Source organism: Triturus cristatus, chromosome 2_2 (assembly GCF_964204655.1).
Source record: "Triturus cristatus chromosome 2_2, aTriCri1.1, whole genome shotgun sequence".
Taxonomy (NCBI): domain Eukaryota; kingdom Metazoa; phylum Chordata; class Amphibia; order Caudata; family Salamandridae; genus Triturus; species Triturus cristatus.
Genome location: NC_140582.1, coordinates 274,724,555 through 275,012,912, shown reverse-complemented (window position 1 = coordinate 275,012,912; position 288,358 = coordinate 274,724,555).

Below are 288,358 nucleotides of genomic sequence, written 5' to 3'. Positions count from 1 at the left end.
AAGTCTGGCTCTAGTTAATGCCGCTCTTACTTTTGAAAATTATTAAATTCAATGTTATCTAAACAATAGCTGGTTTGAAGGTCTGCAAAAGTCAATGGATATTGAGAGCGTTCCAACTGATATGGGAAAATGATACCCTTTTTAATCTAATCAGCAAGCTCTAATGATTTTCCTTTATAGAGTTTTTTACGATTGAGCCATGAAGATTCCATCTTGGAACTTCTAATGCTTACGTTTAACTTTTTATCTAACAACAGAAGTGCCAGTTTTGTGTGTTTGAAAATAGATGTAGACCTGTTTGGGTAAAGCTGATTGGAAGTAAGTAATACCAGAGGATTTAAATTGTCCAGAATTGATTTTTCTACATCTAACCACACCGGGTTATAATGAACTGGAGGCGAAATCCAATAAGAACTCTGTTTTGCAGGTAAAGCAGATTGATACAATTTAAAATCCGCTAGACTGACTCCCCCTAAAGATTTATCAATTCTCCATTTTTTAATGCTAATCCTGGCTTTTTTACCACGCCATAAAAACTTTGCAAGAAGGATGTATAATTTATGATGAAAGTTTTCTGTCAGGAGATGAGGAAGCATGTTTATAAGGTAGTTAACCAGATGTGTGATCATAATTTTTATGGTTTCTATTCTTCTCCACCATGTTATGAATTTTGGTGACCAAGACTCCAAATGTTTTGTGATTTTTTCCAGAGTTACTTTCTCATTGTGATGCAGGGTGTCTATACTATTGGAGCCAAATTTGATCCCTAAGTACTTTATGTACCCCGGTAGCCAAGCCAATCCTGAGTTACCTAAAACGTCTTTTGTACAATGCACATTGAAGAGTTTAACTTCCGATTTGTCCCTATTAAGTTTGTAACCAGAGTGTACAGAATATTCTGCAATAGTAGCCATCAAAGCCGTAATTGAAGGACCCGGACTTTCAGTCACAATTAGTATGTCATCCACATAAGAAGCTAATTTAACTTGCAGGTCTTTAAATCCTACCCCTTTTATATCTGAATTTAATGTAATGTCTTGAATTAATGGTTCCAATGCTGGAAAAAAAAGATGGAGACAAGGGACAACCTTGTCTAGTTCCTTGATGAAGTGTAAAAGATTCAGAGAGAGATCCATTAATTGCTATACAAGCCGTTGGTGTTAGATGGGACATTACCATTTTTATAAATGAGTCTTCCAAATTAAATGAGTGCTTACGATGCTTTAAAAAGGCCCAAAAGACTCTATTGAATGCCTTTTCTGCATTCAATGTGATAGCAATAGCTGGATCTGGTTTGTATGCAGTGTTTTCTAAAACATGACACAACAAACGTGTATCGTCATTAGACATGCGATTTTTAAGAAAACCTACTTGTGAATTGCTTATTAAATGTGGAAAACAGTATTGAGTCTTGTAGCTAAAATCTTTGAATACATTTTACAACCTACATTGATGAGGGATATAGGTCTATAAGTCTTTGTAAGAAGTGGGTCCTTCCCCTCTTTAGGAATGACAACTATATTGGCTTCTGTCATGGAATCTGTAGTATGTCCCTCACTAGCTATATTATTAAAAACCAGCAACATAGTTGGTTGTAAATGCTCTAAAAAGGACTTATACAATTTGGATGTAAAACCATCTGGACCAGGGTCTTTATTATCCTTCAAGGTTGTAATTGACCTCGTAATCTCCTCTGCTTTGATCGGAGTCCCTAGCGATAGTTTGTCATGTTCTGATAATTGAGCTAAATTAAGTCAGTTCAAGTATTGGATGCAATTCTCCGAGTTAAAGTCTTGATCCTTTTTGTATAGATCTTCATAAAAGGATTTAAACGTGTTCAATATTTCCTTCCGCTTTGTATGTACCTGATCTTGAACGTCCTTGATAGATGAAACAACATTCTGGTTCTAGTTATGTTTGCGATATGAAGCTAATAATTTACCTGCCTTATTGGCTTTGCAAAGATTAAGGGCTTTGAATTTATTTACCCATACACCTGGTCGTTCACTCAGAATCTTATTATATTCATATTTCTTTTGTGTAAGTGTTGAGAGAATAGAGTTATCATTCAAAGCACTGGCGTGAGAAGACTCTAGGGTTTGAATTTCAAGCTCTAAATTAACTAGCTCAGCATTAAAGCGTTTGTTTATTTTTGATTTTATTTCAATGATTATACCCCTAACAGTGGCTTTCAAAGCATCCCATAGAGTATTGACATTAGTCTCCACAGTGTCATTATGATTAAGATAATCAATTATAGCCTCTTCAATTTTCTTTTTATCCTCAGGGTCTGATAAAACATCATTGTTAAAGCGCCATCTTTTTGGAGAAGGTTCATTATGACTACCCACCAACTTAAGGCTGATAAACGAATGATCCGATACCAGTTTAGGGGATGTATCTGAATGTTCAATTAAATCTGTGAATGAGCCTGAAATGAGAATGTAATCAATTCTAGTTTACGAGTAATGAGGAGTGGAGTACAAAATATAGTCTCTGGAATCTGGGTGTTGAAGGCACCATGCATCTTTAAGATTAAATTTAGAACATATGGTATGAAGTATGGCATGTGATCTGGTGGGATGGTATTTGCAATTGGATTGTCTGTTAATTATTGGGTCGAGTGGAATATTAAAGTCTCCACCCACAATTATAAGATCCTCCTGGGGAAGGACCTCTAAAGTCTTAGAAATACCCTTCCAAAATACTGGGTCATCTGTGTTAGGGCCATATATATATTCACTACATGTATAAGACCTTCACCCTTCCTTAAGTGAGTAACTAGTAATCTGCCGTCACTGTCATGAGAGTGTGACTCTAAGACAATATTCGCTTTTTTGGCTATCAATGTGATCACCCCCTTCCTTTTAGGATCTGCCAGTGAGCAAGCAATTTGTGAAATCCAATTATTCTTGATGAAAGAAACATCTTCTTTAGATAATTTTGTTTCTTGTAATAAGATAATGTCCCCTTTGGTTTTAGCTAGATAATCAAATATTTTCCTGCGCTTAACTCGATGATTGAGCTCTTTAACATTTAATGATACAACATTGAGATCATCTGCAATCTTACGTAATCTAGGTTGTACCGTCATAAGTGTGATTGTAAACAGGTTGGTCTACATTCATACCTTAAAAAATATTAACTGACTTGCACACGGCATACTAAGACTTTATCCTAAAATATCTAGACCCTATAGGTATCATGTTTTGTGACAAAAAACATACAGTAAAAACCAACCATGATTATATATGAAATAATCCATAGGTACTCTTGTCTAGTAGGGTCAAGACATAACCCAACGGATAACAGAGAGAAAGCAATGGGAAGAGAAGGAAGAAGAAGACAGAAAATAATAATCAGAAACAATGGGGAACACCCCCATAATTAAAACCTCGCACAACTAGAAATACACTTCACATTCTGGGAATTCCCCAACCCCAAACCCAAAAACTCCCCATCCCCCTCTCTACCCACCCAACCCTGCAAACCTTGAATGTGGGAGGTGCGATGACCGTAGCGTCAATCTGTTGAGCAGATATTGAATAAGATCGACATTATTAGGATTTCCCAAAGCTTACAAACGATATGAATCAAAATAAGTAATATAGCAGACATTACTTAAGATCCAACCAGCTAAATGTACGGCTATTAAATAATTAGCCAACCTAGAGACCTAGAGAACCCTCTATGTGAACATATTGTAGTGCAATAACTGCAATAGTCATAGTCAAACCTGTATCTTGAACAACAGAAGAAGAACACATCGATGAGTTAAGGTCTAACCACAATACTTTAAATATTGTAATATCTAAGCTGTTACCCGTCCCTCTTCTTGTCTCCTGACTTTCTACCCGTTCAACACACTACATGTCCCATAAAGCCCTTAGTCTGGGGGAGGGGTTGTGTGCCTTCCCATGCTGCTTAGCGAGCAGAGTTTAAACGGAGCATTGTCCTATGATCAGTGCTTGGCTTACACAGCTCCAGCGAACCACGCCGTGTACCCGATCCCCGGAAGCACCCAAGAGTGTTCCAGACCTGACAGCGCTTAATACTTTGTGGTACACTCCTGCTGCGCCACTCCTGTGAAGAACGCCTTCAGCAGCTTGGCGTTATTTTCCTTTGCACCCTGGATTCTCCGCAGCTCGTCGTTAGCCAGCCGTGCGGAGCAGAACGTCCTCCCTCCCTTTTTCCCAGTCGTCACGGAACTTGCCGCCTTGGAGGATTTACGACTCGCATTCTGTGAAAAGGATTTTCCCGCTTCCTGGTATTTTCCAACCCTCTCCACTTCAGAGTCACGCCAGCTCTGAGAAACATTGCTACCCTGAGTCATGGCGAAGGACCCGCCACAACGAAAACTGTAAGAGAGACACTTTTCATTTATTGTTCATTTGTTTAGCTCACAAGCTTACGAAAAGAAGCTTGGGCGTATATGACCAGCACCTGTATGCAACGGACCCATTATTAATGTGAAGGGATTGTGTTCCTTGAGTGACAGTTTAACTCAGGGTCAGAGAACTAACCCGTTTTTGTTCAGCACCGATTGCTTTGAGTTCCATTTGCACACCTAACGTTTTCAGAGAGACGCACAACGAACAGTGTTCATTGATTTACTGTGTAGTCCGTGATTACTTCAGTTACTCTTCCTCACCTGAGTCAAGGTTCCTCCCCCTATCTTTTCACAATGGACCTTTCAGGAACATTGTACTCCTTGCTGATATGTGCCTAATCTAGAAGATATTATTACATGCTTGGCGAATCAGCACGCTCTGTAAGTTTGAGAGAGCACACAACCAGCATTGTTAATATAGGGCAGTGCTATTACACATATTTTCCCCCTCCTATATTTAACCTTGTCATTCTCTCTTTCTCTCCTGTTTATTATTTTGTTTGCTACAGTCCTGCTTTCTTCTGACACCTCAACCTCCTGCTGATGTCATAAATAGCGTGGTCCTGGGGGCGTCTCCTCTCTTCTTATGGGTATTCCTCTTTGGTCTATAACTCCTATGGTACAGATATGAGGACATACCTTGTGGGAGATTTGAGACACTATCCTCGCTCCTGTGGACACTGGTTATTCTGCGGCTCTGAGTTCCAGCCCCGACATAAGCATTTAAAGAAAACAAAAACCTACTTAAACAATATTACACTTACTAACTAAAAAGAGCGAGCGATATCTGTTATCCAGGTTATAAGAATGTGTGAGTGTTATGACTTTCTTTTATTAGAAGCAGATTGAGCATAATCCATGTCCTGAGATGGAGGCCCCTCCAAAAAGTTCCACAACAATTTAGGATCCGGGAAGTAGTGATGACGATCGTTAACTATGATTCTAAATTTACGTGGGCCAACAAAGGAGAATTGAATACTATTGGCTTTGAGTTTGTCTCTCAAACTAAGAAATCCCTTCCTGGCAACCACTGTCTGTTTGGAAAAGTCTTGCGTAAAAATGATTTTATTGCCATTCCAAATTAGCTGACGACATTTAGGCGCAAAGCTGAGAATATCTTCAGTATGCTGGAATCTCAATGGCTTACAAATAATAGGACGGGTTGTTTGACGTGAAGCAGAATTGAAAGTAGGAACCCTATGTGCCCGGTCTAGTTCAAAAGGACTTGCAAATTTTATACTGGTAAATTGAGTTATCCAGTCTTCCAAAAAGGCGATGAAGGAATCCTCTGAATCTTCTGATCATTCCGGAGCACCTAAAATCCTTTTGTTACCTCTTCTATTTCTATCTTCCAATTCAGCTGTTTGTTTCCTAAGATTGGCTGTAACATCACAAAGGTATTTCAGTTCTTTATTGTTTTTAAGAGAAACATCTTCCACATCACTGATTCTTTGTTCCACTGCTGCCACTTTGGTGTTAGTTGCACTCATGTCTGCTCTAATTGCTGTGAGTTCTAACTGCATAGAATCCGTATTTTGTTTTGTGGACTCAGCGAGATCATGTACGTCTGCAAGTTTTTTAAGGATCATATCCATTGTACTGCTTACGTCTGCTTTTGCTTTAATAGGCAAATCAGATGGTGAAGGGTCCGCTTTGTTTTTTTAACTGCATCCTGGATTCTTTTTCAGCCATGATGATACAATTAAGTTAAAGGATAGGTTCCTACTCAAGTTGTGTATACTCTTAGTAGGTCACTAGAAATATAGCACTGCTTAACCAGACAATATTCGCCTTCTTAGCTCACCACCACTCTCAGTTAAGCCCCTCTTCAAAAGACTTGCACCACTGAGATGCGCAATACGCAAAAGAGAAAGTCCAGCTTACTTTAGTAACTAATTCAGGGGCATATTTACAAGCTGGCGAAAAGCGACGATAATTGTATCGCCTAATTGGCAAGGCCACGCTAACGCGTGAAACCTTGCTTTAGCGTGGGGATTCCTAACGCCCAGCTTTGCATCTCTAATGAGATGCAAAGTGGGCGTTCCTGACCTAACATGACAGGAGAAATGTCGCTAAGCGACATTTCTCCTATCATCAAGCCCCACGCTATGAAGCATAGCGGCAGGAAAAGTAGCGATAACCCCTGTTATCGCTACTTTCCTTACATCTGCTTCAGGACTGACTTAGCCATGATATCCTATGGAAGGTGGATATCATGGCTAAGTTTGTGAGGTCCTATCAACAAGCTAATGCCAAATTTCACATTAGGCAGTTAGCGGGAGGATTTTTATCGCTGAGGAGATAAGCGCTTCTAATAGCACGCTATCTCAGCGATAAAAATCCACGTTACCCGGCGATAATTATCCTCATGCTAAGAGCGCTGAGCGATAATTATCGCCGGGTGTTGCTGATATGCCCCTCAATGTTATTCTCTAGGTATGGTTAAAGGTATCACACACTTGTAAAACATACTCATGTGACATATTTGAAATAGGGCCCCTCCAACTGAAACAGGATTGTGAGCCTGCAGCAGCTCCGACTGAACTGGCCCAACGATCTTTTAGTAGGACCCATATAGCCCCTCACTTATCGAGTTAGCCGGCCAAGGAAGTAGTCAAGCATTAACCAGTTCACCATTCGCCATTGAAGAACTTCAAGTAACAAGCCCTCCAACTGTTGGGTCAAATCTAAATATAACTACACAATGGTCTTTTCTTTCGTGCATGTACAATGACCAGATCAGGTAGCAAGCAACAGTGCGGCAGTGAATATTGCAAAGCAGAGACTCCTGGAACCAATCCAAATGTAAGAGAACAGTGCTCTCCCAAATCAGCTCATCATGGTTAACTCCATTACTTGCAGCATGTTTGGGCTCTTCATTCAGCAGTCATGTACACGTGCGTCTCTCACTCCCCTATCTTCCCTCCGACTCCACTCAGCCCCACTCAGTGTGACTTAGATCCAACACTTGTCCACTCTTCATTGATGACTCCTCGCTGATAGTGGGGGACTCAATTCACCTTTTCATCAAAGGACCCCCAATACACTGACACCACTGAGGATAATCACCAAGACTAAGACTGGGGCCAGGCCAAAAGCGTTTGCAGTGTGGCATCCGATATAGCATCCTCCCGCTCCTGACTGCACTGGTATTGCATGGTACTGGTATTTCACCGGGTGCGTCATTCCGCCATTTTGGTGTCAGGCTGGAGATCGCGTAGCTCCACAAATTTACTCTTCGGCATCAAAATGATTAATAAAAGTCTCTCTGGACCACAAGCGGAGTTGTAACCCTGAGAAGCTGATCCCCAATAGGGCTCAGAGTGACCTAGTTCGTCCATAGTGACTTCCATCCGTCAAGCCGCTCCATCCGCCATTTTGAGTCACCGCATCTAGAAATTCAAACGCGGTCGGATGTCGTGAAACTGCTTGTGTCGGGATCAAACAAAGGCAGTATTAGGTGCCAGGAGTATTCCGCTATCAATTTCTGTTACCCCCAGGCCTGGATAGCATCATCATCGTGTGAAATCCGGCACTGAAGCTCCGCACTCGACAGAGAGACGGGATCAGGCAGCCGTTTGCTCTGCCGTCCAATCCACGCCCCTGACAATTTTAATAGTAAGTTTACGAATGTGTAAACCTTGCAGTCTGGGCAGAGGACGCTGCACATAAAAAGATAAAACATGCCCTTCTTTTTATATGCGGAGTTTTCCGCCCCAACGGCGGAGTCTCCGCACTCGTAAACTTACTATTATAATGCATTCGCGTAAATTCCAAGAAAACTTAAGCTTGCACGAAAGTGTAAGTTTACCTTTGTGAATCTGGCCTCGTGTCTGGGGATTTACTATTGTTAAGTGATGTTTGACACTTTCAATCTGCATTTGAAGCCCTAAGGCTGTACTTAAGTAATTGATGCTGTTGTTGAGGAACCTTTGAGTATTAATGGGTAATTGTGGGAATAGAGGGATTCCTTGTATTAATTGTAATTGTTATGATATGCTAGACTTTAGGTTTGTGAACAATTAAAATGTAACAAAACACAGCGAAACAAAACTGCAGTGTTGAGAGTACATGTAAGGAATTGGGATAGTGTACACTGACCTTGGAGTGTGAGACAGACAATGATTGCAGCATGTGAGCACATAGGCTCAGAACTGACCATAGCGGTCAGTGGGTCCTTGTAGCTAGCTGCCCAACTGGGAGCTGGAACACTGCGCTTGACAGGATCATGGGACCAACAAGGAAACTGATACAAGTGTGTGCTCGTCAATTCCAGAAAGAAACAAAATAAATTCGGGAATCATAAAGATTCACCAGCAGGGCTAGCAGTAAAATGTACCTAAAGGTATTTAGGGTCAAAAAATTACAATGGCATGAAAATATGGGGATTGGAAGGCAACACGAATATCTCGACCAAATAAATAGTCAGAACTGTAAGAACAATCTTAAAAATCTCCACTGCAATCCCATACTTTGTAGTGTAAAAAGGAAGAGGGCATGCCCCAAAGCGTGATGACATCTGAGGCCCTCCACTTGGCACTACATCCATACGAAAATAAAATCCTGCATGGACGCGTCAAGACAGACTGGCAGAGATCCTGCCTTCTGTAAAATGGGGCATCTATCTGCCTGTCCTTAAAAAAGGTTGATATTATATATCTGATGTCACATGGTTTTCGTGAGATGACTCCTTAGGAATTTCAGCGATAGTGGAAACAAATTCGTAGCTCGAGGCTACCCAAATGATTTCAGTCTGTACTGCATTGACCTTTCACCACCATTAAAAAAGTATATAGAGAATGCGTAAAATCCACGGTATGTGCTCATCCATCACGCGCTTTACTTCCAATATCTATTTTTATTTCACCTAAAAATATTAGCAGAGAATGTAGCGCTTCACTTAAAGGTGTTACCTTAACTAAGCCATTCATGGAAGTCATCCAATGTGTTTATATTCAGAGGCAGGGCTATGTTAGTATTCTGCGGAAGATTATTCCGCCATTTACATTCCATGTCTGAATGTATTAAATCTCTTCATGTTGAAAGGTTCATTAATTCATATCAGTGGGAAATACTCCAGCAGGTTATATATCAGGACACTATTTAATTCCATCTCTAAAAATAACCTTGAATGGTTGTCAAAGAGTGAGAAAAATGACATTTTTGACTAAACAAGTGAATAGGTAATTATCAGACTTTTCAAAAAGGTTACCGTGACCACTATTCTGAAAAATGGCATGTTATTTATCAAACAGTGTGAACAACATATAATTTGTGCCATGTGAACACTGCTGCGCTTCCTTTTTGTGTGTTTGTTATTCTTTGAGTATATAATTATTTAAAGATATTCGTTGATGCCATTATTTAAGAGATATTAGTGTCTCTGAACGATTTGATATAACTGTTTTCAGTATTTACATATAAATTGAAATCCTTGGACAAATTGAAAAATGAAATGGCATATGCGCATTGCTGAAACTGATGGAATGGCAGGATACCTTTAAAAATGTGCATCTATTTCGTAATATCAGTATTACTTTGATTATGTTGGCAAAATACCAGATGTTTATTAGAAGAACGCATTAAGCACACATTCGAATAGTGATCCAGAACTCCTTATTGGAATTAATCTTCAAGCTTCAACAGCCCCAATAATACCAACTCAACACCCTGGGGTTGGAATAGGTTGATCCGTGTGAAGTGGCACACACATTTAATGAAAAACACCAATAAGGAAGATGAAATGTGTCGAAAGTGCAGTAGGTAATGTGAGACAGTTTTGGTAGAAATTTGTTATATAGACTTAAAACAGCATGCACTTACCTTTAAAATGTACAGATGGGGCCTTGGAAGATGGGAATCCAAAACACAAATGAATGAATGAATGAATGAATGAATTACTGAATGGATAGTAGAGAATCTGAGACAGTTTTGGGACAATTATGGTACTAAGATTAAAAACAGCATACACATCCCTTTAAGATTTTCAGAGATGCCCTTGGAACCTGGAAACCTGAGACACAAATTAGTGAATGAGTGAATTAATGATGCAATAGAATGGATGAATGAATGCCAGTTTTATAGAGTGAAAACGGTCGGTCAGACAGGGTATTCTGTCACATATGAATTAGCAGTAGTGCCAGCAATGTTGAAACCAGGAAGTGAATGATATAACGGGACATACAGCGGAGGGCTAAAAGATTGAGGTCTCACCAAGACTGTTAAAACAAAAAGGTTTTAAGGAATTTCTGAACGAGGATGACTGCCAATCATGTAGAGCATTCTAAATGTTTGCTGCTAAGAATGAGAAGACTCGATCTCTTAAAAAATGGCAGACTGAGAAAGGTTTTTCCACATGCTCAAAGCTGTCATTGGGGTTGTAGCGATTGAGTTTTTCTTGCAGAAAGAAAAGGGCTTACTTGAAGTAAGAACAGTGAACTTGGCACATTGATTTTCAAATTATGTAAACTGAAATAGGTCGCCAATGTAATAGATTCATATTTGGTGAAATATGTATTTTGGAAGCTAAAAAAGTAAACAAAAAGTTGATTGAATGCATGCCAGATGAATACAAATATTTTTGGCAAGACCTAAGTAAGGTGAGTTGTAGTTATCTAACCACAATGGACTTATTACTTGGGCTATGAGAGTAGGTGAGCAGTTTGATACAAAAGAAGATTTTTTTTTCAGCACAGTAAGGTAGAAGAAGCAAGAAGAGGATATTTTGTTTATTTGTGGTACCACTGTAAGAGAGTCATCAAAGCTGAGATAACGAATATCCTTGACTGGCTCGGAGGCGGGCCCAGTTCATGAGGCTACCAGTTGAACAGATTGGACATAGCTGATTTACCCACCAGAAGGATCTCCGTTTTATATGTGTTTACTTATAGGGAATTTCCAGTCATTCAGAAAAGGACAGCAATAAGGAAAAATGAGGAAAATCTCGAGAGTTGATCGATGGTTTCTATCCAGAGGTACCAGAATCTGCGTGCTGTCGGTGTACATTTTTAATTTGAATACTAAGGATCGGATCAGTCTCACCACGGGGGCCATATAAATATATAAATACTGAATATTGTCAGACTAACTGATGACCAAATCGCAAAAAGGAGCTGAAGGGGCAGAGAACAGGTCATCCCCCACTCAGAAGTCTGTATACAATAAAGGACCTGTTCCCATAGTGAGCATTCGATTCATGTAGCCATTGTGGTTGTCATATAATTTTAGACAAACTATAGAGCAAGTGTTTCAATATCATCAATGCTGCTTCAAGGTATGACTCACTAATTCAAAGAAAAGAAGGAGTATTCAAACGAGATAGGAAAAAGCTGTCTTTTTATCCAACAATAGTAATGTCTAAAACCACCCTCGTGTGGAAAAAGTGTAGGAAAGGAGTGATGGCGCCTCACGGTAGCAACACCATAGAGGATAAAGCAGGAAGGTACTCGCCTGCTACCTCAAGATCTCATCATCAGCTGCCACCACTCCGTAGAAAGGAAATGTGTGTGGGAAGGTGTAGACAAGAGAATGGGTAGTGACCCAACACGTAAAGGTTGCTAGGGTGTATATAACAAAAGAAAGAAAAGTAGTGCAGAGAACCGTGCACCGTAATAAACCCCACAGTGTATGTACACAGATTTGAGTTGGTTCACACTAGCTTTCTACTTTTTATTCTGTGCTGTGTGACCACTCATGTATAAAAATGCCGACATGTTTCATTGCCAATTGGAAAAACTCACGCCAACTTCTTCAGGGCGTGGGGTATTGTCATTTCACCCTTTAGCCTTGCTTGATCAGTTAAAAACAGTTCTGTTGGTAAAGAGACAGACAAACAACACATATCCAAAATATTTGGCTTCTGGTTCAAAGGCACCCATTACTGTATATACCTTTCCCAACCGAATATCCCCCAAAATGTTTACCGGGATGTCGCCCATCGTGGGCATACCTTTACCCTCGGGCTTGTGTGTGTATAACAGCGGTCGCTTGTTCAGGGCTCATCCCCTCGACTCCTGTCATGAGTCTGTAAACACACAGTGAAAGACACGGAGAAAGACATGAATCGAACAAGTAAAGTTAATAGTTTTCTAGAGGAAACAGTTATAGATTTCCCTCCATTCCCTGTGTGATGAATAGCTATTTCTCTTTGTCTGGATCCATCCCTGTATTGCTGTGTTGTAACTCTTCAGGTATAACTCCTGCTTAGCCGGGCTTAGCGGGGGTTCATCTTGTGTTAAAAGAGGTACTCCTTTTAAGGTTCTGCCCGCTATGTGGGGTATTGTCCCTCCCATGTTTCGCTCATGGTGCGTCTTTTAGTACCTGCTGCGTGGCTCATACTTAATGTGTCTACTTGTATTTTGATGATACCAAGCTCTTAGTTAAGATTTCTAGGCAATTGGTTTCCGTGACAGGTCTGTGCGTACCCCTTTGAAAAGAGGAATTCCCCCGACCGGGTCACGTTTACTGTTGCAGGTGTCCCTTCGCCTATGGTCTAAACCGCTTTTTACGCAGCCCCCTCAATTTTGGAAGAAAAAGAAAATAATCAGACTCACCGATATTCTGTCCGTGTCTGGCGTTCACTCAGCACTGCAACAACGCAGCCGTTGTCAGCCGTGATTAAAAAACGTAACCTTCCGGGTCACGTGGCGCCGCTGTGTCGGTCCCGCCCATTTCAGGGCCGACAGAACGCGCCATCTTAGAATGGTAATGTGTGCCTCTACAGGCAATCAACTCCTCAGTGTACGAGCGTCCGAGCACCCGTTTTTAATGTTAATGTAACTCGTAGATGAATAATTCAGGCATATCTTCACCCCAGAGTTCTGTTTATACCTATTGCCTTGTTTCATAGTTACAGTATTGCATCAAGTGTAATCTAGATCATAACTGTATTTTGCAATGCTGCAGTGAACGGTGTCAGTGATGCCGGGTGCCCCTAGGTTTCTCATTATGTGGTCCTGGTTTCTCATACAGTATAGCGCCCCCATATCGCGCCCTCCTATTCCAATCTTCATACACCAACCATAATGGCTGGACTTATGCTAACCATCAGGGGAAAGAAAGGGAGGAAGAGCAATGAATGAATGATACATGGATTATGTGTAAACCTTATTCCACTCGATGGAGTCATTCAATCCAGTCTGGTCCACACCCTCCTGATAAATCCAACGAGCTTCCTTGCTGCTCAGTCTGGATTCCATATTAAACTGGTCCCCCATCACTCTTTCTAGTACTACCCAGCGTACATCTTTGGGATCATGTTTGTGATGCTGAAAGTGTTGGACTAGTTTTGTACTCAGTTTGCCTGCACGCAACGTGCTCAGATGTTCTTGAATCCTAACTTTGACCTTCCTGGTGGTAAGGCCAATGTAGTGTAGCTCGCAAGGGCAGGTCAATCTGTAAATAACGTTGGATGTATTACAATTGCTGAATTTGTTCAGATGCCATATACGATTATTTGCAAGAGTGACACTTTTGGTGGTTGTTGTAAGCTTACATACAGAACAGCCACCACATGGATAATGTCCTTGCGGAATGTTATTTTCCCGTGGGTCAGATTTGGGTCTGGTGTGTACCAGCTGATCGCGTAGATTTGCAGATCGTTTAAATGCAAAGCGAGGTGGAGGCATTTGCATACTCGTAGTGCTTAACAGGTGCCAGTGTCTACGGATGATCTGCCTGATTTTGGTGGATAAAGGGCCGAAAGTGGTCACCACAGGTATGCATTCGCCCTTTTGTTTAGAAGTCCTTTCCAGGAGAGCCGCACGTGGCGTGTTGTATGCTCGTTTTTTCGCCTGCCTGATTACTTTCTTAGGATAGGCTCGGTTCTCCAGTTTGGTAGCCAATACGTTGGACTGTTCAGTGTATTGGCGAAGGTTGGAGCAATTCCGGCGATATCTTAAAAACTGGCCCACAGGTAAGTTATCTCGAAGTGCTCTTGGATGATATGACCTGTAGTGCAGCAGGGAATTTTTATCGGTTATTTTGTGATGCACTTTGGTAACGAGCTTGTCATGCTCGGCCTGTATATCCAGGTCAAGGTACACTGCTGATGTTCTATTCACCGCCCAAGTGAATTTTAAGCAGACATCAAGACCATTCAACCAGTTAAGAAATTCAGTGAGTCTCTCCTCCGAGCCCTCCCATATACACAGGACATCATCTATATATCTCTTCCAGAGAACGATGTTCTTCTGGAAGAGATTTGTGTCGGAATGAATGTGGTACGCCTCGAACTGGCCTACATAGATGCAGGCCAGACTGGGAGCAAAGGTAGCCCCCATCGAAGTGCCCGACACCTGGAGGTACACCTGTTCTTTGCACAAAAAGAAGTTTTTAGTCAATGCGATCTCAATGCACTGGAGTACAAAGGTTTGAGGAGTGTCATAGAACCATTCAGAGTCCCTCAGGGCGCGAGCTGCTGCCACCAGCCTGGCTTCCTGAGGAATACTCGTATATAATGATTCTATGTCTATGGTGACAAGGAATTGATTCACAGGGTCGTATGTTATATCCTCCAGGATTCTCAGGACATCGGTGGTATCTTGGACGTACGAGGGTTGGGTGATGACACACTCCCTCAGAAAAAAGTCCGCAAATTGTGACAATGGTTCTAAAAGGGATTGGATGCCCGATACTATTGGACGTCCAGGTGGGGGTCGTTGTGGCTTGTGAATTTTGGGTACAATATAAAAAGCCGGCATCCTAGGTTTTAAATTGATCAGAAATTCTGCTTCTTTATATGTCACCCATTTCTTTTCTTTGGCCTCTGTCACTAATTTGATGATAGTGGCCACTATGTCTGCTTAAAATTCACTTGGGCGGTGAATAGAACATCAGCAGTGTACCTTGACCTGGATATACAGGCCGAGCATGACAAGCTCGTTACCAAAGTGCATCACAAAATAACCGATAAAAATTCCCTGCTGCACTACAGGTCATATCATCCAAGAGCACTTCGAGATAACTTACCTGTGGGCCAGTTTTTAAGATATCGCCGGAATTGCTCCAACCTTCGCCAATACACTGAACAGTCCAACGTATTGGCTACCAAACTGGAGAACCGAGCCTATCCTAAGAAAGTAATCAGGCAGGCGAAAAAACGAGCATACAACACGCCACGTGCGGCTCTCCTGGAAAGGACTTCTAAACAAAAGGGCGAATGCATACCTGTGGTGACCACTTTCGGCCCTTTATCCACCAAAATCAGGCAGATCATCCGTAGACACTGGCACCTGTTAAGCACTACGAGTATGCAAATGCCTCCACCTCGCTTTGCATTTAAACGATCTGCAAATCTACGCGATCAGCTGGTACACACCAGACCCAAATCTGACCCACGGGAAAAAACCATTCCGCAAGGACATTATCCATGTGGTGGCTGTTCTGTATGTAAGCTTACAACAACCACCAAAAGTGTCACTCTTGCAAATAATCGTATATGGCATCTGAACAAATTCAGCAATTGTAATACATCCAACGTTATTTACAGATTGACCTGCCCTTGCGAGCTACACTACATTGGCCTTACCACCAGGAAGGTCAAAGTTAGGATTCAAGAACATCTGAGCACGTTGCGTGCAGGCAAACTGAGTACAAAACTAGTCCAACACTTTCAGCATCACAAACATGATCCCAAAGATGTACGCTGGGTAGTACTAGAAAGAGTGATGGGGGACCAGTTTAATATGGAATCCAGACTGAGCAGCAAGGAAGCTCGTTGGATTTATCAGGAGGGTGTGGACCAGACTGGATTGAATGACTCCATCGAGTGGAATAAGGTTTACACATAATCCATGTATCATTCATTCATTGCTCTTCCTCCCTTTCTTTCCCCTGATGGTTAGCATAAGTCCAGCCATTATGGTTGGTGTATGAAGATTGGAATAGGAGGGCGCGATATGGGGGCGCTATACTGTATGAGAAACCAGGACCACATAATGAGAAACCTAGGGGCACCCGGCATCACTGACACCGTTCACTGCAGCATTGCAAAATACAGTTATGATCTAGATTACACTTGATGCAATACTGTAACTATGAAACAAGGCAATAGGTATAAACAGAACTCTGGGGTGAAGATATGCCTGAATTATTCATCTACGAGTTACATTAACATTAAAAACGGGTGCTCGGACGCTCGTACACTGAGGAGTTGATTGCCTGTAGAGGCACACATTACCATTCTAAGATGGCGCGTTCTGTCGGCCCTGAAATGGGCGGGACCGACACAGCGGCGCCACGTGACCCGGAAGGTTACGTTTTTTAATCACGGCTGACAACGGATGCGTTGTTGCAGTGCTGAGTGAACGCCAGACACGGACAGAATATCGGTGAGTCCGATTATTTTCTTTTTCTTCCAAAATTGAGGGGGCTGCGTAAAAAGCGGTTTAGACCATAGGCGAAGGGACACCTGCAACAGTAAACGTGACCCGGTCGGGGAAATTCCTCTTTTCAAAGGGGTACGCACAGACCTGTCACAGAAACCAATTGCCTAGAAATCTTAACTAAGAGCTTGGTATCATCAAAATACAAGTAGACACATTAAGTATGAGCCACGCAGCAGGTACTAAAAGACGCACCATGAGCGAAACATGGGAGGGACAATACCCCACATAGCGGGCAGAACCTTAAAAGGAGTACCTCTTTTAACACAAGATGAACCCCCGCTAAGCCCGGCTAAGCAGGAGTTATACCTGAAGAGTTACAACACAGCATTACAGGGATGGATCCAGACAAAGAGAAATAGCTATTCATCACACAGGGAATGGAGGGAAATCTATAACTGTTTCCTCTAGAAAACTATTAACTTTACTTGTTCGATTCATGTCTTTCTCCGTGTCTTTCACTGTGTGTTTACAGACTCATGACAGGAGTCGAGGGGATGAGCCCTGAACAAGCGACCGCTGTTATACACACACAAGCCCGAGGGTAAAGGTATGCCCACGATGGGCGACATCCCGGTAAACATTTTGGGGGATATTCGGTTGGGAAAGGTATATACAGTAATGGGTGCCTTTGAACCAGAAGCCAAATATTTTGGATATGTGTTGTTTGTCTGTCTCTTTTCCAACAGAACTGTTTTTAACTGATCAAGCAAGGCTAAAGGGTGAAATGACAATACCCCACGCCCTGAAGAAGTTGCCGTGAGTTTTTCCAATTGGCAATGAAACATGTCGGCATTTTTATACATGAGTGGTCACACAGCACAGAATAAAAAGTAGAAAGCTAGTGTGAACCAACTCAAATCTGTGTACATACACTGTGGGGTTTATTACGGTGCACGGTTCTCTGCACTACTTTTCTTTCTTTTGTTATATACACCCTAGCAACCTTTACGTGTTGGGTCACTACCCATTCTCTTGTCTACACCTTCCCACACACATTTCCTTTCTACGGAGTGGTGACAGCTGATGATGAGATCTTGAGGTAGCAGGCGAGTACCTTCCTGCTTTATCCTCTATGGTGTTGCTACCGTGAGGCGCCATCACTCCTTTCCTACACTTTTTCCACACGAGGGTGGTTTTAGACATTACTATTGTTGGATAAAAAGACAGCTTTTTCCTATCTCGTTTGAATACTCCTTCTTTTCTTTGAATTAGTGAGTCATACCTTGAAGCAGCATTGATGATATTGAAACACTTGCTCTATAGTTTGTCTAAAATTATATGACAACCACAATGGCTACATGAATCGAATGCTCACTATGGGAACAGGTCCTTTATTGTATACAGACTAACTGATGAGCCTTGTGGTACTCCTGATAAAATTTCCTGTTAGTACGATTTGAAAGGGAGCAGAGCTGATTGTGTTTGTTGTAGTTCTTAATCCTCTCAAGGCACGACATCCCTGATGATGTGTGTAGTCATGAGTTGGTAGAAGATGGAATCTAACACTCCTGATAACAAGTAGAAGGGCTATCTTAAAGCGTCCTCTGCATGACAGAATACGCAGGCCATCAAGAATAGCCAGGAATACTGATTGTATGCTGGGCAGAGGTCTGAATCCAGACTGACAAGAATCTCACAGGTTCTACTTTTCTAAATACTGAGTGAGTTCACATATTTTTCATGATTTTGTTTGATAAAAGGTAACTATGAGATAGATCTCTAGTTGATGGGTGATGAGCTGCCTGTAGTGGCTTTTTTTAAGCAAAGGTTTTATCATTTCTTTCTGTATTTGGGGACTGAACCTAATGACAGTCCGCATTTAAAAAATGTGATTTATTTTGGGTGAAGTGCCCACAGAAAACTAAACATAATGTGAGAAATTAAGGTGTCTAGCTGAGATCCCGATGTAATTGATTACATCAGTTGCCGTTGTGAGAAGGTCACCCTTTTTGCCCTGATCACCTCCATTGTTTGACCGATATTGGTGGTAACTGACCCTAATTGTGTGCCAGGCTCCACTAAAAAGACCCAGGGCCAGTGCTCTGTGTAAAAGGTATATGGTAATTAGGTGCAAATAAAATTGGCATGACAGCCTTTGGAATTAAAGGTATTTCCAAAGTCTTAAACTTCCTTAGTTGTACATATAAGTCACCCCTAAAGTCTCCTCTAAGTGCCCCCGGGTAGAGTGCCTTTAAACTATAAGCAGGGACATTATACCATATGTTTTATATGCCCTGGTGAGGCAAACGTTGGCAATTTAGTTTTTTCCCATTGTAGCAAGTTGGTTCCATAGACTCTACAGGCTCACATGGGAATATTATAATAAAGTATAACTTTTGACAGGAGTGAGCTGAAAACCTACTTTGAAGAACTAAAATGATAGAAGAAATCAAACAACTTGCCAAGGTTAGATTTATTATACCTATCGCAGAAAATAAGTTATCGAACTTGCTTTTCTGAATAACCAAAATCCAGCCTTCCAGCAGCCTCTCCTGATTGGCCAGCCTTTGACAGGCTGAGCCAATCTACTCTGATAAGTTGTGAAGTGGCCTGCATAGATACAGAGAACATCTGATCTGAGGAGATCTGCAGCTGCAGAGCAAAAGGCAGCATGGGGGTGGAGTAGCCAAACTGGTCTTCAAAGAGGGAATGATAGTTAGGACAGGAAGCAGGCTCACCCCCATATCCTACTCCCCTAGCCAGAGAACACACCCAGTAATTGAATTAGCCGAGGGGCTGGAAGGGGAGTGTAAGAAAACCTAGCCACGTCAGTGAGTTGGCTTAGCCAGATTTTGACCTACAGGAGAGAGTTTCTCCATTTTGGATGTTAAAGAAATAGTGCTCTCTGAGACAAGACTATGTCACACTTTGGAGGAAGTTGCCATACCTGAGGGTATCACCCTGCACCCTATTAGTCAGGAGTGCCCCCTGCTTGTCACCTAAGAACACTGGATACATATGGGAGAGCTGCCTGCAGATCAGATCCCTGCCTGAATCGACAAGAAGAAGGATTGCCCTGCTGGAAACCTGGCCTGCACCAAGAGGATTGCACTCTGAATGAATGCACCTGCTGCACACTTTGGGGGTCTACAGTCATAAACATTACATTAAGATGTGTCTATCATTGTTTAGGTTGTCATATATTATTATGTGTCAATTTTGAATATTCTAGTATTTCTATATTTGGGAATCTTTTATAGGCAGGAGGAGTATCGCTGGTGACTTTTTTAGTTTGTGCAATTAAACGTTTTAAAGTGTGTATAGGAGGAAATTGGCCCATGATGTGTTCAGGGACTCTAAAGAGTATACAATTTAGGATTTTGGTTGTTCTCCTGGTAGCTACTGCTTGCCTCTCTTATATCCTGTAATACCTCCGTAACTTCTACTTCAGTAAAATCTGGAGGGTTGTATTCCCTTACATTAACTACAACAACATCTTTTATAGTGGCTCTCCCAATATTTGGTACATTTCCAATACACATTTTCCATTAAAGTACTTTCTTGGGTGTAGATGTATTCCACTTGACCTAGTAGTTGCTTTTCTTTCTGAAATGGTATGTATCTTGCTCTTTCTGTTATACAATTGTCAAATGTTTATGGTTTTTTTACATATAAACTTATGCAACTACTTTTATAATGTATACTTACTGACATGTGGGTTCTACTTACATGTTTCACATTGTTTTGCAGCTTTTCCACTGGGGTGTTTTTTTGTTGTAGTGGTTGATGTCATTTTCTGTTTCAAAATTGATTTTGGGATGCATTTTTCCTTTATAAGTATTTATATATACTTACTTTTTTATGTCAGTTTTGCGGATTTGGGATGGTGTTTTTTGGCAGGTTGACGTTTTCGATGTACTATTTTCATTTAGTCAGTAACATATTACATCACTAATGACATGGTCAGTGACATCACTGATGACATCACTGATGGCATCTCAAATGATATCACTGATAACATCATCCACTTAATATCTGATGCACCTTTTCACACCCTAATATAACCTTTCATACACCACTCTAAAATACAGACTACACTTCTCATTCCCATAGACACACCAATACCAGTTAGTACATACCCACTCACTGATTCATAGGTCTACACACACATCCACTCACTCAACCATACAGTCAGGTATACATGCAGTCACTCATCAATACAGCCACTGATATATACACTCATACACCCATACAGACACTCACACAACCCCACTCACCCATAGAGTTACTCACACACCTAGTCAGTCACCTAAAGAATCAATCAGACGGCCATTTACTCACCTATACAGTTATACACACACCACCTCACTTATTCATACAGACACTAGCACACACTTACTCTCTTCTACAATCACTGACACAAGCACACACTCATACAGCCACTTTCACAATCACTCACACATATACCACTGAGACATCTATTCACTCACCAACACAGCCATACGCACACTTGCTCACCCATACAGCCCCTTGCAGATGCACTCATGAACCCATACACTCAGTGAATTACCCACTCACACATCCATGCAGGGAGTCAAAAACACCCCCACCTACCCACGCAGAAACTCAGGCACCCATACAGATACTCAGACAACCAATCATTAACCCATATAGACACTCATGTAGCTACTCAAAACCCATGCAGCCACTTACACACAAACTGACAGACTTATACAGACATTCACATAGATCTGGCATTCACCCATGCAATCACTAAGACACATTTAATCACTTGCCTATACAGTAAGTCATGGACCCACTAAATCATCTATTCAGACACTCATACACCCATTCATTCTTCAATACACCTTAGTGTGTGTGTGTAAAGTAAGTGAACCATTAAGCATAGACATAGTTAAGGATATACTGTATAGTCATTGGATCAATAGTGGGCCATGGTGTACTAAAAATGGGATCCACCACGACTCAAACAAAGAGAGAAGAGAAGAAGGGGGATGAGGGAAAGAACAATTTTTATTTGGTGAAAAAAGATAGAGTACGGTGACTACCAATCTGTGCATATCCGTGGGTAGAGAAGGTAAATTACACACAACTCTACTATAAACAGTATATGAGAGCACACAAAAATCTAAATTATTTTAAATATTTATATATTTCTAACTGTAATAAACTTATATTATGATAAATATATTTTGTCAAAATCGCATCGGGTGTGGCCTCCTTCCTCGCTCAGTGCGCGATTGCCATGTGACCTTAAAAAAAGCATTTGATTGGTTCATAACATTTCCCATTTTAACAGTTGTACGACCCCACCCATTTTACTCATTCTCTCTACAGCATTTGATGAGAGACACCTCTTATGCTTAGAAAGCTTTTTTGAAAAGTGTTTTCCTGTATACACATATCTTATACTACACACAACATGCAACGATCGTCTTGATCAATATTCATTCTCTGTACATTAGCCTTCCACGTGTGATTGCCATGCATCTCAAATGTTCCATCAAAAAACAAATGTGTTACACGATGCCCCTGGTGTGTGTGTCTGCACATTATTGTGCTGCCTTTCGACCTAGGTATTGCTGGCTCTAAGGAGCATCATCAGCCACGGGCAGGCTGCACATCTGAGATCACATGCCATCTCATTACCGATATTTCCCGCCCTCCCGACACATGCTACACTAATCTAAATTGCACACTCTGCGAGGTCAAAATTACAAAAGAATCACACATAAGAACACTTCCTGGCCAGGCAGGAACTGAACAACTCCCAAGTCCCCGGAATAATTATTCACACCCCTACGCTGGCCTGGCGTATGCAACGCCCAGCCCACTTTGCGTATGTATAAATAGGATAACCACGATGCCACATGTCCCTCTTCTTCCACACTACCTCAAATGATTTGCCGCATCCACCTCGCATATCACAATGTGTAATAAAAAAAAGAAAAGGATCAATGAGGTGTACTCCATCCTGGCAATCAACACGGGCTCTAAATTGTGAACCCTACTGCCCGTAGTCAACTAACGGGATCCAAGAGGTGTACACTCTCATGCAATCAACACTCCATATGAATTGTTTGCATTGCTGCCCATAGTGTTCGCTCACACAACAATGATAGCAGGTAAGCAGAGCGGCCTGGGTGCACAGGGCCTCCAATTGAGCGCGCTGCGGCGAGAGGGGTGGGGTGCTTCAGCCTAGCTGCGCAGGTCTGAACAAACGATATTGCCATGTGTTATGATGTGATCTCTGACCTCATTCAGTCACATCGGTCTAATTTTAGGGACCTGCTGGACGGTACTGTAGGCCTGAGCCAGCAGGCAGTGCTGCCCTACAGACACGTGGCGTTGGCTTTTAGGACACTGTAGTGAGCTCCTTACTAAGTGTACATGCACACAAGCTCCCGCCACTGCATTACACGCGCACATTATGCTTCTAGCATGTGCTCTGTTCCTTTGTATGTGAACATTGGCATAACATATTATTATTTAACCTTGTGTATTCTCATGCACTCCAACTCCTCGTTGAACCACGATTACCACTAACAGTTGGTAGATCGTACTTCAAAAACGAAGGATGCACTCAACTCCTATTTTCTGTCAAGATTGAAATAAACCTTCATTTACCTCCAGACTTTTCCACCATTAAATTATTTCTCCCTTTTCAGACATTCCATTGATTGTCACAAGAAGGGCGGAGCGGGAGCTGACCCCGCAATGATGCCCTGGCATTCTGACACCTTCCATCGTGGTATCAAGTCACCGTCGCTGACCGGTGACCTGGTCTATCGTACAAACATACCCCAGACTAGGAGCTTGCATCAACATGTCGTGGGACACAACAGTGGTGGCAGGTGAGTAGTGAAGCCTCGATGTGCACGACCTACAATTGAGCACAGTGCGGGGGAAGGGGTTGGGGTGCAGCACCCTGGGTGTACAGGTGCTTGCAAGAGATTTTTCCGTAGCTAATAATGTAGGACTGTATTATCAAACAACGGCGATAACATTATCACCACTTTAGCGACAGGAAACTGCGACGATAAGGGGTTGATAAAATTCACAAGGGCATATTATCAACCCTTTATCGCCGCTTTAGCGGCAGTTTCCTGCCGCTAAAGCGGCAATAATGTTATCGCCCTTCCTTCATAATATGGCCCATAATCTCTGGCCTCATATATTTAATTTTAAGGACTTGCTGTACCACACTCTTTCTCGCAGACCCCAGCGTCCTAGGCAAATGGGTGACGGAGGGTAAACACTAAGGGCTGGGTGCAATAGGCCGACACTCTGTCTCCTCCTCCCTCTCCTCTTTTGACTCTCCCTCCCCTTCTCCCCTCCACCCACTCCCCCTCCCTTCCATTCTCACTATGGTCCTTTCATTCAGACTACCTTTCTTTACCTCTTCCACATAGCACACATACTTATGTTTCATTTTTGGCTTGCAGGTTTCCTACGCTGATTCCACTGGAGTCCAACCCATGTTTTTTTTATTACACTGTTCTGTTAAAGTTACATTAATATGTATTTCTGTTTTAATAAAGGTTATAGGTCTTCTTTTTCTGACGACACTTGTCTATTGTTTATTGTGAAAATCATCCGCTTATAGGAGATTTTAAGGACAACATCATTTAATATTAGAGCGCACCTACCAAACATAATCTATCTGACTATTAGACAAATGAAGCCTGGGTAATTGTACAACAGCAAAAGTTCTATGAGTGTATCAATTTATAACACCATAAGTACTGCCTGTGTGATTACAGAACAAATAAGGCACTGCCTAGGACCACCGAGGCTTCAGGGACTGGCGAGGCCCACCGTGCATATTTAAATAAAGACCCGGAGTGTGGCAATCCCAGAACTTCAGTTGGCCTCGAACTCCTCGAACAATTAGTAAATAATACCCGGGAAGGTGGCGCTCCCCTAGGCTGCAAAACATCTCTATGCCCTTCCACGCTTAATTTACATGTGACATTAAGTTCCCCAGTCCTACAGAGACCCCGCAATATAATAATTGGATTGGCCACGGAACAGTACCCACCCACCAGGGGCCTCGTTTAAAAGAACAGGTGCGACCCCGCTTTTTCTTGTTTTGTTCTTTTCTCTCCATTTTTGCCATCCGCATCCCCTCTATTACAGTGATACGAGGTTTTCCTCCCCTCGCTTCAAGCAGTCGAACAAGTGTTTGCTATCACTGGGTGGAAGCCATGCAAAACCCTCTAATAGCAAACTCAAATGTCCAGCGAATGCACACCCCGGGACATTGTATTAGCTGTGCCTGAGAGGTCGCTCTCCCTACTACCATGATGCATTTGTTAGTATAAACGCATACTAACACTACACGTGTAGTACATTGACCAGAATGTAGTGAAGAAGCAGAGGAAGCGCAAATTCTATAAATATAAATCCTACCTGAAGTCGGATGACAGTTCAATGAGCCGACGACCCTGGCATGAGTAGAAACAGCTACACAAACAAAACGGGTCTTCAGCACAAGGCAAGCAATTCTGAAATATTGCTGAGTGATGCCTTCTTTTTGCCTTCTCCCACTCCTCCCCAAATTTATGTAGTGAAGAGGCAGACATCAGTGAATCCAATAAGTAGATTTATTACAAGAAAACAACACACCTGAAACAACCACCAACAGGAGCAGACAGCAAAGCAACCGTCTAATCCAGCACCATGTACAAACTCCGCAAGGTTCCCATCATGACAGCCCTACATTCTAACATTACATACTAAAGGCCATATTATTAAGGAACGGCGCTAAAATTATCACCGCTTTAGCGGCAGGAAACTGCCGCTAAAACGGCGATAATGGGCTTGATAATATGCCAAAGAGAATTCCAATAGAAACCCATGTTCTCGTGTTAACATGGGCTTCTGTTGGAATTTTCTACGGCATATTATTAAGCCCATTATCACTGTTTTAGCTGCAGTTTCCTGCCGCTAAAGTGCCGATAATTTTAAAGCCGTTCCTTGATAATATGCCCCTTAGATTCTAGTAGAATTACTAACATTCTACTATGACTTACAATGGAATACTACACAGACCACATGACTTTACAGCAATGAGCTCATAGTTTCATCCACGAGTCTTGACACTGGTAGGGGTAAGACTTTTGCTTCCCACTCCCTATATTGTATAAACATAAACTAACACTTCTTCCACAAGTATGCTACAGCGCCCAGAGCACATCACTTTACAGCAATGAGCTCACAATTTAGGCTCACGGTTTAATCCCTGAGTCTTCACACCAGTAGGGATGAGTAGTTTGCTTCCCACTCCCTATATACTATAAACGCATACTAACACTACTTACACACTTATACTACAGCGGCTAGTATCCTACACAGCACAGAGCCCATCACTTTACAGCAATCAGCTCGGTTTCATCCCCAAGTCTTCACACCGGTAGGCGTACTACTTTGCTTCCTGCTTCCAGTATACTATCAACACACAGTAGCGGTCAGTAGTTCGCTTCCCACTCCCTGTATGCTATAAACGCCTACTAACCCTACTTGCACATGTATGCTACAAACACCAGACCACATCACTTTACAGCAAGGACCTCACGGTTTAGACTCTCAGTTTCATACCCGAGTGTAGCACCATATCATATCACCACCATGCCACTCTGAGCAACACCGCACTTTCAGACCGTTAACAGTGAAAACTACCTACTGGCGACCGCCAGAAGGTAATCAAGAACAAATTATAATAGTTCCTTGATTCTTTTAGCTTTCAAAAATTCTCTCTATGACTGTCTTTCTACTTTTCCATATAAATAGTTTTTTTAATATTCAAGTACACAGCGAAGTCAGAAATGCAACGTATTCCATCAACACACTTTCTAGTAGGCCTGGGCGGTAAACTCCGTTCCGTTCGCGGAATTTGCCGAATTTCGGTATTTTTGCGTTCCGCGGAGAACGCAAAATTGTTCAAAATTCTGCTTTCCGCGACTTCGCGTAATTTTTTCTTGTTCGCGTTGTCAAAATGCGTGTTCGCAAGATATTTCTCCCCGAGCACGCAAACAGCAACTGTGAACAGGAAGAAAGCATCGCGAACAAGCATTTCCGCGGAATTTCTGCATGTTCGCGGAGATTTTTTACCGTTTCGTGGAGATTTGCGTAACGCGATTACGCAAATTCCGCCCACCCCTACTTTCTAGAACATTCTACAGCACGTGGAGGTTAAAAGTTCATAAATTTTTTCAAACCTAACGATATTTTTTTGCAACATTTTCTCGAACATTTAACAGCACATGCAGCTTAAAAGTTCACAATTGTTTTAAGTTCGGACAGTGCCTTCCACATGCAAGTAGCAGGTATGGTTAAGTTGAGCAAATTTTATCCTATAATATGTACTATAATATGTACGTGCAGACTGCTTTTTGTTAACCAATCACATACATACTTTTCCACAAAACAATGTGCACCCTACTTTTAAAAAACAATGCTTTTCATCTCCCAATCAGGTACCGTTTTGTATGCAAAAAGAAACTAGCTCCCCATCTTAAACATATCTCTTATTCTACGAAGGAACTGCATGAGCTACAGACATCTTTCCATACCTTCCAGCCATACCTTCAAAATGCTATAGTGGATTGTAGGCCATAGCTATGTTTTCTGGTACAAGAGGTATGCAGAACAGAGAAGTATTGACTAGGCCTGGGCTAAAAATCTGTTCCGCTCGCGGAAATTGCGATAATTTAACATTTTTGCGTTCCGCGGAGAGTGCGAAAAGGTCAAAATTTCCGCTATCCGCATTTTACCGGAATTTTTTGCTTGCTCACGCTGTAAAATAATACATTCTCGCATGCGCGCGATCGCCTTACCTGAATCCCCGCGTTCGCCGACAAGTTTTCCCGATCCGGTCGCGTTCTCCACGAGATGTTGGATTGTTGGTAGCCATTTGCGCTGTCTCGCGACAGTTCGCGCCCGCAGTAACGTCATTCATCACGCGATCACGTCTTTCTTCTCGCAATCATGCACCGCGAGACAAGTGAAAGCAAGATGGCCGCGCCCGCAAGCAACCGCATGGGTAAGTTGTCGAGACGCGACCACGCAGAAAATACCGCGAACGGGCGGGAAAAAAACGGCCGCATCTTCGCGATATTTCTGCATGTTTGCGGAGATTTTTTACATTTTCGCGATAATTTGCGAAAGTGAATTTCGCAAATTCCGCCCACCCCTAGTATTGACTTAGACCTAGGTTTACAAAATGTGGACCTTAAATGGTTTGGACAGAGAGGATTGAAGTGGCACCAATTGTTGACTGTTTGCATCTCCAACACCCTGACCTCATGATTGTGCACTGTGGTGGAAACGACCTAGGAACATTGACTTGGGTAGATTTGGAAATGCTTATGAAGGATACCTTTGGACAATTGATGTTACTTTTGCCTCAAACTATTCCAATATATGCCAAAGACAGAAGTGGAAATGGTCCAAACAATTTTGTCCTCAGATTCAAAAATCTCAGAAAAAAGTCAACAAAGCTGTCTCTGCATACCTCAGAGACCACAAAATGGGGTCCAGATACAACAATAACATACATTTTGACATTGCGGATATAAACAGAAGTAATGGAGTACACTTCACAGATCAGGGAAACCGAGTTCTCCTGAATAACTGGAAGCTGTGCAGCCGCACTTATATGTAGCTCCACCTAATGAACACAAGGGCTCTTTTTAGAGCCTCCCTATAACTTACAACTTAGGCCCCCTATTTTAGGGCCCTATAACGCCAACTCCCGCACCCTTGCCAAAATGTATTCTCCACACAGCTGTGGCGTAGTGGCCAGACCACCTCACTTTGCAGCACAGACCTCTTGCTTTGATCCCCAGCTCTACTCACCCATAGGGGTGAGTAGTTTGCACTCTACAAATACCATATGGATTTACATTCACACTCCCTATACAACACCACCTAAGCACCATAAACAAGCTACAATGTTCTAAACAAAAGTTCATCTAAGTCCCTATAATTACATGCTGACACTACTTGCACAGATGTGGCACAGCGGCCAGAGCACATGACTTCACAGCATATGACACACAGTTTAGGCTCACGCTTTAATCCCCGACTCCGGCAGCAGCTCAGCTTAGCAACATGAGACTCTAAACAATACCTCACATATATTCCGTACCCCAGGACTTTCATACCAGCACGGGTCAGTAGTTCATCCTAGTAGTTATAAACACATTCGGACACTACTTCCACAACTGTAGTGCAGCGGCCAAGGCACATGATTTCACAGCATAAAACAGACAATTTAGGCTCATGCTTTAATCCCAGAGTCCCGCACCTGCTCACCTTACCCGCATCAGACTCTACCCAATACCTCACTTAATTTCTGTGGCCAACCACTTACACACCAGTAGGGGTAAATACTTTGCTTTGTACCCCCTCTATAGCACACCCTAAACACCCCACAGAGGTTACAGTGCTCCTACCCTCCTATTTCCCCCTTTCCCGCCTTTTTTTACCTTACTCGCTTCAACGGAATCACAAAATGGCAGCCGGCACTTCCTAGTTGCAACCGCTTGCACCGCTCGCAGCAAATCAGCAACAAGCTCGTGCTCGTAACGCCTCAGCCAATCAGATGGCAGAAATCCCATATATCGATATCTGTAAATTTCAATATTTCTCAGAAACTACTGAAAGGATTTACACCAAATAAACAATAGCGTGCTTTCTAGACCAAGACCCTTCTCCCTGCCAAATTTGGGGTAATTCTGTTCACCCATTCGACCTGTAGCCTTGTCTAAGGTTTCCTATGGAAATTAATAGTGAAAAAACGCATTTTGGGACCCCCCTTTTTTCTCGTCCCCCCTTCACGAATCACCATCAACATAGAAGCTGATCTCAACAAAGAATTAGTTTTGAAAATTTCGCGAAGATTCATCAATCGGCGCCAAAGTTATTCGGAATAAAATGTTGCCATTTTCCTATGGTAACTAGGTCCTAACTATAACTACTTACTGGCGACCGCCAGTAGGTAATATATATATATATATATGATGGTGGGTATAAAGACTAATTAGTTCGCACTTGTGGTGGCCTGCATGTATTGCCAGTGAACAAGGGCAGTCTGCCCGAAACACGTATGATGCTATGGACATGGAGAAATAATGCGCTGCTTTGCTACCCACAATAAAGAAAGAATTTACCCTAGGCCTGAGCGAAAATTTCATTCCGTTCACGGAAATTGCGATAATTTGACATTTTCGCGTTCCGCGGAGAGCGCGAAAATGTCAAAATTTCCGGTTTCGGCAGCTTGGCGATAATTTGTTTCTTGCTCGCACTGTAAAATAATACATTCTCGCGCGCGATCGCCTTACCTGAATCCCTGCGTTCGCCGACAAGTTTTCTTGATCCGGTCGCGTTCTCCATGAGATGTTGTATTGTTTTTAGCCATATGCGCTGTGTCGTCTTTCTTCTTGCGATCATGCACCACGAGACAACTCAAAACAAGATGGCCGCGCCCGCGAGCAACCACATGGGTAAGTTGGCGACCCGCAACCATGCAGAAAATCTCGCGAACATGCGGGAAAAAAACTTCCGCATCTTCGCGATATTTCCGCTTGTTTGTGATAATTTTAAACATTTTTGCGATAATTTGCGAAAGTGGATTTCGCAAATTCCGCCCACCCCTAATTTACCCTCACCTGAGTTGGCATTTCCAAGCATAGTAACTTTGTTTTTGTGAATTTAAAATGTGGCGTGCCTCATCGCGGAAATGGCCTGCCGCAGAACCAGCAGACCACGGCACCGAAACCGGGGGGCCATGTGGAGGTGACGGTCCATTATTGTGGTATGAATATTTGCTGGACAGTGCTGTTTTACTCCATCCAAACCAACTTGGGAATTATATTTAATGCATACAGTGCCGACTGCTACCATTAGGGAGATGCAGGAACTACTTTAGTGCTTGATTGGAATGATGGGTGCAAGGGTAATGCCTGGGTCATTGGATGAGTGCATAGGTAGTGCCTGAGTGAATGGATGAGTGCATGGGTAGTGCCTGCGTGAATGGTTGAGGGCAAATGTATTGTCTGAGTGACTGCATTATTGCATGAGCAGTGCCTGGATGATTGCATAAGTGCAGTGTTAATGCTTGAGTGTTTGGATGAGTGCATAGATAGTGCCTGCATTACTTCATGGGTGCAAGAGTAATGTCTAGATGCTTAGAACAGTGCATGGGTAGTGCCTGAGTAAAAGGATGACTGCAAAGGTAATGCTTGGGTCATTGGATGAGTGCATGGGTACTGCCTGAGAGAATGCATGAGTGCATGTGTAGTGCCTAAGCGATTGCATGAGTGTAAGAGAAGTACCTGAGTGATTGTATGAGTGCATGGGTACTACCTGGGTCATTGCATGAGTGAAGGAGTAGTAAATGGGTGATTGGATGAGTGCATGGGTAGTGCCTGTGTCAAAGAAAGAATACAAGGGTAATGCCTGGGTCATCCTATTAGTGCAAGACGTGTGCTTCAGAGAATGGGTGAGTGAATGGGTAGTGTCTACATGAAAGCATGCTTGCATGCCTGATTCCATTAGCAACATAATGATAGTTTTCAAATAGGGTAAAGGATCAACATTATTTATATTAAAAATAAATAACATATAATGAAACTTTAAACATTTGTTCTCGTTATCATGCATATTAATTTATGTATTCCTCCCTTTCAAGTAATTTAGATACATTACTCAGTAAAAGTATTGTAGAGTAGTATTGTCCTAAACAACATTAAAAGTCTTTCCAAACTTTTCCACAGAAGAAAAACTGTTATTTAATGATAATATATTACAAAAATTATAATATTATATTTTTAAGAACACATCAGAAATTCAGAATTAAATAACATTTTCAGTTTCCCTTTTTTGCTGTTCTCAGATTCCACTTAAGTTCACCATATACAGTGATTTCAATGTAGTATCATCATTGAACAGCAGGGAAAAAAACAATCAAATTGATTGTAGAAAAAAAACAAAAATCAGCCTAGAGCATCATTTTCAATATGTGTAGCTATGTGTTTTTATATCTACACTTTGTTAATTACTTCCTTCATCTACATTAACTCTACTATGTATCTGAAATACATTTGCCAAAATGCAGACTCTCATTTACATCTGGTACAATATAAAGAACAAATATATAAAATATGTGCTTTTAAGCACACTTTTCCAAATGCACTATCAATTTGCGGAAATATTATTCCAAACACACATTATAAATACTAATAGTTTGCACTCCTCTCTACTTTCTTTTCACATCTTCTTAATAGGCCCAATGATGTACTCAAAACTTTGGCTTCACAAATAGCAATTAAGAATTTCATATTTCACAAGGCAATCTAGGTTTGAATTTCAAGTGAGCATCAATTAAATGTGTCCATCCTTTATTACACTTTAAATACACAGTATAGTGTCACGACGTTGTGGTATGTCCATCATGGAAAATAATAGCCACTGCTGTAAATGTTCTTCCTGAAATAGATATTTGACTTCCTTTAAAATTTGTAATTTTCATTTGCAATTTTCTTCCATTTCCTCCACAACGTTGTAGCATTAAAATGAGATATTTTCTAAATCCTTCTATTTGTAATGTAGACAACATCTATGATCTACAATACGAACATCTCATGGCTTGTTTGGCTGTTTTTATCAATTTGTTCAAAGGTACTGATTTGTAGTCTGGTATTGTCAAGTATATGAATCGTTCTGTTAGTATTTCAGTGGTAGAAGTAAATGAACACTCTTCATATTTATGATCACATACGTAACTTAGTCCCAACATTTTTTTAATCTGTATTCCTTCCTGTTACAATACTCTAAGCAAAAGTATTAGAAATTCTTGTGCATCATGTTGTATATTGAGAGTATATGTCAAAGAACCAGTATATATATCCAAAAGATTCCGGATGCCAGAAGCAGTATCGATTTTAGTTCTGTCAGTTACCAACTGTTGAAACCCATGATGCAGAGCAGAACTGAATATTTTTTCAAGATTTCCCATGATTTCATGATGAAGATCTTGTAGATAAAACACAACATTCAGTATCAAATTATAATAACAGTTGATACCTGAACTATTTACCAACTGGAATCCTTCAATGTCATCAACAGTTTCCATTTTCTTTTTCTTTACGCCTTCAAATTTCTCTTCATTCGTTTTCTTTTTTTGAACCTCAATTCCATTTTTGACATATTTCCATTTTGGACACACTACACGTTTCTCATGGGATATTCACCTAAATCAGAGCATACAGTCTCCTTAAGGCATTGTACTCTCTTACACAATTTGCATCAGCACTAACCTTTTTCTCATCAAAATCTATCAAATACAAACCAGAAAATGTTCTTACTCGAGACAATGCAACTTATACCATTCCATTTTTAAACACCGTACTTCCAATATTTACAAAAGCAGTGTCTATACCTAAATCTTGTAGTTTATGAATAGTTACTGTATATGTTAAAAACAAAGAAAACTGTTGTCTGCTAACACACAAATCTTTTACAAGCAAGAAACATACAACACAACGCCCAATCTGTCTTACCTCTTTAATTTGGTCAAATTTTATAATGAAAAATTCTATTCCATCTCTATTCTGAAATATTACAAAATCAAGAACTTTTCCCATTGCTCCATTTACTAAACCGTTTTCTACATTCAAATGACACCATAAAATTACCTGACAGTTTATACATACATGTAAAGTCTTTTCGAAGCTTGCAGTTTTAGATATAGACTTTTCCAAAGAAAACAATTTAGCGTGTACTTTCGCTGTAAGAACAATACTCACTCCCTGGTGTTCAATTTTATCAATAGCATCAATTTCCACTGTTTGTTGTTTTTCCAGTTTGAGAAGTTGTTGATTAAATATAGAAAACTCTTGCCGTGTATGCATTAGGCAAATTATTGACTGCTTTTTTCCAAGCATGTTGAATATTACTTCAGCTGCTGTGTTTGTAGTGGTAAACATGTTCCTTAGTAGCCGACTTTCTAAAGCTTATTTACCATGTTTCGTCAAAACACCAAATCTTATGTCTTGAAGAACATTTCCGTAATCTCCATCACTTGCTTCTCGCATATTCTTAACAAGTTCTTTATATTCAAAATGTAACCAAATGTTCACATTTACAATACAGGAGTAAGTTGTAGTAAATCTCTGAACACAATTAAAGGTTGTTCTCCAAACAGAACATTGCAATCTGTTTTTTAAATCTGTTGACTTCTTAAATGTACAAAGGCAAGCATTATGTTTGAGACCATGCTCACCTCATCAATGATTAAAGGTTTCAGTTTCTTCAGTACACTTGAGACTTCATAACAAGCTTCTCCAGATAGCTACTGATATTTCAATTTATTATCATGTGCTACTGGTAGCATAAGTAATCGATGTAAAGTTATCCCTTTATTGTTGTGTGATGCTAATCCAGTTGGATGTGTTACAACACAAGATAAATGTGATTTACACCCCTGGGACCCTTTAAAATGTGCCACAGGGCAAGTTGCAAGTTGGGGATTTAATTCCCCTTCAATACCGAGGGTCCCAGAGGGTCAACTAGCCCACCAGGTACTTCCAGTATGCGCCAGGGAGCTGCGTTGCAGAGAGGTGTTATGAGGCCACGCCCCTTTTTACACCTCTCTGCAACGCAGCTCTGTGGCGCTTACTGGAGGCACCTGGTTGGCTAGTTGGACCCAAGGGACCCTCAGGATTCAAGGGGACTTAATCTCCCAACTTAAAACGGCCACAGGGTGCGTTTACACAGTGGTGAAGGGAGGGGACGGGGCCTGAGGTGATGTGTGCAAACACGCCCTGTGGCGCAATTTTAAATTGGGAAAATAATTCGCCTTCAATCCTGAGGGCCACCGAGGGCTAACAAGCCCACCAGGTGCTTCCAGTAAGCACCACTGTGCTGCGTTGCAGAGAGGTGGTCCAGGCCGTGCCCTTTTTTACACCTCTCTGCAATGCAGCTCTGTGGCACTTACTGGAGGTACCTAGTGGGCTAGTTGGACCCTAGGGACCCTCAGGATTCAAGGGGACTTAATCTCCCAATTTAAAACTGCCACAGGGCACGTTTACACAGTGGGGAAGGGAGCGGACGGGGCCTGAGGTGACGTGTGCAAACACGCCCTGTGGCGCGTTTTAAGTTGGGGAAATAATTCCCCTTCAATCCTGAGGGGCCCTGCTGGCCCCATAGCCCGCCAGGTCCTTCTAGTAAGTGCCTCTGCGTGCGTTGCAGAGAGGTGGTCCAGGCCACGCCTTTTTGGACACCTCTCTGCAACAGCGCTTACTGGAGGTACCTAGTGGGCTAGTTTGCCCCTAGGGACTCTCAGGATTCAAGGGGACTTTATCCCCCAATTTAAAATGCACACATGTCACCTAAGGCACCCCTTCTCTTCACCAGTGTGCAAACGCGCCATGTGGTGTGTTTTAAGAGGTAGTTTTAATCCCCCTGCCCTATTATGTACTAGGGTCTTACAGAGGAGGACATGGTAATCACAGGGGTACCGCAACGCATAGTGTTCCCTAGTCTATGTAGGTGTTTTCACTGTATTCTAATTGTATTTTAACATAGCACTGGCTCCAGGATTGGTTAGTCAGACTCAGTTACCACCAGTACCCAATTGAAAATTTGAGGGTACAGGATGATTTTGCAACAAGGCTTCTTTCTGCTCTTCTGTTTGTTCTTTCTGCATGTGATCCTTCTTCCTGCACTTTTCTTCGTCTTTGAGGACTTCTGTTGCTTCGTTCTGCATTTTTTTTTCTTTCTGTGTGTTTTTTCTTCTTTCTTCACATGTCCTACCTCGGTAGGCATAGTTAGAACTAGCATTTAAAAAACCTTTGAAATTGACTTAAAAAAACATAGGTTTCAGTCATGTTAAAGTTAGAAATTAGCATTTAAAAAACCTTTGAAATTCACTGAAAAAACCAAAAGTTTCAGGCACGTTATAGTTAGGAATTAGCATGTAAAAAAATGTAGAAATTCACTGAAAAAACCATAGGTTTCAGGGGCGTTATAGTTAGCTGGACATTTCACTCGTACAAAACCATTGAAATTCCTCTGTTATAGTTAGTTCAGCTAATTATAACTCGTGCGCCCACAATGCACTGCTGATGACGTCACATATTACATCACTCATTACATGATCAGTGACATCACTCATGACATCACTGATGACATCTCAAATGACATTAGGTTATTAGTTGTTTTTTTGAGTATCAGTATGAGTGTCTGAGTGTCTGTATGGTTCGGTGGAGGGTATTACGTAGTGCATAGGTGCATGAATGAGCGACTCACTGTTTGTATGTGTTGAAGACAGCATGTGTGCAGGTCTGTATGGGTGGATGAGTGTGTGTATGGGTGTGTTAGTGAGTGAATGACTGTCTCAATAGTGTCTTTATGAGTAACTACATATGTTTTAAACTAGTATATGTGACTATTGGTGTATATACGTGAGTATATGTGAGAGTGAGAGATTGGAAGAGTTCCTGTATCAATAAGTATGTGTTTCTATAAGTGATTGTTTAAAAGACTAAGTAGGTGTAAGTTTCTGTAGAAATAAGTGTGGTGGTGTGTGTATAACTGTGTATGCAAGTAAATGGATGTTTGATTCTTTATTAGCATGAGTGACTGTGTGTGAGTAACTCTATGGATGAGTGGCGTTGTGTAACAGGATGTATAGGTGTATGAGTACATATGATGAGTGAGTACATGTATGAGTGACTGTATAGGACTGTTGGTGAATGAGTGGATGTGTATGTGGATCTTAGAATTACTGAATAGGTTGTAGTAACTGGTATTGGTATGTCCATTGTTTTAACATTTTTAGTTTCTATTTTTGAATGTGTGTATCAAAGGTTATATTAGGGTGAGAGGAGGTCTGCAACTCTATCACAAGGAAGATGTCATCAGTGATATCATTTGATATGTCATGAGTGATGTCATGAGTGATGTCACTGACCATGTCATGAGTGATGTAATATGTGACGTCATCAGCAGTGCATTGCGGGCGCGCGATTTATAGTTAGCTGAACTAACTATAACGGGGGAATTTCAATGGTTTTGTACGAGTGAAAAGTCCAGCTAACTATAACGCCCGTGAAACATATGGTATTTTCAGTGAATTTCTGAGGTTTTTTTAAATGCTAATTTCTAACTATGCCTACAGAGATAGGACTTGTGAAGAAAGAAGAGAAAACTCACAAAAAGAAAAAAAAGAAATACAGAAAAAAGCAACAGAAGTCCTCAAAGACAAAGAAAAGTGCAGGAAGAAGGATAACATGCAGAAAGAACAAACAGAAGAGCAGAAAGAAACCTTGTTGCAAAATCATCCTGTACCCTCAACTATTTTCAGACGGATACTGGTGGTAACTGCGTCTGACTAACCAGTCCTAGAGCCAGTGTTATGTTAAAAGACACTTAGAATACAGTGAAAACACCTACATACACTAGGGAACACTATGCTTTTGGGTCCCCCTGTGATTAGCATGACCTCCTCTGTAAGCCCCTAGTATATAAGTTGGGAGATTAAGGGGCATATGTATCAACATCTCCATTTGCGATTCTCAAATAGCGATTTTTAAAGAATCGCTATTTGAGAATTGCAAAACGGGATGTATTTAAAAAATCTCAAAACTTTTGCGATTTCTTAAAATTCCTTAATTGCGATTAGCAAATTGCGAAATCGCAAATAAGGAATAACTTCCCATTCATTTCTATGGGCCAGGAAACCCATAGGAATGAATGGGAAGTAATTCTCAAATTGCGATTCGCAATTTGCGAATCGCAATTTGAGAATAATTTCAAAGGTGCAAGTGTGTCAAGATGACACCCTGATGCACCCCTGAAATTAGCATGTGTGTTCATATGGCGCGCATACATGCCCTACGGGCATGTATGTGCACCACATGGCACTTTGTAAAATTTCTAATAGTGCATTTTTAAAAGAAATCGCAAATTAACACCAACTAGTAGTTGGTGGTAATTTGCGATTTCTTAAGGATTAATCGCAATCCTTTGGTGAGTGTTACATTTCATTTAAGAAATCGCAATTTGCGATTTCTTAAATGCTTACGCAAACTTAAGAAATCGCTAAATTCGCGATTCCTTAAATTTGCGTTGGGAATTTTCCTAATACATCCCGTTTTGCGAATTTTTAATCGCAAACGCTGTATTTTGCGAATCGCAGCGTTTGCGACTAAATATTTGCTTGATACATATGCCCCTAAGTCCCCTTGAATCCTAAGGGTCCCTAGGGTCCAACTAGCCCACTAGGTACCTCCAGTAAGCGCCACAGAGCTGTGTTGGCACTGGATTCAAGCAAGCCTGGCTGAAGATGGCTGAAATGCCAGAAACCGGTCCTAGGAAGCTTGTTTCCGGTCCAGGGAAGGCATGGCTTGGCAGTTCGGGCTGGACTGTTCCCATGAGGCACAGGGTGAGACTGATTTGCATATGGCCATGTCCGAACTGGGGTGGCAGAGTGGGCTAAAGAACAGTGATGGATTAAACCCAGATCAGTTGACTGGGGATGAGTGCTTGCAATGTTCAACACTCCGTCCATCATTTCCTTTGGTTTTTGCTTTGTTCGCCATAAGTTGGCAGGGTATGCTCAGACGTGAGTCCCTTGCTCACTTTGCCACTGGATTCAAGCAAGCCTGGCTGAAGACGGCTGAAATGCCAGAAACCGGTCCTAGGAAGCTTGTTTCCGGTCCAGGGAAGACATGGCTTAGCAGTTCGGGCTGGACTGTTCCCATGAGGCACAGGGTCAGACTGATTTGCATATGGCCATGTCTGAACTGGAGTGGCAGTGTGGTCTATAGAACGGTGATTTATTAAACCCAGATCAGTTGACTGGGGGTGAGTGCTTGCAATGTTCAACACTCCGTCCATCATTTCCTTTGGTTTTTGCTTTGTTCGCCATAAGTTGGCAGGGTATGCTCAGACGTGAGTCCCTTGCTCTCTTTGCCACTGGATTCAAGCAAGCCTGGCTGAAGACGGCTGAAATGGCAGAAACCGGTCCTAGGAAGCTTGTTTCCGGTCCAGGGAAGACATGGCTTGGCAGTTCGGGCTGGACTGTTCCCATGAGGCACAGGGTCAGACTGATTTGCATATGGCCATGTCTGAACTGGGGTGGCAGAGTGGGCTAAAGAACCGTGATGGATTAAACCAAGATCAGTTGACTGGGGGTGAGTGCTTGCAATGTTCAACACTCTGTCCATCATTTCCTTTGGTTTTTGCTTTGTTCGCCATAAGTTGGCAGGGTATGCTCAGACGTGAGTCCCTTGCTCACTTTGCCACTGGATTCAAGCAAGCCTGGCTGAAGACGGCTGAAATGCCAGAAACCGGTCCTAGGAAGCTTGTTTCCGGTCCAGGGAAGACATGGCTTGGCAGTTCGCGCTGGACTGTTCCCATGAGGCACAGGGTCAGACTGATTTGCATATGGCCATGTCTGAACTGGGGTGGCAGAGTGGGCTAAAGAACGGTGATGGATTAAACCCAGATCAGTTGACTGGGGGTGAGTGCTTGCAATGTTCAACACTCTGTCCATCATTTCCTTTGGTTTTTGCTTTGTTCGCCATAAGTTGGCAGGGTATGCTCAGACGTGAGTCCCTTGCTCACTTTGCCACTGGATTCAAGCAAGCCTGGCTGAAGACGGCTGAAATGCCAGAAACTGGTCCTAGGAAGCTTGTTTCCGGTCCAGGGAAGACATGGCTTGGCAGTTCGGGCTGGACTGTTCCCATGAGTCACAGGGTCAGACTGATTTGCATATGGCCATGTCTGAATTGGGGTGGCAGTGTGGGCTAAAGAACGTTGATGGATTAAACCCAGATCAGTTGACTGGAGGTGAGTGCTTGCAATGTTCAACACTCCGTCCATCATTTCCTTTGGTTTTTGCTTTGTTCGCCATAAGTTGGCAGGGTATGCTCAGACGTGAGTCCCTTGCTCACTTTGCCACTGGATTCAAGCAAGCCTGGCTGAAGACGGCTGAAATGCCAGAAACCGGTCCTAGGAAGCTTGTTTCCGGTCCAGGAAAGACATGGCTTGGCAGTTCGGGCTGGACTGTTCCCATGAGGCACAGGGTCAGACTGATTTGCATATGGCCATGTCTGAACTGGGGTGGCAGGGTGGTCTATAGAACGGTGATTTATTAAACCCTGATCAGTTGACTGGGGGTGAGTGCTTGCAAGGTTCAACACTCCGTCCATCATTTCCTTTGGTTTTTGCTTTGTTCGCCATAAGTTGGCAGGGTATGCTCAGACGTGAGTCCCTTGCTCTCTTTGCCACTGGATTCAAGCAAGCCTGGCTGAAGACGGCTGAAATGCCAGAAATCGGTCCTAGGAAGCTTGTTTCCGGTCCAGGGAAGACATGGCTTGGCAGTTCGGGCTGGACTGTTCCCATGAGGCACAGGGTCAGACTGATTTGCATATGGCCATGTCTGAACTGGGGTGGCAGAGTGGGCTAAAGAACGGTGATGGATTAAACCCAGATCAGTTGACTGGGGGTGAGGGCTTGCAATGTTCAACACTCCGTCCATCATTTCCTTTGGTTTTTGCTTTGTTCGCCATAAGTTGGCAGGGTATGCTCAGATGTGAGTCCCTTGCTCTCTTTGCCACTGGATTCAAGCAAGCCTGGCTGAAGACGGCTGAAATGCCAGAAACCGGTCCTAGGAAGCTTGTTTCCGGTCCAGGGAAGACATGGCTTGGCAGTTCGGGCTGGACTGTTCCTATGAGGCACAGGGTCAGACTGATTTGCATATGGCCATGTCTGAACTGGGGTGGCAGAGTGGGCTAAAGAACCTTGATGGATTAAACCAAGATCAGTTGACTGGGGGTGAGTGCTTGCAATGTTCAACACTCTGTCCATCATTTCCTTTGGTTTTTGCTTTGTTCGCCATAAGTTGGCAGGGTATGCTCAGACGTGAGTCCCTTGCTCACTTTGCCACTGAATTCAAGCAAGCCTGGCTGAAGACGGCTGAAATGCCAGAAACTGGTCCTAGGAAGCCTGTTTCCGGTCCAGGGAAGACATGGCTTGGCAGTTCGGGCTGGACTGTTCCCATGAGGCACAGGGTCAGACTGATTTGCATATGGCCATGTCTGAACTGGGGTGGCAGAGTGGGCTAAAGAACGGTGATGGATTAAACCCAGATCAGTTGACTGGGGGTGAGTGCTTGCAATGTTCAACACTCCGTCCATCATTTCCTTTGGTTTTTGCTTTGTTCGCCATAAGTTGGCAGGGTATGCTCAGACGTGAGTCCCTTGCTCACTTTGCCACTGGATTCAAGCAAGCCTGGCTGAAGACGGCTGAAATGCCAGAAACCGGTCCTAGGAAGCTTGTTTCCGGTCCAGGGAAGACATGGCTTGGCAGTTTGGGTTGGACTGTTCCCATGAGGCACATGGTCAGACTGATTTGCATATGGCCATGTCTGAACTGGGGTGGCAGAGTGGGCTAAAGAACGGTGATGGATTAAACCCAGATCAGTTGACTGGAGGTGAGTGCTTGCAATGTTCAACACTCCGTCCATCATTTCCTTTGGTTTTTGCTTTGTTCACCATAAGTTGGCAGGGTATGCTCAGACGTGAGTCTCTTGCTCACTTTGCCACTGGATTCAAGCAAGCCTGGCTGAAGACGGCTGAAATGCCACAAACCGGTCCTAGGAAGCTTCTTTCCGGTCCAGGGAAGACATGGCTTGGCAGTTCGGGCTGGACTGTTCCCATGAGGCACAGGGTCAGACTGATTTGCATGTGGCCATGTCTGAACTGAGGTGGCAGAGTGGGCTAAAGAACAGTGATGGATTAAACCCAGATCAGTTGACTGGGGGTGAGTGCTTGCAATGTTCAACACTCCGTCCATCACTTCCTTTGGTTTTTGCTTTGTTTGCCATAAGTTGGCAGGGTATGCTCAGACGTGAGTCCCTTGCTCACTTTGCCACTGGATTCAAGCAAGCCTGGCTGAAGACGGCTGAAATGCCAGAAACCGGTCCTAGGAAGCTTGTTTCCGGTCCAGGGAAGACATGGCTTGGCAGTTCGGGCTGGACTGTTCCCATGAGGCACAGGGTCAGACTGATTTGCATATGGCGATGTGTGAACTAGGGTGGCAGAGTGGGCTAAAGAACGGTGATGGATTAAACCCAGATCAGTTGACTGGGGGTGAGTGCTTGCAATGTTCAACACTCCGTCCATCATTTCCTTTGGTTTTTGCTTTGTTCGCCATAAGTTGGCAGGGTATACTCAGACGTGAGTCCCTTGCTCACTTTGCCACTGGATTCAAGCAAGCCTGGCTGAAGACGGCTGAAATGCCAGAAACCGGTCCTAGGAAGCTTGTTTCCGGTCCAGGGAAGACATGGCTTGGCAGTTCGGGCTGGACTGTTCCCATGAGGCACAGGGTCAGACTGATTTGCATATGGCGATGTGTGAACTAGGGTGGCAGAGTGGGCTAAAGAACGGTGATGGATTAAACCCAGATCAGTTGACTGGGGGTGAGTGCTTGCAATGTTCAACACTCCGTCCATCATTTCCTTTGGTTTTTGCTTTGTTCGCCATAAGTTGGCAGGGTATGCTCAGACGTGAGTCCCTTGCTCACTTTGCCACTGGATTCAAGCAAGCTTGGCTGAAGACGGCTGAAATGCCAGAAACCGGTCCTAGGAAGCTTGTTTCCTGTCCAGGGAAGACATGGCTTGGCAGTTCGGGCTGGACTGTTCCCATGAGGCACAGGGTAAGACTGATTTGCATATGGCCATGTCTGAACTGGGGTGGCAGACTGGGCTAAAGAACGGTGATGGATTAAACCCAGATCAGTTGACTGGGGGTGAGTGCTTGCAATGTTCAACACTCCGTCCATCATTTCCTTTGGTTTTTGCTTTGTTCGCCATAAGTTGGCAGGGTATGCTCAGACGTGAGTCCCTTGCTCACTTTGCCACTGGATTCAAGCAAGCCTTGCTGAAGACGGCTGAAATGCCAGAAACCGGTCCTAGGAAGCTTGTTTTCGGTCCAGGGAAGACATGGCTTGGCAGTTCGGGCTGGACTGTTCCCATGAGGCACAGTGTCAGACTGATTTGCATATGGCCATGTCTGAACTGGGGTGGCAGAGTGGGCTAAAGAACGGTGATGGATTAAACCCAGATCAGTTGACTGGGGGTGAGTGCTTGCAATGTTTAACACTCCGTCCATCATTTCCTTTGGTTTTTGCCCTAATTTTTCTTTCTTCAGCACTAATCATAATTTCCATAGCAAAATGAACCTCTCATTGTGTTCCTTTTTAAATTAAATGTTTTAAGTGTTACCAGTTTATTCCAATCAAGATGGCTTCAGGTGTGCCATACGTTTGTCATAAGTAAGACAGTATGCGCTCTAGTTGTTCTTAACAACACTCTGGGACATTCTGTCATTGGGCTATACTTGGTCTGAATCTGGGTGATATTTGTGCTAAATTTGGGATCTTTTGTCTCTGGTGGCCATCTTGGGAGACTTATTTGTTATGAAGTTTCCTAATTTCCTCATTTACTGCAGTCTCCTCAGTAGGAAATACTTTCAGTTTTTTACTTTGGTTCAATCAAGAAGACATTCAGATGTGTCACACATTTGCCATAAATTCTGAATGTTAGCACTCTAGTTGCTCATTAGATCACTGTAGTAAAGCTACTGCTCACCAGGGAAGTCTGCTGCTGGTATTCAAAGTGCATGTTTCAGTCTGCATGTCAGAATTGTTTAATGAAATAGAAGAGGATTTGAGAAGTCAAAATGTTCCCTAATTGTTCTTTCTGCTGCACTAATCATAATGTATATGGCAAAATGAACCCCCTCATTTTGTTCCTTTGCAAATTAAATGTTTTAAGTGTTACCACTTTATTCCAATCAAGATGGCTTCAGGTGTGCCATACTTTTGTCATAAGTAAGACTGTTAGTGCTCTAGTTGTTCGTTAGAACACTCTGGGACATTCTGTCATTGGGCTATACTTGGGCTACATCTGGGTGATATTTGTGCTACATTTGGGCTCTTTTGTCTCTGGTGGCCATCTTGGGAGACTTATTTCTTATGAAGTTTCCTAATTTCCTCATTTACTACAGTCTCCTCAGTAGGAAATACTTTCTGTTTTTTACTTTGATTCGATCAAGAAGGCATTCAGATGTGTCACACATTTGCCATAAATTCAGAATGTTAGCACTCTAGTTGCTCATTCGATCACATTAGTAAAGCTGCTGCCCACCAGGAAAGTCTGCTGCTGGTATTGAAAGTGCATGTTTCAGTCTGCATGTCAGAATTTTTTAATGAAATAGAAGAACATTTGGGAAGTCACTCAAAATGGGCCCTAATTTTTCTTTCTGCAGCACTAATCATACTTTCCATGGCAAAATGAACCCCCTCATTTTGCTCCTTTTTAAATTAAATGTTTTAAGAGGTACCACTTTATTCCAATCAAGATGACTTCAGGTGTGCAATACGTTTGTCATAAGTAGGACTGTTAGCGCTCTAGTTGTTCTTTAGAACACTCTGGGAAGCTGCAGTAGAACACAAAGGAATCAACTGACAGTCTCTGCCCTTGTTGGATGTACATGTTTTACTGAGAATGTCAGACTTCATTCTCACATGACTGAGAAAGATAATGTAAATTTACAGAAAATATGCTCTCAGTTTAGCTTATAGATCACCTTCCAAACCTCTGTGGTAAAAGCATGAGAAAATAGTTTTCTCTCAAACATACTTCATGATATCACAGCAGAAGGCTTTTTCACATGGTAAAATCACCGTAGAACACACCACAATTCCCAAAATGAGTATGGTACCATCAACAGATGATTTATAATGTAACTAAAGTCTTAAAACCTTCTATTAACTGCAATGCTTTTTAATGAGGTGCTATCATGTATATTGGTCCCAATATGGCTGCCAACACTTCTTGGGAGAAGTGCTGACAGCCAATCAGATCTCACAATGAGATGTGTGGTTAGGCTCCACCCAGATATATATGTGATTTTGATTTTGATTTTCTCAGGAACTACTGAACGGATTTACACCATTTAAGACTCTGAACCAAGGTCTAACTTTCAGCCAAATTTGGTGTAATTCCGTTCAGCAGTTCGGGCTGTAGCTGCGACTAACGGTCCTTACGGAAAATTGCATGGGGAAAACACGTTTTAGGACCCCCCTTTTTTCTCGGCCCCCGCTTGACAAATCAGTCCGAGACTTTCAGGATAGGAGCGGACCGGAGTGGGCCACGAGTTTTGAAAATTTCCCGAAGATTCGTCAACCGGCGCCAAAGTTATTCCAAATAGAATGTTGCAGATTTCCTATGGATAATAGGTCCTAACTATAACTACCTACTGGCGACCTACTGGTGACCGCCAGTAGGTAATATAGATAGATAGATTTATGCAAACTAAAACCAAAACAAACCAATAAAATCAGAAAATCAGAGTATAAACAGTTGTGACCAATAAAATTGGACTAACAAATCAACAATATATAAGGCACAGTAATTTAAACAACCAAATACTTCAAAAATCTGCAAAAGGAGGGAACTTCTGGATTCTGTGACCAGACTATTAAAGAAGAAATATATACATCTCACTCAACAACTACTTAACCAAAAAGGAAAACTTATATTTATCTAAAATGTACTTGTTAATAAATTTAAAAATGTAAAATAGCAAATAATTTATAAAACACTCTCCACCTTCTATCTCTTTACATAGACTTCCTGAAAGAAAACACTACAACTTGAAAAAGTGATAAACTACAAGAAACAATAAAACTATCACAAATTAGCAAAAAGATGTAACATGGTAAGTATAAATAAATGAATACAAAACTATAATCTCAAAGAAATAGCTAGTGAAAATAAACCTAACAACCTCAACCTCTACTAACTACCAATAATTGAACATTTAAAATTAAATTGATGTTTTTTTCGATAATCCAATTGAAAAGAAAGAACCTGCTCCACATTAGAAAGCCCCGCAACAGAAATGTTGCAAAACAGTGTGTAACATATAAACAGAACATACATGTAAGTATACAAACTAGAAGTAGTTGCATAATTTTACATGTAAATAACAAACGTACAAACGTTTAAATAATATATATATTATACTATTGCACTACTTTCCGATACAATGACAGAGCAGCAAAATGCATACCATCACAGAAAGGAAAGCAGTTACTAAATGACATGGACTACACCTACAGCCAAGAAAGTGCATCAATAATAAATATACATTTGAAATGTACCAAATATTATTCTAATGCGTGCTATAGGAGGGCAACTATATAAGATGATGGTGCAGTTCATGTAAGAGAGCACAACCACCCAGCAAATGGGACCAAAATAAAAGTGAGGTATTGCTTGATACAAAGAGGCAAACTCTAACTTCCAGGAACCCACAAACATAATCTGTAAAGATATTCTATCTAAAGTCCCCTAACACATCACTGGCCAGCTACCACATACCCACTTTAAAACATTTAACTGCATAAACTAAAAAAAGCCACCAGTGATACCACTCATGTGCTGAGGAGGTCAAAGACATAGAAATACCTGAACACTTAACAATGACAGTTAATAAGAAAACATTCCTTTTACATGATAGCCTAAACAACGAGAAATGAATCATAATATGCTCTTCAGCAAATAACTTACTAAAATCAAGACATTGTCAAAGCTGGATGGAACCTCCAAATGTGACCCAAACAATCTCTCAAATATACACCACATGCGCCGAATAAAAAAACATTTATTATTTTATATATACCCGACTACCATATAAACATAGCAGCAAGTATTGCAAACTTTTAAATCGCACTAAACATAAAACAAAAAATAATCATAGACATTGACCAAGCCATGCTTCAAACCATTTGAAAAATGTAGCCCCAGATTCCCATCCAAAGGCAGTTATTATCATTTCAATCAATGCATACTGAGACACCTCCAACAATCTGCACTTAGGGCCCTATTACGAGCTTGGCGGTCCGCGGATTATCCAACTCATGGTAGCGTGGCAATGCTCGATCCAGGCATTGCCGCAGCAGCGATCCCACTGCCCGATCACCACTCGGAAAGTCAGGCTGCCCTGGGACCACCTGTTTTGTCAGGGAACCACTGATCCCTGGCAAAGTAGCAGCAGTCAGAAGCTGTAATATACTTGGTGGGCCCACCACGGTCCCGCCAAGCATATTACGAGTTTCCTCTCTGCCAGGGCTTTCCTTGCGGTTCCACTGCAGGGCCCCCCTGTGCCTCAACCCCATGTGCATGCATACAGGGGGGCATAACACGTGCCCACCCCGAGTGCATTAACATAGGCTTCTGCATGGCATGGGCTTTTGAGTCCATGCCATGCAGGAACCATGTAGTGGGGTCACATTGCCGTGCCTTTACAGGATGCAAAAACAACAGTAGATGGACAGAATGCAGAACAATGTCATACATTCACCCCAGAACAGAGATCTGGGTCTAAATCCATAGTTTTTTTGCTCAAAAAGGCACAGGGTCAAGACTGATTTGCATCTGGCCAGGTCTAAACTGGGGTGGCATGGTGAGTCAAAACTGGCAAACCTTCAGCAGCAAGCCCCATGTGATGCCATCACATGCTCAACGCTACAAAATCTACAGTGCCTTCAGTGATACAACTTCTCTGCCTACATGGCCCGAGTACACTCTACTGGAGACAAGCCTGACCACTTCCTGGTGTGACTAGAGTGCCAGGAGTCCACCGCACTCCGATTATTGAAATAGCATTGCCCTGCGCCCCTGTAGATTTGCAGCTCACCATACTACAAACATTCTACGATTACTACTCCCACCTCTACAAGGCTCCCCCAGTCACACCTCCAAGAAGGTTGAGGCATTTGCAATGCTGTACCGTAGCCACCTAACTCCTAATCAGGCCTTTGCTCTAGCAGCGATCTTCAAAGACTCCGGCAGCTAAGGCGAAGTGTGGGTTGGTTCCAACTTGTGTCAGCGCTGGCTCACACAAACTGATTCAAGATGAACCATCAAGGGAGCCGGACAGAGCTCCACCCTCAATATCAACTACTACCATAAATGGTTACAAAGCTGCTGATTACCTGAAACTACCAACACTATTCGATATAACCAAAAAGCAAAATATTGGCGATAGATGGACTATTTGGGTAAAGAAATTTGAAGATTTCATTCATGCACTTGAAGAGACAAATAGAACAAAGATGATCAAATTCCTCCAAAGTTTTGCTGGTGATGGCGTAAAGGAAGTCATTAAGAAAATTCCTCAAAGTGACAAAGAAATTACCTTCTGTCAGATTAAAGAAATCTTGTTTCTCAAGTTCAATTTAATGCCAGATGTTGACTATGAGAGATGTATTTTCAGTCAAGAATGACAAAAGGTTGGCAAAACCACTGATGAAGTTTTAGAGAGAAATGACACATTAATCAAACACTGTAAGTTCAAATAATTTAATGATAAAGAGGTCATACATCTCAGGGTCATTGTGGATGCTTGTCCGATTCATTCAGACAGTGAATACTGAGAGAAGCTTTGAGTCTGGAATGAGTGTTAATGGCTGCTAGAGCTTAAAAGCTTGCTGATTGACAAGCTGCTGACACGGAGGCTTGAGGTCCCCAGAATGAATCAGTAATAAGATTGAAAAGTACATCAAAGCAAAAGAATGAAAGACACAACTTGATGTCTACATGTAAAAAGAAGTTGGGCCCGATTCACAAAACTAATCTGAGACAAAAGTCTAAATTTACAACTTTTGGTATTCACAGAAATCACTTACGACTCCTATTTTTACGTCCGCACTCGGGCCAGAATTTCCGGACTTACAGAGGGTTAATTTGTAAGTACCTTGGTTTATTCTTTCATTCTTTCACCACCTTGGACATGGTTCTCTTTTGTTGAAAAATGTCTTTCAGTCTGGCCTTTTTTTGGCAGGGCCTGGTGGCGATTCAGAGAGCATTTGCAAGGCTGAGGATCATTTCAAAACTGTCAAAGTTACTGTGGAATCTGTCTACATGGAAGGTATTCCGACCACTCAAGAGTTGCCACCTTCTTCACCACTCATTCACAAGGGATTTGAGGTTGCTTTGGTTGAGGGGGCTATAGATGCAGATCTGGAGGAGCAACACAGACCTATGCAGGTGAGCATTATTTCTGTATCCAGAGTGGTGGGGTACAGACAATTGGCACATGATTACTGATAATGAGCGGGCGTTGCAGACCGTCCAGCTACAGACTAGAGTTTTTTGGTACCCCCATCAACACTTGCCTCCCAGGAAGCTGTGCTTTTCCCAACAGCAACAGGCTTTTATAAACTCTGAGATCCAACAACTTCTGCACAAAGATGCAATATATCCTATGCAACCCCATTCCAGAGGTTTTTGCAGTGCAGTCATTTTGGTGCAAAAGACCGGTGGGGGGGTCATTGACTGGTTTTGAGCCCATGTGAATTCAACACCTGGATTTTGGACCATTACTTCAAATAGAGAAAATCCATCTTTTACAGGATCTATTGCAGAAGGACTAGTTAGTCCACCTCGATCTGAAAAACGCAAATCGCTGTGTTCCGGTATTCCCAATGCACAGGCATTTTCTGCAGTTTATGTGGCAAGACAAATGGTATACATCCCTTGTCCTTTTTCGCTGTCTTTTCTCATCTCCATGGTGTTTAATCAAGCTGATTAGACCAGTGGTGGAAAACCTATGAGCCAGGGGTTTACGAATGATTGTATATCTAGACGACCTTCTGATAATAGCCCAAGAGCAGGCCATGCTGATGCATCTGTTCTGGACAGTTCAGCTGCTGCAGGATCTGGGATGCCATATCGATAGTATGAAGTTGGATTTAACACCGATGCTATGAATAGATTTAATAGGGTTCCAACTCAATGCAAGGCTTCTTTTGTCCATGCAGAAAGTGAAGTCCATCAAGAATGAATTGAAGTTCACATTGCCCAGTCAGACTGTGCCCTTGAGGTCCCTTATCGGGATTGTGAAGCTGCTGGCCTCCTCCATTCAGGTAACTTGTCCAGGCCTATTACTTTAGAGGGCTCTTCAGGGGTTGAGAATTCATTACCTGAAGAAAGGCATCTCCTATGCAGCAGCAGGCTTTTAGTAGCAGAAACCCAGAACGAGCGGTCCTGATGTATGGATAACTACCTGAGATAGTGATAAAGTTGAATGCCAGCAAGTGCGGCTGGGGAGTGACTCAGTTTCCACCGGTAGCCATTGATCCAAATCAGAATTACGTCCACCTATCAATTGTCTGAAGCTTTTGACAGGCTCCTCTGCAATCGGAGCACTTTCTCCCTAGAAGGCAAACTTTTGTTTAATCTTGCGGATAGACAATGTCTCTGTTTTTCAAAGTATAAACAGGCCTGCTGGAATGAGATTCTGGATGTTGGAAGAGATAGCTAAAGATTTCACTCTGCGATACTGGATATTGGTCGTGGCGGAGTACATTCCCAGCCTGAGGAATGTGGTCACAGATTGGAACTCAAGGTTTCTGAAAGACAATAGGGACTGGGGATTAGCTGGCTGATGGGTCTCATTGCATCTCGACTGAAAGCTAAGCAGAGTATGTTCTTCAGTTGGAGACCAGATACAATAGCCCATGAAACTGATGCCTTTCTCCAAGACTGGGAGTAGAGTTTGCCTTATGCATTTCCCCCATTTGTGATGATCCCAAATGTTTTGTCTCAGGTACGTCACCAGAGGGTGGGATTGATTCGAATGACTCCCATTTAGAGAGCACTACCTTAGTTCCCAGTCCTCTTGGACCTCTATTGATTTTACCCGATGAAGCTCCCACCTTTCCAGGTCCTTCTGATTGATTGGGTCTTTCTCATCCCTTGGTCCTGTCAGGACAAATCTCCATTATGGACTGGAGGGTTACAGGAGATTCTGGAATGTGCTGGGTAGAATGCAGCGGTTAAATTCCACATCCAGCAGTGTTGGTCAGCTGACACACATACAAGGTATTCTTCGACCTGGAGGACATGGATTGGTTGATGCAATGAGAGATTTTGGATTCACAGAAGACTACCTTGTTAATGGTGGTGAATTGTTTTTTCATAATTGTCAGAGAGTGGGCTGGCTTATAGGTCGGTAAACAATTTTCATTTTGGGATAGAGGGTAGAGCAGTAGAGAGTAGAGCAGTGGTCGAACACCCTCGGGTGTGCAAATTTTTTTTATTTATTTTTTTATAATTTTTTTTTGCCAGTACAGTAAAAAGAAGAAAAAATTACATAAGCGTTTACCAGATGGCACCCCTCCTCCACCCCGCAAAAAAAGCAGAATACTTGCGTATGATTGCGAGAAAAGAAAAACACAGAAAACAGTAGACGAGGAAAGAAAAAAGAAAAAAAACACAGACATTATCATGACTGTACAAGCCAAAGACTCATTTTTTCCCAAAGCTCTATTCCCTTCTTACGTCCCCTTCTTCCTTTCTTTGCATATATGGCGATTTCTAAGTACTATATGGCAATGAAGCGGGCTAACCATTGTGAGAACGATGGGGGCTCCAGGTCTAGCCAGTAGGAAGCCACACAGAGCCTCCAAACAGCCATGGCAATAAAGATTAAGCCATCCCTTTTCAGCAGGGAGGACTCGGTCTGTGTTCCTAGCAAGATAATAGTAGGATTCAGAGTTATGGGCTGAGCAGTAACTTCCCTTAAGAATTCCTGTATTCTGTTTAAGGTAATGTGAAGTTTTAAACATGTGGCGCAGATATGAATAGAATTGGCCCCATATTCCGCACATCTTGGACAAAGGGTACCTTGACCGGAGCCCCACTTAGCAATCTTGCTAGGGGTGAGATATAGAAAAAAAATAGTTTTAAAATGTTGCGACTGCAATTTAGCTGATATTAGAATATTCTGTGAGAGAGATAGTGAGTTAAAAAAGTAGTGTTAGGAGTGTCAATTTTGCTGGACCATTTATCGGCTATATTCTGTAGGTCGTCTGGGGACTGTTTATTTATTGTGTTATATAATAGGCCAATTCGTGGCGGGACTGGCTTGCGTATGATGTTCAGAATGTCAATTTCCCTGAAGCCAGAAGACCCGCCTGCCTTCCTAGACAGAAAATCAGATACACAGTAGTATTTAAAAGCATCTTCATCTTTAAGTTTGAACCTGATCAATAGCTCCGAAAAAGGGACCATCCCTTCATGGGTAACAAGGTCTCCTAATTTCAGTATACCCGCCTTATGCCACTCTGAGAAGTAATCCCTGCCGAATATGGCAGGTAGGTTAGGGTTGTTTAATGTAGGAGTGTAAAAGTTAAATCTACCGAGCCCAAACATTTTACGGATACTACGAAAGGTTTTAAAAGAATTTAGTAGTGTCTTAAACCTCACCCTTTTGTAGTATCCGTAAGTGGTTTCCCGAAGTAGGCAACCCCAGGTCTGTTCTCCCAACAATAGCTGAAAGGGCGTGGGGAGGCCCGTAGTCTGAAGAGATGGAGTCTCTTTTAGCAGTTATGTGCTGTATTGTAGAACCGAGGCCCAATAATAGAGTGTGATATTAGGAAAGGACCAACCCCCACGCTCCTTTGGTAGACAGAGTTGCCTTAGTGCCCTCCTGGGTTGGGAGTAGGCCCAGATAAACTGTGTGAAAATTTGTTGGAATTTTAACAAGTTAGATTTGCTAAACTCCAGAGGTATTGTACGGAAGAAATATAAGAGTTTGGGAAAGTATGTCATTTTTATGACATTGCATCTGCCTACAAGGGTTAAATGCAAATTATTAATTTGTTTCAGGGCCTTTTTTGTATGTAGTGCCAAAGGGGCTAAGTTGTCAGAGACAATTTCGTCTAAGTTTGATGAAGTAGAGACTCCCAGGTATTTGGCCTTAGAGACAACTCGAAAGTCTGTCCATCTGGAAACTGATGTGGTAATCACCAAAGAACAGGGAGCGTCTAATACCGCCTGCTTGATAGACTTGATGACAAAGGTGGAGGACCAGGAAAATCGTCAGCGTCGGAACAATCTCCACCTTCTTGGAATTCCGGAGGAGAAGTAGGGTGATGACCCCCGGCGCTTTATAGTTTAACTATTAAAAGACTCCTTTCCAGATCATACAGGCTGGGATTGGGACTACGAAGTACAAAGGGCACACCGATTCCCCTTCTATCAAAAGCGACAACATAGCGGTGCCAACACGCCAGGGGGACAGCCCAGAGTGTTCATCGTTTACTTTGGGAACTTTCGTCTTAGGCAGATGATTTATGACCAGGCCCGCTTTAATTCCAAGAAGGGAGCAAATGGTGTAACATTTTTTGCCAAACGAGACTTTTGCCACCAGACTGTTGAACGAAGATGGCGTATGAGGCAATTAATCCCCCCTTTTCAACAGCTGGGGGCAGAAGTGTTTCTTATGGTCCCCTCGAGGCTCAAAGTAACATCAAATGGATACACTAAGGTTTTTTTCTCGGAGATCAAGGCAGGGGAGTATCTGGAGGAACTGAAAGGCAAAAACAAATGACACTTGCTCAATAGGGGTCAAGAACGAAGTTAGATTTAAAAAATAACTTCTTTATCTTTATCCTCTGTTCTTTCTTTTTTCGTTTCTGGCATTATTCTTTTTCTTTTTCCCTTTTTCTTTCCACTACCCTAATCTGCTATTTCACCATATTCTTCACTATATGGGATCTTTTTTCTTTCTTTTATCACTTCACTTCATTATGTCACTATTGAAGATAGCTAAGATAACAGGGCTTGTGGCTGATCTTATTAGACTAGAGTCATAGATCATATCAGTCCGCGTGACCAGCAGCCAGAGCTTAAGCGGACTTCCATCATTCAGGCACTGCCTGATCGCTCAAAGAAGGGGGGGGGGTGGGATGGGAAAGGCACAGCAAGGGAGAAGTTTCACACAGATAAATTCATCATGGGTTTTTGTAATCTCTTTTGTATTTATATACGCACACCTAAGATGTACTTGCCATGGCATAAGTTAGGACATCAGGAACATCAGGAAACTAAAGGGTCATTATGACTTGCTGGCATTTTTTTCTCTGTTTTTTCCTTGTTTTTCTTCTTGAAAAAATGGACATGCTAAATCCTCTGAGAATTGTCTCGGTTAATATTTGTGGGTTAAACGATCGATCTAAAAGACAGAACGTTGTGTTGGGACTTCGCTCTCTGGGGGGGGACATTAACTGCATCCAGGAAACCCACATCGAGGGCTCCCAGAGACACTTACTAGACTCAATGGGCTTTCAAGTTCTAGGGGCCACTACGCAGGGTTCAAAAAATAAGGGAGTGGGTATCTTGGCTGAAAAAAAACTCTCTATGCTCTCACCTAGGGCCAAGGCTGACCCCTTAGGCAGATGGGTGATTACTGAGTGCCATGTCGCAAATAACCCACCCTTTACCCTGTGCTCAATTTACATGAGCAACTTAGATGACCCAGGAGTTATAAATTCGGTCTCCGGGGAGCTGGCACACTGGCCCACCCCTATTGTTCTTTGTGGCGACCTGAACCTACATCTACCCTCCAACTGGGACAGTGTTAGCCACTGGAAATACAAGGGCAGGAAACCTCAGGTATATCAAGCACTGATCGACCTAGCCCAGGTACATGGTCTTAGATATTGCCGGGCAAGCTTAAACCCCTCCTTGCCAGGATACACCTATTATTCCGCCCCGCACCACACTCTTGTTAGACTAGATTATTTTTTTCTCTCATCCTCGATCATTAATAACTGCACCATTGAATTGGCCCCACGCTTTATGTCCGATCATAATCCCCTTATCATTAATATCACAGGTCTAGGGAAAGCCAAAGTGGTTTCTACTTGGACCTTTGAAAAAGCTCTACTTCAGGATCGGCTGTACAAAACACATATGCAAAGGTGGATAGAGGGATTCCTAGAATTTAATGTTGGCTCAGCCCCTCTTATGATAGTTTGGGAAGCACTAAAAGCTGGGGTCAGGGGGGAAACCCTGGGCTTCTCAATACGCAAAAACAAAAAAGAGAAAGCGGTGCTAAACAATCTACAAGGAAAGCTTAGTGTGGCTGAAACTCAGCTGACCAACCACATTCAGACCGGACAAAACATCGAACTAGCTCAGAAGGAGGTAGTGCTGGCCAGAGCCGAAATTGGGGCAATTTTTGCAGAAAAGGTTGCCGCAAAATGGGCAAGCACTCGGGAGAGAAACTATGAGTGTAGTGACAACATTGGGCACTATTTGGCTGTCAGGACTAGGCAACAGGTCTCCTATAACGAGATTCGCACAATCAAACTAACATCAGGGGTTGAGACTAACAACTCAGACCATATTCAAAATGGCTTTCAGGATTTCTACTCCAAGCTTTATACTGAAGAGATCCGTGGCCCTAGGGACTTAATCGCCCTTGAGACCACCAATTATCTTAGTGAGGTTAACCTCAAATCTCTTCCTTTAGAAGACATGAATACATTAGATACAACTCCCACATGGGATGAGATTTTGGAGGCCCTTAACAGCTTGCCCGAAGGGAAAGCTACTGGGCCAGATGGCATCCCAGTCGAATTTTACAAGTCCTTTGCTCCTCAGATCAAGTCTATCTTCACAGAAGTAATAATCTCTACATTTAATGGAACCTCAACACCTGCATCCTGGTCCATGGCCAGAATAGCCATCTTCCAAAGAAGGACAAACCTCCCATAGAAATGAGCTCAAATCGACCAATAACACTCATTAACTGTGACTCAAAAATCTTCTCCAAAATAATAGCTATTAGAATCTCCTCTGTGGTTGAATCGCTGGTTTCAGAGTGGAAGCACGGGTTTATCCCGACAAAAGGGACAACAGAACACGTCAGAAGGGCTATTACCATATTCGACGCCGCACAGGCCTCCGGAGACCCGATGTCCCTCACACTTTTGGATGCTGAGAAGGCCTTTGACCGGGTCTCCTGGCAATATCTGTGGGCAGTAATAAAGAGAATGGGATTTGGACCTAGGCTCACGCAGGCAGTACAAGCTCTCTATGTTAATCCAACAGCCTGTGTCTCGGTCAACGGACAATTAACCGGACAATTTAAGATCTCCCGAGGCACCAGGCAAGGCTGCCCATGCTCCCCATTGCTGTTTGCCCTCTACCTTGACCCCTTTATCAAACAAATAGAGAGGAACAGCGAGATCCTTCCAGCCAACCTCCAAGGAAGCCGCAACAAGATCATGGCTTATGCCGATGACCTGGCCATCATTTCACCTGACCCTTCTAATTCCATAGCAGCTCTTGAAAGTGAGGCGACAAAATTTGTGAGGCTTTCTGGCTATGCTCTGAATCAAAACAAAACCCAAATAATAATAAACAGCCAAGTTCTATGGACAGACTTTCGAGTTGTCTCTAAGGCCAAATACCTGGGAGTCTCTATTTCATCAAACTTAGACGAAATTGTCTCTCGGGTGTGCAAATTGATGAGGAGTATTTGATTTTTTAAGCCCTCAATATCTTGGTATACTGTTGTATAGGATGTCAGTGTAGTCCTGCGATGTTTTAGGAACTGGCCAGATAATGAGGATTTCTCCAGGAAGCAGTTGTTGGCCAAACAGATATAGTATCTGAGTGCTAGACTTAATAGGTAGGGTATTTTCTCCTACTGGAGTTTCTTTTACATTTTCAATGTGTAATAAAACAGATTCTCACTGCATGTCTTACCCTGCTTTTCCTGAAAATCATAAGTTGTGAGTTGTAGCTGTTGAAAGGTTTATAAGGCATGTACCAGAGATATGTGATAGGATGGCACTTGTTAAGTGCTTACTGCCTTGCAAAAACCTTATACTCATGTCTCGTCAGCCACACAACCCTGGTAGGCTTGCTGCCTATTATCAGAAACAGCTATTGATGTGCCACATTTTAGAGCTCGTGCAACAAGAGGGGTCATGGCCTTTAAATCCTATTCTCTGGGCTCTAAGTTGGAGGATATCATGAAAGTAGCTATTTGGTCTGCAGAATCTACTTTTAGAAAATGTTATCATAAACCAACTGCAGACATTGCTTCTGTTGTTATGGGAGAGGTTTAAACAATCATAATCAGACCCTCCGGCCCTGATATAGAATAAAATATTGTTTCTAGCTGCCACATCAGGAATTTTTAATTCTATTAATACATTGGATGTGAGAATTATCTCTTTGTGATTTTTGCTTTAATACTATATACTATTTGATGTTTTGTATACTGGACCCATCTCATGTTGTGGTTTATAACATGGGTCATGCCTGCAGTTAATTCTGGGTTTCCTTTTTTAATTCTGTTGATGAATACAAGCAAGACTGAATGATGTTTTGATTATGGACACTAATTAGTTGTAGTGATGTTCATTATGTTTGATGTATGTCGATAGATGCCGACTGAACCTTTGGTCAAAAGAATGCTGCTGCGGTTTGGATTTCCGGTTGGAAATTGTTCACAGTGAGACTTTTGACTATTCTTTAGGGGTTATGTTTGCAAAGAAAGAGACAGTACTTGGTTACTCTCAGACTTACGGGGCCCTGATTGGTTAATGTACCCATGACAACGTGGATGAAGATATTAATGGGAAATGTAGTTTTGATGTGTGTAAAGTTGTCATTGGCTGCTGTATTTTCAATCAATCAAATGATCTTTATTCGGATATATTTAAAACATCCATAAAAGTACATACAAGTTGTTTCATACATTCTTATACAAAAGTGCAAAGTCAATGTGCAAATATGCAAAAGATACTTCTAAAAACTAACAGGCCATATCCATTTTGTTCACATCAAAAGCTCAATAAAATACATCAATAAAATATATAAAAAATCATCGCAATGAACAATAAAAAGTAGGTATTATTTTCAACACATATTGTCGTACACCTAATGAACAAAAATGCAACATGCAGGTGATAAACAGACTATCAAGCCAAATTCATTATAATATGTAAACAACCGTTGTGCAAGGATACAGTGTGTAAACTATGTAAGATAATAGACATACTTCAAGTCGTATTCATTGAGGCGCGGGAGCGGACAGCGGTTTGGAGAAAGTGATTAACTCTATAAATTACATCTTCATTGCTTAGTGTCCGCAAAATTCTAAAGGCCTCATTGAAATCTGTCAGGGCATTGGCTTTAAAATAGGGAATGAGAAAGTGTTTGGTATATTTTTTATAAAAGCCGCAAAACAATGTAAAATGCAGCAAACTTTGCTTTCCACCCTGGTTACATGGACAGGGTAAGTTTCTTAAATTATGGGAGTAACCTAAGGGGAAACAGAGTAAGTTTACCACACTCCCATCCCTAAATCTAAACAGCAAGCTCCTGTTCCATCTGCCCAGTTTCTTGCACAAATAGCCTTGGGGCATGTTAGGTGGCCTAGTACAGAGTTCTTGTATATGTATGTACCCAAGGATTGCTGGCTTTCTAAATTCGATATTTTCTCTATTCGTTCGATACAGATCAAATAAGGCCCTTTTCACTATGAGCTTATGCAATGAATTTATTGTTTCAGGGGCTGAAAAAAGATGCCCCATTTCTACACTTACTAAGCTCGTCTGTACCGCTTTAAGCCAAGGAATATAGTTTGCCCGCTCACATTTTAAGCAATCTGAGATTATGTCGCGGGTCAATGAAGCAGCTTGGTTACGCCAGATTTTTAACCAAAACAAAGCGGGTCTTGATTTTATAAAATCCTCTATGTAGGGGAGGTTCAGTTCTCTGTGGCACACGTATGACGGAGCCGAAATGACCCCCCCCAGTACCTTCCTACAGAATTTATTTTCTTCTATCTGAATATTGGTGCAACTCGAGTATCCCCACACCTCGGCACCGTAAGTTCCTGTAGGGACGCACTGGGTTTTATAAATTTGTAGAAGTGATGAAGTGACCTCGGCGTGCCTTGGTTGGCGTAAGGTAATTAAGGAGTTAATGGCTTTACCCAATTTATTCCTCCCTCTGGCAACATGTGGTTGCCAGGATCCAAAATCGGAGAACAGCAAGCCCAAATAAGGGAAAGTGCAAGTGCTGTCTAGAATATTATTCCCTGACATTATATGGCGAATTTTATGTTTCCTTGGCCCACAAGACATTATATAAGATTTTTTAAAATTTGTACATAAGTCGAGGTCAGCCATAAAGGAAACAAAGCCTGAGATTAAAGTGTGGAGTGCATTAGGTGTACGGCCTATGAGTACCGCATCGTCGGCATAAAGAAGTACGGGTAGAGAATTGCCATTGACGAGCGGGACATCAGTAGTTAATTTGTCCAGTGATGGGCTTAATTCATTTATATATAAAATAAAAAGTAGGGGAGCCAGGACGCAGCCCTGTCTTACACCCCTGCCAATTAAAATCTCGTCCGAAACCTCACCATCGTTGTTAATGCGAACACGGGCTTTTAGATCTCTGTGTAGATGAGCCAGGAATTGGACCAAAGGTTCATCTAAACCATAGCTCAGCAAAGCTGTCCATAGACGAGATCGGTTGACAAAATCAAAAGCAGAGCTTAGATCCATAAAACCTAGGTAAAGTGGGGATTTTTTTGCTATAATATATTTATCTAAAACTAGGTTTAGGTTCAAGCACTGCTCAACCGTCCCTACGTTATTTCTAAAGCCTAACTGGCAAGGGTGTAAGATTTTGTTTTCCTCGGCCCAAATACTGATCTTATTAAAAATGACCCTGCCCAAAATCTTCAGTGTATTATCAATTAATGATATTGGGCGATAGCAGCCAGGGTCGAGTCTATCGCCTTTTTTAAAAATAGGGACGATGGTGCTATTTGACCAGGTATCGGGCAATGAGGTAATGGACAAATTGTTAAAAACATTACACAGTAATGGGGACCATAGGTCGGGCTCTGATTTTATTAAGTCAATGGATACTCCATCAGGCCCTGGCGCCTTATTTCCTGCGCTTTGAAAAATTGCATCCTCCACTTCTGTTATTAAAATATTCGGAAACTTAAAAGGTTGGCGGTTTTCAGTGGGAGGAGTCGATGCCATATAAATATTTGTGAAGTGCTTCACCCATACATCCCCTGATATACTGCAATTTATGGGAGTGATATTGGAGCCAAATGATTTCAGGTTTTTGACCTCGCTCCAAAACCCAGCAACATCCTTTGTTGCTGCAGTACGTACAAGTGATTCCCAATGAGTTTTTAGAAGCTCTTCAGATCGTCTTCTTAAGGTGCGTTTATAACTAATCCTCAGGGACCTCACCAGTGCTTGATTGGGTGGATCAGCTTTTAGAGCAGCTCTCAAATCTCTATTGGCTCTAGAGCAGGAGTTATCAAACCATCTAGGGTTAGTATCAGAATTAATTAGAACTGGCTTAGATATCTCCTTTTTTATGGTCTTACACAGCTCAGTGAATGCTTCAATAATCGCATGATCAGGACACTCGGAAGATAGACAGGTGAGTACTAATCTGGAATCGGATTTGATGACTCGAGCTAACACCCCCTTGTTGTCAATCCCCTTCCAGACCACCCTGAGTTTGTCCGTTGATGCGACTAGGTTTTTTGCCCCTATTTCTATCCGATTCACCCTCTTGTGAGGAAGTTTCAAAGTGGATAGAATCGGGTAATGGTCACTGTGTACAGACCTAGCTACTTTAGCCTCTAATAAAAGATCCACAAGTGCGGAGGTCATGAATACATAGTCAATTGTAGATGCACTCCCATGCCCGACATAAGTGGCCACGGGACAGTTACTTTCCATAATGTTTACCTTTTCCATAACATTAATTAAGCCCCTTGTGGCCAGATGATTGGATAATTATTTGCCTCTTTTACAGGGAGGGGTTTGACGGTGAATATGTGCATTGAAATCTCCTCCTACACATATCCCATCAAGTTTACCGCACTTTTGTCCTTCTAAAATATCATCAATAAAATTAAACAACCTTATAAAATTCATATTGGGATGTGTTTTAAAATCATTATTATAAAAGTTTATTAAACATATTCTAACACTACTAATGTGAAGCAATGCCTGGAAGTTCCTGTCATGTGTTTCCAATGGTTCAATTTTAATATCTGCACCTATTTTAACCCATATGGATAGTCCCCCACTAGGTCTACCCAAAGCAGGAATTGGTGCGGTTTGGTTAAAACAACTGTATCCGTCAAAAAATAAAGGAGTAGTGCACCAAGTTTCTTGAAACATCAAGATGTCAATTTTGGAGACCCGGTCCACCCAATCCCCGTTTGTTACTTTAGCATTTAAACCTGCTATATTCCAGCTCAGGATTGTCAAATTGCTAATAGGTGTTACCAAGGGGGAAACATAGCTCTTACCCTTGACCACCTTGGCAACATTAGCAGTCACTATAGTTGGATCCAAAGATAGGTCCCCTGCTAGGTCAGGTGTATTAGATTGATTTCTACTCAATGGGTCTGGGAAGATCGTTGATGGTCAGTCCAGAGTACCCAGGTCAGACAATGCACTGTACCTATTATGTAAGGGAAGAGGTGATAAAGTAAGGCTGGGTAATCTATGATGCGGTCTATAGAAATAGCCCAATGGCAGAGAAGTTATGTCACTAGGAAGGGGGAAACGCATGTTAATACTACCAAGGATAAATTTGACTGTAGAGGGATTTCTAAAATTGATGACAATGCAATCTCCTTCTATATTCTTAGGTGATGGCCCAACCCAACTCACCCGTCGAGTGGTCAAAATTTCTCTCATGATATTAGGGCCTACCCCTTTGTGTTTGGATAGCCAGTCTGTGCACTTGTTGTTTAATTCCTTTTTACATCTTCATTTTTTATCATAGTTTCAATGTGATCTAATCTTTTAAAAATATTATTAAACTGTTTGATCATTTGAGATTCTAACTGTTTAAAAATGGTGTCCACAATAGTTTCCATAAAATTAGCATTTGACTTATTGAGTGTGGAACTTTCACTAACGGGATCAGTCTGTGTACATGTGCAGTTTATACCATTTCTGAGGGGGGTAGTGTTCATGGGTCCTTCAGCCAAGTGCACTTGTTCAGTCATGGCATTACTACCCTCTATTGTTTTTTGTTTCCCTCTGGTCCACATACTCTGTGGTGTGGGTTGATCCTTATTGCATGTGGCTGGTTTCCTTTTGTTAGTTGACTGTTTTGGGGGGCCTTTTTTCCTTGTCCCTCCAGTGGATTTAGTTTTCGAGGGTGCCTGGGGGATAGGGACGTACTCAGTGACATCAAGCTGAGAATCAAGGATAATGGTGTCACCTTCCTCCTCAGGAGTAATAGATGGTGGATGAAACGTATTGGGCTTAGTAACTATAACAGTTGGGGATAGGGGTGAAGTGTATTCTGTACTAGAGTCCCCGGGCTCGGAGTGTGTACGTAGGAGCTCCAATGACATCCGTCTCTCTGTGCTCGCGATTTCATTGGCAACCATATTAAAAGCATTGTCCAGCATGCTTTCTAATGATAAAGGTATGATGGGATGTATCACAGCCGATTTGCCAGTTTGATTTGCAGAGCACTTCCTCCTGACAGACATTTCCGTTTCTCTCACCTGATGATCCCTGATAGTTCAGCTTAGGTGGGTGGCCCGCCCGACCACTGGTGACCTCTGAGGGCCTCAGAGGGCCCGCCCTTTGCCCGGGCTTAGCCCGGCGTCGCCCACGCGCGTCCCGCGACGCGGAGGAAGTGCCTGATTTTTAAGCGCCTCCTGGCGCGGGAAACGCTGTTGGCGGGTTTCCGGCCGCACAGGCTGCAGGGAATTGTAGTTGGTCCCCACTCTGCGGCCGGCAGATCGAGGCACACAGGACACAGGACACACCAAGTAGGGCACACAGCAGGAGTCAGCAGCGCGCCCCCACACCACCAGACAAGCAACCCTGCTGTATTTTATTTCAGTAGAGACAAAGAAAGCATAATCCTCACCTCTGTGTTCTTCATAGAATTGAAAAATTCTTGACCCAACAGCTAGAAATTATTTTATTCATTATCAGGTTGGGACATTTTTTAATACACGGTTATGAGGTTTGACTATTAGAACACATCATTTAAACAGTGTATTCCCTACATTTCGGGAAGCTTTTGGATGAATGAATGTATTTACCTTTTCTGTTTTATCTAATACAAACTAGGCCCCAGAGTGTGTAAAAGTTCTGTACATGATGTTCAGCTGGATGACCAAATCTAAGCTTGTGTCTAATATTGCTTGATCATGATAGCTAGATCCTCTTATTATACTCCTAGAGTCTGATTAGTGTAGGCTCAAAGGCAGATTGGTCAAACAAAGGTAGAAAGGCACATCTAAAGTGCAATATTAACAGCGTGTTTAATTTCAAATTCAATGTGTTTTCACTACTTAACTATGAATGTGTTTTGGTGATTTTGACAAATCAACAAGGGTTTGTACTAATATACCAGATCAATTATGTGGTCAAATTTGAACATTATCATGTTTTTCTTCTTAAGACCTTATGGAGAGCATGGGTTCTTGCCTTTCATACGCCAACAAGGTAAATTTCAAATTTAAAAATCCCATATATGAGAGCAGTGTTTAACTGCGGATGGGCAGTAGAACAGCCTTTTCCATTGATGTGCGTGAATGAACTTTGGGCATCTGTTATTGAAAGGGAAGGTGTTTCTCGGGCATGATAAATCTGGCATGTAGGCAGATATTGGAAGGCAGGGGTGTTTTACAGACATGTTACATCTCGCATGTAGGCAGAGAATGAGCTAATGTTCTCGCTCTTTGACTAGTCTGAAGGGACAGAGGTGTAAGTGAAATCTAGATGTAATGATTCGACGTAAAGTTCTTGTAACATCCAAGTGGGTGGGAATTTAGATATTTGTATAATGCCCTTCACGCTATTGCTCCTACTTATGGTATCTACCCTGTTTTATCTACATTCTCTTTGTTTGTGGAAGCTGGGTCATACTTCAAAACTTGCGGATTAATTATTTAACTTTTTTTTCACGAAAAGGTTCTCTGGTAAGATTTGTATATGTTCCATTTGTTTTCCGATACCTCTTCAGCGTGGTTAACCCATCTTTATGGTCCTTTCTTTGTGTTGGCATTAATGCTTATGTCTGTGTTATCAACTGATATGGACATATTTTTCTATTTTTCTAAGTTCAATTTTATGGTAGTGTAATTTGCACTGTGCCATTGCTTCTGCTTGACTTCACGTGCAATTTATTTTTTATGTAAAGGGATAATTTATTCCCAATCTGCACAGGATGAACTGACTAATTCTTACTACTAAACTACATTTTATGGCATTTTACCGGATTTTATACAACTTCACAATAAAGAAACAATATATCTGCTGTACCATTGCTTGAAATGCTTCCGGTCATGAACATAAAATACATAATAAGCATGTGACACTGGTAAATCAGAAACATCTGGATTCAAAGTTTGAAAATGTATGAACTGAGGTAAAAATAGAAATAGGATTAGTTTGCCAGGAAAGAACGAAAAAACCTAAAGCCCCTCTCTCGTTTTGCTTCAATAAAAATCGACAGAATGTGCAAGAAATCACATCTCCCATCACCCTTATTCCATTACGGACAAATCTTGTTCCTAGCTATTAAAATCTTCTCATGGTGCTGCTTCCTCGTACTTCATAAAAGGGTTTTCTGAATTATAATGTACAGATGTTCTCAATAGCCCCATCAGCATACCATTCATCCTGCCTTGTAGGTAATTGTTTCAAATGACAGCTGAAAGCAGCAGTAAGATACACACATATTTTCTCCTTTCATGTTTTTAAAGCATATGCATTTTACTTCACACAATTGCAAAGTGATTTAGGCTACTTTTCCCTAAGAAAACAGAAGGACTCCGAGGGAGTAAACCAAAATATTGTATTCAGAACCACCCGGTAGTCTCTTAGATGAACACACGAATGATCATAGAGACAAATGCAGCACTACGGGCCTCATGATGCTCAGGAAAGAGCGGTATTTCCGTGGAAGACACCGACCACCCACATATGAGCTGCCCGTGTGTGAACCCACATCTGGTGTCGCCCACAGTCTTTCCGCCTGACATTTCTCCTGAGGAATCAGCGCGAGAATAGGAACAATTGGAAAAAATGGGCTAGGTAAATCCCTCATGTTACTTATATTTTCGGCTGGAAAACTCGGCATAGTGTGGCGTTGGGGAGGAATCACTGGACGAAGGCAGGGGCATATTAACAAGGGCATTATCTAAGCTTTTTTGGCTTTAAAAGCCAAAAAAGTGGAGATAATCTTTTTGCCCTATTTATAAGTGGGTGCTAACATGCATTAGTGCATTTTAGCACCCTTTTACCCGACGCCTCCCATTGCATCTCATCAGGGCTGGGCGTAACTGGGCAGTACAACCTTGCAAATATCGCTGATGTGCACATTGCGATATTTACAAGGCTGCCCCAGCATTTAAGCAGACGTTAGTTTTTGGAGAAAACCGCTGTTTTCACCAAAAACTAACGTCTGCTAAAATGCAGACTTATCTATCCCTAACATTGGGGGGTGGATTATGCTGATACGACCACAGGGTCGTATCAGCATGGTTACGCCGTTTAGCAGGGAACATCGCTGGAAAACCAGCGATGCTCCCAGCAAAACGGCGATTTCCCCGCTATCGCTGGAATTTTTATCACCCTGGAGAAACGCGTTGTTAATAACGCGCTACCAGGGCGATAAATTCCAGAGATAGATGGCGATAAATAAAGAAGCGCTAAGTGCACTTTGCGTTATTTATCGCCGTCCCTTCATGATATGCCCGGACGTAATTCAGACTCTGTTAATTTCAGACCGCCAATACTGTATTACTCGCAACCGGGTCTCATTCATCAACATCGCCATACAAACATTATCACATCCAGTCAGAGACGTACTGTGAAAAAAAAAAACTAAGAAGAATGAAGTGCAATACTCTTAGAATACGCGAAAACACGTGCCACCCAACCAGCCAACAGCAAAAATGCCCATCAGGCACAATCATTCAACATGAACCCTCCATCTGGCGCGAACCAAAGCCGAGGATAACAGCTGCATGACATATCCTACACATGGGAAAGTTATTGCCAAGATATAATTCATCTAAAGCAATAAAAACCATAATCAACATGTTTCCACAATAGCAACGCAAGGTACATTAGAAATAAGATTGCAAAAGTTCATTGCTGGAAATGGCTGAATCAATCTGGTCCGCTGATAATTGCTCTGGCCATTATACATAGCATTATTGAGTGATCGACAGTAACAATGCAGACAGGTACCAGATAAAGTCAATTGTATTTCAAACTTCCTCAAATACCAAAATACAAGGACATTTCCCCTTATAGGACTGCAGGGTACGACATAGGAAACACGCCCAGGCAGCGTGAAGGTAAAATGGAAAACAATGGACATATCCATTAGCACCATTAGCTCACAACGTTGTGCATGTCCCTCATATCCAAACATCCTTCCAATCCATTGAATGTGTTGTACGTCAAAACATGCAAAAACAAGCACTGACTATGACGGGCCATTTTGGATTTTGTACTTTAAAACAATGGGCCTGAGTCACAAAAGTAAACTTAGACTAAAAGTCTAAGTTTAGACCAAAAGTCTAACTTTACTACTACTAAAGTTAGACTTTTTGTCTAAGTTAGACTTTTGGTCCAAACTTAGACCAATAGTCTAACTTTACTAGTAGTAAAGTTAGACTTTATGGCTAAACTTATACTTCAGGTCTAAACTTAGACTTTTGATCTAAGTTTACCTTTGTGAATCAGGCCCATTGTTCATAAGCATGAATTCTAGATAGCACTGGCGACGAGAAAAATGGGTACCAGAAGTAAGGATTACTTCCGCCACTGGCAAACTTGTACGGTGGCGCCTCATGTTTTACCTGTACTTTATGTGTCACGAAAACATACACTGCTGTTACCTTTTCTGAACTTGTTAATATTCCAGAACCTGTGGTTTATGTTAATAATGCCTAAGGGACTATTTCTTACTAAACAAAAGCCCAAATAATAGCTATCATATCTTTAAAGGTGAAGTGGAGCCTGGAGCAATCCGATGAGTAGTGCAGGGCACATGGCGACATAGTCTAAGTTGCAAGGGATGTGAATGTGTCGGCCCGTAGCATCGTTTGCGTAGACCACAAATGTTTCTGCAATTCTTTGCAATTCTCTTGGCAAGGATGATCCACAGATTAGTTGGTTCAATTCAAGTGGGCTTTATCCCTAGTAAATTATTAGCATTGAATATTCATTGACTGTGGAAGTCAGTAGACTACACTGAAATCTCTAAAGAACCGCTTGCTGTTTGGTTTTTAGATCCTGGGAAGACTTATGACCACCCAAACCGATTTACCTGTTAAAGGTTCTAAATGTTATGAACTTCCTCTCCTGTTCATCTGAGTTCTATGTTATTTATACCATGGCTCCACTGCAGATAAAGGCCAAGATTTATGAAGCCTATGCATTGCCATTGCGTCACATAAGGTGGAGCCAGGGAATGCAAGAGCTTCAGTGAGATTTACTAAGCCACGCAAAGCCACCTTATTTGGTTATGCATGGCTTAGAAAGTCCAGAGTAATGCAATGCAACACAAGTCATTGCCTTGTGTTACTCTACCCTGGGAAGGTATTTTATGGGTGGAGTGTAGGGGTTCTCACACACCCACCTATGGAATTTGACACATACCCAGATTTACTAAGACTAATTAACCTGGGAATGTGTCAGAATGCTACACCCTTCCAAGAGAGGCTGGATGAGGGGAAATGTGTTTATTTCTCCGTGATATTTCCTCTTTCTACGTTTGCTTTATTCCGATGCAAAGGATTGTTTTTGTGCAGGAATGGTGTCACCTCCTGCAAATAAACAATCCTGCCTGTAACTCAGGAACCCTTGCACCATGGTGCCAAAGTGCCTCCACTGGTGAGAAGTTGCATTGTGTGCGCCAGCACAGAGAGAGAGTAGGAATGCACCATATATTAGTACATATGGCAGATTCGTGCTCTCTCCATTCGATGCAGCACAGCGCATAACATGTTCTTGCAGTGTTATGTTGCGTTTTGCCGAATATTAGTAAATCTGGTTCTTAGGGTGGGGTTCAAGGGGAAAAGGTAGATAATGAAAGAGAGAGAAAGTGAGAAAAAGAGAGAGAAAGATATAAATATATATATATAGCCACAATAAAGCTGCATAAATGTAAACCCGAGTGTGCTGGAGCTTGTTTGGATTTGGAAGCAGGCATCTTGAGGACATATATATATAATTTATAGATATATCGATCATTTATAGATATATATTTAGAGAGAGAGAGAGACTCATCCCCATCTCTATTATTGTTGATTTTTATTGAACCTGTGTAAAAATGTATAACAAACATGTAAGTTAAAAATAACCATAACATTCAAAAACTATACATTTTTTATTGCATGAAATGATGTGACCATTCTGTTAGCCTACATTCCATTTTTAGATTAATTGTGAAATTTATAAATCAGGATTTCGAATTCCTAAAGAAAAAACAGAAAGTATTCTAAAAACAACGACAAAACGTTTTTAGACTGTAAAATAGGGAAAATCCTATCTTTCAGCCTGGTCAGGTACTTAAGCAACTAGGTAAATGGCCAAGCTTCAGGCATATTTGGGCTTAATAACACTAGACTAATTGCGAAAATAGAGGTTTTTTTATTGTTGATTAGCTTACGAAGAAAGGTCATTTTACACAAATGGATGTTTTTGTTTAATGTATTATACTGTAAAAAAGATATGAAAACGTTTGCAGGGCTGAATGGTTGGTTATCACCCTTGTCTGAGCAGGAAAAGCCTCCAGATTGTCAATGAGGAAATTATGGCACTCGTGCAAAGATTCCATTTCAGCAATTACACATTGCAGCAAATAACTATTCACAGTTTGCGATTCCTTAAATAAAATGTGCAAAATGAATTTGTTAGAAGTGGTTTCAATTTGTGCACCAACTTCTAATTAATCCAATGGTATTTGGATCACCAACCTATGTATTGATAGATTGGTACTCTGGTGTCCGATTTGTAGGGCGTCGCAATTTGACCTACATCATTAATATGCATGAGGTAGGTCGTATATTGTGACCCACTATGATTGGCTACATTCAAAGGCATGGTGGCCTGCTGGGGTCAGGAGACCACCATATCTGTGATTGCTTTTATAAATAGCAATTATTTGTTTAATGCAGCCCATTTTCCTTGGAGGAAAACTGGATGTGTTTAAGAAAGAAAATGATAAACGACACAAACCTTTTTTATGAGCAGGCGGTGGTCTCATGGACCACTGCATGGGAGCATTTACAAACGAGAAGGGGTCCCCATCCCATTTGTGAGTGGCTTACCACCTCCTTTGAGGCGCTCATCAAATAATAATATTTTACAACCAGATTTTGATTGCCAAACTTTAATACATAGTTTTAAGATTTCCTATCTGTAAAGGACACCATCAACATGCCCCTTTCAAATACCACAACTGTATTTATCCCCAAACTTATCATGTTACAGAATCACTTTTTGGGTTTGGTGAATTAAAATATGCCATTTTGTGGTTGCAAAGTCTCTGATTTTTCAATTCAGAGCCTCACTGACCTTAAAAGGAATTTGTAGATGAGGCCTATGTGCTTGCTTAACTATTAAGTGATGGATGGGCATTGCCAGCATGTGAAGTTTACTTTTGGTAGCTTCGACTCTCTCTTCAAAGGATGGTTATTTCTCACTCTAGAAATCTGTTTTTCCATTATACTGGATCAGATACTGTCTGAGCATAGTTCCCCATGTAAATGTATCTTTTCAAAATAGAAATGTATCATCCTAAGGTCCTATTATGGATCACACATCTGATGGTTAAACCAATTGGATGTTTGCCACTTTGGGATAAGGCTTCACTTCCATCGGGATATACCAAAGGAGTTAAAGATTGGAGCGATTTGAGAGCTGAATAAGTTATTCGATTTCGAGGGTCTTATTCCCTTTATGAAATTACAGGTCAAATTTGAAATCGGGCTTTAAGCTATTTTCAAACACCCCCTGTTGAGAAGCTATTTTTCTGGTTTAGGAATTAGGAAATGGATTGCTTAATGTGGTGTTTCGCCTGTCTCCCCATTGAGGTGCTATAGTTTGTGTGTAAAAACTAAAGTTCAATCTCCAGATGGCAAAGAAATAGAATAACCTGTCAGTGAATAAAGGTCTCTGAAGTTGTGTGCAGCAAATTAAGTATGAATATGCACGATCTTCCCATTAGTTCAGAAATGTCAGCACTTTAGTTTATAGAGATTGTACTACACACAAGAAGATTTTAATGGCATTTTTGTCAATTACAGTGATTATTGTATGAGGCGCCAAGGGGCAGTGTACACAAGGGCTCAGATTTACAAACATTTTGGGCTGGGTGTGAGCACAGAATGTTTTTTTTTTCAATTTACTTGTTTTGCACTGAAACCCAAAGCAGCGCAAAGCACTGCTTTGCATTACTAGGTGTCGAGAAGGAATTCCATGGGTGAAACATGCACATTCCCATGCAACCACCCATGGTTTTAGATGCAAACCCCTATTTACTGACAACAGTAGATGGTTTTGTGCCAAGAAATAACTCTACTTTGAAGCAGGCGTTAAAAGGAGAAATGCTTTTCCTCTAAATATACCCACTTTGCATGTGTGCTGCACTACACATCAACCATCTGAAGTTGCAAAAGTTTATGTAGATATAGTATTTTGTACTGGAAGGCTAAACTTCCAGTAAAAATCTAATGGTAGACATGATGTCTGCACCCTTGCAATATGGTGCAAAGGTTAGTGCGTAGCGATAGGCAGCATGAGTCTGTCCTAGCACCCGGGAGAGAGCAGGATGATGCAGTTTCTCTGTAGATATGGCTTTTTCTTGCTCTCTCACTGTGCGCAATGCAGCACAGCAACTTTGGGTGCTGCCCTAAACCCGTGACATCTTTCTACATCTGGGCCTTGGTGTCACATTTACTTCCCAAGAATCAGAATCTTTTGTGATCAGGTGTACCATATCTTGATTCGAGCTTCAGTATATCTTTGACAGGATACTCATAAGTGGTCCTTATTGGGTGGTCTTTCCACCATCACATAGTGATTTACCCACCGCCAAATTAGGATTGCGGTGGGTACCGTGGTGTATGCAAAGTCCATCTGCCGCTTCACCGCCAAAGGCAAAAGCACCGATTGCCTGGCGGACGGTGCAGGGCCACTAAAATGGTGTCGGTGCGTAGCAGGCATCATCTGCCAAATTAGGATGTGGCTATGGAAAGGTTGGTGGAGACTGGGTTTGGGGGCCTGTTGTGGGTCCACCTTTTTTGGGGGGGTGTCACTGCACTGGGGGGTACCCATGGTACCCCCCTGCATTTCCATGCACCAAGTGGTGCCTGCCATGTAATGCAGGGAAGTACAAGCACGTTTAACATTGCGGACGGTGCTGCACCCAGCGGCACCGCCCGCACCGTTAAAAGCCCAGGAAGCGCCCGCCAGTATGGCAGGCGCATCCTAATCGCAGTGGTGGGAAAGCCGCACGTCTGGCGGACGGTCCGAAACACCGCATCGTAATCACCACCATGTTGTTAATATTGCTTACAAAAATATCTGTGTTGGTAATATTGATGTTAAAAATATCTATGTTGTTAATACCTTTGCCAAAATATTGTTGTTAATAATATAGGGCCTCATTATGATGGCGGTTAGACTTATGTCCAATGGGCCATCATATCGGAGACGGAAACGCCCCCCTATCTTTTGCCAGTCGCGCCAATGATCTTACAATGTGGCTGCCTTCAAGGTGGTCACAATGTGTATCTTTTGTATTGCGGTGTGTGGTGCAGGTTGCAGCACATGCTGCACTACAAAAAATAGACTTTCAGCATATCCCTGCAGTGCTTGCCACATGGTGCAGGGATATGTAGGGGGCACCATAGGTGCCCCCAAAACCCATAACTGCGGGTCAGGGGATAAGGGGGTTCTGCTATGGGCCCCCAATGTCCCGTTCTGCCAGCCTTTTCATGGCAGTTAAACCGCCATGAAACACCCGGCGGGGAGGGATATCATAATCTCTACGGCAGTGCCTGGCAAGCACTGCCACCATTGTAGAGACTGGATTTCCCTCCGACGGTCTGACGGGCTCATTGAGCCATCCTAATGTGGCGGGCGGAAAACATTATTACATTGGTGGTGGCGGTCCCACTGTCATCGTAATCAAGCCCATAGTTGTTTAAAATAATTTTTATGTATTTTAGTATATGTTTTAATTGTATATGTTATAAATTGTTTGAATGATTATTGTTAATAATTTTTAATATAGTCCATACAGTTTTAGTTGTTTTCAAATTTAATTCAATTGTTTATTTTTAAATTTTAGTGCTGTAGCGGATTGTGGGGTTTGTAGGGGTATGGGGTGGAAGTATATTTATTATAATTAATTAAACATTATTTTTAATTATTATTCATTATTTAATTGATAATTATTTATGGAAATTGTGTAATGAATTTGTTTTTTAAGTTAAGCTTAACTGCCTTATTACGATGACGATGGGAATGCCACAGACAGGACGTTGGTGGAGGGCCCACTGACGACATTCCTTAGGTCCGGCCACTGCATTACAATGATGGCGATCGGACCCTACGCTGTCGGCGGACAGATGGCTACCTCCAACAGGATCATCTGATCCTGATGGGGCAGTGATCGGGGGCACAATCCCGAATGGAGGAGATGCCAAGGCAAGTACCGCCATCACGATTATGATGTCCCCTTCCAATAGCCTTTTCATGGCAGAAAGATTGCCATGAAAAGGCGGTCAGAAACTCAATTCGGGGGCCCCAAACTGGAACTCTGTCCATTGTGAGCTACTGTCAAGTGGCCTTGAGGGCACACGTAGTGCCCTATGCACGTCCATGCACTGTATACCATGCACCACAGGGTGCATGCCACACAGTGCAGGAATGTGCACAAAGTACTCCTATACACTGCAGCTTGTGCTGCAGCCCTTTTACTGGGCTGCATACAAAGTTGCAGTGTAAATGAGCACTTTCTGAGAGCCAGCTCTGCGGTTACATCAAAATGTGGTGGTCAGACCACTGACTATACATCAGGTGCAGGTTGTTAGGTTTGTAGAGGTAAAGGGTGGGAAGTTAATTAGGTATGATTAATGAATTAATTATTAGTTAATTATTAATAATAGTTGAATTGATAATTAACTATGCAAATTGTGTAATTTAGATATATTTTAAGTTCTACATCAGGTGTGGGTTGTTGGATTTGTGGGGGTAGAGGATGGGAAGTTAATTACGAAATAGTCTATTGATAATTAATTATTAATTTGTTATTAAGTGTTTAATTTATAATTATGTAAATTGTGGAGTAATCATATTTGTTAAGTCATATTTGAAGCAACCCTGGGCGTAGTTCGCGAAATAGCACTACGCGAAGCTAAGCAAAGTGCACTTCGCACTACGCAAGCTACGCGTAGCACTTCGCGAACTGCGTAGTACCCTGTTCACACTGTGCAAGATGCTGTTTTCAATGATTGCACAGTGCGGACAAGCATCCGGCACTGTGCAATCATTGAAAACGGCATCTTGCGAGCTGTCGGTTTCTGCCGGTGAAGTAGATTTTTACTCTAGCGGCAGCTTTCTTAACGCGGATTGGTAGTTTCTCATCGCGAGCGGTCGCGAGCATACGCGACCACTCGCAATGAGAAACCTGACCTCCCCACGTTGAGAATCTCGCCGGGATGTTTATTTTCCACGCTCGCGATCGGCAACTTGATGTTGCTGATCGCGAACAAGGAAAAAGTCTCGCCGGGATGTCATTTTGCTTGCTCGCGGTCGCCAACTTGATGTTGAGGACCGCGAGCAAGCAAAAAATGACCGCTGCACTACGCAACGCTATGCATGTTTGCACTGTGCTACGTGCAATTTGTGTAGTGCGAAGTAGCGCAAAATTCGCAAACTACGCGAGCGTAGTGTAGTGCTTTGCCCAGGCTTAATTTTAAGTGTGTGTGTGTGGTTTAGTTTGTAGAGGTTTAGAGTGGGAAGTACTTAATTAATAAAAAATGTAAAATTATTCATTTATTAAATTGTGTTATTTATTATATTATATGTTAATTGTGGTATGTTTTTTAATATTTCAATTACATTTTATTTGTGCAATAATAATGATCTTTGTTTCTCTGCAAGAATAGTTTTGAATATTTGAATAATGATTCATTATTGCCTAATGAAATGTCACTTATTCTTTCAGTAAATAATGATGTGTTAGTTGCGAAATGAATGTTATTTTTTAATATCTACAATTTTAATGTCTTAGTGCTTGTGTAGCAAAAATACTAATTTATTTTGTTTTACAGTCTGTGGCAAAGCTAAATGTTGTGTACTGTGTATTTATCTACTTGTCTTTTATGGTGAAATGCTGAGAGTATTTGATTGTGATTATATAGACATGTGCAGTGCAGCACCCTCTATGGGCTGTTTCTTTGGTTACATTTTAAGTTGCTGGAAAAAAATAAAAAATAGACACATACACGTCATGTTTGTTTTAAAATATAGTATTGATTTAATACTGCTTAGTATGATTTTTCATAATGTTGAAATGCTTTATTGATGGTAATGATTGCATTTATACCTATTTTTTAATAACAACTGATTGATGGTAGTTTTACCATGTGGATTATTTCTCATTTAATGTGATGACCCTTGACAAAGCCAATAGGCTTGTTTTATTTACAGTAATGGGCTTTACACCAGATGTGCTATCTGGTATAGGTCAGGGCGTACTGTGGTTTTGGGGTTCATGACCCTTAGGGGGTCAAATGTGATTTCAGAATATCATCTAAAGTATTTTAAATCTGCCTTATGTATATATTTGTAAATTAATGCATAGTATTTAGAAGTGTGTGTGTAACAATTTAATTTTCCTTGTTCTAAAGAAAATGCACTGAAGGTACAATCATTTATTGAGTGTTAATAATGTGTGCCAGTGATCGCTGATTACTAGCCTACTCCACCTCCCCTGAATAGGACTTGGACTGTTCTGCTTTGCTATCCTGAGAGAGTCAAGTGCTACAATGGTGTTCTAGGTTCCCAGAAGGGGAAAATGTTGACCTATTACTTGGGCAGTCCTCAAATCCTGCACAACTACTAACCCTATTTCCTACACTTTTAACCGGATTACGATGTCGGTCGAGGTTGCCTCCAATCGACACAGTTTTGGTGGAGGAACCACCCGACCATAGAGGGCCCCCAATGTCATTTTCCATCAGCCTTTCCATGTCGGAAAGGCTGACATGGAAAGGCTGTCAGACACCATAATCCTGACGACGGAAAAGCTATCCTTAAAGGATTATGAGGAGTTTCCGACCAGCAATCGGGCTCCATTAGCCCGTCTGGAGGCATCGGTCAGGCCCTCCAACTGCTGCCTCCGACCGCATGCATCCTAATGTGTCAGTTGGACGGCACAGTAGATGCAGTTCGGACCGCACCTGACAAGCCGTTGGTTGCGATCCGAACCACATCGTAAGGAGGGCCTATGTCTTTTTAGGCGGACTAGCTTAAAAAATACTGCAAAGATGATGTGGCTGATGATTATGATTATGATGTTGATGGTGAATATAATAATTATTTTCATAATAATAATAATTATGATAATAATACTTATAATAATGATAATTATTATTATTATTATTAGTAGTAGTAGTAGTATGGTTATTATTATTATCATTGCTGCTGTTGGTATGATTAATATTATTATTTTATTTCTACAGCAAGCAAAGAGTGGTTTTAAGAAGAAAGACTAAATTAAACTATCGAGTATAAGATAAGACAAGAGTAACAAAATTAAAACAAAAATCAAACCATGTCTCAAAATGTAACAACTTATTTTTGCACCATATGGAACAAGATGGATTGCAGGCTGTAGTACCTATGAAAGCTCATTGAGCAACCTGTGATATTTAAAGTCCACATTCTGCTTTGCTGTGAGCAAACACAATTCTTTCTGTGTCATCAATGAATGATCAAACTTCGGGGGTTCCTTACTGTCCTAACCACAAAACTTTTGGACACACTGAAAATAGTGAAGATCATAGCCTTTTGCAAACAGTGAGTTTTAGGCAAAAAAAGTAAGCTTACACTAGTTAAGCATACATATGTTTTCGAAGAAAAGGGAGAATCTTTCTCAAGATGTGCAACCGGTGAAAGCATTAGCCAAACACAGCACTCGCCTACATCATACAAGTCAGAAGCTTTTTGGGTCCAATGTCATAAAGTTCTTACAAGCCCCGCTCTAGCTTCCATTTTTTAAATCAAAAAATAAAACACAGAATTTGGCACTAGGTGGTTGTGATGCATAATTACCATCCTCATCTGAATGGCAAGGCCTCCTTTTTTATTGTTTGCTATGGACAAAATTTGTTGCAGGCGTGTTGGGCCATTAAAAGCATAAGGATAGGTCAAAGATCACTACCTGCCTTTCAGACTCAGAGTTCTACTGCAGGGATGTCTTGACTTTCTCACTGCTACGTCTCACCCACTATGTATCCTGCGGACGCTAAGAAGCCAGTCCCAAGAAAGCAAGGGAAGGGCAATTAGATAAGACACGTCGCTGCTTTTACTATATAGACTTTGAATGGGACGATTTCACACTATCTAAAGTACTTTGCATGATATATCGTTGAGAGTTGGGTAACACTCTGCAGTTATATGTGCTTGTGAATATAAACTGTATTGTCATATTCCTGAGTTAGGCCCATGTAGCAAAGCAGCTTTATTTCTGATATTGTCCTCACAAGTAACATTTCTAGCTGTGAACTTTTGCACATATTTTGCAAACACAACAATGTTGGATTAGTTTCTCTGAAACTAAACTTGTTTTCACATTTAGATTTGCAAAACAATATCACAACGCCCTGAGCATCATGTACAAGGACTCGGTTTGCGTTACGTACAAATGTCATCACTATCTTCATCCATGGGGCGACAGTGCTGTCTACATATCAATAACATCTCTAATTTATCCGCCCATCGCAAGGCTGTTTATATTAAAAAAGATGACCATCCCAATAGATTAGCAGGTGGGGAGCTTCCTCTGACACCGAGGGTCCTTGCATGCTAAGAAATCACCACGCAGAGGTCTGACATCTTGTGAGGGGTGTCCAGTTCATGACCCCGACGGGGTCCTTCACTCTATCCCATCAGGTAATGGATTTGGAGCATCCCTTGGGGGGATTCTTGGCTCCACACCTACACACACTCAAAGGGCCCGATTCACAGAACTAACTTAAGACAAAATCCTAAACTTACTACCATTTTGGTACTCACAGAAGGCACTTACTCATTTTGTTATTCACAGAAGGCACTTACTCATTTCGGTATTCACAGAAGTTCGGAGTCCTAACTTTAGGACTCCTAAATGCCTTCTGTGAATACCGAAAGTCTTAAAATTAGGACTAGGTACACTTAGAGTAGGGTTTGCATAGTAGGAGTACGCTAGATTATTGCCTTGTTTATATGCCTCCATATATACATTGTTTAGCACCATGGCATACTATTTACTCTTTTGGTGCTTGAAATCATGTATATCTGCTTCTGTCTACTAAGCATTGCAGCACACGTATATTATGTCAGAATGACTTTGGTTCGATAAATATTATTGAAAACCTCCCACTGAATATTCTCTGTATTTTTCTCTGAGAATAAGTGAGCACGAGTGACTGAACGAAAGGTTACGTACTGTTTCCACGATCCCTGCGGGGTCAGGGTTGTCATGTTCAGTGATTGCCAGAAAACCATTCACTCCCTGGTAGGTTAGGGGGGCTTCCACTGACACTGTGAGCTAGCTGGTATATAGGCCAACATATCCTGTGGGGGTGTCCAGAATCAGTCTTGACACCAGGCCAAGTTTATGTTGTCTGAACAAAGCGCAGGTCCTTCGGATTGGTAGGAACTACACATCAGTACACATCTAACATATATTATGAAATGTTAGTCTAAAGTCTAATTCTTCTATGATGTGATGATAAATGCATACAGAACATCATCCTTCAACTACATTAAATATTATTGAATGCAGTTTACAATATTTTCAGGAAACCAAATCAATGATGTGCTTCAATGTCTTCAGAAGGCATTGGAAATTGTACTCAGCATATGAAAATCGATCTTAGTTCCAAGTCCACACAGATAGAGATAGCAGCACTCCAACATCAACTGGTTCTACTGATGAATTTCAGCATATTTCATGGAAAGTCTTTTCCAGCACTGATTGCAGCTAGGGGTGGGTGGAACTCATGGAACTTGGCGCCACAGACGTCTACATAAAAACTCAGTGGGATTCCATCGACTTTCATTAACAGGCGGAAAATATGCAGCTCATGCTGCAATTTAGCACCAGTAGTGCAAGCAGCGGTGAAAATCAGCTCAAACAAGGCCATGCATCGCACAAGATGACGTGGCCATTCAAGCTACAAAATCTACTCGAGCTGCAATCCTCTGACCACGACTGCTCACTTCTGCCTGCGAACTCCCACATTAGAAAAACACACTAGAGGACAGCAAATCTCGCTCACCAGCTAACATTTTCTGGAGCCTCGCATGGGAAAGCTATTGGCGTAATTCTGCCAGAACTCCATGGTAAAGAGTAATATGGAGTGACCAAAATTCCAACAGTACAGCCAGTGAAACAAAACATTCTGCCCTCCTCTAATTTGTAGCACAATTCAGTCTTCAAACTGAGGGAGATGCAAGCAGACAAAAAACAGCATTCGGAAAGAAAAGTTCTCCAGATTGAATGCCGTGAAATACTCGAGTTCTAAAAATGGCTGCCACATTCTAGTTCACATCTGTTGCTTTTGGAATTTGACTTTCAGTATTTGGATTCCATTGGTTTGGGAAAGATACATCAAACAATCACCATTTCAGCTTCCATTTTGAAAGTATAGATCATTACTTGAGTCTGAAATTAATATTAAATATGGGAAATCAATATTAAAGATATGTATGTTCTGAATGTAAGGAACCATAAATGTACTACATGCCTATGTCCATCTACCTTGATCCTCTCCTCTTCTGACCACAAGTAATGCCTATTGTGTTGATGTTCCTGACACTGTCCTCTTCTTGTGATGACACTGATGTGCATCCTCAGAGAGGATCCTCAGTCAATAACCACCCCCAAAATGTTAATGTTTGAAACTGATTTAGGAGGAGCGCTAATACGAAAGGGGACAAAAGGTGCTGTCTCAATTATCAAGGCTGTATCTCAGGATAGCCAGTGCAGTTTTTCCAATGTTAGGAAATTGTTGCTAATCCACAACTGAATTGCTACCTGATAATCTGTCATCTATAGCACAGATCTGACAGACTACTAATCCAACCTAATAAAAAACTGAGTATCATCATCATAGGACAAGGCCCTGTATCCAATCAAAGGTAAACAAAGATGTTGGTGATAATGAGTAAGCCTGTGGGTCCCCACACCAAATAGCTTTCATATTGTATTTGAAGGAAGGTATTCAGAATCTTGAATCACCCAGACTATGATTGAATATTTAGAGAATTGTCTGTAAGCAAGACATAGTTGGCTTTAAGTAAGGAGGAGAGCATGCAGTCAATTGGAGGAAGTCAGGGGTCGCAGCTGTGACCTCTAGCTTGCTCCCTGCTACTCCTGGCACTCACTTTGTGACCTCTGGCCTCAAATGAAGCAGACGTTTTGCCCCCATTGATGCCAGGGGTTGCAAAGGAAGTGCCAGGAGTAGGAGGAAGCAAGCCAGAACTCACAGCTGCAACCCCTTATTACCTTCAAATGACGCCCATGGAATAGAGGTAGCACCGTCCAAGGGGCATATTATCAAGAAACGGTGTTAAAAGTATTGCCACTTTAGCGGCAGATAATGGGCGATAATGGGCTTGATAATATGCCGCAGAGAATTCCCATAGAAGCCCATGTTCTGGTGTCAATATACATACATCAAGAACTCATCTGATTTCCCTACATGTGACAGAAAGAATCCTTCAGGTAATTGTGTGCTATATAAATGAAAAAATGCCCTGTACATCTCTTGTTCTAAAGGGATCCTTCCTATAACATTTTCCGCAACTGCTGTTTCTGGTCACCCTACTCTTTAGGAATGGGGCCTCTCTTTACATGCTGTGTCCCACGATTGTGATGGTCCCACCTTGAAATATGCTTCACATTTAGTAACACAATGGTACGCATTACAATTGGCCTTTCTTCTATGGTAGTACTACATGTGATAATACTGCACCATGAATTTTTTGAGGCATCAGTAATAATGGGCTGTAGACCTGCCAGGCGATCGCAAGTCGATCTCGTACATTACCATAAGGCAAGAGGTTTAGATGCAGAACTTAAAGCTTTATTCTGATGTTGGTGGGCTCACCACCGACAGGCCATTGGTGGCAGGCCCACTGACATCTACAGAAGCGGTCCGACTGCTGTATTCTGATCCAGCAGTCAGAGGCATTGAGGGAGGGACCAACAGCTGCTTTTCCAGTATGTTTCTTGAGCCTGTCAGGGGAGAAGTGTGACCATAAACTCTATGATAAGGGCGGTGCCTGATCAGGCACCGGAGTAGGGATAACAATGCCTGTGTCCCTTTGCCTTTTCATGGCGGTCCAAAGTCCAAGAAATGGCAGACAGAAAGGTCCCTAATCCCTCCTGTGCCTTCGCTTTGGGGCCTGAGGGGCACATGGGGTGCCCCCCAAACATCCATGCACAGTGTGCCAGGCACCACGTGGTGGTTGGCACATGGATGTTTAAAAATATGCATTTTTCAATTGCAGGTTGCGCTGTGCCACTGTCCAGGCCACAGCACAAGCTGAAATAGAAAAAGGCATATTTCCAACCGCCGTGCTGGTTGTCGCATTGTAATACAGTTGATGAAAACATCGACTACTAGTCGGGCAGTTTCACTCCCACTTTGATGACTGTCGGACATTCGTCCGTTGTAATGAGCCCCTCAGTGTTATCACACCAACTTTCAATCTTAGCCTTTTTCTTGGGGCAATGCACTTCAGGGATCTGATAATTTGACCCTGTAAAATGATGCAGTGCTACTGTATGTCATAATACAAGAAGTAATGTTACTTCAGAATTTCTAACACTGTTTTTGGTGGAAATCCATAAATCTGCCCAAAAACAGTGTAAAATGGCCACTTGGAACGAGGGCATTTGCAGGTTATTCTCTACCATCAATGCATGTAAGTTTCAAGTTTAATCACAAATCACTGAGATTAATGTACCTGCTTTTTAGCTTTCCTGTATCTGAAGTCTGAATTGAATTAAAGCCCAGAATTATCATACTTTGAAGAAGTGCAAAGTAGCAAGACAACTTGCTGCACTGTGTGTGTGGAGAGGACAGGAATGTGTCATATATATTATATTATGGTGCAATCTTGCTCTCTCCTTGTGCTGGCACACAATGTGCAACCTAGCGCCAATGGTGGCACCTTTGCACCATGGTGCAAGGGTGGCTGCGTTGCAGGCAGGTTTGTTTTTGTGCAGGATTGGACACTTTCATGCACAAAAACAACCCTTAGATACTTTTTGCTTTTCCTAATTGTGCTGCAAAATGCAGTACACTTAGAAAGAGGAAACATCAAGGAGAAATAAAGATATTTCTCCTCATTGTACCTCCCCTAGAGAGGAATAGTATTTTGACGCATTCCCAGGTTTACCTGTCTTGGTAAATCTGGAAATGTGCCACAATCCATGTGTGGATGCAGGGAAACACCCAATCTCCACCCGTGGCATGCCTTCACAGGACACAGTAACAAAAGCCAGCAACTTGCGTAGCCTTGCGTTAGTGCAGATTTACCAAGCAATACAGGGCCACGTAATGAGGCCTTCCATTGCTTGGTAAATCTGACTTAAGGATTGCGTTAGCCTTTGTGACACTGTGTGTGACACAAGGGCAACACAATCAAATGATAAATCTGGATCTAAGTCTCACTAATTAGCTTTTCACCATTTCTGCTTTAAATGTCCTCATAACTTGGTTTTCTGCATACTGATTGCAAGTCTCCATGGGTAGTCTGAATTTCCCACCATGGCAAATATTTTCATAATGAAAAGAGAATTCCAATAGAAGTCCATGTTCTGGTGTGAACATGGGCTTCTATTGGAATTCTCCAGGGGATATTATCAAGCCCGTTATCGCCGCTTTAACTGCAGTTTTCTGCCGCTAAACCGGCGATAATTTTAACGCCGTCCTTTATAATATGCCCCTAATTTAGGTAATGACATTGAGAAAGACAAAGTTAAACTTCTGGTGCATTCAGAGCTAAATTAAATAATACACTTTATAGACTTTTCAGGAAAAAAATGAAATTTTGTAAACCTTTTCACGCTTACCATTTAGTAGTTTGCAATGAACAATTTTAGGTTCCTGGTGTTCATAGAAAGCTGCTGAACTGCCAGTCGGCAAGATCTAGAAACCCACATTTTGTTGTCAAAGTATAAAATGTGTATTATTGAACTTATCTCTGAAACTTCAGACCTTAAACATGCATTCTGGTCTTGAAAAAATGCAATTAATCTGCAGTTCAAGGAAAACTTAACAAGTGTTAAATGCTTCTGTATATTTTGAAAAGAAGCATTACCTATTCTATTTATTACATTTATACAGAACAAATCTAAAGCATTTTCTTTCATGCAATATTATATCATATTAACGTGGTGTGCATTGTTTAGAAAATCTAATACACACAGTGAATTATAACAATTTCTAATAGAAAATATATGACATGAATATCATGTCAAAAATATTGTCACTTCAAACATATTAAGGAAGGTAAAAATACAATTTATGTATATAATATTGTGTATAAAAATATCATTGTGTATCGTTTACATTAACATAGTTGTATTAAATATTGTTTTGTATTTAATTTATTATATATTCATTATTATAATAGTTTAGGTGTTAGTAGTAATAGTATGATTGTTTAATGGTATCAGTATATTTTTTAATTGTAATGTACTGTTACTTTTTTACATTTAATTAATAATTCATAATTTAGTAGTGGGTTGTCTTTGTAGTGGAATAGGGTGAGAAGGTATTAAATCATACTATCTATTTGTAATAATTTTTTATGAATGTTAATGTTAACATAACATATTTTTATGTTCATTAAATATTTATTTGGTAATTGAATTGATTGTTATGTGTAATTGAATTTTTAAAATGTTATTGTTTATTTTATTTTCATATAGCTTAATTACGAAATTAAAATTTAGTAACAGTTTTTGGGGTTTTGTAGGGTAATAGGTTGCAAAGTTATTTCATTTTCCATTTGACAAATTAATTTTTAGCCCCCTTAAATATTCAATTGGTGATTAATCATGGCAATTATATAGGATAATGATTGTTACAGAGATCATTGTTGTGTTTAAATTAATTGATAATTCATTTATTAAGTTTACCTAATATTAAACTTCATAAAATGTAATTGTATGTATTATTTTTATTTTTTTATTTTTTATTTAATTAGTATTTTATTAATATTATAGTTGTATTTTTAATGTATTTTAATTTGTTTTTGAGGGTTGTTGGGAAGTAGGAAGTGAAGTGTATAACTCACCACTCTATACACCATGTAGTGTGTTCTGTCATAAGCGTTGTTATAAATGATATGGTTCCAGATGGTATTAGTGATGTAATATGAATTGATGGTACCTGTGCACAGAGAAAGCACAAGTTATAGTTAATGTTATGTGGCTACCGAGTACAATACACTGTTTATGGAGGTGTGCGAGTTCGAATAATTTTAAGACGTAAATCATTAATTTAAGGTATAAGTATAATTTTAGAATTTCTAATGCTTGTCTAGTTTACGTTTGGTTTGTATAGAAAACATGAGTAAAGCTTTCCAAACTATAACTAAGGTTTAACCCTTATTTTTTTCACTGAATTTTAATGGTTCTGTTTTTTTTATAAAAATAGAATGCAGTGTCATCGAGCGGACTGTTAAGTATCGTACAGTAGTGTGGAGGAGATTATTGTACAGTGTAGTGGAGAAGAGCGGAGTGCTGTAGAGTGTAGTGTTGTAGAGTTGAGTGGCTTTGACTCACATTGAGTGTAGTAAATTGTTGTACAGTGGAGTGCTATAAAGTGGAGTAGAGTGTGGTAGAGTGGAGGAGGCTAGACTGTCAATGTGTGGAGCACAGTGTTGTTGAGCCAGGTACAGTGGAGTGGTGTAGACTGGAGTGGCGTAGACTGGAGTGGTTAACACTGGTGCGGCAAAGACTGGAATAGCATACAGTGGAGTGCTGCAGAGTGAAGTGGCGTCCAGTGTAATGACGTATAGTGTTCTATCATATAGTGGAGTGGCGTAGAAAATAATTGCGTACAGTGGAGTGGCATAGAGGGGATTGCCATGGAGTGGAATAGCATAGGGTGGCAATAGCAAGGAGTAGAGTGGCATACAATGTAGTGGGGTACAGTGGAGTGGCACAGACTAGTGTGGCATAGCATGGAGTGGCATAGAGTTGAATAGCATACAGTGGAGTGGTGTAGGGTAGAGTGGCGTAGAGGAGAGTATGATACAATGAGTGGCATACAATGGAATACCATAGAGTGGAGTGACGTAGAGTGGAGTGGTATAGAGATAGGTGGTGTAGAGTGTGTAGTGTCTTGCAAATTAGAAATGATGGAACCCTTTTGGCTCCAGATGAACTCCGTGGAACTGGCACGTAAGGGTTAGGGCAGAATGGACTGAAGGCTGGTTTAGAATGTTGAGTTCGCAGTTATATGCAGAAGAAAAGATGTGTATTACTAAGCTCCGTGTGTGGCGTAGGTCTTTGTGGGTAGCCAAGCTGGGGTGGGCGCTACAACTGGAGAAAGGTTAGAGGATAAGTTACTGGAAGATGGACAGTGCTCTGCCATAGAATTTGCAATGGTCCAAGAAAACTGCTCCTGTATGCCACATGTGTTGCAGTTGAAGTAAGGAATCAACACTTAAAGCATGTGGAGTCAAAGCGCAATTCTAGCCACCATAATTAAATTAACAATTACCGAAGCATTGCAAAGAAATCTTCATATATGACCGAGAACCTGCTGGTCACATCATATGTAAAGGCACCATGCTGCTACGTAATATACAGTAACATGTAATCCGGAGTGTGACCCCTAAAGGCATATACAATCGAGTTTTTAAAGAGCAGCAATTGTTAATCACAAAGTGCAAGATATGGTTACAATTAGAAAGTAATGAAGACAAAGAGCGAGCAAAGAGACGCCTAAGAATAAAACTGTTATTTAGTCATCAGAACCTGAGTAAAGTGAGCTGGTATGACCTCAGCGCCAGGGGCTGGAACCAAGATAAAGCACAGGTGTTGTGTTTGACAGGTGCAAGACTATCACCAGAGTCTCTGAATAGCTTTGCATAGTGAAATATTTCATCCGGACAGGAAGAAAGTCACATTTCCATCCATCATTAGGCATGACCCTGAGGCCAGCATGTCTCACTACTTAGTCACATATTCCAAGCCACAGTGATTTACATGCAGTGTCATTAAGTTCCACACTGGTCTAAAATGCTCCATTTTTTCTGAAACCACCACTACCAAAGAAAACCGCAAAAAAGCAAAATATCGATGGACTTCTTCGATGGAGACATTTGATGAATGCATTGATGCACTTGAAGAGACTGATAACAAAAAGATGATCAAGGATCTTAAAAATCTTGCTAGTGATGGTGTAAAAAAGTCATAAAGAGAATGTCATGACCAAAGAAGTCACATATCAAAAGATTAAAAAAGTGTTGAATCTCAAGTTTACAATACCTAATGTTGATTACAAAAGATGCATCTTCAACCAGTAACAACAGAAATCTGGTAAAACCATTAATGGAACTGGGAGGAGACTTGACACACTCATCAGACATTGTAAGTTCAATTATTTTAATCATAACAAAGCTATGTATCTGAAAGTTATTGATGGGTGAATGGCTGCAAGAGCACAATAGACATGCTGCTGACAAGTAGGCCGGAGGTGCCCAGAATTAATTAGTCTTGAGTGTAAAAAGTAAGCCAAAGTCAAAGACTGAAGGACACAAGGTGATGTCAGCCTGTAAAAAGAAGTTGTGTTTTAGATGTGGATTTTCATTTCCACACAAAGGTAAATGTCACGCTCTGGGACAAAATTGTAAAGGTTGTGCGAAGGAGAACCATTTTGTGACAGTTTGGAAAGAGAAGGGAAAAGTAATTACATCACGGCTCAAAGACAAAATGGCCCCAGAACATTTCAGAAGCAAAGTTCGATGCGCACCTTAGGGCCAAACAGTGACATCAGTTCAGACAAATCGACATTGAACGGAGCCGATTGTCATCTAAATCATCGTCAAACAGTTCTTCTTTATCAGAATCAAGTGAAAGTGCACAAAATGATTGCCCCATGACGATTTTTGCCTCAGAAAAGCATGTGCATGTTGGTTTGGCTGTTTGTGGAGAAAAATACCAGTCAAAGAAAGATCGACATGCAAACGCACCAAAGTCATTCACACATTGTACTAAAATTACAGTGAAAGTAAATGGTTGTTCGATACCTTGCATTATTGACAGTGGTGCATTGATAAACATTATGCTTGATGAGAAATACAATTAATTATGTCCATTACTGCAACTTATGCCATTAAAAACCAAAGGGTATACGAGGGCTGCATTGACTCCCTTAACCCTTTGGGTGCTCATGAAGAGCTGGACTCGTCATGGGACACAGTGGGCGTGTGCTTATGACGAGTCCAGCTCGTCATGACACCCACCCACGGGGAAGCGCGACGCTCACCCCGTGGGACTTCGATTCTGGTATTTTTACCGAGGAAGGCAGGGAAAGCCCTTCCCCTGTCTCCCCCCGCCCCCGTAAACGTCATCAATGACGTCAGCGCGCGAGGCGCGCTGACGTCATTGGAGGTTCCTCTTTGTTCTCCGACACGCAAGAAGCCATTTGCTTCCTGCGCGTCGGAGAAGAAACAGGTACATTTTGGGGCTGGGGAGGGGGGGATTTAACTAAAAGAGGCATGGGGGAAAGGAAAGGGTTTTCCTTTCCCCCGATGCCTCTTTTTTGCATTTCTGCTGCACGATCGTATGATCGTGCAGCAGGAATGACCACTAGCGCCAGGGATTTTTTAATTTTTTATTTGTGTTGTGTTTTTGTTGTTTGGGGGAGCGGCCCCTTAGGCAAGGGTCGCTCCCCTTATGGGCACAATATTTTTGGATGTGTCTGCCCCCCTGGGGGGGCATATTTTTAATTTATGAGTGTTTTTGTTGTTTGGGGGAGCGGCCCCTTAGGCAAGGGTCGCTTCCCTTATGGGGGTAAATATTTTGGCTTTGTCTGCCCCCCTGGGGGTGCATCTTTTTAATTTACGAGTGCTTTTGTTGTTTGGGGGAGCGGCCCCTTAGGCAAGGGTTGCTTCCCTTATGGGGTAAATATTTTGGCTTTGTCTGCCCCCCTGGGGGGCAGATTTTGCACATATTTGGAATCCCAGGGAGTATTTAGTGGGGAGTGGCCCCTTGGGCAAGGCTCACTGCCCTTTGGGGGCTATGTTTTTGTCTGTCTGCCCCCATGGGGGGACATATTTCGCTATTTTTTAATTTAGGGCCCACTAGGCCACCAGGGAGTTATTTGTAGGGGTGGGCGGAATTTGCGAAATTCACTTTCGCAAATTATCGCGAAACCGTACAAAATCTCCGCAAACACGCTAAAATATCGCGAAGATGCGGAAGTTTTTTTCCCGCCCATTTGCGGTATTTTCTGCGTGGTCGCGGCTCGCCAACTTACCCATGCGGTTGCTCGCGGGTGCGGCCATCTTGTTTTCACTTGTCTCACGGTGCATGATCGCGAGAAGAAAGACGTGATCGCGCGACGAATGACGTTACTGCGGGCGCGAACTGTCGCGAGACAGCGCAAATGGCTACCAACAATCCAACATCTCGTGGAGAACCCGACCGGATCGGGAAAACTTGTCGGCGAATGCGGGAATTCAGGTAAGGCGAGCAAGCAAAAAATTTCTAGTAAAATGCGTATTGCGGAAATTTTGACATTTTCGCGCTCTCCGCGGAACGCGAAAATGTCAAATTATCGCAATTTCCGCGAGCGGAACGGAATTTTAGCCCAGGCCTAGTTATTTGTGGAGAGTGACCCCTTGGGCAAGGGTCGCTCTCCTTTGGGGTCAATATTTGTGGCTGTCTCTGGCCCCCAGGGGGCCAGATCGCCATGTTTTTTTTAAAATTAGGCCCACTAGACCACTAGGGATTTGTTTGTGGGGAGTGGCCCCTTGGGCAAGGGTTGCTCCCCTTTGGGGAGCATTCATTTGCCCGTTTCTGCACCCTGAGGGGTAGATCGGCTGATTTGGTTTTTTTGTAGGCCCTCTAGACCACCAGGGTTTTTTTTTTATGTTGGGGACATGGGTCACTACCCTTTATGGGAGGATGATTGTGGCCATTTCTGCCCCCTTTGTTTTTAAAATGTTTGTGTTGGGGAGTGGCCGCAAGGGTTGCTCCTCTTTTATGGGGGTGAATGTTTAATTTATACTCTTAGGTTCACCTACCCCTTATCTTGGCTGGTGGATTGTGTGTAGACTGGTGCATTATTTGCATATGTGATTGTAATGTTTTTTTCTCCTTTTTTTTCTAGTGTAAAGCTTTTGATTTCTGTTTGCGGTTTCGACATTGGCTGTTCTGCGGTTTTGTGTAGTTGCATTTTTTTGGTAAGAAAATGTTTTTGTTGTATTTACTCCAAATGAGTAATATTGTAATGTATGAATGAATTTTTGTGTAAGTGGTGTCATAATGGCAGCATATTTAGTTAGTGTTTTGAGCATGAAATTCTGTGTTATGTGTTTTGCATGGTCTTATGTGCAATTTCTTTTCTCTTTCTGTTTTAGTGGGATATTGTTGATCCATACTGTGTCTGTGCAGAGTAGGTGGTGGTGAGTTTAGCTGCCTCTGGCAAGTGAGTGGTATCGTTTTGGAGTATATATGTGTTTTTGATAAAGGTGCTTTTTGTTTATTACTTATTTTACAAAGTGTTTGTTGTTGTTGACTTGTTTGACAAGTTACCTTTATTAGTAAGCATTATGGCTAGCCGTAGAATGACTGCTCAACAGGTGGTTGGTATGCTTCTAGAATCTTCCTCTGAGCAAGATTATGAGACTGACAGTGCGTCTGAGGGAGAGGAGGGAGGGGAAGATTCTGGCAGTGAGTTTTCTCTCCAAATGGAATCAACGGATGATGAAGGTTCTCTCAGTGCAGATGAAGGTACTCTTGGTGTGGATGAAGTGCCTGTTTTAGAGGAGGATACTGCTGTGCTGATGGTGCAAAAGGCATCTGGATTGCAACCTGAGGCTGCTAGGCTTCCTACTGGAAGTGCTGGACTCTGGGTTAATCCAAACATGGTGCAGCCGGTATTGCCTGCCTTTAGCAGTGATGCAGGGTGTAGAGTGGATTGTGAAAATGTTTTGCCTATACAGCATTTTCAGTTGTTTATGAATGATGTATTTTTGGGTGAGATTGTTGAGCAGACTAATTTGTATGCTGAACAGTTTTTGAGGGACAACAGTGACAAACTTAGGCCCCACTCTAGAGCTACCCGGTGGACTCCCACAAATCTGGAAGAGATTAAGAAGTTTTTGGGTTTGACTTTATTGATGGGTTTGATAAGGAAGCCGTCCCTGGCTTCATATTGGTCTACCAGTCCCTTGGTGGCAACAGCCATATTTCCTGCAGTTATGACTCGTGATCGGTATCTACTTTTGCTACATATGCTGCATTTTGTCGATAATTCTTTGGCATTGCTGCGTATTCACCCTGACTGTGACCGTCTTTTTAAGATTCGGCCTGTTCTTGATCACTTTGTAGATCGATTTTCAGAGATCTATACTCCAGGGAAAGAAATATATTGATGAGTCGTTGGTCTTGTTCAAGGGCCGTTTGGTTTTTAGGCAGTACATCCCCAGCAAGAGGGCACGCTATGGAATTAAGCTGTATATGTTGTCTGAGAGTAGGACAGGATATGTTTTTAATTTCCATGTGTACACTGGTAGAGATTCCACTATTGACACCCCTGGTTGTCCGTCCACTTTTGAAGTTTCAGAGAAAATTGCAGGGGATCTTGCCAGAAGACTGTTTAACAGAGGCCACCATTTGTACCTTGATAACTTCTACACTGCTGTGCAATTGTTTAAGGAATTGTTTAAAGCGGACACATTTGCATGTGGCACAATCCGCTCTAACCGTAAAGTTTATCCAAATGAGCTTGTTTGCAAAAATCTTCAGAGGGGACAGTGCAGTTCCTTGCATAGTGATGAACTACTAGCTGTGAAATTTGTGGACAGGAGGGATGTGTACATGATGACTACCATCCATGATGAGAGTACTTCACCTGTCTGTTTGGGGTCAGGTTGCTGAAGTACACAAACCTGTGTGCATTCTAGACTACAATAAGCACATGGGTGGTGTTGACAGAGTAAATCAGAGGTTGGAACCTTACACTGCTATTCGTAAGGCTTATGTTTGGTATAAGAAGTTGGCCATTCATCTCTTCAACTTAGCAACTTTCAATGCTTTTGTTGTGTTCAAGGAGAGTTCTTCTGGGTCAAAGTTGACATTTGTTCAGTTTCAGCACTCTGTGATAGGCAGCCTTGTTGTTGTGGAACAGGCAAGTGTTCCTAGAGTTGGAGTGGTGGAGGATGTGACTCGATTGAAAGATCGCCACTTCCTGATTACATTCCTCCCACATCCTCAAAAGACTTTCCCACTAGGAGATGTAGAGTCTGTTGTGCGGAAGGAGACTCGTCTTTTCTGCCCCCAAGTGTCCTTCTAACCCTGGGCTGTGTTTGCCTGCTTGTTTTAGAGCGTACCACACGCAAAAGAATTTTTGGGAGCATCTATGAGTGGCAAAGTGAACTGCCTGGTCTGTATTGTCTGTATTGTTTAAAAAAAAATATTCTGTTTCAAGGTTGGCATTAGTGTAATGTATTTAGTTTCAGATTTTGTGTTAGTAGATTTCTATCTATTTGCTATTTGTTTGTGTTTTATTTTTGTTTAAAAAAAATCCTAAATGTGATGGTGGTATGTGTAGGCTGGTGTTTAGCTGGCGTTGTGCGTGGACTGGCGCTTGGCTGGCGGTGTGCGTGGACTGGCGCTTGGCTGGCGGTGTTTGTTGACTGGTGCTTGGCTGGCGGTGTGCGTGGATTGGTGCTTGGCTGGCGGTGTGCGTGGATTGGTGCTTGCTGGCATTGTGCGTGGACTGGCACTTGGCTGGCGGTGTGCGTGGACTGGTGCTTGGCTGGCAGTGTGCATGGACTGGCACTTGGCTGGCGGTGTGTGTTGACTGGCGCTTGGCTGGCGGTGTGTGTTGACTGGTGCTTGGCTGGCGGTGTGCTTGGATTGGTGCTTGGCTGGCGGTGTGCGTGGACTGGCACTTGGCTGGTGGTGTATGCTGACTGTCGCTTGGCTGGCGGTGTGTGTTGACTGGTTCTTGGCTTGCGGTGTGCGTGGAATGGTGCTTGGCTGGCGGTGTGCGTGGATTTGCACTTGGCTGGCGTTGTGCATGGACTTGTGCTTGGTTTGCAATGTGCGTGGACTGATGCTTGGCTGGCGGTGTGGTTGGATTGGCGCTTGGCTGGCGTTGTGCATGGACTGGCGCTTGGCTGGCGGTGTGCGTGGACTGGCACTTGGCTGGCGGTGTTTGTTGACTGGTGCTTGGCTGGCGGTGTGCGTGGATTTGTGCTTGGCTGGCGGTGTGCGTGGATTGGTGCTTGCTGGCATTGTGCGTGGACTGGCGCTTGGCTTGCGATGTGCGTGGACTGATACTTGACTGGCAGTGTGCGTGGACTGGTGCTTGGGTGGAAGTGTGCATGGACTGGCACTTGGCTGGCGGTGTGTGATGACTGGCGCTTGGCTGGCAGTGTGTGTTGACTGGTGCTTGGCTGACGGTGTGCGTGGACTGGCGCTTGGCTGGTGGTGTGTGTTGACTGTCGCTTGGCTGGCGGTGTGTGTTGACTGGTGCTTGGCACGCGGTGTGTGTGGATTGGTGCTTGGCTGGCGGTGTGCGTAGATTGGCACTTGGCTGGCGTTGTGCGCGGACTTGTGCTTGGTTTGCGATGTGCGTGGACTGATGCTTGGCTGGCGGTGTGTGTGGATTGGCGCTTGGCTGGCATTGTGCGTGGACTGGCGCTTGGCTGGTGGTGTGCGTGGACTGGCTCTTGGCTGGTGGTGTGCATAGACTGGCGCTTGGCTGGCAGTGTGCGTGGACTGGTGCTTGGCTGGCGGTGTGCGTGGACTGGTGCTTGGCTGGCGGTGTGTGAGTAGTGACTTGCTGCAGGTCACTACACACACTGCTAGCTGAGCGCCACTCCATGCAATCCATTAGCTTGTGTGGTTGCTGTGTCAGGAATGTGGGCGTGTGAAAGTGATGGGCCCTTGAATGGCACTGTCTGCTGGTGTGAGTGTTGTAATGTGATGGGCCCGCGGCTGGCAGTGTGAATGGTTTTGTATGTGTCACACGTATGAAAGGTATATGAATGGCCTGTAAAGAGGTTGGTGCCTTGTCATGGCTTTACAGCTCACAAGCTGTGAGTCAATGGCTCAGTTTCTCGTCCTTTCAATTATTAACAGTGCATTTAATTTTTGTGAAATCACTTGCTAATACCATTGTACATACTGAACCATCACTCACTCTCGTGCCAAATCCAACCAGTATGTGTGTGTGCTTGAGGATTAGATGGCTGTGCAGTAATGTTTGTCTGTTTTGTCTTTCTGAAGCAGGGTGTACCTTGTCCCTTTTTGTGAATGTTGTAATGTGCTGGTTTCGTGCCTGGTGGTGTGAATGGTCTTGTGTGTATCACGTATAAAAGGTTGGTGCCTTGCCGTGGCTTTACAGCTCACGAGCTGCGAGTCACTGGTTCATTTTTTTGTCCATTTAATTATTGACAGTGCATTTAATTTTTGTGAATTCTCTTGTTAATAAAATTTTATATACTGAACCATCACTCGCCCTCGTGCCAAATCCAACCAGTATGTGTGTGTGTGTGTTTGAGGAGTAGATGGCTGTGCAGGAATCCTTCTCTTTTTAGTCTCTCTGCCAAAGTGCACATTTCATCTAAGTTAACCTACCAACTGTAGATATTGTCGTAAACCCATGGGAGTACATGGTGATGTCTCTCTTGTGAATTCCCAAAAGTTATTTTACCCACAATGTCCTGCAAACCTCAAAATGTCTGTCACATTTGCCGTGCAATATTGTGCCAAAATTCTCGCGCTGCCGAAATAAATAACTAATTATGTCAAAACGATTTGGTTTTGCAACGGGGGTCACCTGGGTTTTTGGCCCCGTGCTCGGCGGCCATCTAGGGAAACCTACCAAACCCACACATTTCTAAAAACTAGACACCAGGGGGCTTCCAGGGAGGTATGGCTTGCATGGATCCCCCAACGATTCCTTACCCAGAATCCCTTGCAAACCTCAATTTTAGCTGAAAAAATCACTTTTTCACACATTTTTGTGTGGGAAAGTGTGGCATCACTGGGCTCACACAAATTTCATACCACCCAGCATTCCCCCAGGTCTCCCGATAAAAATGGCGCCTCACTTGTGTGGAAGGCCCAAGTACTCACGACAGGCAAGGGCCCAAAACGTAGTGAGGTGACATCAAAATTGCCTATCTCAAAACCACCTGGTTTTCCAAGGGGGGTTACCTGGGATTTTGGCCCCGTGCTCGGCGCGCATCTAGGGAAACCTACCAAACCCACACATTTCTCAAACCTAGATACCCGGGGGCTTCCAGGGAGGTATGGCTTGCATGGATCCCCCAACGTTTCCTTACCCAGAATCCCTTGCAAACCTTAATTTTAGCTGATAAAAACACTTTTTCACACATTTTTGTGTGGGAAAGTGTGGCATCACTGGGCTCACACAAATTTCCTACCACCCAGCATTCCCCCAGGTCTCCCAATAAAAATGGTGCCTCACTTGTGTGAGAGGCCCAAGTACCCGCGACAGGGAAGGGCCCAAAACATTTTTTGATAGGCAATGTTGATGTTGCCTCAAAACTTTCGCGGGTACTTGGGCCTCCCATACAAGTGAGGCACCATTTTTATTGTGAGACCAGAGGGAATGCTGGGTAGGACATTTGTGTGAGCCTGGTGATGCCACACTTTCCCACACAAAAATGTGTGAAAAAACTGATTTTTTTCAATTAAAATTGGAGGTTTGCAAGGGATTCTGGGTAAGGAACCTTTGGGGGATCCACGCAAGCCATACCTCCCTGGAAACCCCCTGGTGTCTCGTTTTCAGAAATGTGTGGGTTTGGTAGGTTTCCCTAGATGGCCGCTGAGCACGGGCCAAAAACCCAGGTGACCCCCTTGAAGAACCAGGTGGTTTTCAGGCCCAAGTACCCGCGACAGGGAATATTTCAATCCTAAATCGTTTATCCTTGAGGATGGCCACCCCCCTGATGGAGTACCCGAGGGTAGAGCATACCACAATATCATATCCCAGTTGATTAAGTAGTTTCTTATCTTTCCCAGCGATATGTGTCTCAGAGAGAAGAGCAATATGAGGGTTGTGTAGTTTTAGTTCTTCTGTAATTAGAAATCTCTTGTTTTTGCTATTTAGCCCCGCTACGTTCCAAGCTAGGCACTTTATTTCATACATTTGTAAGTGATAAAAACCTTAAACCCATCTCCAGATGTCCTGATATGTTACCTGTTACTTTACATATAAACCAAACAAATAAAACTAATATGTTCTCACCACAGTCTTTCCCATCAGCCTGAAAACAATTTTTACAGGATTTCCCCCCCCCCGCCCTCCCTCCCTTCACCCCCCTGGCTCTCACCCCAGAGCCACCCTTCATTAACGGCTGCCGCTGGAAAGGCAGCGCACGTAGCAAGTCACCTAAGAGGCATCATTCCTCCCTCCTCTTTAAGAAAACATTAAGACAAAAAAACTTAATAGACGCTTTTCGTAACCATAATAAACGAGAAGACCCCCATAATCAACCAATGTTTCTAAGTGGAAGGCCCGTCAAACACATGCCATTTATGAATTATATTTACACATTTTAATTAGAACTAAATCTTCAGGTTAATTTTGAGCCTAGCTCTTGCCCGCATTAATACTACAGATATACGCTGCAGCTTCTTTTGCGTCATTAAAGAAATGGGTACGTCCGTTTTTGATGACCTTGAGACGGGCGGGTTCCTGAAAAAACGCCTGTCCTCCACTGGATTTAATAGGATCAATCAATTTACGGAGCATCCAGCGTCTATCCATTGTTTCCTTACTTAGAGATCAGAGCGAGCAAAAGTTGAAAACTCGCCTATAACTATAGGGGCATTAGAACGTGCTCTCTGCCAAACTTCTTGGCGCAGTAAAAAGTTACCAAAAAAAATTAGGAAGGGGCGTGGAAACTGATTTTCCCTATTTTCAGAACCAAGGGTAGGCGATGAGCACGCTGAATTTGTGAGTCCCAATCTGCAAGGTCTGGGAAAGCTTTCTGAAGCAACCCCACTAAGTAAGCCCTCGGATCAGAGCCCTCAGACCCTTCTGGTATCCCAAAGAGTCTCAAATTGGATCGTCTCTGTCGGTTTTCCAGATCTTCGACCTTTAGTTGGAGCACTGACAGCTGGGTATCATGTTTGTCAACTGCAGCCATCGTTTTTGTGCTTGTTTCCTCGATCTCGACCACCCGTTGTTGAAGTCCGACAATATCCTGCGAGATCCCCCCCAGTTTAGTAGTAAGCTCTTGCAGAGAAAATTCTACTTTGCTATTGTCCTCCCTCAGTTGAAGATAACGCTCCTGAGCTTCAACCCATTGGTCACTCAGAATCTGGAGTATGGTATCTAATGAAGAGAGGTCAGTCGCTTCTTGCCCTGGTCCATTTTTAACAGTACGTTGATGTTTACCCATAGCTGGATTAGCCGGAGGAAATATCGTTGCAAAAGAAGGGCTCCCAGTAGAGGGGAGGAAGGCATTGCTCGTCGATGAAAAAGTTGCGATTACATTAGATTGTAAATTTTCACCTACCCGTACTAGGGGATCGCCCACATATTCTTGAGTCAGGAGCTGTTCTTGATCATTTGGCCCGTCCGGTGACAGGTTAAGTGGGGCAGTTAGGGCATTATTTTCCAATATATCGTGGGACTGCCGGCAGGATGAAGCGTTTCTATAGTAGGCAGAAACTCTGTAGGTTCTGTAGATTCTATAGGGCTTGCCCCTGACAATCTCAGCGTCATGTTTTTAACCAAGCCTTTTGCTTCAATCCATTTTCTTAAAGGACTTTTGTCCAGATAAATCTTCTTTGAATTTTGATTGTTGTTTATGATAGGCCGATTTAATAAAGCAACAGCCTTGCCTCCTCTTTTAGCCCTGGACCTGCTTTTGAGTTTGCGTCCTCTTCCTGCACGAGATTTTGCCTTGCTATCTGTATGATAGTACTTCTCTCCCCTCTCCCCCACCTCATCCTCTGTCCCCGTCTCTACATCATAATCCTCAAAGGAATCTTGCTCAATAGGTTCAGAAAGCTCAGTATGCTCCGTATGTTCGGTATGTTCGGTGGACTCAGTGAGCGCCACGGACCCCCCTGCTATCTCTCCTTTCCCAGAGATATGAGCCACTACTTCAAGTGTCCCAGTATCTTGCAACATATATTGAGAGCCTCTAATAGGTTTGGCGACAGATATTGAATCCAAAGTGGCGGTGCTCACCCCTCCAGCCGAAATCTGTACAACCGTGTTTAAGCCGAAACACGGAGTTTCAGCAGCTTCAGCCGTTGTAGTGATAATTGGCTCTTCGACCTGTGTCTGTTCCGTTGAGGGGCCAGTAAGTATCCCTTCAGGCTCCACGAGAGGAGTGTTACAGGTAGATGAATTTGATTGTTTAAGCCCCTGTACATCGCATGTTTTTGTATTACCCAAGAGTACCTCCTTAGAAGCGGGAGTAGTTTTTAGGGGGATAGCTTCTAAGGCATAAGAAACACAGTCTGCTTCACCCCCGGCTGCCCCCCCCCTTCTTGCCGAAGGTTTAACCGCCGTCTTGGCTACATTTCTACCAGAGTTCTTTATATGCGAGCCCGCTAATAAAATAGGTGGTCTCAGTACCTGTTTGCTGGTATTTCCTCTTTCCTGCTGCAATGGCCCGGCTGACGGTAATGGGACTGACAGTATTTCGGAACCCGTCTGCTCCCCTTCCATAGCAAGACGTCCGTCATTCATTAGCGCGGGAGTTCCAGCAGCTCCGGTGACCAGAACAATTGGGGGAAGCACAGCCGCCACTGCTGCTCGGACAGTTACAGCCGGAGGGGCCGCTGCTCCTGTTGTTTGCTTGCTATTCCGCGTTGTTCGTGGCGGATTTTTTGGAGACATTCTCCTTAGCCACCAAGTATGAGAAACAGCACGGAGATTAAGGCTAAGCCAGCCGAGCCCCGAGCTCCCAAGCAGACCTCGAATCGTCCGCCGAAAAAGCCAAACAGTGTCCGAGAGCCTTAGCATCAGTGAGAGCTACCACCGCCGCTGCCACTCCCAGGTTCAAAAGAGCTCCAAAACCGGTTCGATTTCTTTTTGCTCCTCAGAAAAGCCCCGCTGTCTTCCTGAGTATGAGCGTTACATCCGATTACAGCCTCTCAAATCGCAGACATTTTGCCAGAGGAGGGAGAGAGAGGAGCCTCCAGGTGAGCTACTCGGCACAGATCCTCACTCCGCCATCTTCGTTGTTCTGAATTGTCATGACATCAATGGTAGCAGCTCCACCAGGAGTAGCCTGCCTGCTGCATGGCCCATCTTCAAACTGTCAACGCTCACACAAGGCTCCCAAGCATTCCACTCATGTCCATCACACCAACATTTCAATACAGAACACTCACACTGGCTGAGCAGCTAGGAACTAGGTAAAAGAGAACCTTATAAACATAACAAGAAGATACTACATTATCTTCTCTCCTTAAAATTGAAAAATAATAAAAACCATACTGAAAATGAAACATGGGAGTGAAGCACCCCACAGAACTCAAACACTATGGGTGGACCACACCCATGTATGGACTCTATAAAATTTACTCAAACACTATGGGTGGACCACACCCATGTACGTACTCTATAAAATTTACTCAAACACTGTGGGTGGACCGCACCCGTGTACGCACTCTTTATGGAAGAAACAAAACCAAGTAAAATGTAAATGAGACTCAACCCATTACAAACTATGTAGATGGGTCTAACAGCCACTACAAACTGTGTAGATGGGGCTAACGCCCACTACAACAAACAAAGTGTGAAGCACAAGGTGACTTACACACACTACATGACCAAAGTGCGGCACAAGCTGACCTACACACATAAGGAACATAACAAAAAAGCGTTTGATGGGACTGCCGCCCAAAAACTGAGAAAAAGAGAGAGACACCCCTAAAACCACCCCTCATGTAAGGGAAATGTGGCTTGAGCGTGGAAGTGGGACAAAGACCCCTTTCCATCCCTTAAGAAAGGGATCTATGGTTTGCAACAAACAAGCCAAAAACACACAAAAATCAATATAACACCCTTTTGTAAGGGTCGATACACCCACTGAACATAGGGAGCGTGAGCTCTGGCATGACCAACAGGTATCGAACTGCATGCCCATGTGAGTGAGCAACAACAACCATTAACAACAATGAGCCTGCATGACGAGGTGTGAGGACTCCACAGGAATTACAGGCAGCATACATGTCTAGCCTCACATGCGTGTAACTGCATTGTTTGATAGAGATAGCAAAAGCAAAATCAAATTTTTAAATAGTGGCCCCCAGAAACCGGTTCATTACTAAATCCTTCCTTTACACATGAAAGAAGTAGAGAACAGCAGTACACTTGGATCCAGCGACATCCACGGTCTCCTTCAATTGTCCGTGGAACTCTATTTATTTTATTTATTTATAAAGTTTTATATAGCGCGAACATGACCCATAAGGGCATCAAGCACATTACAATACACAGTTATTAAACATTAGATGGTTGAGGTAGTATACATACATTCGGTATTCGCCATTCAATACAAAAGAGGTAGACAGCAGCATATGGATGGCATATGTGACTAGAAGTCATCAAAGAATGATCCACGAGGGAATCAGAGCACTTTACAATACACAGCTGTTAAACATTAGTTGGTTGAGGTAGTATACATACATTTGGTATTCGCCATTCAATAAAAAAGAGGTAGACAGTAGAATATGGATAGCATAGGTAACTAGTAGTCATCATAGAATTAAAGTCATAGGATGTGAATTCGTTAATTAGAAGCATTTTTACTTGTTTTTAGAAGGAGGTAAAGGAAGAGATTCCGGGTACCACTGGAGGCAGGGAGTACCAAATCTTCGGCGCAATCCCTGACGATGCTCTGCAACCAGTTTTTTTTCTATGGAAGGATTGTGGTTTCAGTAGTAGTGAACTCGCACTTCGCAATTGTCTGCATCCTCCCGATCGCTCTAGCTTTAGTGCTAAGTAACTGGGGGTATTGTTATGCAGGGCTTTATGAGTCATGCAGGCGATCTTTAGGTGTATTCTTGCCTCGTAGGGTAGCCAGTTCAGAACTTTCAATGTCGGAGAAATGTGGTTATTTCTTTATGTTCCTGAGACCAGTCTGGCCGCAGCATTAAGCAATGCCCTCAGCGGGGCCAGCTTGTATTTGGGGAGACCGCATAGAGTGGTGCTTCCATAGTCCAATCTTGGTACCACTAATGCTTGTACTGCCATTCTTAAGTCGGACTGTGGGAGAAAGGGTTTAAGTTTCCTTAGGATACTCATCTGATGATTAGCTCCCTTGGTGGCATTATTGATTTGCGCCCGCATGTTCAAGTGTTTGTCTATGGTGATTCCCAAGGATTTCACAGAGTCAATGATGTGGGGAGCACAGTCAAAGGAAGTTAGATGCTTCAACCATAAGTCTATCTTGGGTGTGTGGTTGGGTGGGGAGATGAGAATGAATTCCCTTTTTTTGGTGTTAAGCATGAGGTGGTTGCCAGTGAGCCAACTTTGGGTATTATGTAGAATAGCGTTGAGGGAGATGAAGCCTTTTTGTGAGGAGATTTTCATATACAGTTGAGTGTCGTCCGCATACAGGTGATACAGAATGTTCGTAGAGTTCAATGCGTTTGCCAGGGGTTCCATGAGTAGATTAAAAAGAATGGGTGAGAGTGATGAACCCTGTGGAACCCCTATGGTGACCACAGAGGGTTGAGAGAGTGATAGCTTCATCTTGATTCTTGTGTTCTGTTATTTAGGAAGGAAGTGAACCATTGTAACACTGGGCAATTTAGGGCCCATCCTTCGTTCCAGTAGTGACTATAAGTTGTCATGCTTAACCGTATCGAAAGCAGAGGATAAGTCAAGAAGTATCAATAGGCGTGATTCGTGTGGTCTATTATATTTAGTATGTCATCCATTATGTGGGTGGGTGCAGATTCAGTGCTGTGACCTTGACGGAAGCTGGATTGGTGTTTGTCTAGGAGGTTGTAATTCTCGATGTGGTTGCATAATTGTATTTGTACACATTTTTCCAGCAATTTCGCCAAAGTGGGGATGTTGGATATAGGGCTTTAGTTGATGAGATCTGAGGAGAGGGAGTCGGATTTCTTTAGTATAGGTGTGACCTGCCCTACTTTAAGAAAGTCCAATATGGAGCCTTGTCTCAGAGAGGCATTTACAATCTCTGACCATAGGGGTAGAATAGAGGTTTTTTGTCATTTTGAATAAGGAAGGAGGTAAGGGGTCAGAGAAGTGATTGGAGGGGTTAATCGCTAGAAGAGTGTTATAGATTTCTTGTTCAGGGATGGGCGAGAAGGTGTGCCAAGAGGCATTGTTTTTGGGATTTCCCTCAGAGTACTAAAATGGACCTCGGTCTGAAAGTAAAATTTTGTTTCATGAGCAATAGTTTGTGGAAGGGCCTTCTTAGATTGGATGTCGAATTCAATGGATTTTGTCTTCTCTAGGAAGAAATTGGCAAGCTTATCGCAGTTAGGTGTAGCCAAATTGCTTAGTTCCATAGAGTTAGGCGTGTTGTGCACTTGCTGTTTGACGATTTTGAATAGTTTCTTGGGGCGGTTAATGGCTTGGTTCAGCTGGGTTTTGATAAAGTCTGCCTTAGCCTTTAGGATCGTCCTGTTGTATGAATTCCTCAGCACCCTAAGGTGATATAGGTGATCAATGGAGGGTGTTGATTTCCATAGTCGATCTGCTGATCTTAGCTTGCGCCAATCAGAGTTCAGGTTCTCATTGAACCATGGTTTGGAGATTTTGGAGGAAATGTTTTTTTCTTGGAGGGGTGCTGTAGAGGCAAGAATTTCAAGCATAGTGGAATTGTAAAAGACTGTGAGGCCATGGACGTCAACCATGTCTGTCGTGGGGATCAGGGCGGAGTTGCATCGGTTTACCTGGGCGATGGGGTTTGAAAATTTGTATATTCCTTTTCCATTGCTTTGTTTTTGTGGGTTGGCCCCATTTTGGGATTACCTCAATTTTTATGGAGAAGAAAATGCTGTAATGGTCCGTCCAGTCACATGGGGTGACGGATTCTAATGATACAGTTTTTGTTTTCCCTATGATTAGGTCGAATGTCTCTCCCTTGTTGTGGGTTGGACTGTCACAGAATTGGGACAGATCCTGATCTGAAAGAAAAGATTTAAAATAGCTTACACCATGATCGCTTGTTCCAATGAAGATTGAAGTCGTCCAGGAAAATCTGTGGCACTTGTGAGTTGTTGTTGGATGTAATGACTTCCATTAACTCATCGATGAACGTCAAATTATCACCCGGGGCGGTAACTTATGTGAAGTTTGCTGGTGAGGCACTTGTCATTGGAGATGTTGATACAGAGATATTCGCAGGAGGATAAAGAGATGGAGTCTGCTCGATTGACTGAGACTGTGTTTCGATAGATGCAGGCTAGCCCGCCACCGGGTTTCACGTTTCTGTCTAGGCAGATTAAGTCATGACTAGGAGGTACCAGTAGGTCTAGGATGGGAGAGGAGGAACTATTTAGCCATGTTTCGGTAAGGACGATAATGTCTAGATCATTCGAGTGGATGAGGTCATAAATGTCAGGAGCATGCTTGCTAGCAGATCTGCAATTGATGAGTGCACATTTCATCTCACTAGTCGAATGGGAGAGAGTAGTCTGCACTATGTTGATATTTGTGAGGTTTTCTCTATTAATGGATCTGTAGTTGTGAGTGGGTTCTCTGAAGGGTTGGTTTGAATGCATTGGATAGTGCCACATTGAGACTTACTGTTGTCTGACAGACTGGCATAGGATATGAGGAGGTCATCTATGTCATTGTCATATAGTTCAGCAGTTGCCCTCCGAGGACAAGATGGGTCGTTGGGGGAAGGTATCTTACTTTGTCTAGTGTCCTCAGGGTGTGAATTCTTGGCAATGTATCTGCTAGTTTGGTGACTGATTTGGTTCACACTGGCATTAGTGGTTCTGTGTGTGTTTAGGAGTTCTTTGGTGATGGTTGAGAGATTTTGCATCTCTATCTTGAGATGGGATAGGCCAATGGCTAACTCACTGAATCGTGCGAGCCAATCAGAATTGGGATAATTAGTTGTGTGTGTAGGGGTGTGTTCTATTATAGGGAGAGGTCCGCAAGTAAGGTCTGGTTGATGGGGTTAGTTGATCATGGAGGTTTGTTGGAAGGCCCGAATCAGTGTGGGGATCCGAATCATTATTAGGGATCGATGGGGTTAGTTGATCATGGAGGTTTGTTGGAAGGTCCGAATCAGTGTGGGGGATGGCCTTGAGATGTGATATCATGATACGGGCTGATGCATGTGATCGGGTTGAGGCCGTTGAGTGGTGAGTTTGGGTGAGTGGAGTGAGTATCAAGGTTGTTAGGGGCCGATTAGATATCGGGGTAGACAGTAGGTCATGGGGAGCTTTGCATGCCAACTCAGTTGTAGGTGGGGCAAGAGGGATGTTGTGGGTGGAGTCCGAGTTGTTAGATTCTCCCTTGAACATCAAGGATATCAGTGGTGTGTCTGCAATGGGGTGGCCGGTAGCTAAGAGTATCCCTGTCCCTCCTGGGCCAGGGGACCCAGGTGTGGTTGAGACCGATGTGACGTAGGGGTGGGGTTCATTGGGGGTGTGGAGAGATTTCGCTTCAATTGAATTCGTTATGGGATTTTGTGGCAGAGTTGAGGTGTCATCCGGATAATCAGGATGAGTAGTGGCAGGGAGTGTGATTTTCTTGCTGTTCAATGCTTTCTTGAGAGTATGGAAGATCTTGTCTATGGTAGCGATATTGGATTTAGAGACTTGTATAAGGATATTACCATTGTTGTATATGGATATGATAGCATTCGCAGAGCAGAAGTCCGAGGCCGTTGCCGACAATTTGAGGGCATGTGGTATTTTTTTTATATTGGAGATTCAGAGCATGGAATAGAAGATATTTCTCCACTTAGCACGTTTTTTGTGTTGAAGATTAGGTCATTCAATAGTATGCCTTTACTGATGCAAAAGTAGGAATCTGAAATAAGAGTTGCTCGGTGAGTTTTCATTAGCCTTTGCTTGAACTTCTTTGCTGCATTTTTGGAGAGTTTGGGAGGATAGGTAATGGTGAAGGCATGTAGGCCTGAGGGTTCTAGGTTTTTATCCATTATTTTTTTTTACTTCCTCTCTCCTTCTTCACTTATTTATTTACTTATTTCTTAGGGGTTTCCTTTCTGGTTCCTTCCTTCATCAATTCGCTGGTAGCATTATTTACTTTCTGCTATGTTTAGAATTGTCCTACACTGTTTCTTTGATATCCTCTCTTGTCTGGAGAGGGCATTGTTGAGGGTTGGAGCCTTTCCAAGATGAACGCAACTTTTTAGCTTGCCTAGTAGGTCCTATTTTGCTGGCCATAAGTGTGGGAGGTGGGCGTCATCTTCCGATGGAGAGCTGATGGAGTTCGAGGGGACTATCTCTTCAAAATGGAGGCTAGGAGGCTATGGACACTGGGGGACCTTAACTGAAAGTTAGGGTCACTTCTGCGAGGCTCTGGTCTCAAAGGAACAATAAATTGCAAGATAGGGTCACTGTTGGGGGGGTTCAAAATCAGCCACCATTCTAGGTCCAGACAACTTTCCAATGCGATCAAAAAAAAAATGTAAAACATTTACCGAAGTAATAAGAGAGGTGAAGCGTCAATATCCAAAAATAAAAACAGCCGTGGCACCAAGAGGGGTGAGGTGGCTCTCTGTGTACCAATCTTAAATCTGTGGCACTGACTGAGTATCTGCCCCCAGTAACTTAGGGTCAAGTTAGTTGATGGGGATGAATGCCGGCTGCCTGTCAATTTTTTGGTGTGCGAGTAGTTTTGTTTATTGGTATTAAACGTGGTTGGCACGTTGGACACAAAAGAACACTCCGTAGCTCCTGTGCTTGCGTGCTGCCTCCAATCTCAAAATGGCTGCACGCATGAGACGCAGTGCCGGAATCCCACAGCAGCCAGAAACTGAGTAGAAGCAACAATGTCCTAAAATATTTTTCAGCTGCTACACGTGACACCATCAAAACGGTAAGATGTGCGTGCTCAATTTGAAAATTTAAATGCATTGTAACAGTTTTACCAGCCTCACTGTAAGAAAGTCCCCTCTTGCAGCAGGCAGGGAGACCAAGCCATAGAAAGTACCATACAACTGTCTGAAGATCAAAAACTACAGAACCATGGAATTTCACAGTATGCCTCAAATAGGTCTGAAAAAATAAGACATAAATAATCTCACCAAATGTCCCGCTACTGTCGCCGTCTATGAGACAATGTCTTAAACTTGAGTGAATCCATTTGAGAAAAACACAAATATCAACCAGCAATGCGAAGCTGGCAAAAGAAAACCTTTCTCAAATCCAATGCTGACAAGAACCATAGAGATGAACACGTAGGCACAGTGAGCTTCAAACACCTTTCCGTAGCCACGCATAATTGACTGTGTAGCTTGTACAATGTCAAAAACTAGATGCTTGTGCAGAAACAGCACTTCACTAAAGTTAATAATTTAACTCCACACCAAAGACACATACCTTGCTAGCCACTGATTTAAGATTCCAAGCTGTATTTTATGAAGCTTAAGTGGCTGTAAAACCAATTGCAGTAGGAGTTCATCAAGAAGGTGTAGCTTGCCTTGAAAGCACATTTCCAGAAGATGTAAGTACGTGCATCAGTTCACAGCAAGCCTGGGCTGGGGCTGTCCAGTGTAATGGACACTGGTGGGGCTGCAAGGCATGCTGCTCTAGTTTCTTTTGTTTATTATGTATATTCTTGAATTTCAACATTTCTTCTTGGGAGTTTACTGTGACAGTCTGTGTGGTCTTTTGTGAGTCAGTCCTTCTGCAAATTTGTTTGTGTGCAGTCTGCGCTTGTAATTCCTGTAGCTCCTTTCCAACTTGAAGACTTCTTGTAAACATCATGTTTAGCTTGCCTAAGACCACTTGTAGAGATACTGTTTGCGTCAGACGTGTCCGTAGGTTCCTTCCTACATGAAGACTTTTTTGGCCTTTCATCTTTAACTTCCTCGAGAAGACATGTGGGGCATGAGTTTGTCTCCAGATTGTCGCCAAAATGTAGTGGTGAAGTTCCACGTGCCGAGGTGATTAAGTAGCTGTAGCCGAGTAGTGTCTTTTAAGTTATTTATTAAGTCCATGACATCAATGGTAGCAGCCTCACCAGGAGCAGACTGCCTGCTGCTCAGCCCATCTTCTAACTCTCAACACTCACTCAAGGCTCCCAAGCATTCCACTCATGTCCATCACACCAACATTCCATACAGAACACTCACACTGGCTGAGCAGCTAGTAACTAGGAAAAGGGAACATTATAAACATAACAAGAAGATACTACAGTTTCCTGTATTCCTGCACGAAAATCCCTTTACAATGGTATCTGATCATCAAGCTTTATTGACTACATTTGGAAATCCGAAGGCCAAAATGATTCTTCAAATTGACGATGGGGACTAAGGTTACAAGGGTATGATTATACCATTGTGCATCATCCAGGGAAAGATCAGAGCCCTGCTGACTACTTTTCCAGAGTGCTGATGCAAGGTCATGGTATTCTATTCAAGACAATTGAGGCCTATATCAACTTCATTGTAAAATCCAACACACCTGCTGCCATTTTGTTAGCCCAGATTATCACTGCCATGAGACTGACATGTTAAAGATGAAAGATATAATTACACATCAGTCATGGAACCAACACACTTGACCACTCACCAGTAATCGTGAATATGAAAAGACAAACATGTCAAGGACGAACTGTCCATAACTCAGGAGGGAGTTATATTACAAGGGTCGAGAATCCTGATTCTGGAAACTCTGAGATAGAAATTAATTGAGGTAGCCCATGAAGCACATTGTGGAATTGCTGCCACAAAACGAGCTATCCCAAATCGAGTTTGGTTTCCTTACCATGATGACAGGGTTGAAAAGGAATTAAAAGGCCAGTCATTTATGCAACGGCCTTTTTACAAAAACTACTCACCACACCTTGAGCATGTCAGAACTGACAAGCTCCGTCCTCTTTTGATGCTTATGGATGAAAACTCACGATTTCCACTAATTAAAGATCTTTCATCTACAACTCAAGAATGCATCATGAAAAAACTAGATGGCATCATTGCGTCATGGGATGTTCCAGCCATAGTGAAGTCTGACAATGGCTTGTCTTTCAGTATTCGAGAGTTCAGAGATTTACTGGAGCATTTGAAAATAAAGCATGAAAAGAGCACATCTCTGTGGACACAAAGCAAATGGACTTGTTGAGCATTTTATGAGTACACTAAAGATAGCAGTGCAGCTTACCACTCTTGAGAAGCTCAAGTTGAAAACTGTATTGAATCCTCCCTTGAGAGCTTATAATTCAAAACCCCACTCGACCATAGGTGAAAGGCCCAGGATTTTGAAGTTCTGGAGAGCAATGAATACCAAGTTACCTCAGTGGAACAATTAGGAAAAGAAAGATGAGATCACAACTCATGAGAAGGACTTGGTTAACAAACAAAATATGGAAATGTATGCTGACAAAAGACTATATGCAAAGGAGAGGAGATCTAGTGCTTGTCAAAGGCATAAAAGAAAATATGATACTCGTTTTGATGCAGAACCTTTCCAAGTGGTATCTACTAAGGACACATGGGGACTGCCCAGCGCCGTGGAAGTCTATTACCTAAGGATCTTCTCATCTCAGGCACTTGACCAGTCACTCTTCAGATCTATCTATTTGTTGACAAATTGAAAAAGAGACTGGGTCTGAAACATCAGCAACTGCTGTTGCTTCTACACCGATGACACAGACCCTGGACATTAGTGATGATACCTCCCAGTTTCCCAGAACAATAGCAGGTCAAGCAATTAAAGCACCAAAAGCACCATGAAAAGTGATTGAAGAACTTAGAATGTATATGTTTATCTAAATAAATAGTTTTCAACTTAAATTCCTCTTGGTTTTTTCAGTGAATATATATGTATATATATTCACTGAAAACAACAAAGGTAACAAGCACATTATAGTTAGCAAATATATTTACAAAAATCCTAAGAAATTCACTAAAAAACACAAAGGTTACAAGGACATTATAGTTAGGGTCAGATTTCGGTCATACAAAACCAGAGAAATTCAGTCATTATAGTTACCTGAGTTAATTATAACTCACGCCCCTGCAATGCACTGCTTATGGCCTCACATATTACCTCACACATGACATGGTCAGTGACATCACTGATGACATCACTGAGCCTTTGGGCAGAGGGAGCTGCTAACATGTAAGTCCCTCTGCCCAAAAGCAATTCTGCTCTACTTCATGGAAGCGACAGCATTTTTTCTGCTCTAGCTTCCATGATCCGGATCAGCCATAGCAAACTGCAATGTCCCATTGGTGGGTACCCCGGGACATTTCTGCAGGCAGCCCTGGGGGGTGGTAGTCCCCAGGGCATGGAGGGCTCTTGGAGGGGAGCCCCCCTTCCATCTACTCCATTGCCCTGGGAGGGGGTGGTCCCTGGGGATACGCAACTGACCCCCTTCTTTACTTAATTTGTGACCCAGGGAAGTAGTGGTTCCCGGGGCTGTAGGGGTTGTGTGTGCCCCCTGCATTTCAGTGCATTAGCCTCAGGTAGGTGGCCATGCCACAGGATGTGTGGGTGGGACTTGAGACAATCCAAAGCCATCATGCCCTGAGACAAAACTGGAGACCAGCAAACTCCAAGTCCATCATCCACTAGGCCTATGCAAGGTACACCATCAGAAGATGATGACATCATTGAGCTCCAATGCACCTCAAAGTGGTGTGGAAGATTTTCGATTTTCGACTTTCTAGCTGGCAAGTGTGCAAAAGGCAATGTGTGCTTTGTGTCAGGAGATGCTTCACAGAGGGAAGGCTTGCCAGTGTTTTAAGGAACCACTGGAATGTGGAAGTACCTGAGGGCTATGCACCAAAACACCATAGCTCATGCAGAGGTACAAAAGAAATGAGTGGTAGAAAGACAATGAACTGCTCCAGGGAAAGTACTTCAACAAGAAGAGGAAGAAAGGTATCACAACATGCAGTATTTCAGGATGTTCTGCAGACACTGCCATAAAGGTTTTGTCTGGGGTGAAGTGAAGAATAAATACAAGGACAATCAACAGCACCTGCAAACAGAACACAAAGACTTGTGTAAAAAATGAAGGAAGTAATTTAAAAAAAGTCGAAATAAAGTTTAAAATAGGAAAAAAAGGACAAAATGTACTGGGGTCAATCCCCCAGTGTGCATTGCTGAAGGCTGTGCGCGGCAAAGGTTTATTCATTTATTATCTTTTCTGTAGCACAAACATGACCCGTGAGTGTATCAGGGCGCTTTGCATTTGAGGACTATGAGATAAATAAGAGACAAGAGAAACAGTCACAAATATGAGATAGGTGCAAGCAAAGAAGATTAATAGGTTGATAAGTTTGATCTCCATAGGATGTCAGCAATACAGTGGTCGTGGTCAGCAAATGAGTTATAGCCGCCAAGATAGATCATGAAACAACAGGAGTGCTCTTAGAGTAAAAATGTGTTCATCAATAGTGTTTTCACTTCTTTTTTTAAACAGGCAATAGACAGATTCACACAGATTTCCTGCGGAAAAGAGTTCCAGATTTTTAGGGCAATATCCGAGAAGACTCTGTTTCAAGTTTTCGTTTTATGGAAAATCTGTGGTTTCAGCAGCAGGGAGCTTGAACTTCCCGATGCTCTGCAGCCGACCAATTGCTCTAGCTTTTGTGCCAGATACCTAGGGGTGTTGAAATGTAAGGCTTGAGTCATGCACACAATTTTTTGTTGTGTTCTTGCCTCATAAGGGAGCTTAATCAGGGATTTTAGATCCAAGGAGATGTGCTTATTTCTTTTTGTTCCAGTGACAAGTCTGGCAGCGGAGTTAAGGGAGGCCCTTAGAGGGGCCAGCTTGTATCTAGGCAAGCCCACGAGTTTAGCACTTTCATAGTCCAAGATGAGAGCTTGGACCACAGATTTAAAGTTGTCCTGGGGGATGAGGGGTTTTAGTTTCCTTAAAATGCTCATCTGATAATTCGCTCCTTTGGTGGCAGAACTGATGTGATTCTGCATGTTCAGGTGTTTATCTAAGGTAATTTCCAAGGATCTTGCAGAGGCTATGATATGAGGAGAGCAGTTGATGGGCCATTAGCTGCTTCATCCATTGATTGATCTTGATATTGGGGTTGGGTGGGGTAATGAGGAGGAATACAATTTTGGCAGCGTTGAGTTTGAGATGGTTGCCAGTCGGCCAATTATGAGTATATTTTAGAACAGTGTTAAGGGACATGATGTTGTCATAGGAGTAGATTTTCAAATAAAATTGGGTGTCATCTGATTACAAGTGATAATTAATTTTAGAAGATGTCAAGGCATCTACTAGAGGTTCAAAGTGTACGTTAGACAGAATGGCTATGAGAGTGGTTCCTTGTGGGACCCCATTGATGACCGCAATGGTCTTGGACAGGGATTGGTTGGACTTGACTCATTAGGTTCTGTTATGGAGGAGTGAGATAAATTGGATGGCATAGTTGGATCCTCTTACCTTTGCAGGGTGAGTTTGGAATTAGTGCAGAACAGAGTTTTTAAATGATTGGAATGGGGTAGGAGATTCCTTGTATCTTTTAGGATATCAGGGAGAGCCAAATTTGCTCTGCCATCTTGCAGTTCAGTTCAAAACTGTTTATTTCAGTAAAATACCATAAAAGAGACAAACAAATACTTTAAAATGTAAGGCATTAAGCACTACAGAAAACTATTTTTTGAAACAGAAAATATAATCCTTATTTAAATACCGAAAATAAGTAATTAAAAACAGAATGCTCAGTTACGTAATATAAATAAAATGAGCTTTAAAATAAATCATTTTCCAAAGATAAAAATCAGGGCATTGATTTACATGATCTTGGGAGCTACTTCATGTTTCTTCCTAGCATACCGTATACTCAATACAAATCTGGAAACAGCAAATACCATAGGGGGCGTCAAATCAGTCTGCAGAATTCTCTATGCCTCCAGATGTCTAGTAACTCTTAAAACGTCTGCATACTGAAATTATCCACATAGCCTTACTATGGGTTGGGCAGAATAGCATCATATGGGTTAGGGTTTCCTTTTCATGTCCACAAGTTGGGCATCCCATTGCAGTTAAATCTATTGTCTTTGCCCATCTTGAGGTGACTGCGGAAAATGGCGAGGTACCATATCAGAATTTTCCTGGCCAGGATTGGGTAAATATCTTCTAAAAAAGGTTCTATGCTATAAGTATACTTTATCATTAGAAAAGCACCTATTAAATTGCCCAATGTTGATGAAGATAAGAGCTTATTCTACTTGTGTGATCTAAACTGTGTTTTTAGTTCCTTAGCTGAGAAAGTACAACTGCTGATCCCCGTATATATTTTATCCATGGAAGATCAACAGCAGCAGGATATCTTCCTCAAAACCAATACGACAGAATATCAATTCAGTGGTAGCACATAATCTTCTCCAAAATGTTAAAGCTTTAACTGCTGCTTTTTCCGTGATTGGTCTAAGGCCGGCATCCATTCTTAGAGGGATCAAAGGGTTACCAACCAGAATATTTAGCACCTGCCTCAAAAATATATTTTACACCAGTTCTAGGGTTTTAGGATTTTCAAGTTCCTATAGATCTGCTCCATATAAGGCCACCCCCAATGCCCGACAAGAATAAAGCTGAGCAACCAGAGAATATTGTTTTAAATGAAGCCTACAGATATACCTTTATCAATGCTCCTATCTGTTGCTCAAGTATAATCCTTTGTATTTGGTCGTAGACACGTTAATTGCCAACCCCATATCTAAGCAAAACCTGCTAAACTGTTCCAAAAGTTTCTGGTTCCCCATTAGTGACTTAGCCAAAAGAAGAGTGACATCTGCAAACATAGGAACCCTCAAGTTTGCTAATTTGGGCTCATCATTATCACATTTATTTAGGTAACTAACCAGACCATTAATGTATAATGTAAAGAGGGTCGGGCCAACATACAACCCTGCTGTACACACTTGTTTACAGGGAAAGGTTCAGTCACTTCACCTAGTTTGCCACATCCGACCAGGGCACAGTTAGACTCAAGCAGTCTCTATCTTTCAACATAAATAATCAGGAAAGCCCATCTCAGCTAGCACCTTCCAGAGAGGAGCCCTCAGCACCAAATCAAAGGCCGCTCTGAGATCCAAAAATAGGGCGCAGAGTCTGCCCTCACCAATTGTAACAGTCTTTCAATATATTAACTGGGGCTTTGGTCTATAGTCGAGGTACTGGTGTGAAAGCCCACCTGAAAAGGACAAAGAGCTTCATGCTCATCTAGCTATTGTTGGAGCCGGAAAATAATTACCCTACTAAAACTTTTCTGGGGAGTCTCTATTAGGCTAATTGGTCTAAAATTCGCAGTGTCTTAATGAGAACCCTTTTGATACACTGGAAAAATTTCTGCTCCTGTCCAATAGTGTGGAACATGTAGACCCTCAAGTATAGCATTAACTATAAAGATAAGATAAGGGCTCCATATTTCTTTTTCTGACATAAATAAATCTGCAGGGATTTTGTCTATACCTGGGGCTTTGTGGGGAACTACCTTCCTGAAGGCATGTTCAACTTCTTCATGTTATGGAAGGAAAGACATCAGAACTATTCAAATTAGTTATATTAATAACTGTAGGATCCCATGGGCTCCCATAAAGGGGTCCAGTTCCTTGCGGGGATCAGTATAAACTTGAAAAATGAGAAATCCATACCTCCGTTGGTATATTGTCATCTCTTTTGGCAGTTCCTTCTACATTACCCTTGTCAACCAAGTTCCAAATGCTTTGTGATTTTTTTGTCTTGTTGCTGTCAAGAGCTACTCCCATTTACCATGATCCCATTCTTTTTCGGCGATCTTTAATATTTTATTATAACCAGCTCTACTTAGTTGGATCTCTCCTCTATCCTTAGTTTTTAAGGCAATTATCAAGGCTTTTCTGGCCAATCTGCATTGCTATTTATACCAAGTGGGTGCCTCCATTGTTTTACCCTGATTCCCCACTTCTGTATAAAAAAGAGGTTAAGATTAATCTCCCATATTGCAGTTAAAGAAATGGAGTAGTTTCAATCAAGGTTGAAGTTGAAATAGGCTCCCAGGCACCTTTCAACTAAGCTGTATATGTACTTCATAGTTTTCTCTGAGAGTCTTGCAGACTGACACTGAATTATTTGCTTGATATTTGATAACTGGCCTCTATTATCTAGGGGGTTAGAAATTGTAACTTCGACTTCACTCGTTGTTAAGCCCAGTGAAAGATCTAATGCTTTGAGGTCACTGTCTATTCTTCTAGTAACAATCATATACAAAACAGAGGGCAATAATCTAAGCATCTACCAAGGTGTAATCTATGAATCTTGGACTGGATGCTTGATTAAATGGGGGATTCCCGTGCTTGTCTGAGTTTGCTTGAATGCCCTGATTCAGAGTTAACACATTGATTTGGATTGCTAGAGAAGACCGTTTTTTATTAGTATGGATATTAAGATTGGGGATAGCCCAAAGTCTGTCTTTTCTGAGAGGTAAGCACAGCACAAATTAACTAGTTGCTCATGCTGGCAATTAAAATCACCAGCTACAAATTTAACAACTGCTGGGAATACTTTTGCCATGTGGGATGCAAGAAGACTCATTAGGGAGGTTTCCTGTTTACTTGCTGAGGGTCTCAGATATGGATAATATATGCTAAAGGTAAAGCCTGTAGGGAATTTAATAATAACACACAAGATGTCTTTGGATAACTCAGCTGCACTCAGCGCCGTGCAGGCAAGATATGTTGGCACTCTAATCATCAAGCCCCCTGAAGGTCTGCCCCGAGCCCCTGTAATGGCTGATATACCATTAGAGACATACCCCGGCCAGTCTATGGGAGAACAGTGCCAGGTTTCTTCAGAAAGACATATGTCATACTGATCAATGAATGATTCCCAATCTGGGTTAACAAGTTTGGATCCAATTCCCAAGATTTTCCATGAAACTACCCTCAGGGCCTGTTTTCTCACATTAATCTCACTAACAATTGACTCACCCGTAGTATCTACTAAAGCATCCCTTTTTGTGTTCAATCTTCTTTGACCTAGGGCAGTTAGAATAAGATGATGATATAGAACGAGAAAAAGCATGACTTCCCAGATCTCTGTCACTTCCTAAGTCATCAGACAGTTGATTTCCACTGGCACAGTACAGCATTTTTTCCTTGTGATTCAGCTTGCCCCCCCGATAGAATGGCCCTCCCGAGCTAAATGGAGTTTAAATTGGGGCTCTCCCTTCCCCACTGGTCAATTAACTTGGTCAAGGGGCCCAAACCTGTTATGAACAGGAACATTGAATATATCATAAGTTTGGTGCTGCCCAAAATCTTGCGACAGATTACTAAAGATATTGGTCTTGGTGGCTCCATCAGTGAATTTATAAAAGTACCCCAAAGGGAGGAGAGTTATTCTAAAAGACTCCGGACCCCCTGTGCATCTGTAAATCTTGTTTTTTAACAGATTCCTAACCAGCCCAGGCTCTCTAATGTTTATGATGAATCAGTCTTCCTCTTTATCTTTCATCCCCTTCCCTATCCAATTCACTTTTCAGCCAATGACGGGGAAAACTCCTATGCAATCGCAAACAGTTAATACACTTATTTTTAGGTTCAGGGAATGTTTCCATTTGATACAAAACAAACATGGTGAGAAAGGGATTTTTACAATGGTAGACCATTGAAGGGGGGCACTCCCAGTCCCCTAGTTACATAATATCAAACAGAATGAGGGAGTACTCACATAAGACAGAGAACTGTCTATAGAGTATAGGCACGTGGAGCAGATGAAGAAAAATTCTTTCTTAAGAAGACCTCTCACTCACCAACCTAGTTGGTGACATGCTTCATCATTGAGGTCCCTCCCAGATAGCCGAGTGCCATCCGGGTGTGCTGCGACACCTGACTACAGTGGAGCTGGTTTTTTTAAGGTGAATAGTGAATTTAGATAATAATTGGCCGAATTTAACCCAATTGGAAATACTTTATTCTGGGGTAATTAGGACAATGATTAAAAATAGTGAAGACACCAAGGAAGGTTAGATTGACCTCTGGTATCTAATAATAAAAATAGGTGAAAAAGAAAAATTAAGGTCTACATGTTTCAATCATAATGATGCGATTGCTAAGGTTTTCGTCAGGACCAAAAACATGACCCGGGAGGTGCACACTCGCTAAGGTGTGCCCTGTCCACGGTCAGTAGTAGAAACCTAACCCGTTACTCATGGTTAGGGAACCTTTCTCCAAGTCGTTGAAAGGAAAAATCTGTAAAGAAACACAAACAAACACAGGACAAACATATAGTACATAAACAGCCTCATGCATCAACCCAAAATCCAGTCGGTAAAATACCGATTCGCTAATAGCTCCCGGTATTAAGTTAAAAATACCCAATCCCAATGCATCAACCCAAAAGCAGAAATCGCTATTTAAGGAATCCTTAAATAGCGATTCTTTAAATAGGGATTCCTTAAATACCGATTCCTTAAATAGGGATTCCTTAAATACCGATTCCTTAAATAGCGATTGCATTTAAGGAATCCCAAAGTGAGATTCCTTAAATGCAATGCATCAAAGTTAAAAAATTAGCGATTTCGCTAATAGGGGGAGCAAATTACCATGAAGATGAACTGCATGGTAATTTGCAAAAACTTTGAAAAATGCACTTTTGTGCATTTTTCAAAGTTTCATGTTGCGCACACATATGCCCTTAGAGCATGTGTGTGTGCAACATATGTGCACATGTCAATTTCAGGGGTGCAATAGGGTGTCATTTTGACACCCTTGCACCCTTGAAATTGCATGAGCAATTAGCGAGAACCTACTGGTACTCGCTATTTGCTCATGCAATCTCCGATTCATTCCTATGGGCCTGGAGGCCCATAGGAATGATTGGGACGGCATTCCTTAATTGCTACTCGCTATTTGCTAGTAGCAATTAAGGAAAGTTAAGGAATCGCTATTTGAATAGCGATTCCTACATGCATAGCCTTTTGCTATTCCTTATTAGCGAATCCTTATTTTTCGCTAATAAGGAATCGCAAATGCTAATGTTGATGCATATGCCCCATAATCGTCACTCTATTCGTAAAGTCAGTGCTCCTACTATTTGCCAATAAGAGTAGTGTGCGTGACACGGTCGAAAAGCACTTAAGTGAACCTCACCGGTGGTGAGGGTGTGTGCTCACACAATCACAAACATATTCAATACAGGCGATCTATAGTCATACATCTTAATCTGTAGTGAACATGGACCATACACATCTAATCTATACCCACTCATACGAGTCTCAAAAGAGTGGGCGTCTATGTACTCTAATAAGAGTACAACCATACTAGTGCACCAGTGTAACCAAGGGGTAAAACGGGAGATATCCCGATAGCCCTGGTTAAAGTGAACCCACGTGTGACTAAAATATAGTGGTGGGTAAAAAACATACAGCCTCACTCGATGTGGTGGGCATGCCGCTAAAACGAAGTGAAATATCAAAATCGCTTAGCCTAGTGAGAAAATTAAAAGTGTAGTGAACCAAACGTCGAACTTGAGGGGAAGGAAGTACGCTTACTTAGAGAGCAATATTAGCGCATCTCATGGGAGACGGGATCAAGCGATTTGTAACTTCAAAATCTAGATAAAGACAAAGTTACATTAATCACGTACATACTCTCAGCGATGTTAAGCGGGTTAAAGAAATCCCCACGTTACCATAGTACTCGCTCAGAACCACAAATCGGTCCGCTTTTACGCCTAGTAGTGATCTGCCCAATCTCCCGGTGGAATACTAGAGACCCCGGTCGGAGCCTCTCTAATGAGAAGGAAGTTCCGGGTCACGTGGGGAGACGCTGGCGTGCGTGTCACGTGGGCAATGTGGATACATAATAAAATGGATGTTCGGGTCAGAATTCAAATGGAACAATAAAGTTACAATGGTTTTTTTGTAAGAAACAGCGAGCTATACATTTCAGCAAAAGATCACCCTAAAACAGGGGGGCGGTAGGTGAAATAAGATCACAGCTTGAGCTAAAATATGTTATAAAGGTACACTAACATCTTGGCAAAATAAAGAGGTTAGCTTCAAATTAGAAGAACAACCCCTACAAGAGACGACAGGAGAAACAAAAGATCACAGCCCGATCATACAAACGTCAATACCTGTACAATGGGATAGTAAGGGTTACAATGACATGAAAGAGGGATTCGTTTCAACAATTGAAAAAACAACCCTAGAAAAAGTGTGACGGGCGAAAAAAAGGGGAGTTCACTGTTCGTTCTCGACCATATCTTTACCTGGCACGCTCAAGAAACCTATGTTAAATGGCTCATTAATTGTGGTGTGTACAAATGCTGGCCAATAATGGGTGTCTTATATTCTGAAAAAAATCAGGCTGCAATGACATACAGTATAAGATAACAATATGTGATAAAATACTGTACTCCAAATAACAATTAGAAGGTAAATACGATAGGTCATTGTAATAGAGTAGTAAGCAAATACTTATCTTAGCAACACAGTATTCCAGGGAATGTTCTCATTAAGGCCAATGGTATGGGTAGATAGCCTATAAACCCACCTTTGTTCTTTTTCGAACAGCCTCTGTTGTATCTTGCCACCAGATTTTATTTGTTCAATGATTGTCCACCGCATATCGTTTGTGGTGTGGTTATTTTCAAGGAATTGTTCTGTTAACTTAGTCGTGACCCTTTTGCATCTGATGTTACTACGATGCTCGCATATTCTCTGCTTTATCTTCCTTGTTGTCATGCCAACAGATCTTAGATTGCACGGGCACCTAATCAGGTAGACCACGTTAGTACTGTTGTAATTCGTGTGTGTCCTTTGGGTCCAAGTCTTACCTGGTTCAAGATCAAGAGTTTTAGTGTTACTGGTCAAATGACAGACACTGCAGTTACCACACGGGTAGTGGCCTACAATGTCTGGTAGTCCCCAGGCATTCAATACAGTTGATGGATTAGCCTTTTCAGTGGTTATTGGGCGGGTGTTCACCAAAGTACCTTTTAAGCTCCTTGCTTTCTTAAAAGAGAAAAGGGGCTTCTCCCAGTGTAGGTTGCCAGTATTAACGATTGACCAATGCTTGTTAATAGATTTAGTCATCAAGTTAGATGCTGAATTGTAGGTCGTAACACAAGTTAAGGGTAGTTCACTTTCTGGGTGATTCTTTTGTTCCAAGAGAATTTCTCTCGGTTGGTTCCTTGCTCGTTTTTGAGAATTTTGGATGATTCTTTTAGGATAACCTCTTTCAGTAAGTTTTAGGGTCAGATCTCTGGCCTGACTTCGATAATCCATGATCTTACTGCAGTTCCTGCGTAGTCTTAAAAACTGACCATAAGGTAAATTTTCCCTCAGAGCTCTGGGGTGAAAACTCTCAAATCTTAACAGATTGTTCTTCGCACTTGGTTTGTGGTGAGTTTTCGTTTCCAGAAGGCCATTCTCTTTCATAATGACCACATCAAGGAAGATCATCGTCTTGGGGTCCACATTGTGTGTGAACCTGAGGTTGTTATCACAGGTGTTAATCCAACATAGGAAGTCATTCAAGGTTTCAATAGGTCCTTGCCAAATGGCAAGGACATCGTCTATATATCTCTTCCAAAAAATGATATGTGACCGAAAAGGGTTTTGATTGGTCAATATGAATTTGGTTTCAAAATCGAACACATAGAGCCCCGCTACAATAGGAGCAAAAGTGCTCCCCATCGAAGTGCCCCCTATCTGTAAGAACAGATTCCCCTCAAATTCAAAAAAGTTCTTCTTTAGGGCTAGTTTGGCACATTCCAGTATGAAACTTTTGGGGGTTCTATATGTCCATGTTGACATGTCAAGGGATTTTTTCAGAACTTCCAAGGTGTCATCTTGTGGGATGCTCGTATAAAGACTCTCTATGTCTAGGCTAACCAGAATCGTGTCTTCATCCACTGTTAGACCCTCGAGCAATCTCAATAGGCTCTTAGTATCCTGGAGATAAGTGGAAGTCTCCTGTACCAATTCTTTAAAGAAGAAATCACAGAAACGTGAAAGAGGTTCCAAAAGGGATCCGATCCCTGAGACGATCGGTCTCCCAGGTGGTGGAATCTTGTCTTTATGCATCTTAGGGAGGGTATAGAAAGATGGGATCCTACCTTCACTATTGGTCAGAAAGGTGGCTTCTTTTCTGCATGTTCTACCAAAAGAGTGATTTCTTGTCTCAGATCATTAGTGGGGTCTAATCGAATAGGCAGGTAGTTCCTGTTATCAGATAATAATCTTAAGCATTCAGCTTGGTAGGCCTCTTTGTCTTGAACAACAACTCCACCTCCCCTATCTGCCTGCTTAATCACTATGGTGTCACAGGATTTTAAATTTTTCAATGCTTGATCTTCTTCTTTACTCATATTGGAAAAAGGTCGCTTCACAGTGAGTTGTTCAATATCTTTGTAAACAGCTTGTTCAAAAGCTGCCAACTCAACAGGAGTGGAATGTGGAGGAGGAATGAAAGTGGACTTCGTCCGTAGTTCTGTTTCATTAAACTCCTCTGTACTGGTTGACCTGTCGTTTTTTTTGAAGAAAGCCTTCAATCTCAACTTCCTGAAAAAGGCGGCTAGTTCACAGTGAAGATGGAATTTGTCAAAACGTGGAGTTGGAACAAAACCGAGTCCCTTACTCAGGATCCTTTCTTCCACTGAGGTGAGAGGTCTAGTTGATAGATTCGTCACTAGACTCTGCTGGTGCTCGGTCCTGGCTGTGGTGCTTGTGTCTTGCTCCTGGTGTTGTTCCCCACCGGGTCGTCTTCCTCCCAATGCACTTGATTCGTGCCTCTTCTCTGACCATTTGGTCAGTTCTAAGGCATGGGACACCGGCCATCACGACTACATAGGGAGTGTCTTCAGAGGGCAGAACAATCACTGGTGGATTCCTCACTTCGTTGAGTGCTAAGTTCTTCTTCTTCTTGTCCTGGCAGTTCTGTTTCACTGTGCTTGGGCAACGCTCCTGGGCGTGGTCAGGAAATTTCATAGTAGGGCTGACTGAGACATTACTGTCTGCTGGTATGACTGGGGGACCACTCCTTGCACTATCATGTTGTTGTGCTGATATTGGATTTTAGTTTGTTGTCCGCTCTGTGCCTGCACCTATTTTGTCCAGCTGTTCCACTGAAGGAAGCCGTTTGATATGGGATTTTATTAACAGCTCAACCTCGCTTAGTGTGGCCAATATTAGGGAAAATTCCTCCTTTATCAATATTTTAGTTTTCCCAAGCAGATCACACACAAGTTCATCCACCCAGCAGGGTTTGGCAGATTTTACATTTCCATCCTGATCCCCACTGCCAATGAACTGGTTGGCACGCTCTGTGGACTGAGCAGAGCACACTAGTGGGGTGCCCAGAGCGTTTGTTTTGCTTTTAGCTACACATTTTGTGTGGCTATCTCCTTAAGATTGACTCGCACTTTGTACTGCTTAGATCTCCTACTGTAATCCCTCTGTGGCAAAGTCTGCACAGTTGTCTCAGCAGCAGTTTGAATTAATGGCGTTTGACACAGGGCAGCTTCGGAATCAAAGGGCATAAGGCTATGTGGAACATCTAAATCTTTGGGGGGCCCCCTAGCCCCAGGGATAGTCTTCTTGATGTAAATTCAATCTCTGTGGCTACTAATCCAATTGCTCTCTGGAGGATTCGATCATTCAAAGTTGGCTGTGCCAGTAGACTTGTTTGCGAAACTTGAGCCCTCCAAAGCACTTTCATTTTCCCATGATCCGTGGTTGAAGTGCAGGCCAGAATCTGCCCAAGATAAATTCCTACGTCAGGTTGCACAGGTTTAATATAGAGAAACAAGGAATGCTCGAAGTAAAAATTTAACCCACTCACCCTGACAGACCAGGCGATGACCTCTGATGCCTCTGAGGCCCAACAAAAGAGGGGGGACCAGCCCAGCCTCAGTCAGGCGTGGATGGGTGCAGATGGACACGCTCTTGACCTGGTCTCTGAATGAATGAATGAATTTGGGATTTGTATAGCGCATGGCTGCCCGGAAGCGTCCCAGCGCTGTGATTGTAGACCAACAACTGAGGGTAGAGGCTGAGGGGGAAGAGAAAAGGTTATTGTGGGAAAAGGTGAGTTTTGAGAAGCTTTCGGAATTTCATATGATTAGGTTCAGACCGGAGTTGGATTGGGAGAGAGTTCCAGAGGGTTGCGGCGACCACCGAGAAACGGCGTCCACCAGTACGAGCTCTTTTAGTTCAGTGGACCTTGGCCAGGTTGCCTTGCGCTGACCGTAAGGGTCTGTTCGGGGTGTATGGGTAGAGCATAGATTTCAGCATTGGGGGTCCTTGGTTTTGCATAGCTCTATGGGTGGTACAAAGGGACTTGAATTTGACCCTTTCGCGTATCGGCAACCAGTGCAGTGTCTTAAGGGCAGGTTTGGCTGAAACTCTACGGGGGGGTGCCAGTGAGTATCCTTGCAGCGGCATTTTGTGTTCGCTGCAGGACATTGAGCGTGGCTTCAGGGGCACCCAAAAAAAGGGCATTGCAATAGTCCAATCTTGATAATATTAGACCTTGCATAAGCATTTTCTGGGAGGTTGCGGGAAGTAGTGGAAGAATCTTCCTGGTAGATCGAAGTAGACCAACACAGGTGCCGGCTGTTTTTTTGGCTTGTGTTGTCATGGAAAGATTCTGTTCCAGCCAGAAGCCTAGACTTTTGATTTCAGTTTTAGGCTGGGGGATGGGTCCTAGGCATGAAGGCCACATAATAGTGGGGAGGGATGGTGGTTGGTGTCCCAAGAGCATAAGCTCGGTTTTCGACCCATTGAGCTTGAGCCTTGAGTTAGACATCCAGGCATGTATACCTTCTAGGCAGTCATGAAGGTTTTTGATTTTTTCTTCCTCGAGTGAAAATGATACGATCATTTGGGTGTCATCAGCGTAGGTGACGGCTTTTATCCCAAATGGGGAGACCACATCCTCCAGGGGGGCCATATATGTATTAAACAGTGTAGGGCTCAGTGAAGAGCCCTGGGGGACCCCACACTGGAGGGAAAGGATATCTGATCGGACGTTCCCTTCACAAACCTGGAAGGTACGGTTTTCTAAGAAGGAGGAGAGCCAACATAGTGCCGTGCTTCTCACTCCTAGTTCAGATAGTCGCTGTATTAGGATCTTGTGGTCCACCGTATCAAATGCAGCGCTTAGATCCAGGAGGATCAGTAAGACCGATCCCCCTGAATCCAAGATGCATCTAGCCTCCTCTACCACTTTCAGGAGGGCTGTTTCGGTCCCCTGGCCTGGTCGGAAGCCTGTTTGTGAGGGTCGAAGAAGATTATTGGATTCGAGGAAGGCTGACAATTGCTGGTTAACTGCCTTCTCTGCGATTTTGCTCAGGCCAGGCAGGAGAGAGATCGGTCGAAGGTTGGATAGGTCTGATGGGTCATGTCCTGGTTTTTTCTGTAATGCCTTGACCATGGCATGCTTCCAGCTGGGGGGAACCACTCCTTGGCCCAGCGAGGTATTAATAAGGTTAGTGGCCAGGTGGGATATGGTAGGTCCGACTTGTTTTAAGATTCGAATAGGAGCAGGGTCGTTGGGGGAGCCGCTTTTCAGGTCTGATAGGGCTTTCAGAAAGTCATTGTTAGACAGTTGGTTAAAGCTGTCGAGGGTGGGTCTTGGGGTGGGGGGGGGGGCAGCAGGGGGATTGCTGTCTGATTTGGGCGGGAGTGACTGCAGAATGTTGGTAATCTTGGAAGAAGCCCGCTATTTGGTTGCATCTGGCAACTGAAGGTTGTTGAAAGGAGGGGGGGGTGGGTATTTTGCGCAGTTCTTTGACTATTTTGTAAGTCTCTCGGGATGAGCTAGATGCAGCTTTGATTTTTTTGTCAAAGAATGAGGCTTGGGTTGCTTTCCGTGCTGCTTTATAGATCCTCATTGCAGTTCTGTACTCTTCCTTGATAAGGGGGTCCCAGTTTTTTCTCCACTTTCTCTCCTGGATTTTACAAATTTTTCGTAGGTTCCTGAGTTCTTGTGAGAACCAAGGCGACTTAAAGGAGTTATTTTTCTTTTCTAGATCTTGTTTCGGGGCGATAATGTCCAGAGTGGACGTGAGCCAGCTAGTAAGGTTTTTATCTGCATTAACCGTGTCAGGAAGTGGCAGGGGAGCGGAGCGAATTAGCTCCTGAGTCCAATGCTCAAATGATATTTTAGACCATATTCTATCGTATTCTCTGGGAATTGGTGTGTGGGCCTTTTTTACTTGGATTTGCCAGATAAATGGGAGGAGAAAATGGTCAGTCCAGGGGAGAGGGATCGCAGGTCGAACCTCAGTTTTGGGGAGATTGGTGAAGAGAGGGTCCAAAAGATGACCTTTGATGTGCGTAGCCTCTGAGTTGATTAAATGAATATCGAGTGCTTTTAATTGTGAGGTGAGGTCCACAGCCGTTTTGTCTGTGTTGTCCTCGAAATGTAAATTTAAATCACCTAGCACGATGAAGTTTGGGAACAAGATGCAGGAGGAAGTAGTGGACTCAAGCAATGAGTTAACAAAATTTCCTGGGCTGCCGGGTGGGCGATATATCAGAGTGCCCGTAAGTGATTTGTTAGGGGTTATCTGAAGAGAGAAATGGGTGCTTTCGCAATCCTCTATTTCTCCTTCTTGTAACCTACATACAAATGAGTTTTTGTGGACAATTGCTAGTCCTCCTCCTATTCCCTTCTTTCTGTTTTGATATTGTATAAGGTAGTCCTGGGGGAGCATGTTAACAATGTCCGCTTCGGAGTGAGATGTTAACCAGGTTTCCGTGAGGAATAGAATATCTAGTTTTGAGTCTTCGATCAGCATTTTGATCTCTATGGCGTGTTTAGGGGCTGATCTGCAATTCAGCAGAGCTAGGCTGATACCATTGGAGGACTGGTGGGTGGGTATCTCTGCAGACTCCTCATGGGGCTTAGGAGAAGGTAAGGCTCCAGGGGAGGGAGTTGCCGTGCTGAATTGAAGGAGGTAGTCACGTGAGTGTCTGATCCGGGGGCTGTGAAAAACGGGCATAGTGGATGGCCCTGTGCCCGGCCTGGCCTGGACGGGCCCAGACGGGCTTGCCTTAGGCGCGCCTGTGCGCATCCTGTGATGCAGGAGCCTCTCTCCCCTCATGAGCACCTTCAGGTACAGAAACTACGATGTGATGTGTGTGCAGATCAGCCTAGAGTTTGTGGTTCTGTCCTGTCCTCTCTCAGCGCGTCCAGAGCTGCGGGAGCCTGTCTTCCCTTAGGAGCACCTCCGGGCACAGAAACGATGATGCAGCGTGTGTGCAGTGCAGTCTCTGTCCTGTAGTCCTGCCCCATCCTCTCTCAGCGTGTCCCCATCTTGTAGGTGATGGTGGAACGAATGAGTCAGAAATATGGTGCATGGAACACTAACTGTGTTCACCATGTTAGTAGAAGTAAGTGACTACTGGTAGATGAATGACTAGAACCTAGTTTTCCATATTGTGAAAACATATGAAGCTCCCATGCTCTGAGAATGCTATAGGTGAGGTTGAAGAAATGTATGATTAGGTATATCACATAAACAATGTCCAGGTTAATCACACAGTATAGGTATATCTTAAAAAGCCCTAAAAACGTAACTTCAATGCAATCATTCAGCCCCTGGAGCGAGTTTGATTGTTGTCCCTTGATCATTTCTTGGTGACTTGCTCAATCACCTTATATCACAATTGGTTTTATTGTGACCAGCTTCCTAGGAATATTTAGTTGTTCGTAACTTTTCGTGGTTGTTCCTAATATGCCCTTGTGCTCCTAGAGCTTCGATTTTTTTGTTTGTTTAATTTTCCAACATTATAGTAGTGCAGTTGTATACAGTTGGTAATTTCACACAACAAAGTACTTTTGAATATGCCCATTGTGGGGCTGTAAAAAGGGGAGCTGAAATACATTTGTACACTTGAAGAAGCACCCTGTCAAAGGTACATTTATCAAAGTTGTGGGGTCATAGACAACAACATGGTTTGACAGAACCAATCTCAGACCAGACGTACGTACGTGCCTTGGATGCTCACAATATGCTAGCAATGCTCACAATTATAGCATGGACAGCATTTAATGGGGGTAGGAAACATCCAATGGGCGCCCAGAATTCCATCCTGTGTGGCAGGGAGACTATTTTACCAGAGCTGAGGATCATGCCATGGATGCCCACAAATTGCCAAGAAATATCACGATTATGTGAGGGCTATCATTTTACCTGATGGGCAAAGGTGATGCCCAAACTTTGCAAGCATTGACATCATTGTGCCAGTGCTAGTATTTTACCTTACCTTAATAGAAATGAGTAGCTTACCATGAAAGTCCACAAGCAGATGTGAATTACAACCATTGTGCGATTGTGACAGAGCAAGTATTTCGCTAGGATGGCAGACACCGTCATCCTATTGATTGGGTAGGGGACACAGCCCTCGCACACTACTCACAAGCACACACACTCTGTTGTGAAGTCCCACACATAAACACACAAATACATAGAGACACATACTAACACACATGTACACATACCTTCTATTGCACTCAGATCCAAAATACACAGTAGTAATATTTCAAAAGATCCAGGTTGCCTGTTCTTTCCTCACTCTGGACCACGTGAGGCTCCTGATCTGCGGTCCTTGGAGTGGAGAATGGTGGATGGAATTCACTCAGGTGGCTGAGGTGATAAAAGCGGAAGTACTCAGGAATGGAGTACGCAGGCGTGCCTGGGAGCGCAGAATGGACCAAGTTGGAGTGCCTGGAAGGAGAGCAGAACATGACTATGAAAACTTCTGCGGTTGAACGCAGTACCGGTGCACTTCGCATCACTGGCAAGGATGGAACCTAAGTAGAGGGCCGCCTGCCCGTGTCTAGGGGGTAAACATAAACTGTAGCGCCCTCAAACCTGCCGTTTTTTTGGTAACATTTTGGGCTAAAATTTTTCACCCTCACTTGAGTGCACCTTACTAATATGTTTCCTTGAAAATTACTGCATTATTATAGTCAAAGTATGTTCATTTTTTTTATTCTATACCGAAGGAACAAATTGGATAAATCTCATTGCCTCTGTCAGTAAGAAAGTGGTCTGGAGGTAAATATCTCAATAATTTACACAATAAGTAAAGAAGGTAATAACTAACTCGTCATGGTTTATATTAGGACACAAAACTATCACATGTCTCTCTGACACACCCACACTCATATATATTGGGCATAGTCTGGACCGAGATTCTGATGAAAAATTAATTGATAATACTATATTTACCCGGTGAAAGTGACATGCTGTCCAAAACGTCTAATAGAATCAAAGGGGCATATCAGCAACACCCGGCAATAATTATCGCTCAGCGCTCCTAGCGTGAGGATAATTATCGCCGGGTAACATGGATTTTTTATCGCTGAGATAGCGTGCTATTAGCAACGCTTATCTCCTCAGCGATAAAAATCCTCAAGCTAACTGCCTAACGTGAGATTATCGCTGGTAACCCAGCGATAATCTCACGTAGTGTGGCGTAAGCTTGTTGATAGGGCCCCACAAACTTAGCCATGATATCCACCTTCCATAGGATATCATGGCTAAGTCAGTCCTGAAGCAGGCGTAAGGAAAGTAGCGATACCAGGGGTTATCGCTACTTTTCCTGCCGCTATGCTTCACAGCGTGGGGCTTGATGATAGGAGAAATGAGAATTTCTCCTGTCATATCAGGTCAGGAACGCCCACTTTGCATCTCATTAGAGATGCAAAGCTGGACGTTAGGAATCCCAACGCTAAAGCAACGTTTCACGCGTTAGCCTGGCCTTGCTAATTAGGCGATATAATTATCGCCGCTTTTCGGCCGAAAACAGCCGCAAAAGCGGGGATAATTTTTTAGCGCCAGCTTGTAAATGTGCCCCAAAAAGTTCGACAAAATCAAAACGTTTCGATTAATATGTATTTGACAGTAAGATATGACCCAACTATTTACGCGTCACTGCAGCAAAGAGTTTAACGGACGTACTGAGGACGTGGACATATAAATGTACTTATATAATCAATAAGCAGTTCTATTTAACTTTAAAAGTGAAGCGCATTGACTGCTATGTCACCCATATCTGACTAAGTTTTCATGTTATTAAGTACATGCAAATGAACTATAGCAAAGTAGTTGTTGAATTATTTAGGGCTGGTGAGATCATAGCGGGATGGCCATTATGTGGCACAGTTGTGACCACCTTGGTTTACCAATATTAGTGGTTAATTTACCCTATCTGCTTCATACTATATTTGCTTTATAACCATTTTGAGATTGCTTAACATTAATATTCTAAATTTTTCATACCAAAATACACGATTTTAGCTAATAATTCTCCTTTGTAAAACCATTTTATGACGTCTTACCACGGTTTTAATATAGGTGATGCGTTGATATTGCAGTACGTAGTGTTCATTTCCCTTGATTTTTCTATCACCTTTTATTCGATTTCTTCGGTTTAACTTTTTTCTCTGTTTCTTCAAATACACAAGCAAAAGTTTAGAAATACATTTAAAAGAAATTAGCATTATGTCTAAACTGCCAATGTGCTTTTCAGCGTGTGGGCAGAGATTCAGGGTCGAGCACAAAGGAATTTCTGAGAAGCACCTTGCGCGGTTCCTCGCAATCACGCTGAGCAGACAGTTTGTTAAATGTTTTAAAAATCATCATTTCGTGTCTTTCCTCAAGGTCGTTTTAGATCTCCTTGAGCACACAAAGGTACCCAAGTTTTGCACTTAGCATCACTTCCCTAAGTGGAGTCATTTGTCATGTCCTTGTGGCAGTTGAAATGCAGTTTGTGTTTCAGCAAACATACATCAAGTGCATTATACAGGACACTGTAGGAGAGCACTTCCCTGCTTGCTTGTGGTCATCCTTGACCGAAATTAGATTAGGTATGCTAGCCAAATAGCTCGAAAAATCAGTCACCTGTACAGAAGAGTAAAGAACATTACATTTTCATGAAAAATTACACCTCAGGGAAAGATGAATGTGTAGTCTTGGATTGCCAACTTCAGTGCCTCCCAACGCTGACCTCGCCCTCGTCCAAATCCTTCGCATCCAGAGCCAGAACAGGTGAAAGAGCCTTCTCCTACATCGCGGCCAAGACCTGGAACGAGCTCCCGATCAATGTGAGACATGCACCCTCCCTGAACATCTTCAGGAAGCCACTCAAGACCAGGCTTTTTGACTGAACGGAGCTGCTTACCACCCTCCCCCTCTAGCGCCTTGAGACCCTCACGGGTGAGTAGTGTGCTTACAATTCCCCTGATTGATTGATTGATTGATTGATTGAAGAGTGAGGGATCGCTGTGATCCACTGGAATAGCTGGGGAGCTTCAAAATTGAGGCCAAGGAAAGGTATTCCTAGCCAATGAGCACACGATCTTAGGAAAATTAGTCATGAGGAACAACATGTCTATCTTCCTCCAGACCAGATCACATCAAGACACCATTAACTCGGGAATGGATGCAGTCCACCTCCTTAACAATTAATCATGTCCCTCAGCAGTATTTTTGTGTATGAGAATATTCTCCTCTCTTTATTGGCCACAGTGTTGAGATACACGCTGCATCTGAAGGCCAATATTCTTCAACTTGATGCCTTAAAAAAATCCCCAAGCTTACTAGCTAAAAAGTAGAAAATCGTGTTGGCTGAGTAAAGAAACCTTCTTCAATATCTCATAAAAATCCTCTGCAAAAGTGAGTGAAGAAAAAACACCCTCTCCAACAGTAAATGGCAGGGTTGACTCAGGCACAGGCACTCAGGCAATGGTGGAGGGGCCGGTATCCGAGCTCCAGCTGTGGGCCACCTATTTGGGCAGCCTGGGGGCTGATTTGGGCAGTGTCTGTGCTGTTCGGATGACACCAGCGGCCCAGTGGGTGCCTGAGTGGCCTTTCTGGAGGCAGATTGGTGTCTATTACCTCCCTTTTATCAACAGGCAGAGGTGTCACTCCCTGTCTCTCTCTGGGCCCTTCCATTAATGTATATGTATACATCTTGTGCGGAGACCTGAGCATAAGTGGCCTCACTTGTTTTTCAGGTGTGTTTCACCAGTGTGAACTAATCCATGCATCTGTAAAAAAAACTAAATAAAGTTAATAAAACATGCCTGTCTGTCAGAGACCCTCACCCCATTCTCTTTAAAAAACTTTGCCGAAGCAGTGCTGTGTGGAAAGGCAATATGCAAATGTGGGCCACTTTTGTGTAGTGTGCTCGGGCCGATTTTCAATCCCAATCCAACCCTGGTGAATGGACATTATTAAATAAATTATATTAATGAAATCAAGAGATGAAATTCATGAGCCAATAAATGGTATGCATGCTACCTAATAAACCACAACTCCTTTCCAAATATGAAAGACACGGCACTCTGGGATGCAAGAAATTCCATTTAATTCGATCAGGTGCAACAGACAGGACGCGTTTTGGCTGTGTTCTACAGCCTTTGCCACCTAATGAGCGCCATTTTTAAAACCATTTATATACACATTCAAAGCATGAACATAAACAAAATACTCAAAAGTAGCTTGCCATTGTTTCACTTTACAATGCTCGAAGATGTTGCATTTAAAAAAAAAAAACATATTGTGATCATTGCAGGTTTGAGCATAAGCGAAAATACACTCATAGAAAGTTAATAAATTAACTCAATAAGTCGTCAAGCTAAAATAGCAAGCTTATTTCCTGCACGTTGTTCCCACTAGTAAAAGTGCACCGATTGGTAAACTTTAAACTTGATTTCTTTTCTAATTTGCCGGAATTATATATTTATTTTTAAATAAACGCAGAATCTCTGACACATTCAATAAATCATGCTTCGACATCCTTTAAGTGCTTTTCTAGGCTTATCGATTTCAAGGGTTAGCATGCAACTTCAAAAGCGCGCAATGCACTTTTTAAATAAAGCAACCTGTGCCTCAAGAGTTACCAGTGAATTTGTCCATTCTAGTTCGAGCAACACAGTCTAAGCAGCCTTTCCAATTAGTTCATTAATGTTAATAGCTTCTTACTGTCTCATCTGCAGTCCTCCTTGTGTTTCCCGGTCGGGCTTGCGAGGCAGCCTATACTCTTGTGCCTGCACATATCGAGGAGACCTGGTAGGATGGGTTTGTAGCCAGTCTTTTATTTCTTCTTGGATTTAGGTGTTTTTTTTCCCCCAGTTTGGTGGTGTTTTCAGGGCAGTCTTTTTTTTGGTTGTCGTCTGGGTTGGTTTTCCTCCTTATAGGTGGGTGCTGGAGGGTTGCTTCTTCATTCTTCTGCGAACATGCGTCGCAAGAGGTTGTTTAAGAGGCACAACCTGGTGTCTTCTTCCGCCTCTTCCTCTCCTGACAGTTCTCCAGTTCCCCCTAAGCGCCCTAGGATCCAGGGCCTTTCCAGGGGTGACGTGCCTCTCATGTCCAAGGAGGAGGTGCACGGCATGATTGAAGCTGCTGTGACTAGAGCTCTGCAGGCTCGTTCAGTGCCTTCTGGTCCTTCTAGTCCTTGTGCTTTGGATCCTGTCAGTGATTTATCTCCGTCGAATGGTGAGGGTCCTTCTTTCTCCTCTGGTGGCAAGTATGTCTCCAGGGAGGAAATGTGGGATGTTCTGGCTCATGCGCGGGACAATTTGGGATTCCCTCCGTACCAGCTAGGGGAGGCCGGTGGGACTCTTTTTACTCAGAATACTACACCTTCCCGGTTGGGCATGCTCTTTCAGGGCCCAGTGAAAGAGATGGTGCTAAGGGAATGGCGTGAGGTGGACAAGTACCAGGCTGAAACTTAACCTATTGGAAGGGGAAGATCCCTTGCCTCACAATGTGAAGTTGGACTCTATCCTGGCCACGCTGATTGGCAAAATGGCTATTCAGCCTGAGGAATGTACCCTGGCTAATGCTACTGACTAAAAGGTGGACTCTGGCCTTAACAGGTCTTTTGCTGCCGGGAACTTGGCGCTGAGGGCTAGCCTTTTCTCGGCTTATTTTGCGCAGTCTTTGGTGTAGGATTTCGATAAGTTGGCAGCGGCTGTTCAGGAGGACTCTGAGTGCTCTGACCTTCTGGCTGCAATGGAAAAGCAGGCTAAGCTGTTGGCTGACATCACATCTGATGTTATTAAATCGTCAGCTATGTACATTGGGGCCTTGGTGGTGGCGCATGATTCCCTTTGGCTCCGGAACTGGAAGGCTGATCGAGAGGAGAAGGCATCTTGGATGAAGTTGTCTTTTGAGGGCCAGGCTCTGTTTGGGGACCAGTTGCCGGCCATGATCTCTAAGGCTTCCAAAGAGCGGTAGCATGATTTGCCCTATAAAGGGAGTTCAGCTCAATCTAGTAAGCCTTGAAATAGGGCCCCTGGGTCATCCCTGAAGCATGAGTCTCGTCAGTCTTCCCGGAAGAGGTGTTTTAAGCCCCGTTGCCTCCACGCCTAAGGGCTCTGCCAAGAAGGGTCCCTGACAACTACTGTCTAGACGATTCACTGCCGGTTAGAAGTCGGCTTCAGCATTTTCTTCCTCAGAGGCAGCAGGACCTTTCAGATGACTGGGTCCTGAGCACTGAGGCTCATGGTTATGTGATCGACTTTTGGCAGGTTCCGCCGGGTACTGGGGTTCGGCTGACTCCAGTGCCTGTTTACGGTCCACGCAGAGTGGCTCTGCTGGACAGGGTATCCAGTTTGCTTGCCAAGAAGTCCATATGCTGGGTTCCTGTCACAGACATCGGTACCGGAGCCTGCTTCATTCTGTTCCTGGTGCAGAAGGTGTCCAGTGGTTTTCGGCCCATTCTGAATCTCAAGTGGGTCAACTCCTGGGTTTGGACAGTTCACTTTCGTATGTTGACCCTTCAGGCGATCATTCCGCTGGTTCGGCCAGGCAAGCTTTTTTGCCTCTGTGGATCTCGAGTATGACTATCTCTATGTCCCTGTCGCAACCTCTTCTCAGCGTTTCCTGAGGTTCACTGTGGGAGACGCCCTTTTTCAGTTTTGCACTCTTCCCTTTGGCCTCAGGTCCTCACCCAGGGTCCTCACAAAGGTCCTGGCACCCCTCATGGCTCTCCTTCATGCAGATGGGGTTTTCATTCATCCTTATGTGGATGACCTCTTACTGCATGCTGCCGGGGAGTCTCTTTTGCTTGCTCAGGTCAGGAGGGCCTTGGTGGTTCTTCAGGGAGACGTTTTTTTTGTGACCTGGGGAAAATCTTCTTTGGCCCCCTCTTGGGACATGGTGTTCATTGGGGCTCGTTTTCAGACTTTCCTTGGCTGACAGGCGCCTGGTCTCTCTTCAGTCACAGGTTTGAGCCTTGATGTCCTGGGAGGCTCCTCCAGTGGTGCAGTGGCTGAGGGTGCAGGGGCATTTGGCTTTTGTGGTGTTTCTGGTTCCCTGGGTTAGTTTTCCGCTTCTTCACCTGGCCAACTGGATCTTGTTGAGTTGGTCTCCGGGGTCTCAGAGTCTGTTGTCTCATCAAGGGATTTCTCCCTCCTTCCCAGTTTGTTTGACCAGTTGGTGGGCCGGTGGAGCCTCCCTGTTGTGGACCTGTTTGCGGACTTGGCCATTGATTGATTCCTTATTTTTCCTTGATTTATTTACACAACAAAGTAATTGTTTTGTTCATACCCGACAGAACCATTGTTACTTGTAACAATGCCAAGGTGGGCCTGTTTTGTTCTGTGGGCCATTGTCCCAGGGCTAGATGGCTTGACCTCTCCTTGTCCTCTGGGTTTTCTGTATGCTTTTCCACCCTTTCTGCTGCTCCGGGCCTTTCTGGTTAGGATTCGGAGGGACCGTGCTGAGGTGGTGTTGGTTGCGTCCCGTTGGCTTCGGGCGAATTGGTTTCCCCTCCTGACCAGGTTGTGTTGCGACTGGGAGTGGGTCCTTCCCGTGGTTCTGTAGCCTTTGGTGTTTCCAGCCCTTCCCCTGAGCTCCTTGCAGAGGTTAGACCTGACAGCCTGGCAGTTGAGCAGCAGGGCTTAGCTGTTTTAGGGGTCTCTGACCATCTGGCTGTTTCTTTGCAGGCTTCTTGGAGGTCCTCCACCCTCATATCCTATGCTAGGCATTGGAGGGCCTTTTCAGCCTGGTGTGCTGTTAAGGAGGTTGATCCCACGGTTGCTGACCTCTTTTTCGTGATGCAGTTCCTTCAGGATGGGGCTCATCTGGGGTTGTCGGTGGCTTCTCTGCGAGTGCAGTGGGCGGCCATTCATGCTTTTCAGGGCTCCTGGCGTATTTTGAGGTAGGACGGGGGCCTGATGCCTCGTTTTATTTAGGGTCTGTTGAATTTTTTTCCTCACCCTGTACATTCCTTTCCTTCTTGGAATTTGCAGCTGGTGTTGGATGTCCTGTCCGGTCTTCCCTTTGAGCCTCTTGAGAGTCTTGAGTTAAAACTCTTGACTTTTAAGACTTGTTTTTGGTGGCCATCACCTCGGCCCGACGCATGGGTGAGTTGGGGGATTTGTCTTGTATGTAACCCTTCTGCAAGATCTTTTTGGATCGTGTGGTTTTGGTGCCGATATTGTCCTTTGTCCCTAAGGTCAATTTAGTGTTTCATCTCAGTCAGGAGGCGATTTTGCCTGAATTGTGTCCTGCTCCTTCCACGGCTGAGGAAGCTTGTTGCACTGTCTGGAAGTGCGACATGCTTTGCTGTGGTACCTGCAGGCTGTGAAGTCCTTACGGAAGGGGGACCCTTTGTTTGTTCATTTTGGTCCTGCTAAGAAAGGTGTGAAGCCTTCCAGAGCTATGTTGAGTTGTTGGATTCGGTCCACGGTTTTGCTGGCTTACAAGCTGCGTTGGGTAGATCTCCCGGTTGGGATTCAGGGCCGTTCTACTCACAGTATGACTGCTATGGTTGCTGAGTTGCAGGGTACCTCTGTGGTGGAGATCTATAGGGCTGCGACCTGGTCTTCCCCTTCTACCTTTGTCCGTCACTTTCGGATTGCTGGAACGTTTGGATAATGTCCTAGGCCACAGGGTCTTGTCCTCTGTGAGGGACTAAAGATGTTGATCTGCTGCGTTTGGGGCATGTTATTAAAGTTTGGTGTTCTTTATCACTCAGTTGTCCGCCTCTGTTTTCTTTTGCCTGCTATGTCCTCACTTGTGCTAAAAGAAGGCGAGGGAGGGACGGAAGGTAATGTGTCCATTACTATTGATAATGTTGTTACTCCCAGTCCTACTCCCTCGCCTTCCTTCTAGGACCCTCGCTTCCAGTGCGGTACATCTGAGTGCTAGCTCGGCTTGTTTATGTACAGGTGGAGGGGGGCGGGCAGAGGTTTTATGGGTGGTGTTAAGAGTGGGGGGAGGCAGGCCTCACTTGTGCTGAAGGAAGACGAGGGAGTAGGACTAGGAGTAATGACTTTATCAGTAGTAATGGACGCATACTCTCTTAATCAATACACCTTATAATTGGGAGCTCCTGCATCTAAGCTGGAGTTCCCTACCACCTCTTCATTCATGTTTATTCAACTGTAGGACATGGATTCTGCTCACTTAACCCCTGAATCTTTTGCCTCCTAGACTACTATTATTATTCGACTCTTATTGTGAGCGAGTTTTACTAAGAGAGTCTCACTCAGTGTAAACTGTTAAAAAAGATTGAGGGGACTAGCCGCCAGTGTCTGCCTTTTAAAACAGGCAATTAACATATCTTATTGATACTATTGAACACTGTGGAATTCTTCTGTGATGTAATAGTCGACATTAAAAATATCTTACTGCAATATCGCACTGAGAAGTTCTATATAACAGCCAAGGATATCCCAACATGACCACCCTGGAAGCAAGTTGGCAAAAACACTAAACTGAAATCTCTAACCTCTATAAAAGTTTCTTAATTCATTGGAAACACGTTCCAGATAACCCAGTCAAGTAATCCTCCACACATGCAAGCTATTTTTCAGAAATATTTTAATTAGAGTGTTTGGCATGAAAAGAGAAAAACCTCCTGCTAGTATTGACAAAAACACATGAGGAGGTTCCAACAAAGCTTTAAAAGTACTTAACTTTGAATCTTCAGACTCACTCATGAAATGCAAGAAGCATTGTACTAATGCTGCAGGAAATTGTATATGATGATGAATATTTTGCTCATACAGAAGAAAGACTTCAAACTTATGGCCTTTTTGTAAAACGTATTGCTACATGCCCTTTATGTAGTAACTAATAATTACTTCATCCATTCAATAAGCACCTAATATCGCAGTGCTACTGGGAAATTATACATCACCTCTATTAAGTCAACACCTTTGAGCATTATGTTTAGTGCCGTTTTATGAATAGTTTGAACCTTTATTGCCTCAAACTGCGCGCTCTTACCATTTCACTAATACAGAGAAGACTTGGATGTCAAGGTGCCTTACAAATCATGCCTTCTTTACATTTAACACATCTGTCCTACTCAATAGCCCTTAATATTTCAATGTGGAATGTAAAGAAAAATAGAAATCGTATCCTTAAACTAGCTGTTCACAATAGCCAACTCGTACAAATACTAGGCATCCAAATATTCACTAGGCCTGGGCAAATTCTTTTTTTCCGAAAAAGATGGAAAGTATGACTATTACTCACATTTCAAAGGTGTAAGATTTTGCATAACATTTTCAAATGGGTGATTGGTTTGAGTAGAAATTATTGTAATAGAGGCATTGCCTTTACAAACCAGTATTCTTCTGTTATCTAACGTTAATACTGAAAACAAGGTTAGACCGTGCATTCGATTTGCATGTGATACTTGCAAGTGAATTTAGTCAAATGTTGTGCAATTTTGCATAGTTTTCATAAAACCCTGTGAAATCACACATTCATAACTAAGCTTAATCTTCAAAGTAGCCACTGTACTGCTCCAGAGTGAGGATAGGGGCACATTGGGTGGTGGGGGAGGTTTGATACTAGAGGAAGTAAAGAGGGTCCTTAACCCCTTCTGTGCCTATGACGAGCTGGACTCGTCATGGAGCACAGTCGCGCTGTGCCCATGACGAGTCCAGCTTGTCATGAGGCATTCCCTAGGGAATCCCTCTGGTGCGGGCACCAGAGGGATTCCCTTACAACCAAAATAGCCTCGGGAGCTGGGGAAGAGCTTCCCCAGCTCCCCCCCCCCCCTTTCACTGTAATGACGATCGGCGCGCACGTCACGCCGACGTCATTACAGTGAAAGTGAAACTGAAATGAGCCAAGAGGCTCATTTCAGGTTTCACTCTCTACGTGCTCAGGGGGCTATCTCAGCCCCCTGAGCACGTACAAAGACGGGAGAGGTATCGTTGGAAAGAGGAGAATCTCCCCTTTCCAATGGTTCCCCTCCCCAGTGGATCCCTGCTTGGGGATCACCACAGGAGGGTGATCCCCAAGCAGGGATCCACCCACTAGACACCAGGGAGGGGGGAGCGGCCCCTTGGGCAAGGGCCTTTGCTCCCCCCATGTAAGTTTGGAAAAATGTAGTCTTTTTGCCCCCCCTGGGGAGCAGATGGGGGCATTAGCCCCCAATCTGCCCCCCGGGGGGGCAAAAAGCCCACTAGACCCCAGGGAAGGTTTTTAGCAATGAAAATAGGGGTGGGGGCTGCCCAAAACGGGCAGGCCCATGCCCCCACCCCACCCCCCCAATTACTACAGTCTTTCTGCCCCCCCGGGGGGCAGGTGGGGCATTGGCCCCTAATCTGCCCATTCGGGGGGGCAGAAAGCCCACTAACAACCAGGGATTCATTTCTACTTTTTTTTTAGGGTGGGGGCTGCCCGCAAGGGGCACGCCAATGCCCCCACCCACCCGCCACCATTACAGCCTTTCTGCCCCCCCTGGGGGGCAGATGGGGCATCGGCCCCCAATCTGCCCCCCCGGGGGGGGCAGAAAGCCCACTAGACCCCAGGGAAGTTTTTTAGCAATAAAAATAGGGGTGGGGGCTGGCCAAAACGGGCAGGCCCATGCCCCCACCACACCCCCCCAATTACTACAGTCTTTTTGCCCCCCCGGGGGGCAGATGGGGCATTGGCCCCTAATCTGCCCCTTCGGGGGGCAGAAAGCCCACTAACAACCAGGGATTCGTTTCTACTTTTTTTTTAGGGTGGGGGCTGCCCGCAAGGGGCACGCCAATGCCCCCACCCACCCGCCACCATTACAGCCTTTCTGCCCCCCCTGGGGGGCAGATGGGGCATCGGCCCCCAATCTGCCCCCCCAGGGGGGCAGAAAGCCCACTAGACAACAGGGAATAAAAAAAAATTGAGGTGGGGGCTGCCCAAAATGGGCAGGCCCATGCCCCCACTCCACCCTCCAATTACTACAGTCTTTCTGCCCCCCGGGGGGCAGATGGGGCATTGGCCCCTAATCTGCCCCTTCGGGAGGGCAGAAAGCCCACTAAATACCAGGGATTACTTTCTAGGTTTTTTTTTTAGGGTGGGGGCTGCCCGAAACGGGCACGCCAATGCCCCCAACCTCCCTCCCCACAAAAATGACAGTCTTTCTGCCCCCCAGGAGGCAGATGGGAGCTGTAGCCCCCAATCTGGCCCCCCCTGGGGGGGGCGCAGAAAGGCCACTAGAAACCATGGATTTTTTTGTTTTATTAGTGTTGGTGGTAGGGCTCCCCAAAATGGGCATGACAATCCCCCCACCCCAACCCCAGAGAAACTCCAGTCTTTCCGCCCCCCTGGGAGGGTAGTTGGCGGCAGCGGCCCCTGATCTGCACCCTGGGGGGGCAGAAAGCCCACTAGGCTCCAGCGAGTACGCAGGCTTTTTTTATGCGTGGTGGTGGGGGCTGCCCAAAATGGTCATACCAATGCCCCCACCCCCACAAAAAATAGCCACAGTCTTTCTGCCCCTATAGGGGCATATCAGGATGAAACCCCCTTCCCCGATTCCCCCCCAGGGCGGCAGAAAGCCGACTGGGCGCCGCCTTTTTTTTAGCAATGTGCATACCTATGGATTTTGGGCCCTAGCGCAGTTGGCACGTAGGCAAACCTGTAAATTTTTTAAAACTAGACACCGAGGGGAATCCAGGATGGGGTGACTTGACTGGCTCTCACCAGGTTCTGTTACCCAGAATCCATTGCAAACCTAAAAATGTGTCCAAAATAACAAATTTTCCTCACATTTCTGTGGTGGAAAGTTCTGGAATCTGCGTGGGTCCACAAAATTTCACCCACCCCGCGTTCCCCAAATTCTTCCGAGAAAAATGGTACCTCACTTGCGTGGGTAGGCCTAGTGTCCGCGTCAGGCAAGGGCCCAAAACCAATTGAGGAGACATCAAAATTACCTATCACAAAACAACCTGGTTTTGCAAAGGGGGTCCCATAAGTTTTTGGCCCCGAACTTGGTGGCTATCTAGGGAAACCTACCAAACCCACACATTTCTGAAAACTAGACACCCGGGGGATTCCAGGGAGGTATGGCTTGCGTGGATCCCCCAACGTTTCCTTACCCAGAATTCCCTGCAAACCTCAAATTTAGCTGAAAAAATCACCTTTTTCACACATTTTTGTGTGGAAAAGTTGTGGCATCACCGGGCTGACACAATTTTCCTACCACCCAGCATTCCCCCGCGTCTCCCGATAAAAACGGTGCCTCACTCGTGTGGGAGGCCCAAGTACCCGCGACAGGCAAGGGCCCACAACGAAGTGAGGCGACATGAAAATTGCCTATCTCAAAACGACCTGGTTTTGCAAGGGGGGTCACTAGGGTTTTTGGCCGGGTGCTCGGCGGCCACCTAGGGAAACCTATCGAACCCACACATTTCTGAAAACTAGACACCCGGGGGATTCCAGGGAGGTATGGCTTGCATGGATCCCCCAACGTTTCCTTACCCAGAATGCCCTGCAAACCTCAAATTTAGCTGAAAAAATCACCTTTTTCACACATTTTTGTGTGGGAAAGTTGTGGCATCACCGGGCTGACACAAATTTCCTACCACCCAGCGTTCCCCCGGGTCTCCCGATAAAAATGGTGCCTCACTCGTGTGGGAGGTCCAAGTACCCGCGACAGGCAAGGGCCCACAACGAAGTGAGGCAACATGAAAATTGCCTATCTCCAAACGACCTGGTTTTGCAAGGGGGATCACTTGGGTTATTGGCCCGGTGCTCGGCGGCCACCTAGGGAAACCTACCAAACCCACACATTTCTGAAAACTAAACACCCGGGGGATTCCAGGTATGTATGGCTTGCATGGATCCCCCAACGTTTCCTTACCCAGAATGCCCTGCAAACCTCAAATTTAGCTGAAAAAATCACCTTTTTCACACATTTTTGTGTGGGAAAGTTGTAGCATCACCGGGCTGACACAAATTTCCTACCACCCAGCGTTCCCCCGGGTCTCCCGATAAAAACGGTGCCTCACTCGTGTGGGAGGCCCAAGTACCCGCGACAGGCAAGAACCCAAAACGTAGTGAGGCGCACTACGTTTAGGACCATTGCCTGTTGAGGCGCACTACGTTTTGGACGCTTGCCTGTCGCGGGTACTTGGGCCTCCCACACAAGTGAGGCACCGTTTTTATCGGGAGACCCGGGGGAACGCTGGGTGGTAGGAAATTTGTGTCAGCCCGGTGATGCCACAACTTTCCCACACAAAAATGTGTGAAAAAGGAGATTTTTCAGCTAAATTTGAGGTTTGCAGGGCATTCTGGGTAAGGAAACGTTGGGGGATCCACGCAAGCCATACCTCCCTGGAATCCCCCGGGTGTCTAGTTTTCAGAAATGTGTGGGTGTGGTAGGATTCCCTAGGTGGCCGCCGAGCACCGGGCCAAAAACCCAAGTGACCCCCCTTGCAAAACCAGGTCGTTTGGAGATAGGCAATTTTCATGTCGCCTCATTATGTTTTGGGCCCTTGCCTGTCGCGGGTACTTGGGCCTCCCACACGAGTGAGGCACCGTTTTTATCGGGAGACCTGGGGGAACGCTGGGTGGTAGGAAATTTTTGTCAGCCTGGTGATGCCACAACTTTCCCACACAAAAATGTGTGAAAAATGTGATATTTTTCAGCTAAATTTGAGGTTTGCAGGGCATTCTGGGTAAGGAAACGTTGGGGGATCCACGCAAGCCATACCTCCCTGGAATCCCCCGGGTGTCTAGTTTTCAGAAATGTGTGGGTTTGGCAGGTTTCCCTAGGTGGCCGCTGAGCACCGGGCCAAAAACCCAAGTGACCCCCCTTGCAAAACCAAGTCGTTTGGAGAAAGGCAATTTTCATGTCGCCTTACTACGTTTTGGGCCCTTGCATGTCGCGGGTACTTGGGCCTCCCACACGAGTGAGGCACCATTTTTATCGGGAGACCCGGGGGAACGCTGGGTGGTAGGAAATTTGTGTCAGCCCAGTGATGCCACAACTTTCCCACACAAAAATTTGTGAAAAATATGATTTTTTCAGCTAAATCTGAGGTTTGCAGGGCATTCTGGGTAAGGAAACGTTGGGGGATCCACGCAAGCCATACCTCCCTGGAATCCCCCGGGTGTCTAGTTTTCAGAAATGTGTGGGTTTGGTAGGTTTCCCTAGGTGGCCGCTGAGCACCGGGCCAAAAACCCAAGTGACCCCCCTTGCAAAACCAGGTCATTTGGAGATAGGCAATTTTCATGTCACCTCACTACGTTTTGGGACCTTGTCTGTCGCGGGTACTTGGGCCTCCCACACGAGTGAGGCACCGTTTTTATTGGAAGACCCGGGGAATGCTGGGTGGTAGGAAATTTGTGTCAGCCCGGTGATGCCACAACTTTCCCACACAAAAATTTGTGAAAAAGGTGATTTTTTCAGCTAAATTTGAGGTTTGCAGGGCATTCTGGGTAAGGAAACGTTGGGGGATCCACTCAAGCCACACCTCCCTGGAATCCCCCGGGTGTCTAGTTTTCAGAAATGTGTGGGTTTGGTAGGGTTCCCTAGATAGCCGCCAAGCCCGGGGCCAAAAACTCATGGGACCCCCTTTGCAAAACCAGGTTGTTTTGTGATAGGTAATTTTGATGTCTTCTCAATTGGTTTTGGGCCCTTGCCTGATGCGGACACTAGGCCTACCCACGCAAGTGAGCTACCATATTTCTCGTAAGACTTTGGGGAACGCGGGGTGGGTGGAAATTTGTGGATCCACGCAGATTCCGGAACTTTCCACCACAGAAATGTATGGAAAATGTGTTTTTTTTGACAATTTTTTAAGTTTGCAAGGGATTCTGGGTAACAGACCCTGGTGGGAGGCAGTCAAGTCACCCATCCTGGATTCCCCTGGGTGTCTAGTTTTCAAAAATGTATAGGTTTGCTAGGTTTCCCAAGCTGCCCGCAGAGGTAGGGTTCAAAAACTACAGCTAGACATTTTGCCAAAAAAGGGTCATTTTTCACTGCGAAATTGAGGTGTGACCACGTTGCGTTTTGCGCCGTTTCCTGTCGCGGGCACTAGGCCGACCCACACAAGTGAGTTACCGTTTTTCTCGTAAGACTTTGGGGAACGCCGGGTGGGTGGAAATGTGTGGATCCACACAGATTCCGGAACTTTCCACCACAGAAATGTGGGGAAAATGTGTTTTTTTGGCAATTGTTTAGGTTTGCAAGGGATTCTGGGTAACAGACCCTGGTGGGAGGCAGTCAAGTCACCCCATCCTGGATTCCCCTGGGTGTCTAGTTTTCAAAAATGTATAGGTTTGCTAGGTTTCCCAAGGTGCCCGCAGAGCTAGGGTTCAAAAACTACAGCTAGACATTTTGCCAAAAAAGGGTAATTTTCACTGCGAAATTGAGGTGTGACCATGTTGCGTTTTGCGCCGTTTCCTGTCGCGGGCACTAGGCCGACCCACACAAGTGAAGTACCGTTTTTCTCGTAAGACTTTGGGGAACGCGGGGTGGGTGGAAATTTGTGGATCCATGCAGATTCCGGAACTTTCCACCACAGAAATGTGGGGAAAATTTGTTTTTTTTGACAATTATTTAGGTTTGCAAGGGATTCTGGGTAACAGACCCTGGTGGGAGGTAGTCAAGTCACCCCATCCTGGATTCCCCTGGGTGTCTAGTTTTCAAAAATGTATAGATTTGCTAGGTTTCCCAAGGTGCCCGCAGAGCTAGGGTTCAAAAACTAGAGCTAGGCACTTTGCCAAAAAAGGGTACATTTTCACTGCGATATTGAGTTGTGACCACGTTGCGTTTTGCGCCGTTTCCTGTCGCGGGCACTATGCCTACCCACACAAGTGAGGTACCATTTTTATCGGGAGACTTAGGGTAATTCAGATTTGTAAAGGAACTGTTATTATCTATTGACTTTCGATGCATTTCTGCCTTCCAAATGAAAGATATTGTGTAAAAAATAAGTCATTCTAAAAAATGACTGATAATTCTCATGCTAGTATGAGTATTCCCAAATTCAGAAATGTGCAAATATCTATTGTTTCTAAACTCTATATTTTGTTCCCATTTCAGAAATACATAGGTGTCTTTCATACCGATTTTTCCATGTACACATTTTTACAGAATAATTACTATATACCCGGTACATAATAAAAAACAATTGCAAGTTGCTGCTCAGTTTTTGGCTCTGGGTTCGTCGGGTTCTTGGTGAACCTACAAGTCCTATATATCCCCACAACCAGTAATGTCCAGCGGATGTAATGGTATATTGCTTTCAAAGAGCTGTCATAATTAGACGAAGTTACAGGTGAAAACGTTGACACAAAATGCTGTTTTTTTCAACTAATTTTTAATTTATCCTATATTTAACTGTTAGTTTCTATAAGAAAACCTTGATGGATCTACACAAATGACCGCTTGATGAATTCAAAATGTAGTCTTCTTTTTGAAAATGTATAGCTTTCCAGGAACCATTATTGCTTTTGTACCCATTTCTGCCATTAACTGGAAGGAGGTCAAAACCACAAAAAATTAGCAAAAATAGGCTATGTCCCAGAAAAATGCCAAAACTGCGTAAAAAATGTTGGGTTTCTGACAAAAGTCTGGTATCCCCGAAAAGCTGGGAAAATGGTGATTTCAACCCCACAAACCCTTTTTTGATAACATTTGCAGGGAAAAACCCAGATGCTTTCATTTGCAGCCCGTTTTTCCCATTTTTCCGAAAAAACCAAAATTTTGCTGTATTTTGGCTCATTTCTGTAACCCCTCTAGCAAAATCCACAAACCCTGAGTACGTTTAGAATCCCCATGATGTTGGAAGAAAAGGACGCAAATTTGGCGTGGATACCTTATGTGGTCAAAAAGTTACAGGGGCCTCAGCGCGCACTACCCCAAATAGCCAAAAAAGGGCGTGGCACAGGAGGGGAAAAGGCCTGGCAGCGAAAGGGTTAAAGAACAGGTTACAGCTAAAACACTGGGGCCATATTTACCAGGCTGGACTAGCAGTAGCGGGCACCGGGCGTTTCCCCAGTGCCTCGGAAGGGTGGGGGCTGGATTTTGGCCTGTGGGGGCCGTCTTTGTTACTGAGGGCCGGTTTTGCAGCATTGATGCAATATCGGCTCCCTGTAGCAAAAGTGGCAGTGGTGTAAAGGAGGGCCAGAGGTTCTCCTTAGCCCATAGGGGCTGGACGAGCAAAGGTGCTGCCAGGGCTGGCTTTCGTTTCCAGTCCGGCTGTGCATATTTATCATTATTTCACACAACACAAAACAGCAAGATGCCTTTCTACGGTGCTCTATGTGAAAGGGAGAGTTCAGGAATGTGGCATATCTATCAATATATGATGCATCCCTGATTTCTGCCTGTGCTGGTGCACAAAGTGCTCACTTGTGTCTACCCGGGCACACTAGCATTAAAACACTTTGTACATGAGACCCCAGATTTCGTCCACGCGGTTGGGCAGCCCAGGCTTTTCAGATGAGAGTAGTGCCCATACTAAGCAGCGCATGCCAGGCTATTGCAACACAGTGCGGTGCATCACACGGTGCAGCCCAGTCAGATGCTCTTATTAGGAGGGCAACAGGAGAGGATGTGCAGGTCGAAGGAAGCTGCTGGGAGTTCAGAGTGCATCAATCAGCACAAGTTGCACAAGTGGGGGAGGAGCTCTAGACACCATTGCAGAGGCGGGGAAGAGGGGAAATCTGAAGCTCCTTGTACCCACAGCACAAGACAGCCTGGCTCGGGGTGAAAGCTGTGCACTTACATGCTCCTCAGCTGGGTGTATCACTGGGACCTGTGTGGGTATGCATGGGACCTGCAGTTCTGGAAGGCCACGCTGAATACAGCATGTGGCCTGCTCATATTATGGCCATCCCCACACTAGCAGAGACATTCTAGGCAGCTGCATCCATTGGGAGACAACTGAGGTGATTGACGAGTGATTCCTGCAGCCTGACCCACATAATATGATAATATGATGTCACCACTCTCACCCATGGTATAAAGAACATAACATGAATGTTGGATTGTTGACGGCCTGGAAAGACAGGCAGCTGGAGAAGGCCCATAGTTTTTTCAATCGGCCTGCAGGTACCTGCCTACAGCAGTCACTGTTAAGAATCTCAGTCCCCATAAATAACTGTTGTTGGGGCCCACCACTGGCCCCCCATCACTTTAGTACTGGCAAAATACCCAACGGTAAAAAACATGTTTTTTAATATGTTGCTTAACAAATAAAGGGCCACATCTAAAATCACAAATTGCCAGGTAGAAATAGAGAATTAACTCACACCCGCATTTGGTCAAGAATGAAACTAGTAACACTGAACATAAGTGGCTGTACTTTGCATATTTTTTACGACAATATATATGAAGGTATCAGATAGTTTAGACACAACATTTGAGGCTTATGGGCTGATACCATTTCTGAGGTTCTATCTGGAATTAGTGAATGCTTTACCTGCAGAACCATCTGCAAGGAAATTAAGGAAAGAAGAGAACCACAGCAAAAACAGGTGGACAGAATCCCATCAAAAAGGTAAAGACCTAAGGAAAATGTGAGAAAGACCAGAAGAACAATTACTAAAATGGTTAAGGTAAAAGCTGGTGTGTCCCTGTATGAAAGCAAGAGCCTTACCAAGATTATGTTGTCGGGCACTGATATGAAGGCTTTTGTTGACTTTATGTAGATCCAGTCACTTCTGAGCCAGAAGAGGAAAAGTGGCTGCCTTCTTGAGCATGGCACAAAGCTGTGGGATTTGCTTGTTCATCTGCCATCTTGGTTGGGAATGGGGTCACACATTTGCTGGAAACCAAATGCTATAAAGCCCTTGCCCCCCCCAGCCACCAAAAGCATGGACAGAGCCTAAACCTGTGCCCTCAGATACTTCATTGAACACAGAAGATACAATGTGCCCTATGTACCTTGTCTTCCACAGTCCAGTGCACCTGACACCAACACCCATTGTAAGTTTGTAGTGAATTCTGCAGAGTGTATATGCCAACAACAGTATACACATATTCTCACAGAAATACTCAAAACCATAGTGGGAATCAATTGAATTAGTTCAAATGAATCAACTCCTTTCTGTAGGATTGAACTCAACATTTAAAAACTGAAACATTTTGGGGCATATTCTCAAGGACGATAGATTTATCACCCTATTCACATGCCTGTGTTAACAGCTGACATCGCCACCTGCGATAGCTGCTGCCAAAAACATCGCCAAGGCTGACAATGACAACTAACACTAATCATATGCAAAGAAGCTGGTTCCGTCCAAAAACTCACAATAACACTACTTCACGATATTCTCAACAACCAGGCAGATCGGCGATGCGGGCCAAAAACAGGCGATAAACCACGTTAGCAGCAGTGAATTAACACCTGCTTTTTTCTGGTCTTAAGTAGGATGAAAACCTGCAGAATAAAGGGAGCCCAGCCCAGAGCCACATCTGAAGACCAACAGATGCCATGGAGCTACTAATCATGCAGCTTGGAGACCCAAGAGGGCCGCAACACCCACTGCCACCACCCCCAGGACCACCCCGCCCGGACTCCCACCGAGGCATGATCTTGTCTTCCTACGGACTGAATCGCAAGTTCCTCTTCTTCTTCTCCTTGCCCGTCTCCTTCCCCGAGGTCTCTGGCTGGTCCTCTGGGGGTTTTGTGGGGTTCTGGTTGGCCTCTCTAGTTGCTCCAGCTTCCTCCTTGGTGCTTCTCAGTTGTTTGGGATTTTTTCTTTTATTCTTTTTTGCAGCTTTTATGGTGATTTTTCCCACCTGACGTGGGAATAGCAAGCCTGGCGCTGCTTATCGCTGAGTTTTTCATCGCTGTTGGGACCATCGCCACTTTTTTCACGTTCAGATTTCCTTTTTTATCGGCGTCCCGGTAATTTTAACGTGGACATTTGACACATTATCGGGATACTATCGCCTGTTGCCGGCGTGTTGAGAATACGCCGTTAACACGGCGTCAGTTTACCGCGATAGACGGCGTTATGTGAAAGTGCATTAACCTAGGTTGGTGATGATTATCGCCCGTTTTTGAGAATATCACCCTTTGTCTGACACTATTCACATGCCTAGTATCTTTCCGCAAGAAACCATTTTATAGCCCACAGTCTTTAATATGTAAATTGAACCCATTGTCGAGCAAATGTCTTATCTGAAACTCCATAATCTTCAACTTATATGTAGAACCTCTATGGAGCTAATGGCGGAACTCAAAATCCCTTGTCAAAAAATAACAGCCTTGTTCAATTCCTTCACAGGGCATGTCCCAAAACTCTGGGATGAACTCCCATTTCACATCAGAAATGCACACTGACCTGAGTTGAGGTTAAGTTCTACGGATCAGATACAATCAACATTGCTGAGGTGTGAAGAAAATTTCCAAATCTGTAACTTCATAAATAATATTCCCTATGTTTCGCCAGTACACCTGTATGTGACAGCATTCCCAGACCATATGATACAATCTAGTGGCCGCCTGCCAAAAGCATGGACAGGAGTCATTCACCCCCCTGATACATCTGTGAAATTCTATAAGGAGACAAATGCGCCTGATGGCTATAGTTGATCTGGGTAAATTTAAACCTGCCACTTCAATTAACAGATATGGCATACTCCAAGGCCTTTATCCAGTCTGTCTTGGACATCTCCACTCCCATGGACTCCTCCCAAATCCATCTGGTCTAAATGGTGCTACACTGGAAAGTTATAGATAGTGATGCACATATAATGGACTCTGCATGTGAACTAGACCCCAGTGTGAATAACTTGAATAACACAACGAACCGGATCTATCGTTACACAGGTCCAGGTCAATTTAACAGTCCTAAACAATGCACAATGCACCCACATGCCAAGAAAGCCAGCTGGTTCTCCACCGAAGTCGCCCAACCCAACAGCAAGGCTACTCACATCCCACCCTCCCAGGACCTCTGCGACAGACTCAGCGCCTTCTTCAATCACAAAATCAAGACCATCTGACCACTTCGACAACAACAACCTTCACGTGGAACCCACACCTGCCGTTCTCTACACCATGCAGATGACACTTGACAGCTGGACTGCCCTCACCATTGATGACAACTTGAAGACCATTATATCAAACCCACTCCGCGGACCCCTGCCTTCACCACATCTACCACAGAGCTGCAGACATCATCGCCCGAGCTTCGACAAATCATTAACCGCTCCTTTGAGACCGCCTCCTTGCCCAGCAACTGGAAACATGCTGAGATCAACCCTCTCCTGAAAAAAATGTCGGTAGACCCCACCCCGGTTCCTGGCGGTTTGGGTAGGTCTCCCGACATAGCGTGAATTCACGCTGGACCCAATCGGTGTCCTTTTAATAGCCGCCAGCACCGTTGCTAGCAATTCTAGTAACCTTACTAGGTCACAGACCTAAGGACGTGGTATGTAGATTTCACCTCACCACGTAATGTAGACAGTGCTTTTTGATCCTGATGAATTGCCCAGATCCTCCAGACATACACGGCATGAAACATGTTGATCTCTTAGAGTAGAGCTACATGTCTAGACACTTTACTTCTAGTACCTAGCCACTCTACACCATTTTAATAGGGTAGTTTACCTTCTGAATAAAGCATTAATTAGGACTAACTGACCCTTTTTACTTCACTCCCTGCTACTTCTACTTACACTAGGCCCCTCACCCCCATACACCTATCGGCAGGAACAAAAGATCCCCGATAAAGAGCCCCGGTTTCGGGAGCCCGCCAAGGATTGCAGCGCCGACTTGACGAGGGGCATTGCTCATATGATGAAGCATGACACCTAGCTTGCTGGGTGTGTGAGAGCTCTAGTTCCACCAAGGGAATTTCCCTGATCTTCCCTTGGTCACCTCTTGGTAACCAGCGGTTGGTTGAGTCCCAACTTCCACCGCCTTCCTTATCTCTTCCCTCCTGTACACGAGGAACTTTGTACCCTTTTCGGTGGTAGACCCCACCGACCTCAAGAACTTCAGACCGATCTCCTTACTCCTGTGTCAGGTGAAAGTCATGGAAAAAGCAGTCAACAGTTAACTCACCTCATTCATAGAAGAAAACAACATCCTCAACCCCTTCTAATCAGGCTTCAGGAAGAATCACAGCACTGAAACCGCCCTTCTTGCTGCAACAGATGACATGCGCTTCCTCCTCGACAGAGGAGAGACTGTGACCCTCATCCTGCTGGACCTCTCCTCAGCCTCCGACACAGTCTCATACCACACCTCGACTTGATCCACTCATTCCTCTCCGGCAGAATGCAGAGGGTCAGACTCCCTCCTTTCCTCTCAAAAGCCACACCGACCACCTGCGGAGTCCCCCAAGGATCCTCCATCAGCCCCACCCTATTCAATGTCCACATGGCCCTGCTCGCTTCCATCATCAGGTCACATGGACTTAACATTGTATCATACGCTGACGACACCCAACTCACTCTCTCTCTATCCAACGAACCCAACACCTCCAAACACAACTTTCAAGAAGGAATGGATGCAGTCGCCAGGTGGATGAAGTACACCTGCCTGCAACTCAACACAGACAAAACTGAAGTACTCATCATGGGTCGACACCCTGGCGCCTAGAACGACACCTGGAGGCCCCCCGCCCTCAGGAATCCATCCTCCCCCATGGACCATGTACGAAACCTCGGAACCATCCTGGACTCAAAATGGACCGCCAGATCAACGCTGTCACCTCATCCTGCTACCATTCCCTGCACCTTCTCTGAAAGACCTTCAACTGGACTCCCCTCGAACACAGGAAATCTGTTACACATGCCCTCATCAGCAGCAGACTGGACTATGGCAAAGCGCTCAATGCCAGGATCAACAAGAACCTCACCCACAAACTCCAGAATATCCAGAACGCAGATGTCAGACTAGTCCTTAACCTACCGCACCACTGCCACATCAGCCAACACTTACAGACACTTCACTGGCTCCCCGTCGAGAAGAGAATCACCTTCAAGCTTCTCACCCACACCCACAAAGCTCTCCACAGCACAGGACCCGCTACATGAACCACCGCCTCTTGTTCCACGCACCCCAAATATTCCTCCACTCATCCCAGCTCTCTCTTGCAGTGGTATCGCACATCAAGAAGACCAGAACAGGAGTGCGCTCCTTCTCCTTCCTCACAGCCAAGGCATTGAACACGCTCCCTCTCCACCTACCACAGACACCAACACTCCCCAAGCTCCTGAAGGAACTGAAGACCTGGCTCTTTGACGAAACACCATAATATCCTAGAAGCTGCACGCCTCCCCCTCAGCGACTTGAGACCCTTTCGGGTGAGTAGATGCGCTCTACCCCTGATTGATTGATTGATTGAATGAGCAACAATGACCTTGTGCCAATATTAAATTAATCTCTAAGAACATCAAACAGTATGTACATATCATTCGAAAACATGAATAATCCAAACTTTGGGAAACTCCAAAGGGGTGCCTCCGGGGTGTAGGATTAGTTCCACCTATGTGATGTGTGCATCGAAGTAAGCAATGTTTAACCACTCGGATCACCCTTGTTTTTCTCTCACAGGTGGTGCAGTATCTAACACCACTTGAAACAAAGAGGAACCACCGAGAAATCCTGTGATCACAAGTGTATTCCGCTTGTTTGGTGCCCTAATCCATTCAGCCAACCAAACCAAATGCACCGCCAGATAATTCATTTCCCAAAAAGTGCAAACCCATGCCTCAAAAAGTAATTGGCAACATGATGTTCCCCACCACCAATCTCTTCTGTATGTTAGCCCAGATTAAATCTGAAAAATAGCCATTCAGCATCTTGAAAAAAGCCTCCAGAAATTCAGCGAAGAGCGTATTGAAGCGGCCACTCTGTCTAAATTGCCTTATATGTTATGTTATGTTATATGTTATGTTATGCAGATTAGTTGAGTGCACTATCACCCTAGAGGGTATCCTGGCACTGATCAGGTGTGGGTCTAACCACACCTAGGGCTTAATGTGACTGCTCAAAAAGCCAGGGATTCATGTTCTAGCAGAATTCAAAACGTGAGGAGGAGGCTCTTATGGATAGCAGCTTTAAGAGTAATGTAGGAAAAGGCATGACCACTGGAGCTGTGTGTTGTATGTGTGGGATGTGTACAAGTAGGAGTCCGGATGAGCCGATTTGTCTGGAAGGTTTGTGAAGCTAGATGTGATTGCTGAGGTATGCTGGGTTGGTGAATTCAACCGAAAAACCACTCATGATAAGTTTCCCACCCAGTCGTTTTACCAGCCTCAAGCAAAGTACTGTGGAAATTCTGTAGATAGCAGCACAGTAAACCAAATATGCACGATGTCCCCCCAAACTCATAATCCTGTTATTTTCACACATGCTCCCCAAAATAACCTAGAACCCGAGCAAAGGAAAATCATGGGGGTGCAGGAATAACAGAGATTTTTATGAGCCACACATATCACGGGCCTAAGCCAGTTAATGCTTTGTCTTAAACTAAAACAAGCAAAAACATGTCATTCATATGCAAACTTCTATTCACGTTTTGACTGTACTCTGACTTTACATATCTGATTTGTATTCATATATCTTCATAACACTAATATACTTTGATATCAGGCCCCCAGACAGTGTCTCATTTTGCCACAGGTAAAACATTTGCTTTGATGAAATGATGAAATTGTATGTCTATTTACACCACTATAGCTGTACTTGTAGTCAAGTATGCTTCAATCCTCATATGTCATAATTTCTTTCATTCATAATGAAGATAGATGCTTTGCTTAGTTGGTATTCACTGCTTATCACTGTGTTGTTAAATGTTAAGGTGAGTACAACACAAGTAATGTTGTTATTGCTTACACTAATTCTTCAATTTAATGTCAACTTTGGTAAATAAAAAGTACTATTTTCGCCACATGTCTGTTTTTTAACTGTCTGTGTATACTGTTTCTTGCATCCAACCACTGTTTAAAATCAGTGTTTACAATCAAGATCTGATTGGATTTAATATGCAGATACGCAGTCAGTACCACAGATAACAGCAAAATAAAAGGATGTAGGTAAATATTCAAGACTTAGGGGCTTCATTATGATTTCAGTCGAAGTTGCCTCTGACCGACATCTCTGCGGTTGCAGAACCAACCGACCTTCGGTTGCCGGTCCCGAAACTGCAATTACGATGCAACCGTACATGGTGCAGTTGCAAACTCCCATTTCTCTATGGGAGCATGTCCGGCAGTCGGAAACTGGCCGCAGCATAAACGCCAATAGAGAAATGGAAGTTTCTGTAAATCCCCAGATCGTGTGGCAGGCACTTCACAGTGCCTGCCACACGTTGCAGGGATTTTCAGGGGGGCACCAGACTCTCAACCGGAGGCCGCAGAGCGACAGGGCCATGCTAGGGGCACCCAAAGTCACTTTTCAACAGCCTTTCCACCTCGGAAAGGCTGGCATAGAAAGGATGTTGCAAACCGACATCACAATCCTGACGACAGAAGCGCCATCATAAAGGCATTACAACACCCACCACACCCAGGACCACAACCCTCCCCCCCGAAACCCTCCCAGACCACCACCGAGGCAGCACGGACAAAGACAGCGGACCCACTGGAAACGCACCAGCCTCACAGGCTTACCACCGGAGGATGTCATTGCCCTTTACAGGCTCAAAAGGACAACCATCCTACGCATCTGACCATCATCGCCCAACAGGCCGACGGCACCAACACAGCGGACAACCAACATCCCACCCCACACAAAGCTGCTGGCTGTGCTGCACCTGTTGGCCTCTGGTACCCCCCCACCAACACCTGCCAGAGTCGGAGAAGTCTCACAGCCAGCCGCATCCAAGTCCCTTACACCTGCCCTGGATGCCATCATCAGCCTGGTACCCCAGTATCTATATGTCCACCACAATGCGCGGGTTCCGCTGGACACCAAGCAAGGACCATACGCCATAGCTGGATGCACGCACATGTTGGGGGCAATCCACAAAAAAAAAGGTAGAGGAGGCACTCCTTAGTATTTTCTTTTGGTAAACTTCTATTCGATTTTAAAAAAAGCGTGCTGCTGAGAAGGCAAGTAACAGTCAATGCTTGCTAATCTATGCACAACAAATCAAGGGTCATTGGGACCCAATCTCAGCGCACTGTTGCTGCTGGACGCTCCAGGATTTCTTTCACATCTATAAGCTTTTTAGGAGATTATACTTCAATGTTCCAATCTCAATGAAGAATACATGAACAATCTTCTGAATTCAGCACATCACAATTTTATTCATTGGATATAATATAAATCTTTCTTTGTTGTTCAAACTAGATTTCTTGCTTGATCAAAAAACTCTCTTGTAGTTGCCCTATGCATTTCGAGCCGGCTTGGCTCTTCCTCAGGGGCTTAGAAATTCTAGAACAAAAATGGTTACATATAACGTTTGTCTTGTAATAATAAAGATGTCAAAAGCGCGTCATTTCAAACATGGCAAAGTTTCACTCTAACAATATTCAATCTGTGTGTCACTCTAATGGGAATGTGTGTTGTTATTTAAACCTCCACCAGGAGTCGTGCTCGGGACAAAAAGGGGCTAATAGTGTCACACAAAGAAAATGGTAACAGCATACCTGATTTGTAACATGAGGTGAAAACTAACCGATCTGGTGAGGTCAATCTGCGAAAAATAATGAAAGAGCTAAAATAAAGATGAGAAAAAAACTCGAGTGACATTGCGGAAAGAACGAAGAGTACGTCGTTACAAACTTACTCTGATCGTAATCAAATGGGATCTCTGAATCTCGGATCTGGATAGACGGGTGGATGAAGATTCTGTGGCTACGATCAACTCAGGGCAGTGAATGCCGATCGACGATTAGAAATGTTTCCGGGTGTGCACGCGAGTTCAGACTCTCGCGATATTGAAACAATGGACTTACTCGGCGGCCATGTATAAAGAGTAAACTATTCGGTGGAAAGAACGTGTTTACTGGAAAGTGTCGGGAAAAAATGACGATTCTCTAGGGCGGAATAAATGAACGGAAGCTGAAGGGAAACCTCGGAAAATGAAAAATATCTACATTGAGAGGGAGGGGGGGAAAAAAGGCGGCCATCTTGGATAGGTGTGAACCTGGTGGAGGAGTTGTCATCATGTGTGTTTTTTAGAGTGAGACTAATGTAGTGTGCTTAAAATCACAAAGAATATCACAGTTGTCTTGAAACAAACCAAAGAGCCGTTTTCATGCGGCATAGCTGGACAATTACTGATCTGTTATAGATAACATACATAATCTATTTTTTCGTTCATTCCCTTATTTAATAAAGTGTCCAGACGTTTGATCCAGTATGTCTCTCGTTGAAGAAGGCTCCTGGTTAAATCTGCATCTATGTGTTGGTCCACTAGTTCTAGCACGGAGAACTGTAGTTGGGCTATGTTGTGTTTCTCCTCATTCCAGTGAGTAGCTAGGCTACTGTGTTTATTCTGTGTCCTTATTGTGCTTTTGTGCTCAGATATTCGAACTTTGATCTTTCTTTCGGTCTTACCGACGTACAATTTTCCACATGGACATTTGATGTAGTAGATTAATTTCGATGATTTTTGAGCGTTGATACGCAAACATTGGTGGATCTTTAAAGATAGCATTAAAGTCTGGTTCATTTTGAAGCATTTCCCAACGTTTTTTTATTATGTTCTTTATTGTCCTGGATGCAGTGGAAAATTTGGACACAAAAACTTTTTTGGTGTCCAGTCCTACAGTCACTAGACGAGAGCACCCAAACAATGTCATTCGACACAATTTCAAGTATAACAGAAAACAGAGCTAGTACTCTAGCTTACACCTCAGAACAAGCATCAGAAATATATGCGCTCATCCAAGATGTCAAAGCGTCAGATCTACAAGGAAGCTCTATAATTCAACAACTCAAACAACTAGAATACACAGTGAAACGAGAAATGAACCAACGTCTTCATGCGTCTACATTGATACAATATCACCGAGCCAAAAGGATACCACGAGGTTTAAGAATGACCATAAAACCGATGTTGTTCAGGTTTCATATGAATAAAGATTTCATGGAACGGTGGTATTCGATTCTGAACAAATGTTCACTAGATTTAATCCTACTCCTAGTAGAAGAGTTATCCAAAGTCATCAATGAGTTATCACACGAGATAGAGGAGATCAAACACAACTTGTCTTTACGCATGGGAGAAGAAGATCTTAAGAAAGCCCTGGAAGACATCAACAACAGACTTGATAATTATACAAAAGAAATTCAAGAAGGGAAGTTGCGTAAATTTAAGCGAGATACACTGGATTACAAGCTAAATGAGGTCTACACCTGGGCAGATGTCTATGCACAACGTAGAGCATATCAAAAGAAATTTACAACTACCACCTCATCGGAAGAAAGCTTAGCCACGGATACAGATACCGCAACAACTAGACCATCAGCAAAAAGTCAACTTACAGTTCAGGACACCTCTAAAGATACAACTGAACTATCAGCTACATCAAGTTCAACGCATTTTTTATCAAAGGACCAAGACTCCAATCAACCACCAGGGCCGTCAAAACACGTAAAACAAGGAGAAGTCATGGCAAAAACAACACGAACACGGAGCCAGAAACAAACCTAGTTGTAAACATTTCTAAAAAAGAGCTAACTTCTGTTCAAATACAAACACTGAACAACAGGACTAGGATTTGTCCCTACTTATGATACAAACTCACTAGAGTGCGAATTAGCCCTCTTCAAATTTGTACGAGTACTACGTTTACGCCATTTTTTCACAAACATTCTTCCTCCTAAACCAGAAGGTGAAATCACAGAATTTTTGGAATTTCGTCCAAAATCTAAATACCAAGCGCCTGTTTCTCACAAGATACTGGATTCATTCGACAATCTAGTCAGGAAAGACTTTCAACAAATCAACTTTAAAAGATCAAAAAGAACAAATTTAACCAAACACGAGAGACACACTTTAAAGTCACTACAAAGAGACACTGAAATTCAGATTCAAAGAGCTGACAAAGGAGGAGCTATAGTGATAATGGACAATTCCTTCTATTCCAAAGCAATTCAAGAACATGTGGCTGATACTCAGACATATTTGCAATTGGATAAAGATCCCATAACAGATTTAAAGACTACTCTAGGAAACATTTTAGAATATGCTCTAGAGATGGGATGGATCAGTACAGCCACAAGACAATTTCTCACAGTGGAGTATCCTCGGAAACCTATTTTATATATGCTCCCGAAGATCCACAAGAATCTAATGAATCCTCCAATGCGACCAATCGTGACAGGTTGTGGCACCATTTTTGAACCTCTTGGTCACTATATAGATCATTTCCTGCAACCTTTCGTACAAGACTGGCACTCTTACATCAAAGACACTAAAGATTTTCTTCAGAAACTAGAGAAAGTCACTCCGTCAGAAGAAATGATATTCTGCACAATAGATGTAAAATCGTTGTACACTTCTATACCACATATAGCAGGCATGGAATCAGTAGAATGGGCACTGTTGAGCCAATCCTCATTAAGAGCAGATAAGGTTTTCATCCTTGAACTTTTACACTTCTGCTTATACCATAGTTATTTCTTTTGGAACGACTTATTTTTCCTGCAACAACAAGGAACATCAATGGGCTTTGCCGGGGCTCCGGCGTATGCCAATACGTACATGGCCAAATTTGAATCAGATCATATCTACAATGACATCGAATGGACTCACAACTCATTACTATATTGTAGATTCATAGACGATATATTTATCCTATGGACCAATACTCAGGAACTGCTCGAGAATAAAATACGAGATCTGAATCTAAAAGATGAACATATCCAATTCACTCATTCTATAAACCATTCCAAGATATCATACCTTGACGTGACACTCAGCAAAGAAGGCAACAAATTCAAAACGGAACTTCACAAAAAAGCTACAGATGTCAACAGTACACTACATTTTCGAAGTTTTCATCCCAACAGCCTAAAACAAAATTTACCACTTTCCCAGTTCTTAAGGATAAAAAGGATCTGTTCAAAAACGGAAGATATGGAGAGCTATTCCCTCCAACAGCAAGAAATGTTTCGGAAAAGGGGATATCCCGAGGAAGTGGTGGCACTCGCCAAACAACGCACGACTAAATACACCAGAGAAAGCCTATTACAAGTACAATCACGTAAACAAACTACCAGACAAGTTTTTGTGTCCAAATTTTCCACTGCATCCAGGACAATAAAGAACATAATAAAAAAACGTTGGGAAATGCTTCAAAATGAACCAGACTTTAATGCTATCTTTAAAGATCCACCAATGTTTGCGTATCAACGCTCAAAAAACATCAAAGAAATAATTAACGCACCCATTAAACATCATCACAACAACTACAAAGGTATGACTAAATGTCGCAATTGTTTTCACTGCAACAATGTGATTACAGGGAACATCCTACATCACCCTCTCACAGGAGAAAAAATCAACCTTTATCACAACAGTGACTGCAATTCATCGAAATTAATCTACTACATCAAATGTCCATGTGGAAAATTGTACGTCGGTAAGACCGAAAGAAAGATCAAAGTTCGAATATCTGAGCACAAAAGCACAATAAGGACACAGAATAAACACAGTAGCCTAGCTACTCACTGGAATGAGGAGAAACACAACATAGCCCAACTACAGTTCTCCGTGCTAGAACTAGTGGACCAACACATAGATGCAGATTTAACCAGGAGCCTTCTTCAACGAGAGACATACTGGATCAAACGTCTGGACACTTTATTAAATAAGGGAATGAACGACAAAATAGATTATGTATGTTATCTATAACAGATCAGTAATTGTCCAGCTATGCCGCATGAAAACGGCTCTTTGGTTTGTTTCAAGACAACTGTGATATTCTTTGTGATTTTAAGCACACTACATTAGTCTCACTCTAAAAAACACACATGATGACAACTCCTCCACCAGGTTCACACCTATCCAAGATGGCCGCCTTTTTCCCCCCCTCCCTCTCAATGTAGATATTTTTCATTTTCCGAGGTTTCCCTTCAGCTTCCGTTCATTTATTCCGCCCTAGAGAATCGTCATTTTTTCCCGACACTTTCCAGTAAACACGTTCTTTCCACCGAATAGTTTACTCTTTATACATGGCCGCCGAGTAAGTCCATTGTTTCAATATCGCGAGAGTCTGAACTCGCGTGCACACCCGGAAACATTTCTAATCGTCGATCGGCATTCACTGCCCTGAGTTGATCGTAGCCACAGAATCTTCGTCCACCCGTCTATCCAGATCCGAGATTCAGAGATCCCATTTGATTACGATCAGAGTAAGTTTGTAACGACGTACTCTTCGTTCTTTCCGCAATGTCACTCGAGTTTTTTTCTCATCTTTATTTTAGCTCTTTCATTATTTTTCGCAGATTGACCTCACCAGATCGGTTAGTTTTCACCTCATGTTACAAATCAGGTATGCTGTTACCATTTTCTTTGTGTGACACTATTAGCCCCTTTTTGTCCCGAGCACGACTCCTGGTGGAGGTTTAAATAACAACACACATTCCCATTAGAGTGACACACAGATTGAATATTGTTAGAGTGAAACTTTGCCATGTTTGAAATGACGCGCTTTTGACATCTTTATTATTACAAGACAAACGTTATATGTAACCATTTTTGTTCTAGAATTTCTAAGCCCCTGAGGAAGAGCCAAGCCGGCTCGAAATGCATAGGGCAACTACAAGAGAGTTTTTTGATCAAGCAAGAAATCTAGTTTGAACAACAAAGAAAGATTTATATTATATCCAATGAATAAAATTGTGATGTGCTGAATTCAGAAGATTGTTCATGTATTCTTCATTGAGATTGGAACATTGAAGTATAATCTCCTAAAAAGCTTATAGATGTGAAAGAAATCCTGGAGCGTCCAGCAGCAACAGTGCGCTGAGATTGGGTCCCAATGACCCTTGATTTGGGGGGCAATCCACAACACACATGTCGTACTTGTGCCCCCTGGTGACACAGCACACAATCATCACAACAGAAAGCACACATCCCACATCAATGTGCAGGCAACATCCGAACACCGTGGAATCTCCACCAACGTCATTGCCAAATACTTAGCCGGTGTGCATGATTCCTTCATCCTTCGACAGTCCATCATCAACCAGCGCTTCCAGGATGGCACCAATGGGAATGCATTGCCCGTTGTCAAGTACCAAATGAACACCCCAACTCCACAACCATGCAATTCACAACTTTGGCAATGCACACGTCACAAAATCACATACAACATGCAAAAGAACATGCCCACCCACCGGACAAGACAGAACAACTTACAATGGTAACCTGTGCAAGCCGTAAAAATGAGCCATGGCACCTCAGACACACAATAGAGGAATGTGGGGAGAGGTGGGAGCCAGGCATGTGTGAAGGAGGCAAGAGAACCATGATTGGGAAAGTACACAATGCCAAGAGTGGCAGCGATGTGCTGGACAGACCGCAGTATGCATAACACACCCATATCCATGGCGAAATACACCACTGGTGTATGGAGTGTAGTGGACAGTGGACGCAACCTTGTCACCTCGGCCAGTGGGGGAGTTCACGGAAATGTTGCCTGGTAGGTCCCCCCATATGCGTGAGCGGAGTGGGATGCCCCGGTGTACTCCAGGCCAGCGTAGGGGTGTGAATAAAAAGCACATAGCCCTGGGCGTGGTCCTCTTCCGGAATGTCCAACACCTCTGCCAGGGCGGTGCCTCTCACCCCGCCATGAGGTCGACGCCATCCTTGTGAGCGGAGTTGCCTGTGATCCTGCGCGCCTGCCGTACCCCGGCCCAATGGACCCCGAACCCGTCAGGCCCGTCCCTGCGCGTACTCTACTGCTGCATCCGGCCTACACTACAGTCACATAGGTCACACATTTGGAACTGAGTCTTGATTACACCATGGCAGTGAACATTATTTAAGGCAGAGTTTATGTCACTATACTCCCTTCAATGTGGTGCCACCAAGTCTGTGCATAGCATTACAACCATATGTGTCTGTGGGCCTACACGGACTACTGCTCTCGGCCTACGCTGCGCACAAGTAGGTCACAGAATTGGAACTGAACATCAATTATTTAAAGTCAGAATACATATCATTGCACGCAAGGGGAGGCATAAGAGGAGGACGCGTGGAGGTCCAGAGGGAATAGGATCATCATTACGGCGGTGATCAAACACTACCGACAACTGCCCTGGTGTCACTAACTCTGTGCATCGCGAGCCAACGACACATGGCTGTGGGCCACTGCTGACCGCTGCCTCCGGCCTACACTGCGGTCCAGTAGGTCACAGAGTCTTGATTTAGTGGTGGCGGAGTTCATATCAGTGTACCGGCATCATCGCAGACCACACCCTCTCCCAGCCCCGGTGCCGCTAAGTCTGTTCCCCGACATTCATGGACAATCTCTAGTCGTACATTGGTGCAGTCTGAGTCTATGGACTAGGGGGTAGGTTTCATCCTCATGTGGCTGTCACCGAATTGATGGTGGCAATGAGACTGTCGCTTTCCACTATTCCATTTGCAGCTTCCGGATAACATCAGACCTCTGCATCATGCCCTGGAGGACACCTTCCACTGTCCCCCGCAACTCTCTGCCACATTCAACTCAGACATCGATGAGGACCCACCCAGTCTGCGTGGCCCTACTTCAATGCACCGCAAGTCCCCATCCTGTGGCAGTGTGCCTGTGCCGACCGTTGCGCATCCGGGGCCACTAACTCTGTGCAGCTCACGTCAGGGACCCTGTCTGAATGAATATTGGATGACCTCTGTGACGGTGGTCCTGGGGTCATCAATGCCATGTGCATGTGGCGCAGGGCTGTCCACTGCCTCCGGCCTCAACTGCGGACCACCAGGGCTCACACATCAAATCGAGTCCTGATCGGGCCGGACGTTCGATCACTGCAGGAGGCACACGCCACCATCGCAAGGGCCAAGTTCATCCACCATCTGCCAGAGTCGAAACAGTGGTACTGGCAGACTAACGGAGTTGCTCAGACCTGTTGTGGATGCCATCATCTGCCTGATCCCCTGCTCAGCACTCCAGGTGCCACTGCCTCAGTGCACCGCAACCCATGGACCGTTATAGATTGAGCTTTGTGCTGTGGAGAGGTTGCACAGCAATGTCACCTCAGGCAGAGTGGGAGACCTGGGACGTTACTGAGGAAGTTGATGCAGTTGTAACACACCCCACTGCTTCTGCATCAGGACTAACCCGAAGGGACACAATCCTCGCAATTTCTTCACATGATCGTGCTCATCTCTAGTGCCCCAACCTCTGTGCACTGCAACTCACGGACACTTCTGTTTGAATGTTGGGTGACCGCTGTCCTTGCTCTGGCTTTCTCCATGTTGCTCAGCAGTGGACTCTGTTATGCAGGTGTTTTCTGTTTCCATTGCACTGGTCCACTGTTCAAGTTGTTGCCAGCACCAAGCACTCCGTGCGGGCTGGCTTATACTCACCCCCCAGATATCCAGCACAGGCGTCACTGTACATGTGGCCCTGCCAATAGAGGGGCCGGGTGCAAGTGCCCGTAGCCAGTTACACATGATATATGCTTGTGTCCCTGTGGTCTTGTTGTATGCAAGAGGGCCCTGGGCCCTATGACATTACATTGTGCTGTGTACAGCAGAAGCAGACATTCACCGCAGGCAGCGGGTAAGACCTTGGACATGTAGCTTTGTCGTCAGCCACTCAATATGTAAGAGGAGTGGACTGGGCAGTCGTACAGAGTATCAGCGTTGGGGTGTGAATGATGATTCCATGGCTCTGGGTGTGGTTAATTGCAGAACATGTGCACATGCATGTGTATCTGTTGAGGTATGGGTCTCCTTTTTGGGGTGTAGGTGGTCACTGATGGGAATTGAACACCCACATATGTGATCTACTTCAGCTTCCATGAGCTCTGAGCCCACCTGCTCCTGTTTGGCCACCTCCTTTTGGCATTCTGACACCTGGCATTGTAATGCAATGTGTGCCTCGGTGAAGTGTTTGGAGCCAGTTGTGGTGGCGGGTGCTTCCTGCTGCGTAGTCTGTGCAGGGGCTGCGGTCTTCTCTATGTAGCTTGGCTGCCCTGCTCCTCGGGGTGGGTTGCCTGAGAAGTCCATGAGCTGTTGTAGGGCTTTGGTGTCGGAGGTGTGGTGGTCATCTCCGGCAACACTGATGGGTTGTCTGGTCTGACGTGCTGGAGGTGTTTTTTGTCCCTCTACAATGTTAAGGGGAGATGCATGTTGACATTGTGTTGACATTTATGTTTGCACATTGTTCTTGTTTACATGCAGACTGTGTGACAATGTACATTGTGACTGTTTGGGCGGTGCTGGTAATTTGGGGGAGAGAGTGGACATTGGTACTGCATGACGGATGTGAGGTTGTACCCGTGCATATGCATCTCACAGTTCCCTTCTCTGTCCAATGTGATTGGCCTGTTTCTGCCCATGAGCGGACCCAGTTGTGTCCCCTGTTCTGCAGTGTCGGTGTTGCACTTTGTGCCACATTGTCATGGGATGTGCTGTGATTGCTTTGTGTGTATGCTGCAGTGTGCCACGGGGTTGTGCAGTGTGTTATACTTGATTGTGCATGTGTGCCATTGTGCCCATCTCCCCCATCCCCCCAGTCCCTGTTCGTTACTCACCCTGTTGTTGTTGTGTCAGGTCCTCTCGAGCTGCGTCCATACTCCCACCTCCTTGCACCATCTCCACACTGATGACTGGCCACCATTTTCTCCTGCTCCTCCTGTGTCGCAGGACTCCCACCTCCTGTCACCGTTGCTGCCTTCCTGTTGGTAGCGGCTTTGTGCCTGGTTTAGGTTTTCAGGTCATGCCAGCACCTCTTGGCCTCATCCATTGTCCTCCTTGACACTCCGGCTGCATTCCAGGTAGTCTGATTGTGAGACAGTTGCTGGTAGTGTTCTGTCACCTCCGTGACGCTGGTCTTGTGTTGCTGCGGACTGCACCCCGTCTTCCTCTCCCTCTTCTCCCTGGCCTTCCCCGACCCATTGTACCTTGCTGGTGGTCTGTGGGGATTGTGGGGTTCACGTTGGCCTCTGCGCTCGGTCAGGGCGCATCCATGGTGCTGCGCACTTTGGGTTGTTTCTGGTGTGTTTTTCTTGCTCTGCTTTTATAGTGCATTTTCCCGCCAGACGTGTGGGATTTGCAGGTCTGTGGCTCGTTTTCTCAGCTGTTTGTATTGCGCTTGGCTTCATTGCAGCTCTTTTGCGTTTGTGTTTCGCATTTTTGCGAATACTTGGTTGACATGGCGTAAATTTCCCGTGATAGATTGCGATGTTGTAGGTTGCATTAAGATACTTTTGCGATGATTATCACACGTTCTTCAGAATATGCCCCAAAGTGTCTCATTTCATTGGAAACAAGTTCCAGATAACCCAGTCAAGTAATACTCCACACATGCAAGCTATTTTTCACAAATATTTTAATTAGAGTGTTTGGCATAAGAAGAGAATAACCTCCTGCTACTATAGGCAAAAACACTTAAGGAGGTTCCAACAGAGCTTTGAAAGTACTTAACTCTGAATCTACAGGCTCATTCATAAAATGCAAAAAGCATTGTACTAATACAGCAGGCAATTGTGTAAGATGATTAATATTTTGTTCATACAGAAAAAAGACTTCAAACTTGCAGCTTTTTTTGTTAAAAGCATTGGAACATGCCCTTTATGTAGTAACTAATAATTACTTTATCCATTCAAGAAGCACTTAATATCACAGTGCTACTCGGAAATTATACATCACCTCTATTAAGTCAACACCTCTGTGCATTATGCGTAGTGCCACTTTATGAATATTTTTAACCTTTATTGCATCAAAGTGCGCACTCTTAACATTTCACTAATACAGAGAAGACTTGGGTATCAAGGTGCCCTACAAAACATGCCTTCTTTACATTTAACAAATCTGTATCCACTCAATAGCTCTTTAAAAAAATATTTTTATTGTAACAATTTGCCACTTACATTGGAAAAACTTATACACAATAGCTCGATAAGACATTAGTATACCGCTGAATAATGTTCTTATTACATGCTATAGCTGATTTCTCTCAAGTCGACCCCTCCTATCCCCTCCCCGCAATCATCCGATTCTATTGCTTCTCGGTTGTGTCTAATTTTATCAACCGGCCTTCACAACATTCCTCGATATTAATTCCAGGTCTCCCAAATCTTAGTCCATTTTTGCGGGCAGCCCCTATTCTCATAGAACGCTCTCTCTGCAAGCATTCACCAGTACATATCTGCCTTCCAATCATTCAAAGTCAGGGTAATCACTGCCCTCCATTTTCATGCGATGTTAGGTTTGGCAATCATGAATCCCAACGTCACCCACACACACTTGCTGCTTGTGAGGTCCTAATTTACCAATCCGTTTAGAAGGCACCATCACAGTCATTTGGTTTCCTCCACCATATATATTTCTCTCATACTCATCAATATTGCTGCCCAATACACCAGAAGGGCAGGGAAATCCAATAGTAAGTGGAAGAAAGTACACTTCCATCCAAATCCTCTGGGGTACAGTGGCGAGGCCGTTATTCCAATTTTCCTCAAAGTGATACATGCATAGTAGACTCTATGTTAGAGCTTAAGCTGCACCAGTCTAAAGTGCAGGCGTATGGCCACCTCCCTGGGAGAGGCCGTAGCTTCCAGCCATTCCTCGTCTACAAGAGTGCCCAGGTCTTCCTCCCATCGAGTCATAAGAATTGAGAGGGGATCCGGGACATTGTTTATAATTTTGTGGTACACTAGGGAGATCGCTTTTTCATCTAAGTATTCATCTAGCATTCTGTCCTCCAGCAGAGAAACTTTAGGCAGCGCCGTCCCCTCAGGTATCGCTGCTTTCAGAGCATGGGTAATCTGGAAATATTGAAAGGTCTCTGACCGCAACATCTGGTAGTCCCTCTGCAGGGTTGGAAACGATTTGACGTCTCCTCCCTCCCAGAGGTCATCCACCTTAGAGATCCCAATCATGTCCCACCTATCAAAGCCTATGTGTTACGCCATCAGACCCAGCTTCTCAGAGTCGCACAGTGGGGTCATTGGGGTGATTTTGTCTTGCCAACCCAATGCATTTGTTCCCTCCTGCCATATCTGGAGTGTTACTGAGGGCGGGGTGTGAAAGGCGTCGGTCGATTTCCCCCCATAGAGTGCTCTAAGAGGGCCACCTGGTTGCATATTATGATGATCCATTCTGCATGCCAGATTGTCCAGGGGTCTATGTACCCAGTGATTATTTACAATGAGCTGGGCCACCCATTAGTAACCTCAAAGGGACGGGAGTGCTAGCCCACCATCGTACCATCCACTGGTTAATATTGTTAGGGAAGATTGCGGCGCACCTCCCTCCCATAATTACTGTCCCTCTGCAGCATCTATATGCTGTAAGTCAGATGGGGGAACCATGTAGGGGGCTGTTGGGAAGTACATACAAAAATCTAAGCAGTGCCATCATTTTGAACAGTGCTGATTTGCTGAAAAGGGACGGTGGAAGTGAACGCCAGTGCAGGATGTCGTTTTTCTGGTGGTCTAGTGGGGGCGCCTGAATATGCCCGTAGAAACTTGTGGGATCCCTACTGATATATATCCCCAACTACCGGAACCTGTTTGTGTCTATAAGGATCTTACACTGCTTAGGACGTCTTGGTAGGTCTCCTGCTTGAACGTACATCACCGATTTCTCCCAGTTGATGGTGTAGCCCGAATACTTGTGGAACAGGTTGAATATGTGCAGTATTCTGTGGATCATGAACTTGGGATTCGCCACGTAAATTAGAATGTTGTCAGCGTAGAGGGAGATTTTATCTTCCCACTCTGATGTCCATTGAAATCCTCAGATTATGGGATCTCCCCAGATCCATACTGCCAGGTGCTCTAACATTAATGCAAACAGTAGGGGGGATAGAGGAAATCCCTGTCTTGTCCCTCTCTCTAGAAGGTCCTGGTCACATTCCCTTTTACTGAGACCTGTGCCAAGGGCCTCGAGTATAGTCCATTTTAGGAACTGCGTTCCAAGATCCAGTCTCTCCAATTCCGCATACAGAAATGGCCACTTCGCCATATCAAATGCCATGAGTGCGTCTAGCGACACCACCGGCACCTCCTCTCTGATTGTCACTGCTCTGCCTGTAACCTATTGTAACTGCCTTAGATTAAGTACTGTGTTTCACACCGGCATAAAGCCCGACTGGTCAGGGTGGACCAGGGATTGTATTACTGGAGTCAAACAAGTTGCAAGTAATTTGGCAAGGATTTTTACTTCCGCGTTTAAAAGGGAGATAGGCCTATAAGAACCGCATTCACTGGGGGGGTTTACCTTTCTTCTGGATCACCACGATATTAGCTATTCTTTGGTCTCTTGGGAGCCTCCTTTTTTCACAACTTTCTCAAACATATGTTTCAGAAGAGGCGCTATTTTATGAAACCAATCTTTTTATTCATCACGATTCTTAGCAACAGGCACACAGCTGAGTGCCTACAACCAATGGCTGGCAGCAATACAGAGGGTTTCATTTCTACACAGCTTTTGTGCCTGCAACCCGGAGGCTAACAGCGATAGAAGGATCATATTACTCAAAAAAATATAACAAAATGACTCAAAAGAATGACAAAACCACACCCTTAAAATGCCCCCACCCACCCTCCCATGCTTTCCTGCACCATTCACGCTCTCCTCTTGGCTTTGTAAATAGTGGAGTTCGACTAGAGCATCTATTGTCCTTTGGACACTATTACCAAGTCTGATCTCACCTCAGCCTTGGCTTTTGGGAGGAGACGCAACATTTGTAAGTATTTGGGACACGTGATCTCTCAAAGGTCTTTCGAGAGAATCTGGAGAAAGGGGGCCTAGAGCGTGGCATAAGTTTCTACCTTGTGTTCTTCCACAGACATGTGCTCTATAGCTAAGATAAACCAGAGTTTGTGTAACCATGCCATGTGGTCTGGAATATTAGTAGAGCCCCATCGGACTCGGATAACCTGGCGTGCCACTAGCAGCTCTAAAGCAATCTGTCTCCCCCTCAGAGAGCGCAGGGGGAAAGTCAGGTGGTTCGACAATCCCAATAGAGTGTATGCAGGGAGGAGAGGAAGCAAGGTGTTAAATGCTTTGTCAATATCGTCCAGGACCAGCTCCCAAAAGTGAACCAATCTTGGACAATACCACAGTAAGTGTACCAGAGAGTCTGCCAGGCCGCATCCCCTCCAACATCGCTCTAAGCGATTTTTGTCCCAGTTGTGAATGCGGGCCTGGGTGTATTACCAAGACGTTATCACTTTGAAAGCTGGTTCTGTACCTGCAGTATTATGTGCTGTGTGGTGTGCTCTGTAGTGTATGCCTGCCCATTCTTTATCAGGGAATACTCTGCCCAGTTCTTCCTCCCAACACAGCTGCCCTTTGGTTCGCCCCATCCTCTTCTCGGTGGAGTGCATTGCATACAGCTCAGAAATTATATGTATGTCATCAGTCTTGCGGACTAACCACTTTGGGAAGGCCGCTAGCGGTCTTGAGGCTGCCTCTTGATATGCCAGTGAGGTGACCCAGTATCACACCTGTAGACAGTGGAAAGAATCAGTTTGTGGGAGAGCGTATTTTATAGTACGTCCAGGAAACGAAGTTATTTGAAGAAAATAAGTGGGTTTATTTCAACATACGGTTCCTCCAACTGCCATGCCTAACGCTCCCCGGTCGATATGCCAACATTCTAAGGTGCGCTCCTGCTCACATTCTAAGATGGAACCACAGTCTCTGGCAGGGGGTGGAACATACCAAAAGGGGAGAACTATATTACAAGTAGGAAGATAATATATTTTAAGCATAGCACTTAACAGGAAATAATGAAAGGTTTAAACAATGTGTATTTTGTCCAGAGCATATAACATGAACTGGGGAAAGGTTATAACAGAGTACTTCTGCCGAAATTGCTCAAAAGAAATAATCCAACCAGGATCAAATAGGGAACCCACTCGTTTAAATCCTAGTTCTCTCCACCTATGAAATACCTCTGATTCACTGGCGGGAGGAACTCAGGGTCATCTACTTTCGGAGACATCGTGGAGGGGAATTTTGTAAGGCCCTTTTTTGAGCCGCTGCATCCCATACTTTCATTGTGGATGAGGTAACTGGGGAGGAATATAGTCACCATGCCCTATGTTTTCTTAGGAGCCAGGCTTCCCGCCAGTGTTTACACCCGCCACTGTTTGGTCCATAAAGGACCAGTATTTCTCTGAGAGCGGACGATTCCATTTGAATATGTAGCAAAGGTGTGTTGCCTGCAGGTACCTATGGATCAGTGGATCCTCCCTCCTGTTTGGGCTGTGTCAGTTGAGCTAGTGGTAGTTTTGGTTCCCCCCCCCCCCCCAAACAAATGTATTTATCGCAAGCTGCAATGCACAAAGCGCTCTCGGGGTGGTGTCAATGGCAGGGTTTGAAAGATGTACAGAATACGGGGGAGCATCGTCATCTGAACTGCAGCGATGCGCCCGAGCCACGCCAATTTCAAGCGGGACCACCCATTTAGGGCCTTAGTCATTTGGTCTATAAGTGTCGCATAGTTAAGGGCTAGGGTCTTAGGAATAGTAGGGGCCAGGAGAATGCCCCGATAGGGTATAGAATACCTATATTCCTGACCAGCTCAACGGAAACCTGGTCCGGAGATTCTCTTCCTGCTCTAATGGACCGAAATATTTAGGATTTGAGATTTTTTAAGATTGACTTTAAAGCCCGAGGGTTCCCCGATGCATGCTAGCTTGTCTAGTAAGGCTGGAAGGGAGGACACCGGGTTAGACAGGGAGAGGATCACGTCATCTGCATAAAGGCTAATTTTATGTGAGTCCTTCCCAAATTGAATACCCTCAATTCGTGGATTGTCTCGGATCCTTTGCACTAGCGGCTCCATATAGAGGGCAAAAAGAAGGGGAGACAGGGACAAGCACTGTCTCATACCATGGACAGTTGGGAATGAGTCTGAGGACGTCCCATTCACTCGAACAAATGCCTGGGGAGCATAGTAAATGCAGCTAACCCACCTTATGAACTAATCTCTAAACCCAAAGTGGCTAAGGGATCTATTAGGATGTAGACTGGTGGGACCACCGCTGCGCTGGCGGTGTGGAAAAATGCCTTTTTCCGCCCGCTAGCAGCGGTCAAACATAGTCCAATTTCCGACCGCCGCGGTGCGACGCGCACCGCCATCAAAGTGCTCCCGCCACCGCGGTGGTGGGAGCCAATGGAGTCACTCTGCCGTGCGGAATGACGTCTGCCCCGCTCCCCAAATTAGGATGACTCAAGCAAGAAGACGCACCGCAGCAGAGACACCGCCTAACCAGAGATGGCGGAAACCCAACAGCGGAGCACGAAACCAGAGTCCCGGTCCACACCACCCGGACATGACTGCAATGGACCCAGCCCTACACGTCTTTCCAGTGCTGTACCTGCTATATCACCAGGAACTCATGGACCGCTGCAGACGCCACCGCAGGTACGCAATAACAAAACACACAACCCACGGCCTGACACAGGGTCCAAATCCACATCAGACACCCTAGGGGGGACAGGGACACATCCACAAGGGCACCCACACATCACCCACCTGCCACAAAGTCACCCAGCTGCATCCTGGACACACAGCTACCACCACCATGGAGCAATGTCCCGGTCACGTCACTGCAGCGGCGGACACAAGCAAATACATTCACAAAAGGCATGGGCAGGGCACAAAGACCACATGGCCACACCCACTCCCACCACACACTAGCACACCCCATGAAGGCACATGCCATGTGCCCCCCCTGTGCACCCCATGCACAACAACAAGCCAGGGCAATACATACCCTGCACCACACAACTTACAATCATGGAGACACACAATGCAGGAGTGGCTGCACAGGAACACACAACACACAGCACAATAGCACAGGGTCAGGGAAACACACACTACACCACACTCAGGGAAACAGCAAGGAGGACAAGCAACAAATGAACACACACAAGTAATCAACATCCAAATGGACACACAGCCTGCACAGTCACACATACATATCACAGACTGACACATACACACACACACACCCCATATGCCAACAGCAATGGAGCACAACAAATAGGGAAACCAAAGTGGGCTGCACACAAATGGAAGGCCATGGAGACACACAACAAGCATGTGTACATCACATCAACACAAGGAACAGAGCACAACACCCTCACACCATCAAAGCACACATGGCTGGCACAGTCAGTGAAATCAAACCACAGACAGCTAAGTGCAACAACACAGGGAGACAGCAAGGCAAACCATGTATAGGCACAAGGATGAAAGGATTAAAGGAAGGCCCTAAAGTCAAACTGGGAACAGCCACACATCCATACAACTACTACACAGGAGTACACCAGCAGCACTACACACAGGGACCATCTACACACCTCAGGACTGACAAACACCAGTAAGAATCTACACACATACCCCCATCACACCAGCAGCACACAACACCAGTGCCAAACATACTGAAGGCTGGCAATACTTGACAGGCAATACACACACAAACAACCACACACCCTGGGCTCGGCCACAAACATCAAACACAAACACACAGGGATGTCACCACAAATGTGGAAACAAATACAACAGAAAAACACATAACCCAACTGAAACTCACACAGAGCTACAACAACAGACATGCCCTGTGCAGCTAAACTGGGGAAAGGCAATGGGAGCACAGACACAACAGGAGTGCACAACCTCATCACTCAGGAACAATGCACAGACAACATACCACAACACACACAAGAGGTGCACCATCACAGAACAACACAGCCACAGCAAACAAACAACAGATGCACAGGCAGAACATTCACATAGCAAACATAGCACACCATCAGGGGATGCACACCAGTCAATCACAAGGCAACATACACACACAGCACTGCATGCACAACAATCTGTGTGTGCAAACCAAGCATACCAGACACACATAGAACAGCAACCACACAACACCATACAGCACAGCACAAAGACAACAGCACACCCAGGAAGTGAAGCAATAACACAAACAACAAACATACATCCAACACAACACCCAATAGATGCACAAGTCTGGGACACAAAGGTGGAAACAACTTGACCATAGGACTGGGCAGCACACACAGTTGAACTGCATAGCAGCAACCATGACTGACAAACAGCACCAGAATATCACACATGACCCATTGGGGAAATGCACTAAGTGACACTTTGACCCTGGACAAAGAACTGCACCACAAAGCACAGTGGCACACATGAAGTCATGGGGAGGCGCACATACACACAAACCAAGGGGACAGCTCACACCAAAGTGAAGTGTACTGCATGTCAGTAGGGGACATGGCAGGAGTGTACCATACACAAAGAGAGGGAGTGCAGACCCACAATGGGTAGGCAGCTGAAGCACAGATAGGGGATGGCATGACAACACACACAACATGCCACACTGGAGGCAAGAAAGCACCATGGGACAGCAAGGCATGAGAAAACAGCATGTGGAGCAGCAGGTCTACACAGATCCCACAAACAGCCACCAGACACATGGATGTGCAACAAAACACAACACTGAATTGCCAGTAACATCCTCTGCATACTCACAAGTGACAAAAACAACACGTAGGAGTCAGACAGAACTGCAAGGACACAAAAACACACTGCACAACATACAACTCACACATGGGCATACAACCACATCCACAGGGATGAACAATCAAAACAACAGGCACACAACTCCTCGGTGACACGTGTGTAGTTGACATTGCATAGGCATGCACACATCAACACTCACCACAAACTCACCCCCTTCACACTGCACACTACCTGGCCATCCAAGAGCACACATGGAAAGTAAGCCACGGGACTAGGGTGACTGGCCATCACAAGATGACCCCACACATACACCACTGGGCACACATATAGGAAGAACACACACATGATGACCCTGGACAGCCTGCCTGCAATACTGGGTGCAGAAACCCACCCTGTGTTGGCAGTGCCCCCCAACCTGACATGCGTGCAATAGAGCCAACATGAACTAATCAAGTAAATGACTACTGCTAACCATTCGAAATTGACACCACTGCCACCAAAAGTATCTGGGCCAAGAAGAACTGAAGACCCTATCACCCCTGAAAAAAAGAGAGCAAGTAAGCCCAAACATTGACCATGTTGAAGTGCCACACAGACCATGTGGCACAGTAAAGCATTTACACACAGCAAAATAACTTTATTCAGTAAGGACACTGATAGAATAGATAACTGGAGCAACTGTCTTTATTCATAAATTGCACAGATAGGCACCATGTGAAGAGAAGAGTAAGGCACAAAATGCAGAGCATGTCCATGAGAAGCTGCACAGGCAAGGGCAAAACAGCAGTGAACAACAAGGCCAGTGGCCAGGGCAGAGTGCAGAGCATGTCCATGAGAAGCTGCACAGGCAAGGGCAAAACAACAAGGCCAGTGGCCAGGGCAGAGTGCAGAGCATGTCCATGAGAATCTGCACAGACAAGGGCAAAACAGCAGTGAACAAGGCCAGTGGCCAGGGCAGAGTGCGGAGCATGTCCATGAGAAACTGCACAGGCAAGGGCAAAACAACAAGGCCAGTGGCCAGGGCAGAGTGCAGAGCATGTCTATGAGAAGCTGCACAGGCAAGGGCAAAACAGCAGTGAACAACAAGGCCAGTGGCCAGGGCAGAGTGCAGAGCAAGTCCATGAGAAGGTGCACAGGCAAGGGCAAAACCGCAGTGAACAACAAGGCCAGTGGCCAGGGCAAAGTGCAGAGCTTGTCCATGAGAAGCTGCACAGGCAAGGGCACAACAGCAAGGCCAGTGGCCAGGGCAGAGTGCAGAGTATGTCCATGAGAAGCTGCACAGGCAAGGGTCCAACACAGCAGTGAACGGCACGGCCAGTGGGCATGACAAACTGCAGACTGAGTCCATGAGAAGCTGTACAGGGAAGGGTCCAACACAGCAGTGAACGGCAAGGCCAGTGTGCATGACAAACTGCAGACTGAGTCCATGAGAAGCTGCACAGGGAATGTGTGCGACTGTACCTTTCCATGGTCAGCAACACAGTCAGGGGGCAACAATGTGCAGTACAGGCCCACCTGTGTGAGACACAGGTGTGTGAGGGTGACTACCACTCAGACTTGGCTGTCAGGCAGACTGGGAGCTGGCTGTGTCTCGGGGACTGTCGGGGCACTTAAAGGGGGAGAGAGCGGCACAGCTATGGTAGAGCTATCAGTGACTTGGCAAGCTGGAGGGCTGTTTGGACCAGGTGGTGTAGTGGCACGTGGAGGTGGAGTCATGTAGACAGGAGTCACGGTGTGGCTGGGAGATTGTGGAGGGGTGCCCTTCCACTTCTTGGGGATCCTAAATGGCTTGCCTGACTTGGGATCAATGAGAATTGGTGTGGCCACAACAGGCACACACACCACCACTGCTGCAGCAGGTGCAGGCACTGGCAGCCCCTCTGGTGATGTGCTGGACCCAGCGGAATGCTTTGCCTTGCTTCGCCTCTGCCCCCCCTTCCCCTGTTTACTAGGTGTTACCCCTACTGTGCCCTCTGGCCCCTGCTTCACTGGGCTTGGAATGGGAGTCGAGGTGGTTGGTGATACTGCCTTTGAGCCCTTCCTAGGTGTACCCTTGGCATGCACCTCCTCCTTGGTGGGCACATACACCATACAATTATCTTTGCGCGATGCTTTAGGGGCAGGAGAGTCCTTGGACGGGGATGCCACTGAGGCATGTGTGCCTGAGGTCTGCTGCTTTGCTAATTGTCAACTGGTGTCGCTTGACGGGCTTTTCTCCCTGCGCTCTGGGGTGCCTTTGGTCTTCTGTGAGGATGGTGTCTGCGCACAGGACCGCTTGGGTTGCTGCTGCTGTGTGCTCCGTGACTTTGATGTATGTGGACGTGGTCACTATCGTCAGACGTGGTCACTGCCCGGGTGGGGACAAAGGGACTGGAACTGGACTGTGAGAATGTGCCTGTTGCAGGACATATGTCACTGTTGATGACAAAGCCTGGACTGTCCGGTGCAGGCCACCCATGTCGGAATGTATGCCCTCCATGAAAGCAACCACCTGGGCCAATTTCTTGTCGTGGTTAATGAAGGCATTGAGGAGAGCTGTCTGGCCTACACACAGCTGGCGGAAAAGGTTCACAGACTCAGCACTGATGGCAGCAGGGGGGACAGGGGCAGGGGCAGCGGTGCCAGGGGTGAAGGGCAACCCTCCCCCTCCTACTGAGGCGGACATAGGCAGCACCAGAGGTAGTGGCTGGGAGGGTAGGCAATGGCCGCTGGGTGGTGGAAGTCGATGCAGAGTCCCTGTTCCCTCTGCCCTTCAACATGGATGCATCCCCGCTGGCATCGGATGATGTGGTGCTTTGCGTCTCAGGCTGGGACTCTTCCAGCAGACTCCTGTCCCCCTCTGATGCGCTGGTGACATCTGTGTCACTGGGCTCCTGGACAGCTGTGGTGCTAGTTTCACCCCCACTGGTATCCGTCTCCTGTCCCTCTGTAACCACAGGTGATGCTGCATGAGAGAGAGAGAGATGTAGGGTCAGGTCAGTCGCAAAAACAGAACAAACATATGCCAGCAATGCATGACAAAAGTAGAGCAAATCTACATGTTGCACACCACCCTGTGCAATCACATCATGCCAACTCACTACATAGACTCAAGCAGTGCGTGGAAACTGGAAACTCAGGCATGAGTGAGCCATGTGATGACCACAAAGCACAACACCCTGCTTGGGGCTCTGTTCAAACAGACACACAGCTAGTTCTGAGCACACCTAGGGACATGATGGGGACACAGTACTTGTTGCCAATGACAGAACTGGATGGAACAGGAGGGGACAACACAGACCCAGACTGCAACATGACAGTCCACAATGGACATTAGCCCCTGCCACCCACCATGTCTTACCTTGGGGACAATAGAATGCTGCACATTGCTGTAAGATGTCTAGCCCTCCCCAATATGGGTGCATGCAATGGTCGCATTGATGTACGCACAGTCAGATTGGGCACACTGCCGTTCCCTCCCATGGGATTCCCAAGACTATACCAATGCAGAGGAAACCTGAAGAGCACAACTCAGAATTTTATGTGCAGGCACAGCATCCAAATCAACTTTGCAAGTACAGGTAGGGCAAATGCATGCCACAGGTACCCAGACCAGCAGCCACTTACATGCCACAGCATCACACTACCAACATCACAGAGGCCAGCGCTGGCACAGGCTCTGTACACATGCAGCCACTCCCAGCCAAAGTCAGACTCCCCAAATGCTCACCCCTGTCTTGCTGCTGATGCTCCTTCAAATGTACATCCAGCTCAGGCTGTGTCACCGCCAAGATGCGCCCCATTAGTGGTGTCATGCTGCACCGTGCCAGACGCCCAGTGTGAGGAAGCAGCCCCAGGGTCATCTCCGCCACATTCTTTGCCAGCCGGCTGATGTCGTCCCAACTCTTGTGGCAGTGGGTGCGCCGTCGGTTTGAGACCCCCAGGGCTCGCACCTTCACTGCAATGGCCCTCCACACGGCCTTACGCTGGTGTACCCTGAGCTGCAGGCTTGGGAGAAAAGAGAGAGAAATCATCAGGGACACAGTGCCATGTACCGACATCTATCAGTATAGCAGCAAGATACAACATCATCATATATCCAACGATAGGTCAATCAGAGACTATAGTACAGCCCACATGGGACCCCTGCATGGGAAATGCTGATGTTAAAGCATGCAGGTGTGAGGTGGAACACAGTCCCTGCACATCTCACACACATGCAGGATGCCAGCACTGAAACAGCCATATAGCCTGCCCACATCACCAGTCCATTGTTTGCTTGAGCAACACATACATCACATGTCAACGTGTGTTTGTGGGTGGAATCACTGTGTCTAAGACTGCACAGCCATCAATGTCCCTGTCTTGTGAATATTTGAATGTGTCATGGTGGTCACATGGATGGACATGATATCACCAATCCAATATGTCAATCACAAGGGCAGTTGTGTGCAAACCACAGTGCTGAGATGGACCATAGCTGGAGTGATATGTGACAGGACTGATGTCATACTCTGTAAGTTGAGTGAGTTGTCCTTGTCTTTGTAGGCAGGGACTGTGCAGGCCAGCTGGGCTCACACTGAGATGGACTACAGGGGCACACACAGACATCCAGCCAAGCAATCACTGTCCTGACTACAGCATGAACAACCTTCTGTGTCACTGTATGTCTGACAACACAACACAGGTCACTCATACATACATATGCAGGGAGGGAAAGCTGTGGCATTAGGTACACACACCCTCGCACTGGAGACAGCATGTCAGGCAGTGCATGACACTACCCCACACTCCCAGGCACATACTGCATCAGTCCACTACATGTGTGGCCCCCCTGCCCTACCACACCACTGTTGAAGACTTACCACGACATTTGGAGCATCATATAGCCTTGGGTACTGTATGAGCACATCGTCCACCAGGACCTCCAGCTCCTTGCTCGTGAAGGGACTGACATGGATCTTCTCTGTCCTTGCCATCACTGTGGACGTGAGACAACAGTAGGGGATTTTGGTGGTGAGGGTTCCCAGGCAGCAGTCCCTGGAGGCAGCAGCAGGTGAGGGGTATCAGGCAGCAGTCCCTGGAGGCAGCAGCAGGTGAGGGGTCTCAGGCAGCAGTACCTGGAGGCAGCAGCAGGTGAGGGGTCTGAGGCAGCAGGCTATGTGAGCAGTGGCAATGTGAGGCTCACTCCCACATATATAGCCCCCTGGGGCCGTTTCAAAGGAGCCAAGCTGCAGCAATTGATGGTCCAGGCCTGCCTCTTTCAAATGCATCCAATGACCGCCTCCGCGGTGGCGGAGCACACCTACCGCGATCTTCAAAATTGCATTATGTCACCACAATCATGGCTCCTATTGGCTGTAAGGGCATGCTCCATGGCGGTGATACAACGCTGGGACCTGGGGTGCGCTACCGCGATGATGCATCTTTCAAATGCATCCAATGACCGCCTCCTCGGTGGTGGAGCACGCCTACTGCGATCTTCAAAATTGCATTATGTCACCACTATCATGGTTCCCATTGGCTGTAAGGGCATGCTCCATGGCGGTAATACAACGCTGGGGCCCAGGGTGTGCTACCGCGATGGTGCATTTTTCAAATGCATCCAATGTCTGCCTCCGCGGTGGCGGAGCACGCCTACCGCGATCTTCAAAATTGCATCATGCCAGCGCTATAGAGCTTCGCATTGGCTCTAGGGCGATCTCCATGGCGGTGAAACACCGCTGGGGCCCGGTGTGCGCTACCGCGATTTTAGTAGCGGAGACCGCCAACCGCCATTTCCACAGGTTTCCATGCCTATGACTACCGCACTTGTGTGAATGGGGGTGCTGGTGACACACCGCCAGGGCCAGGCGGTAGCTACCGCGATATGGGTGCCATGCATTGACACGAGGCACCGCCATTCTGGCGGGGGATCATGCCAACCGCCATTTCCACATATCTCCATGCCTATGACTACCGCACTTGTGTGAATGGGGGTGCTGGTGACACACCGCCAGGGCCAGGCGGTAGCTACCGTGATATGGGTGCCGTACAATGGCAATGGCCATCTGTCAAACATCAACAGTGCACAGTTCCAACATGTTCAATGGCACATCATTTTGCACATGATGCCAATGTTCAATTTACTCCACTGATGGCTACACATGCCATGTTTGTGTGTGTGTAACATAGATTTGCCTATACCCACTCACATGTAACTTAAGGATTTGATGTTGGTGTAGGCAGGACAGTGTAGTCCTGGACTGTACAATGTGTACACATGTCAATGTGTTGAGGTCCAGTGACAATCACAGCAATGCTCGTCTTGATGAATGTTGATCTATTTAGCATTGCCTCTCATGTCTGCTCATGAACACATTCGTCATTCCAGCGCTGACTGTGGTCATTGTGTGGTGGATGTGTGCCAGGTTGTAATGACGTGTTAAGGTGTGACTGGTACAGCAGCTAGGTATGAGACAGTGGTTTTGATTAGTTACACTTATGCTGGATACTAGACTCCCATGCGTGCACATATGTACTGTGTCCATATCCCTATGTATATTCACATTGCCAAAGATGGTGCTTGAGGTACCTGTCTTGTGTAAGTTGACACGTGTGCCCTTTGTGTAGCTGAAGGTGTCCCTCCATGTAAGCTGGTCTGTTAGTCACCATAGATGTCAGTCATTGTTTTTGTTGTGTCATCCAGAACGTGAACGTGATATGCTGTGCACATATCATGATGTATTGCATTGATGTTTGTCCACTATTATCTCCAATAGGAGGAGGCCAAATATGACTCGTCACTTGACAGTGCTGGAGAACATGGAGGATGTTGCGATAATAGGGAAATGCCGCCTGGACAGAGCAACCCTGAAAACCCTTTGTGATCTGTTGGAGCCCCACCTGCAGCCACACAGGACATATCCAACAGCTTTCACCCCTACTTATAAGGTGATGGCAGCCCTGCTTTTTTTGCCACTGGATGGTTCCAGGAGACTATGGCCAGCGCTGGTGGGATGTCACAGCCGATGTTCAGCATGGTGCTGCGTGATGTACTGTCCGCCGTGATGCTATATAAGGACAGATACATCCATTTCCCCAGGGGTGCTGAATTGCCAGCTGTGAAGGGAGACTTCTATCCCCTTGGACACATCCCCAATGTTGTTGGGGCCATTAATTGAACCCATGTCGCTTGTTGGACCCGGCCTCGTGGCGTGGCCCATTCAGACCCGTAGCGACACCAGGCTACCCTCTACACCCCACAGGACACTTACTAGCGTAGCCTACCCGACCCCGAACCCGGGGTTACCCCCGTCCCCCCTCCATCTTCCCAACACCGGGCATCCTTCCCCTTCCATCGGCCTCGCGGCCTCCAGTACCTGGCCCAGAACCCCAGATGGCCGCCCTCGACCCCAGCGCAACCCCGGCCTAGTTGCGCCATGCCGGCTGGGGGGAGAGAGAGCTCCTGGTGAGCAAGAGAGGGAGGAGTGGTTTCATTCACATCTGGCCTCCTCCCAAGAGATGGTTTCAATCGGCCCTCCGGCCACCCTGAGGGCTGGCTCCACGCCTGCTGTGTGTCTGGGATCCCTCCCGACCCCGCTTTGAAAGGATCAAAGGGCCGCGTGGCAGGAACCCCCAACAAACGACCCCCAGGCACTAAGACCCCTGCCTGTGAGGACTCCGGACATCAAAGAGGAGTCGACCTATAACAAGGGGCGCCCGGGGACCCTCGGCAGTTGAATCCTGGAACGAACGAGCCCTGCTGACGAGGTCACGGCTGAAGAACATCCTCCCAACATCCGACGGAACTCTTGGAACCTCGGTGAGCCCTGCAGACAGCGTCGCGGCTCCACCTGGCAGAGACGGACTTCTGCCTAACAACATCCGAGCCCTACTGACGTGGTCGTGGCTCACCTTGCACCCTAGAGAACTCTGAGCCCTGCTGAGTGACTCGCGGCTCCTGGAAGATTGTCCGACCTCCGACACCCGGACTCGAGTCCTGCAGATTGGACACCCTCAAGAGACATTCCGGTCTGGCTGGACCCCAAAGATCGTCTCGTATCCCCCGGCTCGAGCATTGAGAGCCGTGCACCGGATACGCTCCCGCATTGACCCGATCCTAAGACTGTCCTGCTACCCCTACCCCCAACCGAGACTTTGTGAGCTCTTGCTCTACTTGTACATACGCCTGCGGATCATAAAGATCCTGATATTGCTAGATAAAGCATACGTATTCCAGAATCTACGGTGTGGTGTCTCTGTGTTGCCTGGTGCTGAATCCTAGGTATGAGACCCAGTCCTGAAGGGGTCTCCAACCAGCGCTCGGCTATTTCTCCCGGAAGGGTGGGCGCAGGGTGGTCAGGCACATATTCTGTCCATCCCTGGGGCTAGCCCTTCTAACATCGCTCTTGTGCCACCACAGGCAAGTGAGCACATTTACCGCAATCGCAAGCATTACTACTCCATCAATGTGCAGTTGGTGTGCCTAGCAGATATGACCATCTCGCAGGTATGTGCCAAATTCCCAGACTCGGCCCACGACTCCTACATCCTGCGGAACAGCATAGTGCCCCAGCTGATGGCTAATCTTCTTCCAGAGCGTGCATGGATTGTGGGTGAGTATGCCTAGTCATGTGGCATGCTGTGTGTGACCTGCTGCCCTGAGACTCAGCGACGTTGCAATGTCTATTTGTGTTTGTCATACCTAGGTGACTCTGCATATCCCAACTGTCCCTGGTTGCTGAGCCCACTGCGGAATCCCAGGTCCCCGGCTGAAGTCCGCTACAATGAGGCCCATGGGAGGACATGTCGTGTGGTGGATAACCCTGGGCGTAGTGGGCGTAGTGGGGCTACGCGGAGCATTACGGAGTGGGGCCAAATCAACGCACACTCGCACACTCCGCATAGCCCCACTATGCGCCACCCGCCTCCCTCCCACCCTATTTTAAAATCACTTACAACATTAAAAGTAAAGGAAATGACTTACCTGAGCTGTGGCGTCCCGGGGCTCCCTCTTCCTGCTTCCTCGCTAACTTCTTCCTCACAAATGTGCATGCACAGGCGCCCGCGCATGCGCATTTGTGAGGAAGAAGTCGGCAAGGAAGCAGGAAGAGGGAGCCCCGGGACGCCGCAGTTTAGGAAAGTCATTTTCCTTACTTTTAACGTTGTAAATAATTTTAAAATGAGGGTGGGCGGGAGGCGGTTGGTGGGCAACTCTGCTCCGCTGTGGCGTGTGCATAGCCTGCCTGCTACGCCTACTTCGCAGACCGCGAAGTAGGCAGCACTACGCCCAATCCGCGGGCAGAGCAGAGCACTATGCCCACGTTTAGTGGTGGAGCGTAATTTTGGCCTGCTCAAGTCACGTTTCCGGTGCCTGGACAAGACCAGAGGTGCACTGGCATACTTGCCCGTGAAGGTGTGTCAGATTGTTGTGGCATTCTGCATGCTCCACAACCTAGCCATTCGCAAGGAGATTCCCCTGCTCCTGGATGATGGTGAGACCCAAGGCCCCAGCCTGCAAACCAAGCCGTGTCCAGTGATGAGGACAGTGGAGAGGAGGAAGGTGTTGACCTGCGTGAACAGCTCATCACCCGGTACTTCACTTGATGGTGGGTGTCAATGTGCAACATACCCATTGTCTGATGATATTGCTGTTGTCGTGAAGGGGCATATGAGAATTGTAGCATCTGCCAGTTGTAGACTCAGTGGTGGTTGGAAATCTTTCTAGGACATGTCATTTGGGATCATCAACAGGACGTGTATGTTGATACTTGGTGGCCATTGTGACATGTGCATGTTGGGTTATCCTGGTGTTAGGGCTCGTGTGATGTCTGTGATGCCACACCCAGACCAGTGACAGTTGTTCTGTTGTGTTTCCCTAGGTGCCTTCGACTTCTCCTTGCCTACACACGGCCCATGCTACTTGTACATTGTGATCATGTTGAAGACTGTACACCCTGCAATAAAGACGGAGCAGACACAACAACATGTGTGTGAGGATATTTTATTTACTATGGTGAGATGCGAGGGGGTTGTACATTTCCATTGGGGGGAGCAGTGAGTTGATAGTCGTGGTAGATGAGATAGTCGAGTAGTCACCACATTGCTGTGGTGACCCAGTCCAACAGACAGATGCCATTCACAAGGCAGTGTGGAGAGGGTTGCCATCATGGCTGGCCCCGTGACTGGTGTCTGGCAGGTGTTTGGCCTCCAGATACTCCCAGGGTCTTCTTGGGACAGCCCCTTCGTCGTTTTGCAGGGGGGGACCCTGCTGCAGGGCCAGTGGGGTATGAGGACTCACCCCTCTCTGTGGGCGCAAGGGAGGATGGTGAACTGTCATTGTGCAGCCCACCAGGGAGGTGGAGGTGTTGTCTGTGATGCATGCCTATCCCTCAGTACCGCCACTTGCTGGCCCAGGAGGTCCACGATTTGTCCCATGTGGGTGTCGATGGACCTCATCAGCAGGATGAGCTCGTGCAACAGATTGTCCGACTGGCCCGTTCGTCCCTGGGCCTATTCGTATGCAACCAGGCCACTTGTTATGTGTTCCAGGGAGTGGAGCCCAGCCTCCTGGTGTCCCTGGGTGACCCTGCCCCTCTCACCTGCCCTGCTGCCACGGACCTGTTGCCTCACCACTGTGGGCACCTGCATCTTCTCCCTGTCCTCCTCCATGGGTGGTGTGTGCTGGGCATCCTCTGGGACAGGGAGGGTGTTGCAAGCAGCACTGGTGGTGGTGGTGATGGCGGTGACCACACAGGCCGTGACAGCAGGCGTTGTTGTTGCTGCGGATGTGGTGGGGTAATCGATGTGGTCCTGAGACCTGTTGCTCCCTGGCACACCAGATCATCGTCCACTGAATCCTGGGAGTCAACATCCGAGAGTCCTTGTACCGGGGGTGGAGACTGGCTCTGCAGGTTGCTTGTGTTGTCCTCGGCAGTGAGTTCTTGGTCACCTGTGGGTCAGATGTGAAATGGTCATTGCAGTGCACCCGGCAAGCTTTGTGTTAGCTGTGTGTCATTCACTTTTTGTACACTGCACAATTGACATATCATCACATTGTTGACTATGTGCAGTGCTGTGCTTCCTGACATGATGCAGTGGTACAAGCATTACAGGTTTACAGGGACTTGTTGCCATCTAGGGCCTGGCACAACATGTGTTTAATTGTGGACTCATAGTTTATTTGTCTGACCTAGCAGACGTCACATCTGGCCATGGACTGGCCACTGTCATCTCCTGCATCCCTTTGTCCTGTCATGTGCATATCTTGATTTGTGCCACCACACATGCTTTCATATTTTTAGAATGGTCCTTGTTGCACTTGCCCCATGGTGATGCACATGTAACTAGTTGCAGTGCATGAATGGGCCTTGGCTTTCTTCTACTTGTGCATTGGTGTGTCACGCTTTGGTGGTTGTGACAGTTTCCTTAGCTTACCTGTGTGCACACTGTGCTTGGCAATGGGGTAGGTAAGCCTCTCTGTGAAATGAGAGGGCTGGTGTTGTCATATGGCACCATTTAATTTGTGAAAAATGGGTGGGTGCACGTACTGGCTACCTACCTGTGAGTTTTGTTGGTGTACTGCAATGGCTTCCAACTGCTCCTGGGTGGGGTGGGGGAGGGCTCAATCCTGGTGAGGTGTGGGACAGAGGGAATGTTGGGAGTAGTAGTGCAGACCTCCCAGACACAAACACCCTCCCAGGGAAGATGGCTACCTACCTGTACGTTTGATGAGGGCTGTGTAATGGCTGACACATGCTTCTGGGTGGGGTGGTGGGAGGGTTCCATCTTGCCAGGCTGTGGGACAGGGGGCATGGTGGGAGTAATAATGCAGCCCTCCCAGACACAAACACCCACCCAGGGAAGATGGCTACAAACCTGTAAGTTTGATGAGGGTTGTGTAATGGCTGACACATGCTTCTGGGTGAGGTGGTTGGAGGGCTCCATCTTGCTAGGCTGTGGGACAGGGGGCTAGGTGGAATTAGTAGTGCAGCCCTCCCAGACACAAACACCCTCCCAGGGAAGATGGCTACCTACCTGTAAGTATGATGAGGGTTGTGTAATGGCTGACACATGCTTCTGGGTGGGGTGGTGGGAGGGCTCCATCTTGCTAGGCTGTGGGACAGGGGGCATGGTGGAAGTAGTAGTACAGCCCTCCCAGACACAAACACCATCCAAGGGAAGATGGCTACCTCCCTGTAAGTTTGATGAGGGCTGTGTAATGGCTGACACATGCTTCTGGGTGGGCTGGTGGGAGGGCTCCATCCTGCTCTGGTGTGGGACAGGGGGCATGGTGGGAGTAGTGGTACAGGCCCCCCACCCCCAGACACCCTCATTGTGAAGATGGCTACCTACCTGTAAGTTTGTTTGGTGTACTGCAATGGCTTCTAACTGCTCCTGGGTGGGGTGGGGGAGGGGTCCATCCTGCTGAGGTGTGGGACAGAGGGAATGTTGGAAGTAGTAGTGCAGACCTCCCAGACACAAACACCCTCCCAGGGAAGATGGCTACCTACCTGTAAGTTTGATGAGGGTTGTGTAATGGCTGACACATGCTTCTGGGTGGGGTGGTGGAGGGGCTCCATCCTGCTCAGGTGTGGGACAGGGGGTATTGTGGGAGTAGTGGTGTTGGCCCCCCACCCCCAGACACCCTCATTGTGAAGATGGATACCTACCTATAAGTTTGTTTGGTGTACTGCAATGGCTTCCAACTGCTCCTGGGTGGGGTGGGGGAGGGCTCCATCCTGCTGAGGTGTGGGACAGAGGGAATGTTGGGAGTAGTAGTGCAGCCCTCCCAGACACAAACACCCTCCCAGGGAAGAGGGCTACCTACCTGTAAGTGTGATGAGAATTGTGTAATGGCTGACACATGCTCCTGGGTGGGGTGGGGGAGGGGTCCATCCTGCTCAGGTGTGGGCCAGGGGGCCTGGTGGTTGTTGTAGTGCTGTCTGCCTGTACACATACCCCCATGGTTATGTTGTTAGCTATGTTTGAGGTGAATGGATGTGGGTGAATGTTGGATCTGTGTGCCATGTTTTTGTGAGTGTGTGGTGCAGATGGATGGTATGTGTCCTAGGTGGTGTAGCTCTGTAGTTGCCCAAGGCAGTACATTGCAGAGTGGTGGTAGTCATTTGTTTGTATTTACCAGCCTCCACTCCCCTGGCTACTCCTGTGAGACTCTCTTGATGCAGTATGGCAAGCACCTTCTCCTCCCATTGTGTGAATGGTTTTGGTGGAATGGGAGGGACACTGCCAGTCCTCTAAGCCAGCTCACGGTTCTTGCTCCTCCTCTCCTTGACCACCCTCTTCAGATCATGCCACCGCTTCATGATCTCCTTTTTTGATCTTGGGGTGGTCCCTACTGCATTGACCCTTTGGACTATCCTAGCCCACATTTGTGTCCTTGTGGCTAATGGTGTCTGTTGGACCAGGGTACCAAAAAGCTGTGGTTCCACCCTCACTATTTCATCTACCATGACCTTCAACTCACTCTCAGTGAATTTGGGCATTTTCTGTGCGGCCATGGTGTGTGGTGTGCAAAGTGATTGTGGGTACAGGAGTGTAAGTGGTGGTTGTGGTTGTGCTGTGTATGGTGTGTATTGTCAGGGGAGTTAGTTGTGCTGGCATGGAGGTGGTGTTGGTGCTGTGTGTGGTGTGGCTGGTGATGTTGTGTTCTTTGCCTCTCCTGTCAGCTGGGGTATGTCCCTTCTCGCCTAGAGTTTTGCAAGGGATTGTGGTCAGGGAAGGGTCTGGTTTTAAACTCAGCTATGTGGGTGTATCCAATTGGGATGTTGCTGACAGGTGTGTTGTACTGGGATTTGTTTTTTTCATTTTGCCATGTGGTTGTGTCATTGGGGTGTGTTTTGTGTATTTGGGAGGCATGTCTAGTTTTCTGTGTGCACTTTTTGGCCTTCTTGTGGGGTTTTGGCTAAGTCCGCCATATTGTTGACGATTCGTCCGTCGCGGTGGCTGTGCTTCAGCTCTTCCACTGGCTCTCCCATTCATCCCATTGTGCGACCGCAGCGGTCGGAGACGGCGGTACGTACCGCGGGACCGTTGGGGAATATACTAATTTCCGGGGCGGTGTCTCCATTATACTTGCGGCTGGTTGTTGTTTTTCCACCGCGATTCCGACCACCGCGGACGGATTTTGGCCATCTCCGCCCGCTACGGGCAGTTATTCCTGGCCTCGTACTGCCGTGGTCTGATATTTTGGGCAGTTAATGCTAATTTGGCCACCGGTTTTCCCACGGGGCCGGCGGGCGGTTGTTTTCTGCTTCCATGGCGGTTGGGGTGTTTTTCTGCCCACCATCCTAATGGACCTCTAAGTGTCTTGAAAAGGTAATTCCAGCGGACCCTGTTGAATGCTTGTACATTGTCTGTTGACAGGAAGAGTACTTCTTTATGTGATCTGTGGATTCCATCCATAAATGGAGGAGTCTTTTGGTGTTTTCACCTCCCTGCCGTGTGGGAATAAAACCTGCTTTGTCTGGGTCCACAAGCCCAGCCATTAGCGGGTTTAGCCGAGCCGCTAAGATTCCGGCGAACAATTTTGCGTCGAAGGTAAGTAAAGAGATAGGCCAATAAGACCCACACTCACTGGGGTCTTTAGAAGACTTGAGAATTACTGATATTGAGGCTTCCAACATGGAGGCAGTGAGCAGGGCAGTTGCACGGAATGAGTTGAACAGTTACATCAGAAATGGTGCCAGTTCCTGGCAGAAGGCTTTGTAGAAGTGCGCCGGGAACCCATCCAGGCCCGGGGCCTACTGCACCTTGAGGCGAGCTATTGCTGAAATCACTTATTCTATTTGTATTGGTTGGTCAAGTTGGGCTGTGATTGATTCCGGAAGACTGGTAACTGGCCAATCTTTAAGGTACGTATGAGTCTGTTGATTAGGAGGATCTATCTCTGAGTAGAGGGTTTGATAAAAAGTTTTAAATGTCTCCACTATCTGCACGTCTGAGCATACTTCTTTCCCATTAGGCAGCTTTATTGAAGTGATGGCATTTGCCATCCCTTTGGTACTAAGTCTATGTGCTTGCAGTCTTCCACACCGGTCACTGCTCAAATAAAATATATGCCTTAGTCTGAGGAGGGCATATTCATCCCTATCCAGATTTTAGCAGGAGCCTCTTTCTCTCCAGTTGACTCCATATTTGTGGTGCCCCGGTTCATTTGCAGATGAAGTCCATCTCTGCCACCTCCTGCTCCAAACTCGGTTTTCAGCTGTCGATACAGCAATGAATTCCCCTCTCATCACTGCCTTCAGTGCCTCCCATACTGCGGCTAGGGAAGTTTCTCCTGTATCATTCATTTGAAATTAGTGTACGATCTTTGCGCGCATCTCCGATGGAATCTTTGGGGCTTGTAGAAGGCTCTCTTTCAATCTCCATCGAGAGGGAGCTGAGCGATCAGGTCCTGCCGGGATCACGCCCATGATCATTGCGTGATCCAATATTGATCTTGGGGCTATAGTTGTGTCTTTCAGTCTAGAGGATAGCGCGTCGGGAGTGAAAAAGTGGTCCAGGCGCGCGTACGTTTTGTGGGCTGCTGAGTGATAAGTGTAGTCTCGGGATTCTGGGTGTTGCTACCTACACACATCGTGTAAGCCATTGTCCGCTAGCCAGCGATTGCTTTCGGCAGAGAATGCTCCAGACTGCAAAGTGCGCATGCAAGACCTATCTAGATCTGTGTCCATTACCAGGTTGAAGTACCCTCCCACCAGGATTGCGGGATCAGGAGAGGCTAGGATGTCTGAGAGGGCTTTTATGATAAAGGTTTCTTGTTGAGTGTTAACATGCGCCCCTTCACCTCTAAAGACGTTGTGACTACTTTGCCTGTGAATTCCGCTCCCAGTAGAATACTGACTCCCTTTTTTTAGAAGGACTTGAGGACCAGTATTGGGGAGGGAAGCGCAGAGGCCACATGCGTGCTGTATCCCTTGATAATAAATGTATTTCTTGAAGAAGGCATACATCCCCCCCAGAATTCTCGAGAAGGGAAAGCATTGCAGCACACTTCACAGGGTGGTTAAGGCCCCTGACATGAGGCTAACGATCCTCAGATCTTTACCTATATTGTATCCAGGTAGAGGTGGGAGCTAAAGTGATGCCTAGGCCAAGTGTGGTCGCAAGAGGTAGACAAGTATGATGTAGTGTTCTCACACTGCTGTCTCCGGCTACTGCCAGAGATTGGTGTGGAAGTGCCAGGACATGCCCTCTAACTGTCAGTGCAGGAAAGGCCCACCCCCCGCAAAACCCACAGTTAAACTAATAAAATGAAAACATCCACATGGCCCCCCTCACACAAGTGGCCTGCCATCACAACCTCAAAGACATCTCCTACGCCGACGACACCCAGTTCATCCGCTCCCTCACCAAGGACCCTCACACCACCAAGACAAACATCCACGAGGGTCTGAGGTAGGCCTGGGCTAAAAATCCGTATTGCTTGCGGAAATTGCGATAATTTTACATTTTCGCGTTCCGCGGAGAGCGCGAAAATGTCAAAATTTCCGCAATCCGCATTTTACCAGAAATTTTTTGCTTGCTCGCGCTGTAAAATAATACATTCTTGCGTGCGCGCGATCGCCTTACCTGAATCCCCGCGTTCGCCGACAAGTTTTCCCGATCCGGTTGCGTTCTCCACGAGATGTTGGATTGTTGGTAGCCATTTGCGCTGTCTCGCGACTGTTCGCACCCGCAGTAACGTTATTCGTCGCGCGTTCACGTCTTTCTTCTCACGATCTTGCACCGCGAGACAAGTGAAAACAAGATGGCCGGGCCCGCGAGCAACCACATGGGTAATTTGGCGAGCCGCGACCACGCAGAAAATACCGCGAACGGGCGGGAAAAAACTTCCGCATCTTCGCGATATTTCCGCGTGTTTGCGGAGATTTGTAACATTTTCGCGATAATTCGCGAAAGTGAATTTCGCAAATTCCGCCCACCCCTAGTCTGAGGGCCATTGCCGACTGGATGCGGAGCGGCCATCTGAAACTGAACTCGGACAAGACAGAGGTCCTCATCCTGGGACCCACACCCTCAGCCTGGGACGACTCCTGGTGGCCGATCGCTCTGGGGACATCACCGACACCCACTAAACACGCACGATCCTCGCATCCTCCCTCTCCATGTCCAAGCAGGTCAACGGCATCTCCTCCTCCTGCTACGACACCCTACGCACGCTCCGCTGGATCTACTGGTGGACCCCGACTTAAACAAGTAGAACAGTGACACAGGCTCTCGTCAGCAGCTGACAGGAGTACGCCACTGCACTCTATGCAGGACTCCCATCCACACACCAACGGCAGCTGCAACGCTTCGGAAACGCCTCGGCACAACTGATCGTCAACGCCCCCCGCCACAGCCACATCACCCCCCTCCTGAGAGACCTGCACTTGCTCCACATCGACAAGAGGATCACCTGTAAGCTCCTCAGCCACGCACACAAGGCACTCCACACCGCCGGACAAGCCTACCTGCACATCAGACTCAGCTTCTACACCCCCACCTGCCAGCTCCGCTCCGGCATCCTCACCCTTGCAGCGGTCCCCCACATCCAACATACGCCCGCCTGCAGCAGATCCTTCTCCTACCTCGCCGCCAAGACCTGGAAGACCCTCCCAAACCACCTACGACTGACCCAAGACCTACTTGCCTTCAGGAGACTCCTCAAGACCTGGCTCTTCGAGCAGTGGTGGAACCCCCCCCTCTGCGCCTTGAGACCCTGACAGGTAAAAAGCGCGCCTCACAAGTACCCTGATCGATTGTTGATTGATTGATGGTGCCTTCTGGAGGGTGTGGTGTGATTTGGCAGTGGGTCTCCCAGGTGATATATCTGTCCCACCATGGCGCATGCTGCCATGTCAGTGTGTGTGAGTTCCTGTCCTAGATTTCTGAGCTTGTTGTGTTTGTGTTCGAGTTTGCAGTTGTCACAGGAGGGCCTTGCGGTGCATACCACAGGGCCAAGTGTCAGCTACCTTGTCAGTACTTTGCCAGTCCCTGTACATTGGGCATGGTGCATGGGTATGTACCTGGGCCATATGGGCTGAGGGCAATGGTGTCTGTTTCTGAGTTGTACAATATGTTTAGTGATCCCCACCCTCCCAGCATCCCGGAAATCCTGTCTTGGGTTTGTGGTTTGTGTAGGCTGGGACATGGCATGGCCTTGCTTTGTGAATGGGGCATACTCATGTTAGTGGCACGAGCGTTTTTTAGAGTGTGGTTGTGTCAGGTGAGGGCTTGGGGGTAGGTGAGTGCATTTGTTGTAGTTGGGGTGTAGATGCCATTCCCCCCATGTTACGTGAGTTGTTTGTGTACTCACCAGGCTCTCAAACTCCTTCGACTCCATGTACTCCCACCGGTGGAAGCAGGGCCATCACCTTCTCCTCCGAGGGATGGTAATGTACCGGTCTGCGGGGCAGCCCACCTCCTGTGATGCTAATCTGGGCGTATTCCTGGTTCATTTTGCGCTTGACTGCCCTGCGCAGATGGTTCCACCTGGCTTGAAATTCATTCCTGGTCCTTCTGATGGGCGCAACAGCATTCACCCGATCGTTGATCCTCTGCCACAGGCTAGTTTTTTGGGATATGCTGGTCTGTCTGACCAATGTTCCAAAGAGCTGTGGCTCGACTCTGATGATTTTGTTGACAAGGATGTCCAGCTCCTCCCTTGTGAACTTTGGATTCTTGTCTGTGGGCATGGTGTGGGGTGTGGGTGTGGATGGTTGTGGGTGTGTGGGTGTGAATGTGTAGGTGTGTGTGTATGTGTAGCGGGGGTCTGTGTGAAGGAGGTTGTGTGAAGGCGTGTAAGTTAAGGTGTATGGGTGCAGTTGTTTGTGTGTGGTGTCTGTCAGCAGTGGGTCTGCTGCAAAGGCTCATGGTTTGTGATTGTGGGCCCTTTTTATTGGTCCATTTGTGGGTGTGGCTGGGTTTGAACTTTTGGTGGGTGTGTTATAAGAGGTGGTTGTGAGTTTGGGCCTCTGTTTGACTGTTTGGATGTGCCAGGTCAGTCTTTTAGTTGTTTTTGTCCTGTAGACGTGTTTTGTGGTGTTGTGCGAGTCGAATTGACCCTCCTTGTGCTGTTTTACAGTGTCCTGGTTCAGTACGAGTCGTTTTCGCGCATGTAAGGTGCGTCCATAACTATGTTGTTGTACAGTGATCACATATGCAATGGTGTTGTACGAATCGTACATAAGCGATGCTGGGGTACGGTGTTGGGGTACGGGGCATACATACGCGGGTGCTGGGGTGGGGGTACGGCGCTTACATACGCGTGTGCTGGGATACGGCGGGTACATGCATGGGTGCTGGGGTGGTGGGGTACAGCGCGTACATACGCGTGTGCTGGGGTACGGCGCGTACATAAGCGGGTGCCGGGGTGGGGGGGTATGGCGCAGACATAAGCGGGTGCTGGGGTACGGTGCGTACATATGCGGGTGCTGGGGTGGGGGTACGAGGCGTACATACGTGGGTGCTGGGGTACGGCGATTACATTACGATTTATTAATGGTACTTTACTTTGTGTAATTAAGTGTATTATTATTTGTTTTTTTGTTTTGTGTTTAAATAGTACATTTTTGAAAATGTTCGTTAAATGTCTGTTATGTTAAAATATCATATATAAATTATTTTATATTAATTTAAGTTTGATATTTATTTTATATGTTTTTTATACATTTTGGTAATGTTTAGTAAAATTATATCTAAAAAATAATCCATTGGTGAAAAAAGCACTCGAGTATTAATTGTATTACTCAAGTATTAAATTTACAATTGGGTACTTTTGATTAAATATCATGTCATCAAGTAGTATTTGTTGTAGTAATATTCTTAACAAATTTATATCATGTTAACGTTTTTAATATTATACATGAGTATTAATTTTAGTACTCACATATTAATTTTATATTAATGTATTGATTTTCAATATCAACGTTTTAATACACTTCCCCACCCAAAACCCCTATTTTCTCATGCATCCTGCTCCAGCGATTTATTATACAAAAAAATATATATTTTGCGTTGTAAAAGTGTGCGTTGTTGTAATATGCGTTGTAATGGATTTTTCAATGTAGTATGCTACATTTGCGTTGTAATGGTATGAGTTGTAAAAACTTGCGATGTAATGTCAGGTGCGTTGTAAAAGATGCGTTGTAAAAGCTTGTGTTGTATTTGTTTGCGTTGTAACGTCATATATTCGTTGGTAAGGTCTCTCCAAATGTCCTGTGGGCCCATTGCCAACATAAAATCATTTAGTGTGGTGCCTGCTTGGTCCTGTTGTCTTGGGGGCTATTGGTCAAGCATCGTAGACAGAGCTGCGTTGCACTCCCCCCAATCACCACTCTACCCTCCGGGAGATTCAGAATCAATGCCCCTAGTTCCGTCAACACAAGGGATTGCTGCCGGGGGGGATTTTTGATTGAGATTATATTAAATAATATTAAAGGGTTTTCCTTCCCACCGTTAGACGTCCTTGTGGGTCACTTGTAATTTTCAGGTATGTGAAGGGGAAGGAACGGCGCATCAAAATAACAACTCCTCTAGAGTCTCTACTGTAGCCTGAGTCTGAGTGTGCAATTAATTTGTATCCCCACTTATTAAGTGCTCCATATTGTGTTCCCTGGATATGTGTTTCCTGCAAGAGGATCACATCCGGTGCTTGCCGCCTCAGGTGTTGTAGGACTATTCCCTTCTTTATTTTGTCCCAAGTCCATTTACGATAGTGTGGTGTCTGGCATTGTGAGTCTCTCTGAAGGCGAGGACCCTTCCTAATCGATCTGTGATGTACCCTTAGGCACTGGGTCAGTCCCACCCGACCCTGGGATCTGAGAAACTGTGATTACATTAGGGCAGCGAACAGGGCATCAAGCTGCCGGCTCTAATGTGTCATTGAGCCAGTTAATCTAAGGTGCTGTGGCACAATAAAAAAACTCAAACTTGTCCATGCCTCCCTGCACAACGTGCTCTAAACAGCCCGCCACCTCAACTATGCAGAGCACCTTCAAGCCCAAACAAAATCGTAACATTAGGAGAACAATAACCTATTCTCCGCCACCCTACCCCATCAAGATCACTACTTTACTGCCCCCTGAGACACCGCCCGTGAAGTGTCTGGCCACAGTGGATAACCTGTATTATCTTTTCATAGTGGTACTCTCTGAGGGTCGCACAGCATGGTAAACCCAAGGGAGGGATCAAGGGGTCCCCTTTTTCAAATAGAGAGTGTTTTGTGGTTCTGTCATTTCCAGACACATGGTCGTATTGGTGCCTCTTGGGCGCTCAAAGAGGAGGGTCGGTACCTACTCGCCCCTATCCATTGGCCCGTTCCAAGGCAGTGTCTCCGAGGGGTCCCGCAGGATTTGTCACAGGGTTCTCAGAGTTCCTTCTTCCTGGGGTTCTCCCCCTACCGACCATGCGCCATCCCTCCAGCCAGGCCCATGCCTCTTCAGGTGTTTCAAAAAACACCCGCAACCTGGCCGGGAATAGCAATGCATATTTCAGATGTTGTTCCCTTCAATCAATCAATCAATCAATTAAATAATTTGTAAAGCGCACTACTTACCCGCAAGGGTTTCAAGTCGCTGAGGGTGGGGAGTGGGCGGGTGCCGTTGCTACAGGTCAAACAGCCAGGTCTTGAGTCGTCTCCTGAAGGTTAGAAGGTCTTCGGTTTGTTGTAGGTTGAGGGAGGGTGTTCCAGGTCTTGGCGGCGCAGTGAGAGAACGATCTTCCTCCGGCTGTGGTTCGACGGATGCGTGGGACGGTAGCCAGGGAGAGGTCTGCGGAGCAGAGTTTCCTGTTGGGTACGTAGAAGGAGAGTCGACTGTTGAGATAGGCTGGGCCGGTGTTGTGGAGTGCCTTGTGTGCGTGGATCAGGAGCTTGAAGGAGATTCTTTTGTCTACAGAGGGAGCCAGTGCAGGTTCCGCAGGTGGGGGGTGATGTGGTCGCGGCATGGGACGTCGAGGATCAGGCGTGCAGAGGCATTCTGGATTCTTTGCAGTCTGTTGATGAGCTTGGTCGGGGCTCCGGCGTAGAGGGCATTTCTGTAGTCGAGTCTGCTGCTGACTTGGGTCTGGGTGACTGGTTTCCTTGTGTCTGTCGGAATCCATCTGTAGATCTTGCGGAGAATACGGAGGGTGTTGAAGCAGGTGGAGGAGACAGCGTTGACTTGTTTGGTCATGGTGAGTTTTGAGTCGAGGATGACTCTGAGGTTGTGTGCGTGGTTGGTAAGTTTGGGGGGTGCCCCCAGCGATGCAGGCCACCAGGAGTCGTCCCATGCTGAGGGATTGGGCCCGAGGATGAGGATCTCCGTCTTGTCTGTGTTCAGCTTAAGGCAGCTATCCTCCATCCAGTCGGCGATGGCCTTCATTCCCTGGGGAGGATGGATTTGGCGGTGAGGGGGTCTTTGGTGACGGAGAGGATCAGTTGCGTGTCGTCGGCGTAGGAGATTATGTTGAGGTCGTGATGTCGGGCGATGCGTGTGAGAGGCGCCATGTAGACGTTGAACAGCGTCGGGCTGAGGGAGGATCCCTGCAGGACGCTGCAGATGATCTCGGAGGCTTCGGATCGGAACGGGGGAGGAGGACTCTCTGGGTTCTGCCAGAGAGGAAGGAGGGGATCCAGTCCAGGGCCTTGTCTCAGATCCCTGCATCGTGGAGTCGTGTGCGTAGTGTGCGGTGGCAGACGGTGTCGAAGGCGGCGGAGAGGTCCAGAAGAATGAGGGCCGCCATCTCGCAGCTGTCCAGTAGGATCCTGATGTCGTGCATGGCGGCGATGAGGGCGGTCTCGGTGCTGTGGTTGCTGCGGAATCCTGACTGGGAGGGGTCCGGGATGCTGTTGTCTTCGAGGTAGCAGGTGAGCTGGATGTTGACTAACTTCTCGATGACCTTAGCTGGGAATGGAAGCAGGGAGATGGGCCGGAAGTTTTTGAGTTTGCTCGGGTCCGCCTTGGGTTTCTTCAGTAGGGCGTTGATCTCGGCGTGTTTCCAGCTCTCAGGGAAGGTCGCGGTCTCGAAGGAGAGGTTGATGATGTTGCGCAGGTGGGGTGCGATGGAGCTGCCGGCTTTGTTGAAGATGTGGTGAGGAAAAGGGTCAGACGGCGAGCCGGAGTGGATTGTGCCCATGGTCTTGATTGTGTGTTCGATGCTCATGTTGGCCCAGGTTGTCAGGGGGTCATGGTCAGTGGGGTGTGGTGGGTCTGGCACATTGGGGCCTGTTAGGGTCATCCGGGGGTGGAAGAAGGTGGCGAGGGAGTCGCACAGGGCTTGCGATGGCAGGATGTCGTTGGCATTGGAGCTGGGGTTGGAGAGTTCCTTTACGACGTTGAAGAGCTCCTTGCTGTTGTGTGCGTTGTTGTCGAGGCAGTCTTTGAAGGAGGTCCTCTTGGCGGTCCTGATGAGGTGGTGGTGGTTGTGGATGGCATATTTGTGGGCTGCGCGGCTTCCCGGCGACTTCTCGCTGTGCCATATGTTCTCCAACTTCCGGCAGGTGCACTTTGACGCTAGGAATTCCGGGGTGAACCAGTTTGCTCTCTTACTGGTGTCTTTGAGGGTTTGTTTTTTCAGCAGGGCTAAGGTGTTGGCACAGTCGTCCAGCCATCATCTGAGGGTGCGCGCACCATCGTCGGGGTTGGAGGGGTTGGTCGGTGGGTTGAGTGCGAGGTTTGTCTGTAGTTGTACTTCGGTGATTTTGCCCCAGCAGCGACAGGGGATCTGTAGGGTGCAGTGATGTGCGACGGGTTTCCGGAAGGTGAAGTGCATGCAGTGGTGGTTGGTCCAGGTGGGTTCAGAGACATGGCTGAAGGAGACGTGGGTGCTTGAGGAGAAGATGGCATCGAGCGTGTGTCCGGCGATGTGAGTCGGCGTCGTGACGAGCTGTTTCAGTCCGAGGTTGGCAAGATTGTCTATCAGGGTGGACGAGTTGCTGTCGTTGTTGTTCTCCAGATGGAAGTTCAGGTCTCTGAGGAGGATGTAGTCGGTGGAGGTCAGTGCGTGCGTGCTGATGAAGTCGGCGATGGCGCCGCAGAATTGTGGTCGCGGTCCGGGTGGTCTGTAGATGAGGGTGCCTCTTAGGGTGGTCTTGGGGTTCGTGTGGATCTGGAAGTGCATGTGTTCGGCGGTGCTGAGAATGTCGTCAGTGTTTGTTGAGACCCTGATGGTCTTCTTGTGGACGATGGCGATTCCTCCTCTGACTCCGTTGGTGCGGTCTCTGCGGGCTATCTTGTATCCGTCGGGGATGGCTGTGGCAATGTCTGGAGAGGAGGCTTTGTTCATCCAGGTCTCGGTCAGGAAGGCGACGTCTGGTGATGCGCTGTCGAGTAGGTCCCAGAGCTCGACGGCGTGTTTGCGTGCGGAGCGGGTGTTGATCAGGATGCATCAGAGCTGGTTGTGTTCTGTCGTGGCGGGTGTCTCAGCGTCTTCGATGCAGGAGAAGCTGCAGTTCCGGCAGGTGAAGGGACCGTTGGTGTGCTTTGGGCGGCCCTGCAGCAGGTGAGGGTCTGTCCTGAGTTGAGAGCATTGAGGGTGCTGGCATCGTATCCGAGGCAGTCTTCATGGCTGGTGCGGGGGCCAGGGGTTCTGGCTCTGGGCGCGGTCCAGGCGCGGAGTGGTGCAGACGGGCTTGCCTTAGGAGCGCCTTTGACGTGCCAGCGGTGCGGCCGCGCAGCGCCCGCCATTTAAGAGGAGGTGGGAGGGAGGAGCAGCTAGGAGGCGGGAGGCGGGTGGAAGGGGCAGCGAATGGGCACGGAGGGGGGCGGGGTTGCAGGGGATGCAGTGGCGGGAACGGGATTGGCAAGGGGGGTGAGCAGGCACAACAGGGGGCCCGGGGTACAGAAGGCAAAAACGGGCAGCGGGGCACAGAAGGAACAAAAGGGCACACAAGAGCATGGTGAACAGAAGGCAAAAATGGGCAGCGGGGCACAGAAGGAACAAAAGGGCCCACAGAGCAGAAGAAAACAGCAAAGGCACAACAAGGGCACTCAGAGAAACATACAAACCTAAGGCCACCACTGGCCACCAGGGATGAGGCGCAGGTGTTAGCCTGCGGGTGGAGGAGGGCCTCGACTTCGGCGGTAACAACAGGAACGCAGGTGGAGCTGCAGCGGGGGTTAGTGACCTACCTGGCAAGGTCAAGGGTCACTCTCCTCACCGCGCAGCGGTCGCCATTTAAGGGTAGGTGGGAGCAGCTGGGTCTTTTTCACATCGAGGAATAAGCGCCTCATTTTGTGCACTCAGAGAGTAAAGTCCGAGAAGATCGTGACAGTACTGGGATCGGGGGACACTCTGTTCTGCCTGCAGGATAATGTCTCGGTCTCTATAATTAAAGATGCAAGCAACTATTGGGCATGGGGGAGCCCCTGGTCTTGGCACAGCTCCAGGCACCCGATGGGCACGTACCACCGAAAAGAATTTGGCTAGGCTTCTGGGTTGAAGATGCTTGATTATTAGGTCCTCGACAAACAGGTCAATTGCCGGGCCCTCTGTCCTCTCCGATATTCTAAGAATGAAGACGTTGTTGCAGCAGGAGTGTTCCTCAACATCTTCCATTCTCCTTTACAGCACTTGTGTTAATTCTTTCAGCTCTCCAACTTGATTTCAGAGCATTTTGGTTTCTGTTTGGAGAGCGGTCATATCATTAGGGCCATCTCTGAGGTCACCATATCGATCTTGCTTCCAGCGAGGTTTGCACATTCTGTATCACAGACATTATATCCAGTTGGTCCGGAGCGTCCTCCTTCTTCGAGGTTTGTTTCGAGTTTGGGGGTGTCCTGTCCTCCGTTTCCTCTGTGAGGTCATCCACGCTTGGGTGGGCGTACTTATCCATTTTCATCTGGATTGCCGCCCTACAGCCTTTTTGTGGTCATGTTGTGAATTCACCGCCTTTCCCGCACACCAGAGGGTAGAGAGAGGGGGGGAATAGTGCCCATGTGGCCTGTCAGGCCCTTTCACTACCACACCGCCGCCACCGTATACAGCCGGGATCTCACTGCTAGGAGAGAGTTGGTCCCCTCAGCCCTTTCCCAGGGAAACTCAGCCTCTGGCCGGACCGGCTCCTTCTTCAATCACCATTTCACATGGGCCTTCAGCAACCTCAGCTCACCACCAGTAGCCCATACTGCACGTCAGATCAATGGCATGGGTCTTCCAGACTGCAGGAGTGTAGCTGTTTTCCCAGGTAAAAGAGGGGCAGGGTCTCCACACCGTGGCAACATCCAGGTAGAGGAAACAAGGGTGGAGGGAGGCACTAGGATCACCGTCACTTCACGTTCCCACAGCTCACAGGTCTGACTTCAGGCCTCGTGGCACCCCTGTCCCCCGGGGGCCCCAACGGTCCTCCGAGCAACGCCAGGGAACCAGAAGAGAGACTCCAATTTTGCGCCTCCTCACCTCAGAACCCCTTGAGGGGTTGCTGCAGGTGCCGGGCCACACACCAGCCCCAGATGCCGGTCCAGGAGGCACACGGTTGGCTGCCGCCCCACCACCAACCCAGTGCCACTGCAGATGGCGCAGGGCCTACAGGTTTCGCAGACCAGAGGCCGTCCGGCCATCCCTGCACCGCGTCTCTCCGTTTCTTCCCACTTCCCAGCCTCTAAAGCACGGTGCTTCTTCCTCCCAACAGGCTGCAGCCGATCAAATGGCGTCTGGACCCTCTCGCTGGCAGACAGCAACCTGCTGGGCACTGCAAATGTCATTTTTGGGCAGATTTGGGATGTTTGATCGGATGGATGAGGTGATTAGCTGGCGGACAGTCGGAGCTCGGCTAGGCTGCGGCCATCATGGTCAGCAGGTAGCCCACACAATAGCTGTTAATATTTCAATGTCTCATGTGGAATGTGAAGCAAAATAGAAATCATATCCTTAAGCTAGCTGTTCACAAGACAACTCACACAAATGTTATGCATCCAGAACTTTATAATATATTTTTTGCCGAAAAAGTCAGAAAATGTGAAAAATACACAAATTTCAAAGGTATGAAATTATGCATAACTTTTTCAAATGGGCGATTGGTTTGAACACAAATTGTCTTAATGGAGGCATTATCTTTTCAAAACAGTCTTCTTCTGTTATCTAACCTTACTTCCGAACGCAAGGTGTGACCTTGCATTCGATTTGCACATATGATACTTGCAATTTAGCATAATTTTCATAAAACCTGGTGATTTCACACAACCATAACTACACTTCAACTTCAGAGTAGCCACTTTACTGCTCCAGAATGAGGATAGGGATACATGGGGGGCGTGGTGTTCGATAAGATAGGAAGTAAAGCAGGTCCTTAAAAATCTGGCTAGAGGTAAAACACTGAGATCATATTTATCATTATTTCACACAACGCAACAGAGAAAGACACCTTTTTGTGCTGCTCTGTGTGAAAGGGAGAGGACAGTAATGCACCATGTCTATCAAGATATGATGCACCCCTGCTCTCTGCCTGAACTGATGCACAAATTGCTGACTTGAACCTACGCAGGCACCCTTGCATTAAAACAATTTGAATATGAGACCCCAGATTCGCTCAGCTCGTTTGAGCAGCCAAGACTTTTCAGATGAGAGTGGTATTGTACTGAGCAGGGCATGCCAGGCTATGGCAATGCAGTGCATCACACGGTGCAGCCAGGTGCTCTTTTTAGAAGGGAAATAGGAGAGGATGTGCTGATCAGAGGAAGCTGTGGGGAGTTCAGGGTGCATCAGTTAGCACAAGTTGCACAAGTGGGAGAGGAGCTTTAGCTACCAGTGCAGAGGCTGGGAAGTGGGGAAATAAGAACCACCTGGTGCCCACAGCACAAGATAGCCTGGCTCAGAGTCAAAGCTCAGCACATACCTGCTCCTCAGCTGGGTGGATCACTGGGATCTGAGTGGGTGTGGCACATGCAGTTCTGGAAGGCCTTGCTGAATATAGCTTGTGGCCTGTTCACACTATGGTTATCTCTACACTAGCAGAGACATTCTAGGCAGCTGCATCCACTGGAAGGCCAACTGAGGTGATTGACGGTAATTCCCCCAGCCTGCACCAATAAAAGAACAATCATCATAATTTGGCATTTCCATGAAAATGTAATGTCACTACTCTCACCCACGGTATATAGAACATAGCATGAATGTTTGATTGGTGAGGGCCTGGAAAGACAGGCAGCTGGAAAAGGCCAAGAATCCACTTTTACTCCGTTTGCTAAATCCTAATTGAGGCCTTCTGTCTAGAGCAGCACAGTGGGTGACAAACAATGGTTTGGAACGCTATCCAGCGGGATTGTGAGTGGTTAGACTATTTGCAAGCAAACCTTTTGTGTGTTCGATTTCCAGTAGTATGTCTGAAAACCTGAGACTGGAGTAGCTTTCCTAGCCTGTTACTGCCAATGTGCATGAATTCTAAAAAGTAAAAAATTTACATCAATTCAAGGAATACTTCCATGGATGCAGATTTGCTCCTTTTTGTTAAACCAGCACTAAGGGACATAGTTACAAACAAGTGCTGCAACACACCGTAGCAAGCAAGGTTGTGGCACTGTGTTGTGTAGCCTGAAGAGTGTCATATCTTCAAAGAAATGGTGCATTTCTGTTCTGTCCATGCACTAGCCTATGCTGGGCTGCTTAGCGCCAAAGTGCAGGGGTGTCTTCATTATGGTCAATATACTTTTTGTGGAGGAAGTGGTACCTTCTCAGGATAAGCTTAATGCAGGAAGGGGTCCCTTGCTGCACAAAAAACTTCTCTTTGTATTTATGATGCAGAATGATACACACATGCAAAGAGTAAATAAAGAGGTGAAATAAAGATGTTTCTCCTCATTACATAAACCTCAGTCACCATTTTTGTGCTAACTCAAGTTTGCAACTCTTTCTAAATATGGGTTTATATCGAAATCCATAGGTGGATGCACAGAAGCACCAATGCACCACACATGGAAAGCCTACCTAACAAAAAGTAGCATTGCGTTTTGTATCTTTTCTTTTACAAAGCCACACAAATAGATATTTGTGTGGCTCTGTAAATTTCAAAAAGGATTTTTCATCAAGGCTGCATCAAGAGCTGTGTGGTCTGGCCTTGAGCAGAGATGGACACTTGATTCCGGAGCTCAGGGAGGCCCAACGGGCCAAGATTTGACCACATCGCTCCTGCCCGCAGAGCTGTGAGGCACATGTCCTACACCACCGCGGGCCTGGTAAGCTGCCCCACCCCATTTACTACACTAGACAACCAGACCCAATCACCATTGCCGCCCCTGCTCACATCAGAGTGGGGCCGACGGGCCTAGAGACAGTTGAGGAGCCTAAGAACACAGCACTGCAGCTTTTCCTGCGTGAACCGTCCCCGCCAGACATCCACCACGCCAGCTGCCATTTGAGCCGATCAGGACCCCTAAAGTGGCCGGCTCACTGTGACTGTCAGCCCCTACATGCAACGCCGAAGGCCCGCTTGGCCTAGACGCGGCCGTGCATCTCCAGCCTGAAGCACTGCAACAACCCTGACCTGCATCCCGCCTATGTGAGGCGCCCATGCATTGACATTCCCCAGCACCCGCTGCGGTGTCTGTTACCCTGACAGTTGAAAGCTGCCTCCTGGACTCCTTCCCCTCCAACTGCTGCTGCTTCTTCATGCTGCTGCTATCCCCCCTCCAGCCTGATTGCAAGGAGGGCAATGTATCAGGTCTGGGGGCATCTAGGACTCTCATTCTTTCAATGCCTCCACACAGCCTAATTCCCTGCTGGAGAGGAGAGTCTTGCTACGCCAGCCCCTGGGAATGCGGTCACAGATGATTGACGGTGTGCAGATACACCACTACCCGGCACACCAACAGCCCCCACAAGGTCAAGGTCACTATAGAACAACAGCCTGACAACATGAGTCCAGACCGTTCCCTCCAGAGCTCCTGCATGGCCTTCAGCCTTCACTACCTAACCTGTATGCATGGTGGGGGGCACAGACCTGGCCCTGTTGGCTGCTCCTAGACCCACTAATTAATGACAGAGCTTGGATGACCCATCATAGCCTTGTCTGGTTCGGAATGGGGCCCACTGGCTGCAGTCCACTCTACAAAACTGCCACCCTTGGAGCTGCAGTGCCCTCTCTGGTCCTCCCTCTGGGGTAGTCCTGACATCCTGGTTGCCCAAGATCCACGCATATTCAGACCGCCTCAATCAGCAGGCCATCCTGTGGCACTATCCCCTCATCCCACCCACAAGACTTCCACTGTTTAGACTGTGTGGTCCAACTTGTGTCGCCAGCCTGACACCCAGTGAAAGGTGACACAGAACAGCCACCACCGCCTGACCATCAGCCTCTTGCCTCAGCTAGACCTGCCACACGGGCATACCTGGTGGCCTGCCGTGCCCACGGACGGATGTCACCTGGCAAGTCTAAGGGAAAACCTATGCAGCAACTCCTCTTCACTGAAGCTATCAACCAGCCAGCACCATGGCCAACCCCATCACCCAGCGTGCGCCACTCAGGACACCACCATGGAGCGTATAAAGCTGGAAATCTCAGCAGTGGGACATCGGCTGGAAGGCATGGATGCAAACATATGTGCCATGGTGACAGAGACCAAATCGATCCTGCTTGACATAATTCTTCCTTAGTGACACCCTACCCAAACTCACAGGACTCGTCTTTGATCCTCCGCTGGAGATGCAGCAGGCTCATTGACACGGCTCTCCGCCTCAGGACTCTTTGACACACCCACAGACCCTCATTGCCTGCTTCCTGCGACTTGAGCAAGCCTGATAATTACTATCTGCGTGGTTCGTTTGCACATGAGGGCCATGAAATACGCAGAGCAGCAACTTCTCTTGGGAAACCATTGACCGCCACAAGGCTTTTCTTTCCCTCTGGCCCGACTTCGTCAACTAGACATTAACTATGAACTCTTCAAACCTGCTCGATTATGGATCACCAAGGATGGCCCCTCGAAAAATTCTTCAACCCGGAAGACATGTGCTTTTTTCTGGCTAGACTCCCCACGCAGGACATGGATACTACCCCCTCCTCAGCTGAGGCAGCCCACCACTCAGCTCCCTCACTTATCACTTCTGGTGGATGCTGGCTAAATGACACTGGTTCCCGTCATCGGGGCAGGGACCCTTTTCAGGTCGTGCGATCCCATGACGACAGAGTACAGGTTCTTCAAGTAGTGGCAGTCCTCACTCAGGAACAGGATAGAGACAAATCACGATCTCTGCTGAAACCCACCACCACTGCAGAGGTACTGCCCTGGGGCATGTGGTGCTGTCTCGCACCTGGCATAGCTAGAACAGTCGCAGTGGGATCAATAGGATCTATGGAATAGAATATGGGCCTGGCCTCCCCGGGCCGCAAACCGCAGTGCATGATTATACAACAATACCGTAACCCTCAGGGCAAATCCCAACTGAAAGCTCATGTCTCTGTGAATATGTCACACAAAAGAAACTTAATGGACTGTAGTACTAAAGACTGATGCAAAGGCGACTATCAGGGGCCAACTTATGAGAGACGCTGCTGTATCCAATAAGTAGGCATCATCCCCCAGGTGGAATTGGAGGGGGAAATAGCTTCCCTTACCCGCCTCTACTCCACGCATCCCACTTTGCCCCACCGCCAATGCCTGGAACAGGGTTGTATGGCCCTTAACAGCATTTTCACATCTAAGGCAGAGTATGCGCTGCGACCCAGGGGGGACATTAACAGCAGGGGGAAAAGGCGGGCCGCTTGCTGGTGGCCAAACTGAGGCAACGTGAGGCTGCCTAGGCCATTCCTGCCATAAACTTGGTGAGCAGGGAAGTTCTCACCCATACCCAGTACATCGTAAACAAGTTTGCCTCATTTTACAAGAAGCTGTACACTCCAGGGGAACCTGTCGATGTGGACCGTATGGCCACACCGTTTTGAGGGGAGTGGACCTCTCCTGCCTGTCGGACAAGGATAGGGAGTTCCAGTGGGGTAGACAAGTTAAGAGGCTATAATGCTTGCCATCCCCAAAATGCCTCACCACAAAGCCCCCGGTGAGGACAGCTTCCTTGTGGAATTCTACAGATGGTCCAGTGAGGAGGTGGTCGAATCCCTCCATTCCGCCTTTCAGGAGGCGAAGCAGATGTCCTCCCTGGGATCCCTCTCCAACAGGGTGGCGATTGAGGTTCTACCCAAACCTTGGAGAGAACCTCTACTGTGTGACAGCTACATGCCCATCTCTCTGATAAACTGTGACAATAAAATCCCGACCAGCATCTTAGCAACATGCCTAGGCAAAGTCATTCCATCTCTGATTCACCGCACGCAGGTTTGCTTTGTGCCAGAGCTGCTTCTCCAAGAACCATCTCTGCACCCTGGCCCACACTCTGTGGATGGTATAGGACCTCCTGGTTGATGCAATGGCCCTTTCCCTGGATGCCGAAAAGGCTTTTGACCACATTAAATGGGACTACCTCTTTGCCACCATGGAACCATTTGGCCTGAGAGACTAATTCATTGCCAAGGTGCCCCTGCTGTATGATTGCCCAATAGCCCAAGTTAATTGTGGAGTGTTCTTTTCAAATCCTTTCATAATCGGTAGGGGCAACCACCAGGGACCTTTCCTGCGCAACCTTAGCGTTAAATGGCAAACTCGCCTACGGACCACCTACGAGGACGAAGACTGGGCGGGCATCCTGGAACTCCTGGACAAGGGCATATGAGAGCCCTGCTTAAAATTCTGCCTTTTCAAAACGCTCCATGATTGGCACTGGACACCGACAAAACTGAACAGTTCAGAACTCCTTGTGAACTGCTGGTGGTGCACAGACACCCACTGAGATATGGGTCATATCCTCTGTGAGTGCTCTTCGATCTGATCTTTCTGGTCACCTAGTGGAAACATCCTGGGCATGTCCATTCCGCTGTACCTTCCCCTCATCCCCTCCGTCATCCTCCTCTACAAGACAGACGATTGCCCGGAACTCTCCCGTCTGCAGCACCGCCTCCTCCACACGGCCTTGGCTACAGCTAACATATGTATCCTCTGCCAGTGGAGGTCGCCTGTGCCCCATCCCAGTTAGACTGGATAGTGGCGGTGATCTAAACTGCTTCGCACAAACATGTTTTTTACAACGTAAAGGACCAGGAAGATCTTTGCAAAGACGTGGGCTCCTTTTCTCAGGGATGATGCCTGCAGCGGGTACCCTATCCCAAGGCCAACATGTCCTGTAACTGTGAAACCAATTCACGCTGCCATCCTGGGTGGCCTGATACCCCTCTCCCTCCTCTCACCACCCGCACCTCACAGTTACCCCCTCAATCCACCTTGTTCCACACCCGCCTCTTCTCCCTTCCTCCATCCCCTTCTATCCCTAATCATGGATTACATATTAAACTATCCTTTCCTTCTTCTTCTCTTCCTTCCCATCCCATCCCTCCCAAGCCTCTCCCCCTGGGCTCCTATTGCCTCCCCCTAGCCTCTCATGCCCCTCCTTCTTCCCCACCACGTCCCCTTGTTCCTCTGCCCCCACCTCCCTGACCCTATCGTCCCTCCCTCCCTCTTATACTTCCCTTCTACTACCTCACCCCTGGACCCACAGGCTCACAGGCCCGCAGGCCCTTCTCTCCACATACGAAACCAACACTATAACCCACTCCACCCGCTATGTCCTTTACCAGAGATCCCCCACCTTCTAGGCAGTGGGTGTGGGAATTACCTGATCTGATAACAAGGAGTCCTTATCTCCCTTGTCATGGACAATGCCTCCCTCCAAACCTGCGGTCTATCATGCCCAGCCACAGGAGACACAACCTCCCTCCCCTCTCCTCACGGGGATTATCTACCCGTACCCCTCCCCCTCCTCCCCCATTAGTAGACCCCTGGCCCAACAGCCCCTCATCTCCTGCTTCCTGGAGGACGGACCGACATTGGGGGTGTGGGTTCTCTTGGATACTAGATCCAACTGCACCTTGATTCCCTACCAAACCCATGTTTTATTTCTTTTCTCCCCCCCTCCCCCGGTGAACTGTATTGCACTGTTTGCTGCTTATAACTATGATTTCAATCAATAAAAATATCACAACTCAAAAAAAGGCTGCATCACAAAAGTGTTGCAACCCAGATGATAAGTCTTCGTAAATCTGGCTCTATGTGAATCTAGGTCTATGTAAAAATAAGTTGCTTTAAAATCCACAGGTAGATGCATGAGAACACCCATACACCTCCAATGAAACACCTACTGGAAGCAAAGTAACACAAAACCGCGCAATGCGTTGTGGTGTGTTGCTTTTTCTTACAAAACCATGCAAATCAACATATGTGTGGCTTTGTAAATACAAACAGGGATTTTGTGTCAGTGCTGTGTCAAAACAGAGATGCAACTCTGATGCAAAATCTTTTTTATATTTGAGCCTAAATATATTTAAGATATTGATCCAAAAAATTAATGAGCTAAAACCTCTTTGTGTAATCAGGATGACAACAAAAACTGACACATATATAGCTGATCTGATTGAGATGCCCTGGGCCCAACTACCAACCCTAAAACGTACCCCTAAACACCACCTTCTGTTTCAATAATTTTGACAATTGTAACAAAATAGAATACATCTGATTGAGGCATGTACGTTAGATATCAGTACAGCAATATGTGGCGGTACATAGGTCCAACATAGTGAATTGACTAGGATATTAAAAGCCCTTTGATTGTACTTCAGAGAAACTTGTAAACAAGAAATGAAATGTGTATGTACCTGGGTAAATAAACATTTAGTGGGGAGTGTAGGATATGGGTATAGTTGGATATAGATGAGGAACAATAGTATATGTGAGCATACATGGCTGGGTTCCCTTCAATAAATTATTGCCATAGTAATATGAATGTGTGTGAGATTTTAAGGGAGTGGGGTCATTAGGCAGTGGTAGTGGGGTGTCCCTAGGGCCCAGTGGTGGGTAGGGACATGGTGGTGGTAGCCTGGTCTGGTGCCATGATGGTAGTGACCTTCTCCAGTGTTGGTCTTGTGCAGTGAGGGAAGATTGAACCTGTCTTGGGTCATACCGTGAAAATGTGGGTGGACAGTGGATGGCAAGCAGATGATCATAATTTTCTCTTTTTCCTTATAATGGTTCAGACTATATGTAAAAAAAGGCCCAATAGTTTTTTGAATTGATGAGGAAGTCAATTAGCCATTGTATAATTGGAGGGAAGACGAATGCCAATCATGGAGGGTTTTATAAAAAACTGAATTTCAATGTGGCTTCTACTATGCTCTTATCATGAGTTCTAAGAATATCTGCTCAATCTTTGTCAGAGTATTCCTTGGAGATAGCTGGCTTCAATTTGATCTTCTGGGTATTGGCAGTGGGCTTTGAGTCGAGTTCTCTGATAAGGATAACATACAGTCCTGTAATCAATTTTTTCTGGCAGCGCCATCATTATAGTAATTTGTGAAGCACTGAGGTGGGAATGGTTGGGGTCTGGTTGGTGCTGACATGTACAATGTAATGTCACAGTTGGCAACATTATCTGTGTTTGGTTTCCTGCACATCTTTACTTTTTGAAGTTGCACAAATGTTTTGGGCTGGCCATCCACAATGACATTGTCCAGGGTATAAATACCCTTGAGATCCAAGAAGGACAGAGGATCAGTGCATGATTAATGAGTAACGCCAAGATGTCTCAAAGTGGGACGTACAGGTGTAGGTGACCGTTGGATTTCAGTTTCCTATGTGTACCATCCATACATCAACTGTGTTTAAAAGAATAGGGTTCTGGGGGTCTTGTGTGTCCTTGTGGCCTCTATAAAGGACTCCTTGGCCCTGGGCTCCATTTCTCGCATAGGATTCAGGAGGAGCCAGCCAGGAGATTCCAGATCTCTGGTGAAGCAGTATGTCATTTGCGGCAAATGGTGGGAGGCATAATAGAGTTCCATGCTTGGTAGGAGGAGCCCTCCAGATGTAGTAGTAGCAATAAGTTTACAGGATGCTATCCTGGGTTGTTCACCTCCCCAAACATAGGCCCTCATTTCAAGAGGCCTACACAGTTGGACCATCACGTTTTGTAACAATCGGGTGCCACTGGCCTCAAAAATATATCTAGAAGGTGATGCAAATTCACCCTGCATGGAGTTGCATAGCCTCATAGATATGGAGTAAAGCAAGGCAGCACTTTGCGCAAAGCATGGCCTTTACTTACTCTACGTCAAAGAGACATTCCATGGGTGTTGCTGTGGGTGTTCCAATTCAGCACGATGGATTTTACACTGCCCCAGATTTACATCATGTAAACTTAAGCAGTGGCAAAAACGAAAACCTCCCCAGGGCAGGTGTAACAAGGAGAAATATTTACATTTCTCCTTGTTGTTTTCCTTTTTCCATGTGTGTGCATTCTGCAGCACACTCAGAGTGAAGAAACTGTCTTTCCAGATTGCTTTTGTGCAGAAAGGTGTCCCTGCCTGCACAAAAACAATCATGCCCAGCACACAGACACCCTTGCACCTCAGCTGCAGAATGTGTGCCGGAGCTTGCTGAAAGAACAGGAATGCACCATATCTTGTAATGATGGTGCATTCTTGTCCTTTCGAAATTGCATAGGACAGTGCAGCAAAATGACTTGCAGTGCTACCCTACACTAATTCTTTGTAAAGGAGGCCCCTAGTGTTTAATGTCTTAGTCGATGCTCCAGAGCTGAGCTATCTGGATTTTCAAGGGAAGCATACTAAAAAGATACTTAAACCTGGGGACCTCCATCATCTAAATAATCTACACTCGTGCCCAGAGGGAGAGCTGAAGCGCCCTCCAGCGACCGAAGCCAGAATAATTTAAATCCAGCAGGGATGAGATTGATGGAGTCAAAGGTGGTTGTATCGGTCAAGGGCTTCACCTCACATTTCACCAATTAATCTGGTACCATAAGTAGGCAGAAAAGACAGTGATGGTGTCTATGAGGGCTGATACTGATGATGTTGGATAGGACATGATAAGAAGAGTATTGTTGACATAGTGCATTATCTTCAGTTCACTGCCGGCTGTCTGTAGGCCCCTGACAATTGTCAGTGTTTTCAGTGCTATCGGGAACAATAATGGAGACTTGGTGCATCCCTGTCTAGTATCTTGTTAGATACTAGAGGGTTTTGAGAGGAAGCTGTTGCAAGTCACCCTCACTGTAGGTTCTCTGTAAAGGCATTTGACCATAGTGATAAAGGAGGGGCCGATCCAGAAAAGGTAGTCTCAGTCTACCCTGTCTAAAGCTTTTCCCCATCGAGAGAGAGGACACGCCTTTCATCCGAGTGGTAGTAGGATTTCCAGATGAGGTACAGCAAGGTTTGAAGGTGGTTTCTCAAGTTCCCTCCTGGAACAAAGACCACTTGATTCTTGTGATTTAGCTGCAGGATAACTCTTTGGATCAGCAGTGCAGAGTTTTTGCTAGTAGTTTCTTATGATAGTTGAAAAACTATATGGGACGGTAGATTACGCATAGAAGGTGGTCTCTCTCTGGTTTAGTAATGAGAATCAGCAGAGCTCTATTAAATGCCAGGCAAATGGACTGAGTGATAATCATATAATTTATAACATCTGGAGAGGGATCACTACCGTGCTCATAATCTTGTGGAATTCCACGGGAAATCCATTTTTCCCCGTGACATTGCTGATGGTGGAATTTTGAGGGCCTCCGTAATCTCGGCTTCAGTTATTGCACTTTTGAGAGTGTCTTTGAGTTGCGTGGTGATCTTAGGGAGATCTTGAAAAAAAAAATGTTTCCACAAGAGATCCCCCGGGGGTTGAGCTTTCATAGAGGGATTCATAGAATAAAGCAAACTCTCTATTTATATCATAAGAGTTGGTGAGTAGGATTCCGAATGAAGTTGTAGCATTTGGAGGGCTGACCTTGCTTCCCTTCATTTAGGTTGCAAGGCCAATAGATGTCTGGCCTTTTGCCACGTTCATAGTCGTGGCTCTTAAAACTGGAAATTGATTAAGTATGTACATTTCTTCATATTTATTCATAAGCAGATTTGCCAGATTGGGAGCTAATACAGCTCCCATAGCCATATATTTTCTCTGGAGGAAATACTCATTTTGAAAAACAAAATAGCTCCGACACATGGCGATCTCAAGTATTCGTACTATGAAGTCAGCGGGGATCCATACTGGGCTGACTCTCCTGTTCAACACCTAACGTACAACTTGTAGTGCCTGGTCCAGAGGTATGCTGGTGTACAGCAAAGCCACATCAAGGGTAAGCAGAAACCGAGCTGTTGGGTCAAAACGTTGATTTTCAACCATTTCTATGGCATCCATTGTGCCCCTAATGTATAACCCACTCTGAGCTGCCTATGGTTTTTAGAAATGTGTCAATATATTTACAGAGTGGCTCCAAAATTGAGCCACAGCGAGAAACAATAGGTTGGAGGAGTCTGGGTAACAATTAATTTTGTTACAGTTTGGTGAGTCGCTTTTGTGTCCTCCTTATGCCTTTAATATTATTCTATCAGACAATACATATCATTCTTACATGAGGTTTTGTTTCACCATACAGGCTGCCTCTAATTTATGAGTCCTGAGGAAGACCCACCATGATGTGTACCCACCAACACATACACAAAGGGTCGAAACATCAGCGACAATCTTATTGATCCATGTTGTTGGTCAACCATTCTTTATATGAAATTAATGATGAGATAGGATGTTTGTTGTATCAGTTGATACAAGAAGGACAGACATTTATTTACTTCATGTTCATTTGTTGTGATGTGTTATGACAAGGACTTTGTGTCACTTTTATACTAAGTCATGTTGTATTTTTCATTTGTGGTTTTGTCTTGGCCATATATTAAGGAAACTGTTATTTGGATATATATTATTGAATATTCAAAATAAGTAATGGTTATGTTGTGTGTTGTCTTTTATTGATTGTACTATGAGAGTGTTAAACATTGGTCAGATATAGTACCACACTCCATTCATGTATATTGCATACATTGGCGATATATTTTAGACACCAACTTGATCACGCAATGCTATTGCGACAGGCGACAGAACACATTATAGCTTATATGATTGTACACCCAGGTTCTCAGGGGCATGGGGTAATCCCATTATTTTTGATAGGACTGCTCTATTAAGGTTCCAAATCCTACCATCCTCCATCTTAATGGCATTGCGGAAAAAATTGGCAATACCCTTTAGACAACACTGGTTTCTGTATCATCTTCAAATTACCAACAGATACATTAACCTTTTTCACCCCATTCCTGGCATCATAATTCCGCTTCTGTTTTTCCATCCTTTCTTTTTCATTACCACCCTTCACTGAGTCCCATGATACACTTCCACTCTTCCCCCAATGTAACCAACCAGGTATGAATTCAGTATTGGTGTTCCTTCCCCTGCACAGTTCAAAAAGAACCTCACCAGTACTTGTGTGTGGGGAAATCCTGTATGCATACAAAAACGGCTTTAATCCTTCCTTCCAATTCCTCCCTGCACTCAATTCCAACTGAATACACTCCTTTATTGCTCTATTGAACTTCTCGACTGTATCATTATGATAGAGCGAGCACTTCCAGTGTTTAATACCGCTCCGAGGTAAAAACAAGTCCCAAACCCATAAACTTTTTTCTCAATACAATTGGCACTACAATTCTCAACCCCCTTAAGACCAGCCTCACAAGATAATTCAAATATATTACGGAACCATTTTCCTCTTATTATAAAACGACATACCTGTAGCTTCGGATGGGCTCTTTTCATTATTAGAGCTATCTCACCTGTGGGCAGCTAAACCTGAGTCAAAAACATGTTGACAGGGAGACGCGCGAGCGCGCGATCCAAGATGGCCGCCGCGTGAAAGGCTACGCGCATTTTCGGCCCGTTTTTGCCGATTTTAACGCCGATTCCTGTCAGTAAACTGCCCTGGAGGAGGTCGCTGTGATTATAAAGCTCTTACCTGCACTGTGGAGCAAATTCAAGCATTTCTGCACGGCGGAAGTGGGTTTTATCGCTGCCTGGTTCCTGCTCCCTGCACAGCTTTCAGGTACAGCCAGGCTTTCAGTCAAGGGGGCGGAGCAAGCTTCTAGGAAAGGGCCTGGCTTGGGCCTAACCACTCCCCCAGCCCATTTTAGCTGCTGCACCAGTCATTCCTTGGTGTTTTCCACAGCTCTCATTTCCTCCTTCGTCATTTTGTGTCTGCATTTATATTTTTGACTCTTTTTACCTTAAAATGGAGAATAAGAGTTCTGTTAATAAAAGGAGGCAGCAAATTTCACCTCGTCCTGCTAAATCAAAAGTAGTGGAGTCTTCTGAACCTTCGCTGTCTTTAATATTGGAGGAAATTCAGGCACTTCGAGTCAATACAGATACCATTGCCTCTGAAGTAAAAAATGTGCGTAAAGATATGGCCAGCCTTTCAATGAAAATATCAGATAATTCCATAAAAATAAACGATAATAAGGTCAAACTTGACTCATTTTCCCCACTGGTGGCAAAAATTTCTCCTATGTGCTCAACATTATTGGATTTGGAGAATCGTAACAGACAATATAATTTACGCATATTTAATCTTCCTGAAAATGTTGAGGGGGATAACTGTAGATTATATTTGGAGAATTTATTACCTGGTCTTCTACAAATTAAATTCTCCGAAAAGTTTGAAATTGATAAAGCCCACAGGACTCCCTCTCACAGGAATCCTCAACATACAAAACCGCAACAAATGATTTTCAAAGTTCTTCGACACCACCATTTGGTTTTAATCAGAAAAGCAGCTAGAGAAATCCCTTCTTTGATGGTTAATGGGAATAAAATATTTTTTCATCAAGACTATGCCAAAGAAACTGTTTCAATTCGCAAAGAATTCACGGCTCTTCGCCCACAACTTCGCAGTTTAGGCTATAAATATGGTCTTTTTGATCCATCGACGATGCGCATTTGGAAGGATAATTTTTAGAAATCTTTTCAACGTCCAGAAGATTTGAAGCATTTTTTGGATCAGCAGTCTCTGCACTCTATGGATACCAATGACTCTGCTACTTGATTTTTGCCAGTTATGTTTTTTCTTCTGACACAGTTATGAAGTTTCTCTTTATTGGGCTCCAGCGGTTTCTGTCATGCTTGTACAGCGTGTGTGCGTTTCACATTTCACATTTATGTCTTCTGTTTGTCGTTTTTTCTATGTTTTTTCATTTTTTCCTTTCCTTCTTCTGTCTATGGAGCTACCTGTTTCTCATTTTCTTGATCCTCTTTTATCCTTCACTTCTTGTATTCCTTTCTCTTTTCTTCTGTTATGGCTTATATCCATGATATTAAAGTAATTTCATTAAATGTTAAAGGATTGTGCCATCCAGTTAAGCGTGCAAAAATTTTAGATTACCTTGGTTGTTGCAAAGCTGATGTTTGTTTTATACAAGAGACTCATATAGATGATAAAATTTTAGATTATATGCAGAAAAAATGGGTTGATGCTATTGTCTCTTCTCCTGCCAATGGTAAAAAAAATGGTGTAGCTATTCTCTTTGCAAAAAAGTTACACTGTCAAATTTTGAGTAAATCATCTGATAAGGATGGTAGATATATACTGGTTAAAATTAAAGTTCATGACTCAGTTCTATATTTATTAAATGTTTATAGTCCTACCGCAGATGATCATATTTTTTGGTCTAATCTTACAACAGAGGTTTTAAAGATTGGTAATGTTCCTTTAATTGTCGGAGGTGATTTTAATGTTATCTTTGACCCTTGTTAGATAGATCATCTCTTACCAAGTTTCGCCCATCTAAGGTATATTTTGCTTTCAAATCATTTATTCAAACCACTAAATTAGTTGACATTTGGAGGTTACATTTTCCTACAGAAAAATGTTACACATTCTTTTCAAACCCTCATAATTCCCATTCTAGAATTGATTGTTTATTGGTTTCCAGGCACCTAATTGGTTCAATAACTGCTCCTCATATTGGTAACATTGATATTTCAGACCATGCGATGATTTCTTTGGTTTTGAACTTGGAGTCAACTTTTACTAAACAATCTAGATGGCGAATGAACACCGGTGTAATTTTGAATCAGTATAACAAGCCCAAGCTTTTAGCTGCTATTCAAGAATATTTTATACTTAATCCTGAAGGGTCTACTTCTATGATAAATAGATGGGATGCTTTCAAAGCTTATATTAGGGGCGTCACCATATCTATTATGGCCCATGAAAATAAAACCTTTCATGCTTCAGTGAAAAACCTACAAAAACAAATTGCGAAATTTGAACGACTTTTTATTACATCCAACAATCCTCAATATAAATTTAAACTACAAAAATTGCGCTATGAATTTAATTCAATCCTTAGTAAAAGGGCAGGTATTCAAATTTCTAATGCTAAAGCTAGATTTAGTTTTAATGCCAATAGATCCGGTAAACTATTAGCTAATTATTTGCGCATAAAAAAAGATAAAACTCAAATCAACTCAATTCTTGGTCCTCATGGTAATATTGCTCTCTCTCACAATGAAATTGTTAATGAATTTATGAATTTCTACTCGGCATTATATAATAAACCAGATTTTCTGGAGGTTTCCTTATTGGACTCCTTTTTAAAATCATGTAAATTACACAAGATTTCACAATCTACTCAAACTAGACTTCATGCTCCTATTACCAAAGATGAAATCCTATCAGCTATAAAATCTCTTAAAAAGAACAAATCTCCGGGTCCTGATGGGATCCCTGCGGAATTCTACAAAGAATTTCAGTTACACCTTTTACCATTTTTGCATCAACTTTTTATGTTTTTTGGATCCACTGGAACTACTTCTGGTTCTTTTACAGAAGCTTTAATTATAGTACTTCCAAAACCAGATAAAGATACCACCAGAGTGTCTAATTATCGTTCCATATCTTTAATTAACCAAGACTGTAAATTATATGCTAAAATTCTTGCTACCAGATTGGGCCCCATATTAGATTCTATTATACACCCTGACCGATCTGGTTTTATGAAGAATAGATACTCTGCTAATAACACGAGAACTTTGCTACATATTATTGAACAAAGTCCCACGTTATCGATGCCATCTGGAATTTTAGCCTTAGATGCTGAAAATGCATTCGATAAACTTCATTGGCAGTTTTTATTCCATACGTTGTCCTCATTTAATTTTGGAGATACCTTTATTCGTATGATTTCAGCTTTATATTCTGCCCCTACTGCTCGTCTATTTATTAATGGCCAAATTTCAACACAATTTTCACTTTTTAGAGGTACAAGACAAGGTTGTCCTCTTTCTCCCCTCTTATTTTTAATTGGCATTGAACCTTTTCTTAACCTAATCAGAAATTGTGACCATATCAAAGGAATCACTATTAAGGATGTTACTGTTAAAACCCTTGCCTATGCGGATGATGTGCTTTTATTTGTTAGTGACCCTATATCTTCTTTTCCCTCATTAATGGATATTATTACAAGGTATTCTGCAGTTTCTGGATACACTTTAAATACTAATAAAAATGAATTTTTCCCCTTACATTTTTATTGCACTCCTGATATGCTCCCCATGCAGGAAATTATTTGGCAAAAGAATAAGATAAAATATCTTGGAATTTTATTTTCCTCTTCCATAAAATCGACAATCAATCTAAATTGTGATTTCATCCTAAACTATATTAAAGACAAAACGTCTAAATGGTCAGCATTACATCTTTCATGGTGGGGTAGGATGGATTCTCTTAAAATGACTATAGCTCTTAAAATATTCTATACCCTTGCCATGGTTCCTACTCAATTTCCATTAAAGTTTTATAAAGATGTTGATAAACTTTTGTCAAAGTTTTTATGGAACAACATACCTCCTCGTATTGCGTATAAAAAATTAAAAGTTCCTAAACGTAATGCTGCATTTGGTATCCCGGACTTTTTTCTTTAGCATAAAGCTTTTATCTTAAAACAAAGTTCATTATGGTTTAATTGCTCCTTTTTAAATAATTCTCCTATGTGGCTCCGTATTGAGAAATCAATTACGAATCCATTTCCTTTACCTACTTTGGTGTCCATGCATAATAATGCCCCATTTATTCAAAAGTCAGTTATTATTAAATCTACTAAAATGTTATTTAATGATCTTGACTTAATTTTTCTTTTCCCCATGAATAACACTGTTGAATTATCTTTATGGTATAGTAATGTTATTAAATTGAATAGGAATGTTAATTTCTGGTTTTCATGGATTAAGGCTGGCATTTTTTATCTTAAAGATGTCTATTCTAATAATACGTTTATTTCTTTTGAAACGTTGCAAACAAGTTTTGGTTTATTTAAATCTGATCTTATTAAGTATCAATATTTGTGCAATTCAATTTTAGACTCCTTTCCTAATGCCATCCCCTCTACTGTTACAGTTGACTTAGCAATTTGTATTCAAACAGTTTCAAAATCATCTCATGGGGTGTCTATTTTATATAAAAAATTATCTGATACTCTAGGTAGCAATATAGAGATGATTTCCACGTTTTGGAATAATAAACTTTCACTTTCCTTGTCCACTGACACATGGAAAGATATTTGGCTTAATAGTATATCTGGGTAGTTGCCTGTTTCAATCTACCAAACTAATTCTTATATCCTTAATAATCGTATATGGACTCCATCACGTTTGTTCCAAGCTAAACGTCTCCCCTCTCCTGATTGTTGGCATTGTAAATCACACCCTGGCTCATTACAACACATGCTTTTTGATTGTCCTTTGGTTTTTAAATTTTGGTCTGAAGTCTGGGATATCATTAAGAAGATTTTTAAATTTCAACTTGATCTTTCCTATCAGTTAATAATCTGTAAATCTGCCATTCTTCCACAAAACATACATGATTTAGAGAGTAAACTTTTTAATTTTCTTATTTCGGCTGCTTTAAAATCCATTACTTTTTGTTGGAAAGATGTCTCTGTATTATCTGTTAATGCTTGGTGGTCATGGGTTATTCTTTCCAGAAGAGGTGCTCAATTATCTATGAAGGGGATCACTCATAATTTTTTTTCTTATCAATCTTTTTGGTTACCTGTTGATGAATATTTATCCATTTAATGCTGTATGAATAATTTTAATTCAGATTTGTACTTAATATGATCAGTTTTATAATGGCATATAGTAGCTCTGTTTGCATTTTCTACGTCAATTGGTATATTTGTACCTTCCCTTCCCCTCCTTCTATTCTCCCTTTTGGTATTTTTTGATTATGTATTTTCTCATTACCTAAGATAATTTTTTCTATGATTTTGCTTACGATATATAATGTTATTTAGGTATTATTGCTTAATCATAATATTTTATGTGCTGTCTATCTTTTTAGTTGTATTTGAACAAAATTCAATAAAATATTTTGAACACAAAAAACATGTTGACTATGCGACCTCTTCCAGGAATCAATAACTCCCCTAGTATGTATATGCCCTATACTCCTGGAAGATCGCAGAAGATTGCTTCAGCATCCGTGGACTAAGGAGGGGCCACGGACATTACCAGCTGCGTTCAGCTTCCTACCAAACAATGTGTAGCCACAAGTGATTACAAAACTGGTAAAATTCCTGGTGTACGCAGACAAGATGCAATCATCAATCAACTTTACGAATTCTTGTGCATTGCTTTTGGACGAACAACATTTTTCAAATTCCCCTTATTGCAGGTTTTACATGTGGCGTTCCACGGACTGCACATTTTTAGATGAGGCAAAATGCCCTGCATTGCCACATCGGTAACACATACCTTTGAACTTGGATTGTTGGGATTGTAATGTTTGTACACTCCTCCTTGCCTTTACTTTCTTCCTCCTTTACATCCACCTTTCTCATTGCAACCTTCTTACTCTTGTCTAATTCTTCCAAACAGGCTAAAGTGTGTTCTATTCCCTTTGCAGTGCCAATTGCCTCATGTAATGATGAATCCACTTTCACCCATAATTCTCGCCTGATTCTATCACTAGGACACCTCAGCATAAATTGATCCCTAATATATTCTTCTAAGGCAGCTCTAACTTGCAGATGGAAGCTAACTTTCTTAAACACGTCACATACTCTTCCATGCTCTCATTTGTCCTCTGGTCCCTCACACCAAAATTATACCTTTCGAGAATGCAAACTCTAGGCAATTAGTGTAGGTATCCTTTTTACACACATGTGTCAAAAATTATTTTAGTTGACCCTATTCACTTTCTAAATCCGGAAGATTTTCAAATACCTCCTGCCCTACACACCACAAACAGTGCAACAACAGATAGGTATTCCTCACATTGGATAGACTTGAACCACATACTCTAGCTCAGTGCAAAAATGTTTTCTTCCACTTGAACCAGGGGATTGGTGGATGACAAGGCGCAGTAAGAAAAAATAGTGGAGGAAGTACATTCTGCATGCAACTTATGAAGACAAAATACCCACAAACTGAAGTAAAGAAAGAGAAGAAGATGAAAAAAAAGAACATTAAATATTATCTGAGTGATGCTGTCAATCAAGGCAAAAACACACTCTACTTTATTACAAAACACACAAGTTGCGTTTCAATAAACCGCTCTATCCTTCAACAGTGCGCAGTCAGCGTTCTCTGTGTAACATTCATCATGATTCTTCACAGGCAAGTACTAAAAGGGGTGCCTGTCGCAATTGAAATGCACAGGCATAGGAAGATAATAAGGCAATGAAGTGTGCTTTATCGCCATTGTGATGTGCTGGTACAAACAGATAAGACAACCTTTCGGAAGCGTCACTATTAGATAAAAGGCCTTCTCTAGAAGTGATTATCTCCGTTGCAAAACGCGGGCACATGTTGAAGAACTTGACATTTGTAGAGTTTGCAGAGCTCCTGACCCAAAATGGCCATCACAACGTGGTTTACGTCATTTGCTCCGGGAACTAGGCCTTGTTTTCCTGAAACCTATGCAAAATCGCACACACAGCATCAGTTTGTAGAGGAATTTGGCCTCATGAAACGGAGAAGACGTATGTGCGGAATGGAACACAGCTGCTGTAGGTTCAGGAGCATGGCGTGCTCACCTGCCATTATGAGCGCCAGTCATATAACCTGTCACGAGAGGGTCGAACAGCTGGATCTGCAATACAGGTGCTGCTCTTGCATGGCTGATCCAGCACATGCACTGCCGCTGTAATTGCTTGCACCGGGTCTCTCCAACTGTAAGTGCCCGATGATTAGAAAACCTCAAAAATAGTAACCGAATGCCCCCACCAATTTCAAATCTTTAGTACGGAATTAAATGACAGTCATTCAAGTGCAGACTGTTTGAAAAGGTTGAAGATACTGGAACAGCAATCACTGAAAGAAGAAGCAAAAAATATAAAAATAGGAATGGACGTTTCTAGAGATGTTGAGATGCTCTTCGTTCCGCTCATCGCCAGTGTATAAAGTGCAAAACTCAGCTCAAGATATAAGTAAGTTTTTTTATTGGTGATCATCCCATCCATAGGTAAGACAACAGCCCGGTTGCAATTGGACTCATAGAATCACCCCACCCCATTCCTTCATTGATGTGAATACGGTTGTGGGTTCCCAGAGCTTCGTCTCCTCTTGTATCATCATACCTCTCATGGAACTTTCCAGCAGCCCAGTGGAGTTGGGGTGAGTCCACTGAATGCTCTTTATGCAGCAGATATTCCAGAAGGTGAGTTAACAATTTCTTTTTCCCCTCTGGCTATTTGTGAGTAGTGCAAAACAGGTAGCGCACGTCTTTCTCAGTGCATCACTGGTTCTGGAATTTCTTTTTCTGTAGTGGAATGTGGAAGCATACTGCTCATTTGGAAGCATCCTCGGTGGGAGACAGGTCTGTGTCTTTCAAGAAACATTCTTGCACCAATTAGTGGCAACAATGTCTTTACTGTGTCTCAGTTTCAAACTTATTACATTTTGCCACTTCCACACCAGTATGAATGACATGGCTTTGCAACTTCAGTGGCAAAAGCATGCTGTAAAAGAAGCAGATCACACATAATTCTGAAATCAAGAATAATAATTATGATTTACTACCCCTTCCCCTCTAGCACACACTCCTACAACACCTAAGCTTTCTTCTCCACCACTGCTTGCCTACGGTCATCCTGAAAGGAGTAAAGAGGTAAGGCACCAATGATCGTGGCGGCTGGCACAGATCGGGGGTGGGAGGGCGGAGGGCATGGGGAGAGGGGGTAAAGAAAAAAAACATTCCTTCTCGCCACATCTTGCTGCTTCTCGCCACTCTCTCCACCGTCATCTCCGGAACAGGAACAGAGCACCCAGGAAGCACCCAGGCTCCCCATAGCCAATCATAGCAAAGCAATGCAGTGTTGTGATTGGTCTGAGCGCAGTGGTTTGGAATTGGGGGTCTGGGCATGTACTCCACCCAGGCTATAATGCAACTTGCGTGAAGAACATGTAAAGTGTGCGTGGCTGTTTGGCCGGCCCTAGAAGGCCGGCCAAACATTCATGCGCACATAGGGAAACTACTCATCTCCTCCCCTGCTCAGTCAGAAGAGCAGCCCACCCTGCCCCAAAAGCTGCCACACCAATGAAAAAATAATATGTTAATAACTTAGAATTATTATAATTTTATTCTTCCTTTATTTATTTTCTGCTTAAAAGCAGTGGGGCGAGGCTCTTCCGCCTTAGTGGAGGAGCTGGCACTGACCAATGAACAGTAGTGACTTAAGAAGTCACACGTAAAAAAATAAAAAACAGTCACACTAATCCATTTCATCAATAGCTGAATATGCCATACAGCCCCCTTCTCCAGTATAAATATTCTACCAATAGGGATTTGTCCTATAAGTCTTATTTTTTAATACCTGGCTCCATACATGTTCATAATCACCATAAAGATATTTTTCAAAGTTTCAAAACATGTATTTTCATAAACATGGGCCACCTGTGCAGGGGCTTGTGTGAATTAGGAGCCATATGCTGCCCTCCCACTTTGCTTGGGCTGCTTCCCTCTTAGCCCTACCTATCAATCCGAGCCATTGTGCCTGTGAACAAATTCCTAGAAAAAAACAACAATGCCTGTGGTATGCAACCCTCTCCATTTATTCAACCTAAGTAGAGCTTTCTAAACCTCCACAATATTGTTAAAATGTCCATCTGTCACTTCCCTTTGTACATTTTCCTGTCATCCATAGGCAGATTCAAATCCACAAATGATAGAAGGATCGGCCAGTTTTAGGTTAACTCCATCATTGCTTCTCCTCTCTCAGATCTGCAGTATTCCTATAGCCTGGCCTATTATCCAACATTCCAACAAATGGCTTGACTCTCTGGAGACCTGTGCAAGGTGCGTTAATACAAGGAAAGTGACAGTAAGCATTTCCCCTTTCAATGTCACAACATTTGGAAACATTTTTTATTTTTTACCGTTGTGACAGAATAGCAGTGAATAACTTTACAACTTGTATGCATAATATTGTCTTCCAATGGTAGCCTTACATTAATTAGTGCTAAATATTAAGAGATATTAAGCATGAGTTGCCCGCAGGGTCCTCTATCTCAAAGCCTTGAGGGGCTGCATTAATTAGCACATGATATCTGCCCAGAAGTGTTGGTCTTGGGGAAGTGATGGGGCCTCTATGGTAGTGGTTAGCCTTTCCCTAGTCTGCCTCCAACATATAGAGGAGATGTTTGCACATATGAAGTAATATTGTTGACATGCCCCCCTCAAAATGCTGAGAGGTTTGGAGCAGCAATGGCAGCAGCAGATCCCACTGTTACTGCCCATAACTCCTTCTGCAATTACTGCTTATATTAAAAAGAAATGAAAACAAATTAAAACACAGCACTAAATAAATAAAAATATTGAATAACAAAAAAAGCTCAGCAGCACACAGGTCAAGTGAAACAAAACAAAAACACAACAAACAGGTAGAAAACCAGAGGCAAAAGAAAAGTGAAAAACCCTGGCAGTTGCAGAACTCCGGTAATGCAACATTTCTCATGTGATAAATAAAAGGTACTTCCTGCCTTTTTTCCATTTGCAAAATCTGCTATGGGTGAACTTCCTTTCTTAGATGAAATTTGCTGATAAAGCTTGTTTTTTAATATGACCTTGCAACATTGAAGATGCAAAGGGTTGTAAAATATGTCAAGGTGGCTATCTGCTGAGATTACTTTCAGTTTCCTGCTCCTGTGAGATATTTTAGGCTTCATCTTCTGCACTGCGCTTTCAAACAGCAAGATAACTATCCGGTGAGTTTCCTCATGCTGAGTCACGTTCTACGGAGGCTTTCCCTGCGGAGTTTCAGTGCATGCGCACAGCACAATTCAGCACTACATTTCTTCAATAATTTGTCTGCGATTGCACATGCCCAGGGAATGCATAAAGCTGACAAATTCTCTTTGATCAACTTTTTGGTTTCAAATTTGCTTTGATGTACTTTTCAAGAGGAATGTTCTGTCAGTGGCATCATGAAAAGTAGAAATAGGTCGATGCTGTTTCTGAGGCTTATTTGAAAAAAAAATACTTTAAAAGTTCATACATCATTAGATTGTTTACATCATAGCCATGCTGTCGGGATAAAGGGAACATAGGGGTATATTTCCAAAGGAATATCATCAACGGAACATCACTTTTAGCGATGTTCTGGTGGCGATATGCTCTTCTCCATATTTATAAAGCGGTGTCAAGCCATTTTTGTGTGTTAACGCCTCCTTGTAAATAAGGTCCCTTTACATGCATTCATTGTTGTGAAAATGGCGTGCAATGGGTGTTGCTGTGGGCATTCCATTGCAACACCCATTGCTTTTGATGCTGCCCCAGATTTCCAAGGAGGTGTAAATTTATGGCAGTTCCAAAAACTAACGCCATGCATGGGCGGGTGTTAAAATGGCAAAAAAAGGAGAAATACTTATATTTCTCCTTGTTTTTGCTTTTAATGTGTGTGCTGCATTCTGCAGCAAACATAGAAAGAGCAAAATGCCCTTTATGATTGCTTATGTGCAGGAAGGTGTCCCTTCCTGCACATAAACAATCATTAAATAACAGCAAAATCATTAGTACAGTAGTACTACCAAAGTGCTACAAAATGCTATTCACAAACCCATGATTGTAAATCTCCGACTTCACCTCTCCTATCTTTCCACATGTAAGTTTACATCATAGGGGCCGATTCCGATGTCGGATGGACTCAGGTCTGTCCAACATCGGTCAGGAGCCGTAACCGACTGACCTGCTGTCGTCGGTTACGGCCCTGGAAGTACGATGCGACCGAACAGGGTTCGGTCGCACTCGTTTTCCTCACAATGGGAGCATGCATTCCGAGCAGAATGCCTGCTTCCATTGTGACAAGCAGGGGTGCAGTTTATCCCTGCACCCTGTGGCCGGTACCCCAAGGTGCCTGTCACTGGATGCAGGGATCCACAGAGGGGCACCATAGGTGCCGCCAGGCCACCATTCAGCAGCCTCGCACACTTGGGGGCCCTACTGGGGGCCCCCAAAGACAGTTTCCGACTGCCTTTTCGTGCCGGGAAGACCGTCACGAAAAGGCAGTGAAAAACTGCCATCGTATTCCCTCGGTCGTAAAGAGGCGGACGGGGGAGTACTGAGGGATTTCCGTACGGCGGACGGGCTCTCCGAGCCTGTCGTCAAACATCCGGAAATCCAAATCGGATTCCTTTCTGACCGAGCCCATCGGAATGGCTCAGTCGCAAAGGAATCCTGCCGACATGTTCCGATTCGGTCGGAAGGGCTCAGACCACCTTTCGGAGCCCTTCCGGCCGAAATCGGAATCGGCACCTTAGTAGTAATGTGAGAGGGACCGGGGGAGTGCCTGGCAAAAGGGACATACTTACTTCTAAATGTAGGGGATTTATGGAGGAGTATTAAGGGATTTATAGAGGACTTGGAAGGAGTATTGGTTATGTAACCATGGCTTCAGTAGAAGCCAAAATGCGTAGATGAGTCTACCTTCTCTGCCACAATAAAAACTTCTGTTTGATGAACCGATCTGAGTGTGTCGGCCTTTTCCTGATTTTAGAGTGAGGGGATTGTGTTATACAGGAGATAGGTGCTGCAGCCCATCATTAGCTAAGCACTGTCAGCATTCAGGAGTCCACCGGCATCCGATACGTATATGTATGTATGAATGTTGGACCCGGCCTCGTGGCGCGGTCCTGACTTCCCTGGGTTTGGGCCCATTCCCCACCCTGGCCTCCACGGGCCACCCGTTCGAGCCACACGAGGTCGCATACACCTCGGGGTTCCACCATTTTGTTGCCTGCCACGTGACCCTGCACACCAGTCCACCTGACTCCGCTCAACCCGGCCTCGGCCCCAGCGAGGCCCAGACATTGAGGCACCAAGAACTGGCCAGGGGGTATCACGTGAACACCTCATCGCCCTGGCAGAGGGCGGTATCGATGGGACCCCCAACCGTCCCCACACACCGAGGTGCGATCGGCCTCCATCTCTCCTGGGCCCGGCGCCTCTCCTGCTGGGCGTCTGGCCACTCCCAACCCGGCCTCTCCGCCCCTCCGGGCACAAGGGTCCGGACTTCAAAGGGCTCCAGGCCTATATCTGGGGCGACCCCGCAACAGACCGGCAGTTGTATCCCGGAGTCGAGAGCCCTGCTGATTGAATCGCGGCCGACCCTACGGAGAAGAACTCTTGCTTGAAACCACCACGAGCCCTGCAGACTGCGTCACGGCTCCTTCTAGCTGAAACCTTGAAGTCCCCTGGAAGATCGGGGCCCTGCTGACGCTGTCGCGGCCCAACCTCGCTGAAACCTCCCTCGGAGCCCTGCTGACGACGTCGCGGCTCGAGCTGAGCAGAAACCACCTTGTGAGCCCAGCTGACCTTGTCGCGGCTCTCCACGAACTGAACGCCAGAGCCCTGCTGACGCCGTCGCGGCTCGCCCCCTCCGAGGTCCGGAGGCCCTCCAGCTTGAGGATAAGAACTGGGCCCCAGGTACCCTCGTACCAAGCTCCTGCCAAAGACTGTCCCGCTACCCCTTCCCTTCTAAGGAGACACTGAGACTTTTGCGGATCCCTCGATCCCTTTTCGTGTAAATATTGATCCCGTAACCTTTAAGTGCTGATAAAGATTTGCTCGTCTTGAGACAACCTCCTTGAGTCCTGTGTGGTGGTGTTACTGTGCTAGTACATGATAGGAGAAGGATCTCCCTCGGAGGCTTCTCAGCGGCGCTCGGCTACTTCGTACAGTGTGGGGGCCCCTCTGGGTGGTCTCTCCGACTCCCCGAGGTCCGCCTTCCAACATTTGGTGGCCAGCGACGGGATCCGAGCCGAACGCAGTACGTACAAGCCAGTAACCCACTAGCTACCCATCCAAACAACCGGAAGTCATGAGCAACCAAGAGAACAACACGACCACGGAGTTCCAGCACGAACGGTTGGAGGAATACACGCACAAAGAGTTGAAACAGTTCTGCAAAGACAAGGGCATTTCAACCACCGGCCTAGGTACCAAAGAAGAGATGCAGAAAGCCCTGAGGACCTGGCTGGAGGCTGGGGCAGGCCCCTCCCAGGATGAAGGTCCACTACCCCTGACTGTGGCCACATCAACCGCACCGACTCCGGCAACCGGAGGAAGAAACAGCCTAGAAATCGGCCTCTCCGAAGAGGAGATACGAGAATGGGAGAAGGTCCGGAACCACGAACTAGAGCTCGCACGATTACGGCTGGACGGCGAACTCCAGCTAGCAGAAAAGAAACTGGTCCTAGAGCAGCTACAGCTACAAGAGGAGATAGAAGAGAAGAGACGGCACCGAGAGTTGGAGGAAAAAAGACTGACCCTTGAGCACGAGCGAAGTCTCAAAGAGCTCGAAATCAAGGCAAAGAACGGGGGGACCGACACCCCCAGTAATAGAGACACCCTACCGCCTGCCGAAAACAAGGTACATATCCCTAAAGATGTCGTCAAGGAGTACTACAAAAATGACGGCATCCAACAATGGTTCAAAGCATACGAGGTGGCCATGACCTCCCATCGGGTGCCCCGAAAGGACTGGGGCGCCGGCCTGTGGGGTCGGTTCCTTAGTGAAGGTCGAGACACACTGCTCCAGCTGCCAGAGGAGGTGATGACCTCCTACGACCACATGAAGGAGGCCCTGCTCACCCGCTACGGGCTAACCGCGGAAATGTACCGCCAGCGGTTCAGAGACTGTAAGAAGATCCCGGGCACTACCTGGGTGGAATATGTGGACTTTTTCAGCCGGGCCCTAGAAGGATGGATCAAGGGTAGCAAGGTCACCACCTACGGGCAGCTGGTCGACCTCATCGTTTGGGAACATCTCTCCAACAATTGCTTCGTAGAGCTAAGGCAACACCTCCTAGACAGCAAGATGACCGACCCACGGAAACTCGCCGTCGAGGCCGATCGATGGGTCAACACCCGCGTCCCCCGGAACTCGATGGGGGAGTACCAGAGGAACCCCACCGGACCTCCACGCCAACGCGGTGGAGGGGGAGGGCCGAACCGGAATCGGGACCCCCCCGCCGGGGCCCCCAGGAGCCCGCCTCGAGGGCCGCCGCCGCAACACCTCTCCCCGAGCCTAGTCCGAAGAGGGGCGACTGCAGCCAGAACCGGACCACGGCCCCCAGTAACCTGCTACGGCTGTCAACAAACCGGACACTATGCCAGCGATCCGGTATGCCCCCTGAACCGAAGAAGCGGGGCCGGCGGGCCCCCGCCCCGACAGCTGGTGGCCGCCGCCCTGGGGGAAGGGGAGGAAGAAGAAGAAATCCTCGACCGAGGAAGCACCGAATGGGAGCCGGCGGCCATGTCCCTGGTCTGCCTGGGCAGCCGAGAAATGGTGCCCCGCACACCAATCCCAAGCAACACCCAGAAATACCGGCAGCAGGTCACCATCAATGGCCGACGGGCCGAAGCCCTTCGTGACACCGGCGCCAGTGTCACCGCTGTCCGCTGCCACCTGGTGACCCCCGAACAAATCCTACCCGATGTGCTGTGCCCCGTCCGGACGGCCGACAACAGCGAAAGCCTGTGCCAGATGGCCCTGGTCCCCTTCGAGTGGGGAGGAGTGTCAGGCCTACTGAAAGTAACTGTCCGGGATGACGCACCCGTGGACTGCCTCCTGGGGAACGACCTAGAGAGTTCCCCCTGGGCTCAAGTGGAGCGATGAGAGCACCTCCGAATGCTGGGACTATCCGAATGGGCCTGCGCCATCACCCGGTCCATGGCCGCCCAGGCCCCCCGCTCATCCCAGGCCCCCGGTACCGCCCAGCCCGAGGGGCTCGCACCAACCCCCTCCTGCAGCAAGGGGGAGGCGGACACCGACACTGGACCGACTGAACCCTCCCCCGAAGAGATTGCTTCCCTAGGCACCCTACCAGAACTTACACAATGGCGCCACGAAGGGGGCCCCTCGCGAGAACAGTTCCAGCAAGAACAGCAGTCCTGTCCCTCTCTCGAAGGGGTCCGACGACAAGCGTCCGCCCAAGCCAACGGTGACCAGACTGGCACCCACTGGGTCTACTGGGCCGAGGGCCTATTGTACAGTGAACAGAAAGTGGCAGAACTCGGGGCCAGCCGCGTGTTGGTGGTCCCTCTCCGCTTCCGAGAGTTCCTTCTCAACCTGGCACATGACGTGCCCCTCGCCGGGCACCTGGGACAAGACAAAACTTACAGCCGTCTGGTGACCCACTTCTACTGGCCCCGGATGCGAAAAGACGTGGACAACCACTGCCGGTCCTGTCAGACCTGCCAAGCCAGTGGGAAGACCGGGGGTCGGGTCAAGGCCCCCCTCCAGCCCTTTCCAGCCGTCAGCACCCCGTTCGAACGAGTCGGGATCGACATTGTGGGGCCCCTGGACCCCCGGACCGCCCTGGGCCACCGCTTCATCCTGGTCCTCGTGGACCACTCCACCAGGTACCCGGAGGCTGTCCCGCTAAGAACTGTAACGGCCCCCGTGGTGGGCCGGGCCTTAATGGGAATCTTCTCCCGAGTGGGATTTCCCCGCGAAGTGGTGAGCGACCGGGGCACAAACTTCATTTCCAAATACATGCGGTCCCTGTGGCAGCAGTGCGGGGTCACGTACAAATTCACAACCCCCTATCACCCCCAGGGGAACGGGCTGGTAGAGCGCTTTAACCGAACCCTAAAGGGGATGATCCAGGGCTTGGAAGAGCCCCTCCGGCGGAGATGGGATGTCCTATTGCCATGCCTCCTGTTCGCCTACCGGGAAGTCCCGCAGAAGTCCCTGGGGTTCAGCCCGTTTGAACTCTTGTATGGACATCCGGTCCACGGGCCCCTCAGCCTGGTCAAGGAGGGCTGGGAGACGAAGCTCCAGGGCGCCCCTCCTGACGTCTACCGATACCTCCTGACCCTACGTAACCAGACCCGCAAGTTCCGAGCCCTGGCCGAAGCCAACCTCGAAGCCAGCCAGGAGGACATGAAGCGGTGGTACAATCAGAACGCCTCGACAATCGAGTTCGAGCCAGGCCAGCGAGTCTGGGTCATGGCCCCTGTTGAGCCCTGCGCCCTCAAGGACAAGTGGACTGGGCCCTTTAAGGTGGTGGAAAAGAAGAGCCCCGTCAGCTACCTAGTTGACCTAGAGTCCCCCCGGAACCCCCTCCGGGTTCTACATGCTAACAGGCTCAAACCCTACTTCGCCCGGACCGAACTGAGCCTGCTGCTGGCGACCGACGAGGGGGGCGAGGACGACTCCGAGCCCCTACCCGACCTCTTGCAGAACGACGTCCACGACGGATCCCTCAAAGGTGTCCAGCTCGCCTCCTCCCTGACCCCGGAACAGCGCATCGACTGTCAACAACTGCTGCAGGACTACGCAACCCTCTTCTCCCTCACCCCGGGGGTGACCCACTGGTGCGTCCACGACGTCGACACCGGGGACAGCCCCCCCGTGCGACACCGAGCCTACAGGGTACCCGACCGAGTACGGGCATGCATCCAGGCCGAAGTAGCGAAGATGTTGGCCCTCGGGGTCATCGAGCCCTCTGACAGCCCGTGGGCCAGCCCTGTCGTCCTGGTACCAAAGGCCGCAGCCCCCGGCCATCCCCCGGAGCTGCGATTTTGTGTAGACTACCGGGCCCTGAATGCTGTGACCAAGACGGACGCCCATCCTATACCCCGGGCCGGCGAACTCATCGATCGCTTGGGGTCCGCCCGCTACCTGAGCACGCTGGACCTCACCGCCGGGTACTGGCAGATTCAGCTTACCCCCGGCGCCTGAGAAAGATCCGCCTTTTCTACCCCTGATGGGCATTACCACTTTCGGGTGATGCCCTTCGGCATGAAGAATGCCCCGGCCACTTTTCAGAGACTCGTAAACAAGGTCCTGGCCGTGCTCGAGGCCTTCAGCGCGGCCCATTTGGATGACATTGCCGTGTACAGCAACCACTGGGCTGAGCACCTAGTTCACCTCAAAGCCGTCCTGGCCGCCCTCCAAAGGGCTGGGCTCACGATTAAGGCCAGCAAATGCCAGGTCGGCCAAGGATCAGTGACCTACCTGGGCCATCAGGTGGGAAGCGGTCAGGTGGCCCCCCTCCAACCAAAAGTCGATGCCATCCAGGCATGGGAACCTCCCACTACTAGGGGTGGGCGGAATTTGCGTAATCGCGTTACACAAATCTCCGCGAAACGGTAAAAAATCTCCGCGAACACGCAGAAATTCCGCGAACACGCGGAATTGCTTGTTCGCGACACTTTTTTCCTGTTCGCGATCGCTGTTTGCGTGCTCGGGGTGAAATATCTCGCGAACACACATATTGAGAACGCGAACAAGCAAAAAATTTCGCGAAGTCGCGGAAGGCAGATTTTTGGGCAATTTCGCGTTCTCCGCGGAACGCGAAATTACCCAAATTCCGCAAATTCCGCGACCGGAACGGAATTTACCGCCCAGGCCTACCCACTACCCAGACCGCTGTGCGGGCCTTCCTTGGCCTCACCGGATACTACCGGCGGTTCATCCGGGACTATGGGAGCATTGTGGGGCCTCTCACGGAGCTCACCTCGAAGAAACAGCCCAAGAAGGTGCACTGGACTCCCCGCTGCCAATCAGCTTTCGAGACTCTCAAGGCCGCGATGTGCACTGCCCCTGTACTCCAGGCCCCTGACTACAGTAAAGAGTTTATCGTACAGACAGACGCCTCCGAATATGGGATCGGGGCCGTCCTGTCTCAGGTTGATGGGAAGGGACTCGACCGCCCGGTGGCCTTCATCAGCCGATGGCTGCTGCCCCGGGAGCAACGATGGAGCACCATCGAACGCGAGGCCTTCGCTGTAGTGTGGGCCCTTAAGAAGCTCCGGCCCTATCTCTTCGGTACCCACTTTCGGGTCCAGACCGACCACCGGCCTTTGCGGTGGTTAATGCAAATGAGAGGCGAGAATCCCAAGCTGCTGCGATGGTCCATTGCCCTGCAAGGGATGGACTTTTCGGTTGAGCACCGACCCGGCAATGACCACGCCAACGCTGACGGCCTGTCCCGCTTCTTCCGCCTCGACGAGGAGAATCCCCAAGAAGATGGGTGACTCTCCCTGCCTTCGGCTGGGGGGGACGCCTGTTGGACCCGGCCTCGTGGCGTGGTCCTGACTTCCCTGGGGTTGGGCCCGTTCCTCGCCCTGGCCTCCACGGGCCACCCGTTCGAGCCGCACGAGGTCGCATACACCTCGGGGTTCCACCATTTTGTTGCCTGCCACGTGACCCTGCACACCAGTCCACCTGACTCCGCTCAACCCGGCCTCGGCCCCAGCGAGGCCCAGACATTGAGGCACCAAGAACTGGCCAGGGGGTATCACGTGAACACCTCATCGCCCTGGCAGAGGGCGGTATCGATGGGACCCCCAACCGTCCCCACACACCGAGGTGCGATCGGCCTCCATCTCTCCTGGGCCCGGCGCCTCTCCTGCTGGGCGTCTGGCCGCTTCCAACCCGGCCTCTCTGCCCCTTCGGGCACAAGGGTCCGGACTTCAATGGGCTCCAGGCCTATATCTGGGGCGACCCCGCAACAGACCGGCAGTTGTATCCCGGAGTCGAGAGCCCTGCTGATTGAATCGCGGCCGACCCTACGGAGAAGAACTCTTGCTTGAAACCACCACGAGCCCTGCAGACTGCGTTGCGGCTCCTTCTAGCTGAAACCTTGAAGTCCCCCAGAACATCGGGGCCCTGCTGACGCTGTCGCGGCCCAACCTCGCTGAAACCTCCCTCGGAGCCCTGCTGACGACGTCGCGGCTCGAGCTGAGCAGAAACCACCTTGTGAGCCCAGCTGACCTGGTCGCGGCTCTCCACGAACTGAACGCCAGAGCCCTGCTGACGCCGTCGCGGCTCGCCCCCTCCGAGGTCCGGAGGCCCTCCAGCTTGAGGATAAGAACTGGGCCCCAGGTACCCTCGTACCAAGCTCCTGCCAAAGACTGTCCCGCTACCCCTTCCCTTCTAAGGAGACACTGAGACTTTTGCGGATCCCTCGATCCCTTTTCGTGTAAATATTGATCCCGTAACCTTTAAGTGCTGATAAAGATTTGCTCGTCTTGAGACAACCTCCTTGAGTCCTGTGTGGTGGTGTTACTGTGCTAGTACATGATAGGAGAAGGATCTCCCTCGGAGGCTTCTCAGCAGTGCTCGGCTACTTCGTACAGTGTGGGGGCCCCTCTGGGTGGTCTCTCCGACTCCCCGAGGTCCGCCTTCCAACAATGTACATATATATATATTCCGTGAAAAAAAACACAGGTTTCAGGGACATTATAGTTAGGAATTAGCATTTTAAAAACTGTAGAAATTCACAGAAAAATACAAAGGTTAGATGGACGTTATAGTTAGTCTGATATTTCACTCATACAAAACCAGAGAAATTCAGCTGTTATAGTTAGCTGAGGTAGCTATAACTAATACCCCCGCAATGTACTGCTTATGACCTCACAAATTTACATCACTCATGACATGGTCAGTGACATCACTGATGACATCACTGGTGACATCTCAAATGACCTACTGGTGCACTGCTGCTTGGAGGATGAAGTCCACTTTAGTCCTGAGGTCCTCAGGACACAAAGGGACCTCATCACTTCACCAGCAAAGCGCCAAGAGGCGCATTTGCAGAGTGGTGTAAAAAGGGACATGGCCTCCGACCACCTCTCAGCAATCCCACTGTGTAGAGATTACTGGAGCTAACAGGTGGGCTTGTTGGGCCCTAAGTACCCTCGGCATCAGAGGGGACTTCATCCACCAATCAAGAGCATGCCAGGAGGCAAGTTTACAGAGTAATGGAGAAAGGGGGCGGGGCCTCTGGGGAGTTGCCAGCTTCCTTTTTTTATTTTAAGAAGGGTGCTGTGTGGCCCCCCTTCCTTTGACCATTGTGGGCCCCTGGGGCTGCCATCCCCTGGGGCCTGAGACATTAAAAAAAAAAAAAAAAAGGGAGGGAGGGAGGGAGGGAGCTCTCACTCCCATGAAGCACATCAGAGTTTTCTACGGCATGGCGGAAGCAGTGCTCCCTCCATGTCATAGCAAACTGCAATGTCCGGGGGTGGGCACCCCAGGACATTTCTGGAGCCAGCCCTGAGGGGTGGTGGTCACCAGGGCCATGGAGGGATCCTGGACGGGGGCCCCTCCCATCTTCTCTTTAGCCCTGGGGAGGTGGTGGTCCTCGGGCCTGGGGTCCACAACAGACCCCTGCATTTACGTGATTTGTGCCCCAGTGAGGTGGCAGTCCCCACGGCTGTGGGGGCCCACATGGGGCCCTGCATGTATTTTGACGATTGCTCCTGGGACCTGGTCCACCCGAGGACTTAAAGAAAACAGAGAGCGTAAGCCTGCGCTTCATTTTCATCTTCCCTAAGCTCTACACTTTTTAATATCTATGTGGCCCCTCTTGCTGAGGTGGTAAGATCCTTTGGGCTGGAGGTATTGTCCTACGCAGACGATACCCAAATAATAGTTTCTACAGCTCATAACCTTAAAGACACAGCCCTTAATTTTAGGAGCTGCATGGAGGCAGTCTCTCTCTGGATGGTGGAAAATTTTCTGAAGCTAAACGGAGAGAAGACTGAGGTCTTGATCTTCGGAAATGATCAGGGAATCTGGTCCAGTGATTGGTGGCCGACCTCGCTGGGGGCCTGTCCTTGTCCAGTTCCCCATGGGAAAAATCTAGGGGTGATCATGGATAATGTGCTCTCTCTGAGGCTGCAGGTAAATAGGATTGTTTCCACCTGCTTTGGTATTATTAGGATTCTTAGAAAGATTTCTCACTTCCTTTCTTTTGAATCACGTAAGCAGGCTGTAGTGGCCTTGGTAACCTCAAGACTGGACTATTGTAATGCCCTTTATTTGGGCATTAATGAAGGTCTCATCCATCGGTTGCAGATGGTGCAGAATGCTGCGGCTAGATTTGTGCTGAATCTTCTTAGATCTCACTCAGCCACTGCCTCAATCAAGTCTCTGCACTGGCTCCCGTTGAATGATAGGATTATTTTTAAGATTCTCTGCCTGACCCATGAAGCCTTTTATGATGCTGGTCCTGAGGGTATAAAGTCGACTGTCTGTCACTATGCCCCCTCTAGGCCTCTTCGGTCTGCGAACAAATATCTTCTTACTGTGCCCAGGTTTAGGAGGGCCAAATGGGGCGGTAGAGCCTTCTCTTCTTTGGCAACCAAAATGTGGAATTTCTTGCCTTTGAACATCTCTGGAGAGCCCTCATGACCTCTATTCTGTAAGGCCTTAAAGACCTTGCTTTTCGTTAATCCTTCGGCATGAGCGTGTCTCTTTTCTCTCGTCCTTTGATGGTTTGCATCCAGTGCCTTGACGCCCTTGGGCAAAGTTCGCGCTTCTATAAATTTAATTTCATTCATTCATTTAAAAAAAATATATCAGCGGGATTAACTAACCCAACGCAACTCCCGCCGAAAATTAAAAAGGAAAATGCTTTTTTTGGCCCTGAGCAGGCCTAGGGGGTCAGGGTGCTTTGACCCTGCTCCCTTTTCTTGTTTTCAATCTTTTTTTTACCTTTTTTCTTGTGACTCGGTTCAACCAAGTCACAAGATAGCTGCCAACTCTTCCTGGCTGGAACTGTTGGCAGCCAATCAGATCGCTTTGTATCGATATATGGATATCTGCGAAATGGTTACATTTCTCTGCAACTAATGAATGGATTTACATCAATTAACAAAAAGAGTGCTTTCTGAACCAAGAGCTACCTTTTTGCCAAATTTAGTGTCCTTCCGTTCAGCAGTTTGGGCTGTAGCCGTGTCTAAAGTTTCCAATGGAAGTTAACATGGAGAAAACACATTTTGAAACCCCCCCATTTTTCTAGGCCCCTGTTTGACGAATCATCCCACAACTTTCAACACAGGAGCTGACCTGACCGCCCCATTAGTTTTGAAAATTTCATGAAGATTTGTCAAGCGGTGCCAAAGATATTGGCAAAAGAAAAAGCACTTTTTGAATAGAAACAAGGTCCTAACTAAAGCCAGTAGGTAATTTATATATTACCTACTGGCAGTCCCCAGTAGGTAGTTATAGTTAGGACCTAGTTTCCATAGGAAACGCGTTTGTTGTTTTCCCAATATCTTTGTCGCCGGATGACGAATTTTCGCGAATTTTTCAAAACTCGTGAGGCGCTTCGGTCAGCTCCTATCTTGAAAGTTTCAGGGTGATTCAGTAAGCGGGGACCGAGAAAAAAGGGGGGTCCAAAAATGTGTTTTCTCCATGTTATTTTCCATAGCAAACTTTAGACACGGCTACAGCCCGAACTGCTGAACAGATTTACACCAAATTTGGCAAAAAGGTAGCCCTTGGTTCAAAAAGAGCCCTTTATGTTAAATGGTGTAAATCCGTTCAGTAGTTCCTGAGAAATTTTAAAAAAAGAGGTCAGAAAATCAATTTCCCATAGTAAACTTTAGACACGGCTACAGCTTGAACTGCTGAACGGAATTACACCAAATTTGGCAAAAAGGTAGTGCTTGGTTTAGAAAGCGCCCTTTTTTAAATGGTGTAAGTCCGTTCAGTAGTTGCTGAGTAAATCAAAAAATAAAAGTTTTGATATCTATGGCCGCGGTGGATCCATGGACCCTCCTGACCACGAGCTTTATTCTAATTGGCTGTCAACACTCCAAACCAGGAAGTGTAGGCAGCCATCTTGTGACTCAGTAGACCGAGTCACAAGACCGAGTCACAAGAAAAGAGAAAAACTAACGCAAAAAACAAGAAAAGGGGCCAGGGTAGAAACATCCTGACCCCCTAGGCCTGGTCAGGGGGTCCCACAAGGACCCCCAGGGCCCCCAATACCTTTTATTTAAAAATACATTTCAGTAAAACTCGCGCTGGGTCTGTGAATCCCACGCTTCATTTAATTGAGGCCCCTGGGTGGGCCAGGTCCCGGGGGCATTCGCTGAAATGATGTGCGGGAGGGCACTCAGCCCTCCCGCAGCCCTGGGGACCGCCACCCCCGGGGCTTCTTTTTAAATGTGTGGGGGGCCTCAAAGGACCCCCATGCACCGGGGACCGCCACCCCTGCGGCTTGTTTTTGTAAAAAAACTATAACCATGTGGGGCGGCTCCCCGGGGCACTAAAATGCAAATTTGGGGGTATGTTACGGGCCCCCGAGCCCCGGGGACCACCACCTCCCCGGGGCTGTGCATGTGATGGGAGGGGGGCTGTGCGGCCCCCCTCCTGGAGCCTGTGATGGCCCTGGGGACCGTCACCCCCCAGGGCCAGCTCCTGCAGTGTCTCTCTTCAATCCTGAGGGTCCCTGGCAGCCAACTAGCCCACCAGAAACCTCCAGTAAGTGCCACAGGGCTGCGTTGTAGAGAGGTGTTCCAGGTCACTCCCCTTTTTACACCTCTCTGCAACGCAGCACTGTGGCGCTTACTGGAGGTACCTGGTGGGCTTGTTGGACCCCAGGGATCCTCAGGATTCAAGGGGACTTTATCCCCCAACTTAAACCATGCCACGGGTGCGTTTGCAAAGTGGTGAAGGGAGGGGGCGGGGCCTGAGGTGACATGTGTGCAAACATGCCCTGTGGCACGTTTAAAGTTGGGGAATTAATTCCTCTTCAATCCTGAGGGTCCCTTGGGGCCAACTAGCCCACCAGGTACCTCCAGTAAGTGCCACAGGGCTGTTTTGCAGAGAGGTGGTCCAGGCCACGCACCTTTTTACACCTCTCTGCAATGCAGCTCTGTGGCGCTTACTGGAGGTACCTGGTGGGCTTGTTGGACCCCAGGGATCCTCAGGATTCAAGGGGACTTTATCCCCCAACTTAAACCGTGCCACGGGCGCGTTTGCAGAGTGGTGAAGGGAGGGGGCGGGGACTGAGGTGACATGTGTGCAAACATGCCCTGTGGCACGTTTAAAGTTTGGGAATTAATTCCTCTTCAATCCTGAGGGTCCCTGGGGGCCAACTAGCCCACCAGGTACCTCCAGTAAGTGCCACCGGGCTGTGTTGCAGAGAGGTGGTCCAGGCCACGCCCCTTTTTACACCTCTCTGCAATGCAGCTCTGTGACGCTAACTGGAGGTACCTGGTGGGCTAGTTGGACCCCAGGAAACCTCAGGATTCAAGGGGACTTTATCCCCCAACTTAAAACGCGCCACTGGGTGCGTTTGCAGAGTGGTGAAGGGAGGGGGCTGGGCCTGAAGTGATATGTGTGCAAACATGCCCTGTGGCGCGTTTAACATTGAGAAATTAATTCCTCTTCAATCCTGAGGGTCCCTGGGGGCCAACTAACCCACCAGGTACCTGCAGTAAGCGCCACAGGGCTGCGTTGCAGAGAGGTGGTCCAGGCCACGCCCCTTTTTACACCTCTCTACAATGCAGCTCTGTGACGCTTACTCGAGATACCTGGTGGGCTAGTTGGACCCCAGGGACCCTCAGGATTCAAGGGGACTTAATCTCACAACTTACAACACACCAGGGGGCGTGTTTGCAGAGTGGTGGAGAAAGGCGTATTGCCTTTGTCTACCTCTCACCAATCCCACCGCGTGGGGATTACTGGAGGTAAAAGGTAGGCTAGTTGGACCCTGAAGGATCCCCAGCAGTGAAGGGGACTTCAATCCCCATCCAAGAGCATGCCAGGGAGCGCGTTTGTAGAGTGGTGGGCAAAGTGGCCGTTGCCTGGTATGAGTACTTACCAGTGCTGCTGTGTGGGACTGACAGGAGGTAATAGTTTAGGAAGTTGGCCCCCAAGGATGTCCTTGAGGGCCAACTACTCCTCCTGTTACCTCCAGTAAGTCCCATACTGTGGGATTGCTAAGATGTCTTCGGAGGCCATGGCCCCCTTTCTCTACCACTCTGCAAACGTGCCTCATGGCAGACTACGGGATGGGGGATGAAGTCCAATTTAGTCCTGAGGGAGTTTGGTGGTCAAGAATCCCTCCTCGTACCTCCTGTAAGTCCTACACAACGGAATTGCTGAGCGTTGGTTGGACGCCCAGCACCTTTTCTCCACCAGTCTGAAAACGCGACTACTAGTTACAGTATCATATTTCTGCAGCTCTGACTTAGAGGTAACTTTAATTCCCCAGCCCCATTATGTACTAAGGCCTTACAGAGGAGGTCATGCTAATCACAGGAGTACCCCAACGCATAGTTTTCCCTAGTGTACGTAGGTGTTTTCACTGTATTCTAAGTGTCTTTTAGCATAGCACTGGCTCTAGGCCTGGTTAGTCAGAGTCAGTTACCACCAGTACCCGTCTGAAAAAGTTGTGGGCACAGGATAATTTTGCAACAAGGCCTCTTTCTGCTCCTCTGTTGGTTCTTTCTGCACATGTCTTGCTTCTTCCTGCACTTTTCTTTGTCTTTGTGGACTTCTGTTGCTTCTTTCTGAATTTCCTTTGCTTCTTTCTGTGCGTTTTTTCTTCATTCTTCACATGTCCTGTCTCTGTAGGCATAATTAGAAACTAGCATTTAAAAAACCTTTGAAATTCACTTAAAAAAACCATAGGTTATAGGCACATTATTGTTAGAAATTAGCATTTAAATAAACCTTTGAAATCCACTGAAAAAACCATAGGTTTCAGACACGTTATAGTTAGAAATTAGCATTTAAAAAACCTTAGAAATTGATTGAAAAAAGCATAGGTTTTAGAGAAAGTTATAGTTAGTTGGACATTTCACTCGTATGAAACCATAGAAATTCCCCCATTATAGTTACTTCAGCTAACTATAACTCGTGCCCCCGCAATGCACTGCTGATGACGTCACATATTACATCACTCATGAAATGGTCAGTGACATCACTGATGATATCACTGATGACATCTCAAATGACATCACTGATGACATCACTGATGACATCATCCATGTGATAATTTTATGCATCTCCTCACACCCTAATATAACTTTTGATACACCCACTCTAAATTACAGACTGCCATTCTCAAAACCATAGACACTCCAAAACCAATAACTGCATACCCACTCACTGATTCTTAGGTCTACACACACATCCACTCACTCACCCGTACAGTTACTCATACTTGTGGTCACTCAGTACAGGACTACTCATATACCTATATAGACACTCACACATCACCACTCATCCATAGAGGTACTCACACACCTAGTCAGTCATGCAAATAATTAATCACACTCCCATTTACTCACCTATACAGTTATACACACACCAGCTCACTTACTCATACAAATACTAGCACATTCTTATGCTCTTATACAATCAATGATACAAGGACACACTCATCCATACAACCACTCTCACAATCACACACACTCACTTATTGCCATTTATAAACTCTAACACACATATAAGCTGCCTTTCACATATGTAGTTACTCACATATGTACCACTGAGATATACATTCACTCACTAACATACCCATACACACACTCACCCACACATACAGTCCATCACAGATGCACTCTTGAAACCATGCACCCAGTGAATCACCCACTCACACATCTATGCACAGAGTCACACACACCCCACCCACACAAACAAACAGGCACCCATACAGATACTCAGAAAACCAATCAATAACCCATATAGATACTCATGTAGCTATTCATAAACCCATGCAGCCGTTTACACACCAACAGACAGACGGATATAGACATTCACACAGTTTAGTCACTAACCCATGCATTCAGTAAGATACGTTTAATCACTCACTTATAGAGTCAGTCACACACCTACTAAATCATCCATTCAGACAATTATACACCCATTCTACAATGTGCCTTTCCCTATATATATTAAACATATTTAAACTTTACAGAAACACACAGTCACTGGATGATGTCATCAGTGATGTCATCAGTGATGTAATTTGAGATGTAATCACTGATGTCATCAGTGAAGTCACTGACCATGTCATGAGTGATGTAATATGTGACGTCATCAGCAGTGCATTGTGGGGGCGTGAGTTATAGTTAGCTGAACTAATTATAACGGGGGATTTTCTATGGTTTTGTACAAATGAAATGTCCAACTAACTATAACTTTCCCTAAAACGTATGGTTTTTTCAGCGAATATATATATATATTATATATCCATTTCTCCAAGTCTCACATAAAACTACAACACTCAGGATGGGTGCTTTCTCCATTCATGAGGGCAGGGCCTTGTGTGTTACACAACTACTCATTTGTGAAAGGTATGGAGCACTCACGGGATTACTTAAAATATTTGATAAAAATGTATCACCATTTTCCCTACAGATATGTTTTGACATATTGCCTTCTTCCGCACTGGTAATGCTGATGTCACTGACACAGTACCCGATTGGTTTAAAAAAATGCCAATATATATATATATATATATTTTCACTGAAGTTTCACTTATAGTTAGGATATAGAATTTAAAAACAACTTACAAATTTACTAAACAACCAAAGGTTACAGGGACGTTATAGTAAGGTTCAGATTTTACACACATAAAACCGTAACAAATCTGAAGTTATAGTTATTTAAGAAAACTATAACTTGTGCCCTAATATAACTATACCTCATGTCCTCGCTTGCACAGTTTTCTTTTTTTCTTTTTTTGGCACCTAAAGGTCTTTATTTGCAGAACAATTAAAGCCTACATAATTAAAACAAAGTGATTATTGCTGTACAGTGGAGGTAAATGCACTCAGTGACAAAAGTTCTTGTACTTGACGGAAAGGTGGTGCTTTCCCACCTTTGTAACTGTCTTGTGCTCCTTGATTCTTCCAAGATGTTTAATCCGACTAAATGTGCTGTGCGTCCTCTCTGGTGATTTACATCAGTGATGAGGACTGCTCTTCCGAGATAACCATGGGTATATACAAAGAACCTCACTCAAGTAAAAGTGCACGAATGGTGAATTGTAAGCCAACCTCGACATTTATCAGTTTTTCTAAGTGCTCGAGACCAAATTCTGAAAAGGCTTCCCTCATTTCATTGGTTCCTAGGCACACACATTGGAGAAATAAACTCTGATGTTTTTCTGTCTATGTTCAGTGGCGTAACGTAGGCCCCAGCAGTGCAGCCCCCCCCTTCCCGAGCTGCAGGGGCCCCTCATCACAGTACCCTGGCCTGAGCGCTCCTGATTGAGTCAGCAGGTGGGGGAGGGGGGCTCTAGGTACCATGCAGGGGGGGCCCTAAAGTTTTGTTGCGCCACTGTCTATGCCAGCGGAGCGACCTACAACTTATCAAGATCTGGAACCAGAAAAGTTAACCTGAATACTGCAAAATTCAAACCACCCGTTATCCTATGTGGAACGGATCCCCTATAGCAGATTCAAAAACTCACAATACACAAAAATTTGACCAGTTGCCTCCTCCCTTTACAACCACAAGTCAAACCTTCCCTTCTCTCCACTGGAAGAGAGATGTGTATTTTAACAGTGTGTTTATACCAATCATTTGAAAAAATTTAACCTAAGAGAAAAAGTTAATAGTTTTGAAATTAATACTGTCACTCAGGCAGCACAAGGAAGAGCTGCCATCTAGATCACATTTGCAATTATAATTAATGCAGTAACATAGAAAAACCAACAAAGCTCTTGCCATTTCATTAAAAATTATATAAAATAGGAATTAAAAATGAAACAGTAACCAAACAAGGCATGTATTATGTACACACTTAAAGTGAAGCAAGACGAGGCAAGCAGTTTGCCTTGTGCGATCTTGCCACCATACAACCAACAACTTGAAGAGATCTGCTTCAACTGCATTAAGTACACATGCGCACCTTTAGTTCTGAGCTTCAGCCAACAGGTATTTGGACTAACTATGGAAACAGAACAGTTTGCTTTTGCCTTTAGGATATGACCAGCCTCTGCACTGGAAAACAGAAAAATGGATACTAAGTTACAGTTACTCAGAAACACTGATTTTCAGAGGTCTTAAAATACTAAGACCAGTATTTTCAGTGGTCTTAAATGGCTTCCTCCTGTGTGATCTTGACCCTTTCGTCTTGTAAATCTGCTCGACCATGTCACAGTTAGTTTTCTATAATACAACAAGCCACTACCAGACTCTGGAAATCCTTGTCCCAGAAGCAGCATCTTCAGTTGTAAGTCACCCTTGATCGTTCATTTATCTTTTACTTTCCTCTTCTCAATAATTTGATTGCACGTTTTGCAGTGATATAATCAAGGATGTTATAGACAATGTCATGACTGAATAATTATGTGGTGTAATTAGCAGTGCATGGTGAGGGTGCAGGTTATAGTTACCTTAGGGCATGAGTTATAGTTTCTTTAAATAAGTATAACTATAACTGCTGAATTTTTATGGCTTTATGCGTGTAATATCTGTTCCTAAGTATAATGACCCTATAACCTTTAGTTTTTGGGTGAATTCCTAAGTTTTTTAAATTCTATATTCTATCTATAATGACCCAGCAACCTTTGGTCTTTTAAGTGAATACCATGGTTTTTTAATGCCATTTCCTAACTATAATGTTCCTGTAATCTTTGTTTTTTTCAGTGAATTTCTAGGATTTTTAATGTAAAGTAATATTTAATTACCATACATTAATCCAACCGCTGCCATGCATGGCTTGATTGCAAGCAGCCAACCCCACTACTTTCACAGTCTGCGGCCAACACCCCACATGGAATGGAATGGAATGGAAGTACATTTATAGAGCGCGAATTGCTGCCCGGGGGCGTCCAAGCGCTTGAAGATAATAGAAAGGAACCTAATAAGGTGGCTGAGAGGAACTTAGTAGGGAAGGTTGAAAAGGAAAGTTTTTAGCTTCTTTCGGAATGACGAAAGGTTGGAGTTGGCTCTGAAATGCAGAGGGAGAGCATTCCAGGACTTAACTGCATTATAGGTGAACGTCCTGCCGCCTGACCTGGTCTTTTTTATTCTAAGGGGTGTCGCTAGGAAAGTTTGACTAGAGTGGTGGTTTCTGGTGGGTATGTAATGGGTGACTAGATCGCGGGTGATCATAGGGCCCGTGTCCCAAAAGGACTGATGAGCAATGCACATGGCTTTAAATCGGATTCTTTGACGAATTGGCAACCAGTGAAGTTTGACCAACCCGGCCCTCACAGATTGACTGCGAGGAAGTTCGAGTAGTAGACGGGCCGCGCACTTCTGCACTATCTGAAGTCTGCGTAGGGTGTAGTCTGGGGCGCCGAGGTATAACACATAGTTAAAATCCAAGCGGGACTGTATCAGACCCTGTGTGACTACCTGCTTGGCTTCCATTGGGAGGAGAGGCAGGATTTTCTTAAGCATTTTGAGGAGGCCAAAGCAGGTTGCCGAGAGTTTAGTGGCTTGGATCTTAAATGAAAGGGAACTGTCCAGCCATACTCCAAGGCTCTTGATGTTATCTTTAGGTGCTGGGGGGGGGGCTAGGTCGGAGGGCCACAGGGAGTTGAAAAAAAGGGGGTCGGAGGGGCCCAGGAGCATCAGCTCCGTTTTGTCCCCATTCAATTTAAGGGATGATGAGGACATCCAGTTTTTTACTTCTTTTAGGCAGTCTCTAAGTCCGCCTGACGTGGGAGGATTGGCTCCCTGTGCCAGTGAGACCACCAGCTGCGTGTCGTCCGCGTAGGAGATGATCTTAATCCCAAAAGGGCGGACGACATCGGCCAGTGGCCTCATATAGATGTTGAAAAGAGCGGGACTTAGAGAGGAGCCCTGAGGGACTCCGCACCTCAATGGTCTGCTGGTGGACACGGCCTCACCGTCAAAGACTCGGAAGGATCTGTCCTCCAAGAAGGATTTGAACCAGAGCTAAGCTTTGTTCTTAATTCCGACGCTGGACAGACGATGCAGCAAGGTGTCATGGCTGACCATGTCGAAGGCTGCGCTGAGGTCGAGGAGGATCACTGCCACTGATCCTCCCTGATCCAGGATTTTTCTGGATTCCTCCGTGACCATGAGGAGGGCGGACTCAGTCCCGTGTTTGGGTCTAAAGCCCGTCTGGGTGGCGTCTAGCAATTGGGCATTTTCTAAGAAATTTACCAGATGGCAATTAATGTATTTTTCTAAGATTTTGCTCACCCACGGGAGCAGGGAGATGGGCCGGTAATTACTGAGGTCTGACGGGTTGAGATTAGGCTTTTTTAATAGTGCGCAAACCATGGCTTGTTTCCATGCCGGAGGAACTAAGCCAGAAATGATCGATGCGTTCAGTACATCCCTGATGATTGGCAGTGTAATTAGAGATGCTGACATTAAGATGTCTGGAGGGGCTGGATCTTCTGGGGAGCCAGTTTTTACTTTGGGAAGTGGTCCAGAATAGAATGAGACTGAGGGGGGGGGGTGGTTAAGACTGCGTTGGACTGAGCTAGGGAGGGGATATTGCTGGGGAGAAAAGTGGAGTAGATGTTATTGACTTTTTGATGGAAAAACTCAGCTACATCATTGCAGTGGGTTGAGGATTTTGTATCGTGCCAGCTAGAATGGGGTTTGGTTAGTATTTTTACAATCTGGAAGATTTCTTTGGGTTTTGATTTAGCTAAGAGGATTTTGTTGGAAAAATAAGTAGTCTGGGCGAGTTTGACTTCCGCTTTGTATTCGCTGATTGACTCTCGATAACCGATTTTGCTTCCTGGTGAGTAGTCTAAACTGTGCAAACCCCACACCATGCAAGGCCTTCCACTATGCACAATGAGGAGTTGACCGCAGGGTCTGGCCAGTGGCCTACCCCACAAAAGCAGCAAACCCATGTGCTTCCTCCTTGGGCCACCTTTGGCCCTGAGGACCCCATCCCTCTGGGCCTGGTGCATTTTTTAGGGGGAGGGGCATGGGGCTCTCATCCTGGGCTGATGTTGGCCTCGAGGACCCCATCTCTTCGAGCCCGGCCAACAAAGGGTGGGTGCCTCGGTGCCCAACCAGGGCACCCATCAAAAGGATGAGCATCATGGGGGAGTTCCGGAGGCCCCATGGTCCCTAGTCGGCTACCAAGGCAGGCATTGCCCCCCCACAGGTAGCAGCTAAAAATGCTGCTTCCTGCTGGCAGGAGTGATTTTTTCATCTGGTTCCCTGCCTACTTCAGTGCGGGAAGAGAAACAGCAGAAAAGTCTACTTCCAATTTTTCATCTTGCCGCCCACTGGGAGACTACTTATTGTTTTCTTCCGATTGGCAGCAGTTTTGAAATTGCTCCCGACAAACAAGAGCAAACACAGGTTTCCCTGCACATGCCAATGTGGGCAGATAGATAGATAGATAGATAAGCAGCTAGGATATATCAGAAGAGATTTCCACAGAGATCCCAATAGAAATCAATTTGTTGAGCAAAAACAAAAATGCATTGGAAATTCCAAAATATTGAATTACATTAAAGCTGCCACATACATACCACTCAGAACACTGAGATAGGCATGGGGACGAGATATTTGATTGTTTGAAGCATAGTGTCCATTAGCATCACTTGTTAGTTAAGTACATAACGTATGGCCCGTACAACCATACAAATGTATATACAAATGTAGATAGATGAATAGATAGACAGACAGACAGACTGGCAGATGTGCATGTAAACAGACGGACAGAATGGCAGTGCATGCTCCTAAAAAGGATGATTGAAAAAGGAGCCAAAACGAGAGAAAAAGAGAGAGATGTTTAGTGAATGAAAATGTATTGAGGAATAAAATGTAGATACTAAACTAAGGGGCAAGAAATAGAGAAATAAGACCAGAGTTAGATTTTGAGGATCGATACATTAAAGAAAGCGAGGTATGGATCACAGAAGCTAAGAACAGATACGATTCGAATAGAGAGACGTGAGTGTGGTTAAGAGAAAGGAGGAGGCAGCCAGATGCAGGTGGATTCCAAAGAGTGCAGAGAACAGGGGGACTAGGTAAGACAGAAAGGGAGCAGATAAAGACAGGGGGAGAAAGGGAAGATGGTAAGAGAGACACAAACAGGTATGTATAGGGAAAGATATACTGAAAGAACAACAGATAGAGAAGCAGAAACAATAAATAAGGGAAAGAGAGCAGTGAGTAAAAGTCTTAAGGAATTTGTGAGAAATGAGTGACAGGAGAGAGAATGAAGGAGAAAGCAAGAGTGCCCGAGTAGGGGTCCAGAGAGAGAAGGTGCTTACAAGAGACGCGTGCTTTGAGCAGGGCACTGTGAGGACGTAAAGACTCTTGGGCCAGAGGGAGTCTATGGTGTGGAAGGGAAATGGGACTCATAGGAGAGACTAAAGGCAAAATACACCAGAAAGAGACGACAATGAAGAGAGTGCTAGGAGTGAAACATGATGGAAAGAGAACGGAGTGAGAGACTTCAGGGAAAACCCCAAAACAGGCGAGGGAGCAAGAGAGAAAGGGCGATGGGGGAGCGAGGGACGAGACAAGTGCCTTTATAAAGATGGGGGAAGACGCTCTGATGGAGGGCTGAGGAACAAGTAATGGAGTGAAACCTCTGTGGAAATGGAGTGGGATGTGAGCGAGGTGCTATCTGAGAGTGAAGAAGCGCGAGGTGCTATCCGAGCGTAAAGAAGTGTGAGGCGCTATCCAAGCATGAAGAAGCGCCTGACATCAAAATCAGACGCATATCGGCCAGATGACAGTCCTACAAACCATGTCAGCCCCGTTTAACCCTAGTCAAGTATTCCCTGCTTAATTGGTAACACATATGCACATCTATCCATTCATTCAAAGCACACAAAGTGCATACCATGACGCGCACAGCTATTGGAATGCTGATTTAATGCCCCTGTTAGATGCTAACGTAATCCCTTCATACCCACGCTGAAACACTTTTTAAACTTTGCTGTCTCAAAAACTGTTGAACGGATTTAGACCAAACTAACAAACAAAGCCACTCTCTCGAGTAAATTTTCACTTTCATGCTAAGTTTGACGGAAGTTAATTTAGCTGTTTTATTCTGCAGAGGAGAGGGAAAGATCCTTTGAGTGTTAGAATAGGACATACCACCTTTTTGACCTCCCCCACCTTTAATTACCCTTCACAAATCAGCAAGCCACCTACCATATCAAAACGAATCAGATTTATTAAAGAACGCCATAGTTATTAAGAAAACAAAACAAAAAAGCTGGTCAGTGTATACATAGCTAGACACCCAAAGTTGTTGCTGGGCGCCCGGTGCCAGTGCTGCCCGGGATTGCAGCTTTTGAATACCAAGGGCGCCTTTGTCTTAATTCCACCCTCTGAGTCTTCCTTCCACCACCCATAACTTGCAAGTTTCCCCCATTTTCATGTTTTCCTATCATTCTATTCCTCTTTTCTGTTTTCTGTATGTCACGTGGATTCTGATGATTCAAATTAAACCCATGCCCCAACAAATGAGTGCGGCAGTCCACAACCTGCAACAGCCTCACACATTCATAGTGAAGTACCATGACACGGGGTTATTGTAACACTGTTAGTGGCAGCACTTAGATGCAACAGCCGTGCTGCATGACGCGCCACATATAAAGCACGGACAGTTAGTAAAAGAGCGACTGTAATACGTTATTTGCGGTTTTTCCTGTGAAGAGTCTCCCTTCGATTATACGCAGCAGGGTAAAGCTCTGACAGGTGCAGTCTTCGGTCCTCTCAGCCTGCAGCGTTAGTGCCCAGCTCAGGTGAGCTTGGGCACTGCATCTCCACTTGAAAGCCCACGTGTCTCAGCCTTATAACTTGTCAAACTTCACCTTTCCCGCGAGTCTGGGACCTCGGCCCCGTCTCCTGGGATTCTTATATGAGAGAGTCGAGGGTGCGTCCACGCTTGGGAGACTTGCCGTGAATGGGCTTAGCTATGAATGGCACTGCAGATGCAGTGGCCCGAGACTCAAGGTTTGTGAAAGGAGAATTTAACCCCTAATTGTAGTAATCACTTTCTACCCAGCCTTGGCAAGGGGGCGTTTTTCTTGCCTGGATGGGCCCATGGCACCTTTGCTATGCCACTGTCTCCCCAAAGGGGCCTGTCTTGATATTGATAACCATATGAATATGATTTTCTCTCAGGCTGCAGAGATTACTCGAGGAGGGAAGTGAGGTTTTTTTCCTACTGTGAGCAGCCACAAAGGGAAGGCAGATTATGCGGTGAAAGCTTGCCATAAAAACAGAAAGCATTGCAATTCAGAGAGCAGACATGGGTCTCGCGGACATTGAGGTTACTTCCGTGATGAAAATACTCTAAGTCATGACTGTCTGTTGAATATTTTCTCTGATTGCGCCCACAAATCCTAATTTTCTGTGGTTGCGGGCAATAATATATGCTATTTTATTTTGAATATATATATATATATTCACCGAAAAAAACATAGGTATCAGGCACGTTATAGTTAGGAATTAGCATTTAAAAAACCTTAGAAATTCACTGAAAAAACTATAGGTTTTAGGGAAAGTTATAGTTAGCTGGACATTTCACTCATACAAAACCATAGAAATTCCTCCATTATAGTTAGTTCTGCTAACTATAACTCGCACGCCCGCAATGCACTGCTGATGATGTCACACCGTAAAGTCCATACCCTGTAGGGAAATAGACCACCTCAACAGCTTTGGATATTCACCCCTCATCTGCATCAACCATCTGAGGGGCACTTCCTGGTCCGTCTGAACCCGGAAGTGAGTCCCAAACAGGTATGGTCTTAGCTTCTTCAGTGCCCAGACCACAGCAAATGCCTCACGCTCAATTGCACTACAACTCTGTTCCCAGGGACGTAACCTCCTACTAATAAAGGCTACCAGTTGGTCTAGGCCCGCCTCATTGATCTGTGACAGAACAGCCCCCACACCATGCTCCGAGGCGTCTGTCTGGACAACAAATTCTTTTGAAAATTTGGGTGCCTGAAGGACATGTGCTGTGCACATGGCAGTCTTCAGGGCGTCAAAAGCTTCCTGACAGGTGTCAGTCCAGTTCACAATCTTTGGCTGCTTCTTAGAAGTCAGCTCAGTCAAGGGTGCAACGATGTTGCCATACCTCTTGACAAACCTCATGTAATAGCCCGTGAGTCCTAAAAAGGATCTTACCTGTGTCTGGGTTTTTGGGGGTTCCCAAGCCAGGATGTTTTCAATCCTGGGTTGTAGGGGCGCCACCTGGCCACTCCTAACCTGGTGTCCCAAGTACACCACAGAACCCTGCCCAATCTGGCGCTTACTTGCCTTGATTGTGAGGCCTGCCCTTCGCAGTGCTGTCAACACTTCCCAGAGGGGGCGCAAGTGGTCCTCCTACGAGGGACTAAACATTGCAATGTCATCCAGGTAGGCGGCGCTGTAATCTTCCAGCCCAACAAACACCCTGTTGACCAACCTCTGAAAGGTGGCAAGGGCATTCTTCATCCCAAAGGGCATCACCCTGAACTGGTAGTGCCCATCCGGTGTGGAGAATGCCGACCTCTCCTTTGCCCCATCAGTCAAGGCGATCTGCCAATACCCAGATGTCAAATCAAATGTCCTGAGGTACCGTGCAGCCCCTAGCTCATCAGCTCTGGGGATGGGATGCGCGTCAGTCTTTGTGACTGAATTAAGACCTCGGTAGTCCACGCTCAACCGAAGTTCAGCGGTGGCACCAGGCACTGCAGCTTTTGGTACCAAGACCACTGGGCTGGACCAAGGGCTACTGGAGGACTCAATCAACCCTAAAGCAAACATTTTGGAAACCTCCTCCTTAATGCATGCCCTAACCCGATCAGTCACTCGGTAATCCCTGTGCTTAACGAGAGGAGTGTCCCCAGTGTCCACTTCATGGACACACCAATCAGTGACACTAGGCACCAGGGAGAACAGATCACTGAATTGCCCCAACAGTTGGCAACAATCACTCTGCTGCTCAGGGGTCAGTGTGGTGGAGAGAGCCACACCCTCCACTGACCCATCTTGCTACTTTGCACACAGGAGGTCAGGAAGAGGCTCACTCTCCTCCTCCATCCCAGCATCTGTGGCCAGGAGCATGCCCACTTCAGACCTCTCAAAGTGGGGCTTCAGGCGGTTGACATGCAGGATCCGCAAGGGGTTCCGGGGAGACCACAAGTTCACCAAGTAGGTAAAAAAGACTCTTGCGCTCCACCACCTCAAACGGTCCGGTCCACTAATCTTGGAGCGCACAGGGCTTCACTGAGGCCATGACCCAAACCTTTTGACCAGGCTGAAACTCATCCAGAGTGGCATTCTGATCGTGCCAACGTTTCATCTCTTCCTGGCTGGCTTCCAGATTTTCCTCAGCAAGCTTTCTGAAACGCAGAGTCTGGTTCCTGAAGGCCAGCATGTAACTAAACACACCCTGGGGAGGTTTCCTGGGAGATTGCTCCCAGCCTTCGTTAACCAGACTCAGAGGCCCTCGTACTGGGTGACCATAGAGCAGTTCAAAGGGGCCGAACCCTAGGGACTTCTGTGGTACCTCACGGTAAGCAAACAATCTCTCAACCAGCCATTACCTTGGGGGTGGTAAGGGGTTGTGAACTTATAAATTACCCCACACTCCTCTCACAGAGACTTCATATATTTGGAAATGAAGTTAGCATCCCTGTCAGACACCACCTCTCTGGGGAACCCCACACGGGAGAAAATCCCCATCAGTGCACGTCCCCCACGGGGGCCGTCACTGTCCGAAGTGGGATGGCTTCAGGGTACCGGGTGGCATGGTCCACCAAGACCAGGATTAACCTGTTGCCCATGGCTGTCTTGGGGTCCAGAGGCCCCACAATATCAATGCCCATTCACTTGAATGGGGTACTGACAACTGGAAAGGGCTGGAGTGGGGCTTTGATCTCCCCCCACTCTTCCCACTTGCCTGGCAAGATTCACATGTCCTGCAGTGAGCATCTGAGCTCCTGCGCATCTGGGGCCAATAAAAGTGGGTGACCGCCTCTTGAAGGTCTTGGTCTGCCCCAGATATCCTGCCAATGGCACATCATGAGCCAACCCCAGTAGGAAGGCTCTGAAGCACTGGGGTACCACCAGCACACAGGCTGACCCAGGCTCATTAACCTTAGGCTCGCTGTAAAGGGGTTATTCTCCCAATAGAACAGATGGGACCCTGACTGATCACCTGCTGCCTGGGCTGCAACCTGCCGCCACAGTCCCTCAAGAGAAGAGCACGTTCTCTGCTGTTCACAAAATTCCTCCCTGGTGGGCCCTCCTTCTTGCTGCCAAGGGGTCAGCTCAGGCAGGTCCACCAGTTTGGCTATTTGCTCCCCTGTAGGCTCCAGGGCATCCCCCTCAAGGTCTGCTCCCTCTTGGACCGTGGGAACTATGGGGGCCGGTTTCCTGCGCCCCTACCCCTTCTCTTTAAGGCAGGGGCCTGGGCCATACTTTCAGGCTCCAGGTCCTTCTGAACGTCCTTACTGGCTGCCATGGATCGAGTGGTCGCGCACGCCCACTCAGGCAGACCCAACATTTCCAAGAGAGATTTCCTCTCCACTGTAGCTCACAGGGAGTTCTCTAAGTCGTTGTCCAACAGACAGTCTACCGGCATGGCTAGAAGAGTTCCTGAGACCCCCCCCACTCAAAGGGAACATGAGCTACCTCACACTGGCTCTCAGAGTTGTCTGCTGACACTACTGGGTAGAATGCATGGGAGACAACCTGCTCTGGGGACACCAACCGGGAGCTGACCGCAGTCACACTAGCTCCTGTGTTCCTCAAAGCCTCCACCCTATGGCCATTGATGGTCGCCCACTGCCTGTACTTCTTAGTTTTATCCGACAGTGTGGGATTAGGGACCTTCTCAAAGTCTCCTAGCAAGACAAGGGTCAATTCTATGGGATCCCACCCCGCTTGGGCACCCATCTCCTCCCCTCCCAGGGCTACACTAGCAAGCTGGCGGGTTGGTGCATGGGGTGGTGCATTGAGGTCCCTCTGGGGACACTGGGTATCATAATACCGATGGCCCATTTGACCACACTTAAAACAAGTAAGGGGCCCCCTATGAACAGGCCTACCTGTCGGGGGCACTGGCTTCTTCTCAGGGGGAGACTGGGAGACCACTCCTTGCTTCCCTTGGCAATTACTTTGGGGCCCTCTCTGGAACTCCCTCTGTTTACCCCTGTCCCCCCACTTCTCTGCTGGGGGCCTTGCCCACCTTTGGTGACGTCTCCCACATGACCCTTGTGAACCTGGGTGCTCACCCTGCGGTCCGCCTCCTCATCAAGCTTCCTAGGGTCAGTTAGCTTGCTCTCAATAAGGTGCTGGCGTAGCTCTGGAAAACAGTTACTAGCTAAATGCTCCCATGCAAACAAATCATACAGTTTCTCAAAAGTTTCCACGTTGCTACCTTTTACCCAGTGATCCATTGCTCTACAAAAAAAAGACACATATTCAACCCAAGTGGTACCCTCTAACTTCTTACAGGTTCTAAATCTCTGCCTTTACATTTCTGGGGTCAAACCATATTGCGTCAACAAGGCCTCAATCATATGGCCATACACCATACTGCTCTCTTCAGGCAGATCCAACAGGGTATCCCTCTCATCACTCACAAAGCGTCCCCACAACCCCGCTCCCCAATCCTTCTCAGGGACCCGGTGGGATACCATTGCTATCTTGTTGGCGGCAAACCATTGCCCAATATCTTCACTCTTATGGAAATCCTTGATGACATCATTGGGTATATAAACTCTACTCTCTGTAGGTACTAAAGGTATGCTGCCACCAGAGGGGGAGATCTCTAAACTCCTAGCCTTGATCTCCTGCTCCCTCAATACTCTCTCATGCTCCAGTTTCATTTTCTCAAGTTCGAATGCCAACCTGTTATTCTCAATATCCAACTTTTTACTCTCTAGGTCCTTCTGACCTTCTAATTTGGCCATCTCCAAACTATGCCTCCTATCTCTCTCCCTGTCCTCCATCTCTTCTGGAGACAGGCTCTTTGAGGACACAGTAGTACCTGGACTGGAAAGTGCTTTACATCCCACTAAATCCACTTCATTATCCTGCTGCCCTCCAGCATTCTCTCCCCCGTCCCCAGGTTCTCCCCCATTCCCATCTTCTGATACTCCTCCTTCCTAGAGAGACCTGCAATAGGGACGGTGAATTGCTTGCAAAAAGACGCTAGCTGTTTGGCAGTGTAGGCTTTTAATCTCTCTTCCTCAAAGGTGAGAAGCATTGGATGTTGGCTTACCCATTGTAGAAATAACTGGCAATTTTGATAAAAAATAGAACAAAATCAAAAACTTATGTGATTGCGTTTTAGGTCTGCACTCACTAGTAGTGTACACCAGTTATTGTATGCCAGTCACAAATGCAAGTCCTGATCCTCCCCGCTGACCACCAATGTTAGAAATGGCGATCTCTAGTTGGAAGTGGCTGGTGCCAATGTCCAAATAGCAACCCTTCTTCCTAAGTCAGAGTAAGGGGGCTACACCCATTGATAACCCCTGCTCAACCCTGTGGTAAAGTAGCACGAGCAGACAGGCCTATCTCCGAGGCAGTGTGTGAAGCATTTATGACCATAAATAATAACGCAGTGAGGACACTACAAAGGGACACCACACATGTAGTTATCGAAAAATAGGAATCTTTATATAGGCTTAAAACACGGCTCAAAAGCGATCAAAAAGCCACAATGCATGTAAATATTGAGTCACTTAAAAAGCAATCAAAGCAATCAAAAACGGGTGAAACGAAATTAGTTCTAGGCCGGGGTCTATGCGACCCGGTGATGCACAATGTACCTGAAGTTGAAAGGGGCACGGCACGCATCTTCGTGAGGAAGCCGCGATGATGACAGATGGACTCGCAGCGGCCACAGCGCCCAGCTGCTTGCGCTCACGATGATCCTGAGGCAGTGATTAAAGGTGGGCACTCAGCGGCACAGCTCCTCAGCTGCAGCAGCCCACAATAGCGATAGCGATGATTCTAGTAGCACAGACAAATGCAGGCTCTCAGCGGCAACAGCTCTTCAGCTGCAGCGGCCCACAATAGCGATAGCGATGATTCTCGTAGCACAGACAGATGTGGGCTCTCAGTGGCAACAGCTCTTCAGCTGCAGCGGCCCACAATAGCGATAGCGATGATTCTCGTAGCTCTGGCAAATGCGAGCTCTCAGCGGCAACAGCTCCTCAGCGGACCAATAGCGATAGCGATGATTTTCGTAGCACGGGCAAATGCGGGCTCTCAGCGGCAACAGCTCCTCGGCTGCAGCGGCCCACAATAGCGATGACGATGATTTTTGTAGCATGGGCAAATGCGGGCACTCGGCGGCAACAGCTCCTCAGCTGCAGCGGCCCACAATAGCGATAGCAATGAATTTCGTAGCACAGGCAAATGCGGGCTCTCAGCGGCAACAGCTCCTCAGCTGCAGCGACCCACAATAGCGATAGAACTGATTTTTGTAGCACAGGCAAATGCGGGCTGTCAGCGGCAACAGCTCCTCAGCTGCAGCGGCCCACAATAGCGATAGCGATGATTCTCAGCCCGTGTTCCCTGCAGTAGACCCAGAGGCTCTGAAATTCTCGACAGAAACCTCACCTGCGAGTAGAATCCCCCTCAATGGGAATTCGGAAGGCTGATGGGTGAGGTCTAATGTCCCTGAGACTTCTGCAGGAGGCAAGCTCAAATCAGGCCCTTGGGTAGTTGCTTCAGCAAGATAGATAGAAGTTTCAAAGTCCTTTTCCTCTAGTTACACGGACAGAGGTTCGTCTTGACATGCAGAAGTAACACACGTGTAGGGGTTTTAGCAGAGATATTTATACCCCAAAAGTCTTTGTTCTCAAAAGTCACAAGTCACTGAGCCCAGCCAGAACCAGTTTGATGTCGTCCTGGAGCACTTTGTTTTACGAGGCTGCATCCTGCCTTTCAGGAAGAGGGGGTCTGCTATCAGACACACAGTGGGAGGTGGAGCCATCATTCACCTTGCCAGGCACAGCCCTGCTCCGATCAAAGGTCACCCCTCCCCATAATCCAACTGCAGATCTCTCTATACAATCCAGGTCGGGCTCAGCCTGCCCTGTCCCTCCAAAACCAGACAACCAATATACATACCAGCAGAGCGCACTGGAAGACTTATGCATGAAAATGCCCACTCCTCAAAGTTGCACTCCCAAATACAGAATATAAAAATAATCCCCACCAAAAGACGCACTCTATTATTCTGAGCTCAGGCATACCAAATTTGATTCTCCAAACATGTTCCCTGGGTCAGCTAGGGTTATGGGAATACCAATTCAGACAGTCAGTTTACACTAGGGAGCATACGTGCTGTGGCACTGAATGGCAGTGGCACAGCGCCCAGAGCATCTAACACCAGCAAACACAGAGGAGACAAAAGTGAAAGATGGAAGGGAGATCCACGGCAATGGTGCCAGTTCTAACACTCCCATTGGATCCCATCGATTAATCTGAGAAAATCCTGTGTATCTTTAACCTATGAGCTCAGATCTCTCATGAAGGGGGATAGAAGTGAATGTTTGTAGATGGTTGTATTCTCCAATAGGCTGTTTTGTGATGCCACTGTTGGTCATCCTGGTGGGTTCATAGTGTTCTTATACACTTTAGGTAGATGGTAGGAAGTACTGCATATTCACAATATAAAAACTGATTTTTAGCATGATCTAACATGCCCTTATCTCTCAAATCTTGCAGGTGGTTGTAAAAGTTTTTTACACATTTGTCATAATCTGTTTTCTTTACAGGTTGATAGCACTCTTTGTCTTAAAGTTGTCTAAGATCTTGTCAAACAAAACAACATTTCCCCATTTGTCAGAGGGTTTGATAACTAGAGATTCATTTCCTTTTAGATCTAATATTGCTTTCCGCTGTTTTGCCAGAATGCTATACTCACTCTGCTTTTCTTTTTGGATGTTTAGTATGATTGTCATCTATCTATGGCATCATGAGGAGTCTGTGGAAGAAACTTTGGTTTCATCTTGAACTTACTTTTGCCACTTTGTTGTGAGATGCCCGCTCTTTCTAAACAAGCAATAGTGTCTTCTCTTATATTCCCCCAATTTACTTCCCTGTGTGTCCTCTATATCCTGCAGTGCCAGTAGCGCATCAAGATCATTTCCGGTTAGCAAGATTGTCTCTCCACTGTCCTTAGCCTTATGCAATGACTTCTTTTTCAGATGTAAAAGATGTATTTTTTTCAATTTGAGTTCTCGAACATATTTGAATAAATCAATCTGAGTCTGTGCATAGCTAAATTCTGAGGTAGGGCAAAATTTTGGACCTAGTTTTAAGACATGTATTTCATCTTTGTTTAAAATTCTGACTGATAATTTTATTATTGGCATTTCGTCTTGGATTATTTTCATCTTCCCCCTTTCCCCTTGCTTCTCGTCACCTGAGGTGTAATAGATTTTCCCCCTTCCTTTCATGCACCTTCTTGTTTGTCTTATTTGCTGTCCGAGGGGTGGATGCGTGCAGGGGGTCGTTTTGGACTTTCTCTGATAAGTTGGTGTTCCAGAAGATAGGTGGGATCACTGATAATTTCACTGCTCTCTGTTGGATGTACAGACTACTCTCCTTACAACGTTTGAATTTCTGTCGCAGAGGTCTCCCTTGTTGTCCCTATGTTCCTGCTTTTCAGTTGATTCAATTGTCTTCTCGTGGCACCAAATTGCTTGGCAAATGTTAGAATCCGTTCTAACTCATAATCGTGTTCATCCCGCAAGAACTTAGGGGCATATTATCAAGAAACGGCGTTAACATTATCGCCGCTTTAGCGGCAGAAAACTGCCGCTAAAGCAGCGATAATGGGCTTGATAATATGCCCTTGAGAATTCCCATAGAAGCCCATGTTCTGGTGTTAACATGGGCTTCTATTGGAATTCTCTGCGGCATATTATCAAGCCCATTATCGCCGCTTTAGTCTTGCTTGATCACTCCAAGCGTATGTTATTAGAATTTTGATCATTCCCTTTGCTGAATCTGTGGTGTATTCAGCCCAATAATTTTTATGACAATGGATCTGGATTCTAGTATGACGGGATGGTATATACTCCTAATCCTCTTGGAATTCATTTTACATCTGAATAGTTTTAGAGTGAGGTGTCCTCCCAACATTTTCTAATTTCTTTTTCGTAGGTTTTCTCCAAGGTTTGATATCATATTTTAGAATCACTTGGGTGTGTCTTACTGGAGGTAATGTGAGCTTTGCCTAAAAATATAGGCACCTGTTTCCTCCCGTTTTGTGTCCCTGAGCATTCCACTATTGCTATATGGCTTGCAATTAATCAAAATAAAAGTTTTGTTCTCCTCGAGACTATCGCTGACTGCAATATCACAAAAGCAGCAATGGAACATATTAAGCACTCACCGGCAGTACGTTCTGGTTTTCTTGTGTCGTCCGACTCCAGTTTCCCTTTCCAGTGCCATCAGTGCTATGCCTCCTGCCATTCCTGCTTCTCAAATTAATGCATTTTATATTATATATATATTCACTGAAAAAACCATAGGTTTCAGGCCTGACATAGTTAGGAATTAGCATTTAAAAAACCTTAGAAATTCATTGAAAAAAACCAAAGGTTTTAGGGGTATTATAGTTAGCTGGACATTTCACTCGAACAAAACCATTGAAATTCCTCCGATATAGTTAGTTGTACTAACTACATCTCGCGCGCCCGCAATCCACTGCTGATGATGTCACATATTACATCACTCATGACATGGTGAGTGACATCACTGATGAGATCTCAAATGACATCACTGATGACATCACTGATGACATCACTGATGACATCAACCTGTGAATGTGGTTTGGTTTGTTATTTAAATATGTATTATATATATAGTAATTTGCATTGAAGAATGAGTGGATATATAAATATAAATATCTGGATGGAGGATTTAGTAGCAGTGTGATTGACTGTTTACTTGACTAATTTATAGTGTCTCTCTAAATATATTGGATAGTGACTAAACTGTGTGAATATCTGTATCACTTTCTCAGTTGTTGTGTAAACTGCTTCTCCAGTTGATTACTAGCTACGTGAAAGTCTATATTAGTTATTGATTAGTTAACTGAGTATTTGAATGGAAGAGTGAATGTGTGTGTGGTTCGGTGGGGGGTGTGACCCGGTTACTCCACTCCGCACGGCCCCCGTGTGCCCAGATTCTGCTGCTGCTGCCTTCTTGGCCTCTCTTGCTGCCGCCTCTCCTTAAGGCCCCTGCTCTCCAGGCTTGCCCAGGCTTGCCCTCGCTCTCCCGCTCTGTCTTCCCGCTCTTTCCACCCCCCCTTCCGCTCCGCGCCGCTGCTCTCCTGCAGCCCGCCCCCTTCTCTTGGCACCCGCTCCCCATTCGCCGCCCTGCTCCCGCCTCCCAGCTGCTCCTCCTTCCCACTTCGCCATATATGGCGGGGACTGCGTGTACGCGCAGCGGCCACGCGTAGCGGGCGCGCCGATTGAGCGCCGAAGGCGCGCCAAAGACAAGCCCGTTTACGCCTGTCCACGCCTGGACCGCGCCCAGCGCCAGAATCCCTGGACCCCGCTGAAGCCAGCCAACCCGTCAGAGATACGACGCCGCCACCCTCCATGCACTCAACACCGGCTGACAGCCAGCCTGCTACCAAGCCAACCCGAAACGCACCCACGGAGCATTCACCTCCCACGCCTGCAACTTCACCTGCACCCGATCCTGCACCGCACCCACCAAGGCAGGCTCCAGCAACGACCACCTCAAGTGCATCTTGCTCAACACCCGCTCCATCCACAGGCACGCCGTCGAACTCTGGAACCTTCTCGACACAACATCACCAGACGTCGCCTTCCTCACAGAAACATGGATGAACGCCTCCTCAGCTCCCGACATCGCCATAGCCATCCCGGATGGCTACAAGATCGCCCAGAAGGACCGCGTCAACCAAGCCGGAGGAGGCATCGCCATTGTCCACAGAAACACCATCCGAATCACGACCAACTCCGACAACACCCTCACCGCCGCCGAACACCTTCACTTCCAGATACACACTGACCCCAAGACCACCCTCAGAGGCACCCTCGTCTACAGACCCCCGGGACCACGCAAACAATTCAGCAAAGCCATCGCAGACTTCGTCAGCCCGCACACCCTTACCTCCTCATACTACATCCTCCTAGGAGACCTCAACTTCCACCTGGAGAACAACAATGACAGCAACACCGCCACCCTGCTGGACAACCTCGCCAACCTCGGACTCAAGCAACTGGTGAACACCCCCACCCACATCGCCGGCCACACGCTTGACCCCATCTTCTCCTCCAGCAAGCACATCTCCTTCAGCCACTCCACCGGACTGCACTGGACAGACCACAGCTGCGTCCACTTCAACTTCAGGAGAACCACGACCCACAACCACCCTCAACAGGTTCCCCGCAGAAGCTGTAGCAAGATCACCGCCGACCAGCTCACCACCTCCCTCAGCCAGAACCACCCCACCAACACGACGGACCCCAACGAAGCAGCCTGCAACCTCACACAGTGGCTCACCAACTGCGCCGATGACCTCGCACCACTGAAGAACCCCCCCAGCAGACACGGCAGCAAGAAAGCCTCCTGGTTCACCAACGACCTCAAAAACTCCAAGAAAACCTGCCGTACCCTCGAGAAAGCCTGGCGCCATGACCAGACTACAGAAAACATGACAGCCCTCAAGAACGCCACCCGCAAACACCACCAACTGATCCGCACCACCAAAAGGACCACATTCAAAGAACGACTGGACAACAACTCCCACAACAGCAAGGAACTCTTCAGCATCGTCAAAGAGCTCTCCAGCCCCAGCGCCTGCAACAAGGACATCACACCCTCGCAGGACCTCTGCGACTCACTCGCCCCGTTATTTCACCGCAAGATTGCCGACATACACAACAGTTTCGGCGCACAGACCACGCACCCTACCACCGATCCGGCGCCCCCCACCACCACCCTCCGCACCTGGACGACGGTCAGCACCAAAGATACCACCCACACGATGAACACCATCCACTCCAGCTCCCCAACCGACCCCTGCCCACACCACATCTTCAACAAAGCCGACTCCATCATCGCACCCCAACTCCGGAACATCATCAACAGCTCCTTCGCATCTGCCACCTTCCCAGAGAGCTGGAAACACGCCGAGCTCAGCGCCCTCCTGAAGAAACCCACCGCGGACCCCATGGACCTCAAGAACTTCCGCCCCATCTCGCTCCTCCCCTTTCCGGCCAAAGTCATCGAGAAGATCGTCAACAAACAACTCTCTGCCTTTCTCGTGACCAACAGATCCCTCGACCCCTCGCAGTCCGGCTTCCGAGCAAACCACAGCACCAAGACCGCCCTCATCGCAGCCACCGACGACATCAGGTCCCTGCTCGACAACGGGGAAACAGCTGCCCTCATCCTCCTGGACCTCTCGGCAGCCTTCGACACCGTATGCCACCGCACCCTGATACAGCGCCTCAGCAACATCGGAATCCAAGGAAAGGCCTTGGAATGGATCATCTCGTTCCTCGCCGGCAGAACCCAGAGAGTCCGCCTTCCCCCGTTCCGGTCCGTGGCCACCGAAGTCATCTGCGGCGTCCCGCAAGGATCCTCGCTCAGCCCCACCCTCTTCAACGTCTACATGAGCCCCCTCGCATCCATCGCACGCCAACACAACCTCAACATCATCTCCTACGCCGACGACACCCAGCTGATCCTCTCCCTCACCAACGACCCCGCCACAGCCAGAGCCAACCTCCAGGAAGGAATGAAAGACATCGCGGAATGGATGAAGCTCAGCCGGCTGAAACGGAACTCAGATAAGACGGAAGTCCTCATCCTGGGAACATCCCCCTCCGCCTGGGACGACTCCTGGTGGCCCCCTGCCCTGGGCTCCGCTCCAAAGCCAACGGACCATGCTCGCAACCTGGGCTTCATCCTGGACTCCTCCCTCACGATGACCAAGCAAGTCAACGCCGTCTCGTCATCCTGCTTCAACACCCTGCGCATGCTCCGAAAGATCTTCCGGTGGATCCCCACCAACACCAGGAAGACGGTCACCCAGGCCCTCGTCACCAGCCGACTGGACTACGGAAACACCCTCTACGCTGGAACCACAGCCAAACTACAGAAAAGAATTCCAGCGCATACAGAACGCCTCTGCACGACTTATCCTGGACACCCCCCGCTTCAGCCACATCTCTCCCCAGCTGAGAGACCTGCACTGGCTCCTCATCAGCAAGAGGATCACGTTCAGACTCCTCACCCACGCACACAAGGCTCTCCATGACATGGGACCCACATACCTCAACAACCGCCTCACATTCTACACACCCACCCGCCACCTCCACTCCGCCAGCCTCGCCCTCGCCACCGTCCCGCGCATCCGCAAGACCACCGCCGGAGGAAGATCCTTCTCCTACCTGGCGGCCAAGACATGGAACTCCCTCCCCACCCACCTACGACTGACCCAGATCCATCTCTCCTTCAGGAAACAGCTCAAGACCTGGCTCTTCGAGCAGTAGCGGATCCCCCTCCCCCAGCACCTTGAGACCCTACGGGTGAGTAGCGTGCTTTACAAATTGATTGATTGATTGATTGATTGATTGTGTGACTGCCCAAAGATGTGTGAATAGTTGAATCAGTAGGTATCTGAAGTTAGAACTACATGTTATAACAGTTGTTTGGGTGAGTGAATATCTTTATGGGTGTGGCGATGAGCAAATATATGTCTCAATGGTACATGTCCAACAAACTAGAAAAATAAAAGCCAGTGAATGTGTCAGTATATAAATAAGTATACATAAGACTCAGTGATTGTATGAGTGACGATATGGATAACTGTATACTCGTAATAGTGATTTTATAACACACTAAGTATGAGTTACTATCTATATGAATAGATGAAGTGGTATTTATATAAGTGTGTAGCTAAGTAAAAGTAAGTTTGATCCATTGTTTGCATAAGTGAGTAGGATGACTTCTTAAGTGATTAGGATGTGTGCTCGTGTGGAATGTCAATATAGGTGTATAAGTATATTTGATAGTGTGCTATTGATCATTGACAGCATGCATGAGTGAATCTTTAGGTAAGTGATTAGATGTGTGTATAGATCTAGGAATCCCTGAGTGGGTGTTTAGAAACTTGTATTGGTGTGTTAATGGTTTCAAATATGTCACGGTATTTTACAGTGATTGATGAAAGGTTATGCTAGTGTATGATGAGGTGTATCTGATTGTCACATGGATGATGTCATCAGTGATGTCATCAGTGATGTCATTTGATATGTCATCAGTTATGTCACTGACCATGTCATGAATGATGTAATATGTGACATCATTAGCAGTGGATTGCGGGCGCGCGAGATTTAGTTAGTACAACTAACTATATCGGAGGAATTTCAATGGTTTTGTACGAGTGAAATGTCCAGCTAACTATAACACCCCTAAAACCTACAGTTTTTTAAGTGAATTTCTAAGGTTTTTTACATGCTAATTCCTAACTATATCAGGCCTGAAACCTATGGTTTTTTCAGTGAATTTCAAAGGTTTTTTAAATGGTAATTCCTAACTATATCAAGCCTGAACCTATGGTTTTTTCAGTGAATTTCAAAGGTTTTGTAAATGACAATTTTTAATGTATTAATTGTTATACTGATTCTTTTGATACTGATTTACTACATTTTTTAAACTATTTATTTTTAGATATTTAATTTTTTTAATTACATTATAATTACATTATACATTAAAATACAAAATATACTTTCTCAGAATGAATTACTTTAGTTTAAATACTTTGCAAATAGGCAGTAGAATTTTAAGTACAGTAGTTACAGTTGTTGCAATGGGTAACACAATTTCAAACACAATGCAGCATTGAGCTCAATGTGAATTTCTAGCTAAATGCAATTAGTTACTTTATGGATTACTTTTCTAACCACAGGACTAGATCCTAGATTCAGTCCTTGAACATCTCCTGTAAACAGTTGAGTAAAAGCATTTTAGTTACAGTAGTGATTCTTAAGGAATATTATTTTATTTTAAAAGTTGATACTTGGACATTTTTTCACATAGCATCACCAATGTTATCCTATGGCAGAAAATACACTTAGCAGGTAAGTAGTGTTGTTGTTACTTTTCCTTACTCAGTGGTGGATCCTGGATCCAGCACTGGTGAATCTCCTGTAAACAGTTGAAAGAATGTGTTTAAGTCATACAGACGATTTTGTAGGAATATTTTTAGTTTGTGAAAATAGACACAGAAACTTTTCTGGTGAAAACCACACAATGGATTCCTATGGAAGGAAATACAAGTTACTGGTAAGTACGCTTAAAATTACTTTTCAGGGTCAGTGCTGGGCTAAAAGATGCAGCACTGGGTTCTCTCCTGAGAACAGGTGAGTAAATCGGAATTCGTAATTCGGCTGATTTTAGAGGAATATTTGTACGTTTCAAAAATTGACACTTAGAAACTTTTCTGCTGAAAACCACACAATGGATTCCTATGGAATGAAATACAAGTTACTGGTAAGTACGCTTAGATTTACTTTTCAGGGTCAGTGCTGGGCTGAAAGATGCAGCACTGGGTTCTCTCCTGATAACAGTTGAATAATTCGGAATTCGTAGTTCGGCTGATTTTACAGGAATATTTGTACGTTTCAAAAATGGACACTTAGAAACTTTTCTGCTGAAAACCACACAATGGATTCCTATGGAAGGAAATACAAGTTACTGGTAAGTACGCTTAGAATTACTTTTCAGGGTCAGTGCTGGGCTAAAAGATGCAGCACTGGGTTCTCTCCTGATAAATGGTGAGTAAATTGGAATTCGTAGTTCTGCTGATTTTAGAGGAATATTTGCATAATGGTGAAGGAAGGGGGTGGGGCCTGAGGTGACAAGTGTGCAAACACGCTCTGTGGAGCGTTTTAAGTTAGGGAATTAATTCCTCTTCAATCCTGAGGTCCCCTGGCGGCCAACTAGTCCACCAGGTACCTCCAGTATGCACCAGGGAGCTGCATTGCAGAGAGGTGTTCAGAGGCTACGCCCCTTTTTACAACACTCTGCAATGCAGCTCCGTGGCGCTTACTGGTGGTACCTGGTGAGCTAGTTGGCCCCCAGGGGACCTCAGAATTGAAGAGGAATTACTTCCCTAACTTAAAATGTGCCACAGAGCGTGTTTGCACACATATTACCTCAGGCCCCGCCCCCTACCTTCACCATTGTGCAAATGCGCCCCGTGGCACGTTTTAGGTTGGGGGATTAAGTCCCTTTGAATCCTGAGGGTCCCTGGGGTTCAAATAGCCCACCAGGTACCTCCAGTAAGTGCCACAAGGCTGCGTTGCAGAGAGGTGTATAAAGGGGCGTGGCCTGGAGCACCTCCTGTGGCGCTTACTGGAGATACCTGGTGGGCTAGTTGGCCCCCAGGGACCCCCAGTATTGAAGGGGAATTAATTCCCCAATTTAAAACGCGCCACAGGGCGTGTTTGCAGAGTGTGCTTGTGAGGGGGCGGGGCCTAGGGACGCGTCTTTTTTTTTTTTAAAGGGGGGCTGTGTGGCCCCCCTTCCTTTTACTTTTTTGTGGCCCTGGGGACCCCCTCCCCAGGGCCTCACCCCCATATTTAAATTTAAAAAAAAAACTACGGGAAGGGGCCGCGTGGCCCCCCTTCAGTGGCCAATTCCTGCCCCGGGGACCCCATCCCCTGGGGCATGGCCAACTTTTAAAATCATTTTATGGAGGGGGGCTGCGTAGCCCCCCTCCTCTGGCCACTTAAGGCCCAGGGGATCCCATCCCCCGGGGCTGGCCATTAATTTTTTTTTTGTAATCTTAATGGGGAGGGGGGCCACGTGGCCCCCCTCCCAGGCCACTTATGGCCCCGGGGACCCCATCCCCCGGGGTCTGGATCTCTTTGGGGACCGTGGGGGGTCCCCAATCCCCCCACGGTCCCAGCCGGTTCCCTGTCTCCTGCTGGAGCCGGCGTTGCTTTTTCACATGGGGAGAAGCTAACATGCTGCTCCCCATATGGAAAAGCAATCTGCTTTGCTTCATTGAAGGGAGAGCAGGTTTTCCTGCTCTCGCTTCAATGAAGCAAAGCAGTTTGCAATGGCAGGATGGGAGCCGCTAGGCTCCCGCCCTGTCATTGCAAACTACAGTGTCCTGGGGGTGGGCATCCCGGGACACTGCAGGAGGGGTGGTGGTCCCCAGGGCCTAGACAAGGCTCCAGGAGGGGGGCCACGTGGCCCCCCTCCCACATTTTGAAGAAGCCCCAGGGGGTGGCAGTCCTCGGGGCTGGGGGGGCCTGAGAGCCCCCCCACCCAATTTTAACAAGCCCCTGGGGGTGACGGTCCCTGGGCTGGGGGGCCTGAGAGCCCCCTCACCCAATAATAATAAGCCCCGGGCGTTGCGGTCCCCGGGGCAGTGTGGGGGGGATTGGGACCCCCCACACTATTTTTTTTAAATGCCCCCTGGATTTGGCCCCCCCGGGGGCCAATTACCAAAGAAGCGAAGGAGCCCACGCTTCATTTTTTTTTATTTTCGGCCGAAATTCGCGCTGTGTGCGTGAATCTCGCCGATTTGTTTTTTTAAAAAAATGCTTTTTTTGACCCTGGGGGTCCTTGTGGGACCCCCTGAGCAGGCCTAGGGGGTCAGGGTGATTCTACCCGGCCCACCTTTTCGCGATTTGCGCGTTGGTTTCTTAGGTTTCTTGTGCCTCGGTTCTACCGAGGCACAAGATAGCTGCCAACACTTCCTGATTTGGAGTGTTGACAGCCGATTAGAATACAGCTCGTACACGGCAGGGTGCGCGCTGGGTGCGCATAGGGTGCGCGAATCCTCCGAGGCCATAGATATATATGTACATTTAAATGTCATTTTCTCAGGAACTACTGAACGGATTTACACCATTTAAGCAAAAGGCACGGGTCCGAACTAAGGACTACCTCTTTGCCAAATTTGGTGTAATTCCGTTCAGCAGTTCAGGCTGTAGCTGCGGCTAAAGGTCCTATGGGAAATTGCATGGGGAAAACGCGTTTTGGGACCCCCCTTTTTTTTCGGCCCCCACTTGACGATTCACCGTGATACTTTCAGGATAGGAGTGGACCGGAGATGGCCAAAAGTTTGGAAAATTTCACGAAGATTCGTCAATCGGCGCCAAAGTTATTCCAAATAGAATGTTGCGGATTTCCTATGGAAAATAGGTCCTAACTATATCTACCTACTGGCGACCGCCAGTAGGTAATATATATATATTTCATGGGCTGGTGGGAGGAGCTGGTCCTTATGAGAGAACATGAAGAATTCTTTAAAACACAGGTTGTCTTGTGGTTAAGATTTATTGATGATTTGTTTATTATTTGGAAAGGCAGTAAACAAAGTGCGGAGGAGTTCATACAAGGTTTAAATGTCAATAATGTTAATCTCAAATTTACTCACACTATTAGTATTACTGATGTGACATTCCTGTATGTACAGATTAACATTATTAATGATCATCTGACTGCCACACTCCACAGAAAGCCAACCGCAGGCAATACAATTCTACATGCCTCTAGTGCACACCCCTCCCATCTCATTAATAGCATCCCCTACGGGGAGATGCTACGAATCCGTCGCATATGTAGTGAAGAAAAGGACACACATATTAAACAGAAGGAATGTAGGGAGCGGTTCCCAGCCAGGGGATATAGCTCAAAAGTGGTGGACACAGCTATTAGAAAATCCAAAGAAAAGGCCAGAAATGACTTACTACAATACAGGACCTCCAAGACAAGGAAAGTGAATACCAATGTGGAGGATGACCAGTTATCTATAAGACTTATTTTGGGTTTCTCTAAACAGGAAAAACAGTTGAGAACTATTGTTAGACGTAACTGGTCCATAGTAAGGGATGATCCAGTCTTAGGCAAACTATTCCCTAAGAATCCCTCTATAACTTTTCGCAGAACTTCCAACATGTCAGACTCATTGGTTAGTAGCAGTCCTGAGGTCCTAAGCAAGTCTAATTGGTTGCAAGCCAGAAAAGGTTTCTTTAAGTGTACAGTATGTAAGGGCTGCCAGTATGGGGTGAATACTACCACTTATACAACAGCGTTCAGTGATGCAATACATGATTTTAAGCAACATCTTACATGTAAAACAGAATACACGGTATACATCATCGAGTGCAGTTGCAAACTTAAATATGTGGGAAGCACCAAACGTGCAGTACACAAAAGGGTGCTGCAACATATGAGAGCCATCTCAAATAAAGATCAGACCTACCCGGTAGCGAGACATTTTCTGGAATGCCATGGCAGTAATTTAAAATATTTTTCGTATTATGCCATAGAGTCAGTCCCCGTACTGAGGAGGGGAGGAGATCGAGAAGGTAGACTCAGGCGTCTAGAAACTAAGTATATAGTAGAAATGGATACCAAGCAACCCAATGGTTGGAATACTACAGAGGATTTACAAACATATCTATAAACTTTATGGACTATTTCTCTATTCTTGTCCAAAAGCAATCCTATATTTGGCTTTTTATTACTATTTATATTTATTTATGATCACTTGGTTTTATAGCCATTTATACTAGGAAAAACTAATTTTATATTTATATAATCTTAAATTCTTGTGCCTATGGATGTATTAACTTTGATTATAATTATATTTATATTTATACATTTTAGCTTGATGAATGTTTAGATTAGAGATACTAGTATGTGTGTTACTAAAGTGGGTTATAAGTATCCATTCTAAATAGTTCATGGCTCTCAAATATATACATATGTATATATAAATATATATATATATATATATATATATATTTTTTTTTAGCTTCTCTTTCTCCATTATCTTACCTCGCAATATACTAGCTTAGAGCAATTCCTATCTATTTCTTCTCTTTTACATTTGAATAGCTATCTTTTGAGTTTTTCTCCTTCTCTATGCATGACCTTGCACCCCGCTATCACTGAACCTTTTCTGAGAATTTTTTCAGAATTGTTTCAGAATCCCTTCATAAATTTCCCAGGCAATTATATCTGTCAAGATTAGTTCCATAACATTTATTTAAGGACTACATAATAGCATAATATAGAGACTTTTTAGTACACACCATTAATATTTATTCTTAAAGGGTTTTGTTTATATACTAGATGTTAACACAATAGTAAGGGATACACTAGCTGTTTTCACATTAACACCTCTTTGCATATTTTTAGACTTTATCGGTATTGGGTATTTACATATATCCCTTTTAGAGATTTTGTATTAATTGTAGGTATTTATACCATTATGAAATGTTAAATAATTGTGATGTTATTTTTCCCAACAATGTAAAAATATAGGATATTTGCCATGCAATAATAATATAAGAAAACAATTCTTAGGGATGTAATGAAATTTATGCATTTAAGCATTTATAATGCCATGAATACTGGAGTATTTTTTCTATGCCGATTGTGAGATTAAGAGCACTAGCACTTTAAAAGAGGGTGCACTTTTTCATTCGTGTCATGTTATCAAGGCTGCGTTGTCAGCCGAAACGCGTCATGGACATATCTGGTGATAAATAAATAATTAATTTTGCACTATTTACGGGTCTTCACTCGCCTTTGTTGGAGAGATTCATCTAAATCTGCGAGAGCATGCTGATATATATATATATATTTTTTCACTGAAAAAAACATAGGTTTCAGACATGTTATAGTTAGGAATTAGCATTTAAAAAACCTTAGAAATTAACTGAAAAAACCATAGGTTTCAGGGGTGTTATAGTTAGCTGGACATTTCACTCGTACAAAACCATTGAAATTCCTCCGTTATAGTTAGTTCTACTAACTATAACTCACGCGCCCGCAATACACTGCTGATGACGTCACATAATACATCTACTAGATGATGTCATCAGTGATGTCATCAGTGATGTCATTTGAGATGTCATCAGTGATGTCATCAGTGATGTCACTGAACCATGTGATGAATGATTTAATATGTGACATCATCAGCAGTGTATTGCGGGTGCGCGAGTTATAGTTAGTAGAACTAACAATAACGGAGGAATTTCAATGGTTTTGTACGAGTGAAATGTCCAGCTAACTATAACACCTCTGAAACCTATGGTTTTTTTCAGTGAATTTGTAAGGTTTTTTAAATGCTTATTCCTAACTATAACATGTCTGAAACCTATGTTTTTTTCAGTGAATTTCAAAGGTTTTTTAAATGCTAATTCCTAACTATAACATGTCTTAAATGATAATTTTTAAATGTGATAATAGTTATATTTATTTTTTTGATACTGATTTTCTACATTTTTTTAACTATTTATTTTTACATATTTTATTTTTTAAATTACATTAAATATGTTTAATATAAATGGAAAAAAAATTATTGAAACGCTAATGTTTTTTTTTAGTTTTATATTTTTTTGTAATATATTTATAATATTTTGTTTATTGTTTTTTTTTCACATTTTGTTTGGGAGTCACGCACCCAAAGCGTGCCTTTCTCGATCGCTGCGCAGAACCTAGCCGCCATTTTAGGATTGTTGTGTAGGATCCGTGTAGGATGTGCGATGGGTGTGTATTTTCCTGCGCGATTGCTATGCGACCGGTACGCAACTCCAGGGGCATATGCGACACATACGTATTACTTTACGCGACACTCGCGTGCTTGCGCGTGACGTCTTATACGTGATCGACGCATTAGGAGTCATGCACACAGCGCGTGCACACCAAGGGGCCACGCTGAGCACCGCGCTGGGTGCGTGACTCCTAATTTGTCCATAAAAAAAAAATTAGCACCTATCACTAATTTCTATTCTCCCTGGGGACTCCATCCCCCGGGGCCTATATACAACGTTGGGGACCGTTTTGCACACTTCTGTCATTGGGCTACATCTGGGAGATATTTGTGCTGCATTTGGGCTCTTTTGTCTCTGGTGGCCATCTTGGGAGATTTATTTGTTATGAAGTTTCCTAATTTCCTCATTTACTGTAGTCTCCTCAGTAGGAAATGCTTTCAGTTTTTTACTTTGATTCCATCAAGAAGGTATTCAGATATGTCACACATTTGCCATAAATTCTGAATGTTAGCACTCTAGTTGCTCATTAGATCACTGTAGTAAAGCTACTGCTCACCACGGAAGTCTGCTGCTGCTATTAAAAGTGCATGTTTCAGTCTGCATGTCAGAATTTTTTAATGAAATAGAAGAGGATTTGAGAAGTCAAAATGTGCCCCAATTTTTCTTTCTGCAGCACTAATCATAATTTCTGTGGCAAAATGAACCCCCTCATTTTGTTCCTTTGCAAATTAAATGTTTTAAGAGTTACCACTTTATTCCAATCAAGATGGCTTCAGGTGTGCAATATGTTTGTCATAAGTAGGACTGTTAGCGCTCTTGTTGCTCTTAAGAACACTCTGGGACATTCTGTCATTGGGCTGCATCTGGGTGATATTTGTGATACATTTGGGCTCTTTTGTCTCTGGTGGCCATCTTGGGAGACTTATTTTTTATGAAGTTTCCTAATTTCCACATTTACTACAGTCTCCTCAGTAAGAAATACTTTCAGTTTTTTACTTTGATTCAGTCAAGAAGGCATTCAGATATGTCACACATTTGCCATAAATTCAGAATGTTAGCACTCTAGTTGCTCATTAGATCACTGTAGTAAAGCTACTGCTCACCAGGGAAGTCTGCTGCTGGTATTGAAAGTGCATGTTTCAGTCTGCATGTCAGAATTTTTTAATGAAATAGAAGAGGGTTTGAGAAGTCACTCAAAATGTGCCCTAATTTTTCTTTCTGCAGCACTAATCATACTTTCTATGGCAAAATGAACCCCCTCATTGTGTTCCTTTTTAAATTAAATGTTTTAAGAGTTACCACTTTATTCCAATCAAGATGGCTTCAGGTGTGCAATATGTTTGTCATAAGTAGGACTGTTAGCGCTCTAGTTGTTTTTAAGAACACTCTGGGACATTCTGTCATTGGGCTACACTTGGGCTACATCTGGGTGATATGAGTGCTACATTTGGGCTCTTTTGTTTCTGGTTGCACCTTGGGAGACCTATTTGTTACGAAGTTAACTAATTTCCTCATTTACTGCAGTCTCCTCAGTAGGAAATACTTTCAGTTTTTTACTTTGATTCCATCAAGAAGGCATTCAGATATGTCACACATTTGCCATAAATTCAGAATGTTAGCACTCTAGTTGCTCATTAGTAAGCCTGGGCGAAGCACTACGCTACGCTCGCGTAGTTTGCGAAGTTCGCGCTACTTCGCACTCCGCGAACTGCACGTAGCACAGTGCGAACATACGTACCGTAGTGTTGCGTAGTGCTGCGGTCATTTTTTGCTTGCTCGCGGTCCTCAACGTCAAGTTGGCGACCGCGAGCAAGCAAAATGACATCCCGGCGAGACTTTTTCCTTGTTCGCGATCAGCAACATCAAGTTGGCGATCACGAGCATGGAAAATAAACCTCCCGGCGAGATTCCCAACGTGAGGAGGTCAGGTGTCTCATTGCGAGGGGTCGCGTATGCTCGCGGTCGCTCGCGATGAGAAACTACCAGTTCGCGTTGAGAAAGCTGCCGCTCGAGTAAAAATCTACTCGAGCAGCAGAAAACTACAGCTCGCACTGTGCACGATGCCATTTTCAATGATTGCACAGTGCCGGTTGCTTGTCCGCACTGTGCAATCATTCAAAACAACATCTTGCACAGTGCAAACATGTTACTACGCAGTTCGCGAAGTGCTACGCGTAGCTCGCGTAGTGCGAACTTCACTTTGCGTAGCTTCGCGAAGTGCTACTTCGCGAACTACGCCCACCCTTATTAGATCACTGTAGTAAAGCTACTGCTCACCAGGGAAGTCTGCTGCTGGTATTGAAAGTGCATGTTTCAGTCTGCATGTCAGAATTTTTTAATGAAATAGAAGAGGATTTGAGAAGTCAAAATGTGCCGTAATTTTCCTTTCTGCAGCACTAATCATAATTTCTATGGCAAAATGAACCCCCTCATGTTGTTCCTTTTTAAATTAAATGTTTTAAGAGTCACCACTTTATTCCAATCAAGATGGCTTCAGGTGTGCAATATGTTTGTCATAAGTAGGACTGTTAGCGCTCTAGTTGTTCTTCAGAACACTCTGGGAAGCTGCAGTAGAACACAAAGGAATCAACTGACAGTCCCTGCCCTTGTTGGATGTACATGTTTTACTGAGAACGTCAGACTTCATTCTCACATGACTGAGAAAGATAATGTGAATTTACAGAAAATATGCTCTCAGTTTAGCTTATAGATCACCTTCCAATCCTCTGTGGGAAAAGCATGAGAAAATAGTTTTCTCTCAAACATGATTCATGATATCCCAGCAGAAGGCTTCTTCACATGGTAAAATCACCTTGGAACACACCACATTTCCTAAAATGAGTATGGTACCATCAACAAATGATTTCTTATGTAACTAAAGTCTTAAAACCTTTCATTAACTGCAATGCTTTTTAATGAGGTGCTATCATGTATATTGGTCCCAAGATGGCTGCCAACACTTCTTGGATGAAGTGCTGACAGCCAATCAGATCTCACGATGAGATGTGTGGTTAGGCTCCGCCCAGATATATATGTGATTTTATTTTAGATTTTCTCAGGAACTACTAAATGGATTTACACCATTTTACCGAAAGACACGAGTGTGAATTAAGGGCTACCTCTTTGCCAAATTTGGTGCAATTCTGTTCAGCAGTTCGGGCTGTAGCTGCGATTAAAAGTTCCAAAACATGTTTTGGGACCCCCTTTTTTCTCAGCCCCCGCTTGACGAATCAATCCGAGACTTTCAGGATAGGAGCAGACCGGAGCGCCCCACCAGTTTTGAAAATTTCGCGAAGATTCGTCAACCTGCGCCAAAGTTATTCGAAATAGAATGTTGCGGATTTCCAATGGATAATAGGTCCTAACTATAACTACCTACTGGCAACCGCCAGTAGGTAATATATATATATATATATATACATATATATATATATATATATATATTAAGGGTGGGCGTAGTTCGCAAAGTAGCACTTCGCGAAGCTACGCAAAGTGAAGTTCGCACTACGCGAGCTACGCGTAGCACTTCGCGAACTGCGTGGTAACATGTTCGCACTGTGCAAGATGTTGTTTTGAATGATTGCACAGTGCGGACAAGCAACCGGCACTGTGCAATCATTGAAAATGGCATCTTGCACAGTGCGAGCTGTAGTTTTCTGCTGCTCGAGTAGATTTTTACTCGAGCGGCAGCTATCTCAACGCGAACTGGTAGTTTCTCATTGCGAGCGATCGCGAGCATACGCGACCCCTCGCAATGAGAAACCTGACCTCCTCGCGTTGGGAATCTCGCCGGGAGGTTTATTTTCCATGCTCGCGATCGCCAGCTTGATGTTGCTGATCGCGAACAAGGAAAAAGTCTCGCCGGAATGTCATTTTGCTTGCTCGCGGCCGCCAACTTGACGTTGAGGACCGCGAGCAAGCAAAAAATGACCGCAGCACTACGCAACACTACGCTACGCGTGTTCGCACTGTGCGTAGCGTAGTGCTTCGCCCAGGCTTAATATATATATATATATATATATATATATTACCTACTGGCGGTCGCCAGTAGGTAGTTATAGTTAGGACCACGTTTCCATAGGAAATCTGCAACATTCTATTTTGAATAACTTTGGCGCCGGTCGATGAATCCTCGCAAAGTTTTCAAAATAGGTGGGGCGCTACGCTCCGCTCCTTCCCTGAAGGTCTCGGGGGGATTCGTCAAGCGGGGGCTGAGATAAAAGGGGGGTCCCAAAACGCGTTTTTCCCATGCATTTTTCCATAGGACCTTTAGACAGGGCTACAGCCCGAACGGCTGAACAGAAGTACTAGAAATTTGGCAGAGAGGTAGTCCTCAGGTCAAGGAAGTGCCTTTTGTAGGTTTGGTGTAAATCTGTTCAGTAGATTCTGAGAAAATAGCCTTTAAATCAATATATATATCTGAGCCAGCTTACGGTGCGCTTACGGTACGCTTACCGTACGCGTACGGTGGCGTGCGCGAGCGCGATTCTGATTGGCTCTTAGATCTTAGTAAACATTCGAATCGGCCGAAACCAGGAAGCGGCGGCCGCCATTTCGTGTGTTTCACTCAGAAAAAAAAGAGTGATAACAAGAAAAGGGGGCAAGGAGGAGAGTTACAGACCCCCTAACATTTGTAAGGGGGTCAAAGAAGGACAGAAAAGTACAAAGAAAACATTTATTGATTTTTAAAAAAATCGCGGGGTACGCGTACGGTAAGCGTACGGTAAAAAAAAAAAAAAAAAAAGAAATGAAATGCAGATTTAAGTGTTTAGATATTAGGGGGCTCTAAAAAGAGCCGTTGTGTTTATGAAGTGATTTTTAAGTGGTACCTACAAGTAAGTACCGATGCAGAGTCTAAGGTTCAAGAGGAAGACTCTGTTCCCTTCATCATTGAAGTGCACACCATCTCCTCTATAAATGTCTTGCATGTCGTAACGCAAGTTGTTGTGGTAAATGGAACCCATACCATAGTCACGGAGGAAAGCAGAAAGAGATTTGTTGACGTGCTTTCTTGCTTTGTCAATCTGTGGACAGAAATGATTGGACCAGTTCCATTTTTGCCTTTGGCATATGTTAGAAAACACAAAGGCAGTTTTAGGGAAAAGTGAAAACAGTTGTGCAAAGGTGTCCTTCATAAGCATTTCCAGACCTACCCCAGTCAAAGTGCCTAGGTCATTGCCACTGCAGTGCACTATTATGAGGTCAGGGTGTTGGTTTTGCATGAAGGATTTCACCAATGGCATCAATTGGTGCCACTTTAACCCTCTCTGACCAATCCATTTAATGTCTACATTTGGCAAAGCAAGGTCTCTCACCATACCTGTTTTCTCTGCAAACTTTTCACTCCAGAAGACATAGCTGTGTCCTACAATCCACACTGTGAACATCTTCAAAGGAGATCTGGATGCACTCAGGAGGTGTATTTCAGTAGAATGGTAAAAAGAAATGAAAGACAGTTTGGAAATGGAGGCATACATATTTTTTTTTTTTAAAAAGAACTGATTGGCTGTTTCATACCATTCTACACTAAAAACTAGGCTGTATGTGTAAATTTATAGAAGCATGTTTTGTATTGGTACAGAAAAATGTGTTACCAAAGAACAGTACTATGGATTTGTTGTTAGGTTAGAAAAGTCAAGCACTCTTGCTCTGTGGAATTGAAACATTGTTTGGCGAACTTCTGACCTAACTCCACACAGCAGTGTTCCATGAGCTGTTGCTATGGTAGCAGGCAGAAGTCAAGTTGGGGGAAGGGTACTAGGCAGAAGTCAAGTTGGGGGAAGGGTACTTTTGGAAAAGGGTTGGTTTTCAACCAATAGAAATGTGTGATTACATTTGAAAAAAAGGGGGAAGCACTGAGATTTGAAATTAACATGTATATATGTGGAAAAAGTGAGGGAAAGTTTGCCATTATCTGGTTCTGCTGAGAGGAGAGAGGTGTAAAGAACAGAGATCCTGGCTCTGATAATCTGCTGTTTGAGTGCCACATTTCTTTCACAACTAACTAATTTTAAAGGTGAGTTTAGAGTTTGAGAGGGGATGTATATGGTAAATTAAGAAATGAATAATAGAAATGCAATTCTTTTTGTTGAAGTTGTGTTTATTATTTTCTGTTTTGGGAGAAATTTAAATGTGAGGAACATGTAAAATAATATGGACTATGTTTTCACAATAAATTAAGGTGTACTGGTATAAAAAAAGAATAGTTTAAGGGTTTGAGGTTGGACTCAGTAATGCAAATACATTCAGCATCACTAAGGCTGGTTGCCCTTGCTGGAGTGTAGTCAGTCACCCAGGTTACAAATGGTGCTGGTCTGAAAAAGCAGTTTGGATATGTGCTTTTTAAAAAATCTGAAAAGTGGATTCATAATGTGTCAGTCTGTAAAAGTGATTATCACTTGCCAAAAAAAAGAGTAGTAAGTGTGCTTTCAAATTGGCAAAGAAATTTCGTTTTGTGACTAATGTGAAAACATGACTCTGTGTGCAAAGAGAAATTACAGGCAGAGATTTATTGCGTATTGCTCTGGTGATTTCACAGTTGCATTAGATGGAAAGGGGGAGCCATTTTTTGGTGCAGAAGCAGACTCTTAGCACACACCCAGCTGCTTACCATGTGGAATCATGCACAGTATTCACAAGCGAGTGGGGTTTGAGGTTTCAGTCAGTAATGCAAATACATTCAGCATCACTAAGGCTGGTTGCCCTTGCTGGAGTGTAGGCAGTCACCCAGGTTACAAATGGTGCTGGTCTGAAAAAGCAGTTTGGACATGTGCTTTTTAAAAAATCTGAAAAGTGGATTCATAATGTGTCAGTCTGTAAAAGTGATTATCACTTGCCAAAAAAAAGAGTAGTAAGTGTGCTTTCAAATTGGCAAATAAATTTCGTTTTGTGACTAATGTGAAAACATGACTCTGTGTGCAAATAGGAATTAGAGGCAGAGATTTATTGCGTATTGCTCTGGTGATTTCACAGTTGCATTAGATGGAAAGGGGGAGCCATTTTTTGGTGCAGAAGCAGACTCTTAGCACACACCCAGCTGCTTACCATGTGGAATCATGCACAGTATTCACAAGCGAGTGGGGTTTGAGGTTTCAGTCAGTAATGCAAATACATTCAGCATCACTAAGGCTGGTTGCCCTTGCTGGAGTGTAGGCAGTCACCCAGGTTACAAATGGTGCTGGTCTGAAAAAGCAGTTTGGACATGTGCTTTTTAAAAAATCTGAAAAGTGGATTCATAATGTGTCAGTCTGTAAAAGTGTTTATCACTTGCCAAAAAAAAGAGTAGTAAGTGTGCCTTCAAATTGGCAAAGAAATTTGGTTTTGTGACTAATGTGAAAACATGACTCTGTGTGCAAATAGGAATTACAGGCAGAGATTTATTGCGTATTGCTCTGGTGATTTCACAGTTGCATTAGATGGAAAGGGGGAGCCATTTTTTGGTGCAGAAGCAGACTCTTAGCACACACCCAGCTGCTTACCATGTGGAATCATGCACAGTATTCACAAGCGAGTGGGGTTTGAGGTTGGACTCAGTAATGCAAATACATTCAGCATCACTAAGGCTGGTTGCCCTTGCTGGAGTGTAGGCAGTCACCCAGGTTACAAATGGTGCTGGTCTGAAAAAGCAGTTTGGACATGTGCTTTTTAAAAAATCTGAAAAGTGGATTCATAATGTGTCAGTCTGTAAAAGTGATTATCACTTGCCAAAAAAAAGAGCAGTAAGTGTGCTTTCAAATTGGCAAAGAAATTTCGTTTTGTGACTAATGTGAAAACATGACTCTGTGTGCAAAGAGGAATTACAGGCAAAGATTTATTGCGTATTGCTCTGGTGATTTCACAGTTGCATTAGATGGAAAGGGGGAGCCATTTTTTGGTGCAGAAGCAGACTCTTAGCACACACCCAGCTGCTTACCATGTGGAATCATGCACAGTATTCACAAGCGAGTGGGGTTTGAGGTTTCAGTCAGTAATGCAAATACATTCAGCATCACTAAGGCTGGTTGCCCTTGCTGGAGTGTAGGCAGTCACCCAGGTTACAAATGGTGCTGGTCTGAAAAAGCAGTTTGGACGTGTGCTTTTTAAAAAATCTGAAAAGTGGATTCATAATGTGTCAGTCTGTAAAAGTGATTATCACTTGCCAAAAAAAAGAGTAGTAAGTGTGCTTTCAAATTGGCAAAGAAATTTCGTTTTGTGACTAATGTGAAAACATGACTCTGTGTGCAAAGAGGAATTACAGGCAAAGATTTATTGCGTATTGCTCTGGTGATTTCACAGTTGCATTAGATGGAAAGGGGGAGCCATTTTTTGGTGCAGAAGCAGACTCTTAGCACACACCCAGCTGCTTACCATATGGAATCATGCACAGTATTCACAAGCGAGTGGGGTTTGAGGTTTCAGTCAGTAATGCAAATACATTCAGCATCACTAAGGCTGGTTGCCCTTGCTGGAGTGTAGGCAGTCACCCAGGTTACAAATGGTGCTGGTCTGAAAAAGCAGTTTGGACATGTGCTTTTTAAAAAATCTGAAAAGTGGATTCATAATGTGTCAGTCTGTAAAAGTGATTATCACTTGCCAAAAAAAAGAGCAGTAAGTGTGCTTTCAAATTGGCAAAGAAATTTCGTTTTGTGACTAATGTGAAAACAAATGTAGTAATATATTTAAATAAAATAAAGGAATTTTTTTTTTAGTTTTTTTCAGGTATTGCTGAAGAGCAGTGAACAAAATGTAAGATGCCTACAAAATCCAGAGTAAAAAAAGACCACAAAAAAAACCTATATTTGAAGACAACTGGAGGACCTAAGTTAGTTGAAGATGCTCATGTTGGGAAAAAGAAAAAATCTTCTGGTAAGCAGACAAAAAATTTTCTAAAGAACATATTCAAAAAAAGGAAAAATGTACAAAATGTCCGTACTGGAAAGAATGATTTCAATCGAAAAGGACAGGAAAAAATTGAGAATTTAGTTAATGCAAATATACCTTCTGCAACTAAAAAGATTAACTTAAACAGAAAAACAGCGTTTAAAGAGATACGTAGAAAAATGTTTCAGAGAAGAGTTATGTCCAATTTGATAAAGGATGTGAAGAAATATAAGCAAAAGACTAAGTTTTATAAGAGAAAAAAAGAAATTGAAGCCATTGCAGCAAAGGCATTAGAATTAAAAAGGAAACTATTCATTTTAATTTTGAATAGGATGGGTACATTAGACAAAATGGTTAATGTACTGAAATCACATAGCAAAAGGAAAAGAGTAGTGAACAGAACAAACTTTTCTAAAGTGTTTTTAGGAAAATGGATGCATAGTTCAAGTAGTGAACCTTTTTTTAATGAAGAGAGTTATTTTCAAAGTAATAGTTTGCTGCATGCAGTTGACACCAGAGGTCGTGTTTATGAAGTGAAAAATGGTTGCATAATGGAGAAGGAGATAATGGTTCCAAGAGATGAGGTACAAGTGATGGCAGATGAGGCTATGGGGAGACGTCCTAAAGCCCCAGTGTACACTTGGAATTGTAGTAGTATTTGCACTGTGCGTCAGGAATCTATTGATAAATTTCGTGAGTTTCTAAGAGAATATAGTAAAAAAAAGTGTAAAACAGAAGATTAAGGTGCTTCAAAGTCTGGATCCATGCAGAGTGAGAGAGAATACTGGTTTGCAGGGTCATTCTCTGGCTTGTCTATCTAGAAAAGTGTGTAATAGTGTTTTCCATCATTTTAGGATGCTGGCTGTTCATCATACTGAAATGAGAACGTTTGTGAGACGGTTGTATTTTGCTAAAAGTCCAGCAATAAAGTGAGATGAATTGAATAGGGCTCTGTTCCGTGGAACGGTATCAGATGTAGAGAAGGTTGTTGATGAAATTCAGTTTTGTTACTTTGGTCCTGAACAAAACAGTGCAGAGAAGGACACAGTAAATGAGGAAGAAGTGGAAGAGAATGTAGAACCCTCTGTAAGTAAGACATTTAATGATCACATAACAAAATTTGCAATAATCTCTAATGAAAGACCAAATATTACTTGTATTTGTTGCCGCAGAACTCATTATAGAAAACAAACTAGGAATGTTGATCTCTACAGAAAGAGTGAAAATGAAGATAATTATAAGTGGAAGGATTTTGCCACATATATATTTCTTGAAAATTGTTTTGAATTGGGTGAAGATCAGCGTATTTGTAAATACTGTTACAACAAGTTAGAGGAAAATAGAATGCCGACCAGAGCTGTACATAATAATTTAGAATTGGATGCTATTCCTGCTGAACTTTCTGAATTAAATACATATGAGTCTATCCTCATTCAATGTGTTCATCCGTTCCAGACCATAGTACGTATGGAGCCCAAAACTGGTAAATTACCTCCTTCAGATTTACTGAGAGGTTTAAAAGGTAGAGTAGTGTATTTGCCCTTGGATTTGAAAAAAAATATGGAAACTATTGATGCGGATACTTTGGAAACTGAACCATTAATTATTCTGGTTAATGGTGTACCTACAAAGAATAAGAAGATTTGGCAGGAGCTGGTAGATGTACGGAAAGTACAAAGAGCAAATTTGTATTTGAAAAGGAATAACAAATGGTATGAATCAATTTATATAGAAGAAGAAGAAGAAGAAGATTTACAAGAAGACACAGAAACACCAACTGGACAAATTGAAAAAGTGGACAAGTCAAAGGAAGAAGAAATTTATGAACATTTTAGCATACATCCTCTTCATTCAAAAGAAGTTATGGGAGACAATATTGATCTATTTCAGATGAAGAAAGCAAAAGGAACTCCCGTGAGTGTATGGGAGGAGAGCTTGGAAGCTCGATGTTTTCCCCAGCTGTTTCCTAAAGGAAAAGGAGGACGATACGATGAACGTCCGGAACAGATTCCAGCTTCTGAGTATCGGACTACAAGACTATATGCTGAAGATCCCAGATTTCGACAAAGTATTCCTTATTTGTTCCATCTTTTATTTGAAAGCGACTTGTCTGCATTGTCTTATGCAGTAAATCACATTTTAAAAAGTGGAGTACATTTGCAAAATGTGTCTGCTAAGGATTTTATGGAGAAAGTGCAGCACCGAGATGATCATTTGGAAACACAACTGATCAATCTGATGGCTTGTCAGCGTGGGACAAATGAATATTGGTACCGACGCCATGGTGAATTAAAATGCATGTTACGGAATTTAGGAACACCAACATGGTTCGTTACCCTAAGCTGTGCCGAGTACGCTTGGGATGATTTACTGGATTTTCTACGAGAGGCAAATTCAAACATTAAAAACATCGAATACAAGACAGCAGGAGAACTGTGCTCATTGGATCCGGTTAATGTTTGCAGATATTTCAATCATAGATTTGAGGCTATGATGTCCTTCATCTGCAATAAAAAAAATCCACCTCTAGGAGAAGTAGTGGATTTCTTTTGGAGAAAAGAGTACCAGGCAAGAGGTGCTCCTCATATTCATATGCTGTTGTGGATCAAGGATGCCCCAAAGTTTGGAACAGATACTGATGAAGCAGTGTTATCTTACATTGAAGAATATGCAACATGTGCTATACCAAAAAGCACAGAAGAGAAAAAGTTAAAGGAGCAAGTTTTACGTTTCCAAAGTCATCGGTGTGGAAAATACTGTCGACGGAAATACAAGAGCAAAGATAAATACTACACTAAATGTCGATTTGGATTTCCTAGACCTGTTCTTTCAAATGGAAGAGTTAACAGTTTTATGTCATCTGTGAGACATACTATCACAAGAAAATCACCTAAGAATACCTACAACCTTAAAAGAAAAGAAGAATCAAAAAATATAAATGACTACAACCCAGTGATTTTATCCATGTGGAACGCTAACATGGATATACAGTATGTAGCTGACAATTCCATTGCTGTTGCTCGATATGTAACGTCTTACATTACGAAATCAGAAAAAACAGAATTGAAGGGAATGTGGGAAGAGATTTCTCACGAGAAAACTGTCAGTAAGAAGCTGTACAGTTTCAGTTTGAAGATGTTATCGCATCGAGAAATTGGATCCTACGAATGTTCAGATAGGTTATCTTCTGCAAGTCTCTACTCGAAATCAAGAAGAAGAATTTGGGCAAGTTTAGGCCTTGCAGCAATGAGAAATCGGGTACTGAAATCTGTTGGAGAAATTGAATATTTGGCCGAGAATGACCCAGAAAGTACAGATATTTTGAAATCAAACATGTTGGACACATATTATCCCAAGAGAAGTCATCATCTGGAGAACATGTGTCTCTATGAAGTGCTGCAGAACTACATTTATTCACGGAAAGCCACAGAAGACATCAACAATGGAAAATATAAAGTCATTGGTGAGGAAGGATGTTTGGTGAAGCAAACAAAAGGAAGTTTGATAAATCACAGGAAGCTGAGTTGCGACACTACTGACAAAAAGGAATTTTACTACTTGGCTCTTTTACAGCTGTTTAAACCATGGCGTACAGAGGATGAACTACTGGGAGAATTTCAAAGCTATGAAGATTCTTTTAATGCTTGCAAAGACAGCATACAATGCAGTACATTCTCAACTTATCTGCAAATGTTAAATGAAGAAATTGAACAGGAAACTACAATTGCAGCAGAAATAGCTAGAGACAGTTCTCAGGACAGCCAAAGTTCAGGAACACTCAGTCAAGATCCCCTAGGACAACCAATCGTTGAAAATGAAGCATCAATAGCCATGAATGAAGTGGAAACGGCTATGAATCAAGCTCAAGAAGAATTTATAGACTTACAAAATTTGGAAAGACAACTGAACGAAGAGCAGCAACAAATTTATGAAGAGATCAGAAACAAAATTGATCACGGATTTCTACATGAAAAAAAAGAGTGCTCATGCACATCATTTCATCCAATCAGGATGTATGTAAGCGGACAAGCTGGAACTGGAAAAAGTTTCCTAATAAAAGTCATCAGAAGCTACCTACAGCAAAAAACGGATTCTACTTTGTCTTGTGTGGTTACTGCTCCAACTGGGTTAGCAGCATATAACATAAAAGGAATCACTTTACATCGTTTGCTAATGTTACCAGTGGAGCATGAGAACAAAATACAATACAACAAGCTAACTGGAGAAGCATGCTTGGAAGTTTCAAGAGTATTGAAGAAGATGCAAGTTCTCATTATTGATGAGGTGAGCATGGTATCAAACTTAATGCTTGCCTTTGTGCATTTAAGAATGCAGCAAATTCTGAAGACAGACTATGACGTGTTATTTGGAGGAAAACACGTCATAGTTTTTGGAGATCTTTTGCAACTTACTCCAGTTAAAGGACAACCAGTGTTTAATACTGTGACACATGAAGACACGAAGAAGTCATTGGGAAGCATCGGTAATACAAATATTTGGTCCTTCTTTGAGTACAAGGAACTTACTACTAATATGAGGCAAGCAAACGATGAAGAATATGGAAGTATTCTGAAAGATATCAGAATTGGACTACTCACTGAAGCTGGCAAAAAAGCATTACAGAGTCGGCTGCTACATAATTTATTTCCAAAGGAAGAAATAGTTGCAGAGAAGATATACAAGAACATTTCAGAAAACAAAAGTGTCATCTGCTTAATGCCAACTCTACGTGAATGCTCAATATTCAATGAGGAGCTTTTGAAATTGGAAAAGGAAGATATCAGGAAATTGGAAGCAGTGGACAAAATTGAGGATGGAAGAATTACTGTCACATTAACAGGCACACTGAAAAATAAATTGGATTCACTAGAGAAGAACATTTCCAAAACAGCTGGATTAGAAAAAAATCTATATGTTTGCATGAACTGTATTTTTAAGGAGAATTTTGGATGTTGAAAAAGGTTTAGTTAATGGAGCTATGGGAAGAGTTGTGGGTTTTATTAATTATCAGAAAAAAGATGGAATTGAATGTTTAAAAATAAAATTTGATCAGATAGAAGAAGTTAAAGACATTTGTCGTTGTTCAGTTCGTTTCATGCTTGTGAAAGACTTATATGTACATAGGAAGCAGTTTCCGTTTTCGCTAGCATATGCTGTAACTATTCACAAGTCTCAAGGATTGACTGTAGATTGTGCATTTGTGAACATTGGTTCAACTGTGTTCAAAGAAGGTATGGCATATGTTGCTTTGTCACGAGTGAAAACATTATCAGGTTTATTCATGATAGACTTTGATGATTCAAAAGTTAGTGCTGATACAAATTGTGTAAAGGAGTATAATAGATTAAGAAGAAGCTATGCTCCTCATTTAGGTCAGTATCCTGTGTTGGAGAAACGTGTAGTTTCTCGTAAAAGGAGAAATGAGAATATCTGTAATGAAGATGTAGAGAGGAGGAAAAAAAAGAGGAGTGATGTAATTGCAAGCAAAAAGAATAAGGAAAATGAAGAACAGGTTGTAGGATGTCATTTTGAAAATAGCTCTGGTGTCAACTGCTACGCTAATGTAGTGCTGAATGTTGCATTTTATCTGGAAAGTTTGCAAGAGCAGATAATAGTAAATCAGGGAAAAAGATTCTGTTCTGTGCTGAGTCTCCTTTTTGAAAAGCTGAGTAATGATAAAACTCAAATAGAAAGTGCTACTGAAATTAGAAAACTTTTAGATGTATGTTCAGGACGAACACAGTTTTCTCAAAATGTACAGCAAGACGCACAGGAATTCTTGATGTATTTTCTTCAGGTACTGGAAGAAGAAGGGGTTCCCATTGAAAATTTATTTGGTCTCTCTTATAAATGGGAACATAGTTGTGAAAACTGTTATAATATATGTGGCTCTAATGTTGATAATGAAAGGTTTATTTATTTAACATTGCCAGAGAGTAAAACAGTCACTTTTGCTAAATTAGTTAAAGATGCTAATCATAGCATGCAATGCGGTGAGTGTAAATCTGACATGTTTTCAACGTTAATTTTAAAGGAATACAGACAGTATGTAATTTTAATGATGCAACGATGTAGAGCTGATGGTTCAAAATTGGATACTTTAATAAAGAAGTTTACAGGACAGCAATTATCAATTTCAGGAAAAACTTTTGTAACAGTTGCAATAATTTTCCATGATGGACCTACTGTAACTTCTGGTCATTACACAGTTTATCTTAAATGTGAAAAAGGCTGGACACTGTGTAATGATTCCCAATTGATTTTTAAGCAACGTTTGCCTTTTGATTTAGCAAATTCCTATCTAATCTTCCTGAAACCTAAATTTTAGAGAGATTTGGCAACATCTGGACAAAACAATTTTACCATTTTATTGGATTACCATTTGGAATTTACAAATAAAAAGATTTAACAAATTATCATTTGGCCTAATGGAAAGGTAACCAATTGTAATGTGGAATTTTTCCATTTTTTAAGGAAACTTTGGAAAACCAAAAATTTAGAAAAAATCGGTAACATCTGCACAATTTAAATTTTGGAATGTTATTGGATTGCCATTGGAAATTTTTTCAAAAAAGATTTTTAAAATTACTATTTGGCCATGCGGAAAGGTAAACAATTCTATTGTGGACTTATTTAATTATTAATAAATCTTTTGGAAACCAAAATGTTACAGAGAATCGGTGAGATCTGTACAATTTAAACTTTAGATTTTTATTGGATTACCATTGGAAATTTAACCAAAAAAGAATTTTAAAATTACTATTTGGCCTAAAGGAAATGGAACCCGATGTATTGTGGAGTTATTTGAGATATATTATTGTGATTATACTTCTGAAACAAAAATATCAGACGGTATTTTAAAGAAATAAGTATTGATATTAGATGATATTTTTTAAGAATATTATGAATTTCTATAAAGTTATGTTTATGCAAAAAGAGATTTTGGGCTTTTTTAAAACAATCTTTGAGATTGTTAATTTTTTTTTTGCCTGCTGTTAAATGATGAATGCAATTGCTTTCACAATTTATAGTGAAATGCAATATATTCTGAAAACAGCAAAAAAAAGGCAAAAATATTTTTTGAAAAATATGTAAATATGTGTACTGTATTATAAAATGTTTTATTAAATATTAATACTTTTTTCTTTTTTTTCAGATTGAGATAGAAAATTTTCGAAAACTAGAACCATTTTTAAAGCAATTAAAAAAAAATTTAAATGAATAAATATTTTTTTGAGTGGGTATGGTAAGTCAATAATATCATGGTCCCTTTTTTCCACTTCTCTACAATCACATTTTCAGTTTTTAATTGTAGTCTCTCAAGGACCTTGTAATGTGATAATTGATTTTTAGTGTTTTTAAAAAAAAAAAAAAAAATCACGCGTACCGTACGCGTACGGTAAAAAAAAAATTAAAAAAAGTTTTTAAAAACATATATAAAAAATAGATGAAAGGTAAGGTTGGCTCTTAAAAGAGCCGTTGTGTTCATGCAGGGACAGAGGAAAGAAAGATTGGGAATATTAGATGGTACGACAAGTGTGCTGATCTATTTTACTGTTCACTAGGGAAAAACTGGTCTCCCTATAACTAATTAGATCATGACAAGTGGCGCACCGTACTTCAACCCTCGCAAACCGAGGGTTAATTTCCAGAGGACCAGAAAAAGGAGATGCTCCCCCCACAGATGAAGGGCTCACCTGACCTGCAGAAGAAGGACTCGGCACTGCAGATGATGGACCAGGCTGAGCTGCTGTGGATGTGCTTGGTTGATTTACTGAAGGGTTACCTTCAGTAAGTCGAGCATGTGTCCTTCTGTGTACATCCTTAAGGTGTCTCATCATGGTGTGATTCCCAAAGGAATACTTCCTGTCAGGATTCCCTCTTGAAAGTACACGCTTACACAGCTTACAAGTCACTAAGGGTGCATTTACCTTTTGCTGGCCTTCTGGAAAAGAAAAATACTCCCATACGTAAGAGGTCTTTTGTTTCCTCGCTCTCTGCCTCAAGGTAGTGCTGCTAGCCTCACTCTCAGAAGAGCTCTGCTGTTCTGCCATCGTATCACAAAGACAACCCAGCTCCTTCTCCTAAGGGATCACAAGCAGAAATGAGGGGAATGGGTGTGGTGTAGGAGAGTTCTAGAACTGAAAGTAGTTTCAACCAATCAAAAGTTGTGTTTCATGATCACATGACCTACCGTACGCTTACGGTACGCTTACGGTGCGCTTACGGCAAAAGTACGCATGCGCGTAAAAAAGACACGCGCTCGCGCGCATGCGCAAAACAGGCACGCCCCTTCACTTCCGCGTAACGTGCGCGTGCAGCGTACGCGTTACGCGCTATGCGCGCATGACGTGCGTCTACGCAAATTGCGTAAATGAACGCAAACAGCGTAGAAATCTAACGTAATTACAGCAAGACGTGCGCTTACCGTACGCGCACGGTAAAAAAAAAAAAAAGGAAAAAATGTATTGCTAATAAATTTTACCTGTTTATTTTAAAAAAAATGTAAAATAAAAACATATTGTAGAATTTTTAAAATTCAACCATAGTCTTTAAAAAAGGATAGAAAATTAAAATAAAAATTTGTAAAAAAAAAAAGAAGAAAAAAAAAAATTAGCATTTAATAAACCTTGCAAATTCACTGAAAAAACCATGGGTTTCACACATGTTATACTTAGGAATTAGCATTTAAAAAACCTTTGAAATTCACTGAAAAAACCATGGGTTTCACACACGTTATAGTTAGGAATTAGCATTTAAAAAACCTTAGAAATTCAATGAAAAAACCAAAGGTTTCACACATGTTATAGTTAGCTGGACATTTCACTCGTAAAAAACCATTGAAATTCCCCCGTTATAGTTAGTTCAGCTAACTATAACTCTCGCGCCCGCAATGCACTACTGATGACGTCACATATTACATCACTCATGACATGGTCAGTGACATCACTCATGACATCACTGATGACATCTCAAATGACATCACTGATCGCGTCGCGGTCGCGTGAGTTATAGTTGCCTGCAGTAACTATAACGGGGGAATTTCATTGGTTTTTTACGAGTGAAATGTCCAGCTAACTATAACATGTGTGAAACCTATGGTTTTTTGAGTGAATTTATATATATATATGTATATATATATATATATATATATATATATATCAAAGGCAGTGCAAAGAAAGAGCAAGGTTCAAGGACCCAGCCCGCAAGTCATTTCAAGCCAAAACAAGTTTTTTACTTTAGCTGATAATTACATTTCTTTTAACTATGCTATTACATATTTGTTACATGCAGTGCACTTTTATTATTTGATTATGTCATTTTAAATGGTTAGTATTTCCTGAGGGGGTTTGCGCCATATATTGGAGCTCATTTTTAAAGTTTTGTCAGCAGCACATCTTTATATAGGCAGGAGTTATGTTCCGTGTGCATTTAGACACTTGGATAGTTTTTTAAGACAATGTGGTTTATGAAGCACTATGCATTCAAAATGTTTAGTTGTTCTCTGCACTATGCAAGTTCATGTTTTTAGTGATTACATATATACACAAACCACTTAGAGTTTTTAGCAAATTATGAAATTTTCCAGTATTCTATTGCAGAATGTAATTCATTTCTAAGTTTAAGCGTTGCACATCGGATCCACTTCCTCCATACTCATGAAATTTCTTCTATACCTCTGATAGTGTTGCAGTATAAATGCTCTGATGTGAATTGTGCTTGCCAGATTGTTAACGGCTGCTGGGACAGCCGAAACGCGTCTCTCTTCAGTCGTGGGGCCAAGGGAGGCCTGATGAAATAAAGAAGCACTTACTCTGCTATCCTCATCTGCATACCTTCTTCAAGTGTGAAGTATATATATATTATCTACTGGCAGTCGCCGCTAGATAGTTATAGTTAGGACCTAGTTTCCATAGGAAACTGATTTTTTGTTTTCGCAATAACATTGGCGCCGGTTGACAAATCTTCGCAAAATGTTCAAAACTTATGGCCTGTTACGGTCAGCTCCTATCCTGAAAGTTTTGGGGTGATTTGCCAAGCAAGGGCCAAGAAAAAGGGGGGTCCCAAAACGTGTTTTCTCCATGTTATTTCCCATAGGAAACTTTAGACACAGCTACAGCCCGAACTGCTGAACAGAATTACACCAAATTTGGCAAAAAAGGTAGTGCTTGGTTCAGAAACAGACCTTTTTTTTAAATGGTGTAAATCTGTAAATCCGTTCAGTAGTTGCTGAGAAAATAAAAAAATAGAGGTAACAAAATGCATTTCCCGTTGGAAACTTTAGACACAGTTATAGCCGAAACTGCTGAATGGAATTACACCAAATTTGGCAAAAAGGTAGTGATTGCTTCAGAAAGCATCCTTTTTTTTAAAAGGTGTAAATCCGTTCAGTAGTTGCTGAGAAAAGCAAAAATACAATTTTTGATATTTAGAGGCACGGAGGATCCGTGCACCCTGCCGATCACGAGCTTTATGCTAATTGGCTGTCAACAATCCAAACCAGGAAGTTTTGGCAGCCATCTTGTGCCTCGGTAACCGATGCTCAAGAAAACAGGGAAACAAAGGCGTAAAACAACAAAAAGGGTCAGGGTAGAAACACCCTGACCCCCTAGGCCTGCTCAGGGGGTTCCATAAGGACCCCCAGGACCAAAAAAAGCATTTTAAAAAAAAACATCGTCGAGATTCACGCACCCAGCGTACATTTCGGCCGAAAATGTAAAAAAAAACAAGGCGGGGGCTCCCGCCCACTTCTTTTGATAATACTATCTTATTTGTAGTACAAGTTAACTCTGTTCAGCAGTGGACTACTCCCAGGGGATCATTAAATGTGATGTGATTGGTCAGTCATCCTTCTCCAGCTTCAAAGACAAGTACACGCAAAAGCCTCTTCTCAGCTGCTAAGAAAACAAAACAAACTGTGCGCAAGGCTGTGTCCCAAGCCAACCTCTGACAACTTGGCACCGCTGTGGCACCAGTGCCTATTAGTACCAGAACAGAGACAAAAGAGCCCATGCGGGAAAGCACAGAACCTGCTCCTCGTGCACTCTACACCCAGCCCACGTGCGCATAGCGGGGTGGGCCGGGGAGCTGTCTCTACGCCTCACATTCCTCGTGCGCGCAGCCAGTGCATCTTCCTCTCCCGTGCGCAATCTGCAAGCCTGACAGGGTCACTGAAAGAAGTCCTGCAGACAGGGCCCTAGGGAAAGGAGTAAACAGGAATGTCATTGAAGGTCCCACAATAAAAAGACAATTATTATAATATAACCTTTGATACACCCACTCTAAATTACAGATTGCCATTCTCAAAACCATAGACACTCCAACACCAATAACTACATACCCACTCACTGATTCTGAGGTTTACACACACATCCACTCACTCACCCGCACAGTCACTGATACTTATGGTCACTCAGTACAGGACTATCATATGCACTCATACACCTATATAGACACTCACACACTGCCACTCATCCATAGAGGTAGTCAGACACCTAGTCAGTCATGCAACTAATTAATCACACTGCCATTTACTCACCTATACAGTTATACACACACCAGCTCAATTACTCATGCAAATACTAGCACATTCATCCACTCTCACAATCACACACTCTCACTTATAGCCATTTATATACTCCAACACACATATATACTGCCTTTCACATATGTAGTTACTCACACATGTACCACTGAAATATAAATTCACTCACTAACATACCCATACACACACTAACCCACCCATACAGTCCATCACAGATGCAGTCTTGAAACCATGCACCCACACATCTATGCACAAAGTCACACACACCCTACCCACACAAACACTCAGGCACCCATACTGGTACTCAGACAACCAATCAATAACCCATATAGACACTCGTGTAGCTATTCGTAAACCCATGTAGCCGCTTACACAACAACAGACAGACGGATACAGACATTCACACAGATTAGTCATTCACCCATGCATTCAGTAAGATACGTTTATTCACTCACTTATAGAGTCAGTCACGCACTCACGAAATCATCCATTCACTCATACACCCACTCATTCTTCAATACACCTTTGAGTATCGATATATAACATTCTTAAACTTTTAAAAATCACCCAGCCTCCGGATGGTCATCAGTGATGTCATCAGTGATATTACTGACCATGTCATGAGTGATGTAATATGTGACATCATCAGCAGTGCATTGCATGAGCGCAAATTATACTTAGCTCAACTAACTATAACGGCTGAATTTCTCAGTATTTTTTATGAGTGAAATGTCCAGCTAACTATAACGCTCCTGAAGCCTGTGATTTTTTAGTAAATTTCTAGGGTTTTTTAAATGCTAATTTCTAACTATAGCGTCCATGAAACCTATGTGATATATACATATATATATATGTATATATATATATATATATATATATCACATAGGTTTCATGTATATATATAAGAATTAATAGAGATCCGAGAACTAGAAAAGGCAATCCTAGAACTAGATATCCTAGCAGATGCCAAATCAGCTCTGGAAAAAGTAGAACGCACGATTACTGACTTTCAAAACTTTGAACACCACAAAAAATCCACCAAGGTGACAAAAGACATAAGAAACTATAATAAAGAAAATACCTACCCCTATCTCAAGGAAGATTTTTTCACACAAAATACCCAAGAACAACAGAGATACCCGACAGGGACTTGGGGTAGATTTAGAAACAGGCAACCGGTTACCTTCTCTGACT